At 45.3% G+C, this 288,358-nt stretch overlaps 3 protein-coding genes across 4 annotated transcripts; 2 read left to right on the top strand and 1 right to left on the bottom strand.

The window, feature by feature from the left end:
• Positions 1–50,667: 50,667 nt before the first annotated feature.
• Positions 50,668–94,294, top strand: ZDHHC15 (zinc finger DHHC-type palmitoyltransferase 15). Of its 2 annotated transcripts, XM_069747234.1 has the most exons (12): positions 50,668–50,833; positions 54,443–54,469; positions 56,630–56,724; positions 58,368–58,488; positions 66,911–66,980; positions 73,406–73,438; positions 77,756–77,876; positions 78,940–79,072; positions 88,459–88,585; positions 88,697–88,806; positions 91,134–91,215; positions 94,157–94,294. In XM_069747234.1, exons 1-11 carry the CDS (start codon positions 50,698–50,700, stop codon positions 91,175–91,177), a joined length of 1,017 nt encoding a protein of 338 aa, XP_069603335.1. In that variant the 5' UTR covers positions 50,668–50,697; the 3' UTR covers positions 91,178–91,215; positions 94,157–94,294. The 2 variants fall into 2 exon arrangements, with proteins under 2 accessions (XP_069603335.1, XP_069603337.1); XM_069747236.1 differs by lacking the exons at positions 88,459–88,585; positions 88,697–88,806; positions 91,134–91,215; positions 94,157–94,294 and adding an exon at positions 80,588–80,957.
• Positions 94,295–105,222: 10,928 nt separating this feature from the next.
• On the bottom strand, positions 105,223–135,714 carry UPRT (uracil phosphoribosyltransferase homolog). The gene is made up of 7 exons (XM_069747233.1): positions 135,154–135,714; positions 130,436–130,478; positions 123,975–124,044; positions 123,120–123,182; positions 119,716–119,877; positions 117,332–117,430; positions 105,223–106,207 (listed from the first exon to the last, which is right to left on the bottom strand). Exons 1-7 carry the CDS (start codon positions 135,381–135,383, stop codon positions 106,101–106,103), a joined length of 774 nt encoding a protein of 257 aa, XP_069603334.1. The 5' UTR covers positions 135,384–135,714; the 3' UTR covers positions 105,223–106,100.
• Positions 135,692–232,551, top strand: ABCB7 (ATP binding cassette subfamily B member 7). Its single transcript, XM_069747232.1, has 16 exons — positions 135,692–135,941; positions 151,452–151,532; positions 152,946–153,032; positions 170,061–170,180; positions 195,492–195,624; positions 209,301–209,569; positions 211,989–212,077; positions 213,250–213,337; positions 215,219–215,393; positions 218,443–218,600; positions 219,823–219,986; positions 220,923–221,052; positions 221,288–221,459; positions 223,172–223,275; positions 227,039–227,146; positions 232,089–232,551. Exons 1-16 carry the CDS (start codon positions 135,813–135,815, stop codon positions 232,305–232,307), a joined length of 2,226 nt encoding a protein of 741 aa, XP_069603333.1. The 5' UTR covers positions 135,692–135,812; the 3' UTR covers positions 232,308–232,551.
• Positions 232,552–288,358: the final 55,807 nt, after the last annotated feature.

The raw sequence follows: 288,358 nt of genomic DNA, 5'->3' as shown, positions 1-288,358 counted from the left end.
ATGGGGTTGAGTCGTTAGGTGCTGCTCTATTTAACTCCACCTAGTGCTTTGATCCTGGCCTCCAGTCAATGTTCTAGTGTTGGTCTTGCTTCCTCCTGGATCGTTCCTGTGGCCTGTCTGCTCAGCATAAGCTAAGTTCTGCTTGTGTTACTTTTGTTGCCTTATTTTCTGTCCAGCTTGCTTGCTTGCTTGCTTGCTTGCTGGAAGCTCTGAGACGCAGAGGGAGCACCTCCGTACCGTTAGTCGGTGCGGAGGGTCTTTTTGCCCCTCTGCGTGGTTGTTTGTAGGTTTTTGTGTTGACCGCAAAGCTATCTTTCCTATCCTCGGTCTATTCAGTAGGTCGGGCCTCACTTTGCTAAATCTATTTCATCTCTGTGTTTGTGTTTTCATCTTACTCACAGTCATTATATGTGGGGGGCTGCCTTTTCCTTTGTGGAATTTCTCTGAGGCAAGGTAGGCTTATTTTTCTATCTTCAGGTCTAGCTAGTTTCTCAGGCTGTGCCGAGTTGCATAGGGAGCGTTAGGCGCAATCCACGGCTACCTCTAGTGTGGTTTGATAGGTTTAGGGATTGCGGTCAGCAGAGTTCCCACGTCTCAGAGCTCGTCCTATGTTTTGTGGTTTTTGTCAGGTCACTTGTTGTGCTCTGAACTTCAAGGTCCATTGTGGTTCTGAATTACCTATTCATAACAGTACTGGAGGCCCAAAGTACTATGCTTCTCAATAGAGGGAAAAAAGAAGTTCTGAGACCATTTTTTTTCTTTGCACTGTGTTTTGCCTTTTTTTTCCCCTAGACATTTGGGTGGTTCAGGACACAGGTGTGGTGATGGACATTAAAGGTCTGTCTTCATGTGTGGATCTTCTCACTGCAAGAGTACAAAATATTCAAGACTTTGTGGCTCAGAATTCTATGTTAGAACCAAGAATTCCTATTCCTGATTTGTTTTCTGGAGATAGAGCTAAATTTCTGAGTTTCAAAAATAATTGCAAACTGTTTTTGGCATTGAAACCTCGCTCCTCTGGTGACCCAGTTCAACAAGTTAAGATCATTATTTCTTTATTACGTGGCGACCCTCAAGACTGGGCATTTTCCCTTGCGCCAGGAGATCCTGCATTATGTAATATTGATGCGTTTTTTCTGGCGCTCGGATTACTGTACGATGAACCTAATTCAGTGGATCAGGCAGAGAAAAATTTGCTGGCTCTGTGTCAGGGTCAGGATGAGATAGAGATTTATTGTCAGAAGTTTTGAAAGTGGTCTGTGCTCACTCAATGGAATGAATGTGCTTTGGCAGCAATCTTCAGAAAGGGTCTCTCTGAAGCCCTTAAGGATGTCATGGTGGGATTTCCTATGCCTGCTGGTCTGAATGAGTCTATGTCTTTGGCCATTCAGATCGTTAGCGTAAATCTGTGCACCATTTGGCGGTATTATCTGAGCATAAACCTGAGCCTATGCAGTGCGATAGGACTTTGACCAGAGCTGAAAGGCAAGAACACAGACGTCAGAATGGGCTGTGTTTCTACTGTGGTGATTCCACTCATGCCATCTCCGATTGTCCTAAGCGCACTAAGCGGTTCGCTAAGTCTGCCACCATTGGTACGGTACAGTCGAAAATTCTTTTGTCCGTTACTTTGATCTGCTCTTTGTCTTCCTATTCTGTCATGGCATTTGTGGATTCAGGCGCTGCCCTGAATTTGATGGACTTGGAGTTTGCTAGGCGCTGTGGGTTTGTCTTGGAGCCCTTGCAGTGTCTTATTCCATTGAGAGGAATTGATGCTACGCCTTTGGCCAAGAATAGGCCTCAGTATTGGACCCAGCTGACCATGTGCATGGCTCCTGCGCACCAGGAGGATATTCGCTTTCTGGTGTTGCAAAATCTGCATGATGTGGTCGTGTTGGGGTTGCCATGGCTACAAGTCCATAACCCAGTATTGGATTGGAAATCAATGTCTGTGTCCAGCTGGGGTTGTCAGGGGGTACATGGTGATGTTCCATTTTTGTCTATCTCATCATCCACCCCTTCTGAGGTCCCAGAGTTCTTGTCTGATTACCGGGATGTATTCGATGAGCCCAAGTCCAATGCCCTACCTCCGCATAGGGATTGTGATTGTGCTATCGAGTTGATTCCTGGCAGTAAGATTCCTAAGGGTCGACTGTTTAATTTATCTGTACCTGAGCACGCCGCTATGCGGAGTTACGTAAAGGAATCCTTGGAGAAGGGTCATATTCGCCCGTCGTCATCGCCATTGGGAGCAGGGTTCTTTTTTGTGGCCAAGAAGGATGGTTCGCTGAGACCTTGTATTGATTACCGCCTTCTAAATAAAATCACGGTCAAATTTCAGTACCCCTTGCCGCTGCTATCTGATTTGTTTGCTCGGATTAAGGGGGCTAGTTGGTTCACCAAGATAGATCTTCGTGGTGCATATAATCTTGTGCGTATTAAACGGGGCGATGAATGGAAAACTGCATTTAATACGCCCGAGGGCCATTTTGAGTACCTAGTTATGCCATTTGGACTTGCCAATGCTCCATCAGTATTTCAGTCCTTTATGCATGACATCTTCCGAGAGTACCTGGATAAATTCCTGATTGTATACTTGGATGATATTTTGGTCTTCTTGGATGATTGGGAGTCTCATGTGAAGCAGGTCAGAATGGTGTTCCAGGTCCTGCGTGCTAATTCTTTGTTTGTGAAGGGATCAAAGTGTCTCTTTGGTGTTCAGAAGGTTTCATTTTTGGGGTTAATTTTTTCCCCTTCTACCATCGAGATGGACCCTGTTAAGGTCCAGGCCATTTATGATTGGACTCAGCCGACATCTCTGAAGAGTCTGCAAAAGTTCCTTGGCTTTGCTAATTTTTATCGTCGCTTCATCTGTAATTTTTCTAGTATTGCTAAGCCATTGACCGATTTGACCAAGAAAGGTGCTGATGTGGTCAATTGGTCTTCTGCTGCTGTGGAAGCTTTTCAAGAGTTAAAGCGTCGTTTTTCTTCTGCCCCTGTGTTGTGTCAACCAGATGTTTCGCTTCCGTTCCAGGTTGAGGTTGATGCTTCTGAAATTGGAGTGGGGGCTGTTTTGTCGCAAAGAGGTGCTGATTGCTCGGTGATGAAGCCATGCGCCTTCTTTTCCAGGAAGTTTTCGCCTGCTGAGCGAAATTATGATGTTGGCAATCGAAAGTTGCTGGCCATGAAGTGGGCATTCGAGGAGTGGCGTCATTGGCTTGAAGGAGCTAAGCATCGCGTGGTGGTCTTGACTGATCACAAGAACTTGACTTATCTCAAGTCTGCCAAACGGTTGAATCCTAGACAGGCTCGTTGGTCGCTGTTTTTCTCCCGTTTTGACTTTGTGGTTTCGTACCTTCCGGGCTCTAAAAATGTGAAGCCGGATGCCCTGTCTAGGAGTTTTGTGCCCGACTCTCCGGGTTTGCCTGAGCCGGCGGGTATTCTCAAAGAGGGAGTAATTGTGTCTGCCATCTCCCCTGATTTGCGGCGGGTGCTGCGAAAATTTCAGGCTAATAAACCTGATCGTTGCCCAGCAGAGAAACTGTTTGTCCCTGATAGGTGGACGAATAAAGTTATCTCTGAGGTTCATTGTTCGGTGTTGGCTGGTCATCCTGGAATCTTTGGTACCAGAGATTTGGTGGCTAGATCATTTTGGTGGCCGTCTCTGTCGCGGGATGTGCATTCTTGTGTGCAGTCCTGTGGGATTTGTGCTTGGGCTAAGCCCTGCTGTTCTCGTGCCAGTGGGTTGCTTTTGCCCTTGCCGATCCCGAAGAGGCCTTGGACACATATCTCTATGGATTTTATTTCGGATCTCCCCGTCTCTCAAAAAATGACGGTCATTTGGGTAGTTTGTGATCGCTTCTCTAAGATGATCCATTTGGTACCCTTGTCCAAAGGAAGATGAACAGCGCTCCAGCCGGGTGTCGTGGTATCAAAAAAGGAAACTTTATTGGTCCATGTAAAAGCAACGTTTCGACCAGTATCCTGGTCTTTTTCAAGCATGTAGCACAGTACAAAGTGTCGGCTTAAATGGTGTGGATACCACACAGGGCACCAATCACCAACCAGCCACTAATTACATATACAAATACAAAAAGTAACATCAATCAAACTATATATAATACATTAAAATAGATACATACAATATCTGCAGCGTTAGAAACAAAGAAAATCAAATCTCAAAAGCATATAACATAATATTGCTGCAATGTTTATATTCCGTCCAGCCAATTAGGTTCCGGCATATCCGTAGTCACGGCTACAAATTTCCAATGAAACAGTCTTTGCAGCGATCCTCCTGTCCAATCCGGATCAATTCTGCGGTGGGCGCCAAAATTCAACCAGCCTATCAAACCCCATCATGCTTCCAAGCCAGTCCCAGGTAACCAATCAGGCAAACACTTATATCATATACCATGACTACATCACAACCCTGCGACTCACTACGGCAAGCCACCTGGCCGCAGAGGACTCAGAAGCACCCTGATAGGTGTAGCTGTGCGTCATGACAACAGCCCGCCCACCTCACGTGATCACACAACCGGGTCCGCCCCACAGTGACGCAACCATCCATCCCCCATGTACAGGGGAAGCCGCGGATGCGCGCAGACTCAGTACCGCCGGAAACCGCCGCATCGTAAGCCACGATACAGGCAGATCCAGCGGCACAGTGAGATGCCACGCCCCCCGCCAACCCACATGCAAAGAGGACGCCGGCGCGTCACAAACAGGACGTCCCAGATGCGACGTCACAGAGTCAGCTAGCCAGATGCCAATACACAGGCGCCTATAACCATTGGATCTGTGCAGCCACGGCCACAACGGGTTGCCAAGGGAACCTAAATAAATATAAATAGATATAATTAGCCATCTATAAGGTGTAACTCAAGATAAAACATGGAAAAAGCCATTTTGATCAGATAGATCAATAGAGTGACACTACCTAGGGACGGAAAAGGACATTGTATAATCAATCGCTAAAAACAATAAAAAACGACAAAAACACTATAAAAACAATATACCGATGAATAATGCCATAACCAAGAGGAGAGAGAACAATAAACCAGGGGAGAGAAAATATTACCTAGGAATGCAGACCTGTAAATTAAAGTCTAAATTAAGGCCTCCAGGTTGTAAGGTCCCTAATGAGTAAATCCATCTCATTTCTTTCTTCCTAAGCAACGATAATCTATCCCCACCTCTCCTCAAAACCGGAACACTATCTATTACCCTAAAGCGTAATTGGTTGACAGAATGTTTATTGTCCAGACTGGCTTGGAAGCATGATGGGGTTTGATAGGCTGGTTGAATTTTGGCGCCCACCGCAGAATTGATCCGGATTGGACAGGAGGATCGCTGCAAGGACTGTTTCATTGGAAATTTGTAGCCGTGACTACGGATATGCCGGAACCTAATTGGCTGGAAGGAATATAAACATTGCAGCAATATTATGTTATATGCTTTTGAGATTTGATTTTCTTTGTTTCTAACGCTGCAGATATTGTATGTATCTATTTTAATGTATTATATATAGTTTGATTGATGTTACTTTTTGTATTTGTATATGTAATTAGTGGCTGGTTGGTGATTGGCGTCCTCTTTGCATGTGGGTTGGCGGGGGGCGTGGCATCTCACTGTTCCGCTGGATCTGCCTGTATCGTGGCTTACGATGCGGCGGTTTCCGGCGGTACTGAGTCTGCGCGCATCCGCGGCTTCCCCTGTGCATGGGGGATGGATGGTTGCGTCACTGTGGGGCGGACCCGGTTGTGTGATCACGTGAGGTGGGCGGGCTGTTGTCATGACGCACAGCTACACCTATCAGGGTGCTTCTGAGTCCTCTGCGGCCAGGTGGCTTGCCGTAGTGAGTCGCAGGGTTGTGATGTAGTCATGGTATATGATATAAGTGTTTGCCTGATTGGTTACCTGGGACTGGCTTGGAAGCATGATGGGGTTTGATAGGCTGGTTGAATTTTGGCGCCCACCGCAGAATTGATCCGGATTGGACAGGAGGATCGCTGCAAGGACTGTTTCATTGGAAATTTGTAGCCGTGACTACGGATATGCCGGAACCTAATTGGCTGGACGGAATATAAACATTGCAGCAATATTATGTTATATGCTTTTGAGATTTGATTTTCTTTGTTTCTAACGCTGCAGATATTGTATGTATCTATTTTAATGTATTATATATACCGTATATACTCGAGTATAAGCCGACCCGAGTATAAGCCGACCCCCCTAATTTTGCCACAAAAAACTGGGAAAACTTATTGACTCGAGTATAAGCCTAGGGTGGAAATGCAGCATTTACCGGTGAATTTCAAAAATAAAAATAGATCATTATTTCCCCATAGCTGTGCCATATAGTGCTCTGCACCGTTCATATTTCCCCATAGGTGTGAACCATATAGTGCTCTGCACCGTTCATTGTGCCCCCTAGCTGTGCCATATACGGTGCTCTGCACCGTTCATTGTGCCCCATAGATGTGCCATATACGGTGCTCTGCACCGTTCACTGTGCCCCATAGCTGTGCCATATACGGTGCTCTGCACCGTTCACTGTGCCCCATAGCTGTGCTGTGCCATATACGGTGCTCTGCACCGTTCACTGTGCCCCATAGCTGTGCCATATACGGTGCTCTGCACCGTTCACTGTGCCCCATAGCTGTGCTGTGCCATATACGGTGCTCTGCACCGTTCACTGTGCCCCATAGCTGTGCCATATACGGTGCTCTGCACCGTTCACTGTGCCCCATAGCTGTGCTGTGCCATATACGGTGCTCTGCACCGTTCACTGTGCCCCATACATAGCTGTGCTGTGCCATATACGGTGCTCTGCACCGTTCACTGTGCCCCATAGCTGTGCTGTGCCATATACGGTGCTCTGCACCGTTCACTGTGCCCCATAGCTGTGCTGTGCCATATACGGTGCTCTGCACCGTTCACTGTGCCCCATAGCTGTGCTGTGCCATATACGGTGCTCTGCACCGTTCACTGTGCCCCATAGCTGTGCTGTGCTATATACGGTGCTCTGCACCGTTCACTGTGCCCCATAGCTGTGCTGTGCCATATACGGTGCTCTGCACCGTTCACTGTGCCCCATAGCTGTGCTGTGCCATATACGGTGCTCTGCACCGTTCACTGTGCCCCATAGCTGTGCTGTGCCATATACGGTGCTCTGCACCGTTCACTGTGCCCCATAACTGTGCTGTGCCATATACGGTGCTCTGCACCGTTCACTGTGCCCCATAGCTGTGCTGTGCCATATACGGTGCTCTGCACCGTTCACTGTGCCCCATAGCTGTGCTGTGCCATATACGGTGCTCTGCACCGTTCACTGTGCCCCATAGCTGTGCTGTGCCATATACGGTGCTCTGCACCGTTCACTGTGCCCCATAGATGTTCCACATAAATTTGTGCCGCCGCTGCCGCAATAAAGAAAAAAAAACACATACTCACCTCCCTTGATTGCAGCTCCCGGCGTCTCGTTCCGGCGCCTCCATCTTCCCGGCGTCTCTGCTCTGACTGATCAGGCAGAGGGCGCCGCGCACACTATATGCGTCATCGCGCCCTCTGCCTGAACAGTCAGAGAGCAGAGACGCCGGGAAGATGGAGGCGCCGGCCGGGAAGATGGATCGGCGCCCGGCGGCTGGAACGAGGACAGGTGAATATGCTATACTCACCTAGTCCTGGCGATCCTCGCGCTGTCCCCTCCTGTCTTCGGTGCCGCAGCTTCTTTCTCTATCAGCGGTCACCGGCACCGCTGATTAGAGAAATGAATAAGCGGCTCCGCCCCTATGGGAGGTGGAGCCGCTTATTCATTTCTGTAATGAGCGGTCCCACGTGACCGCTGAAGAGAGGAAGAAACTGCAGCGCCGAAGCCCGTGGGACGGCAGGGACAGCGCGAGGATCGCTGGGACTAGGTAAGTATGCCTCAGCGCCCTCACCCCCTCACCCGCCGACCCCACCGCTACCGTGACTCGAGTATAAGCCGAGGGGGGCACTTTCAGCCCAAAAATTTGGGCTGAAAATCTCGGCTTATACTCGAGTATATACGGTAGTTTGATTGATGTTACTTTTTGTATTTGTATATGTAATTAGTGGCTGGTTGGTGATTGGTGCCCTGTGTGGTATCCACACCATTTAAGCCGACACTTTGTACTGTGCTACATGCTTGAAAAAGACCAGGATACTGGTCGAAACGTTGCTTTTACATGGACCAATAAAGTTTCCTTTTTTGATACCACGACACCCGGCTGGAGCGCTGTTCATCTTCCTTTGGACTATTGTACATATCCAGGTTGGTTCCCTGGACAAGGAACGAGCGCCCGTTTGTGTGAGTGCTGTCAGCCCGATCTTTTTTCTACCATTTGGTACCCTTGTCTAAATTACCTTCCTCCTCTGATTTGGTGCCATTGTTCTTCCAGCATGTGGTTCGTTTACATGGCATTCCAGAGAACATCGTTTCTGACAGAGGTTCCCAGTTTGTTTCAAGGTTTTGGCGAGCCTTTTGTGCTAGGATGGGCATTGATTTGCCTTTTTCCTCGGCTTTCCATCCTCAGACTAATGGCCAGACTGAACGAACCAATCAGACCTTGGAAACATATCTGAGATGTTTTGTTTCTGCTGATCAGGATGATTGGGTGTCCTTTTTGCCGTTGGCTGAGTTCGCTCTTAATAATCGGGCCAGCTCGGCTACCTTGGTTTCACCGTTTTTCTGCAATTCTGGGTTCCATCCTCGTTTCTCTTCAGGGCAGGTTGAGTCTTCGGACTGTCCTGGTGTGGATACTGTGGTGGACAGGTTGCAGCGGATTTGGACTCATGTAGTGGACAATTTGACCTTGTCCCAGGAGAAGGCTCAATGTTTCGCTAATCGCAGACGCTGTGTGGGTCCCCGACTTTGTGTTGGGGATTTGGTTTGGTTGTCATCTCGTTATATTCCTATGAAGGTTTCCTCTCCTAAGTTTAAGCCTCGTTTTATTGGTCCGTATAGGATTTCTGAGGTTCTTAATCCTGTGTCTTTTCGTTTGACCCTTCCAGATTCTTTTTCCATCCATAACGTATTCCATAGGTCATTGTTGCGGAGATACGTGGCGCCTGTGGTTCCATCTGTTGATCCTCCTGCCCCGGTTTTGGTGGAGGGGGAGTTGGAGTATATAGTGGAGAAGATTTTGGATTCTCGTGTTTCGAGACGGAAACTCCAGTATCTGGTTAAGTGGAAGGGTTATGGTCAGGAAGATAATTCCTGGGTCTTTGCCTCTGATGTCCATGCTGCTGATCTTGTTCGTGCCTTTCATATGGCTCATCCTGGTCGGCCTGGGGGCTCTGGTGAGGGTTCGGTGACCCCTCCTCAAGGGGGGGTACTGTTGTGAGTTCTGTGATCAAGCTCCCTCCTGTGGTCACGAGTGGTGCTGCGGCTTCTGAGTTTCCTTCCTCAGGTGATGGGGTTGAGTCGTTAGGTGCTGCTCTATTTAACTCCACCTAGTGCTTTGATCCTGGCCTCCAGTCAATGTTCTAGTGTTGGTCTTGCTTCCTCCTGGATCGTTCCTGTGGCCTGTCTGCTCAGCATAAGCTAAGTTCTGCTTGTGTTACTTTTGTTGCTTTATTTTCTGTCCAGCTTGCGTTTTTGGTTTTGCTTGCTTGCTGGAAGCTCTGAGACGCAGAGGGAGCACCTCCGTACCGTTAGTCGGTGCGGAGGGTCTTTTTGCCCCTCTGCGTGGTTGTTTGTAGGTTTTTGTGTTGACCGCAAAGCTATCTTTCTTATCCTCGGTCTATTCAGTAGGTCGGGCCTCACTTTGCTAAATATATTTCATCTCTGTGTTTGTGTTTTCATCTTACTCACAGTCATTATATGTGGGGGGCTGCCTTTTCCTTTGGGGAATTTCTCTGAGCCATGGTAGGCTTATTTTTCTATCTTCAGGTCTAGCTAGTTTCTCAGGCTGTGCCGAGTTGCATAGGGAGCGTTAGGCGCACTCCACGGCTACCTCTAGTGTGGTTTGATAGGTTTAGGGATTGCGGTCAGCAGAGTTCCCACGTCTCAGAGCTCGTCCTATGTTTTGTGGTTTTTGTCAGGTCACTTGTTGTGCTCTGAATTTCAAGGTCCATTGTGGTTCTGAATTACCTATTCATAACAGTTCCTGGACTCGTGAGTGCCGGAACTGAAGACCAATGTTATGAAGAAAAAACTAGCGGATCAAAGGAGCGCTTCCAAGGATGTGGGAGTTCCGAAAGAGATATTGTAACAAACTTTATTAAATCTATGTGCTTCAGGGTTGGTATAACTCCTTCATCGGGTATGCAGTCTCTCTGTAAGACCTTTTACCATTTTTTACTTTTCAGAGTCATTACTAAAATAATCATCACCTGATCTGCTTCATCCGATGAGCATTCAAAGTTATACAGCTTGGAATTGGAAAATTTGCATAAAAATGTCGATATGGTCAAAATACTCACCTAACGTGATACTCAACAGTAGACCCTACTATTGGTTTAGAAGACGTTATTTGAAAATGGCAACGACAATATCTATCCCATATAGATGAAAAAGGGTTACGGTCCATACAAATTGCGGCAATATTTTCCGCAAAGTCCTTTTTTAGACCCTTAGTTCGTTAATGTATTTCCCACTAGGTGATTTCTTTTCGGTCGAGCAGAAACGTTGATGTAAGCTTTGTTTATTGAGTCTTTGTGCGGCTTCCAACAGTTGCAATGGAACATATTTCTAAATGAATTTGTATTGTTCTCTTGGGTGATGGGATTAGACAAAATGTGTTTTCTCATGTTTCCACCACATCAACACAAACATCTTTCAATGTCCCTCAGGGCTTCTCTGCTGCATACTCTAGGTGGATTCCGTTGGTGTGTAATGGTATAATATATTGCAAAGGATCTGCCGTCCAAATAAGTCATATATGGGAATTTAAGATTCTTGGATTTTGTTTCAACCAAAGGCCAAATGAGCTCGCAATGGAGAATTTCTCTGGAAGAGAATCAGAAAAACGTGGACAGCAAAACCCCCAATAAATGAGTGAGGTTGTTAAGCCGCTTTGACTCACCATAAGTGAGGACAATTAAGGGAGAATCCCATCTGTTCTGCAAAATCTGACATTTTTCCTTTGCAAGTCACGTTGTCCATAAACGAATGTCTTACGGATTATGCCATGTAATAAGTCATGGATGCTTCTGAAAAGCGTAAATCTGCCGTCTCATACTGTTTCCCAGCATGGAAAATGTCCGTGTCATATATCAACGATGCAATAATATGACTTGCAGCTGAATTAGGCAACGTATGATTCATTGAAGGGGAAAAAACACAAGACTCCGGAATAATAAATAACGACAGCAGAAATATGCAGTAAACAGGGATGGGCACAGTTCTATTTAATAGAAACTCGAGCATTAAATCGTAAACCTACCCTTAACCCATTCTTCTAGTTTTCCCGCAAGCAGCCCCCAACCATCCTATGTGTAGACCTCTCTGTAGACTGCAGCTGGGGCACCCCGAGCATCGCAAGGTAACGTGTGCCAAGATCACGTGCTTGCAGTGGTTCCTCGGGTTACAAAATGTTTAACTTACAATGATGTTTCCACATTTTTTCACAATAAGGTTAATTAAATCTATGTCCCAAGACCCCGAATCATATAGACTTTTTGGCATCCCCGTAACTGTAACAACTATACAATTTATTTAACAACCTTTATTGCTGCCAATACGCCTTTTTATGCAGCCCTTCAGGGGCCTTCTTCAGCCCCATTTTTCGATAATTTCTTACAGAATTGTAGAAAAAAAAGCCCTGTCTAATAATAGGCGAGTTCCTGATTTAAGGGTATGTTCACACGGTTTTTAAGAGGATTTTTTGGCTGAAAAATTCATGTAAAATAAAAGAATGAAATAAGTTTTGGAGCGTGTGTATTTGACACTGTTTTGTGTATAAGTTGAATATGGAGACATTTCTTCAAGTAGTAATGGCTGAAGAATTGGTGTGTTACCTCTCTTTGCAGGGGAAAATGTGAATAAATAGCACGCTGTGTTTTAGCAGTGAAATTATAAAGATGCAGTTTTTATGTGGATTTTTTAAAAAGCAGAGTCCCCATGGATATAGGCTAAGAAAAATTGCCAAATACACAAAAATTTGGAACAGATCCCAATTCTTTTGGGCTAAAAATGTTTTTTTGCAACTTGATTTATTTAAAAATGTTGCAACTTTTTGCTTTTATAGGCTGTTTCCCTGAACATTCAAGCTTGATGTGGTCTGAGGTCATAAATCAGATAAAGAATGATCTCACTGATGGATTCTCAGTTAACTCATTCAGCAGCCAGGAATAGGCAGTGCAACACATTTGCTTAGAAGGCAAACAGTGCAACATATATAATACAAACATTTTAGGTAAAAATATATGCATTTAAGTTATAATTAAAAATGCATTCAAAAGGTGGAAAACCAGTTTGCTACGCATGTTCCAGGCGACCAGCATGACAAAAAAATAGAATAAATCCATTAGCTGTCTGCACCCCATTTATAGTTTATAACATCCTTACTGCAAAACATATGGGAGAAAATATGGGTAGTGATAGGCAAACCTGTGGATGTTTGGGTCCTGCGAATACGGCCGAGCATCTAAAAAAAGTTTGGTTCGGGCACCAGAACGGAACCCAAACTCGCACCTCACTCAGATGAATGGGTAGCCAGAACATCCGTTGTTTGCTGCTGTCATCTGACTGTGCGGCAAATACGGGCTCTGATTGGTGGTAAGATCATTACCGCTAGTCAGAGATCTGCGATATCCACGCTATCATAAAACAGCATGAACCAGCAGCTGTGACCAGCAGTAAAAAGGTTACCTCCGGTCACAGGCATTGGCTGATGAGAGTATCACTCTGAAAACAGCGAAAGCAGGCGGCATTGATGAGAGTGTTCATCAGCTGGGGCCTGTGCGCTATAAAGATTTTTTTTTTTTAAATAACACTTGGGTCGCTTCTATTTTTGATAACCAGCGCAGGCAAAACTGACAGCTGTGGGCTGCAACACTCAGCTGTCAGCTTTATCATGGCTGGTTATTAAGGAGAGAGAGGTCCCCATGCCATTTTTTCTATTATTTCAATAATTTTTGACAACCGACCAAGCTAAAGCAGACAGCTGGGGGCTGGTATTCTGAGGCTGGTAAAGGGCCATGGATTTTGTCCCCCCAGCCTAAAAATAGAAGACCGCTACTGTTCTTAGCCTGGGAGGTGGGCCAATTTCCCTGGTTATTAATATCAGCCCACAGCTGTCTGTTTAGCCTTTGCTGGTTTGAAATAACCAGAAAATGCTAACCAAACAGCTGTGAGCTGATATGAATAGCCTGGGAACCTTTAAGGATATTGCCGTCCTTTCCAGAATATTAATATCAGCCCTCAGCCGTCGGCTTTCCCTTTGCTGCTTTTGAAAACTACAGGGGTACCCATGCCATTTTTTCACCTATTTTTTTAATGCAGTAATAAGTACAGTAAAATACACACCCAAGGTAACCTTAGTTCACATCCTTCAGGTGTTCCAGCAGCTGGAAACTCCAATAATCTTTAAATGTTCCTCAAAGTTTACCTGAGATTACCTGAGTTCAAGCCACTGGGTCTTACGATAGCTCCAGTGCCGGACTGTTGACTGCTGGAGTGCCGAGTGCCTGACTCGCGGGCATTACTCAGTCCGGCACTGGCACTTGCAAAGCAAGAGAAACAGTTGCTGATTTGACAATATTGTTCTTGTTCATTAATTTTGAAAAAATTTGAAAAAAATGCATGGAGGTCTCCCATGATTTTCATAAGCAGGAAAAGCCTACGGCTGATGTTAACATTTTGGGAAGGAGAATCTTAAGGTTCCCAAACTATTAATATCAGCTCACAGCTGTTCGGTTAGCCTTTACTAGTTATTTTATGGGGGACACCAGAAAACAATTACGTAGGGTCCCCTCATAATTCCAAACCAGCAAAGGCTAAACAGAGAGCTGTGATCCGATATTAATAGCCAGGGAAGGGGCCATAGAAATGGTCTCTCTTCCCAGGTTAAGAACATTAGCCCTCAGTTGCTCCAGAAATGGCGCATCAATGGTGCCTCACTCTTCCCACTTGTCCTGTGGTGGCGGCAAGTGGAGTATTATTTGTGGGGTTGATGTCACCTTTGCCAGGTGACATCAAGCCCAGGGCTTAGTAATGGAAAGGGTTTCTATAAGACACCTCCATTACTAATCCCATAGTAAGTTTGGAAATAAAAACACACCATGAATAAAATCATTTATTTGAAATAAAAATCAGCACACTGTTTTACACATTTATTTAAAAACTAGATGGTGGCCCGATTCTAACGCATCGGGTATTCTAGAATATGCATGTCCACGTAGTATATTGCCCAGCCACGTAGTATATTGCCCAGCCATGTAGTATATTGCCCAGTCACATAGTATATTGCCCAGTCACGTAGTATATTGCCCAGCCACGTAGTATATTGCCCAGTCACGTAGTATATTGCCCAGCCATGTAGTATATTGCCCAGTCATGTAGTATATTGCCCAGCCACGTAGTATATGGTATATAGTAGTCATGGCAGGTCCTTGTCACATACCATCCTTGCCACCGGAACCTGCCGCTTACATGGAGCGGTCACTGGAGTGTCACGAGGAGCGGGAAAGGCGCCGGAAGGTGAGTATATGATGATTTTTTATTTTTTTTATTATTTTTAACATTAGATCTTTTTACTATTGATGCTGCATAGGCAGCATCAATAGTAAAAAAGTTGGTCACACAGGGTTAATAGCAGCGTTAATGGGAGTGCGTTACACCGTGGTCCATTAGCGCTGCCATTAACCCTGTGTGAGCGCTGACTGGAGGGGAGTACGGAGCGGGCACTGACTGCAGGGAGGAAGGAGCGGCCATGTTGTCGCCGGACTGCGCCTGATGCTGATTGGTCGTGGCAATGGTGATGGGCGTTTTGCCACGACCAATCAGCGACTTGGATTCCATGACAGACAGAGGCCGCGACCAATGAATATCCGTGACAGAAAGACAGAAGGACACACAGAAGGACAGACAGAAAGAGGGAAGTGACCCTTACACAATTGTATAGTAGATAAAAAAACACAGTTTTACTCACCTTACACTTATTCCATTGAAGCCCTTGTCCACTGTAAAAGACAAAAAACAATTATTATACTCACCTTACGCCTAATGCAAGTGGGGTACTATTTGTCGGCAAGTGGAGTAATATTTGTGGGATTGATGTCACCTTTGCCAGGTGACATCAAGCCCAGGGCTTAGTAATGGAAAGGATTTCTATAAGACACCTCCATTACTAATCCCATAGTAAGTTTGGAAATAAAAACACACCATGAATAAAATCATTTATTTGAAATAAAAATCAGCACACTGTTTTACACATTTATTTAAAAACTAGATGGTGGCCCGATTCTAACGCATCGGGTATTCTAGAATATGCATGTCCATGTAGTATATTGCCCAGCCACGTAGTATATTGCCTAGCCACGTAGTATATTGCCCAGCCATGTAGTATATTGCCCAGCCACATAGTATATTGCCCAGTCACGTAGTATATTGCCCAGCCACATAGTATATTGCACTGCCACATAGTATATTGCCCTGCCACGTAGTATATTGCCCAGCCACGTAGTATATTGCCCAGCCACGTAGTATATTGCACAGCGACGGAGTATACAGCACAGAGCCACTTAGTATACAGACTTAAAATAAAAAATAAACATATACTCACCCTCCGTTGAAGTCCTGGCCCTGTGTGCGGTGCGCGCGGCAGCTTCCGGTCCCAGGGTTGGTATGGGCGCAGGACCTGTGATGACATCGAGGTCACATGACCGTGACGTCATGGCAGGTCATTGTCGCATACCATCCTTGCCACCGGAACCTGAGGCTTGCATGGAGCGGTCACCGGAGCGTCGCGAGGAGCGGGAAAGGCGCCGGAATGTGAGTATATGATGATTTTTTATTTTAATTATTTTTAACATTAGATCTTTTTACTATTGATGCTGCATAGGCAGCATCAATAGTAAAAAAAAGTTGGTCACCCAGGGTTAATAGCAGCGTTAATGGAGTGCGTTACACCGCGGTCCATTAGCGCTGCCATTAACCTTGTGTGAGCGCTGACTGGAGGGGAGTACGGAGCGGGCACTGACTGCAGGGAGGAAGGAGCGGCCATGGTCTCACCGGACTGCGCCCGTCGCTGATTGGTCTTGGCAATGGTCATGGGCGTTTTGCCACGACCAATCAGCGACTTGGATTCCATGACAGACAGAGGCCACGACCAATGAATATCTGTGACAGAAAGACAGAAGGACAGACAGAAGGACAGACAGAAAGACGGAAGTGACCCTTACACAATTATATAGTAGATAAAAAAACACAGTTATACTCACCTTACACTTATTCCATTGAAGCCCTTGTCCCTTATAAAAAATAATCATGAACAACCATATCCCTCACCTGTCCGAAGCGAAGACTAGCAACACTGTCCCACACCGTAATCCATCTTTGCGATATGTGGTTTGCGACCTGAACAGTACCATAAGGCTCCTTTCTAGACTTAAAACCAGGACACAATACGGTGCTGCAAGCACAGTTTCAGTGAGCGGTGACATCATAGAGGTTACCGCAGGTCACTTGAAGGTGCATTCCCACTGGCGCTTCACTGAGAAGCAGGACGATGAACTGCAGTGACCTCAACGAGATCACCATGAGCACTGTCAGAAAATTCTCAAGGTGCTCCTGATGAGCTCATTGAGGTCACCGCAGTTCATCGTACCAGTTTACAGTGAACTGCACTCTCAGCAGCTCATTGTGTCACAGCAAGGTTCAGGTAAACCAGTTGTTATTGCAGAGATGGATTACGGCGTGGGACAGTATTGCTACTCTTCACTTCGGACAGGTGAGGGATATACCGGTAGTTATTATTTTTCCTCTGTTCCAGGTGACATGGGCATCGGGAGGTTATCTTCATGTCGGGGATAGGTGAGGGATGTGGTTGTTTATTAGTTTTGGGGGGGGGGTTACAGAGGAAAAGGGATTTAATCGATTAGGCGTATGGTGAGTATAACTTTGCTTTTTTATTTTTATTTCAAATAAAGGAGTCTATGTCTTTCTTCCAATTAAAGGACTTTATTCTTGCTTTGTCTTTTTTTACAATCTAACTGTTGGGTTAGTAATGGGTGTGCCTTATATATGCCTCTCCATTACTAACCTGTGGGCTTGATGTCAACGGCCATAAAACAGCTGATATCAGCCCCACAACCATTACCCCATGTGCCACCGGACCAGGGCAAGTGGGAAGAGTGGGGCAAAGCGCCAGAATTGGCACATCTGATACGTGAGCCTTTTCTGGGGTAGCTGCAAGCTGCTATTTTTAGGCTTGTTGGGCAAATATCCATGGCCCCTTTCCAGCCTGAGAATAAAGGACATTTTCCATCTAAAGTAATGTAAGGATGACCTGAGAGATTTGCTGGATTGCAATCACCCAATGTTACTTTCTTACAGGAGAGTCTCATGTAGTGGTCGGCACGCAGCTAGGGTGTGGGCGTCATGCGGTTGCATCCTGACGGTAGCAGCAGCTTACATAAAGATTCCAAGGAATGTTAATTGCTTATTGTTACTGTCTGCGTGGTTGTGAAAAATGTGCTGCCATTAAAGGGAATCTGTCAGTTGGTTATTGCTTTGTAATCTGACAGTAGCATGAGGTAGGGGCAGAGACCCTTATTCCAGCGATGTGACAATTAGTTTACCGGGGGCAGCAATTAAATAATAGTCACAGTTTTCTCTTCTGCAGATCTAGCAGAGCTCAGTGTTTGAGCCGCGTATAACCCCCAATGCCACAGCTTTCTGTATACATTGTATAGTGACAGAGCTAATCAGAGCTGGGGATGAGGTTGGACTAGAAGGCACCAGGACAGTTGTCAGGTAGTAATAATATCCTGTTGATAAAACACTGATTGCATAGAAGCAGCAAAACACAGGCCAGTAAGTGACACATTGCTGGAATCAGGCTCTCTTCCACTACATCTTGGTGTTCCCCGATTACATATTAAAATCCTAGTGACAGATTTTCTTTATCAACAAGCAATCAATTTACATTTATATATTTACAATCTGTTGCATAGCCTCTGTGACTATTAGGAAGCACCTCGGTCATACACTAACAGTGTGCCAAACACTAAGCGTGAGCCTGACATTAAAGGGTTTTTCCTTTCTAATTATTTTATGCTCACTGATTTGCCATAGTGAAAAATAATAAAATCACAGCTACTACCCTTCTGCAGATCCGGCGCTATCTCTCCACTACTGCCACGATTCTTGGTTAACAGGCTGCAGCGGTCACGTCACGTTAGAGGTCACATGATCGCACCAGCCAACCAGTGAGCTCAGTGACTCAAAACATCTAATCACTACTAGACCCAGAGATTGGATACAGTCAAGGCCAATTTTAGACAAAGCTTGGTCCTGGGCAAAGACAAATGTGGGGCCCCAAAGGTAAACGCAGAAACATATATGATGCATTTACACGAGTTGATTTCAGACCATTAAATGAGCGCGATTGACCCTATTGACGTTGTTTGTTGCTTATTTCCATGATTATTACTACTGTGGCGCACCCTAGTCATAGGTATAACAGATAACGACTTACCGCTGACATTCTTTCTGATGGAGTCGTTCACTATTTCCATCTTTTCCATCTGGCCCAGATCACGATGACGACTTCTTCCAGCCACGATTCGTCTGTAGATTTTATAAGAAATTCACATTTTACTCTATCCCCATCTATTGCCAACATGCATAAAATACTCTTTCATTGAGCGAGGCCATGTCCATCTAGTCGGAATCTGGCCGAAAGTCTGCATATTGCATCCTTATGGTCACAAGGCCACCAGTCCCGGTGCCATTGCCGGTGAATTCTCACAGCTCGCAGTGCATGAGATGTCAGGATTCACAAGCCTGCAGTCACATAGAGGCACCAGGATAGTTGTCAGGTAGTAATAATATCCTGTTGATAAAACACTGATTGCATTGAAGCAGCAAAACACAGGCCAGTAAGTGACACATTGCTGGAATCAGGCTCTCTTCCACTACATCTTGGTGTTCCCACTCACGGTGCCATCACCGGTGAATTCTCACAGCTCGCAGTGCATGAGGTGTCAGGATTCACAAGACTGCAGTCACATAGAGGCACCAGGATAGTTGTCAGGTAGTAATAATATCCTGTTGATAAAACACTGATTGCATTGAAGCAGCAAAACACAGGCCAGTAAGTGACACATTGCTGGAATCAGGCTCTCTTCCACTACATCTTGGTGTTCCCACTCCCGGTGCCATCACCGGTGAATTCTCACAGCTCGCAGTGCATGAGATGTCAGGATTCACAAGCCTGCAGTCACAGAGAGTGACTGCAGACTTGTAGCTTTAGACTGGGCAACCCCTTTAAAGGGGCCTTGGTGGTGTAAGAAAGCAAAAAACCTATACTCATTTCCCAGATTGCTGCAGCGCCTCCTCACTCCATGCTGTGTCCTCCACTAGTCTCCCGGCCTTAACATTCTTTCCAATCCTGTCTGGACTACTTTTGGTATCTTTTTCCAGTCTGGTCCCTCTCTATGGCACTAATTATCTCCTGTTCACATTACTGTGCATCCTAAAGCTACTCTTGGTAAATGACTCTCTTTCACCGACCTGTGCTGCCATCTAGTGGAAGTTTGGTGAAACAGTCCTTTAACTTACAGAAGCGCAGCTGTATCATAAATGGAGATCGCTCATCTATGTGATTACAGCACCAGAACTTTTTCACTTGGTCACATTTGCCCTTTACCAAAAATGCAGCAAAACCTATTCGCTGAGTTTTTAGCAGTGTTTTTCTCATTGCTTCAATGGATGAAATAATGATGCAAAAACGCTAAAAGAAGTGACATGCTGCAAATTTAAAAAAACAACAGTAGTGTGCATGAGAATTCCCAAATCTCACGGCTTTTGTTGGTACTGTAAAATGCAGCTTATTTGCTTAAACATATGTGAATATACTGTAAGATATCTATAGGGATCATACATTTTAGTGCTATTATCAAAGAGCTTCATTAAATTACCATATTCGTGGTCTGTGCGTCAGCAGAAAGACGTAACCCTACCAGCTTATTAAGATAAATGCAAAAAAACTCTATGAATAATAGTCCAGGATAGTTTTGAAGCCCGTAGTGTGAAGTCACCGCTGCAGCCAATCAACAGAAACCATGGGGGCGACTGAGAGGCGATGCTGAACCTGGTGAGGGTAAGATTCTATGTAGATAGATGGGAGGAGCTACACAGAGCTCCTCCCCCTCCTATCTACATAGAATCTGATCAGCACCAGCTGCCATCTCCTATCTCAGTAATGGGAAAGTCTTCACTGACTGCAGATTTAACTGCAAAATTGAGAATTTTGATAATGTCTGACCAATTCCGGTGGAGATGTATCAAAGCAGGGTCCATAAACACCAAGAAAAAGATGTCATGCTATGTAAAGGGGAACACCAAGAGATAACAATAATGTATAAAATGACTTCAAGTACTTTATTATATCGGCCAAAAGAACACAAAACAACACACTACAATTTAAAAACATTTAAAACAGAAATAACATCGTAGATTCCTCTAGGGAACCTCCCCCTGGACACATAGTATATAATACAATAAGAGCACAAAATGACAAGATGATTATTAGATCAAAGGTACTGCTGCTCTAAATACACACTCGGACAAATGGTAAAGCTATACATAGCACATCAATACAGTGTATGGGTAAAACTAAGGATATATACCTGGCCCAGCTCGCAGCACACAATAGTAGATACTAATGCAAAGTCCCAAATACCATATATAGCGAATATGCCCATATAGGCAAATAGTGACTCATATGAAAATGTGCAATTATAGAAAGATGGTGACCAAGGGATAAATATAGTAGATACACAATGTTCAGGACCAATAAGGTATATCACTTCAGAAGTCCCCCCACAGGTAACTTTGACATAGTGGGAATAACCGAGACATGGTTAGATGAAAGCTATGACTGGGCAGTTAACTTACAGGGTTACAGTCTGTTTAGAAAGGATCGTAAAAATCGGAGAGGAGGAGGGGTTTGTCTCTATGTAAAGTCTTGTCTAAAGTCCACTTTAAGGGAGGATATTAGCGAAGGAAATGAGGATGTCGAGTCCATATGGGTCGAAATTCATGGAGGGAAAAATGGTAACAAAATTCTCATTGGGGTCTGTTACAAACCCCCAAATATAACAGAAACCATGGAAAGTCTACTTCTAAAGCAGATAGATGAAGCTGCAACCCATAATGAGGTCCTGGTTATGGGGGACTTTAACTACCCGGATATTAACTGGGAAACAGAAACCTGTGAAACCCATAAAGGCAACAGGTTTCTGCTAATAACCAAGAAAAATTATCTTTCACAATTGGTGCAGAATCCAACCAGAGGAGCAGCACTTTTAGACCTAATACTATCTAATAGACCTGACAGAATAACAAATCTGCAGGTGGTTGGGCATCTAGGAAATAGCGACCACAATATTGTGCAGTTTCACCTGTCTTTCACTAGGGGGACTTGTCAGGGAGTCACAAAAACACTGAACTTTAGGAAGGCAAAGTTTGACCAGCTTAGAGATGCCCTTAATCTGGTAGACTGGGACAATATCCTCAGAAATAAGAATACAGATAATAAATGGAAAATGTTTAAGAACATCCTAAATAGGCAGTGTAAGCGGTTTATACCTTGTGGGAATAAAAGGACTAGAAATAGGAAAAACCCAATGTGGCTAAACAAAGAAGTAAGACAGGCAATTAACAGTAAAAAGAAAGCATTTGCACTACTAAAGCAGGATGGCACCATTGAAGCTCTAAAAAACTATAGGGAGAAAAATACTTTATCTAAAAAACTAATTAAAGCTGCCAAAAAGGAAACAGAGAAGCACATTGCTAAGGAGAGTAAAACTAATCCCAAACTGTTCTTCAACTATATCAATAGAAAAAGAATAAAAACTGAAAATGTAGGCCCCTTAAAAAATAGTGAGGAAAGAATGGTTGTAGATGACGAGGAAAAAGCTAACATATTAAACACCTTCTTCTCCACGGTATCCACGGTGGAAAATGAAATGCTAGGTGAAATCCCAAGAAACAATGAAAACCCTATATTAAGGGTCACCAATCTAACCCAAGAAGAGGTGCGAAACCGGCTAAATAAGATTAAAATAGATAAATCTCCGGGTCCGGATGGCATACACCCACGAGTACTAAGGGAACTAAGTAATGTAATAGATAAACCATTATTTCTTATTTTTAGGGACTCTATAGCGACAGGGTCTGTTCCGCAGGATTGGCGCATAGCAAATGTGGTGCCAATATTCAAAAAGGGCTCTAAAAGTGAACCTGGAAATTATAGGCCAGTAAGTCTAACCTCTATTGTTGGTAAAATATTTGAAGGGTTTCTGAGGGATGTTATTCTGGATTATCTCAATGAGAATAACTGTTTAACTCCATATCAGCATGGGTTTATGAGAAATCGCTCCTGTCAAACCAATCTAATCAGTTTTTATGAAGAGTTAAGCTATAGGCTGGACCACGGTGAGTCATTGGACGTGGTATATCTAGATTTTTCCAAAGCGTTTGATACCATGCCGCACAAGAGGTTGGTACACAAAATGAGAATGCTTGGTCTGGGGGAAATTGTGTGTAAATGGGTTAGTAACTGGCTTAGTGATAGAAAGCAGAGGGTGGTTATAAATGGTATAGTCTCTAACTGGGTCGCTGTGACCAGTGGGGTACCGCAGGGGTCAGTATTGGGACCTGTTCTCTTCAACATATTCATTAATGATCTGGTAGAAGGTTTACACAGTAAAATATCGATATTTGCAGATGATACAAAACTATGTAAAGCAGTTAATACAAGAGAAGATAGTATTCTGCTACAGATGGATCTGGATAAGTTGGAAACTTGGGCTGAAAGGTGGCAGATGAGGTTTAACAATGATAAATGTAAGGTTATACACATGGGAAGAAGGAATCAATATCACCATTACACACTGAACGGGAAACCACTGGGTAAATCTGACAGGGAGAAGGACTTGGGGATCCTAGTTAATGATAAACTTACCTGGAGCAGCCAGTGCCAGGCAGCAGCTGCCAAGGCAAACAGGATCATGGGGTGCATTAAAAGAGGTCTGGATACACATGATGAGAGCATTATACTGCCTCTGTACAAATCCCTAGTTAGACCGCACATGGAGTACTGTGTCCAGTTTTGGGCACCGGTGCTCAGGAAGGATATAATGGAACTAGAGAGAGTACAAAGGAGGGCAACAAAATTAATAAAGGGGATGGGAGAACTACAATACCCAGATAGATTAGCGAAATTAGGATTATTTAGTCTAGAAAAAAGACGACTGAGGGGCGATCTAATAACCATGTATAAGCATATAAGGGGACAATACAAATATCTCGCTGAGGATCTGTTTATACCAAGGAAGGTGACGGGCACAAGGGGGCATTCTTTGCGTCTGGAGGAGAGAAGGTTTTTCCACCAACATAGAAGAGGATTCTTTACTGTTATGGCAGTGAGAATCTGGAATTGCTTGCCTGAGGAGGTGGTGATGGCGAACTCAGTCGAGGGGTTCAAGAGAGGCCTGGATGTCTTCCTGGAGCAGAACAATATTGTATCATACAATTAGGTTCTGTAGAAGGACGTAGATCTGGGGATTTATTATGATGGAATATAGGCTGAACTGGATGGACAAATGTCTTTTTTCGGCCTTACTAACTATGTAACTATGTAACTATGTAACTATGTCAGGTAAATTATCAATCAAGAGGTGATCAGCCTCTAATGCTAGAGTTCATTTACACCAGATTAGCATTTGTCCTGTATAAGGAGCGACCCTATCAAACGTTATACTAATCCTCAGCCTGAGTATGTATGTTTGAATCAAGCAAACTGGTGCTGTTCCTGGGGACTATCTGGACCCGGTAAGAATGTCCAGAACCCCACTATACACAGATATACAGCCCCAATACACAATGTGTGCAGCATATACCAAAATAAGGCCCACTAAATGGGGCAAAATGCTAAAGGTATAGAGCAGCTATACCGATAGAGCATGACCAGAATACCCATCCCTATGGAAGTCCAGGGGGCAAGAGCCCAACGCATGTCGCCACTAGAGTGGCTTCGTCAGGAGCAGGTGCCATACTGTGTGGCCGACCACTATTTATACAAATACACGCTTACCCTAATGAAAACATCCCCGTCAGCTGTGGTTCGGCGGCAGGAGATTACACAGTGTAACAGGGTGCATCAGCGTTCGCAGCGCCGGAAGCAGTGCCGCACATACGCACATCCGGGAGTACCAACATGGCCGCGGAAGCGCTAAGTGCGCATGCCCAGGCCCCATATCTCAGGCTGACCAGAGCAAAGCACTGGAGAGCACCAAAATGGCTGCTCAGGGCGCAGATGCGCACGCGCAAATTGGATACTCCGCCCCCCCACGTACAATAGAGCGGAACATCCAGAAAATGTCCAGATGTTTAATACACAGAAAAAAGTGACGATACCTAGAATCCACACCATAACATTGTGGTAGCACCCCACTAAAAACAAAAGATCAAGGGTACTGCAATATTGGCAATGATTCCCGATACCGGAGGATAAAAGAAATATGGTAATGAGTAACAACATATATACAGTTGTAGAGGTACTACAAGGGTACCGCAATATTGACAATGATTCCCGATACCAAAAACGATAATGGGAAATACAAAGGTAATAGGCAAAAACTTATATATACAGTTATGGAGATACTGCAGGGGTGCTGCCATATTGACAGTAATTCCCAATATCAGAGGCGATCAGGGGTGGATTATCAGAGGGTCAATATGGGCGGTAGCCCAGGGCCCAGTGGTCTGGGGGGGCCCTGGGCTACCGCAGATTAACCCTCTGATAATCCTCTGTGACTGCCCGCCGGGCGGCGTTTATGTGCCCCCCGGACCCGGTGGGCAGAGAGAGGGGGTCCGCATTGGGCCCCTTCTCATCTGCTCACCGGGCCCTTTCCGGTGCTGCGGCGGTTTCCTATTGATGTGCGGGCGCGCGCCCACACATCAATAGTTAACAACAACAGCCGCCAGCCAATTGGAGGCTGGCGGCTGATGTCGGCCGCAGCGCACACGTCGCCGGCGTCTGACGTCATTGTCATTCGCCGGCGAGTGTGCGCTGCTGCAGGGAGCTCGCCGCCTGGAGCGCGGACAGGTGAGGAGACTGCTTGTTTTTTTTTTTTTTTTGGATCAGTTATCGGTGGACACACTGGGGGGCAATGCTGGAGGACACACTGGGGGGCAATGCTGGAGGACACACTGGGGGGCAATGCTGGAGACACTGGGGCAGATTGGAGGACACACTGGGGGCAATGCTGGAGACAGTAGGGCAGATTGGACGACACACTGGGGGGCAATGCTGGAGACACTGGGGCAGATTGGAGGACACACTAAGGGCAATGCCGGAGACACTGGGGCAGATTGGAGGACACACTGGGGGCAATGCTGGAGACAGTGAGGCAGATTGGAGGACACACTGGGGGCAATGCTGGAGACAGTGGGGCAGATTGGAGGACACTGGGGGGGCAATGCTGGAGGACACAGTGGGGCAGATTGCTGGAGACAGTGGGGCAGATTGCTGGAGACAGTGGGGCAGATTGCTGGAGACAGTGGGGCAGATTGCTGGAGACAGTGGGGCAGATTGCTGGAGACAGTGGGGCAGAATGCTGGAGACAGTGAGGCAGATTGGAGGACACACTGGGGGGGCAATGCTGGAGACACTGGGGCAGATTGGAGGACACACTGGGGGCAATGCTGGAGACAGTGGGGCAGACTGGAGGACACACTGGGGGGCAATGCTGGAGACACTGGGGCAGATTGGAGGACACACTGGGGGCAATGCTGGAGACAGTGGGGCAATGCTGGAGACAGTGGGGCAATGCTGGAGACAGTGGGGCAGATTGCTGGAGACAGTGGGGCAGAATGCTGGAGACAGTGAGGCAGATTGGAGGACACACTGGGGGGGGCAATGCTGGAGACACTGGGGCAGATTGGAGGACACACTAAGGGCAATGCTGGAGACACTGGGGCAGATTGGAGGACACACTGGGGGCAATGCTGGAGACAGTGAGGCAGATTGGAGGACACACTGGGGGCAATGCTGGAGACAGTGGGGCAGATTGGAGGACACTGGGGGGACAATGCTGGAGGACACAGTGGGGCAGATTGCTGGAGACAGTGGGGCAGATTGCTGGAGACAGTGGGGCAGATTGCTGGAGACAGTGGGGCAGATTGCTGGAGACAGTGGGGCAGAATGCTGGAGACAGTGAGGCAGATTGGAGGACACACTGGGGGGGCAATGCTGGAGACACTGGGGCAGATTGGAGGACACACTGGGGGCAATGCTGGAGACAGTGGGGCAGACTGGAGGACACACTGGGGGGCAATGCTGGAGACACTGGGGCAGATTGGAGGACACACTGGGGGCAATGCTGGAGACAGTGGGGCAGATTGGAGGACACACTAAGGGCAATGCTGGAGACACTGGGGCAGATTGGAGGACACACTGGGGGCAATGCTGGAGACAGTGAGGCAGATTGGAGGACACACTGGGGGCAATGCTGGAGACAGTGGGGCAGATTGGAGGACACTGGGGGGACAATGCTGGAGGACACAGTGGGGCAGATTGCTGGAGACAGTGGGGCAGATTGCTGGAGACAGTGGGGCAGATTGCTGGAGACAGTGGGGCAGATTGCTGGAGACAGTGGGGCAGAATGCTGGAGACAGTGAGGCAGATTGGAGGACACACTGGGGGGGCAATGCTGGAGACACTGGGGCAGATTGGAGGACACACTGGGGGCAATGCTGGAGACAGTGGGGCAGACTGGAGGACACACTGGGGGGCAATGCTGGAGACACTGGGGCAGATTGGAGGACACACTGGGGGCAATGCTGGAGACACTGGGGCAGATTGCTGGAGACACTGGGGCAGATGATTGCTGGACACACTGGGGCAATGCTGGATACACTGGGGCAGATGATTGCTGGACACACTGGGGCAATGCTGGAGACACTGGGCCAGATTGCTGGACACACTGGTGGTAATATGCTGGACACACTGGGGCAGATTGCTGGACACACTGTCTGGGGGCAATATGCTGGACATACTGGGGCAGATTGCTGGACACACTGGGGGTAATATGCTGGACACACTGGGGGCAGGACTGGAGGCATGGGCAGAATGTAAACACGGGGCATGATTGGAGACATGGGGCAGGATTGGATCATGGGGCAGGATGGATACGATGGAGACAGATGGGGCAGGATGGGGAGATCATATGGTGTAGAATGGATACTCATGAGTGCAGGATGGGAGAACATATGGCTGGAGCCAGGAATGAGATAAACGGGGCCAGGGTGGGGAATATTATTACCATAGGGGCTAATTAAGGGATATTATTACTGCAGTGATGTATTTATTTTATTTTTTGAGTATACTGTTTTAAATGGGGGGGCGGTCCTGTTATTGTGCAGAGTGACACTATATCGCCTTTTTATCTTCATGTGGTGTAATGTAGAAGTTGTGAAAAATTAAGTAATGTGTTCTGCAAGTGGAGCTCGAGATAACTGTGTTATTTCCTGCAGAAACGAGTCCTGGCTGGAAGAAATGATGGCAGTCTGTGCTGGATGAAAGATGAAGGAGTTCACCTAGAGACATCACTGGTGAGTCAGTGTTACCTATACACTGACACTATACACTGTATACTATATACAAAGGTCCTGTGTACAATGTCACCAGTGATCACTGTATTACCTCTACACAGACACTGCATACTAAGTACAGATCTCCTGTGAATACTGGCACTTATGGTGATAGTATTGTGTTTTTTGCTTTTTTTTATTACTGATCAGTATTGTGGTACTCAGTCACTATGTGGTGGTAATATGTGGTCTGGAAATGGTGTTGTGGTATTTGTCCCTTGTATGTGCTATTTGGTCACCAAGTGGTAATATGTGGTCTTGACATGGTGCGGTGGTATTTGTTCCTTGTATGTGATATTATTCGATCACTGTGGTTGTAATTTGTGGTCTGGTCATGGTGCGGTTGTATTTGTTCCTTGTATGTGATATTATTCGATCACTGTGGTTGTAATTTGTAGTCTGGTCACGGTGCGGTTGTATTTGTTCCTTGTATGTGATAATATTGGTCAAGATATACCTAAATTGTATTGCAGATTTTAACAAATATTTAATAGCTTACAGTAGAGTAGGGCCTGGCCATTTTTCTGGAATAATCTGGTTCGGGTATATCATGACCCCCATCTCATGACCCCCGTCTCATGACCCCCGTCACATGACCCCCGTCACATGATCCCCGTCACATGACCCCCGTCACATGACCGGGGGGGCCCACAGTGTGTGAACAGCCCGGGGCCCTGGCTACCCTTAATCCACCCCTGGAGGCGATAGTGAAAAATACATAGTAATGAACAAAAACATATATATATAGTTGTAGAGGCACAAATGAATGTTGTTGTGAATTCTGTGGCTGAATTCACTCCTGTGGTCACAAGTGGTACTGCAGCTTCTGAGCTTCCTCCCTCAGGTGTTCTGGTGAGCTCGTTAACTGCTTCATTACTTAACTCCGCCTGATGCTGCTATCCTTGCTCCTTGTCAATGTTTCAGTGTTGGATCTGAGCTTCTCCTGATTGTTCCTGTGACCTGCTGCTCTGTATAGCTAAGTGCTTTTTGCTTTTTTGTTGCTTTTTTTTCTTTCCAGCTTGTCTTTTGTTTTGCTGGAAGCTCTGAGACGCAAAGGGTGTACCGCCGTGCCGTTAGTTCGGCACGGTGGGTTTTTTTTGCCCCCTTTGCGTGGTTTTGCTTTAGGGTATTTTGTAGACTGCAAAGTTCGCTTTACTGTCCTCGCTCTGTCCTAGAATATCGGGCCCCACTTTGCTGAATCTATTTCATCCCTACGTTTTGTCTTTTCATCTTACTCACAGTCATTATATGTGGGGGGCTGCCTTTTCCCTTGGGGAATTTCTCTGGGGCAAGTCAGGCCTATTTTTCTATCTTCAGGCTAGATAGTTTCTTAGGCTGTGCCGAGTTGCCTAGGTAGTTGTTAGGCGCAATCCACAGCCGCTTTTAGTTGTGTTTAGGATAGGATCAGGTGTGCAGTCTACAGAGTTTCCACGTCTCAGAGCTCGTTCTTGTATTTTTGGGTATTTGTCAGATCACTGTGTGCGCTCTGATCGCTAAGCACACTGTGTTTCTGGATTGCCTTCATAACACCTGTCATTAGCAAACATAACAGTACAAGGAGCCTAACTAATGATTCTCAATAGAGGGAAAGAGAAAGTTCTGACATCATTTTTTTTTTTTTTTCTCTCAGCTCTGTGTTCACTTTTTTTTTTTCCCCTAGACATTTGGGTGATTCTGGACACAGGTGTGGACATGGATATTCAGGGTCTGTGCTCTTCAATGGATAATCTTGTTATAAATGTACAAAAAATTCAAGATACTATTGATCAGAAATCTATGTTAGAACCAAGAATTCCTATTCCTGATTTGTTTTTTGGAGATAGAACTAAGTTTCTAAGTTTCAAAAATAATTGTAAGCTATTTCTGGCCTTGAAACCTCATTCTTCTGGTAATCCTATTCAACAGGTTTTGATTATTATTTCTTTTTTGCGCGGCGACCCTCAAGACTGGGCATTTTCTCTTGCGCCAGGAGACCCTGCATTGAGTAGTGTCGATGCGTTTTTCCTGGCGCTCGGATTGCTGTACGATGAGCCTAATTCAGTGGATCAGGCAGAGAAAAATTTGTTGGCTTTGTGCCAGGGTCAGGATGATATAGAAGTATATTGTCAGAAATGTAGGAAATGGTCAGTACTCACTCAGTGGAATGAATCTGCGCTGGCAGCTTTGTTCAGAAAGGGTCTCTCTGAGGCTCTTAAGGATGTCATGGTGGGATTTCCTATGCCTGCTGGTTTGAATGAGTCTTTGTCTTTGGCCATTCAGATCGGTCGACGCTTGCGCGAGCGTAAATCTGTGCACCATTTGGCGGTACTGCCTGAGGTTAAACCTGAGCCTATGCAGTGCGATAGGACTATGACTAGAGTTGAACGGCAGGAATACAGACGTCTGAATGGTCTGTGTTTCTACTGTGGTGATTCCACTCATGCTATTTCTGATTGTCCTAAGCGCACTAAGCGGTCCGCTAGGTCTGCCGTCATTGGTACTGTACAGTCCAAATTCCTTCTGTCCATTACCTTGATATGCTCTTTGTCGTCGTTTTCTGTCATGGCGTTTGTGGATTCGGGCGCTGCCCTGAATCTGATGGATTTGGATTATGCTAAACGTTGTGGGTTTTTCTTGGAGCCTTTGCGGTGTCCTATTCCATTGAGAGGAATTGATGCTACACCTTTGGCCAAGAATAAACCTCAATACTGGGCCCAGCTGACCATGTGCATGGCTCCTGCACATCAGGAAGTTATTCGCTTTCTGGTGTTGCATAATCTGCATGATGTGGTCGTGTTGGGGTTGCCATGGCTACAAACCCATAATCCAGTATTGGATTGGAATTCCATGTCGGTATCCAGCTGGGGTTGTCAGGGGGTACATGGTGATGTTCCATTTTTGTCGATTTCGTCATCCACCCCTTCTGAGGTCCCAGAGTTCTTGTCTGATTATCAGGATGTATTTGAAGAGCCCAAGTCCGATGCTCTACCTCCGCATAGGGATTGTGATTGTGCTATCAATTTGATTCCTGGTAGTAAATTCCCTAAAGGTCGATTATTTAATTTATCCGTGCCCGAACACGCCGCTATGCGCAGTTATGTGAAGGAATCCCTGGAGAAGGGACATATTCGCCCATCGTCTTCACCACTGGGAGCAGGGTTCTTCTTTGTAGCCAAGAAGGATGGTTCGCTGAGACCGTGTATTGATTACCGCCTTCTTAATAAGATCACTGTTAAATTTCAGTATCCCTTGCCATTGTTATCTGACTTGTTTGCTCGGATTAAGGGGGCTAGTTGGTTCACTAAGATAGATCTTCGTGGTGCGTATAATCTGGTGAGAATCAGGCAAGGAGATGAATGGAAAACTGCATTCAATACGCCCGAGGGTCATTTTGAGTATCTAGTGATGCCGTTCGGACTTGCCAATGCTCCATCTGTGTTTCAGTCTTTTATGCATGACATCTTCCGTGAGTATCTGGATAAATTCCTGATTGTTTACTTGGATGACATTTTGATCTTCTCAGATGATTGGGAGTCTCATGTGAAGCAGGTCAGAATGGTTTTTCAGGTCCTGCGTGCTAACTCTTTGTTTGTGAAGGGATCAAAGTGTCTCTTCGGTGTGCAGAAAGTTTCATTTTTGGGGTTCATCTTTACCCCTTCTACTATCGAGATGGATCCAGTTAAGGTCCAAGCCATCCAGGATTGGATTCAGCCAACATCTCTGAAAAGTCTGCAAAAGTTCCTTGGCTTTGCTAATTTTTATCGTCGCTTCATCTGTAATTTTTCTAGCATTGCCAAACCATTGACCGATTTGACCAAGAAGGGTGCTGATTTGGTTAATTGGTCTTCTGCTGCTGTGGAAGCTTTTCAGGAGTTGAAGCGTCGTTTTTGTTCTGCCCCTGTGTTGTGTCAGCCAGATGTTTCTCTTCCGTTCCAGGTCGAGGTTGATGCTTCTGAGATTGGAGCAGGGGCGGTTTTGTCACAGAGAGGTTCTGATTGCTCAGTGATGAAACCATGTGCTTTCTTTTCCAGGAAGTTTTCGCCCGCTGAGCGTAATTATGATGTGGGCAATCGAGAGTTGCTGGCCATGAAGTGGGCATTCGAGGAGTGGCGTCATTGGCTTGAAGGAGCTAAGCATCGCGTGGTGGTATTGACTGATCATAAGAACTTGACTTATCTCGAGTCTGCCAAGCACTTGAATCCTAGACAGGCCCGTTGGTCGTTATTTTTTGCCCGCTTCGACTTTGTGATTTCGTACCTTCTGGGCTCTAAAAATGTGAAGGCGGATGCTCTGTCTAGGAGTTTTGTGCCCGACTCTCCGGGTTTATCTGAGCCAGCGGGTATCCTCAAGGAAGGAGTCATTGTGTCTGCCATCTCCCCTGATTTGCGGCGGGTGCTGCAAAAATTTCAGGCGAATAAACCTGATCGTTGTCCAGCAGAGAAACTGTTCGTCCCTGATAGGTGGACTAATAAACTTATCTCTGAACTTCATTGTTCGGTGTTGGCTGGTCATCCTGGAATCTTTGGTACCAGAGAGTTAGTGGCTAGATCCTTCTGGTGGCCATCTCTGTCACGGGATGTACGTACTTTTGTGCAGTCCTGTGGGATTTGTGCTAGGGCTAAGCCCTGCTGTTCTCGTGCCAGTGGGTTGCTTTTGCCCTTGCCGGTCCCAAAGAGGCCTTGGACACATATTTCGATGGATTTCATTTCTGACCTTCCCGTTTCTCAAAAGATGTCAGTCATTTGGGTGGTCTGTGATCGCTTTTCTAAAATGGTCCATCTGGTGCCCTTGGCTAAATTGCCTTCCTCCTCTGATTTGGTACCTTTGTTCTTTCAGCATGTGGTTCGGTTGCATGGCATTCCTGAGAATATTGTTTCTGACAGAGGTTCCCAGTTTGTTTCAAGGTTTTGGCGAGCCTTTTGTGGTAGGATGGGCATTGACCTATCCTTTTCCTCGGCTTTCCATCCTCAGACTAATGGCCAGACCGAACGAACCAATCAGACCTTGGAAACATATCTGAGATGTTTTGTTTCTGCAGACCAGGATGATTGGGTGTCCTTTTTGCCGTTGGCTGAGTTCGCCCCTAATAATCGGGCCAGCTCGGCTACCTTGGTTTCTCCATTTTTTTGCAATTCTGGGTTCCATCCTCGTTTCTCTTCAGGACAGGTTGAGTCTTCGGACTGTCCTGGTGTGGATTCTGTGGTGGATAGGTTGCAGCAGATCTGGACTCAGGTAGTGGACAATTTGATCTTGTCCCAGGAGAAAGCTCAACTTTTCGCTAATCGCAGACGCCGTGTGGGTCCCCGACTTCGTGTTGGGGATCTGGTTTGGTTATCTTCTCGTCATATTCCTATGAAGGTTTCCTCTCCTAAATTTAAACCTCGTTTTATTGGTCCGTATAGGATTTCTGAGGTTCTCAATCCTGTGTCTTTTCGTTTGACCCTCCCAGACTCCTTTTCCATACATAATGTATTCCATAGGTCGTTGTTGCGGAGATACGTGGCACCTATGGTTCCATCTGTTGAGCCTCCTGCCCCGGTTTTGGTGGAGGGGGAATTGGAGTATATTGTGGAGAAGATTTTGGATTCTCGTGTTTCTAGACGGAAACTCCAGTATCTGGTTAAATGGAAGGGTTATGCTCAGGAAGATAATTCCTGGGTTTTTGCCTCTGATGTTCATGCTTCCGATCTTGTTCGTGCCTTTCATGCGGCTCATCCTGGTCGGCCTGGGGGCTCTGGTGAGGGTTCGGTGACCCCTCCTCAAGGGGGGGGGTACTGTTGTGAATTCTGTGGCTGAATTCACTCCTGTGGTCACAAGTGGTACTGCAGCTTCTGAGCTTCCTCCCTCAGGTGTTCTGGTGAGCTCGTTAACTGCTTCATTACTTAACTCCGCCTGATGCTGCTATCCTTGCTCCTTGTCAATGTTTCAGTGTTGGATCTGAGCTTCTCCTGATTGTTCCTGTGACCTGCTGCTCTGTATAGCTAAGTGCTTTTTGCTTTTTTGTTGCTTTTTTTTCTGTCCAGCTTGTCTTTTGTTTTGCTGGAAGCTCTGAGACGCAAAGGGTGTACCGCCGTGCCGTTAGTTCGGCACGGTGGGGTTTTTTTGCCCCCTTTGCGTGGTTTTGCTTTAGGGTTTTTTGTAGACTGCAAAGTTCGCTTTACTGTCCTCGCTCTGTCCTAGAATATCGGGCCCCACTTTGCTGAATCTATTTCATCCCTACGTTTTGTCTTTTCATCTTACTCACAGTCATTATATGTGGGGGGCTGCCTTTTCCTTTGGGGAATTTCTCTGGGGCAAGTCAGGCCTATTTTTCTATCTTCAGGCTAGATAGTTTCTTAGGCTGTGCCGAGTTGCCTAGGTAGTTGTTAGGCGCAATCCACAGCCGCTTTTAGTTGTGTTTAGGATAGGATCAGGTGTGCAGTCTACAGAGTTTCCACGTCTCAGAGCTCGTTCTTGTATTTTTGGGTATTTGTCAGATCACTGTGTGCGCTCTGATCGCTAAGCACACTGTGTTTCTGGATTGCCTTCATAACACCTGTCATTAGCAAACATAACAGAATGTACCACAATAGCATATGAAGATACAGGAGCCAAAGTCTCTCGTATCAATCCCCCTTACAGTGTAAACCTGAGTGGGGTACAAAGTACATGCCTGAGAGGCAGAAGGTGAGTAATGTTCACCATCTCATTCCCTTACAACCAGACAAGGATCCTATCCGACGCATTTATCCACCTATAGATCTTACAGCAAATGTTCAATTCCACTCCAAAAGTGCGTCCCATAGGAACACAGTATAACATAAAAGAGAGAACAAAAACAAAAAGCAAACCAACAGGGCAGTTAATAATACAGAAATATGATATTTAATCGCCAGGATAGATACAGAGGGAGGCACTCCAATGATGAACCCATTATTAATATATGCACGAATCATAGAGCCACTCCCAAATGAATAATATTTAAGAGGACCAAGCTCCCCCGGCGGTGGCGACTATATCTCCCACCGATTGTACCTATCCCAGTCAAGGCTGTCATGGTGGGTTGACTGCAGGAATCCCTAGAGAAAAAACTAGAAAGGAACCAGTGGAAATAATTCCCCAGATGTACAAAGTTAGATATAAAGGCATGCGAGCTGGTGCCAGGCCATAATAGAAAGGGATAAGACTATCGATGCCCATAACAAATACACGTTATAAACAATCCTCCCATATAAAAATCAAACCACATACTCAAAAATAGAACATGGCAGATGATCAAATAAGGCAACAACCATCCTGCTCAAAGTTGTTTATAGAAACCAGTAAAGAGAAACTCTTCATTGAGTCCCCTAGGCGTCATGCTCTGTAGATTATAGATCCATTTTGTTTCACAACACAAAAGCCGCTTAACAATGTCTCCACCCCTTATATTTAGATGTACTCCTTCCAGTCCCATAACTTTGAAGTTGGAGGTTTTACATTGGTGGTAGTCCAAAAAATGCGCAGCCACAGAGGAAAGAGTCTTATTTTTCGCCCGGTCCCTTGCTGCCGTAGAAATGCTTGAGAGGTGCTGTTGCATTCTTCTCCTTAACTCCTGCGTGGTCTGCCCCACGTATACCTTTGGACAATCACAGAAGATAGCATACACCAAATTCCTAGATCTGCAGTTGAAAAATTCTTTCGGCTGTATTCGAGAGGGGACTGTGGAAATAGAGAAGCCATCTTGTGAAATCATAAATTGGCAGATATTACATCCCCCACAGGGATAAGAACCAAAGGTTCTGATCCCTCGATTCAGCCTCACGACTGGGCACTGGTAATGACTGTGGCAGAAGTCATCCCTAAGATTTTTTGCCCTTCTTGCCACCATACAGGGTGAGTTGGAGACCACTCGTGGAATTCGCTTATCAGTCGTAAGGATACACCCATTTGCGGTTTAACAGGTTTCGTGTATCTGCCCACTGGTTATTAAAAGTGGTAATGAGGGCTAGGGGGCGTGTAGACCCACGTACCTTTTTTTCAAATAGATGTTTCCGATCCTGTTGGCAGGCATGTTGGAAAGCCCCGGAAATGAGTCTCTGAGGATATCCTCTTTTCTTGAAGCGGGCAGATAAATCCTTTGCTTGATGTCTGAATTCTTCATCCGTGCTACAATTTCTTCTAACACGAAGGAATTGACCCTTTGGGATGCCTTTTCTAAGATGGAATGGGTGGAAACTGGTGAAATGAAGAAGACTATTGGTAGCTGTAGTTTTCCGATACAATCCACTAACTATCCTTGAGTCCATAACCGAGAGTCTCAGATCCAGAAAGTCAATGCTGGTTGCTGAAATCACAGATGTTAGTTTGATATTTAGACTATTTGCATTAAGGTCCCTAATAAATTGGTTACACTCATCAGCAGACCCAATCCATATCATCAGGATGTCGTCGATATACCTTTGCCAGGTATGTACCATGGACTTGAACAGAAGATGTTGATAGACTATTGTCTCCTCCCACCAACCTAAAAATAGGTTGGCGTAGGCGGGGGCACAACGAGCCCCCATGGCAGTGCCTGACACCTGTCTAAAGAATTTCCTATCTAAGACAAAATAATTTTTGTCTAAGATGAAATATAACAGTCTGAGGATGAACCTGTCATGTTTTACGGTTCTCTATGTTGATTTTTCCAGAAAGAAAGAGACCGCCTGCATACCTGATTGGTGTGCGATGCTGGTGTACAGGGATTCCACGTCCATACTGATTAGCAAGGTATTCTCGGGGATTTCACATTCTTCCAGACGTTGCAGCAGGTAGGTAGAGTCTCTGGTGAAGGATTTCAGGGAGGTGACCATATGCTGTAAGAAATGGTCAACATAAATGCATGGACGCTCAAAAATACTGCCTTTTCCTGAGACTATAGGCCTACCTGGAGGTTCTACAAGGGACTTGTGGATCTTCGGCAGGGCATAAAAGGTAGGGATAGTTGGTACCGGTGTTGTGATTTATTTGCCCGCTTCAAGAAAAGAGGATATCCTCATTTCCGGGGCTTTCCAACATGCCTGCCAACAGGATCGGAAACATCTATTTGAAAAAAAGGTACGTGGGTCTACACGCCCCCTAGCCCTCATTACCACTTTTAATAACCAGTGGGCAGATATACGAAACCTGTTAAACCGCAATTGGGGTATCCTTACGACTGATAAGCGAATTCCACCAGTGGTCTCCAACTCACCCTGTATGGTGGCAAGAAGGGCAAAAAATCTTAGGGATGACCTCTGCCACAGTCATTACCAGGGTAATGACAGGGTCATTACCAGTTGGGGACCCTCAACCTAGGGGTATGCCAGTAATCGCTGGCATACCCCTAGGTTGAGGGTCCCCCACGGATGTGGAGGGACTATACATCGGTTTCCCCTGATGAGTTTATAGAAAATGAAATGCGTAGGGAAAAATGTGTTTGGTATTCTGGGGTTAAATTACATTCCTGACAGCGTGGACGGGTACGTGTGTGGTCAGAACTGTGGACCCCCCCCCCTCCCAGATGCTGCAGACGTGAGTGGTCTTACCGTTACAAGATAAGAAGTCCAGAGGTGAGATCGTTCCATTTTTTCACATACTGTGTATGTCTCTGCATGAGTGACAGAGACAGGACATATGCGTCTTTACTGCATTCCCACAATATTGATGGGAACACATAAAATGCGGTGCGAGTAACTACTTATACACGTCACATGCTCCCCTGTGGGAGGTTTTTTTCTTCCTTTTGTAGACTGACACTGAGGCGTCTATGTGGACAGTCTTAGGGATTTGATTACCCGTAGATTCCCCATATATGGGAATTTGTTTTGTGAGTCCTTTTTGTCTATTTTCATGTGGTTTATTATACCAATTTTAGCATTACATATTAAAAGTTAATTTTTAGATATTAGTCACACCCTGCTTTGATACTTATTTTCTTGACTGGTGATATACCGCTGCTTTCTATTTTTCCAATTCTGGTGGAGAAAGCAGATTTATATATTTTTATATTTTTCTCTGATAAGATAAATTACAAAGTTGCTTATTTTCATGTGTACTATTGATTTATGACATAAAAATCAAAAGGACGGTTACACTTTATACTTAGGGCACTATGCTGTGAATGGCGCATACATAGCACTTTAAAAGTAAATGTAGAACAAATACAACACACACCAATGATACAGACAGCACGTGCCGCACATACGACATACATATATACAGTATGAACAGACTATAATACAGACATGCTATTGAAAGGTACAGATCAGAAGGGAGTTATGGAGTGGCCATAGCTAACTAATAGGTAACAAATAATTCCATAGCTGCAGTATGTAGTTAGTGCGGTTCACTGATGATTGACACTGTTCAGCCACATAGTTCCAATACTTTCTTGTACCTACTGCTTTTTATCGATTAATTAAACAGTCATTATTTTCTCTATTTTATTTTACTGTGATTTGTAAATATTAAATTGAAACATGATGATTTTCCTTCTCGTCATGTTTTATATCTTAACAACTACCGGTATATGTTTTGATTTTTTTATACAATATTAGTCGGTTATTGTTTACAATCTGTTCATGCCCAGCAATTTTTGCTGCGCTTTAAAAAGGTATTTAAACCTCCCCTCCCTTTTAGGCCTGTTCCACGCATCCTGATATCCATGTCCGTGTGTGTAATACATGTGCTGCATCAGTACCTCACGCACCGGCACCTGAGAAGCAGGGGTATAGTAAACGCTGATCCCCGGGCCAGGTGCTGAAGACGGCTCTCATCATTCTGCCCTGTTCTGCCAGTGATCAGCGCGAGCAGGGGAGAATGATGAGAGTTATATTCAATTGATAATAGTGAGAGCAAGCAGTGGCTGATGGGACTATTACTCCCATCAGCCTACCCCTGCTGCCGCTAATAGTGAAAGCCGGAGATGGCTGATGGGGGAATTAATCAGCCACCGCCTGCGCTATAAATAAATAAGTACAAAATCTGGCGTGGGTTCCCCTCTATTTCCTATAACCAGCCAGACAAAACTGACAGCTGGAGGGTGCAACCCTCAGCTGTCAGCATCAGTTAGGCTAGTTATCAAGAATAGAGGGGTCCCCACACTGTTTTTTTTTTCAAATTATTTAAATAAATAAATAAGAAATAAGAAAACAGAATGGGGTTCCCCCCCATTTTTGACAACAGCTGCGAGGCTGGTATTCTCAGGCTGGTAAGGGGCCATGGACATTGACCCCCAGAATAAAAATAGCAGCCTGCAGCTGGCCAACAAAAGGCACATCTATCAGATGTGCCAATTCTGGTGCTTTGCCCGACTCTCCCCACTTGCCCTGTAGTGGTGGCAAGTGGGGTTCATATTTGTGGGGTTGATGACACCTTTGTATTGTCAGGTGACATCAAGAATATGGTTTGGTAATGGAGATGTGTCTGTAAGGCACCTATTAATTACTAATCCTATAGTTGTATTGTAACTAAAGACACATCAAGCATAAGGAATTTTATTTGAAATAAATCTAATAGATGTGCCTTTTCTGGTTGGCTGTGGGCTGCTATTTTTAGGCTGGAGGGGGGCTCCAGCTGTCTGCTTTAGCTTGGCTGGTTGTCAAAAATAGGGGGGACCCCACAGCATTTTTATTTATTTATTTAACCCCTTTACCCCCAAGGGTGGTTTGCATGTCAATGACCAGGCCAATTTTTACAATTCTGACCACTGTCCCTTTATGAGGTTATAACTCTGGAACGCTTCAACGGATCCTGGTGATTCTGACAATGTTTTCTTGAGACATATTGTACTTCATGATAGTGGTAAAATTTATTTGATAATACCTGCGTTTATTTGTGAAAAAAATTGAAATTTGGCAAAAATTTTGAAAATTTCGCAATTTTCCAACTTTGAATTTTTATGCAATTAAATCACAGAGATATGTCACACAAAATACTTAATAAGTTACATTTCCCACATGTCTACTTTACATCAGCACAATTTTGGAACCAAAATTTTTTTTTTGTTAGGGAGTTATAAGGGTTAAAAGTTGACCAGCAATTTCTCATTTTTACAACACCATTTTTTTTAGGGACCACATCTCATTTGAAGTCATTTTGAGGGGTCTATATATAGAAAATACCCAAGTGTGACACCATTCTAAAAACTGCACCCCTCAAGGTGCTCAAAACCACATTCAAGAAGTTTATTAACCCTTCAGGTGTTTCACAGGAATTTTTGGAATTTTTAAATAAAAATGAACATTTAACTTTTTTTCACAAAAAATTTACTTCAGCTCCAATTTGTTTTATTTTACCAAGGGTAACAGGAGAAAATGGACCGCAAAAGTTGTTGTACAATTTGTCCTGAGTACGCCGATACCCCATATGTGGGGGTAAACCACTGTATGGGCGCATGACAGAGCTCGGAAGCGAAGGAGGGCAATTTGACTTTTCAATACAAAATTGACAGGAATTGAGATGGGACGCCATGTTGCGTTTGGAGAGCCACTGATGTGCCTAAATATTGAAACCCCCCACAAATGACACCATTTTGGAAAGTAGACCCCCTAAGGAAATTATCTAGATGTGTGGTGAGCACTTTGACCCACCAAGTGCTTCACAAAAGTTTATAATGCAGAACCGTAAAAATAAAAAATCATATTTTTTCACAAAAATTATCTTTTCGCCCCCAATTTTTTATTTTCCCAAGGGTAAGAGAAGAAATTGGACCGCAAAAGTTGTTGTACAATTTGTCCTGAGTACGCTGATACCCCATATGTGGCGGTAAACCACTGTTTGGGCGCATGGGAGAGCTCGGAAGGGAAGGAGTGCCGTTTGACTTTTCAATGCAAAATTGACAGGAATTGAGATGGGACGCCATGTTACATTTGGAGAGCCACTGATGTGCCTAAACATTGAAACTCCCCACAAGTGACACCATTTTGGAAAGTAGACCCCAAAAAGAACTCATCTAGATGTGTTGTGAGAGCTTTGAACCCCCAAGTATTTCACTACAGTTTATAACGCAGAGCCGTGCAAATAAAAAATATATTTTTTTCCACAAAAATTATATTTTAGCCCCCAGTTTTGTATTTTTCCAAGGGTAACAGGAGAAATTGGACCCTAAATGTTGTTGTTCAATTTGTCCTGAGTACGCTGATACCCGATATGTGGGGGGGAACCACTGTTTGGGCGCATGGGAGGGCTCGGAAGGGAAGGAGCATCATTTGGAATGCAGACTTAGATGGATTGGTCTGCAGGCGTCACATTGCGTTTGCAGAGCCCCTAATGTACCTAAACAGTAGAAACCCCCCACAAGTGACCCCATATTGGAAACTAGACCCCCCACGAACTTATCTAGATGTGTTGTGAGAACTTTGAACCCCCAAGTGTTTCACTACAGTTTATAACGCAGAGCCGTGAAAATAAAAAATCCTTTTTTTTCCCACAAAAATTATTTTTTAGCCCCCAGTTTTGTATTTTCCCAAGGGTAACAGGAGAAATTGGACAAAATTTGTTGTCCAATTTGTCCTGAGTACGCTGATACCCCATATGTTGGGGTAAACCTCTGTTTGGGCACACGGGAGAGCTCGGAAGGGAAGGAGCACTGTTTTACTTTTTCAACGCAGAATTGGCTGGAATTGAGATCGGACGCCATGTCACGTTTGGAGAGCCCCTGATGTGCCTAAACAGTGGAAACCCCCTAATTATAACTGAAACCCTAATGCAAACACACCCCTAACCCTAATCCCAATGGTAACCCTAACCACACCTCTAACCCAGACACACCCCTAACCCTAATCCCAACCCTATTCCCAACCATAAATGTAATCCAAACCCTAACCCTAACTTTAGCCCCAACCCTAACCCTAACTTTAGCACCAACCCTAACTGTAGCCTTAACCCTAGCCCTAACCCTAGCCCTAACCCGAGCTCTAACCCTAACCCTAGCTGTTGTGAATTCTGTGGCAGAGTTCACTCCTGTGGTCACAAGTGGTACTTCGGCTGATTCTCTCTGGGATCTTCCGTTTGTGGAGGAAAGTGGTACTGCAGCTTCTGAGTTTCCTCCCTCAGGTGATCTGGTGAGCTCGTTAGCTTCTTCTCTACTTAACTCCACCTGATGCTTTGATCTATGCTTCCTGTCAATGTTTCAGTGTGGGACTTGTTTTTTCCCTGGATCATTCCTGTGGCCTGCTGCTCTGCAAAGCTAAGTTTTGCTTATGTTATTTTGTTGCTATTTTTCTGTCCAGCTTGCTTTATTGGTTTTTCTCGCCTGCTGGAAGCTCTGAGACGCAGAGGGACCACCTCCGTACCGTTAGTTGGTGCGGAGGGTCTTTTTGTCCCCTCTGCGTGGTTTTTTATAGGTTTTTGTGCTGACCGCAAAGTTATCTTCCCTATCCTCGTTCTGTTCAGCTAGTCGGGCCTCACTTTGCTAAATCTGTTTCATCTCTATGTTTGTGTTTTCATCTTACTCACAGTCATTATATGTGGGGGGCTGCCTTTTCCTTTGGGGAATTTCTCTGAGGCAAGGTAGGCTTATTTTTCTATCTTCAGGATTAGCTAGTTTCTCAGGCTGTGACGAGGTGCCTAGGTTCTGGTCAGGAGCGCTCCACGGCTACCTTTAGTGTGGTTTGATAGGCTTAGGGATTGCGGTCTGCAGAGTTCCCACGTCTCAGAGCTCGTTCTATTATTTTGGGTTATTGTCAGTTCACTGTATGTGCTCTGACCTCCATGTCCATTGTGATTCTGAATTGCCTTTCATAACAGTACAGGAAGCCAAAAGTGCTAATGATTCTCAATAGAGGGAAAAAAGAAGTTCTGAGACCATTTTTTTTTCTTTGCACTGTGTTTTGTCTTTTTTTTCCCCTAGACATTTGGGTGGTTCAGGACACAGGTGTAGCAATGGACATTAAAGGTCTGTCTTCATGTGTGGATCAGCTCACGGCAAGAGTTCAAAATATTCAAGATTTTGTGGTCCAGAATTCTTTGCTTGAACCGAGAATTCCTATTCCAGATTTGTTTTTTGGAGATAGAACTAAATTTCTGAGTTTCAAAAATAATTGTAAACTATTTCTGGCTTTGAAACCTCGCTCTTCTGGTGACCCAATTCAACAGGTTAGGATCGTCATTTCTTTTTTGCGCGGCGACCCTCAGGACTGGGCGCTTTCTCTTGCGTCAGGAGATCCTGCATTGAGTAATACCGATGCGTTTTTCCTGGCGCTTGGGTTGCTGTACAATGAGCCTAATTCAGTGGATCAGACAGAAAAAAAATTTGCTGGCTCTTTGTCAGGCTCAGGATGAGATAGAGATATATTGTCAGAAATTTAGAAAGTGGTCAGTGCTCACTCAATGGAATGAATCTGCGCTGGCAGCAATATTCAGAAAGGGTCTCTCTGAAGCCCTTAAGGATGTCATGGTGGGATTTCCTATGCCTGCTGGTTTGAATGAGTCTATGTCTTTGGCCATTCAGATCGGTCGACGCTTGCGTGAGCGTAAACCTGTGCACCATTTGGCGGTATTACCTGAGCTTAAACCTGAGCCCATGCAGTGTGATAGGACCTTGACCAGAGTTGAACGGCAAGAACATAGACGTCTGAATGGTCTGTGTTTCTACTGTGGTGATTCCACTCATGCTATCTCTGATTGTCCTAAGCGCACTAAGCGGTTCGCTAGGTCTGCCACCATTGGTACTGTACAGTCAAAATTTCTTCTGTCCGTTACCTTGATCTGCTCTTTGTCATCATATTCTGTCATGGCATTTGTGGATTCAGGCGCTGCCCTGAATTTGATGGACTTGGAATATGCTAAGCGTTGTGGGTTTTTCTTGGAGCCCTTGCAGTGTCCTATTCCATTGAGAGGAATTGATGCTACGCCTTTGGCCAAGAATAAGCCTCAATACTGGACCCAGCTGACCATGTGCATGGCTCCTGCACATCAGGAGGTTATTCGCTTTCTGGTGTTGCATAATCTGCATGATGTGGTCGTGTTGGGGTTGCCATGGCTACAAGCCCATAATCCAGTATTAGATTGGAAATCCATGTCGGTGTCCAGCTGGGGTTGTCAGGGGGTACATGGTGATGTTCCATTTCTGTCAATTTCGTCATCCACTCCTTCTGAGGTCCCAGAGTTCTTGTCTGATTACCGGGATGTATTTGATGAGCCCAAGTCCAATACCCTACCTCCGCATAGGGATTGTGATTGTGCTATCAATTTGATTCCTGGTAGTAAATTCCCAAAAGGTCGATTGTTTAATTTGTCCGTGCCTGAGCACACCGCTATGCGCAGTTATGTGAAGGAATCCCTGGAGAAGGGGCATATTCGCCCGTCATCGTCGCCATTAGGAGCAGGGTTCTTCTTTGTAGCCAAGAAGGATGGTTCGCTGAGACCTTGTATAGATTACCGCCTTCTTAATAAGATCACGGTTAAATTTCAGTACCCCTTGCCATTGTTATCTGATCTGTTTGTTCGGATTAAGGGGGCTAGTTGGTTCACAAAGATAGATCTTCGTGGTGCGTATAATCTGGTGCGAATTAAGCAAGGTGATGAATGGAAAACTGCATTTAATACGCCCGAGGGTCATTTTGAGTATCTCGTGATGCCGTTCGGACTTGCCAATGCTCCATCAGTGTTTCAGTTATTTATGCATGACATCTTCCGAGAGTACCTGGATAAATTCCTGATTGTGTACTTGGATGACATTTTGATCTTCTCGGATGATTGGGAGTCTCATGTGAAGCAGGTCAGAACGGTTTTTCAGGTCCTGCATGCTAATTCTTTGTTTGTGAAGGGATCAAAGTGTCTCTTTGGTGTGCAGAAGGTTTCATTTTTGGGGTTCATCTTTTCCCCTTCTACTATCGAGATGGGTCCTGTTAAGGTCCAAGCCATCCATGATTGGACTCAGCCGACATCTCTGAAAAGTCTGCAAAAGTTCCTGGGCTTTGCTAATTTTTATCATTGCTTCATCTGCAATTTTTTCTAGTATTGCTAAACCATTGACCGATTTGACCAAGAAGGGTGCTGATGTGGTCAATTGGTCTTCTGCTGCTGTGGAAGCTTTTCAAGAGTTGAAGCGTCGTTTTTCTTCTGCCCCTGTGTTGTGTCAGCCAGATGTTTCTCTTCCGTTCCAGGTCGAGGTTGATGCTTCTGAGATTGGAGCAGGGGCTGTTTTGTCGCAGAGAGGTTCTGGTTGCTCAGTGATGAAACCATGCGCTTTCTTTTCCAGGAAGTTTTCGCCTGCTGAGCGTAATTATGATGTGGGCAACCGAGAGTTGCTGGCCATGAAGTGGGCATTCGAGGAGTGGCGTCATTGGCTTGAAGGAGCTAAGCATCGCGTGGTGGTATTGACTGATCATAAGAACTTGACTTATCTCGAGTCTGCCAAGCGCTTGAATCCTAGACAAGCTCGTTGGTCATTGTTTTTTGCCCGTTTTGACTTTGTGATTTCGTACCTTCCGGGCTCTAAAAATGTGAAGGCGGATGCTCTGTCTAGGAGTTTTGTACCCGACTCTCCGGGTTTATCTGAGCCGGCGGGTATCCTCAAGGAAGGAGTAATTGTGTCTGCCATCTCCCCTGATTTGCGGCGGGTGCTGCAAAAATTTCAGGCTAATAAACCTGATCGTTGCCCAGCGGAGAAACTGTTTGTCCCTGATAGGTGGACGAATAGAGTTATCTCTGAACTTCATTGTTCGGTGTTGGCTGGTCATCCTGGAATCTTTGGTACCAGAGAGTTAGTGGCTAGATCCTTTTGGTGGCCCTCTCTGTCGCGGGATGTGCGTGCTTTTGTGCAGTCCTGTGGGATTTGTGCTCGGGCTAAGCCCTGCTGTTCTCGTGCCAGTGGGTTGCTTTTGCCCTTGCCGGTCCCGAAGAGGCCTTGGACACATATCTCTATGGATTTTATTTCTGACCTTCCCGTTTCTCAAAAGATGTCAGTCATTTGGGTGGTCTGTGATCGCTTTTCTAAGATGGTCCATCTGGTACCCTTGTCTAAATTGCCTTCCTCCTCTGATTTGGTGCCTTTGTTCTTCCAGCATGTGGTTCGTTTGCATGGCATTCCAGAGAATATTGTTTCTGACAGAGGTTCCCAGTTTGTTTCGAGGTTTTGGCGAGCCTTTTGTGGTAGGATGGGCATTGACTTGTCTTTTTCCTCGGCTTTCCATCCTCAGACTAATGGCCAGACCGAGCGAACCAATCAGACCTTGGAAACATATCTGAGGTGCTTTGTTTCTGCTGATCAGGATGACTGGGTGTCCTTTTTGCCTTTGGCTGAGTTCGCCCTTAATAATCGGGCCAGCTCGGCTACCTTGGTTTCACCGTTTTTCTGCAATTCTGGGTTCCATCCTCGTTTCTCTTCTGGACAGGTTGAGTCTTCGGACTGTCCTGGTGTGGATACTGTGGTGGACAGGTTGCAGCAGATTTGGACTCAGGTAGTGGACAATTTGACCTTGTCCCAGGAGAAGGCTCAACTTTTCGCTAATCGCAGACGCCGTGTGGGTCCCCGACTTCGTGTTGGGGATCTGGTTTGGTTATCTTCTCGTCATATTCCTATGAAGGTTTCCTCTCCTAAGTTTAAACCTCGTTTTATTGGTCCATATAGGATTTCTGACGTTCTTAATCCTGTGTCTTTTCGTCTGACCCTTCCAGATTCTTTTTCCATACATAACGTATTCCATAGGTCATTGTTGCGGAGATACGTGGCACCTATGGTTCCATCTGTTGAGCCTCCTTCCCCCGGTTTTGGTGGAGGGGGAATTGGAGTATATTGTGGAGAAGATTTTGGATTCTCGTGTTTCGAGACGGAAACTCCAGTATCTGGTTAAATGGAAGGGTTATGCTCAGGAAGATAATTCCTGGGTTTTTGCCTCTGATGTTCATGCTTCCGATCTTGTTCGTGCCTTTCATGCGGCTCATCCTGGTCGGCCTGGGGGCTCTGGTGAGGGTTCGGTGACCCCTCCTCAAGGGGGGGGGTACTGTTGTGAATTCTGTGGCTGAATTCACTCCTGTGGTCACAAGTGGTACTGCAGCTTCTGAGCTTCCTCCCTCAGGAAGGATATACTCCAATTCCCCCTCCACCAAAACCGGGGGAAGGAGGCTCAACAGATGGAACCATAGGTGCCACGTATCTCCGCAACAATGACCTATGGAATACGTTATGTATGGAAAAAGAATCTGGAAGGGTCAGACGAAAAGACACAGGATTAAGAACGTCAGAAATCCTATATGGACCAATAAAACGAGGTTTAAACTTAGGAGAGGAAACCTTCATAGGAATATGACGAGAAGATAACCAAACCAGATCCCCAACACGAAGTCGGGGACCCACACGGCGTCTGCGATTAGCGAAAAGTTGAGCCTTCTCCTGAGACAACGTCAAATTGTCCACCACATGAGTCCAAATCCGCTGCAGCCTGCCCACCACAGAATTCACACCAGGACAATCAGAAGGCTCAACCTGCCCCGAAGAAAAACGAGGATGAAAACCAAAATTACAAAAGAAAGGTGAAACCAAAGTAGCAGAACTAGCCCGATTATTAAGGGCAAACTCGGCCAACGGCAAGAAAGCCACCCAATCATCCTGATCAGCAGACACAAAGCATCTCAAATAGGTTTCCAAGGACTGATTAGTTCGCTCAGTTTGGCCATTAGTCTGAGGATGAAACGCCGAAGAAAAAGACAAGTCAATGCCCATCCTAGCACAAAAGGCCCGCCAAAACCTAGAGACAAACTGAGAACCTCTGTCAGACACAATATTCTCCGGAATGCCATGCAAACGAACCACATGCTGAAAAAACAATGGAACCAAATCTGAGGAGGAACTTAGGCAAAGGTACCAGATGAACCATTTTAGAGAACCGGTCACAAACAACCCAGATAACAGACATCTTCTGGGAAACAGGAAGATCCGAAATAAAATCCATGGAAATATGCGTCCAGGGCCTCTCAGGGACCGGCAAAGGCAAAAGCAACCCACTAGCGCGGGAACAGCAAGGCTTGGCCCGGGCGCAAGTCCCACAGGACTGCACAAAAGCACGCACATCGCGCGACAAGGAAGGCCACCAAAAGGACCTAGCAACCAAATCTCTGGTACCAAAAATCCCAGTATGACCATCCAACACTGAACAATGAACCTCAGAAATAACCTTACTTGTCCATCTATCAGGAACAAACAGCTTCCCCACTGGACAGCGGTCAGGCTTATCAGCCTGAAATTCCCGAAGCACCTGCCGCAAATCAGGAGAGATGGCAGAAAGAATCACCCCTTCCTTAAGAATGCCAACCGGCTCAAGGACTCCAGGAGAATCAGGCAAAAAACTCCTAGAGAGGGCATCAGCCTTAACATTCTTAGATCCCGGAAGATACGAGACCACAAAATCAAAACGGGAGAAAAACAGGGACCATCGAGCCTGTCTAGGATTCAGCCGCTTGGCCGACTCGAGGTAAATCAGATTCTTATGATCAGTCAAGACCACAACGCGGTGCTTAGCTCCCTCAAGCCAATGTCGCCACTCCTCAAATGCCCACTTCATAGACAACAACTCCCGATTGCCGACATCATAATTGCGTTCCGCAGGCGAAAACTTTCTGGAAAAAAAAGCACACGGTTTCATCAAAGAACCATCAGACTCCCTCTGAGACAAAACGGCCCCTGCCCCAATCTCAGAAGCGTCAACCTCAACCTGAAAAGGAAGAGAAACATCCGGCTGACGCAACACAGAGGCAGAAGTAAATCGGCGTTTAAGCTCCCGAAAGGCCTCAACAGCCGCAGAGGACCAATTCGTCACATCAGCGCCTTTCTTCGTCAAATCAGTAAGGGGCTTAATCACACTGGAAAAGTTGGCAATGAAATGGCGATAGAAATTAGCAAAGCCCAAAAATTTTTGAAGGCTCTTCACAGACGTGGGTTGAATCCAGTCATGAATAGCTTGGACCTTAACAGGATCCATTTCCATAGACGAGGGAGAAAAAATAAAACCCCAAAAAGAGACCTTCTGAACTCCGAATAGGCACTTAGACCCCTTCACAAATAAAGCATTATCACAAAGGATCTGGAATACCATCCTGACCTGCTTCACATGAGACTCCCAATCATCGGAAAAAATCAAAATATCATCCAAATATACAACCATGAATTTATCAACATAATTGCGGAAAATATCATGCATGAAAGATTGGAACACAGATGGAGCATTAGAGAGCCCGAATGGCATCACAAGGTATTCAAAATGGCCTTCGGGCGTATTAAATGCAGTTTTCCATTCGTCACCCTGTTTAATACGAACAAGATTATATGCCCCTCGGAGGTCAATCTTAGTAAACCAACTAGCCCCCTTAATCTGAGCAAACAAATCAGAAAGCAAAGGCAAGGGGTATTGGAATTTGACCGTGATCTTATTAACCCCTTCACCCCAAAGCCTGTTTTCACCTAAGTGACAGGGCCAATTTTTACAATTCTGACCACTGTCACTTTATGAGGTCATAACTCTGAAACGCTTCAACGGATCTTGGTGATTCTGACATTGTTTTCTCGTGACATATTGTACTTCATGAAAGTGGTAAAACTTCTTCGATATGACTTGCATTTATTTGTGAAAAAAACAAAAATTTGTCAGAAATTATGAAATATTAGCAATTTTCAAATTTTAGTTTTTATGCCCTTAAATTAGAGTTATATCACACAATATAGTTAATAAATAACATTTCCCACATGTCTGCTGTACATCAGCACAATTTTGGAAACATAATTTTTTTTTGTTAGGGAGTTATAAGGGTTAAAAGTTGACCAGCGATTTCTCATTTTTGCAACAAAATTTGCAAAACCATTTTTTTACGGACCACCTCACACTTGAAGTGACTTTGAGGGGTCTATATGACAGAAAATGCTCAAAAGTGACACCATTCTAAAAACTGCACCCCTCAAGGTACTCAAAACCACATTCAAAAAGTTTATTAACCCTTCAGGTGCTTCACAGGAATTTTTTGAATATTTAAAAAAAATTTAACATTTAACTTTTTTTTCACAAAATTTTTACTTCAGGTCCAATTTGTTTCATTTTACCAAGGGTAACAGGAGAAATTGGACCACAAAAGTCGTTGTACAATTTGTCCTGAGTACGTCGATACCCCATATGTGGGGGTAAACCACTGTCTGGGCACATGGCAGAGCTCGGAATGGAAGGAGCGCCATTTGACTTTCCAATGCAAGTTTTGCTGGAATTGAGATCGGAGCCCATGTCACGATTGGAGAGCCCCTGACGTGCCTAAACAGTGGAAACCCCCACAAGTGACACCATTTTGGAAAGTAGACCCCCTAAGGAACTAATCTAGATGTGTGGTGAGCACTTTGAACCTCCACGTGCTTCACAGAAGTTTATAATGTAGAGCCGTAAAAAAAAATTCTTATTTTCACAAAAAATGATCTTTTTGCCCCCAATTTTTTTTCCCCAAGGGTAACAGGATAAATTGGACCCCAAAAGTTGTTGTGCAATTTGTCCTGAGTACGCCGATACTTCATATATGGGGATAAACCACTGTTTGAGCGCATGGCAGAGCTCGGAAGGGAAGGAGCGCCATTTGACTTTTCAATGCAAAATTGGCTGGAATTGAGATCGGAACCCATGTCGCATTTGGAGAGCCCCTGACGTGCCTTAACAGTGGAAACCCCCCACTTGCCTTGACACCCCTTAGTGCACAGTATCGCGTACATAGGACACAGAATGAAACGCTTCATAAAACCCGCATCACATTGATAACAATGCGACGAGAGCACGCAGAGTATACAGGCATCCGCCAGGTGGCGCTAAGCTGCAAACTCTAAACCTGACACATGTGCGTCCCCTGGCGTTTAATCGAGTGTCGATGCAGAAGTCTTGCTGTGACGAGCGCCGATCGCATAGAGCAGGATGCAGAGTGGCTGCAGGATGGCCCTGTCCAGAGGGCTGCGGTGCTGTCAGCGGGTGCTGTCGTGGGTGCCGGTTGTCATTATCTCCTCGGTGGTGCTGTGGTCGTATTACGCTTACGTGTGGGAGCTGTGTATCGGTGAGTGGCGGCTCGGAGGGGTCACATATCCCCGGGTGCTTAGGAATATTCACCGTCTCCGTGCAGCCGGAGGAGGAAGTGTCTGTGCCGGCTCCCGGGGTGCAGCTCCCTGCAGCAGCAGCAGCTCCCTGCAGCAGCAGCAGCTCCCTGCAGCAGCAGCAGCTCCCTGCAGCAGCAGCAGCTCCCTGCAGCAGCAGCAGCTCCCTGCAGCAGCTCCCTGCAGCAGCAGCAGCTCCCTGCAGCAGCAGCAGCTCCCTGCAGCAGCAGCAGCTCCCTGCAGCCGGCTGTCACTGTGTGTATCGGCGTGTACACACGGATAGTAGGCGCATGCATGTAATGAGGGGTCTGTAATGTGGACAGAGTGGGGCATCTTTCACCATACAGTGATATGAGGACAGTGACGCTCCTTTGCCGGGGTATAAGTGTATAATGCGGCACTTTCCTGGGGTATTAAGAGTGGGGCGACTTTATCATTACGGCCACCAGTCCATTCTCAGCTTTTTAATGAGCGACATTCAGAGGCGCTGAGGATCGGCAATATAACCAAGAAATGTGGCGCCAACCATGATGTCCTTCTCCAGTGATCGCTGTCTTCATATAATGTGTCCAAAGTAGGCGAGTGGTAGCTTGGTGCTCCGTGCTTCAAGTGAGGGCTCATTCCCACTAACGATCCGTTTGGATGAGTGCAGTCCAATAAAAAAAAATCCTATTGCACCCGCCCCGATGTTTCTCTATGGGGCAGCTCACATCTGCAATTATGTTCTCATCGTGATTTGGCATGGGAAAACAATGGCATCATGCTGTGATTGCACCCGAGAGTTTTCTCTCTCTCTCTATTGAAAAATAAGAACATTGCCAACAAAATTTAGAGAACTACATGGAACTCCAAAACTGATTTAAGTAATTGCTCATGATAGCATTTTTTCATGTGTTTTTTGCTTCCCTTTTATGTGCACCTTTAACATTAGAAGACATGCAATCCAATGATTTATCTTAGAATTACATAATTTGTAATGTCAAGCACTCAACAAACAAGTCACCAAATGTTTAATAGAGAAACAAAACTATGGGAGTTTAAAAAAGACCCCATACTTAGGACATGCTGCAGGATTGAAAAAAGTCACAGACACTAAAGTGCTAGAAAGAGTGTGTGCAGTTCATGTATTATTGGCTGCCAGCAAGCATCACGCCACACCTAAGAGCATCCTCGCCCTCACTAGTGTGTACCAGATGACCACCTCGCCCTCACTAGTGTGTACCAGATGACCACCTCGCCCTCACTAGTGTGTACCAGATGACCACCTCGCCCTCACTAGTGTGTACCAGATGACCACCTCGCCCTCACTAGTGTGTACCAGATGACCACCTCGCCCTCACTAGTGTGTACCAGATGACCACCTCGCCCTCACTAGTGTGTACCAGATGACCACCTCGCCCTCACTAGTGTGTACCAGATGACCACCTCGCCCTCACTAGTGTGTACCAGATGACCACCTCGCCCTCACTAGTGTGTACCAGATGACCACCTCGCCCTCACTAGTGTGTACCTGATGACCACCTTGCCCTCACTAGTGTGTACCAGATGACCACCTCGCCCTCACTATTGTGTACCAGATGACCACCTCGCCCTCACTATTGTGTACCAGATGACCACCTCGCCCTCACTATTGTGTACCAGATGACCACCCCGCCCTCACTATTGTGTACCAGATGACCACCTCGCCCTCACTATTGTGTACCAGATGACCACCTCGCCCTCACTATTGTGTACCAGATGACCACCTCGCCCTCACTAGTGTGTACCAGATGACCACCTCGCCCTCACTATTGTGTACCAGATGACCACCTCGCCCTCACTATTGTGTACCAGATGACCACCTCGCCCTCACTATTGTGTACCAGATGACCACCTCGCCCTCACTAGTGTGTACCAGATGACCACCTCGCCCTCACTAGTGTGTACCAGATGACCACCTCGCCCTCACTAGTGTGTACCAGATGACCACCTCGCCCTCACTAGTGTGTACCAGATGACCACCTCGCCCTCACTAGTGTGTACCAGATGACCACCTCGCCCTCACTATTGTGTACCAGATGACCACCTCGCCCTCACTATTGTGTACCAGATGACCACCTCGCCCTCACTAGTGTGTACCAGATGACCACCTCGCCCTCACTAGTGTGTACCAGATGACCACCTCGCCCTCACTAGTGTGTACCAGATGACCACCTCGCCCTCACTAGTGTGTACCAGATGACCACCTCGCCCTCACTAGTGTGTACCAGATGACCACCTCGCCCTCACTAGTGTGTACCAGATGACCACCTCGCCCTCACTAGTGTGTACCAGATGACCATCTCGCCCTCACTAGTGTGTACCTGATGACCACCTCGCCCTCACTAGTGTGTACCAGATGACCACCGCGCCTGCTCTCATGGAACATTTCTCCATTTTCTGAATGAAAACTGCAATCAAACTCTTGCACTTGGATGACGTTCGATTGTCGTCCTGTTCTTACGGACAGTCAGAAAGGAGGGAAAATAAATGTTCCTGTGCTGAGATAATCTTATAAATGTCCCCTGCTGTGTAATGACTGTGTCTGACCGTACAGGAACATGGTCTGATCATATCACAGCTCCTGGGCAGGGGAGAAAGGAAAATGGGATCACACATTTATAAGATTATCTCAGCACAAAATTTTTTTCTTAACACATCCAATTATGCAACTTATTATTATTCCAAGATCTATTGATTATAATGGACCTTGTGGGGAAACCCTTTAAGGGTAGGTTTACTTGAACGTATCGCGGCCATATTTTCTCCTTTTTGCTATCACAATTCTCACCTCTTCAGAGCATCTTGTGACCTGAACGAACAGTATTATACATACTCATGATGCTGGGTGATGACACTTCCAGCGAGGCCGGAGACAGCAGATGAGAGCATACGCCTCGGTGCAGCCATGTGAGCGGACACTAAGGGCCACAATCAGGATTGTGCAGGAGTTTATCTTGTTGACGTTTGCATTCAGAAAATGGAGAAATGTTCCATGAGCGTTCCAGGTCATGGAGAAGGGCCGTCCCCGCTGTGGTCATCAGACACTCACTTGCGCAGGGTGAAAAATAGAGAATATCTTGTGTTGTGGGAGGCAAAACCTGAACCCACTGAATCCACAAGAGGTTCTTCACTTTTAGTTTTATTGCACTACAGCAATGTGGTTTCTTTTTTTTCTAGAACAGGTTCTTCACAATATTAAAATAAAAAAAAACCATCATAGATGTAGAACGTGGCGTTGCCGTGGTGTTGGGGTACAGCAGTGTCCTTTCTACTAGTGTTCATTGGAAATAATTTCCGACAAAGGGCTTAAACAAACATTGTCCATTTATATATATGGAAGCATCTAGGACATGCTCATTATGCCCCTACACCTTTCACTCATGCTCATACAGGGGTACATGGAGCAGGGTTCTGGTGGTGCAGGAGACCCTCTTTTATCTCCTTTTGGTGGTATGGACAGGGGTTGTCTAGGAGTGTTGGGAAGTAATCTGTTCAGGCTTGGATTTCGTTTTTTGTATTCTCTTTAATGTATATATTCTTTTTTTCTACAGTGACCGTAGAACATGGATTGGAAAAAGGTAAAAGATTCCTTGCTTGTATCATTGCATAATAATTGGCGGCCGTCCTACAGCATTTCCCGGTCCTATTTGTTCTGCAGGGCATTTGTCCAGAGCAGTATTATATCACATATATTACATCTGGATGGGTGGGATGTGACCTGTAACACAATGGCAGATTCCCACCCGAATAATGCCAATTTATGCGTTGGGATTGACGTGCGTTCTTTCATTATTTGTAGCACTTGTCAATCTCTGTGAGCCGTGATACACACGCTACAATTTCACCAAAACTAAGAAAAGTGCACATTTAGGAAAAAGCTCTTAGTGTGTAGAAACCATTCCCATTTTATGCAGGTCTTTGTGTCTCCATACATAGTAACAGACCTGCCTATAATCTCATCCTGCTGTCTTGTAACCATTTCTGTCTCATCTGCCCCCTCAGTGGCTTTTCGAGAAGTTTTATTATTTTTCTGCATTTGTGGACAGTGGGAATCCTCTGTGTGTCAGGAGATACATGTCCGACTTGCTGTAATCACAGTTAGCACGATATTGTAAGATAACGAGTTGGTGTAAACCAGTGTGGCCTGGTCTCATTCAGGAAGCCTCGTTAGTGCCTGGAATGTGACCCTTACTGGTTCCACTGACGTATCCTCCCCGCTCTGCCATAGTGCATGCTGTGATCAGTGCCTTTATTAAAGGATATATTCCTTCACATACACCATTCTAGAGTCAGCACGTGGCTGTACTTATTCTAGATTCCTTAATGTGAAATCCGTGTGATCACTTAGCAAAAATCACCGCATTCGTCCTTAACGGGAACCAGTCAGAAACTTTGAACCCCTCTACAACCATTTACTTGACCCTTTGGAAAGATAAGCCAATAGATCAGAAATAGTTTGGAAGTTGTGTCACAGAGTACATTGGGGTGTGACGGTGCACTTCTAGCTTCTCAGCCTCATGCTATATTCCATGCCTTAAAAGAACAAAACCCAAGGCAGACACAAAATAAACATATACCCTTCACTAAGTAAATAAAAGTAATAGTTTATCCAAATAACATACTGTATTTAATAAACACCGTGTTTGATTTGGGAAAAAAAGCATAAAACCCATCAAACCAGTGTTAAGATATACCGGGATGGTCCTAACCGCTTGTATTAAAACATTACTATGTGGTAAAGTGCCGCCAGTGTGAATAAGGGTCAAGCAGGATCGCGTCCTGAATGAATACCCACCAAATGGGAAAATATATATATATGTGTGTGTGTATATATGCACCAGTAAAACAGAACCTTGCCAGCCCGGTAGGACTACCACCAGTTCCTCATTAGTTATAAACTCGGTCTGTTAACGGGATTATATCAGCCCAACTACCATCCCCGTTAGCATGGAAAGTTAAAACCGAGAACACAGATGTGTAGATTCATGGATCAGAATAAAAGAGCACCGAAGGTTAAATTATATATTTATTCGCACTAGGCACACTAGACAAAACACAATATACATATGCATACCTATACAATGATCAGATATGCTAATACAGGTGGAGTACAAAAGATATAAGCAGATGAATCAAAAGTCAGTTGCTGGCCTAATGTTCGGCCTTTGGACGCTGGCAGCTGCATGGGAGGTGTGGGGGCAAGCTGATTCCGGTTTCTTCCAACACCCTGCATGGCGTGACCTACCTTAGTAAGGAACAAAGGGCCACACCGTTACATGTGCACTTAACCCCTTGGTCAATCACTCCCTTCCCTGCCCTCTGGGTTGGTTGTAGCCTTCCTCCCACTCGCTCAGGCAGCTGACACTTCAAAACCTATGAAGGGTCATAACTTCCCAACTGACGGTCTTAGGGTGGCAGATCTGGCACCATCATATCCGGCCGGGAGCCTGACCAAACACTGCTTTGCTACCTAGCTTCTACGAGCCGTTCTGTGTATCTCCCCACCCTGGGGTGCTAGAACAGATTGAGACCCCAGAAGGCATTGACCCCTTCCAGAGATATCGAAAATGTAATTTCTGAAGTGCCTTGTTTTTGCATGTGATGTGTGCCCTCTCTGTGAGGTTCTGTATGATGCCATAGATCCACATATAATATACGTCTCAACCAGTTCTGAATCATAAGTGATCTTGAAATCTAATGTAATCTGTGTCAATGTTCTCTGTCCTTCTCACTGGCAGCCGTCTACCTGTTCATCTTCCACACGGTTTTCCTGCTTTTTGTTTGGACTTATTGGAAAGCAATTTTTACCCTCCCGAAGCAGCCAACGAAAAAGGTATGTACCCGTTGTGTGAGCTGCCACCACTTGTACGTGCGCCAAAGTAATCTGCCTAACCCACACAATTAGTTAAATCACTGGTTTATTAGCTGGAATAGGTAGGATAATTAGAAAGAACTGGTAAATGAAACAGGTTCCCAGTGATTGCTCCATCTGTGCGGTCAACAGAATACAAGTGGCATTTATACATGCAGAGAGACCCTCCGTGATACTTTACATAAGCCCCTCTTGCCTAGTATGTTACCTTACCCCAATCCTCCATTTTCTATTATTGCCTGCCTGATGAAGACACGGGGAATGTAAAGGAGTTTTCCATTAGTTTGACATTTATAACCTACTAGATTGTGGCCCAATTCTAACGCATCGGGTATTCTAGAATATGCATGTCCCCATAGTATATGGACAATGATGATTCCAGAATTCGCGGCAGACTGTGCCCATCGCTGATTGGTCGAGGCAACCTTTATGACATCATTGTCGCCATGGCAACCATTATGACATCTACGTCAATACTGTGCCCGTCGCTGATTGGTCGAGGCGAATTCGCGGCAGACTGTGCCCGTCGCTGATTGGTCGAGGCAACCTTTATGACATCATCGTCGCCATGCTGTGCCCGTCGCTGATTGGTCGAGGCCGCCAGGCCTGGCGGCCTTGACCAATCAGAGACGCGGGATTTCCAGGACAGACAGATAGACAGACAGACAGATGGAAAAACCCTTAGACAATTATATATATAGATCCTAAGGATAAGGGATCCGGTACCTGTTACCACGACAGATAGGACCTCATTCAATATAAGGGAAAATGGCCAAACTGGTTAACAAGTAGTGGTCCTCGCTCTTCCAGAATCGGGCCACCATGTGTTACATCTACAACCACGGACATCTTATATCTCTACCTCTTGAGAGGCTGAGATGGGGCAATGTGACCTAACAATGTCCATCTGAGTGATCTGCTGACGCCTGCAGAGCTTCTCATAGTAAAACTTTTAAGTTCTTAACTTCTGTGGGATTTTTAGAAATCTCAGCCAGTTTTGCGTGAAATTTACTGCAGTTTCTGTCCATAAAACAGTCTAAAAAAAAAATCCAAGTGTGTCTGCATGTGCAATCCTGCCCTTATGTAATTGCGCAGATGTACTGTATAACATAATTGCTGTAGTAAATACAGCTTAGTTGTTTAACTAGATTGTCTGTATGTAACACTAATCCAGCCATCAAAATCAAATAAAAAGATTAGAAAAAGCCGCTATTATGGTTACTCAGAAAGCTCGGCGTCACCAGCATGTAACACATCCATCCGTGTGTAGCTCAATGCAAAGGAAAAGGGGAAAGATTACGACTGGAACTAAACTGGTCAAAATAAACCAAAAGCAAATGGAACATCAAAGAAGAAAAATAGGCATGAAAACGCTGAGGATGATGGGGGTCAGATGAGGGGAATAAACTGCGGCAAGTCCTAAAATCTGTCCGGTTCTCATTATTATTCAAATACTTCAAATCAAGAAGCCAAAACTGCATGGTGTGAATGGGGGACTATGAGGAACACTATCCTTTTCTCAGCACAAGCTTTTTCTACAATCCATATCTTATGTATATGCCCTCAACACCTCTTGAACCATATATATATGATTGTGTTTTAAGTTTCTGCTGCCCTATGTGGAGAAGGAGCGTTATGACATTGAGGAGCGCCCGGAGGTTCAGCGACAGATCCTATCTGAGTTTGCTAAGAAGTTGCCGGTTTACACCCGCACTGGGAGTGGAGGTCAGTATAAGGCGTTTCCTGCACGGCTCAAACCAGGTGTATGTGTTATTGGCTCATCGTTGCTCTTTGTTCTCTTCCTGCAAATTGAAGGTCCTTTCTTTAAGAACACGCCGGTGTACGATGAGCCTATTGATTCTCAAACCTTTTAGCTCAGACCTGAAAATCATTAAAGTCATTCACTATCCTTGTTCGGAGATGCAATAGCTATGGTGCATCTGATCCATTGACCAGTGCCAGCAAATGGCCCCCATCCTTTCTCTGTAAGCTTTTTATATCCCATATGTGTAACTTTGCTATCGACATTTACCTTTAGCACCACTTTGATTTATTTAAAAACCAAGTGCTGGCATGTCTGTATGAAAGCCCTGAAAGAAATCGTCAAAATGTGAAGCTGTCATATGTCTTCAATTTAGCAATTGATCATACGTGTTGTATGGGCGTCTGATGCAGTTCCTGTAATGACATTCTTACATATTGAATTTAATCTTAGTAAACATTGCAAAGACACTTGACGCTGCAATGAATCATTTTCTTAGGCATAATTGCATTGATGTCATTATATATTACCCAATCAATAATCCTTTGTGATTTTCCAAAATTGTATTTTGCAATGTCTGCTTTTCTTACACACAAGCAAAACTTCCAGTGCACTTATTAAATGTGTTTTTGGTGTCCCATTAACTTCACTGTGGCCAAAAAAGTGTGTTTTCAGCCTCTGTCGGGGCGGTGTATATCCGTGTATCTTTTTCCTGCTGTGTATAATAAGATAGGGTGCAGCACTAACCAGTCAGGGGCAAAGAGACGGGTTCCACCTAAACTGATTGATCTGGGTGCTGCAGATTTAAAAAGCACAATCGTTTCCTAAGACAGAAAACATTAAATACACTGTGTGCAGAATTATTAGGCAAGTTGTATTTTAGAGGATTATTTTCATTATTGATCAACAACTATTTTCTCAATCAACCCAAAAGACTCAGAAATATCAAAGCTTAATATTTTTGGAAGTTGGAGTGGGGTTTATTTTAGATTTGGCTATCTTAGGAGGATATCTGTTTGTGCAGGTAACTATTACTGTGCAGAGTTATTAGGCAACTTAATAAAAAACAAATATAATCCCATCTCACTTGTTTATTTTCACCAGGTAAACCAATATAACAGCATAAAATTTAGAAATAAACATTTATAATGTGCAAAAACAACCCCCCCCAAAAAAATGAGTGACCAATATAGCCACCTTTCTTTATGATGACACTAACAGCCTTCCATCCATAGATTGTCAGTTGCTTGATCTGTTTACGACCAACATTGCGTGCAGCAGCCACCACAGCCTCCCAGACACTGTTCCGAGAGGTGGACTGTTTTCCCTCCCTGTAGATCTCACATTTTATGAGGGACCACAGGTTCTCTATGGGGTACAGATCAGGTGAACAAGGGGCCATGTCATTATTTTTTCTTCTTTGAGACCTTTACTGGCCAGCCACGCTGTGGAGTAGTTGGAGGCATGTGATGGAGCATTGTCCTGCATGAAAATCATGTTTTTCTTGAACGATACCGACTTCTTCCTGTACCACTGCTTGAGGAAGTCTTCCAGAAACTGGCAGTAGGTCTGGGAGTTGAGCTTCACTCCATCCTCAACCCGAAAAGGTCCCACAAGTTCATCTTGGATGATACCAGCCATACCAGTACCCCCTTCCACCTTGCTGGCGTCTGAGGCGGAGTGGAGCTCTCTGCCCTTTACTGATCCAGCCTCTGGCCCATCAAGAGTCACTCTCATTTCATCAGTCCATAAAACCTTTGAAAAGTCAGTATTAAGATATTTCTTGGCCCAGTCTTGATGTTTTATCTTATGTTTCTTGTTCAAAGGTGGTCGTTTTTCAGCCTTCCTTACCTTGGCCATGTCCCTGAGTATCGCACACCTTGTGCTTTTTGTTAGTCCAGTAACGCTGCAGCTCTGAAATATGGCAAAACTGGTGGCAAATGGCATCTTGCCAGCTTCACGCTTGATTTTCCTCAATTCATGGGCAGTTATTTTGCGCCTTTTTTGACCAACACGCTTCTTGCGACCCTGTTGGCTATTTGCCATGAAACGCTTGATTGTTCGGTGATCACTCTTCAAAAGTTTGGCATTTTCAACACTGCTGCATCCCTCTGCAAGACATCTCACAATTTTGGACTTTTCAGAGCCCGTCAAATCTCTCTTCTGAACCATTTAGCCAAAGGAAAGGAAGTTGCCTAATAATTAAGCACACCTTATATAGGGTTTGATGTCATTAGTAGGGTTGAGCGACTTTTACTTTTTTAGGGTCGAGTCGGGTTTCGCGAAACCCGACTATCTCAAAAGTCGAGTGAAATCGGCCAATTATCGCGAAAAGTTAGGGATCGACCGAAACACGAAACCCAATGCAAAGTCAATGGGAAATATCTCTCTCTCTCTCTCGAAAAGCTGGTGTTACACATTGCAAATCGCTACAGCGCACAAGCGAGAAGATGGCGATAGGCGTGCACGCCCCTAAGACCTATGTCATCACTCTGCCCACGCTCCTTCATTGGCTGAAAAAATGGCGCCAAACGCGTTATACGAAACACGACTTCGGCGCGAGGATCGACCGCATGGCCGATCCCACACTAGGACCGGGTTGGGTTTCATGAAACCCGACTTTGCCAAAAGTCGGCGACTTTTGAATTTGTTCGATCCGTTTCGCTCAAGCCTAGTCATTAGACAACACCCCTCCTCATTACAGAGATGCACATCACCTGATTTATTTAATTGGTAGTTGGCTCTCAAGCCTAAACAGCTTGGAGTTGGACAACATGTATAAAAAGTATCGTGATCAAAATACAACTTGCCTAATAATTCTGCACACAGTGTAAATGTTCAGACCAGAAATATACAGATTGAGTATTATCTTTATTAAATACAAAAAAGACAAACCTCCAGGACTACTTCCCAATTAGAATGACCCTACTGCAATGCCCATTGGAAATTAAAGGGTTTGTGCAGCCTTATTCTACAATTCTGTAGCCCCTCCATGTGACTGCAGACTCATGAATCCTCACATTGTGTATAGTGCATACTGTAAAAATTCTCAGATGCCGGGAGTGGCAGGCATGCGACTTGCATATTTACTGCCACATTCCAACTAGACGTGTCCGGTCTCAATCAATACACTTGCATTGAGCTGGGCTGCACACGTCTAGTTGGCACGTGACCATACGTGTACAAATCCCATACTTGTGGTCAAGCACCCGCCGATACCAGAGAATCATCGCAGTGCGTGCTTAGTAAAGAGTCACAAGTCTGTACTCTCATGGAGTGATTGTAGACTTGTAGCCGAAGGGTGGCACAACCCCTGTATGTGCTTTACTACAAATGTGATCAAATTAAGCATGCACCGTATTTTCGGATTTTACACTCTGCAGTGCACGCACACACCTCTGCTATATCAACACACAACTGTGCTGCAGCCTGCATACATAGATCTTTGTTGACACCCTAGTGGTTAAGTTATTATTATTATTATTTATTGTTATAGCGCCATTTATTCCATGGCGCTTCACATGTAAGGAGGGGTATACATAATAAAAACAAGTACAATAATCTTAAACAATACAACCCATAACTGGTACAGGAGGAGAGAGGATCCTGCCTGCGAGGGCTCACAATCTACAAGGGATGGGTGAGAATACAGTAGTCTAGGGTAGAGCTGGTCATGCAGCGGTTTGGTCGATCGGTGGCTACTGCAGGTTATAGGCTTGTCGGAAGAGGTGGGTCTTCAGGCTCTTTTTGAAGGTTTCAATGGTAGGTGAGAGTCTGATGTGTTGTGGTAGAGGGTTCCAGAGTAGGGGTGATACGCGAGAGAAATCTTGTATACGATTGTGGGAAGAGGAGATAAGAGGGGAGTAAAGAAGAAGGTCTTGTGAGGATCGGAGGTTGCGTGTAGGTAAGTACCGGGAGACGAGGTCACAGATGTATGGAGGAGACAGGTTGTGGATGGCTTTGTACGTCATGGTTAGGGTTTTGTACTGGAGTCTCTGAGCAACGGGGAGCCAGTGATGGGATTGACAGAGGGGAGAAGCCGGGGAATAGCGGGGGGACAGGTAGATTGGTCGGGCAGCAGAGTTTAGAATAGATTGGAGGGGTGCGAGAGTGTTCGAGGGGAGGCCACAGAGCAGGAGGTTGCAATAGTCAAGGCGAGAGATGATGAGGGCATGGACTAGGGTTTTTGCAGATTCTTGGTTGAGGAATGAAGGGATTTGTGAAATATTTTTGAGTTGAAGTCGGCAGGAAGTGGAAAGGGCTTGGATATGTGGTTTGAAGGAGAGATTAGTGTCAAGGATTACCCCGAGGCAGCGAGCTTGTGGGACTGGGGAGAGTGGGCAGCAATTTACTGTAATGGAAAGGTTCCTTGGGGGGTCACGTGAGATGGGGGGAAAGATGATGAATTCTGTTTTGTCCATGTTAAGTTTCAGAAATCTAGCGGAGAAGAAGGATGAAATAGTGGACAGACATTGAGGGATTTTGGTTAATAGGGAGGTGATATCTGGTCCAGAGATGTAGATCTGTGTGTCATCAGCATAGAGCTGATACTGAAAGCCATGAGATTCTATGAGCTGTCCCAGGCCAAAGGTGTAAATGGAGAAGAGCAGTGGCCCTAGGACTGAACCTTGTGGGACTCCGACAGATAGGGGGCGAGGTGAGGAGGTGGTGTGTGAGTGGGAGACGCTGAATGTCCGGTCTGTTAGGTATGATGAGATCCAGGATAGGGCCAAGTCTGTGATTCCAAGGGATGAGAGGGTCTGTAATAATAGGGAATGGTCCATTGTGTCAAAGGCAGCCGACAGGTCCAGGAGGAGGAGGATAGAGTAGTGTCGCTTGCTCTTGGCGGTTAAGAGGTCATTGGTGACCTTAGTTAGGGTAGTGTCAGAGGAGTGGTGTGACCGGAAGCCAGATTGTAAGCAGTCGAAGAGGGAGCAAGAAGAGAGATGGGAGGACAGTTCAAGGTAGACGTGTTGTTCCAGTAGCTTGGAGGCATAGGGGAGAAGTGATATAGGGTGATAGCTAGATACAGAGGATGGGTCAAGAGGGCTTTTTGAGGATAGGTGTGATGGAGGCATGTTTAAAGCTTGAGGGGAAAACACCAGTTGTTAGTGATAGGTTGAAGAGATGGGTTAGGGTTGGGATGAAGACTGTGGTAAGGTTTGGGATGAACTGGGATGGGATCGGGTCAAGTGCACAGGTGGTGAGATGTGATCTGGAGAGTAGAGTGGAGAGTCGATCTTCTGTAATGGTGGAGAAGTTGGTTTTGGAGGTGGAGGGCTGGGAAGTCGGGAGGAAGGGCTCTGGGGGTTGTTGACCAAAACTGTCTCTGATGCTATCAATCTTCTGCTTGAAAAATGAGGCAAAGTCTTCAGCTGAGATGAGTGGAGAGGGAAGAGGTGATGGGGGACGGAGGAGAGAATTGAAGGTGTTGAATAACTGTTTAAGGTTGTGAGACAGGGAGGATATGAGAGATGAGAAGTAGGTTTGTTTAGCTGTGGCGAGTGTGGTCTTGAAAGTAGTGAGGGACTGTTTGAATGCGATGAAGTGCTCATTGGAGTGTGTTCTTTTCCATCTGCGCTCAGCAGCCCTGGAAGCTCGCCTCAGTTCTTTGGTCAGGCTGGTGTGCCAGGGCTGTCTGTTGATTTTGCGAGCTTTGGTATGTGTAAGTGGGGCAGCAGATTCCAAAGCTACAGCTATTGTGGTGTTATATAGAGCAACAGCGTCATCGCATTGTGTAAGGAACTTATATCTGTGAGAGGGATGAGGGATTCAGAGAATGAGTGTAGGTCAAGGTGTTTAAGATTTCTGCGAGGGTGTGAAAGTTTGTGGGGTGGGGATTGTAGACATGGAGTGGAGAGGGAAGAGAATGTGAGAAGGTTGTGGTCAGAGAGGAAAAGGTGAGTTAGAGAGGTTAGATAGGGAGCAGAGGCGGGTGAAGATGAGGTCCAGTGTGTGGCCATCTTTGTGGGTGGCTGCAGAAGACCATTGAGTGAGACCGAAGGAGGAAGTGAGAGATAGAAGTTTAGTGGCAGCTGAGAGGGAAGTGTCAATGGGGATGTTGAAGTCGCCCATGATGATAGTAGGGATGTCCGTGGAAAAGAAGTAAAGTAGCCAGGTGGTGAAGTGGTCAAAGAAGGTAGTGGCTGGCCCTGGGGAGGGTGGTAGATGACAGCCAGTTGGAGGGGGAGTAGATGCGCACGGAGTGCACCTCAAAGGAAGGGAGGGTAACAGAGGGTGGCAGTGGGATTGGGGTGAAGGAGCAGGTATCTGACAGGAGAAAACCAACTCCTCCGCCATGTTTGCGCTGCTGGGGTGGGGGGTTTGAGAAAGGTGGAAGCCACCATACGAAAATGCAGCAGGAGAGGCTGTGTCAGAAGGGGTGAGCCAGGTTTCTGTGATGGCGAGGAAGGAAAGTGTGGTAGTAACAAAAAGATCATGGATGTAGGAAAGCTTGTTGCAGACAGAGCGAGCGTTCCACAGAGCTCCTGTTAGTGGGACTGGGGAAGCGGGGGCTGGGTGAATGGGTATAAGGTTAGAGCGGTTACGGAAGGTTGTGATAGAGCATGGATGGGAGGTAGAAATGACTGTGGGAATGTGGTGAGGAGGACCAGGATTTGGAGAGATATCACCAGCAGTGAGAAGGAGCAGAGAAAGTGTTACCAGGTGGGAGCAGGAGAGGGCATGAGGGGGCTGTCTGTGTTTGTAGAGAGAGGATTGTATGTTAAGGAACAGTTTTGAGGAGTAGGTGAGGTGGATGGGGAGGATTGAAGAAGAGATGAACAGTTCCTTACTTGGTGTAGGGATCAGGGGAGTTAGCAGAAAGTGAAGGATTATAGGGGTGAAAAAGAAAATAAACAGAAACATTGTTTACAGTGACTGGCGAGTTACCTTCAGTTCAAGTCTGGTTTTAAAGGCCCCGTCACACATAGCGACGCTGCAGCGATACCGACAACGATCCGGATCGCTGCAGCGTCGCTGTTTGGTCGCTGGAGAGCTGTCACACAGACGGCTCTCCAGCGACCAACGATCCCGAGGTCCCCGGTAACCAGGGTAAACATCGGGTAACTAAGCGCAGGGTCGCGCTTAGTAACCCGATGTTTACCCTGGTTACCATCGTTAAAGTAAAAAAAAAACAACCGCTACATACTTACCTATCGCTGTCTGTCCTCGGCGCTCTGCTTCTCTGGTCTGGCTGTGAGCACAGTGGCCAGAAAGCAGAGCGGTGACGTCACTGCTCTGCTTTCCGGCTGACCGGCGCTCACAGCCAGACCAGAGAAGCCCAGCACCGGGGACAGACAGCGATAGGTAAGTATGTAGTGTTTGTTTTTTTTTTACTTTTAGGATGGTAACCAGGGTAAACATCGGGTTACTAAGCGCGGCCCTGCGCTTAGTTACCCGATGTTTACCCTGGTTACCAGCGAAGACATCGCTGAATCGGCGTCACACACGCCGATTCAGCGATGTCAGCGGGACCTCAACGATCAAAAAATGGCCCAGGCCATTCCGACATGACCAGCGATCTCACAGCAGGGGCCTGATCGCTGGTACGTGTCACACATAGCGAGATCGCTACTGAGATCGCTGTTGCGTCACAAAACTCAGCGATCTCGCTAGCGATCTCGCTGTGTGTGACGGGGGCTTAATTCTATATAATCTTCACACTTCTAGGACACACTTATAGGAATCACACTGCAGACTGAAGTCTATGCAGACTTGAGCTATGCAATATATGTACAACTAAGAGCATTCAGGTGTGAAGCAGAGAGGAGTGGTCTCTGTTCATGCTGGTCAGAGAATTAAGAGTGGACCAGATGCATACAATCAAGCCAGAGTAAACAACGTCATAAATAACACTAGGGTAGAGCAGGGGTTAGTTAAAAGACATATCATGTGAATGCTAGGTGCAGAGGCAAGTCTATGTGCAAAGCTGGGTGATGTACTATGCACTTCATAGACAGACAGCAGGAGAGCTGGGTGGATGAACATACCATGTGAATGCTAGGTGCAGAGGCAAGTCTATGTGCAAAGCTGGGTGATGTACTATGTGCACTTCATAGACAGCAGGAGAGCTGGGTGGATGAACATACCATGTGAATGCTAGGTGCAGAGGAAAGTCTATGTGCAAAGTTACATCTACAATACCTTGCCCTGGTGTCATGTGCATGGACCGTAATAATCTAATTATGCTACATGGAGCCAATATAATATGACACTATATATGAATTCTATATATCATCTTCTCATCATGTGCTACTATTAGTGATGAGATGGGGGTGTCAGGATAGCGCCTGTATTAGGTAGACGTCTCTTTATTAATATTATCTGAGATTATTAGAAAGTAATGATTTGTATTTTAACCTTTCTCTGACCACTCTATTTTAGCAATTCGTTTTTGTGACCGATGCCAGGTGGTAAAGCCTGATCGCTGCCATCATTGCTCTGTCTGTGGGATGTAAGTAAAACCGATAATAATCTACATTTATTTGATTAACTTCCCTTTTAATTTGCTTTCTATAGTCATTGAAAAGAGATTGAAGACTGAGATGAGTTACATACACACACCTGACCACCTGGATAAGTTATTGTACATTTCTGAGTTTCATGTAGTTTCACGGCTTCCGTCCTCATGGCTGCCCTGGTACAGGAAGGGCTCAAAGTAACAATCATTTATTCGGACTCCCATGACAGCACTACGAGAGAGGGGATCCGCCCTTCAGGAACAGGAAACCTACAGATACAAAAGGGCGGCACCTCTCCCCATGCATCAGTTGGTTTCCTGTTCCTGGAGGGACAGGATCCTACAGATTTCTCGTAAGGAGCCCAGGCCGGCCGGTCGAATCTGGTAGCGGGGGGGTCTCCTACCTCGACCGGTGCGGAAAGTCCTGGAGACGCCACGGTGGTCCAGGCTGGACTGCACGTCAGTGGCGTTGGCAGCAGGGAGCAGGGTCCGGAGGATTCCTTGTCTCCGGAAGCCGGCGTTGGTAAGTTTCATTTCCCCCCCCTGAGCAGACGGCGGCAGTGAGGTGCGGTGGTGTGGTTGCGGCGTCGGAAGTGGAGCGCCGTCCGGAGCACTGCTGGGCATTCCCGGCGTCCTGCATCGCTCACTGAGCGTTTCCGGAACGCTGGGGCGCCGGGGGTGGAGCCGGCAGGCGCTTCCGGTTTGCGGGTTGACTGCGCATGCGCGGTCTTTCCAAAATGGCGGCGCCCATGGTCCGGTCGCCGGTTCTTCTGTACTACCACCGCTAACCTCCCAGCTGCAGCCTGATCATCAGGAACCAATGGGGAACACGCCAGGTGGCCTGCTGACCGGAATACAGGGGGATATAAGCAGGTGTTGGCGATAGAACCCTGCTTTTGGCCACAGCTTCATCATGGCAGATGATGGTGAGCAGCAGCCTCAACTTCTGGATAAAGTACGGCAGGAAGCCGTGGGAAAGGAGCATATCAGAAGTGACCAGTCCAGCCGTAAAAGCTCGTCCAGGCAAGGATCTAGAGCTTCGACTGGCAAGGAGCCCCCTCGTGTTCCGGTACCTTTCTCTTTGACGTACACTGGTAAGTGATCTACGTGAATGTTCACTCAGTGACGCGGGCCCCTTATACTTTGTCATTCTAGGGGAAGAGAAGTGCAAAGTCGAAACATAAGGAGTGTGCCCTATGTGAAGTCCCCTTACCAGATTCCTACCCTAAAAAATTGTGTGCCTCCTGTATACAACAGACGGTGAGGTTTACAGGAGTGGAAGGGTTGAGTGACATCAGGCTAGATAGATGGTATCTCCCTTATTGTCCTCCCCTAGGTAGCGGAAGAATCTGCTTCTACGGCTAATCTGCGTGAGATGATCCGTACAGAAGTAAGGGAATCCCTGCGGTCTATGTCCCAGGCGGGAAGTTCAAAACAGAGAGCCTCGGTGATCTCTGATTCGTCAGAGGAAGATAAAGAGGAAGGTTCTTATCGCTCAAATCTCTCTTCCTCGTCATCAGAAGAGGAATCTGGCCGATTCTGTCTGCCTCTGGACCGGGTGGATAAGTTAGTCAAGTCGGTCAGAGGTACGATGGGCCTAGAAGAGCCTAAGACTCAGCTTTCCCGTCAGGAGCTAATGTTCAGCGGCTTGGAACACAAGAAACGCAGATCCTTCCCGGTGATTGATAAGATTCAAGACCTGATTCTCCGGGAATGGAAAAAACCGGAGAAAAAAGGTTCTTTGCCACCGGCTTTAAAGCACAGGTATCCCTTTGAAGATACGGATGTGGATACCTGGGACAAGGCCCCTAAATTAGATGCGGCGGTGGCGAAGGCATCTAAGAAAGCAGCTTTACCTTTTGAGGACATGGGGTCCCTTAAAGACCCTCTTGACAGGAAGGCGGAGATCTTCCTTAAGGGTACGTGGGAGATGGCAGCCGGATCCTTGAGGCCAGCAGTGGCTGCGACTTGTACAGCCAGATCCCTAATGGTCTGGTTGGAACAGTTGGAATCCCAGCTTAAAGAAGGCGCCTCCAGGAATTCTATTCTAGGTGCGCTTCCAGTGATTCAGGATGCTGCGGCTTTCTTGTCGGACGCGTCGGTGGACTCGGTCAGAATGGCGGCCAGAGCAGCAGGACTCTCCAACGCGGCTCGTAGAGCCTTATGGTTGAAGTGTTGGTCGGGGGATATCCAGTCAAGATCCAAATTATGCGCTATCCCATGTAAAGGGGAATATCTCTTTGGGCCAACCTTGGATGAGCTGCTCGAAAAGGCTGGAGATGATAAGAAGAAATTTCCTAATTTGTCATCAGCTTCTTACCGGCGTCCATTTAACAGAAGGAGATTTGGTCGTGGAAGGAAGCGCGCATCCTCACCCTCTAGAGAAAATTTTAGATGGGAGGATAGACGCAGGAGAGGTACGGGTTACATGTTTCGCCGTTCCTCAAAAGAACGTAAGAAACCAGACCAATGACTAGCAATCCCTGTGGGAGGGAGATTGTCAACCTTCTCTTCCGCTTGGACTAACATCACGAATAGTGTCTGGGTCCGAGGTATTGTATCGGAAGGCCTAAAATTGGAATTTGTTCATTGGCCTCGTGATAAGTTTATGCTAACCCCCTTGCGTTCCTCCACTATTGAGCAGACGGCCTTAGAGTCAGAGGTCATGACTTTATGCCGTAAAAATGTACTGATTGAGGTTCCGGAGTCAGAGAGAGGAAGAGGATTCTACTCTCCTCTTTTTTTGATTCAAAAACCAGACAAGTCGTTCAGGACTATTATCAATCTTAAATCCCTTAATGAATACCTGGTTAATAACACGTTTAAAATGGAGTCAATCAGTTCTGCAATAAAGATGTTGTTTAAACACTGCTTCATGGTAGTTGTGGACTTAAAGGATGCATACTATCATGTTCCTATCCACGAAAACTTCCAGAAGTTTCTACGTGTGGCGGTGTCTATGGGAGGTATTGTTCGCCATTTTCAATTTAGAGCCCTTCCCTTCGGCCTCTCAACGTCTCCCCGGGTATTTACTAAAGTAGTTGCGGAGGTTATGGCGCACTTACGTGAATCCGATATTCTCATTGTTCCTTATCTGGATGATTTCCTAATAGTGGGGAACTCAGTAGACCATTGCCTGGCTCAGGTTAAAACAGCTATATTTAAACTGGAAAATCTGGGCTGGATCATAAATTATGATAAATCCCGATTGCAACCCCTAAAGACCCAGAGGTTCCTAGGGCTGCTGTTAAATTCCGAGTCCCAACAATGCTGTCTTCCGCCTGATAAATTGCTTCATATCCAACAACAGGTGTTAAAAGCAATTAATAAACCATCCATGACCCTTAGACAGGCTATGTCTTTGTTAGGTTCCCTAACTTCCTGTATCCCCGCCGTCCGTTGGGCCCAGTTCCACTCCAGGCCTTTACAGTTTGACGTACTACATTATGATAGGGTCTTACAGGGTTCCTTGCAGGGTCAGATGACATTGAGTCCAGGGGTTCTTACATCTCTTAGATGGTGGCTAGAGGAAGACAATCTGTCAGCAGGAGTTCCCTGGGTGACTCAGGTGACTCGGGTAATCACAACAGACGCCAGCCCCACTTGGTGGGGGGCTCACATGGGTGACGTGGTAGTCCAGGGTCTATGGGACCCCCAAACATCAGCCTCTTCCAATCAGAAGGAGTTGATGGCAATTGAATTCTCAATTAAGGAACTCCTCGTGTATCTACAGGGTCACCATGTCAAAATCCTCTCCGACAACCAGGTGGCAGTGGCCTACGTGAATCACCAAGGTGGAACACGCTCCAAGTTCCTGATGGAAATAGCGGACCGCCTGCTCCGGATAGCGGAAAACCATTTTCTATCTTTAACAGCAGTGCATATAAAAGGGAAGGAAAATATAAGGGCGGACTTTCTAAGTCGAAACACCTTAAGACAAGGAGAATGGTCTCTGAACTCAAAAATCTTCAACCAAATTGTCCGCAGGTGGGGTCATCCAGAGGTGGACTTATTTGCCAGCAAGGACAACAGAAAAACGAAAATATTCTGTTCCTTGAATCCCAGGGAATATCCGCTGGCAGTGGATGCCTTCCTGATCAGATGGGATTTCCGGTTGGCTTATGCGTTCCCCCCGCTAAACCTGTTGCCTCTGGTGGTCAGAAAGATAAGGGAGGATCAAGCGAGAATCATACTGATCGCTCCGTTCTGGCCCCGAAGAGCTTGGTTCTCCTGGCTCAGGACCATGTCGGTGGAAGACCCCTGGGTACTGCCGGACATCCCGGACCTACTTCATCAAGGTCCGATCAACCATCCACAAGTGAAGGGTCTCCATTTGACGGCATGGTCTTTGAGAGGTCACTGTTAAAAAACAGAGGATTTTCTCCAAATCTCATTGATACCCTTATGAAGAGTAGAAAACTCATAACAACTAAGATCTACTCTAGAACTTGGAGGAAGTTTCTGGCCTCTTCAAATTTTAATATCGAAGAGGGTTTACCAATTAACCAGATTCTAGAATTCCTGCAGAGAGGGCTAGAGCTAAATCTATCCACGAGTACGCTAAAAGTACAAGTCTCAGCCCTAGGGGCCCTATTTTCTTGTAACATTGCTGGTAATTATTGGGTATCAAGGTTCATCAAAGCAGCTAGTAGGTCCAGACCTATACACAGGAATAGGTCAATGCCTTGGGATCTCAATCTAGTCCTCTCTGCTTTGACTAAAGAACCGTTTGAGCCTTTACATTCAGCCTCACTTAAATTACTATCCCTCAAAACAGCATTTTTGGTGGCAATTACATCTGCTCGTAGGGTAGGAGACATACAGGCTCTTTCTAGGCTCTCCCCCTATACAGAGTTTCTACAGGACAGAGTAGTCCTCAGACCAGATCCAGCTTATTTACCGAAAGTGGCCTCAGATTTTCATAGATCTCAGGAGATAGTTCTACCATCATTTCTCCCTAATCCTTCTAATTCCAAAGAAGAGTTACTCCATACGTTAGATGTTAGGAGATGTCTCTTAGAATATATATCAGTCACTGATGCTTGGAAGAGAGAGGAGGCTTTGTTTCTATCCTTCCAAGGTCCCAGGAAAGGTCTTAGAGTGTCAAAGTGCACGTTAGCGAAGTGGATTAGGGAGGCTATCTCTCTGGCTTATACTGCAGGTGGAAGTCCTGTTCCGCAGAATCTGAGGGCACATTCCACCCGGGCCATGGCTACATCCTGGGCTGAAAGATCTGGAGTTTCCATCGACCAGATATGTAAGGCGGCTACGTGGTCATCCCCTTCCACCTTTTTCAAGCACTATAGGTTGGACTTGGGGTTCTCTTCTGATCTCACCTTCGGGTTAAGGGTGCTACAGGCTATAGTCCCTCCCTAAGGTAGTTTACATCTCTGTAATTCTCTCGTAGTGCTGTCATGGGAGTCCGAATAAAGCATTAAGCTACTTACTGGTAGCAGCATTTTTCGGAGGCCCATGACAGCACCCTTAGTTCCCTCCCTATTCACGTGGGGGTTGCACTTCCTATAGTATATATAATGAGATAGATAGATCTCACGTGTGGTATATAGTTCAATATGATGGATTATTTTTGTACATAAACTGTATATAATGTATGTTTGTGTGCTACTAACCGCGGTAGTCCTCTCAGGCTCTAATATACAACTGATGCATGGGGAGAGGTGCCGCCCTTTTGTATCTGTAGGTTTCCTGTTCCTGAAGGGCGGATCCCCTCTCTCGTAGTGCTGTCATGGGCCTCCGAAAAATGCTGCTACCAGTAAGTAGCTTAATGCTTTTTGCAGAAAGTCTCGAGTGCCAAGAAGCCGATATACTGGCACTACACAATGATAGGTGACCTGCAGCAATGTAATATCTCAAAAATTCAGTAATGCAGTCCCTGCCACAGAAGCAATAATAAGAAAAAAAATTGCCTTGTGGTCTGGTGGATGGCAGCACGATAAGATCAGTCAATGTAGGGCTTTACCAGAGAGGCATCAGGAGACGTACAGTTGTTTCTTCATCCAGACAGGCTTTTGTGGCACTACAACTCCCAATGTTTCTTGCAAATTTCAACTGTTATGTGAGTTATGGCTTGTTGTTTACGATAGGATCCCAGCCACCAAATTATGGCAGGAGCGCCATCATACATGCCTCTTGTGGCACATATGTCCTGGGATAAGCCTTCTATAAGGAGACCCACCTGTGTGTACACTACAGAATATTCAATATACAATGGCCGCTTTTAATGGACACATGTATACACTGTCTTTTGCCTACCCGCATGGTTGTTTTTTATTCTTTGCGGTCTATATTAAGTACGTTTTGCATGTCTTTTGTTCTCCTTTTGTAATGTCATTCATAGTTTACCCACCGTTTTCATTCTCTGCCTGCAAGTTTGACTTTTTATCTTCCATCTTGTACAGGTGTGTCTTGAAAATGGATCATCACTGTCCTTGGTATGTATCATTCCTTTTCTATCATGTATAATATCTTTAATAAATGACAATCCTTTAGCAAAGAAGGTCCATTATAAATAAGGCTTTGATGTACTACGTAATTTTCTTAATTTTTCCAATGAAACCGAAGAATAGAAATAAAAGATTTCTGCCTTTCTCTTTCTTACGTTCCAGCCAGGTTTTATCTAGATATGTGCATTCACAACTGCCCTAGAATGTCACTTTGTGAACAAGGCCTTATTTGTTATGGCTAAACTATGCAGTTTGTCATAGAAATTCTCTCTAAAGTTGTACCCCTTCCCTAAGCCAAATTCAGACGGCGAAACACGGTCCAAGTAGAGACTGTGATGTCTGGGCCGGCAATATACAGGTGTTTCCTGTTGGGGTCAGATCAGGAGATTGTGACCATTCTGGACATCATTGTCCATGCTCGTACTCTATTTCATGGATGTGCGGATGTGACCTTTGTTGATCACTTCTTAGATCGTTTTTGGATCAGTACCACTTTTTTTTCAGATCGATGACAAAAATTACTGATGTAAAAGCAATTCATAGCAGGGTGTTTAAAAAAAACTTAGGTATTTATATGTATAAGTGGAAGAATCGGGATAATTTTTGTTTTAGAATAAAAAAATGCATGATTTTATGCATCAGTTTTTAGACCAAGCACCCCACTGTCTCCCACAATAGAAATTTAATACCCGTCCACAGGATAGCTCATAAATATTCAATCTCTGGGACTCCCATCGATCACTAATACGGGGTCGCAAACCCCTCATTTCTTCTCACTGTATAATCACCATAAGGAAATCTTTAAATGGAGGGGATGCCAGGCGTGTATGGTGCTGAACTAGTGGACAACTAGATAGTACATGACAATCTTCTGTGATTTCGGGTATCCTCTCAAACAAAATCTTGCATATATATAGGTTTATCATAATGTGTTAATCTCTCAGGTTTAACAAGCCTTGGCTTATTTTTATTACTTGCACCCACTTTGTCATTTATCCTGTCACTACCTGGTAACATATAGAGCACTATTAATTCAACTAGTTCTTCCAGTCTGTGCTAATGTTACACATTTAATTCACCAGTAAATCTATTGTTTGCTCTGTGACCTAGATACTTTCTTTATTATAGAGTATGTATGTACTATTGCTGGTGTCAGTAGTCTTTCCCAGAAATATTAGTATGATCAAACGTTAACCTCTGATATGGCACCAAAAACATATATGTACATTAGCCAATATGGCATTCTAGCATTGTACCTAAGGTACCCTTACAGGACTATAATAGGTTCTGTGCCATTAAATCCTGAGAGCAAAAATAGAAGGAAAGAGCAAAGTACAAAGAGCAATCATCTTTATTATACATACAATAACCAGAATATACAGGGGGATACAGTAGGTGGCTGGAGCACAACATACTTGGAGTAGCTTCAACTTCCACTTACTTCCTATTACTTTTTGCGGGGACTGACCATTCTTCAAAATCATTCAATGCTGTATGTAAATCTAGTCTTGTTAGACAAGAGGGTGTGGTCCCCAAGAAGCCCCCCATACTTATCCAAGTGGGTGCTGTCATAAACTCTTCAAAGGCCGGCGTCACACTGGCGCTTTAAACGGCCGAGTGCAATGCGATAAAAAATCGCATTGCACTCGGACCAGTGTTAACATATGGGGCAGCTCCCAGCAGCCGACTTTTTGTCAGCCGTTTTCCTCGGTCCGAGACAATCGCAGCATGCTGCGATTGTCTCGGACCGAGGAAAACTCTCAGCTCACTCGCACCCATATAAGTTTATGGGTGCGAGTGAGACAGCGCACACCACTCTGATATCATCCGAGTGATGTGCGCTATAAGCGGACCCCAGCAATGGAGGAGATGGATAAATTCATTTCTCTGCCTCCTCCGCAGCTGTGCTCCGATCCTCCCTGTGCGAGAGAATCGGAGCACAGACGCATGACACTCGGCTCCTGCTCTGCTGCGAGCAGGAGCCGAGTGTCATTAGCATATCGCATCCGATGATCTCGCATCGGATGCAATATGCCAGTGTGACTCCGGCCTAAGAAGATTAGAAGGAACAAAGGGGGGGGGGGAAATCTCAGGAAGGAAGAGAGTTTTATAATTACCGTATATGCTCTAGTATATAGCATTTTTTAGGCTGAAATTGTCCCTCTCGGCTTATACTCGAGTCATTCCCAGGGGTCAGCAGGGGAGAGGGAGCGGCAGCTGTGTAATAATACTCACCCGCTCCTGGTGCGGTGTCCCTGGTTCTCCGGCAGCTTCTTCCTGTATTGAGCGGTCACATGGTACCACTCATTACAGTAATGAATATGGACCCCACTCCACTCCTATAGGGGTGGAGCCGCATATTCATTATTGTAATGAGCAGTACCATGTGACCGCTCACTACAGGAAGAAGCTGCCGGCACCGGAGAACCAGGGACACCGCGCCAGGAGCAGGTGAGTATAACGCAGTGCGTGATATTCACCTGCTCCTCGTTCCACCGTCAGCACCCTCAGTCTTCCCCGTCCTCTGCAGTGACGCTCAGGTCAGAGTGTGCGATGACGCGATTAGTGTGCGCGCCGCCCTTTACCTGAACAGTCAGCGCAGAGGACGGGGAAGACACAGCGGCGCCCAGCGGTGGAACGCGGAGCAGGTGAATATAGCAAGTGCCGGGGGCCTGAGAGGTGAGTGTCTTCTTTTTTTTTTGTTTTTTAATCACAGCAACAGCATATGGAGCATCTTATGGGGCCATGTGCAGCATTATATGGGGGCAAATATCTGTATGGAGCATCTTATGGGGCCATGTGCCGCATTATATGGGGAAAATATCTGTATGGGGCAAATATCTGTATGGGGCCATGTGCAGCATTATATGGGGCAAATATCTGTATGGAGCATCTTATGGGGCCATAATCAGCATTTGTGGAGCATCATACGGGGCAAATGTGTCTATGGAGCATCTTATGGGGCCATATTCAGCATTTGTGGAGCATTATACGGGGCAAATGTGTCTATGGAGCACCTTATGGGGCCATATTCAGCATTTGTGGAGCATTATATTGGGCAAATGTCTGTATGGAGCATCTTATTGGGCCATAATCCACATTTGTGCAGCATTATATGGAGCATATTTTAATATGGAGCATCTTATGGGGCCCATCATGAACTGTATGGAGCATTATATGGGGCTCCCGATTCAATCTGGATATTCAAAAACACTTAAACTACTGATGTCTCAATTAATTTTACTTTTATTGGTATCTATTTTTATTTTTGACATTTACTGATATCTGCTGCATTTCCCACCCTAGGCTTATACTCGAGTCATTAAGTTTTCCCAGTTTTTTGTGGCAAACTTAGGGGTCTCTGCTTATACTCGGGTCAGCTTATACTCGAGTATATACGGTACATAATCAATAGTAAAACTGGACAAATGTCTCTCAAGTTCAACCGAAGGATGAGAAAGGACACAGGGAAGAGGCAGATGCCCAACCATAATGCATGATCCAGTGTGCCCCAAAGCAGCTAATCTTTCCACCCCCTGATCCCAATAATCAGAAAAGAAAGCAATGTTTAAAATAAAAGCTTGTATTCAAGACCGCTGAAACAAACAAAAAAAAACATTTTATTTGTGCAAGGCCATTTAGACCAAGTAGTAAAAAAATCATATTAATTTCAAATGACCGGTCCTCTTTAAAAGGTCCTTATCATGTACAAATAGAAATGTATGTGTTATGGGGGCTGTGATGTGCTAAAATGCACAGTTGGTCCATGAATGGCGTGCAGAAAGCGGTGCACGGATTCCTAGTGAGCCCATACACTGTTCGCTCTGCTCCAGCAGGAGGTGCGCACGTTACTGTTTTGACCAGTTGGTGGGGTCTCTGTACCAGGACCCTCACTGATTAGTTACCCTTCAAGGCCAGAATTTTCTAGAAGCAGGTGCATTGTACTATTAGACCAAATGTTCTGAAGATGGTAGCAAGTATGAGTCCGCTCTGTTCTGAGATCTTTCACCCTGACAGCACAACATTTAGTGGAGGGGCTAATAATAGTGTGTCTGTTACTGTAATATGTTGGCGGACCCGAAGAAGGATGCTACATCCAATGCCTCCGCAACTTTGGGGTTTACGAGACGGCACCACCTTTGTGCTTGTTCTGGTATGGCTGAGACTGGCCACCTTCCTTCACATGGGGGTCTCCATGCTGCACTTATTACATATAGATAGCCCCAGTGTCTTACCACCAATAAGAGCTTCTTCTTTGATGAAGGTTTATGCATATCTTCTATTATAGATGACTTTGCTTTTCAGGGTGAACAACTGCATTGGCTTCTCAAACTACAAGTTCTTTCTCTTATTCCTGGCATACGCAATGCTGTACTGTTCGTACATTGCCTCTACTGTGTTCAAATACTTCCTGTATTACTGGACCGTGAGTATTGTTTGTTTATTACGTTTTATGTTGGTATAAATGTCCTATTGTCCTGTACAATGTTGGCGTCCTTGGCCTCTGTTCACACTTCACTACATTATTCAGTTCAATCATTTCTACACAAAAACATACTCAAATATTTTCCAATTTCCTTATTGATTTTAATTTAATTTTTTCTGAAGCTAATAGGCATCAGTTAGCCTCTGCTGCGCCAGGTTTCAGGTTTTATAGTAGCACTGTAGTTTTTTTTTCTTAATTCATACTGTTGCTAGTCTCCCACTTGATATTATTCTGTAAACTTATTTAATTGTTCCTTTCTATATGGAGATTCCTTACCTACTTCTCTTCAGTGATCACATAGTGAGCGCCCCACTCCCCTGGGAATTACATAGCTTTATGTTCTTCGTAGGGGGTCACCTTTTGAACCACCAGAATTTCTTGTTTGATGAAATTGCATGGAAACAGGAGCTTATATCAAAGATAATGATGATGACCACACAGCTCCTGTTCCTCATTTATCCTGCAGCAGACCACAGATCAGCCTCCCTTACTACTGTACACTTATCTATTAGTTTAATTAGTAGATTATAAGTGTACAGATGAGCGGATAATCACCGGTTTCCCACAGTACATAAAGATGGTACTGGCTTCAGCTGTACTGTTACTGCAAGAGATTTATGGCAGAGCATAGAGGACTAACATGCAGGAGGACACATGAGGATCAAGATGGAGGCCAGAGAGGATACAGCAGGGGTTAAACTACAGGGAAACTCGGTGTGTCAGACATTAAACATTAAAGTGTTATTCTGGAGCCACTCAATACAGAAGTGAACGGCACCAGAATAACCCTTTTAAAGTCAATAAGATCTGAATCTGTAGTTCTTTTTGTTTCATTGTGAGCCATTGGATTTAATGGAGATGGAAGCCTTGACATTTGTGTGGACCTGAAATTGTAAAATGGTACCATCTACTGGCATGAGCATCATTTTCTGGATAGCTGCAGGTTCCTTTAGTTTGCAGAGGTAAACTACCCCAAATCTCAATGTGTTTTTTTTCTCCGCAGGCAGAGCTAACAAATAATCGTTCAAAATTCCATGTGCTTTTTCTGCTATTCGTCTCATTAATGTTCTTCATCAGCCTGATGTTCCTTTTTGGATATCATTGCTGGCTTGTGGGATTAAACAGGACTACCCTTGGTAAGTTTCGCAGTTTGGGGTAATGGTTTGCTGGGTGTAGAGCACACCAAACCAGGTTGCCTTTTTCATATTCAAATATTTTTTACTAATTTTTCTTGATTCTTGGGGCCTATTTTTTGTATGCAGACTTTTTATTTTTTTTTGCTAAAGTTACTTTTTTTTTTCCCTAACCCCTTCCCGACCTCCGCCGTACTATTACTGCGGAGGTCGGGTCCCCTGCTTTGATGTGGGCTCCGGCGCTGAGCCCACCTCAAAGCCGGAACATGTCAGCTGTTTTGCACAGCTGACATGTGCCCGCAATAGAGGCGGGTGAAATCGCAATTCACCCGCCGCTATTAACCAGTTAAATGCCGCTGTCAAATGCTGACAGCGGCATTTAACCGGCGCTTCCGGCTACGTGGCCGGAAATGATCACATCGCCGACCCCCATCACATGATCGGGGGTCAGCGATGCGTCAGGATGGTAACCATAGAGTTCCTTGAGACCTCTGGTTACTGATACCGGCTAGCTGTGAGCGCCACCCTGTGGACAGCGCTCATTGCAAGCCTGCAATTCAGCTACATAGGAGCGATCTGTTGATCGCTCCTATGTAGCTGAGCCGATCATGCTATGCCAGCTTCTAGCCTCCCATGGAGGCTATTGAAGCATGGCAAAAGTTAAAAAAAAAAAAAAAAAGTTTTCAAAAATATATAAAAGTTTAAATCGCCTCCCCTTTCGCCCCATTCAAAATAAAACAATAAAAAAAAATCAAACCTACACATATTTGGTATCGCCGTGTTCAGAATCGCCCGATCTATCAATAAAAAAAAAGGATTGACCTGATCGCTAAATAGCATAGCGAGAAAAAAAACTTGAAACGCCAGAATTACAGTTTTGGTCGCTGTGCATTAAAATGTAATAACAGGCGATTAAAAGAACGTATCTGCACCAAAATGGTATCATTAAAAACGCCAGCTCGGCACGCAAAAAATAAGCCCTCACCCGACCCCAGATGACAAAAAATGGAGGCGCTACGGGTATTGGAAAATTGCACAACTTTTTTTTTTTTTTTTTAAGCAAAGTTTGGAATATTTTTGTTATCACTTAGATAAAACGTAACCTAGACATGTTTGGTGTCTATGAACTCGTAATGACCTGGAGAATCATAATGATCATAATGGCAGGTCAGTTTTAGCATTTAGTGAATCTAGCAAAAAAGACAAACAAAAAACAAGTGTGGGATTGCACTTTTTTTTGCAATTTCACCGCACTAGGATTTTTTTTTCCGTTTTCTAGATGCTAAAACCAATGATGTCGTTGAAAAGTGCAACTTTACCCGCAAAAAACAAGCCCTCACATGGCCATATTGATGGAAAAATAAAAAAAGTTATGGCTCTGGGAATGAGGGGAGCTAAAAACAGAAAAGGGCAAGGACGTGAAGGGGTTAATAGAGCACTGACTGCCACAAAAATACATTTTAAATTGTTTATTATGCTTGCTTATATAGCGCCAACATATTCCGCATCATTTTACAGACATTTTCACTGACGATATTGTCTCTATTGGCTCCAAAAATCCGAAACTAAATTCCCTATCTGCACGTCTTCGGCGTGTGAGAGGAAATCTGAGAACCCGGAGGAAACACACGCAAACAGGGGGAGAACATACAAACTCCTTACAAATGTTCTCCTCAGTGGAACTGAACCAAGCACCCCAAAGCAACAGTGCTATTGGGTGGAATTGCAGTCTCGTCGAATTTTACAAAAATTAGTAATTTACAGAATACAGATTATTTATGTATTATTCATTTTGTACGCATACAGCAAAATGGGGGGTCATTTGGTCACCATTTTGCTGGACTATAAAGGGCCATTTCCCCATCGTGTGCATCTTCATTGACGTGTTTCACTCCAGGCCACGGCATCCAGCCGACTAGGCCTCTGACGTCCCTGTGCACTGTGCCGTCAACCAAGGTGCTGACTACACCTTGTTGTCATATCGTGCCGTGCAATGGTCCAATGTATAGGAATGTCAGAGGCCTGGTATATTTTTGTCTGAAATCCTCCAGTGCTTGAGAAAATATATTTTGAAGATTCGCCCTGGGACAATAGCTGGAGACGGGACTAGTCCTAATCTGCCCCTGGCGTTTTTTTGTTTTTTTTTCCTGTGCTGCTTTAAGTGATTGACAGGTCTCTTCCATTTATATAGTTAGCGAGACACCTGTCAATCACCTGGAGCGTTTTTGATAGAAGGCCGCTGGGCCAGTGCCAGACTAACCTCATCTGTGAGTGACATGTTCCATTAAAGGGCAAATTCTGCCTCCAGTCTCTACTGCAGTGCTGATCTGGGTCTAAAACTCAGCATCTCCTGCATCCACCCAGCAATTGCATAGTCGCTAGCATGAGAGAAGGAAGAACTAGAGGCAACATGCTCAGAGTTTAATTACTTCCTGACTGCCCATAGTCTTTAAATGTCCAGGCGGTCCGCACTTTACTCTGCACTGACATTCTATAACGTAAGTGCAGAGTTAGTTGCTTGCACGTGATCGTGCATTATTGGAGAGCTGGCTGTTGGACACAGCCTGACCCCTTCTATTGATGGAAAACACGGTTTACTGCCATGTCTGCTTCCTCATAGCTGTATACAAGCACTGTGTACACAGTTTATAGGGAATCCTGGCAGTGCTTTCTCCTCCAGACCATTATATGATCAATGAATGTAGGAAGAGAGCAGGAGCTGCTAGGTCCTATGAGTCCGACTCAGCTCTGCTATGTAGCCAGGATGTTGAAATAACCTTGGAACTGGGGATAATGTTCCAGCCTTTATTGTAGGGGAAATCTGCAATTAAGATAATGTATTAATGTGTTGAAATGCTGCATTCAAAGGCCTTTTAGGACCTTAAGGGTTCCGTCACACAGTGGCATTTTGATCGCTACGACGGCACGATTCGTGACGTTCCAGCGATATAGTTACGATATCGCAGTGTCTGACACGCTCCTGCGATCAGGGACCCCGCTGAGAATCGTACGTCGTAGCAGATCGTTTGAAACTTTCTTTCATCATCAAGTGTCCCGCTGTGGCGGCATGATCGCATGGTGTAACAAAGGTGTGCACGATATTGTATACGATGTGCGCATAGTAACCAACAGCTTCTACATCGCACATACGTCATGAAATTATCGCTCCAGCGTCGTACATTGCAAAGTGTGACCGCAGTCTACGACGCTGGAGCGATAATGGTGCGATGCTGGAGCGTCACGGATCGTGCCGTCGTAGCGACCAAAGTGCCACTGTGAGACGGCTCCCTTACTGTAGGGCACAATATATGTAATAAAAGAGGATGTAAATAAAAAAAAAAGACACTGCAAGTCTGAAGCTTTTTCTTGCCCCCATCCTCTCAAAAAGATATGTTCAATATATAAAAATGTGTATGGAAAGGGGAACACAATTTGAAATGTTCTTTTTAGTGATTCTTTGTGATTTGTAAAAATTAAAAAATGTGAAAAATAGACGTGCTTACTATTTTTTGATGTGTACACATCTTCTCGATATCAGAAAAAGTTGTGCATGTATATATAATGTGTGTGTGTATATTTATATTTACATAAAAATTAAGCCACATGTATCGCGAAAAAAAGAGGCAAAAATGATTTGACTATTTGAACTAGAATATTTTTTGTTGCGAATAACCGCATGTGTATGTTAAGGTGTACCTGGTCAGGAAGGGGGGAAATAGCCCAGTGCAGAACTAGTTAATAAGAACAGTATAGCTAGGCCAAAAGCATTTACTACACTGTCATTCTATTTTTTTTTTTAATCGTCGTCTCTGGCAAAACCTAGGCCGCCGTTGTATAGTCGTACAGTTATGGCTGCCCACACATATGACTGAACATGCTGCTATTTGAAGAAAAAAAAGACACCAAAGGCCCAACAATTTCACCACCACTGTGGGGCTTTATGTCCCGACTGACTGACCGCCAACATCTGGTCACCAAAATGTCAGTTAAGAAAAAAAAAAACGTCCTAAGGCCGGTCCCGCCTAATTATCACTTGTCTTCTTTTTCGTGAAGACGCAGCTAGAGCTCATGTGATTGTCACCTGCCCATGAAGTTGGACGTCATCATTATTCCTATGGAGCCCTGCGTAGAAGAGTCCGCCACCGACATTTGTAAATGCCCCTTATTTGTCCTTGTCATCATGGCTCTGCGGCTCGGTAAAATCTGCTTCACGTCGCAGTCTTTGTGCGGCTGGTATAATACACATCCATTTGTAGAAAACCGCAGCAATAGGACTAATATTATAATGGCATGTTGCTGTGGCAACCACTCAGACTTCTCCGACTCCCCAGTAATTATGAACCTTTATTGCAGGGGATTATTGCTTAATTAGGACCATTCTGCGTGCAAAGTCTGAGGTTACCTTGCACTGTATATTCCAGGGTTGTGCAGACTAGTACACAGCCTCCTAAAAAATAATGAATGAAAGGCTTCCTTGTCCTCCCGCCCCGTGCTGCAGGTTTCCGAACAATGTATTCTGTAATACAATATGTTGCCAGGCCACAAGGCACTGGAAGAGGTTGTGAAGGAAGCGGTAAGAGCTGAAAAATGAGAAGTGGCTCTACCTGGATTCCTCTGGTTGCAAAAGCTTCTTCTTGCACTTTTATTGCACCTTCACCTTTGGTGAACCTCCGCTCTTCTGTTTTATTAAGGCATGTAGATGTAATGAGCGGAGGAGTCCTGGAAAGAGCGCAGTCCGTGTAATGCTAAACATACAGTTAGGTCCATATATATTTGGACAGCGACAACATTATTCTAATTTTGGTTATAGACATTACCACAATGAATTTTAAACAAAACAATTCTGGTGCAGTTGAAGTTCAGACTTTCAGCTTTCATTTGAGGGTATCCACATTAAAATTGGATGAAGGGTTTAGGAGTTTCAGCTCCTTAACATGTGCCACCCTGTTTTAAAAGGGACCAAAAGTAATTGGACAGATTCAATAATTTTAAATAAAATATTCATTTTTAGTACTTGGCTAAAAACCCTTTGTTGGCAATGACTGCCTGAAGTCTTGAACTCATGGACATCACCAGATGCTGTGTTTCCTCCTTTTTGATGCTCTGCCAGGCCTTCACTGCGGTGGTTTTCAGTTGCTGTTTGTTTGTGGGCCTTTCTGTCTGAAGTTTAGTCTTTAACAAGTGAAATGCATGCTCAATTGGGTTGAGATCAGGTGACTGACTTGGCCATTCAAAAATATTCCACTTCTTTGCTTTAATAAACTCCTGGATTGCTTTGGCTTTATGTTTTGGGTCATTGTCCATCTGTAGTATGAAACGACGACCAATCAGTTTGGCTGGATCTGAGCACACAGTATGGCTCTGAATACCTCAGAATTCATTTGGCTGCTTCTGTCCTGTGTCACATCATCAATAAACACTAGTGACCCAGTACCACTGGCAGCCATGCATGCCCAAGCCATCACACTTCCTCCGCCGTCTTTTACAGATGATGTGGTATGCTTTGGATCGTGAACTGTACCACGCCTTAGCCATACTTTTCTCTTTCCATCTTTCTGGTAGAGGTTGATCTTGGTTTCATCTGTCCAAAGAATGTTCTTCCAGAACTGTGCTGGCTTTTTTAGATGCTTTTTAGCAAAGTTCAGTCTAGCCTTTTTATTCTTGATGCTTATGAGTGGCTTGCACCGTGCTGTGAACCCTCTGTATTTACTTTCATGCAGTCTTCTCTTTATGGTAGATTTGGATATTGATACGCCGACCTCCTGGAGAGTGTTGGTCACTTGGTTGGTTGTTGTGAAGGGGTTTCTCTTCACCATGGAGATAATTCTGCGATCATCCACCACTGTTGTCTTCCATGGGCGCCCAGGTCTTTTTGCATTGATGAGTTCACCAGTGCTTTTTTTCTTTCTCAGGATGTACCAAACTGTAGATTTTGCCACTCCTAATATTGTAGCAATTTCTCGGAAGGGTTTTTTCTGTTTTCGCAGCTTAAGGATGGCTTGTTTCACCTGCATGGAGAGCTCCTTTGACCGCATGTTTACTTCACAGCAAAACCTTCCAAATGCAAGCACCACACCTCAAAACAACTCCAGGCCTTTTATCTGCTAAATTGAGAATGACATAACGAAGGGATTGCCCACACCTGTCCATGAAATAGCCTTGGAGTCAATTGTCCAATTACTTTTGGTCCTTTTAAAAACAGGGTGGCACATATTAAGGAGCTGAAACTCCTAAACCCTTCATCCAATTTTAGTGTGGATACCCTCAAATGAAAGCTGAAAGTGTGAACTTCAACTGCATCTGAATTGTTTTGTTTAAAATTCATTGTGGTAATGTCTATAACCAAAATTAGAAAAATGTTGTCTCTGTCCAAATATATATGGACCTAACTGTAGTATAAAGAGGAGATTGTCACAGTCCACAGCTACCTGCAGGGAACAACCCCTTTTAAGGTCTGGGCACCATGGCATTATTGCCAGAATATCACGATTTCACCCGGGGCAGTTTGCAATATCATCCTAATTGCCAACTGTCTGGATTTTGCAAGGGTAGTGCTTGGAAGGAAAAATATACAAAACTGGGCATTTAAGTGAAAATTTTGATTTTGACAGTCTTAACCCCCTTTCATGCTATGGTCAATGGAAACTGCAGCATCTAAGGGGTTTTATAGGCACAACACAATGGTTCATCATGGCTGCAGGTCTGGCATTTGTACAGTAATGCTGCACTATACTGTGCATTATAAAGTATTATACAAGCAATCCAGGAATCGCTACTTCAAGTTCCAGAGTGTCTGGGTGTATAATTTGCTTTCCCTGGAGGGATTTTTAGACCAAAATGAATGGATGGTGCTGCTTCTCTGTAGCGCAAGTGAAGGAAAAAAAGAACTGCACATTTATTACTTTTTTTTTTCTATTACTTCTTCTATTTCACACACATCTAGAAAAAGTTAATAAATTACATGTATCCCATAACCGTATCAGTAAGAGCTATCACTTAGCCCACAAATAAGAAGACAGAAACATACAAATGCTATGGCTCTGGCAATGCAGTGCCACAAAAATGACTTTATTTTTCCATAATAAATTCATCGTATTCTGCAAAATTATTTTTCCTCTACTGTAAAGCGCCAAAAAAAACAATGGCTGAAATGTTTTGTGTTCTTGCTTTTTTTTTTTTTTTTGTTAATAGAAAAAAATTATAAAAAACTAATTATTAAATATTATGTATCCCAAAATTGGTATCATCACAAAAAAAACAATCACTTATACGACTAAATCAATGAAAAAAACAAAAAAAGGGTACTGGTGTTTTATGGTAACCAGCAGGGGACGCTACACACTGACTGGAAGTGCACATTATAGCTCCATTCAGTGGGTTAACATTCGGTCTGTGGAGCTTATAAGTGCTGATCTTGGTGGTCCCAGGACCCCACTGATCTGATATTGATTACCTATTTTAAGGAGCCTGGCCTAATGATAAGACATCAGTATCTTGCGACAGCACAAGCCCTTTAAGCAGGCTCACTTGATGTGATTACTTTAGTAATAATTCAAGAAATAAGTCTGGCGCATCTTTTCTTAAAAATCTCCATTAGTTCCTCTTGGAAATGTATGAGTAAATTGACAATTGGGTGTTACCAATTACCTTATCAAAAGGGATGTATCCTCCATCTGACTGTCATCAGTGACTAGACAATGTTACACTATGTATGGACACAGGCACAACTAGTAACACCCAATTGTTCATGTATTCTTTTATCAGGAGGAACAGCACAAGGCAGACTCTAAAGGTACCGTCACACTAAGCGACGCAGCAGCGATACCGACAACGATGTCGATCGCTGCAGCGTCGCTGTTTGGTCGCTGGAGAGCTGCTCACACAGACAGCTCTCCAGCGACCAACAATGCCGGTAACCATGGTAAACATCGGGTAACTAAGTGCAGGGCCGCGCTTAGTAACCCGATGTTTACCCTGGTTACCATTGTAAAAGTAAAAAAAAACAAACACTACATACTTACCTTCCGCTGTCTGTCCCCGGCGCTGTGCTTTCCTGCACTGACTGTGAGCACAGCGGCCGGAAAGCAGAGCGGTGACGTCAACGCTGTGCTTTCCGGCTGGCCGGCGCTCACAGCCAGTGCACTGGTGCAGAGAAGCACAGCGCCGGGGACAGACAGCAGAAGGCAAGTATGTAGTGTTTTTTTTATTTTTTACTTTTACGATGGTAACCAGGGTAAACATCGGGTTACTAAGCACGGCCCTGCGCTTAGTAACCCAATGTTTACCCTGGTTACCAGTGAAGACATCGCGGAATCGGCGTCACACACGCTGATTCAGCGATGTCTGCAGGGAGTCCAGCGAAATAAAGTTCTGGACTTTCTGCAGCGACCAACGACATCACAGCAGGATCCAGATCGCTGCTGTGTGTCAAACTGAACGATATCGCTAGCCAGGACGCTGCAACGTCACGGATCGCTAGCGATATCGTTCAGTGTGACGGTACCTTTAGAAAGGATGCTCTAGAAGTGTTATTTCATGGAGTGTACAAGCCGTTTTTAAAGCCCCACTCCAGTGTTATTCTTTTGTTTCAGTGCTGGAGTGGTGCTACTAATGTCAGATCTTTGTCCCTAGTATGGTACTTACCAGCTGCCGTCTTCAGCTCTTCCCAGTGACACCCCTGTCCACTATCTTGTGACTTCAGCCCCTGACTGAGCGGAAGTCAGAGGTAATGATCACAAGCTCTCAGTGTAAGTTTATGTCCGCTCTCATAGACTTACATGGAGTTGTAAAAATTAAAAAAAAATGCGTTAAACCGCACCTTACACCCATACGGCCTTAATAGGCTTAGTGGCGCACGTCACTGCCAGGGGGTCAGCCCAGCTACAAAGTCCAATCCATAACAAAGAAGAAGACAGCGCCACACCGGTCAGTGAAAAATGACTTACAGATTTAATCTGCCATCTGCGGCGACGTTTCGGTACAATGACCTTTATCAAGCACATGGAGTTGTGTCTTCCGGATCGTCCAGCAAACACTGGTCACAACCTGCAGAAGACGACCGAAGCAGCGAGAACAGACGGTGATGGGGGCAGGGAACTTGGATTAGTAACATCACTTCAGTAATAAAAAATTTAAAAAAGAAAATGTTGAAGTGGTGCTTTAAGGAATCATACCGTAGAAATTAAATTCTAAAAACAGTGACATTAATATTTAGCCTCACATAATAGCCCTTTATCGATATCTCGTATGTGTAAATGTCTATTACAAGTCCTGCTCCTGACATTCTTGTCCCGCCATCATGTGCAGCACCACAGGGAGTTTCCCCCTGCAGGTAGCTCAGGAAACAATAAGTACATAACATTTCCACGTGTATTTCTGCACTTTTCCAGAGGCCTTTTCAGCCCCCGTTTTTCCCAGTGGCTCTGATAAGAATGGTTTCCACTTGGGCATCCGAAGAAACCTGGAGCAAGTATTTGGGAAGAGGAGAAAGCTCTGGTTAATCCCTGTTTTCACAAGGTAGATCATATAGTTTTGTCACTTTGCATTTACCATGTAATTAACCCTTATGAATCCATACTGTTCACAGTACTGATAACTCATAACCGCATTCCTCTTCTCTGTTCTAAGCGTCGGGGATGGACTTTCCTTTCCAATGAGAATGGTTTCTGAATCCCAAAACCCCCTTCTAAGCAGAGTGAATCAGTGGGATGACGACGGGACAGATGACGAGAATTCAGGTAATTGGTCCCTAGATAAATCGTCATCCTCATGAACCAGTTGCTTGGCTTACTTTGCTACCATGCCTTGTGCATGTTTTCCTTTATAGATCGTGTATAATTCTCTGCTGCAGTACGCATCATTTTATTTGGGTCTGTATCAATCTGTAATACTGGGTTCTTAAAAATTGTGAACCTAAAGAAATGATTGTTTTTAAAGAAAGGAAGAGCTGGATCTGAATTCCTAAAACTCTATGGAGTGGAGCTAGAGGCAGACACAGACCACCTGCTGCAAGCTCTACTGAAATTACTCTTTAAAGGGACTCTGTCACCAGCACAATGGATTTGGCTTCTATAAAAATAACCGCACCGTGCCTCTTATTATTATAGTGCCTGAGAAAATAACTCGAATACAAATAAGGGGGCTTCGCTGCACTGTTACCCCCGTCATTTTGCATTTTGTAGGGTTCCCACACTTCTGATTGACAGCACTCACTAAAGCCAGCGGGAGTGACAGTGCCGTAGTGGCCAAGTGCCTTCTCCTTCCTGGCTCCTGACGCCACTCGCTACACTTGTGGCTGTATCCGTGCACGGAGTGGCGTTAGCAGAGAGGAGCCAGAGAAGAAAAGGCGCCTAGAGTGTGTGTGACTAGGCACGGGCAGCGTCAGTGTGCATGCGCACATATGTCGGCTAACTGTAGAACGCAACTTGCTCAAGGAAGCAAGCGCTGCCATCAGAAGCGGGGGAAGCAAACAGTCAAAATGAGGCTGCAAAAGAGCACGCCAAGCTTTTATGAGCCGCCATATTTGCATATGAATTAAGTTATTTTCTCAGGTACAGTACTAGTAACAGGTACAATTTTTATAGGGGTTAAGTCCCATATACCACAATATAAGTCAATTAAAATGCATTTTGGGGGTGACGAGAACTTCCTTTAAGGGATATTGTGTCCTCTTGATGAGTTCACCGCGCCTCTGCCTCCATGCCTTCTGTTTGCTGGGGGGAGAGGTGCGCCTAGAGATTTGTCAGTTTTGCGTGCTCTCCCATGCTGCACGTAGAGGCAAATGTGCCTCCGCAGCGTTTGAGAAGTACAGGATGACCCTAAAGCGCCACTCCACCTGTTTGTTATTTATTTAGTATTTCAGTGCTGGAGTGGTGCTACTAATGTAAATTCCTTGCCTGTAGTCTTATATTTACCATCTGCCGTCTTCTGCTCTTCCCAGTGCTGCTCTGATCCTGATCTGCCATCTTGTGACCTCAGCCCCTGACTGAGCGGAAGTCAGAGGTGACGGCCACAAGCTCTCAGCGTAAGTCTATGAGGGCTTTGTTCTGGGCATGTTCTCGGTCTTGTAGACTTACACTGGGTGGTGACTTCTGGATTGTTCAGAAAACACTGGAGCGATCTGGCAGAAGACAACCTGCGGAAGACTAGTGGAGCGGCGCTGAGAAAAGAAGACTTCGGCTGGTAAGTATAATATTAGAGGCAAGGAACTTAGATTAGTGACACTGCAGCCGTAAAATGTAAAACCCGCCGGAGAGGTGCTTGAAAGGGGTTGTCCGGTCTAAAATGAAAAGTTTGCAGCCATGCTGTGTGACTGCAGATTTATGAATCCCCCCCAGCGCACACACTGAGCTCTGCGAGGATGCATCGTTCTCTGCCCAGGGAGCGGCGGTCAGGTATGAGTTATACATACTCCTGGGCAGGAGCCACCTAGTATTGTATTGAGCGAGGCCATGCCCACTAAACAGTCTGTGGCTTCTATCCATATACTTCTATTGATCAAGGCCGCGCTCACTAGAAGGGTTCTGCACAGTCCGTGTACTGGGGGGCTTCAAAAGTTTGCAGTCTCAGAGAGTGACTGCAGGTTTTTCATTTTAGACTGGACAACCCTTTTAAGATGGCCAGATCCTGCCAGCTTCAAAGCAGTGCTTGCAGGCTTTAAAGCAAGGAGATTGTAAGCGCGCACTCCTTGCCTAGGAAACCAGCCACCTCCGGTAGCCTGCTGAGGTGGCCAGTAACATAGGTAATGAGCAAGTAAACCATTCAATTAAAAATCCCTCTGTTCTTGAGAACGGGGAGGATTTTTAATAACTGTTAATTTGTGAAGTTGCTTGTTTTTACAAGCACTTTGCAATTTTACCCATTAGGATGAGATAACCCTAAGAAAGGTTAGCGCCTTTATTGTCTATTGCGGGTGGAGAATTACACAATACCTTCAGGGGCATCCGGTATAGCACCCACCCTTACAGAGCAATTACAAAGGCCTTTCAATCAGTAGCATTAATGTTTCACCCATGGACTATAAGTAATGGTGTGTTAGACTAATTGGCTAATGGTTACTTTTTAGCTTCTCATGAATCATCACACATAATCCTGGAAATGGACACATAGTCATCAGGAGATCATCAGCTGGGAGTTCTCAAGACGTGGTAAGTGTGACCTCAAGTGTTCTGTTTCTGTTAGGGCTCATTCACACATCCCTTCTTGTTGTGTGCGTTCTGTCCAGTTTTTTTTTTCTGATTTGCTGATGAGTCACCCATTCGAATGAGTCCACCCAGATACCTTCCATCTGTCTACTTTACAATCAGAAGGTTTCAAGTTTTTGCTTTTGCACATGAGAAAATGAAATGGTAAAAACTGACAATTGGACCAGTAATGGAGCCAGAGCACTGACAAATATTGTCCAATTTTCATGTACAAGACAAAAACTGACTTGTAAATTAGACGCAATTTTTGGATGAAGCTGCACATTTTTTCTTTTCTTTACAGATGAATAACATTTAATTTACATGTTTCACCCACAGCAAATACCAGAGTAAGATCCCATTGTGTTTTTAATGTGTTTTTAATCGCACCTTAACCGAATTTTTCCAATTCTGGCGCCCCATCACTCACAACTTGGATGTGAATGGTCTCTTGTGATGATTGCCAGTGTAAGGTCTCCTGTGTAGTGGTGCTTGAAAGTTTGTGAACCCTTCAGAGTTTTCCATAGGTTTAGTGTAAAACGACATCTTTTAATATAAGTCCTAAAAATAGATGAATAGAAATAAACGAGTCAAAAATTTTAGACTTTGTAATTTTTTTTTTTTAAATAAGGAAAATGATCCAATATCACACGTCTGTGAATTGCAAATATATATGAACCCTTGCTTTAGTGTCTGGTGTAACGTCCTAGTGCAATAATAACCGTAACTTAATGTTTCTGGTAGTTATTGATTGGAGGAATTTTAGCCTGTTACTCCCTAAAACAGTGTTTCTCAACTCCAATCCTCAAGAGCCACCAACAGGTCATGTTTTCAGGATTTCCTTAGTATTGCCCAGGTGATGGAATTATTGCCTGTGCAGGTAATGAAATTATCACCTGTGCAATACTAAGGAAATCCTGAAAACATGACCTGTTGGTGGCTCTTGAGGACCGGAGTTGAGAAACACTGCCCTAAAAACAGCGTCACCTCTGTTATGTTGGTGGTTTTCTCCCATGAACTGCTCACTTCAGGTCCTTGCGCAACATTTCCATAGGATTAAGGTCAGGACTAGTGATGAGCGAACCTGCTCGGATTAGGAGACACTCTGTTGATGCACGAGCATGCTCAGATAAGGACCATGCTCGGGTGATATCAGAGTGACTTCGGCGTGCTCGAAAAATATGTTCGAGTCTTCACGGCTGCATGTCTCGCTGCTGTTTGACAGCCGCAACACATACAGAGGTTGACTGTTAGACAGCTGCAACACATGCAGGGATTACCTAATGGTGGCAGGGAGTCGAACATATTATTTGAGCTCTCCGAAGACACTCTGTTAGGGTACGTTCACACTAGCGTTGCGCCGCCCTGCGTCGGCGACGCAACGCGCGACGCATCGAAAAACGCGCGCAAACGCGCGCAAAAACGCGCGCGTTTTGCGACGCGTGCGTCGTTTTTGACCAAAATCGGACGCACAGAAAATGCAACTTGTAGCGTTTTCGTGCGTCCGACGCCAGCGTCGGAAACGACGCACGTGGCGAAAAACGCAACCAAAAAGACGCACGCGTCCCCTATGTTAAACATAGGGGCGCGTCGCCGCTGCGTCGCCGCTGCGTCGCCGACGCAACAGCGGCGCAACGCTAATGTGAACTTAGACATAGTACATGAGCATGCTCAGATAACACCTTATCCCAGCACGTTCGCTCACTAGTCAGGACATGACTTGGACATTCCAAACTGTTACCCCTTTAAAGAAGAATAAGGCTGTGTGCACAGGTTTCAAGATTTTTCATGTTTTTTTCCGCGGTTTTCAGCTATAAGAACACGATAAAACTGCAAAAAAACCACAAACATTAAGCATCCTATTATTAGAATGCAATCTGCACTTTCTGTGCACATGTTGCGTTTTTTTCCGCGGCAGAATCGCATTCCAGAAAAAACGCAGCATGTTCATTCTTTGTGCAGAATCGCAGGGATTCCGCACACATAGGAATGCATTGGTCCACTTACTGCCCGCATGTGGCTATGCCCACCATGTGGGACGTAAGCGGATCATGTGCAGTGGGAACCCAGGGTGGAGGAGAGGAGACTCTCCTCCAGGCCCTGGGAACCATATCTAATGTAAAAAAAAAAAAATCATGATATTCTCACCTTCCGGTGGCCCCCGCAGCCTTCCCACTCCTCGCGATGCTCCCGTTCCCAGTGATGCCTCGCGGCAATGACCTGTGATGATGTAATGGTCTCGCGTGATGCTACGTCATTTAGGGTCATTGCCGCGAGGCATTACTGGGACTGGAGCATCGCGAGGAGCGGGAAGCCTGTCGGGGACGCCGGAAGGTGAGAATATCAAGATTTTTTTTTAATTATTTTTTACATTAGATCTTTTACTATTGATGCTGAATAGGCTGCATCAATAGTAAAAAGTTGGTCACACTTGTCAAACACTATGTTTGATAAGTGTGACCAACCTGTCAATCAGTTTTCCAAGCGATGCTACAGATCGCTTGTAAAATGCTAGCATTCTGCAAGCTAATTACGCTTGTAAAACGCTACTGTTTAGCGGGAAAACGCATGCTAATTCCGCATATGTTTTACCCGTGCACAGTTGCGAAATTTCCGCGGCAATTCTGGACATGTGCACAAAGCCTTAAGATTCCCATCTCCAAGCTCCTACCCCAATGTATAATAGGTGTAGTAATAATATTAGCAGATACCTCCAATTAGAAATGTAGTATAGTTCTTCTGATAAGCTATGTCTCTTACTTCATGTGCAGGGCATTACAGTAGCTTAGATGCGACAGCCATCTGACACGTATGGGCGCCTCTAGTCCTTTCCCACCCTATGTAAATATACTATGTAATTAGGGTTTTGTATCTGGGGAATGATGTGACCATTTCTGTATTCCAGGGGCCACAACACTGGGAATATTGCACACCACATGCCCAGCAGGACAATTAGCCCACTTGGCGGCCCATCTGGACATGGCTCTTTAGGAATGGTTCAGACTGTGCTCTGCTCCTCGTATCTATTTAGCAGGTGGGGAAGGTGAACAGGACCATATTTATTACAACTCTGCGCATTCTTCCTATGCAAGAGGATTTTTTTAAGTTCTGGACGTGATGATGTGCTTTAATTTTTTTTTTTTTTTTTTCTAATTTATTGATTGTCTCGCTTCATGTGTGTACCTAATGCTGGAGGGGCACTTCTGTGTACAATCTCTGGGTAATGAAGGGATCTTATTCTGTATAAATAGACTGGAGGCTGTCGGCGTCCGCAGTGATTCCAGTATGGACGGAGGAATATTTCATGTGTTTGCACTGTAGAACAAATCTGGGCAGATCCAAGGCTGATTCAGCCCAAATCTACTGTCATTCCTGTACCAAAGCATTACCTTGATATATCGGGGGCCTGAGTACCTGTTGTGAAAAAGTGTATCCAGGAGTCCACTTGTTCCCAGTGCGAAACGGCTCGATAGTCCAGAAATGATCTACAAGTAAACTTTATACTTTTTCTACGATTGTCCTATACTCCAGAATACTTGATACTGTGCCGTATGCCAGGTCACATTAATGCCTGATTACTAGTGATGAGCGAACGTGCTGGGATAAGGTGTTATCTGAGCATGCTCGAAAAATATGTTCCAGTCCCCGCGGCTGTTAGACAGCTGCAACATGAATGGAGTTCCTGTTAGACAGCTGCAACATGAATGGATTGTCTAACAGCCACGGGGACTGGAACATTCTTCGAGCACGCCTTATCCAAGAACGTCCGATCCTCACTAGTGATTACTAAATGTTACTGTATGGCAAGGTCCTTGCGTATCCTGAATGCACCACAGTTGCCTGGAAATAAAGGGGGTGATTTGCGTATAATCCCGTATGGAACGACATGCATTAGAATGTAGTGTCTGCGCCGCGTGGCAGTAGTAGTCAATCATTGTGCGTGTATGATGGGTATAACAGATGCCTTCATGTTATGTATATTACTGGTGATAGGTGCCATTATTTGTATCCGATTCTGAATTAAAGGGGATGTCCATTTATTTCCATAAATTCACCTGTAAATTTCACAGCAAATCTGTGCTGATTCTGCAGCAGATTCGCCATGTGAAACATGCAAGATGTGCGGCAGATTTTTCCACTCTGCTTTGTGTTGAAATCGTATGTGACCCGGGACAATGGCGCTCGTTTACGTGCTGTATGCATACCTATTGGGCCGCATCCAATCTCTTCAGTGCTCTGCTTATACCAAACATACGGCCCTAATGTATGCCGCTATATGGAATGTAAATGCTCATAATGGCGGATACCTGCATACATCAGACCCAAAGGACAATCCCTGCTCCTTAGAAAGCTGTAATCTGTGGGAAAACCTGGCTGTGATGTCTCTACAGCGCCCCTGCAGGGGAAATGAAGTATTACATAATACCCATTCAAATCATTGTGACGTCTGTGTATTAAAGGGACCCTGTCATTGGATTCATGCTTCCCGGATCACAGGCAGCATGAATCACACTGGATGCGAGATTGCAGCCACATATATTTTACACTAAAACGCTGCGGCCTTACACACTGATCATCGAAACGCCCAGCCAAAGACTACAGGCCAGATTTATTGCATTTAGGCATCCTGTGGTCTAGTTTTGGTGCTTTTCGCTTTTTTTTTCTCCCTTAATCTTGTAATTAGCGCCTTTTTTAAAAAAAATTTCCATTATAGACATGATGTTGGAGTTCTCCAGATATTTTTGGCTGATTTATTAGAGGTATTTTGGATCATGACACTTTTCACTTAAAGGGAATCAGTGACCAGGTTTTTGATATGTCATCTGCATGAGGTAGGGACAGAGACCCTGATTCCAGCAATGTGTTACTTACTAGGCTGCTTACTGCAGCTCTCTCAATGCTGGGCTCTGTATAATCCTACCCACACCACTGATTGTTTTTTTTTTCTGCTTGTACACAGTGTACTCAGCGGCCAATCAGTAGTAGAGGCAGGGTTATACAGAGCTTATGAATATGGAGGACCGCATACAGGATTATAACAGGATTATTAGTCCTCTAGTGATAAAAATCATTAGTCCTCTAGTGATAAAAATCACTGTTTCAGCATGAGATTATCAAAACTACAGCAAGCAGCACAGTAAGTGATACATTGCTGGAATCGGGGTCTCTGTCCCCATGTCATGCTTCTCTCAGGTTAAATAGCAAAAACCTGTTGCCAGATTCATGCCTTAAGACTAAAATAAAGAGTATTTTTGTTGTGTGCAAAATTCATGAATTACGTGCACCATTTTGAAGAATTTAGTGCAAAGAAGAAAAAAAAAAAAAAAAAACTATCAAAGGCCCAAAAAAAAAAAAAAAAAAAAAGGCTTGACAAATGATGAATCGGGCCCTGTAAGTCTGGAAAGATTAGACTGATGCTGTCCCCGGCCGGCTTCTTCCCTCCCCAGCCTGACTGACAGGTCTATGCACATAGGGAGTGAACTGTCAGTCTTGGCGATTGGGGCGAGGAGCACCCGGATTTTCAACATGTTTGCTCGCAAAGTAAAACCTACATGGTTGGAATGCCGGAGCCAGTGTCTGATGCATGCTGCCCGGGGATCAGGCAGTGTGACGCTAGGTACAGGTTCTCTTTAACTCCTAATTGGATGTATGACAAGGAGTTCCCTCTCCATTACCAAACTGCGATGATCCACAGTATCTCTGCGGGTCTTACATTGTAATGCATTGCACTTTTATGAAGGCAGCAACACGGGAACAATTCCCCGGCCGTTCTCAGAACATTCCTGACTCATGTCATTTATATAAGGAGCCGCTGTTATACGCAGGTTACAGCTGCACCGTATACCTAGAACAGGCTGTTTGACAGTCATTTTTCTTATTTCGCACTTTGTTCCTAAGCAGGACTGGAACGACACAAATCCTTTTTACGTTTTATACAATGATTATTTTTATGCTTGTTGCAGGGATTTTTTTTTTAATCGACAATGTTCATTTTCACAATGTATTTTTTTTTTCTGGATTTGTTGCCTGTCGTAAATAAATCTGTGTAATTTATAATTATTGTGTGCAGTGTTTTTTTTGTTTGGCTCTGCGATGGTTTATTATTAGTGATGAGCGAGCGTGGATAAGGTGTTATCTGAGCATGCTTGGGTGCTGTGTCTTCAGTGTGCCTGAATAATATGTTCAAGTCCCCGCTACTGCATGTCTTGCGGCTGTTCGATAGTGCAACACATTAAAAATTGGATTGCAGTTGGACCAATGTTATTCTAGGATTGTGTGTTAAGGTACGATTTTTTTTTTTTCTCAGATCAGATAACAATTTTACTGGTAAAAAAAAATATAAAAAAAAAAAATCGCAGCATGATTGTATGCGAAAAACAGATCGCATTCGGCAATAGAAGTCAGAGTGCGAGGGGAAAAAGAAAAAAAAATTGCGAGTGCCGTTCGATTTTTACACACCCATGTCCTTTGAAAGCCTGACATCTCAGCTGCCCCATACAGTAAAATCACAGCACGGCCTGACAATAGTATAGCAATAAAGATCAGTCATATATAAAATTAGTACTATGCAGGTGTAGCTTACTGTACATGGATTATATTACTGAATATCAGAAGAAAAAAAATAGCGTGGGGTATCCCTAAATTTTCATAACCAGCAGAGGGAAAGCTGACGGCTGGGGCTGATGTTTACAGCCTGGAAAGGGAGTAATACACATAGAGCTTCCCAGGCTATTAATATCAGCTCACACCTGTATACGTAGCCTTTACTGATTAAAATGTAGGACCCCCTCAAAAAAGACAGTCCCCCTATAATTAACCAGCAAAGGCTAGGCATACAGCTCTGGGCTGATATTAATAGCCTGGGAAGGGGCCCCGTTCCAGACTAAAAACATCAGCTCTCAGCCTCCCCAAAAATGGCGCATCCATAGGAGTTTTGTATGGGATTTAAGGTTTTCACAAAAAAGTGCATACCTATCCAGCATTTATGGCATATACTGCCAGATGTTACTGCTGATGTTGAGAAACCAGTATAAGGGTATGTGAACACGCTGCGAATCCGCAGCGGTTTCCCATGCGTTTACAGTATAATGTAAACCTATGGAAAACGAAATCCACAGTGCACATGCTGCGGAAAACAACGCGCAGAAACACAGCGGTTTACATTCCACAGCATGTCAATTCTTTGTGCGGATTCCGCTGCGGTTTTACACCTGCTCCAATAGAAAACTGCAGGTGTAAACCCGAAGCAGAATCCGCAATAGAAACCGCGATAAATCCGCAGAAAAACCGCAGCAGTTTTGCACTGCGGATTTATGAAATCCGCTGCGGAAAAATCCGCAGCCCTCACAGATACAGGTCCTTCTCAAAAAATTAGCATATAGTGTTAAATTTCATTATTTACCATAATGTAATGATTACAATTAAACTTTCATATATTATAGATTCATTATCCACCAACTTAAATTTGTCAGGTCTTTTATTGTTTTAATACTGATGATTTTGGCATACAACTCCTGATAACCCAAAAAACCTGTCTCAATAAATTAGCATATCAAGAAAAGGTTCTCTAAACGACCTATTACCCTAATCTTCTGAATCAACTAATTAACTCTAAACACATGCAAAAGATACCTGAGGCTTTTATAAACTCCCTGCCTGGTTCATTACTCAAAACCCCCATCATGGGTAAGACTAGCGACCTGACAGATGTCAAGAAGGCCATCATTGACACCCTCAAGCAGGAGGGTAAGACCCAGAAAGAAATTTCTCAACAAATAGGCTGTTCCCAGAGTGCTGTATCAAGGCACCTCAATGGTAAGTCTGTTGGAAGGAAACAATGTGGCAGAAAACGCTGTACAACGAGAAGAGGAGACCGGACCCTGAGGAAGATTGTGGAGAAGGACCGATTCCAGACCTTGGGGAACCTGAGGAAGCAGTGGACTGAGTCTGGTGTGGAAACATCCAGAGCCACCATGCACAGGCGTGTGCAGGAAATGGGCTACAGGTGCCGCATTCCCCAGGTAAAGCCACTTTTGAACCATAAACAGCGGCAGAGGCGCCTGACCTGGGCTACAGAGAAGCAGCACTGGACTGTTGCTAAGTGGTCCCAAGTACTTTTTTCTGATGAAAGCAAATTTTGCATGTCATTCGGAAATCAAGGTGCCAGAGTCTGGAGGAAGACTGGGGAGAAGGAAATGCCAAAATGCCTGAAGTCCAGTGTCAAGTACCCACAGTCAGTGATGGTGTGGGGTGCCATGTCAGCTGCTGGTGTTGGTCCACTGTGTTTCATCAAGGGCAGGGTCAATGCAGCTAGCTATCAGGAGATTTTGGAGCACTTCATGCTTCCATCGGCTGAAATGCTTTATGGAGATGAAGATTTCATTTTTCAGCACGACCTGGCACCTGCTCACAGTGCCAAAACCACTGGTAAATGGTTTACTGACCATGGTATTACTGTGCTCAATTGGCCTGCCAACTCTCCTGACCTGAACCCCATAGAGAATCTGTGGGATATTGTGAAGAGAAAGTTGAGAGACGCAAGACCCAACACTCTGGATGAGCTTAAGGCCGCTATTGAAGCATCCTGGGCCTCCATAACATCTCAGCAGTGTCACAGGCTGATTGCCTCCATGCCACGCCGCATTGAAGCAGTCATTTCTGCCAAAGGATTCCCGACCAAGTATTGAGGGCATAACTGAACATTATTATTTGTTGTTTTTTTTGTTTGTTATTAAAAAACACTTTTATTTGATTGGATGGGTGAAATATGCTAATTTATTGAGACAGGTTTTTTGGGTTATCAGGAGTTGTATGCCAAAATCATCAGTATTAAAACAATAAAAGACCTGACAAATTTCAGTTGGTGGATAATGAATCTATAATATATGAAAGTTTAATTGTAATCATTACATTATGGTAAATAATGAAATTTAACACTATATGCTAATTTTTTGAGAAGGACCTGTACGTGTGCACATACCCTAAGGGTATGTTCACACGTTCAGGATTTCCATCCTTTTTTTTTCCTGACTGTTTTTTAAAAAACTGCAGCTCTTGGCAGAAAACGCAGGTCCTTTTTTTGGTCCTTTTTTGGTCCGTTTTTGATGCGTTTTTTTGATGCAGTTTTCTAGCCAGAGTCTGTGTGTTTTCTAGGAATTTTTTTAGGGTTAAAATGGCTGAAAATACCCTAACCCTACCCCTAACCCTACCCCTAACCCTACCCCTACCCCTACCCCTACCCCTACCCCTAACCCTACCCCTATTCTAACCTTAGTGAAAAAAAAAAAAAAAAAAATTCTTTATTTTTTTTTATTGTCCCTACCTATGGGGGTGACAAAGTGAGGGGGGTGTCATTTACTATTTTTTTATTTTGATCACTGAGATAGGTTATATCTCAGTGATCAAAATGCACTTTGGAACGAATCTGCCGGCCGGCAGATTCGGCGGGCGCACTGCGCATGCGCCCGCCATTTTGCAAGATGGCGGCGCCCAGGGAGAAGACGGCCGGACGGACACCGGGACGCCGGGTGAGTATAAGGGGGGGAGATTAGGGCACGGGGGGGCATCGGAGCACTGGGGGGGGGCATCGGAGCACGGGGGGGCGGGATCGGAACACGGGGGGGGCAGCCACACTCCGCCCACGCACTTCCGCCCGCTCCCCGCACTTCCTGCTGCAGCGGTTCTGCACATCAAACCGCAGTAAAACCCGCAGATATATTTTTGATCTGCGGGTTTTACTGCGGTTTGGACCTCACAATGGAGGTCTATGGGTGCAGAACCGCTGCGGCTCCGGAAAAAGAATTGACATGCTCCTTCTTTTTTCCGGGAGCTATTCAGCGCGTCTTTTTTTTTACAATTTCCGGACCATGTGCACAGTGTGTCCTGTTTTCCATAGGGTACAGTGTACTGTACCCTGCATGGAAAACAGCTGCGGAACCGCAGCGGCAAAACCGCCGCGGTTCCGCGGTAAAAAACGCACTGTGTGAACATGGCCTAAGGGCTCATGCAGACACCGGTGCGAGCACGGACTGCACTGCATGGATTGGCCTCAGCTCTCCGGACCTAAGCGTGACAGTCTCATGGAATTATATGAAGCCGTCACGCACAAGTCGCGGCCAGTCCGTGCTCACATCGCGTTGCTCAGACATCTGCATGATCTCTAAAACACATGACGTGCAGTGGCCCAGGTTCATCAATGTGTTTTTGCCAGAAACCAGGTGGTGTAAAACACTTTGAAAATTTGCAACATGTTTGTATAATGCAAGACTGCGCAAAAACTGTGACTTCTGGCATTTCCAAAATGGGTGGGGTTGGCGATGCTGGCTTATCTAATTTATGACTAGTTGTGGCGTATGTTCATTCACAAATCTTAAAAGGAAAGGTGCCGCATTTTATTTTTTGTATTAAAAATTATTGTTTATATAAACAATTATTTTTAATACAAATTTACATTTTTTAACTAACTTTTATTTATTTTTTTTAGCCACTGGGTGCCGCCATTTTGCTTTGCAGGAGTGTAAGTGGAGCTGCACGACACTTAGGCTATGTGCACACGTAGAATGGTCCACTACAGATTTTTCCGCAGCGTATTTGATAAGGCTATGTGCACATGTTGCGGATTAGCATTAGGAATTTCTGGTGCGGATTCTGCCTCTCCTGGCAAAAAACGCAGCTGCGGATTTTGTGCAGATCCGAAGCTGTTTTTTTGTGTGGATTTGCTGTGTTTTTTACCCCTGCGGTTTTCTATAATGGAATGGGTACACAAACACAGCAGATTCGCAAAAAAAGTGACATGCTACTTCTTTTAACCCTGCTGTTCTGTTCGGTCTGGGGAGACCTATTTTGAACTTTGGTATTTTTTGGGGTGTTCAAGATGCGGTTCTGAAACTTGTGGTTGATTGACTTAAATGAGGATGGGTCGGTCGGCCACGGGTTTCAGAGCCGCATCTTGAATATTTTAAAGAATATTGAAGTTCAAAGTCGGTCATTTTTGACCAACAGAACAGCAGGGTTAAACTGCAGCGGATTTTCTGCAACGTGTGCACAGCTTTTTTTTTCTCATTGATTTACATTGTACTGTAAATCAATTGCGGATCTGCAGTGTTTCTGCACCGCAAAAAACACTGCGGATCCACACAGAATGTGCAACGTGTGCACATAGCCTAAATCTGCAGGGCTAAAACGCTGCGTTTTTACTGCGGTTTTACAACTGCGGTTTTCTATAGGAGCAGCTGTAAAACCGCTGCAGAATGTAAACCGCTGTGTTTCCGCGCATTTTTTTCCGCAGCATGTGCACAGCGTTTTGTTTCCCATAGGTTTACATTGTACTGTAAACTCATGGGAAACGCTGCAGAGCCGCAGCAAAATCCACAGCGTGTGCACATAGCCTTAGGCACCTGCGGATTTGTCGCGTTTTCGCAGCGTTTTTTGGGCATTTTTGCGGCGGTTTTCTTTGGGGATTTGCTGCGTTTTTTTTACCCCTGCTGTTTTCTATAATTGAATTGGTACAAAAACGCTGCAGATTCACAAAAAAGTATTGACATGCTACTTCATTTAAACCGCAGTGTTTCCGCAGCAGATTTTCTGCAACGTGTGCACAGCATTTTTTTTTTCTCATTGATTTACATTGTACTGTAAATCAATTGCGGATCTGCAGCGTTTCTGCACCTCAAAAAACACTGCGGATCCCCAGAGAATCCGCAACGTGTGCACATACCCTTACACTCTGCAAATACGGCAGCCCTGGGCATAGACATCTGCGGTCGGCATCCGACCCTATACTTTACATTGAGCTGCTCCCTGCTGTGATCTGGCCACGCCCCCTGAGCCGTCCACACCATAATAGAGGCAGGAAATCCGTGCCATCTTTCTGGAGCTCACAGTGCATCTGTGAGCTCCAGTTTCCCAGTATAATCGCAGGAGCCCTGCATTATAGGAGGAGGAGACGACCAAGGACGGGAGGGAGAAAGGACTCGGCAGCGGAGTAAGTATCAGTGGGGGAGAGGCAATCTAATCCTATCCTTTGTGATGCTGACTCTGAGCAGTGTATCTCCACCCATGTGTATCTAATCCTCTCTTGTCTGATACTGTCTGCTGAGCCATGCATCTAATCCTATCCTGTGTGATAGTGACTGAGCTGTGTATCTAATCCTCTCTTGCCTGATACTGTCTGCTGAGACGTGTATCTAATCCTCCCCTGTGTGATACTGACTGCTGAGCAGTGCATCTAATCCTATCCTGTATGATACTGACTGAGCTGTGTATCTAATCCTCTCCCCCCGTTATGTGTGATCTACATGGCGTTGTTATGTGAGAACACTATGGCGTCGTTATTTGCGGTCTATATGATGGTAATAATCATTCTTTTTATATAGCGCTAACATATTCCGCAGCGCTTTACAGTTTGCACACATTATCATCACTGTCCCCATTGGGGCTCACAATCTAAATTCCCTATCAGTATGTCTTTGGAATGTGGGAGGAAACTGGAGAACCCGGAGGAAAGAACATACAAACTCTTTGCAGATGTTGTCCTGGGAGGGGTTTGAACCCAGGACCCCAGTGCTGCAAGGCTGCTGTGCTAACTACTATGCCACATGGTATCATTTGTGAACACTATGGCAGTATTATCTTCAGAAAGCGGACCCATTCTAGGGTGGTTCTGGCTGAGCAGCTGCACACGGGTCTGGGGTAATAGAGGGGGCAGCATGACCTCCAGTTAGGTGCCATCAGGGGAGGGCTGGTGAGGCAGCTGAAGAGAGGGGTCTCATTTTTATCGTTACTATATGGCTACATTTCCCCCCAGCGTCACCCCGGGCCGCACCGGTCGCCTCGCTTTCACACATCGCCAGGACAGGATCTGAGGAGGGGAATGGGGTCTGCATGCAATGTGTGGATCAGAACAGGCCATCAATCCGCAGAAATGTTTCCTGGATTTTTGTGGAGCAGACGGTCCATCCATGTGTATAAAAGACAGCGCCCTATGTACAGTCCCTGGCTGCTCTGCGCACCGAACATGGTGCCCCCCCCCCCCCCATAGACCAGCACACTGCTCTCCTGAAATACTCTGTGCTGCTGTTACCCTGCTCCCTCCACCACATATCTCCCAGGATCCTTGCTGCCTGCCATCCTCTGTGACTGTCTACTTGTCAGTATAACTCTGCAGTCACAAACAAAATGGCTGCTCACTGGGTTCCTGATTATTATTTATTTATATAGCACCATTAATTCCATGGTGCTGTACATGAGAAGGGGTTACATAGTTATAGATATCGTTTACAGTAAACAGGATTACAATGACAGATTGGTACAGAGGGGAGAGACATCCTCTCTTATCCCTTAGCAAACACCCAGAAGGGGAGGAGACATCACACACATCAGCAGACTCCGCCCATAATTACTGCAGTGCAGTAATGTGAGCTAGTTGTACACTAGGTTTTTGTCAAATTTCATTAGCTGCTCCCACTAGTGTTTAAAAGTGGAAATGCCAAATCTTTTAAAATTGTCATTTTGCTAAATTATAAACATGATAATTTAAGAAAATTGAAACATTAATTCTTTACATTTTTTCAATCGCTGGCAAAAAAAAAATTTTGACGGCACCTTCCCTTTAATCCAGTCTCTGACTGGCGTAAAATTTTTGGCGAGGTGAATGGAGGGCATTCGCCACTTTTCAGATGTTCCTGATGCCACCTCATCAAGACTGCCATGAACAACACCGGTCTCCACGAATTGGGGCCAATGTGTGGTTTTTCTTCAAAATGCAGTATGCGCGTTATACTATTTTTTTTATTTTTATAGAACCATGAACTGACGCTATATAAAAAGGACAGGAAAAAAAATTACATTTTAATATGTGTGTACTGCTAATTTATGCAAAACAAGTAACAAAAACTTATGAAAGTCGTAATTTTTTTTATTTTAAATCACTGCCCAAATTGGAAAAAAAAACACAAAACAGTGGAGACCAAATGAGTATTTTATATATATATTTTTTTATTTTACAGCAGATGGCAAGTTTATAAGAATAAAAAAAAAAATAAAAATGATGGGTGGACATCTCCTTTAAAAAGGGGTGATCAACTACCGTTAAATAATTTATAAAATTAAAACCACAATCCTTGCCTACTGGATGGAAGTTGCTCCTGCCACCCGCTGGATTGCCCCTTCGGTGGGGAGGTGACCGGTGTCTGCTGCAGCCGCCGCTGAACTACTGCGGCCTTCACAATCCATCTGAGCTGGGGGACACGACACGGCAGGTGAGGGAGGATCTTTTTTCTTTTTTCCACAACCCAGGACATATTAAGTTTTAAAAAGTAGTGGACAACCCCTTTAATGCTGCAGGAAATGTTGCCCTCCTTATTAGTATATCTTCTGGGCATCTTGTTCTTCATCAGCAGTACATTCATTGCTTTTCCTGATTTTCCAAGACTCTAGTTACATTTGTACTTTTACAGTTAACGAGACAATCTCACACCCACCAATCAGATCACCAGATGTATTGTCTGTTTTTCCATTATTTTAATACAAAGAAATAAATAGGATTTGATGCCCTGGAACTCCTCCACGCGCGCTACAAGCTGCTTTTGAATGGAATGTGCACTGAACACTCGAGGTGGTGTGTAGGCAACGAACACCAAGGAAAAACACCGGTCAGGTTCTGTGATTGATGGCCAAGCGTTCAGGCTGAATAAAAAGCTTGAAAAATCATGGTACAGTAAAAAGGATTGCATAATTGAGTGCCCCATCCAAGCAGTAGGTGGCAAGGCACTGAAGATTAGCCAGGACGCTGCCAGACTTTAAGGAAATTGTCAATCTGATACCTCCATAGCACCGGAGCATCCATACGGTCAGTCTGTGCCGAAATACTTCTGGCCAAAGTGTGTGGGAGCAACCGGGTGGACCTCAGTGGTTAAAATGGTTATGTCTGGAAACTCCTGGATGATGGAGATGGCACCTGGAAATAAGATGACACATGGAATAGTATCATTACATCTGTGTGTTACAGGGGGTGCCCCTCGTCTGAAAATCTTGGTCCCCTCCTGCAGGTGGTTGTAAAAGACAATCCACAATTAGTGATGAGAGAGCGTGCTGGGATTATTATTATTGCGCCATTTATTCCATGGCGCTTTACATGTGAGGAGGGGTATACATAATAAAAACAAGTACAATAATCTTGAACAATACAGGTCACGACTGGTACTGGAGGAGTGAGGACCCTGCCCGCGAGGGCTCACAATCTACAAGGGATGGGTGAGGATACAGTAGGTGAGGGTAGAGCTGGCCGTGCAGCGGTTTGGTCAATCGGTGGTTATCAGCACACTTGTGTGCAAACAGTGTCTTTGGCATGCTCAAATACTATATTCGAGTCCCCGCCGGCTGTTCGACAGCCAAAACACATGTAGGGGTAGCCTAACAGGCAATCCTTTGCATCTGTTGAAAAGCTACAAGATGCTGCTGCGTGGACTCGAACATAGTATTCACGCACGACGAAGACTAACACCTTATCCAAGCACGTTCGCTCATCACTATCCGCAATCAGTGCTTTATTCTCCAGTCCTGGGTCCTGAACTGAGTGGTTGGCGGTCACTGCAGCCAATCAAGGAGCTCAGCAGCTCTGCTCATGTAGACAGAACGCCCCCTAAGAGCCGCTGAGTTGACTGATACGATGCTGACGTGACATCAATGCCACAGCCAATACAGGACACACTGGCAGCAGAGACTCAGAGCTGGACCCGAGGGAAAGTGAGGAAAGCCAAGTGTGTATTTTTTTTTTTTTATAAAATGCAAATGGAGACAAAGATTGTCTGAAAGGGAATGACCCCCCCATAATATTCACCGACATTTCACTACAGTCCTGCCTCTAAAAGCTTTCCATGTGGATTTCTATTAATAAGATGATCAAGTAGGTTATTGAAAGGGTAGTTACTTCATAGACAAACTTTAAAGGTAATACTGTCAGCAGGTTTTTGCTATGTAATTTGAGAGGAGCGTGATTCCAGTGATGGCGCTTACTAGGCTGTGTTTTTTTTTGCAATACAGTCAGTGTTTTACCCTGGACCCCCACAGCTCATTCCTCCCATTACTACCCCTTCCTACCACTCCCTATCTAATATGAACTACCACAATCTTTCCAACGTAAAACCTGTGACATCGCCCCCCCGCGCTCTCTAGAGCACTCTGGAATGTCCGCTCAATCTGCAATAAGCTTCATGTGATTCATGAACCTTTTCTCTCTCACAAGCTTGCCTTCCTCGGCCTCACAGAAACATGGCTAACACCCTCTGACACCGCCTCCCCTGCTGCGCTGTTTTACCGCGGCCTCGGCAACAGACATGGTGGAGGAGTGGGTCTTCTTTCTTCTAACTGCACCTTTAACCCAATCCCACCTCTACCCTCCCTTATCCTCCCCTCTTTTGAAGTCCACTCTGTCGGCATCTACTCCCCCTACAACCTCCAAGTGGCCGTTGTATACCAACCTCCGGGCCCGACCACTGCCTTTATTGACCAATTCTCCACCTGGCTTCTTCACTTTCTCTCTGCTGACATTTCCACCATCATCATAGGTGACTTCAACATCCCCACTGATACCCTTCAGTCAACAGCCTCCAAACTTCTGTCCCTTACCTCATCCTTTGGACTTACTCAGTGGTCCTCCACAGCCACCCACACAGACGGACATACACTAGACCTGGTCTTCACTCATCTCTGCTCTCTATCTAACTTCACACCTCCCCCTCCCTCTATCCGCCCACCATCTGCTCACTTTCTCATCCCTGTCCTCCTCACCAGTCACCCATGTCCAGCAACATGCGCACCCCCTCTGAAACCTCGCACACCTAGACACCCACATACTCTCTGACTATCCTACCACTGGCATCCACATCCTCACTCCACCACATAGACACTGCTTTCTACAATGCCACTCTCGCATCAGCTATTGACACAGTTGCCCCTCTCGTTCATGGCAGAGTGCGACGTATCAATAGACAACCCTGGCACAACAACATCACTAAAAAGCTCCGGCAAATGTCCAGGGTTGCAGAGCGGCGTTGGAAGAAAACACATTCGCAAGAAGACTTCACTGTATTCCAACAGGCAACACTCGCTTTTAAATCTTCTCTCGCCTCTACTAAACAGGCCTACTTCACAACACTTGTATCTTCCCTATCCTCCAAACCCAAACAGTTATTCAAAACCTTAACTCCAACCTCCCTCATCTCTGTTGAGGACTTTGCAACACACTTTAAAAATAAGATCGATCAAACAAGGCAAGTCTACATTGTTCAACCACAACCCCTTTGTATACCATACCAATGCCCAAACCCCATAACCTCCCTACCCAACATCACTGACCAAAATTACTAATGACCTATTTACAGCCAAGCTAACAGACAATACTGTATACTCCTCCTTCTAGACCTGTCCTCTTCTTTCGATACAGTTGACCACTGCCTCCTACTACAGATCCTCTCCTTCTTTGGCATCAAAGACCTCACCCTATCCTGGATCTCCTCGTACCTTTCCAACCGCACAGTCAGTGTCTCCCACACTACCTCCTCATCTCACCCTCTCTCTGTTGGAGTCCCCCAAGGCTCTGTTCTAGGACACCTACTCTTCACTATATATACACTTGTGGAAACAGGAACACATGGGCTACTTGCACAGTGAACAAGTCTGTAAGAACATGTTCACACACCACCAAGAAACCTGAAGACACAAAAGAGAATGGTAAAACCAAAAACACTGGGGGCGTGGCCTGAGAGTCCATGTGAGCGGACGTGCGGCTGTGAGCTCCCGCCGCTGTATATTGTAAAATCCTGCAGAGCCGCTGCTGTTTGGTCCCTGCGGGGGCTTACTGGCTGCGGGGAGACTTGGAGAGGCCGGCGGTGCTGTTCGGTAGCGCTGGAACCGACGAACATGACCAGGAGACGGCAGAAGGACGCGGGAGCCGGGGATGCAGGCGCAATCCAAGATGGCGCCGACTTGAGGGAAAAGGCAGACAAGGAGAACGCCGCATGCAGAAAGCGCATGGAGGTAGCGGCAAAGCTCCAGCAGTTTGCGAGAGCGGAGGCCGCAGAGGAGGGAGCCGGAGCTGATACCGAAGAGGAGGAGGAGGAGGAGAGCCCAGCAGGAGAACATGAGGTACAACAGGGGAGAAAGGAGAGTAAAATGGCGGTGGCAGAAGGGGGACCCGAGGAAATGGCGCCAGAAGCTGAGCCTACCCTAAGAGACGTTTTTGCGCTAGTCTCTTCATGTAAACAATCTCTGACCATACAGATACAGGAGGTTAAGGGGGACACAGCCCAGATAAACGCAGCCATGCAGAAGATTGACAAACGTGTGGGGGAGGTAGAGGAGAGAGTGAGCACTGCAGAAGACCATATAGTGCAGCTGCAAAAAGCAGAGAAAAAGTTCACTCAAGCAATAGCTGAATTGGCTGCGAAAAATGAGGACCTTGAGAACAGGTCCAGAAGAAATAATATTCGCATAGTGGGCATCCCTGAAAAAGCTGAAGGGAGGAATCCAACGGAATATATTGAAAAATGGCTGTTAGAGACATTTGGAGATATGGCGCTAACAAAAGTGTTCGCGGTAGAAAGAGCGCATAGGGTCCCGCCGAAACCACCTGTCCCTGGAGCGAATCCCCGTACCATGCTCGCCAAAATTCTAAACTATAGAGACAGAGACATTATCCTGAGGAAGGCCAGAGACATGACGGATCTGACAGTTGAAGGTCAAAAGATTGCTATATACCCAGACTATTCTACTCTGGTGCAGAAACAACGGATGATGTTCACGGGTATAAAGAGACGGCTGAGGGAATTGGGTGTGCAGTATTCCATGATGTTCCCAGCAAGACTGAGGGTGGTGGCGTTTGATAAAATTCATTTTTTCCAGAAGCCGGAGGACGCTACCCAGTGGATCGATATTAATGCTAAAAAGCTTAAAGGAAAAGGAGACTGAAACTGTGGGAAGAGTCTGAAGTTGTTTACTTATCTGTCAGTTGGAAAAGAGTCATGTGATTGACAAGCCAAGGGGTATGGGGGGGGAAGAAGGGAGCTGGATTATATCCAGTTAAAGTTAAAGGGATGGTGTAATGGCTGCTGGGAAAGGGGGAGGAAGGGTTTGCGACATATTTTAAGTTTATGCAGACTTCTTGTGTGTGCAAATAATTCTAAGTTAAAATGTTTTGAGAACGTTATTTTTCAAAATGTCTGAAATCCTGTTATGTACAGTGGTGGGAGGAGGGTTGGGAAGGTAATGCCAAACGGAGTGTTCGCTATGGGCGATGATGCCCCACTCTTGGAAAGAGGTGGAATGGTTAGATGTGAGGGGGGAAGGGTGGGAGGGGGAGTTGGGAGGGTAGTTAGACAGCCTGAGCTCAAAATTGATGATACTTATAGTGAAGATGAGCCAAGTGATGGGGACCCGTTTTAAGATTTTGTGCTGGAATGTGAGAGGCCTAGGGGAGAAATCTAGACGTGCTGCGTGTTTGCAATATGCAAGAGACCAAAGGGCCTCAATGATATGCTTGCTGGAGACGCATTTGGTAAGGGAAAAAGTGGATGTTTTGAATAGACGATGGATCCAGAGGGGATATCATTCTACCTTCTCCACGTATGCAAGAGGAGTCTCAATCTTGGTTCCAGCGGGAGTTCAGTATGAGGAGGTGAAGGTATATGTGGACGTGGAGGGACAGTATGTACTATTACGGTGTATACTGTATGGAGTGATGCTGTGTGTTGCCGCGATGTATATTCCGCCTCCCTACTCTAGCAGGAAGATTAGAGAAGTAATGGAGCGAGTGGAAAAATGGGGACCGACACCGTTAATAATTATCGGAGATCTAAATAACATCTGTGATGAATATTGGGATAAAAATAAAAATACTCAGAATAGGTCGGAGGGACACATAACAACATTTGGCACCTATATACAGGAGATAGGTTTGATTGATCTGTGGAGGGTTAGACATGTGGGGGAGAGAGGGTACTCATGTTATTCACCGGCACATACCACACTCTCTAGGATTGATATGGCTCTGGGTAACAGGATTTTGGACACATTGGTTGGGGAGGTGAGATATCTGCCAAGGGCCTTGTCGGACCATAGTCCAATTGAAGTAGAGGTTAGATTGGAGGGGGCTCGCTCGCTAAGTGGGAGAGAATGGAAGATTCATCCTAATTGGTTACAGAGTATTGAGTTGGAAAGTATAGGACGGGAGGTGGCGGAATTCTTTCTCTTAAATGATGGAAGCGCCGACGCTCTTACAATTTGGGATGCAATGAAGGCGTACCTGAGGGGACTACTGTTTAGGGACATTAGTAGGTGTAAGCGGAGGACGAGAGAGGTAGAAAAAGCGGCAGTTGAGGAGTTGAAGGAAGCAGAGGATGGGATGGCCACACTGGGAACCCCTGAGGCAGAGAGAAGAATGAAAAACGCACAAAATCATTTGGAAAAAATTCTGCTAGGCAAAGCTGAGAGGAAACGAGATTTCCAAAGGGTATTGTTCTATCAGGAGGGAGAAACAGTGGGACATATGCTGTCGGTAGTGGCTGCTGCTCAGAGAGGTTCTTCATATATACACTCTTTGGATTCTGCTAGTGGAGGTAAAATAACGGAAACACCTGAAATTTTGAGAGCCTTTGCGGACTTCTATGCAGATTTGTATTCCTCTCGGGTTGGTGAATCGGTCGAGGATGCACTGACTTTCTTGGAAGGTCTGGATTTGCCGAGACTGAGTGAGGCAGATAGGGAGAGCCTTGAGGCCCCTATCACTGAGGAGGAATTGAGTCGGGCATTGATGTCTATGGCCAATGGGAAGGCGCCTGGGGTCGATGGGTTACCCGCTGAGATCTATAAAGGGTTGGCAGAAGTGTTGATTCCTAGATTAAAAATGGTATTGGAGGAAGCTAGGTCTTGTGGGCGCTTGCCAGCCTCTATGAGAGAGGCCATAATAGTGGTCATTCCAAAGGAGGATAAGGACTTGGGGAAACCGGAGTCGTACCGCCCAATTTCTTTACTAACAATTGATGTCAAGCTTCTGGCCAAGGTGTTGGCTCTCCGCCTCTCTAGTGTTATTGCGAGTCTGGTGCATTCGGACCAATCTGGCTTTATGCCGGATAGATCAACGGCGATCAATTTGCGGAGGTTATATGTAAATTTGCAGGTAGAGTCTGATAACTGTGGTCGAAGAGTGATTGTATCGCTAGATGCACATAAGGCGTTTGACAGCGTCGAATGGGGGTACCTCTGGCAGGTGCTGGAATGTATGGGGTTTGGCCCGCAGTTTGTGGCCTGGATACAGCTGTTGTACTCATTACCATCCGCCAGAATTAGAGTAAATGGGGAGCTATCTCATCCTATAGGGCTGGCTAGGGGTACTAGGCAGGGATGCCCGCTTTCACCCCTCCTGTTCGCGTTGGCTGTAGAACCTCTTGCTGCTAAGATTCGGCAGTCGGATGGGGTCCCTGGGTTTAGGTATGGCAAAGTAGAGGAAAAAATAGCGTTATATGCGGATGATGTTTTGCTGTTCCTGGAGGATCCAGACAATTCACTAAGAGGGGCCGTTGAAATTGTTGAGAGATTTGGTACTGTGTCGGGACTAACAATTAATTGGGATAAGACGGTTCTTTTTAGAGTGGATGACGTAGGAGAGAATGTGAGTGAGGATGTTGGGGATGAGAGGCTGAAGGTGGTTTCCCAATTTAAATATCTTGGAATATGGATTTCGGTGCCGGTGGCGGAGTTTCTGCAAAGAAATTTGACTCCTGTTATGGGGGTACTCAAGGCAAAGGTAGACGCCTGGAATAAGCTACATCTATCGGTCGTCGGTAGGGTAAACCTTATTAAAATGGTCCTTATGCCCAAAATTCTTTATGTTCTGCATAACGCACCAATTTGGATCCCTCGGGGGAAGTTCAGGCAGATTAATGCCCTCTTTAGAAGTTTGATATGGGGTAGACAATATCCACGTATTAGCTTGGAGACGCTTCAACGACCCAAGGAAGATGGTGGTTTGGCTTTGCCCAACCCGGAAATATACTTCCTTGCGGCCCAGAGCCAGCATTTGAAGGGCTGGGCGCGAGGGGCGTCATCCAGTGCAGTACAACAGCTATTGGAAGAGGTGACGGACCGACGACCGATGGCCAGGTGTTTGGAGGATGGCTCATTGGGCGCGCTGGGGAAAATATACCCAACCCTGTTCCTGATTCGTAAATTATGGAATAGATTAAGGCAGATTCGTGGGGTTACAGGGTTGACTAAATTCACACCGATATGGTCTAACCACAACTTAAAGGATTTTGAGGCCCTGGGAGGATTGATGGAATGGCAGAATAAGGGAATTTGCTTTGTTCACCAGATAATCCAGCAGCAGGAGCTGAAGTCCTTTTCCCAATTGCAGGAAGAATTTGGTTTGCGATCCACAGGGGAATATCAGTATGCGCAGATGAGACATGCCTTTAGAGCTCAGAATAAGAAGGCTGATATCAGGGTTCAAGATGATATAGTGTTGGAGTATGTGTGTGGTGAGGGTACTACAAGGGGAGTTATTTCCACTCTGTATAAGGACCTTATGCACACATTTCTGCTAGATTTCCCTATAAAGGCGAGAGCTAAGTGGGAGAGAGAAGTGGGGCCGATGGAAAATGAAACCTGGGAATCGGTGATGGAGTGGGTTCCGCGACTATCCTTGAGTGAACCATATAGGCTCTCGCAGCTATACATTTTGCATAGGGTATATAAATCTCCGGAAGTGTTATACAAAGCGGGATTGCGTGCCAATTCTGGGTGTCCGAGGTGTGCGAGTGAGAAGGCAGGAATATATCACATGATGTGGACGTGTCCGAGACTGGCTGCCTTTTGGGTGGTGGTTTTGAGCCGAGTTGAAGCAGCGTATAAGTGCAGAGTTGTTAGAGACCCGATAGTATGTGTGCTGGGATATGTGGAAGAAATTGGAGTTGACAATACTTGGAAGATTGCAATTGCTAGGCTACTCTACATGGCCAGGAAAGTAATAGCACGAAACTGGATAAACGCGGAACCACCTGTGAGAAGGGAATTTCTCCAATATGTTCAACATGGTCTAAAATTGGAAAAGGGGGTGTACAGTAAAAGGGGGAAAATAGAACTCTTTAATAAAATATGGTCTCCTTGGCTTGATTTGGATTGAGGAGTATAGGCGTCGTGTTTCCTAAGACCTGGAAGAGGATAAATTACAAGAGGCAGATAATGCCTCGGTGGGGTGGAGATTGAGACTGAGCTGTCTTATGGGGGAGGGGGGTAGTTGGGGTAATGTTGGGGTTTATTAAAGTAAGAAAATGTGTATCTGATATAATGCAATGTAAATGGCATTCTGTTGTTCTCCTTTTTTTTATATTGTTAATAAAAATCTATTTAAATTAAAAAAAAAAACCAAAAACACTCAGTTTGAAAAAATGTTTGCAGTAATCCGCAAGTGCTAGTAAAAGATGTAAATAACAGGGTATTTGGTTGATACGTTTTTTGCAAAAAATGTATACTAAGCTGCTCTACCAATCTTCACGGTATACCCATATCAGAGCAGTCCTAACTAATGTATGCAATCCCTATCTGATGTATTTAAAAACCTGATCATCTGTACATTACCTGTGTGAACAGGGTTCAGAGAGGAAAAATCCATGTGTGCATACAGGGTAGAACAGCTTTTGTGCAGCTAGCCCAAGAGGAGTGGTGGAACTCCCCAGTCTTGTAGACACAAGAGAACAATTATGGAAACAGGAACACATGGGCTACTTGCACAGTGAACAAGTCTGTAAGAACATGTTCACACACCACCAAGAAACCTGAAGAGACAAAAGAGAATAGTAAAACCAAAAACACTCAGTTTGAAAAAATGTTTGCAGTAATCCGCACACATGGATTTTTCCTCTCTGAACCCTGTTCACACAGGTAATATACAGATGATCAGGTTTTTAAATACATCAGATAGGGATTGCATACATTAGTTAGGGACTGCTCTGATATGGGTATACCGTGAAGATTGGTAGAGCAGCTTAGTATACATTTTTTGCAAAAAACGTATCAACCAAATACCCTGTTATTTACATCTTTTACTAGCACTTGCGGATTACTGCAAACATTTTTTCAAACTGAGTGTTTTTGGTTTCACTATTCTCTTTTGTGTCTTCAGGTTTCTTGGTGGTGTGTGAACATGTTCTTACAGACTTGTTCACTGTGCAAGTAGCCCATGTGTTCCTGTTTCCATAATTGTTCTCTTGTGTCTACAAGACTGGGGAGTTCCACCACTCCTCTTGGGCTAGCTGCACAAAAGCTGTTCTACCCTGTATGCACACATGGATTTTTCCTCTCTGAATCCTGTTCACACAGGTAATATACAGATGATCAGGTTTTTAAATACATCAGATAGGGATTGCATACATTAGTTAGGACTGCTCTGATATGGGTATACCGTGAAGATTGGTAGAGCAGCTTAGTATACATTTTTTGCAAAAAACGTATCAACCAAATACCCTGTTATTTACATCTTTTACTAGCACTTGCGGATTACTGCAAACATTTTTTCAAACTGAGTGTTTTTGGTTTTACCATTCTCTTTTGTGTCTTCTATATATACACTTGGCCTGGGACAACTCAAAAGTCCCATGGATTCCAGTACCACCTTTATGCTGTCCAGAGTGTATCAGTCATATCCTCCTTCTTCTCCTCTCGCTTCCTCAAACTCAAGGTGGACAAATCTGAACTCATCTTTCCTCCATCTCATAGATCTTCCTTACCTGACCTATCTATCGCAATGAACGACATCATGCTTTCCCCCCGTACCGGAAGTCCGCTGCCTCGTAACCCTTGACTCTGCCTTGTCCTTCAAACAGCACATCCAAGCTCTTTCCACCTCCTGTTGACTCCAGCTCAAAAATATCTCTAGAATCCGTCCTTTCCTCAACCGTCAATCTACTAAAATGCTTGTGCATGCCCTCATCATCTCCCGCCTTGACTACTGCAACATCCTTCTCTGTGGCCTCCCTGCTAACACCTTTGCACCTCTCCAGTCCATCCTTAACTCTGCTGCCCGACTAATTCATCTCTCTCCTCGCTACTCCTCCGCTTCCCCCCTCTGCAAATCTCTTCACTGGCTCCCATTCCCTCAGCGTATCCAGTTCAAATTACTAATACTGACCTACAAAGCCATCCATAACCTGTGTCCTCCATATATCTCTGAACTAATCTCCCGATATCTTCCCTCACGTAATCTCCGGTCCTCCCAAGACCTCCTTCTCTCCTCCACATTTATTCGCTCCTTACCCAACCGCCTCCAAGACTTCTTCCGAATATCCCCCATCCTCTGGAATTCTCTGCCCCAACACATCCGACTATCAACCACATTTGGATCCTTCAGACGGAACCTGAAATCCCATCTCTTCAGAAAAGCCTACAGCCTGCACTGACCCTGCTGCCTCCTCATCACTACCGAAGCTACCGCCTCACCAACACCGGAGCTCCTGCAACCCTCGACCTACTGTCTCCTTCCCCATAATCCTGTAGAATGTAGAATGTAAGCCCGCAAGAGCAGGGTCCTCGCCCCTCTCTATCAGTCTGTCATTGTTAGTTTGTTTACTGTAAGTGATATCTGTAACTTGTATGTAACCCCTTCTCATGTAAAGCACTATGGAATCAATGGTGCTATATAAATAATAATAATAACAACCACTGGAGGACTAGTTGTCTTTTGTCATGTAGTCTTCCTGCTCTGTATAACCCCACCCCCAGCACAGATTTGCAGCTTTCCGCCTATGCAGAGTTTACACAAAAAGCAGCCAATCAGTGATGCGATTGGGGTTAAAGAGCTTAGTCTTTAGAGAACTGGTAGATCTGCAGAGAAAATTGTGATTTTATAAAAACTGAGGCAAGCAGACCAGTAAGTGACAATGTTGGAATCAGGGTCTCTGCCTCTACATCATGCTGCTCTCAGATTACATAGCAAGAACCTGATAAAAGATTCCCTTTAACAAAAGAAAAGCTGGCTCGTGAAAACACGAACACTCAGCTATCCAGCCTGGTGGTGGCTGAAGAGACTCACCATGTGGGGTAGAGAAGAGACTGAGCAGTATAATACAAGCCGGTTGGACGCCATGTTCAATCAGAACTTTTACAGCTTCGATAACGGTATTTCCAGTGCCTGCAATGAATTAAATGGTTAGAACGGGTAAGTAACAGTATGTACATTAATGCAATGAGCAGTCAGCAGAATAACATGGTTAGTAGGGGAAAGACACAAGTCACTGCGATGCTCATCCTTAAAATCATGGAAGTCACAAATAGTCTCTAGAAAAGACTAGTCATCTAGCACATAAAACTTGTAAGGCTATGCGCACACGTCCGGGATTGCCGAGGAAATTTCCGCGGCAATTCCGCCACTGTGCCGCAGGTAAAAAGCGTTTTACAAGCGTAATTAGCTTGCAGAGTGCTAACGTTTTCCAAGCGATCTGTAGCATCGCTTGGAAAACTGTTGACATATTGTTTGACAAGTGTGACCAACTTTTTACTATTGATGCTGCCTATGCAGCATCAATAGTAAAAAGATATAATGTTAAAAATAGTAAAAAAATCGTGATATTATTTAATAATAAATAGTGATATTCTCACCTTCCGGCGTCTCCAGCAGTCTTCCCGCTCCCAATAATGCCTAGTGGCAATGACCCCTGATGACGTAGCATCTCACGAGACCGCTACGTCATCACAGGTCATTGCCGCAAAGCATCCCAGGGAACGGAAGCATCGCGAGGAGCGGGAAGGCTGCCGGGGATGCTGGAAAGTAAGAATATCACGATTATTTTAATTCATTTTTTTTTTTTTAACAATTATATGGTTCCCAGGGCCTGGAGGAGAGTCTCCCCTCCTCTACCCTGGGTACCAACCGCACATGATCCGCTTACATCCCGCATGGTGAGCACAGCCACATGCGGAAAGTAAGCGGATCAACGCATTCCTATGTGTGCGGAATCCCCGCGATTCCGCACAAAGAATGAACATGCTGCGTTTTTTTCCAGAATGCGATTCTGCCGCGGGGAAAAAAAACGCAGCTTGTGCGCAAAAATTGCGGATTGCATTCTAATAGGATGCTTAAGGTATGCATTTTTTTCGCGGTTTTATTGCGTTTTTAATAGCGGAAAAAATGCGAAAAATCCTGAACGTGTGCACATAGCCTAATAGCTATATTGAAGTAAGGCCTCCAGGCGTTCTCACCTCCATGGTGTCACTGCTCTTACAGTAAAGAACCCTGACAGATGTAGAGGAGATGCCCCTATTATAGTCCTGGGTAAGATCTAAATATTTACTTGACATTTTGAACTACGGTAGTTTTTTTTTTCCAAAATGAAAACAAATGAATATTTAATAAATATTATTAATAAATTAACGGAGGTAGAGCCAAGTTGCCTCACTGCATGAACTTTTTAGCCTTGGCAGCAGCCTGGCACTGGTTGCTACCGTTTAGCTAACTGTCCAAGAATATCCTCTAGTAGTTTCCCCCCCCCCCCCCTCTTTTTAACAGATTAAAAAATATATATTTAATATACAAAATAAACAAATCAAGATACATATCTGAGCAGACAATTTGGGCTAAATCTGAAATCCATCCGGACAGAGGGAAAGAATCCAAAAGCCATGGGCGAAATGGAGAACAGTCACTTAAAGCACATGGTATCAAGCAGCACAGGAAATCAGGGGAAAAATGCAGTGGTACAGAGTGATATGTTGTGTTTGGGTATTACTTCAATGTTAAGAGTGAAGAAGGTCTCCATCCATGGACCCCAGACCTTAAAGGGGTTGTCCAGTATTGTGGTGAAAGTCTACAAGAACTGTCTGCAGTCACAGAGTGCACACATTGCACGTTGTCAGGTCTCCAGCATTACTAGAAAGAGGGCAGTCAAAGTGACTGCAAGTAGACAACCTGCACAAGTAGGTTTACACCCCAAGAACAGAAAATAGACTTGTGAGAACACCCCTTGTGAAAGTAGTCAATAAAAATTCCATCACGCTACCGATCCGGGAAAATAATGATATTTCAGTCTAGACCTTCATCAGAGAATGGATTATGGTGAAAAAGGGAAGGCATCGAGTAGACAGCGCAGGACGCCCTACCATAATCTATAGAGCTTGAGGTTGGGGCTTGCCTCTGTGGGATCCCCTAGTATAGGCCCATGTCTGCTTAGCCCAGAGTGTCCTCATGTGTAATGGTGACATTTGTTTCCCCTGCCATACCCCCTCGTTTATACATGGTCTTACAACAATGGAATGTGCGGCATTACAAGAGCTGAATGGATCCCAAAAACGGCCACGTAGGGGGTGAGGGGTCGAGAGCATCATCCAAAGTAATGAAAAGAATATAAATGTATGGGATAACATTTGTGATTTATGGTGAAACATAAAACTAGACAGGCTATATGCCATAGTATCGCTCACTTAGTATTGGGTACATCAACAACACCTTCCTCCTGTAAATGTCCGGTGGGAATTTAGCATAGTAAACTTTGGCACGTTGCGTTTCTTCGTCACTTTGGATCAAGATCTTTCCAATACGGATAGAGCGGCAGCAATCACGTAGACCTTGTTCCATGGCCTCGCCTGAAAAAGAGAAGGATTAGCAGAGAGCAGGTGGCTTCTCGATAAGACCACATTGGTCACACATAGACATGGGCTGCCCAACACCTCCCATGTTATCGACATGATGTGTCTGACACGTAAACACGAGACAGGCACCCTACAGACTGCGCACTTAGAATACTGAGCATCTACCTCTTACGGATGCTCAGAAGCGTGCTGCACCTGTGCTACCTCCATCCCCCCCCGTGCTACCTCCATCCCCCCCGTGCTACCTCCATCCCCCCCAGTGCTACCTCCATCCCCCCCAGTGCTACCTCCATCCCCCCCAGTGCTACCTCCATCCCCCTCCCCCGTGCTACCTCCACTCCCCCCCGTGCTACCTCCACTCCCCCCCGTGCTACCTCCATCCCCCCCCGTGCTACCTCCATCCCCCCCGTGCTACCTCCATCCCCCCCCGTGCTACCTCCATCCCCCCCCGTGCTACCTCCATCCCCCCCCCGTGCTACCTCCATCATCCCCCCCGTGCTACCTCCATCATCCCCCCCCCCGTGCTACCTCCATCCCCCCCCCCAACCCCGTGCTACCTCCATCCCGACCACCAGGTCAGTCCTCATCCTGTGGAAAACCGATAAATTAATCTTTTATCAATTAGCATGGCTCGTCAGCGTTATCCTGCAGTGAAAATTAGCATTCAATTTGCTTCCTCCAGCTGCAGCTCACCAGACAAGTTGCAAAAAGTTTTTTTTCTGTGGTTTTAGACTGCATTAACCCCTTAAACACCATCCGTGTTTTTTACGGTTCACAGTGCAGCTTACAATTCTGTAGACTTTTTTTTTTTACATTGCTGCATTACTTCACATTATGTTCCATTCTCATCTACTTGTAAAGATTCCGGTATTTATTAAAAGACAAAAAAAACTTGATCCTTTACAAAACTGAGCAAATACGGATACAATTCTAGGTTTCCATTTTTGTTCTGTTTGTAACGGATCCATTTTTAATACAGGGGCATCTTAACACCTCTACTGTTTCTGGGTGGCATGTAAAGGACTTAGACAGATTTTTTTTTTTGTTAATGGATGACAATTGATGACCATTTGTTAACACCTTATCCCATTACGTTCACTCATCACTAATAACCAACAAATAAAGCCTTCACTCTGTAATGCTATAGCATGAAAATATTAAATATCTGAAATATTACATCACTGCTCTAGAAAATAGGGGAAGGAAAAAAAAAAAAAAAAAATCGAGAATACTTAGCGCCTAAATTGGCCAATTCCTGTACTCGGCAGCAAAGATAGGGCGGTTCTCTTTGCTGGGAATCAAAAATGAGAATAACTACTGTACATGTGAACAGAGCCTTAGAGACTCCCATGATAGAAAGCAGGGATAATCCTCATCAGTCTTGTCTCTTCTTTTCTAGGCTACATGGTATATAATGAAGGCTATGTAGTAATTGGAGGCATGGGCTCGCCAGCATGGTGCCCGGCAGTCTTACGCCCAGGTCCGCTCTGCTAATGACTTATTACAGCAGTATAGTATTTCAATAAGAAATGTAGCGAGAGAACTGTTATGACCTCTTAAGGACAAAGTAAGAAATATATACACACATACATAAGTAAAGGTTAAGAAAAAAAAAAAAAGGTTATAAACCGGCCCAGAAAGAAAAAAAAACCTCAAGCAATTTACTGTATGAAAGACAGATCGGGTGATGGGCATTTGTGAAATGAGGAAGACGAGGCCTAAAGATACAACACCCTGTATTAAGAAGTGCAGCATTATTAGACAGCTTGTTTTTCCTGAACCAAAATGTGCCTCATACTGGATCAGTGATGGGCACAGACCTCCACACTGACTCAGGAGCCAGCACGGTGGGGGTGGGCACTGTTCTGGGCTGGTATTATTGAAGATGAGCTAGTTGGACCCTTTTGGGTTGAAGATTGACTCAAATCAACTCCCAAACCTACTGACAGTTTTCAGAAAGACACTTTCTTGAAGCAGTGATACAGAAAAAAAAAAGTCTACGTCTTCTAGAAAGCCATGATTTCTATGCAGGACAGTGCTCCATCACAGCATGGAAGTCTCCAGTGCTCGGCTGCCAGTAATGGCCTTAAACCCCTTTCACACTATGTTCTTGCCCAGGGTCAGTGGTCTCGTCACAGCTTGCATTCAAACACCAGCAAAACGAGATTTGGGCATATGTGCCGACAGGGCCATTGACTAGAATGGTGCTGACAGAGTCAATGTGCGCGGTGTTGTGCATCGTTTTTGGGCGTATACTACTACTGGAGGTGGTCACCGAGACATAGTAACTGGGCAAGAAGGCAGTGTGTAAGGGGCCTTAAAGATAAAAGAATAATGACCTGGCACCGTCCTCACCTGACCTAAACCTCATTGAGAGCTTGGAGTCCCTTCTTAAATGGGAGATTTATGGTGAAGGAAAACAATCACCTCTCAGTACAGTGTCTGGAGGCGGAGGTTGGTGCTGCCCAAACAGACAGACCCCATGGATGGAGCCTATGACTGTTAGGGTATGTGCACACGTCAGGATTTCTTGCAGAAATTTTCCTGACAAAAAAACGGACATTTCTGCCAGAAATCCGCATGGGTTTTTTACCGCGTTTTTGATGCGTTTTTTGTGCATTTTTTCCAAAATGCATAGAATTGCGGGAAAAACGCAGAAAATCTGCTCTTCTATTCACTAAGGCTATGTGCACACGTTCAGGTTTTCGCGTTTTTTTCGCGCTAAAAACGCTATAAAAACTCATTAAAAACGCATACATTATGCATTCTATCATTTAGAATGCATTCTGCATGTTTTGTGCACATGGATGCGTTTTTTTCCGCGAAAAAAACGAGCATGTTTTTAATTGTCAAATGTGGTTTCGTACATTTTGAACAGTTTGGTTATTCTCACATTAACAGATGAAAATAAATAATTGAGATGGGAAAATTTATGTTTTTTTCCAATTAGTTGCACAGTGATCCTGCAGACAGGTATTCTCCGCAGAAAGACAAAACCTCACTTTTACTTTCTAAAATATTCAGGATCCGAGTTTATTAACATTTTGGATTGACAGATGGCTCTGGAGTTGTTCAATAAAAATAATCAAAATTACAAATTGCCTAATCATTGTGCACAGTGTAAACGAAAAAAAAAAAAAAAAAAATCCAAAATCAGTGTTTTCCTCTAGGACCAGTTCTCAGAGCAGATTCTCGTTCTGCCCCCACATTTCAGCAGCCCGTGTACAAGTACTTACCGCTTCTCATAATGCTCACGCCACAGTTCCCTTTCTCGAACTTCACCCCCTCATACTTGTAGCCTAAAAGCAAAAACAATGTTTTAGTGTTTGCTGAGGAACATAATGTAGCGGAAGCGAACTTTAGATTTTATCTGCGCTATTATCCATAAGCAATTGGTGTGGAGAAGTCTCAAATAATAAGAATGTCCGCAAAGGGATTTAGAATCCTACATGCAGTTTAATCGCTATGCGTTTCAAAGTCCAACTGACTTCATCAGGAGAACCATCAGGGGGACCGTCAGAAGAACAGGGGGGGACCGTCAGAAGAACAGGGGGGGACCGTCAGAAGAACAGGGGGGGACCGTCAGAAGAACAGGGGGGGACCGTCAGAAGAACAGGGGGGGACCGTCAGAAGAACAGGGGGGGACCGTCAGAAGAATGTCCATCACATGGTTCTCCTGATGAAGTCAGTTGGACTTCGAAACGTGTATAGATTAAACTGCACATCTGATTCTAAATCCCTTTCTGGACCTTCTCATTGTTTGAGACCCCAGCAGTGCAGCATACCGGATTCTCCACACCAATTGACGTCAGCATTGGATCTGAGTACCAGCGGAGCAGCAGCAGCTGTACCCCGGTTTCTGAGTTATTCCAAGAATCGTGCTCTCACGCGACTTTACCAAGTGAGCAGGTACCAGAGGACAAGACCCTGTTGTCTGGTTAATGCCCTATCTGCTCTCTTTTGTCCTTCCGGCCTATAATCAGCATTTCTGGATGAGACTTTGTTTTTCTACCCAATTACTAAGAATGATACAACTGTAATAAGTGGCAGTACATCCTTGCGTTCACCGATATTAACCGTGATGGTCGTACCTGTAGGTGTAGTAACCGTGCATTCTGTATATGGCAGCTGGTTCAGACCTTCCTCAACCACCAACCTTATCTGCAGGGATAAAGAGATAAAAAATTAAACATCAAAATAAATCAGGCAAAGCTTTTCTACTGATTTGAGACACTGGGCTGTAAAGACGATGTATCATAGCACATAGACAGCACACAGCTCCATATACGAGCCTTCTGCACTGTACACATAAAGGGAAGGTGCCTTAAAAAAACAAAAATTCCACAATTGAAAAAAGTAAAGCATTACGGTTTTAGTTTTTTAAAATGTTATCATTTGTTTTAATGAAATAAAATATGAACAATTAAAAAAAAAGGTTTGGTACTTTTAAACACTAGGGGAGCAGCTGCTGAAATTTGCCATGAAAACCTAGTGCACAACTAGCTCACATTACAACTGCAGTAAATGTGGGCGGGGTCTGATCACGTGTGTGACATCACATCACTTATCTCCTCCCCTTCTGGGTGAATGAAGTTTAGGATCACAGAGTGGCGCCATTTTGCTGGTAACTGCCAGTGATAGTGACTAGTAGACTGTCCACAAGGACAGACGGCCGGCAGCGCCGATTCTGTAAGTCTAACAAGAGAAAATGGACCATACAATTTGTCAGGCAATTTCTTCTCAGTATGACGATACCCCATGTGTGGTGGAAAACTACTGCTTGGGCACATGGCAAGGCTCGGAAGCGAAAAAGCGCCAAGTGAATTCTGGAGCTCAATTTTGACTTTAATAGATTGCAAACGCCATGTCTCATTTGAAGAGTCCCTGACATGCTAACACAACAGAAACCACCCAAAGTGACCCCATTTAGGAAACTACACCTCTTGATGGATTAAGCTAGGGGTGTAGTGAAAAATTTTAACCTTCAGAAGACTCACAGGATTGTGTAACACTAGGCTGAGTAAAAGGAAAATTACAATTTTTTCCCAATAAAACATTGCTTTGGCCTAAAGTTTTACATTTTCATAAACTATAATAGGAAAAATGGACCTTAAAGTACCGTATATACTCGAGCATAAGCCGACCCGAGTATAAGCCGAGACCCCTAATTTTGACACAACTGGGAAAACTTAAAGGGAACCTGTCACCCCGTTTTTTCAGATTGAGATATAAATACTGTTAAATAGGGCCTGCGCTGTGCGTTACTATAGTGTATGTAGTGTACCCTGATTCCCCACCTATGCTGAGAAATACATTACCAAAGTCGCCGTTTTCGCCTGTCAATCAGGCTGGTCAGGTCAGGTGGGCGTGGTGACATCGCTCTTTTCTTCCCCAGCTTTCCGTTGGTGGCGTAGTGGTGTGCGCATGTCCAAGTTCCGAATTCCCTGCGCGCACGTGAAGAAACAGAGCGCGATCTGCGCTATTATCCCTTTCATCGGTGGGGGCGGCCATCTTCCTGGGGCCACGCGTGTGCAGATGGAGTGCTCTGCTGCACGGGGCTTCAGGAAAATGGCCGCGGGATGCCGCGCGTGCGCAGAAGAGATCGCGGCGGCCATTTTCCCAAAGCCGAGATGCAAACTCGCACGCGCGGCCCCAGGAAGATGGCCGCCCCCACCGATGAAAGGGATAATAGCGCAGATCGCGCGCTGGTTCTTCACGTGCGCGCAGGGAATTCGGAACTTGGACATGCGCACACCACTACGCCACCAACGGAAAGCTGGGGAAGAAAAGAGCGATGTCACCACGCCCACCTGACCTGACCAGCCTGATTGACAGGCGAAAACGGCGACTTTGGTAATGTATTTCTCAGCATAGGTGGGGAATCGGGGTACACTACATACACTATAGTAACGCACAGCGCAGGCCCTATTTAACAGTATTTATATCTCAATCTGAAAAAACGGGGTGACAGGTTCCCTTTAACCCCTTCACCCCCGGAGCTTTTTCCGCTTTTTCATTTTCGTTTTTTGCTCCCCTCCTTCCCAGAGCCATAACTTTTTTGTTTTTCCGTCAATATGGCCATGTGAGGGCTTATTTTTTGCGGGACGAGATGTACTTTTGAACGATACCATTGATTTTACCATGCCATGTAACAGAAAAAAAGTTCCAAGTGTGATGAAATTGCAAAAAAAGTGCAATCTCACACTTGTTTTTTGTTTGGCTTTTTTGCTAGGTTCACTAAATGCTAAAACTAACCTGCCATTATGATTCTCCAGGTCATTACGAGTTCATAGACACCAAACATGTCTAGGTTATTTTTTTATCTAAGTGGTGAAAAAAAAATTCCAAATTTTGCTAAAAAAAAAAAGAAAAAAAAAATGCGCAATTTTCCGATACCCGTAGCGTCTCCAATTTTCGTGATCTGGGGTCAGGAGAGGGCTTATTTTTTGCGTGCCGAGCTGGCGTTTTTAATGATACCATTTTGGTGTAGATACGTTCTTTTGATCGCCCGTTATTGCATTTTAATGCAATGTCGCGGCGACCAAAAAAACGTAATTTTGGCGTTTTGATTTTTTTCTCGCTACGTCATTTAGCGGTCAGGTTAATCCTTTGTTTTTATTGATAGATCGGGCGATTCTGAACGCGGCGATACCAAATATGTGTATGTTTGATTTTTTTTTTAATTGTTTTATTTTGATTGGGGCGAAAGGGGGGTGATTTGAACTTTTATATATTTTTTATTTTTTTTATATTTTAATCACTTTTTTTTTTAATTTTGGCATGCTTCAATAGCCTCCGTGGGAGGCTAGAAGCATGCATAACTCGATCGGCTCTGCTACATAGAGGTGAAGTACAGATCACCTCTATGTAGCAGAAATGCAGGGTTGCTTTGAACGCCGACCACAGGGTGGCGCTCAAAGCAATCGGCCATCAACAACCATAGAGGTCTCAAGGAGACCTCTGGTTGTTATGGCGATGCACTGCTGACCCCCGATCATGTGACGGGGGTCCGCAGTGCGAGCAGTTCCGGCCGCGCGGCCGGGAGCGCTAGTTAAATGCCGCTGTCAGCGCTTGACGGCGGCATTTAACTAGTTAATGGGCGCGGGCGGATCGCGATTCCGCTCGCGCTCATTGCGCGCACATGTCAGCTGTACAAAACAGCTGACATGTCGCGGCTTTGAGGTGGGCTCACCGCCGGAGCCCACCTCAAAGCAGGGGATCTGCCAGCTGACGTACTATTCCGTCAGCTGGCAGAAAGGGGTTAATGACTCGAGTACAAGCCTAGGGTGGGAAATGCAGCAGCTACCGGTAAATGCAAAAATAAAAATAGATACCAATAAAAGTAAAATTAATTGAGACATCAGTAGTTTAAGTGTTTTTGAATATCCATATTGAATCAGGAGCCCCATAAAGTTTATGATGGCCCCATAAGATGCTCCATAATAATAATAATCTTTATTTTATATAGCGCTAACATATTCCGCAGCGCTTTACAGTTTTGCACACATTATCATCACTGTCCCCGATGGGGCTCACAATCTAGATTCCCTATCAGTATGTCTTTGGAATGTGGGAGGAAACCCACGCAAACACGGAGAGAACATACAAACTCTTTGCAGATGTTGTCCTGGGTGGGATTCGAACCCAGGACCCCAGCGCTGCAAGGCTGCTGTGCTATCCACTGAGCCACCGTGCTGCCCCATATAAATATTAAAATATGCCCCATATAATGCTGCACAAAGGTTAATAATGGCCCCATAAGATGCTCCATAGAGACATTTAGCCCATATATTGCTACACAAATATTGATTATGGCCCCTTGAGATGCTCCATAAAGATATTTGCCCCACATAATGCTACATAAAAGTTGATTATTGCCCCATAAGATGCTCTATGGAAACATTTGCCCCATATAATGCTGCATAAGAGTAGATTATGGCCCCATAAAATGCATGTTATGCTACAGTATATCTACTGCAATAAAAAAAAAAAAATTACATACTCCCTCTCTCGTCGCTGCCCCTCAGCGTCCTCCGCAGTGACTATTGAGGCAGAGGGCGGCACGCACACTAACACGTCATCGCGCCCTCTGACCTGAACATCACAGACAGAGGACGCTGAAGACGGAGCCCGGCAGTGGAACGGGTGACAGGTGACTATCGCGCAATGCCCCCGTTAGGGTATGTGTCCACGTTCAGGATTGCATCAGGATTTGGTCAGGATTTTTCATCAGTATTTGTAAGCCAAAACCAGGAGTGGAACAATTAGCGGAAAAGTATAATAGAAACATATGCACCACTTCTGCATTTATCACCCACTCCTGGTTTTGGCTTACAAAAACGGATGGAAAATCCTGACCAAATCCTGATGCAATCCTGAACGTGGACACATACCCTTATACTCACCTGCTCCTGGCACGGTCCCTACAGGTCCCTGGTTCTCCGGCAGCTTCTTCCGGTGTTGAGCAGTCACATGGTACCGCTCATTACAGTAATGAATATGTGGCTCCACCCCTATGGGAGTGGAGTCGGGCCCATATTCATTACTGTAATGAGCGGTACCATGTGACCGCTCAATACAGGAAGAAGCTGCCGGCGCCCGGAGAACCAGGGACCTGCAGGGACCGCGCCAGGAGCAGGTGAGTATGATTAGACAGCTGCCGCTCCCCCTCCCCTGCCGACCCCTGGGAATGACTCGAATATAAGCCAAGAGGGTCAATTTCAGCCTAAAAAAAAAAAAAAAATGGGCTGAAATTCTCAGCTTATACTTGAGTATATACGGTATGTTCACAATTTCTGCTAAGTACGCCACTACTTTTGAGGCACAGTGCAAAGCTCAGATAGAAATAAGCGCCGTAATGGAGTTCAGATTTTGCTGGACTGGTTTGAGGGTGCCATGTCACATTGGCAGAGCCCCTGAGGTGCCAGAACAGCAGAACCCCTCTATATACAGTACTACTTTACAATATGGCTAGACTCGGGAGGAAAGAAGCGCCATTTGTCTCTTGAAGAACAAATTAAGCCGAGCTCCCGGTGGTGATAGTGTGGGAACAGCTCCTGTGCCCGCATAATAGCCATGACGTAAATTTTGCGGGAACCCCTTCCCGACCATGATAAACTTACGACAAATTTTGTGAAGGGGTTAAGAGGCTGCTCACACTGGTGTCCACCCTATCTGATCTAACACTACAGATACCAGGGCTGCTGAGGTAAGGAGAGGCTGCTCACACTCCTGTCCACCCACGTCTATCTGATCTATTACTGGAGATACCAGGAGTGCTGAGGTAAGAGGAGGCTGCTCACACTGCTGTCCACCCACGTCTATCTGATCTATTACTGGAGATACCAGGAGTGCTGAGGTAAGAGGAGGCTGCTCACACTGCTGTCCACCATGTCTATCTGATCTATTACTGGAGATACCAGGAGTGCTGAGGTAAGAGGAGGCTGCTCACACTGCTGTCCACCATGTCTATCTGATGAAATACTGGAGATACCAGGAGTGCTGAGGTAAGGAGAGGCTGCTCACTCTACTGTCCACCCTGTCTATCTGAGCTATTACTGGAGATACCAGGAGTGCTGAGGTAAGAGGAGGCTGCTCACACTCCTGTCCACCCACGTCTATCTGATCTATTACTGGAGATACCAGGAGTGCTGAGGTAAGAGGAGGCTGCTCACACTGCTGTCCACCATGTCTATCTGATCTATTACTGGAGATACCAGGAGTGCTGAGGTAAGAGGAGGCTGCTCACACTGCTGTCCACCATGTCTATCTGATGAAATACTGGAGATACCAGGAGTGCTGAGGTAAGGAGAGGCTGCTCACTCTACTGTCCACCCTGTCTATCTGAGCTATTACTGGAGATACCAGGAGTGCTGAGGTAAGAGGAGGCTGCTCACACTGCTGTCCACCATTTCTATCTGCACGACAACAACACATAATATAAGTATCTCCAAGTCTCAACAGCAGAGCTTCCTTTTGCACATGCTCACAAGCTCTTCTTCCAACATGCCGACAGACTGTTGTGTCAGTATATCAGAAAGGCATCAATTTTATTTTTAACGTGATTACGTCTGTAGAATGTAAGTCTGCAAGGACAGAGTCCTCTCCCCTCTGCACCAGTCTGTCATTGTAAATTTGTTTACTGTAAATGTTATCTGTAACCCCTTTTCTCATGTACAGCACCATGGAATTCATGGTGCTATATAAATAAATAATAATAAACAAAAGGACTGATTTCCTAATTCAAAGTATTCAGGAATTTATGACATTTTCTTTATTTTTTTTTCCTATTCCTGAACAATCCCTTTAACATCAAAGGTGACCGGATTGGTTTCCATAAGAGCATGGAGATCTAGTGCAGTCACCCCACCACAAGTCGGCTACATGAACAACTGTGCCACCTACCACATCCTGAATATGGGGGCAACTAAAGGATTCACCAATTATAATGCAGGTTTGGTGTAGATGTGAAGCTTCTTGAGAAGTCCTAGAAAGTCCTGTAAGAAGTCATCACTTACGTTAATGAAGTCCGTGAAGGAACATGACTACATACCAGGCGATCAGCAGAAAACACAAAATCTCCTCGACTTGTGGTCCTGCAAAAGAGCAGTAAGAACCTGTTACAGACAGTCCCCACAATGGAGAATCACCGTGTAAGCATCATCTTCATCGTGAGGGATGGAAATGGTCATACTGGGCACAAACACAAGATGTCCTCCACACTACCCGCCACGGACAGTGTCTGCTTCCTGCTGGCACGTTATAGTGTCGTTTATATGTAGCATTCACCTTTTCATGGAGGGGTGCACATATTTTCATGTGCATCAGTATTCTCTGACCAAGAACGGCTGTTCATTCCCTGACAGCCACAAGACGTGGGACGCAACAACGTGTCAGGACGTTCCGGGAAATTAAGCCTCTGAAATCGGAGCTAATTTAAGCCTCAGTTACAAGAGATGGACAAATTCCTATCCGTAAAGAGGCGGTTCAGAATTTAAGAAATGCATAGCAGGGAAGTTGACAAAATAGCCATAAATCAGGGAGTAAACAATAAGCAAGGAATATCACCAAAGCTGGAGCAGCGAATGGAACACATTTCATCTTACACGCCAGGCGCCATCATCCACTACAATGTCGGACTGCATGTTACTTGGTGCAGCTTCAACTAGGAGAACTTATTCATCCACACAAAGCGCCACACACATGAGGACGACGTCCAAGCAGCCCCCCATACATAAGGTCAATGGACACATCACCCCCGTACATAAGGACGATGTACAAGCGCCCCCCATACATAAGGACGATGTATAAGCCCCTATACATAAGGACGATGTATAAGCGCCCCCATACATAAGGACGATGTCCAAGCATCCCCCCGTACATAAGGTCAATGGACACATCACCCCCGTACATAAGGACGATGTACAAGCGCCCCCCGTACATAAGGACGATGTACAAGCGCCCCCCATACATAAGGACGATGTATAAGCCCCTATACATAAGGACGATGTACAAGCGCCCCCCATACATAAGGACGATGTATAAGCCCCTATACATAAGGACGATGTATAAGCGCCCCCATACATAAGGACGATGTCCAAGCATCCCCCCGTACATAAGATCAATGGACACATCACCCCCGTACATAAGGACGATGTACAAGCGCCCCCCATACATAAGGACGATGTATAAGCCCCCATACATAAGGACGATGTATAAGCCCCCATACATAAGGACGATGTATAAGCGCCCCCATACATAAGGACGATGTATAAGCCCCCCATACATAAGGACGATGTCCAAGCATCCCCCCGTACATAAGGTCAATGGACACATCACATAAGGACGATGTAGAAGCCCCCGCACATAAGGACGATGTAGAAGCCCCCGCCCATAAGGGCGATGTATAAGACCCCGCACATAAGGACGATGTAGAAGCCCCCGTCCATAAGGACGATGTAGAAGCACCGGGCAGATGTGGGGGCTCCTCGGGCAGACGTGGGGGCTCCTCGGGCAGACGTGGGGGCTCCTCGGGCAGACGTGGGGGCTCCTCGGGCAGACGTGGGGGCTCCTCGGGCAGACGTGGGGGCTCCTCGGGCAGACGTGGGGGCTCCTCGGGCAGACGTGGGGGCTCCTCGGGCAGACGTGGGGGCTCCTCGGGCAGACGTGGGGGCTCCTCGGGCAGACGTGGGGGCTCCTCGGGCAGACGTGGGGGCTCCCCGGGCAGACGTGGGGGCTCCCCGGGCAGACGTGGGGGCTCCCCGGGCAGACGTGGGGGCTCCCCGGGCAGACGTGGGGGCTCCCCGGGCAGACGTGGGGGCTCCCCGGGCAGACGTGGGGGCTCCCCGGGCAGACGTGGGGGCTCCCCGGGCAGACGTGGGGGCTCCCCGGGCAGACGTGGGGGCTCCCCGGGCAGACGTGGGGGCTCCCCGGGCAGACGTGGGGGCTCCCCGGGCAGACGTGGGGGCTCCCCGGGCAGACGTGGGGGCTCCCCGGGCAGACGTGGGGGCTCCCCGGGCAGACGTGGGGGCTCCCCGGGCAGACGTGGGGGCTCCCCGGGCAGACGTGGGGGCTCCCCGGGCAGACGTGGGGGCTCCCCGGGCAGACGTGGGGGCTCCCCGGGCAGACGTGGGGGCTCCCCGGGCAGACGTGGGGGCTCCCCGGGCAGACGTGGGGGCTCCCCGGGCAGACGTGGGGGCTCCCCGGGCAGACGTGGGGGCTCCCCGGGCAGACGTGGGGGCTCCCCGGGCAGACGTGGGGGCTCCCCGGGCAGACGTGGGGGCTCCCCGGGCAGACGTGGGGGCTCCCCGGGCAGACGTGGGGGCTCCCCGGGCAGACGTGGGGGCTCCCCGGGCAGACGTGGGGGCTCCCCGGGCAGACGTGGGGGCTCCCCGGGCAGACGTGGGGGCTCCCCGGGCAGACGTGGGGGCTCCCCGGGCAGACGTGGGGGCTCCCCGGGCAGACGTGGGGGCTCCCCGGGCAGACGTGGGGGCTCCCCGGGCAGACGTGGGGGCTCCCCGGGCAGACGTGGGGGCTCCCCGGGCAGACGTGGGGGCTCCCCGGGCAGACGTGGGGGCTCCCCGGGCAGACGTGGGGGCTCCCCGGGCAGACGTGGGGGCTCCCCGGGCAGACGTGGGGGCTCCCCGGGCAGACGTGGGGGCTCCCCGGGCAGACGTGGGGGCTCCCCGGGCAGACGTGGGGGCTCCCCGGGCAGACGTGGGGGCTCCCCGGGCAGACGTGGGGGCTCCCCGGGCAGACGTGGGGGCTCCCCGGGCAGACGTGGGGGCTCCCCGGGCAGACGTGGGGGCTCCCCGGGCAGACGTGGGGGCTCCCCGGGCAGACGTGGGGGCTCCCCGGGCAGACGTGGGGGCTCCCCGGGCAGACGTGGGGGCTCCCCGGGCAGACGTGGGGGCTCCCCGGGCAGACGTGGGGGCTCCCCGGGCAGACGTGGGGGCTCCCCGGGCAGACGTGGGGGCTCCCCGGGCAGACGTGGGGGCTCCCCGGGCAGACGTGGGGGCTCCCCGGGCAGACGTGGGGGCTCCCCGGGCAGACGTGGGGGCTCCCCGGGCAGACGTGGGGGCTCCCCGGGCAGACGTGGGGGCTCCCCGGGCAGACGTGGGGGCTCCCCGGGCAGACGTGGGGGCTCCCCGGGCAGACGTGGGGGCTCCCCGGGCAGACGTGGGGGCTCCCCGGGCAGACGTGGGGGCTCCCCGGGCAGACGTGGGGGCTCCCCGGGCAGACGTGGGGGCTCCCCGGGCAGACGTGGGGGCTCCCCGGGCAGACGTGGGGGCTCCCCGGGCAGACGTGGGGGCTCCCCGGGCAGACGTGGGGGCTCCCCGGGCAGACGTGGGGGCTCCCCGGGCAGACGTGGGGGCTCCCCGGGCAGACGTGGGGGCTCCCCGGGCAGACGTGGGGGCTCCCCGGGCAGACGTGGGGGCTCCCCGGGCAGACGTGGGGGCTCCCCGGGCAGACGTGGGGGCTCCCCGGGCAGACGTGGGGGCTCCCCGGGCAGACGTGGGGGCTCCCCGGGCAGACGTGGGGGCTCCCCGGGCAGACGTGGGGGCTCCCCGGGCAGACGTGGGGGCTCCCCGGGCAGACGTGGGGGCTCCCCGGGCAGACGTGGGGGCTCCCCGGGCAGACGTGGGGGCTCCCCGGGCAGACGTGGGGGCTCCCCGGGCAGACGTGGGGGCTCCCCGGGCAGACGTGGGGGCTCCCCGGGCAGACGTGGGGGCTCCCCGGGCAGACGTGGGGGCTCCCCGGGCAGACGTGGGGGCTCCCCGGGCAGACGTGGGGGCTCCCCGGGCAGACGTGGGGGCTCCCCGGGCAGACGTGGGGGCTCCCCGGGCAGACGTGGGGGCTCCCCGGGCAGACGTGGGGGCTCCCCGGGCAGACGTGGGGGCTCCCCGGGCAGACGTGGGGGCTCCCCGGGCAGACGTGGGGGCTCCCCGGGCAGACGTGGGGGCTCCCCGGGCAGACGTGGGGGCTCCCCGGGCAGACGTGGGGGCTCCCCGGGCAGACGTGGGGGCTCCCCGGGCAGACGTGGGGGCTCCCCGGGCAGACGTGGGGGCTCCCCGGGCAGACGTGGGGGCTCCCCGGGCAGACGTGGGGGCTCCCCGGGCAGACGTGGGGGCTCCCCGGGCAGACGTGGGGGCTCCCCGGGCAGACGTGGGGGCTCCCCGGGCAGACGTGGGGGCTCCCCGGGCAGACGTGGGGGCTCCCCGGGCAGACGTGGGGGCTCCCCGGGCAGACGTGGGGGCTCCCCGGGCAGACGTGGGGGCTCCCCGGGCAGACGTGGGGGCTCCCCGGGCAGACGTGGGGGCTCCCCGGGCAGACGTGGGGGCTCCCCGGGCAGACGTGGGGGCTCCCCGGGCAGACGTGGGGGCTCCCCGGGCAGACGTGGGGGCTCCCCGGGCAGACGTGGGGGCTCCCCGGGCAGACGTGGGGGCTCCTCGGGCAGACGTGGGGGCTCCTCGGGCAGACGTGGGGGCTCCCCGGGCAGACGTGGGGGCTCCCCGGGCAGACGTGGGGGCTCCCCGGGCAGACGTGGGGGCTCCTCGGGCAGACGTGGGGGCTCCTCGGGCAGACGTGGGGGCTCCTCGGGCAGACGTGGGGGCTCCTCGGGCAGACGTGGGGGCTCCTCGGGCAGACGTGGGGGCTCCTCGGGCAGACGTGGGGGCTCCTCGGGCAGACGTGGGGGCTCCTCGGGCAGATGTGGGGGCTCCTCGGGCAGACCCGGAGGCTCCTCGGACCCCACTGCGCCCAGGCTCTCACCTGTCCCGGATGATGGTCTGCAGCTCCCGGATCTGGTCATTCATGGGCAGCAGCTTGAGCTGAGGTCCCACCAGCTGCTGCTGATCTTCGGGCACATCCACGTCCGGGCTCCCGCTGTCTTCGCTTTCTTTATCCGCCTCATTACTGCTCCCGCTGCCGTCCACGAACCGTATGTGTCTGTGTGAGAGCTCCGGCTGCGGTGGCTGCTGCTCGCCCGGCATGTCACCCATGCACCCCCGGCCTCACACCACACCAGGCAGCGTGCTCTGCGAACACAAGGCAGCTCTCGCGAGGCTTCTCTTCCTCCATGCTGATTGGCTGCCTCCAATGCCAATCATACACGTAGCCCGCCCCCACTGGTCATTATCAGGCGCTTGGATAAACCATTGGGAGAAAGTGATCCGGGCGGTAATATTAGAATTAGAAATTCTGAACCGAATCTCTTGCTGGAACGTTCCATTATAATGTGGGCGGCCGGCTACGTACACTACGTAATGCACGAGGAGCACGGCTGCCAAACCGGCAGCTCCTACCGTCTGTGACAGGGGGCGGGGCTCTGCCGGCTTCCTGTCTGATGGGGACACTCTGGTGACTCCTGAGCTCTACTCTATGGTCCTGGAGGACTGCACTGGCTCACTACAAACCCCGTGACCCAGGACATGGCGCTGCTCATGGTGCTCAGTGTGTCACGGAGGAGAACGGTGTCACCATGGCAGCTCAGGAGGGCGCTGGGCTCCTGGTGTCCGGGGGAGCGGAGGCAGAAGGCGAGCAGGGCCCAGCAGAGCCAGGTGAGGGGGCATGTGTGCCAGGAGCATGGAGGGTGTGGGGTCTGCACCCACCTGTATTATGTGTGGGCCCACCCCCTGCAGAAAACTGTGGTCACCTCAGTGGCTGATAACAGAGAACAGTAGACTGCACTCAAAGGATTAAACAAGTGTGAAACTGAAACAGAAGTGCGGGAGGCTCAGAGAGCACATGATCTTAGGGGGCGTCCTCCCTGCCGGAGGCTGAGATGATCTGAGAGGGCGTCCTCCCTGCCGGGGGCTGAGAGGATGATCTTAGGGGGCGCCCTCCCTGCCGGGGGCTGAGATGATGATCTGAGGGGGCGTCCTCCCTGCCGGGGGCTGAGATGATGATCTTAGGGGGCGTCCTCCCTGCCGGGGGCTGAGATGATGATCTGAGAGGGCGTCCTCCCTGCCGGGGGCTGAGAGGATGATCTTAGGGGGCGTCCTCCCTGCCGGGGGCTGAGATGATGATCTTAGGGGGCGTCCTCCCTGCCGGAGGCTGAGATGATGATCTGAGAGGGCGTCCTCCCTGCCGGGGGCTGAGATGATGATCTTAGGGGGCGTCCTCCCTGCCGGGGGCTGAGATGATGATCTGAGGGGGCGTCCTCCCTGCCGGGGGCTGAGATGATGATCTGAGGGGGCGTCCTCCCTGCCGGGGGCTGAGATGATGATCTTAGGGGGCGTCCTCCCTGCCGGGGGCTGAGATGATGATCTGAGAAGGCGTCCTCCCTGCCGGGGGCTGAGAGGATGATCTTAGGGGGCGTCCTCCCTGCCGGGGGCTGAGATGATGATCTTAGGGGGCGTCCTCCCTGCCGGGGGCTGAGATGATGATCTTAGGGGGCGTCCTCCCTGCCGGGGGCTGAGATGATGATCTTAGGGGGCGTCCTCCCTGCCGGGGGCTGAGATGATGATCTGAGGGGGCGTCCTCCCTGCTGGGGGCTGAGATGATGATCTGAGGGGGCGTCCTCCCTGCCGGGGGCTGAGATGATGATCTGAGGGGGCGTCCTCCCTGCCAGGGGCTGAGAGGATGATCTTAGGGGTCGTCCTCCCTGCCGGGGGCTGAGATGATGATCTTAGGGGTCGTCCTCCCTGCCGGGGGCTGAGATGATGATCTTAGGGGGCGTCCTCCCTGCCGGGGGCTAAGATGATGATGATCTTAGGGGGCGTCCTCCCTGCCGGAGGCTGAGATGATGATCTGAGGGGGCGTCCTCCCTGCCGGGGGCTAAGATGATGATGATCTTAGGGGGCGTCCTCCCTGCCGGGGGCTGAGATGATGATCTGAGGGGGCGTCCTCCCTGCCGGGGGCTGAGATGATGATGATCTTAGGTGGCGTCCTCCCTGCCGGGGGCTGAGATGATGATCTTAGGGGGCGTCCTCCCTGCCGGGGGCTGAGATGATGATCTTAGGGGGCGTGCTCCCTGCCGGGGGCTGAGATGATGATCTTAGGGGGCGTGCTCCCTGCCTGGGGCTGAGATGATGATCTTAGGGGGCGTCCTCCCTGCCGGGGCTGAGATGATGATCTGAGGGGGCGTCCTCCCTGCCGGGGCTGAGATGATGATCTGAGGGGGCGTCCTCCCTGCCGGGGGCTAAGATGATGATGATCTTAGGGGGCGTCCTCCCTGCCGGGGGCTGAGATGATGATCTGAGGGGGCGTCCTCCCTGCCGGGGGCTGAGATGATGATCTGAGGGGGCGTCCTCCCTGCCGGGGGCTGAGATGATGATGATCTTAAGGGGCGTCCTCCCTGCCGGGGGCTGAGATGATGATCTTAGGGGGCGTCCTCCCTGCCGGGGGCTGAGATGATGATCTTAGGGGGCGTCCTCCCTGCCGGGGGCTGACATGATCTGAGGGGACGTCCTCCCTGCCGGGGGCTGAGATGATGATCTTAGGGGGCGTCCTCCCTGCCAGGGGCTGAGATGATGATCTTAGGGGGCGTCCTCCCTGCCTGGGGCTGACATGATCTGAGGGGACGTCCTCCCTGCCGGGGGCTGACATAATCTGAGGGGACATCCTCCCTGCCGGGGGCTGAGATGATGATCTGAGGGGGCGTCCTCCCTGTCGGGGGCTGACATGATCTGAGGGGGCGTCTTCCCTGCCGGGGGCTGAGATGATGATCTGAGTGGGCGTCCTCCCTGCCGGGGGCTGACATGATGATCTGAGGGGGTGTCCTCCCTGCCTGGGGCTGAGATGATGATCTTAGGGGGCGTCCTCCCTGCCGGGGGCTGAGATGATGATCTGAGGGGGCGTCCTCCCTGCCTGGGGCTGAGATGATGATCTTAGGGGGCGTCCTCCCTGCTGGGGGCTGAGATGATGATCTTAGGGGGCGTCCTCCCTGCCGGGGGCTGACATGATCTGAGGGGACGTCCTCCCTGCCGGGGGCTGAGATGATGATCTTAGGGGACGTCCTCCTGCCAGGGGCTGAGATGATGATCTTAGGGGGCGTCTTCCCTGCCGGGGGCTGAGATGATGATCTGAGTGGGCGTCCTCCCTGCCGGGGACTGAGATGATGATCTTAGGGGGCGCCCTCCCTGCCGGAGGCTGAGAGGATGATCTGAGGGGGCGTCCTCCCTGCCGGGGGCTGAGATGATGATCTGAGGGGGCGTCCTCCCTGCCGGGGGCTGAGATGATGATCTTAGGGGGCGCCCTCCCTGCCGGGGGCTGAGAGGATGATCTTAGGGGCGTCCTCCCTGCCGGGGGCTGAGATGATGATCTGAGGGGGCGTCCTCCCTGCCGGGGGCTGAGATGATGATCTGAGGGGGCGTCCTCCCTGCCGGGGGCTGAGAGGATGATCTTAGGGGGCGTCCTCCCTGCTGGGGGCTGAGATGATGATCTGAGGGGGCGTCCTCCCTGCCGGGGGCTGAGATGATCTGAGGGGGCGTCCTCCCTGCCGGGGGCTGAGATGATGATCTTAGGGGGCGCCCTCCCTGCCGGGGGCTGAGATGATGATCTGAGGGGGCGTCCTCCCTGCCGGGGGCTGAGATGATGATCTGAGGGGGCGTCCTCCCTGCCGGGGGCTGAGATGATGATCTTAGGGGGCGCCCTCCCTGCCGGGGGCTGAGAGGATGATCTTAGGGGGCGTCCTCCCTGCTGGGGGCTGAGATGATGATCTGAGGGGGCGTCCTCCCTGCCGGGGGCTGAGATGATGATCTGAGGGGGCGTCCTCCCTGCCGGGGGGCTGAGATGATGATCTTAGGGGGCGCCCTCCCTGCCGGGGGCTGAGAGGATGATCTTAGGGGGCGTCCTCCCTGCTGGGTGCTGAGATGATGATCTGAGGGGGCGTCCTCCCTGCCGGGGGCTGAGATGATGATCTGAGGGGGCGTCCTCCCTGCCGGGGGCTGAGATGATGATCTGAGGGGGCGTCCTCCCTGCCGGGGGCTGAGATGATGATCTTAGGGGGCGTCCTCCCTGCCGGGGGCTGAGATGATGATCTGAGGGGGCGTCCTCCCTGCTGGGGGCTGAGATGATGATCTGAGGGGGCGTCCTCCCTGCCGGGGGCTGAGATGATGATCTGAGGGGGCGTCCTCCCTGCCGGGGGCTGAGAGGATGATCTTAGGGGTCGTCCTCCCTGCCGGGGGCTGAGATGATGATCTTAGGGGTCGTCCTCCCTGCCGGGGGCTGAGATGATGATCTTAGGGGGCGTCCTCCCTGCCGGGAGCTAAGATGATGATGATCTTAGGGGGCGTCCTCCCTGCCGGAGGCTGAGATGATGATCTGAGGGGGCGTCCTCCCTGCCGGGGGCTAAGATGATGATGATGATCTTAGGGGGCGTCCTCCCTGCCGGGGGCTGAGATGATGATCTGAGGGGGCGTCCTCCCTGCCGGGGGCTGAGATGATGATGATCTTAGGTGGCGTCCTCCCTGCCGGGGGCTGAGATGATGATCTTAGGGGGCGTCCTCCCTGCCGGGGGCTGAGATGATGATCTTAGGGGGCGTGCTCCCTGCCGGGGGCTGAGATGATGATCTTAGGGGGCGTGCTCCCTGCCTGGGGCTGAGATGATGATGTTAGGGGGCGTCCTCCCTGCCGGGGCTGAGATGATGATCTGAGGGGGCGTCCTCCCTGCCGGGGCTGAGATGATGATCTGAGGGGGCGTCCTCCCTGCCGGGGGTCAAGATGATGATGATCTTAGGGGGCGTCCTCCCTGCCGGAGGCTGAGATGATGATCTGAGGGGGCGTCCTCCCTGCCGGGGGCTGAGATGATGATCTGAGGGGGCGTCCTCCCTGCCGGGGGCTGAGATGATGATGATGATCTTAAGGGGCGTCCTCCCTGCCGGGGGCTGAGATGATGATCTTAGGGGGCGTCCTCCATGCCGGGGGCTGAGATGATGATCTTAGGGGGCGTCCTCCCTGCCGGGGGCTGACATGATCTGAGGGGACGTCCTCCCTGCCGGGGGCTGAGATGATGATCTTAGGGGGCGTCCTCCCTGCCAGGGGCTGAGATGATGATCTTAGGGGGCGTCCTCCCTGCCTGGGGCTGACATGATCTGAGGGGACGTCCTCCCTGCCGGGGGCTGACATAATCTGAGGGGACATCCTCCCTGCCGGGGGCTGAGATGATGATCTGAGGGGGCGTCCTCCCTGTCGGGGGCTGACATGATCTGAGGGGGCGTCTTCCCTGCCGGGGGCTGAGATGATGATCTGAGTGGGCGTCCTCCCTGCCGGGGGCTGACATGATGATCTGAGGGGGCGTCCTCCCTGCCGGGGGCTGACATGATGATCTGAGGGGGTGTCCTCCCTGCCTGGGGCTGAGATGATGATCTTAGGGTGCGTCCTCCCTGCCGGGGGCTGAGATGATGATCTGAGGGGGCGTCCTCCCTGCCTGGGGCTGAGATGATGATCTTAGGGGGCGTCCTCCCTGCTGGGGGCTGAGATGATGATCTTAGGGGGCGTCCTCCCTGCCGGGGGCTGACATGATCTGAGGGGACGTCCTCCCTGCCGGGGGCTGAGATGATGATCTTAGGGGACGTCCTCCTGCCAGGGGCTGAGATGATGATCTTAGGGGGCGTCTTCCCTGCCGGGGGCTGAGATGATGATCTGAGGGGACGTCCTCCCTGCCAGGGGCTGAGATGATGATCTTAGGGGGCGGCCTCCCTGCCTGGGGCTGACATGATCTGAGGGGACGTCCTCCCTGCCGGGGGCTGACATAATCTGAGGGGACGTCCTCCCTGCCGGAGGCTGAGATGATGATCTGAGGGGGCGTTTTCCCTGCCGGGGGCTGAGATGATGATCTGAGTGGGCATCCTCCCTGCCGGGGGCTGACCTGATGATCTGAGTGGGCGTCCTCCCTGCCGGGGGCTGACACGATGATCTGAGGGGGCGTCCTCCCTGCCTGGGGCTGAGATGATGATCTGAGGGGGCGTCCTCCCTGCCGGGGGCTGAGATACTAGGTGTTGTCCATAAGCCCCTCTCCAGTACCCGGTAGAGAATGGCACACCTGTTCCTGGATTGGTTTCTTATTGGAATGTTCACATTGTCCATGGTGGCTGAAAGCAGCAAAACCATGAAGGAGCCCATGGAAAGGAGGAGGAAAGAAGTCCTGAGGGAGTAGACCCCCCACTGTACAGTGTTCTCCGCAGCGGCCGGTGCACATTTCATAGATCTGTGCTGATCATTCGGGGGTTTACGTCCGTCAGCTGATCACCGATCAGTGGGTGGCAGTGTCAGAAGACGCCCATATTGCATCATACACATGAGCAAGGCTCAATATTTGACACAGACATATGCTCCTGGCAGGGTCAACCAGGTACTCTGCCCATCCGAGGTCTAGAGCTCTGGCTCATACCGGCAGTTGCATCTTATAAGAGCCCAGGGGCTGCATTCATCGCACCACAGGGACTAGAGACGAGCCAGCTCCCTGCTGTTACCGATGACCACTAACTTCTCTGGATGGCTGTCACTGGGTGAAAAATTCCGGTGTTTGGCAGATGTAACTCCGCCTATCTGTACCAAACTCTGCCCACTCATCAATTTAATTGGCTAACTGCAAGTAGGCGGGGTTTCCGCAGCATATACGTCATCTTAAATATTTGTTCACCCAACTGTGATCTCATATTTAATAGGGATCCATCTAGGTTCAAAAAGAGCTGGCTGGTTTTTGTGAGCGGAGCCAGATCACCAAATAGCCGGACCGCCCATCACTAGCCGGGACAATCCCTCCTCCCAGCCTAGGGCCCACAGCATCGCCCCACTCCTACCACCGCCAGCTTCCTGCAGCAGTGACCCAGCCTCATGTTACACCACACCGTAAAATAGAAGTGTTAATAGCTTAGTTTTTGTAAATTTAACAAAGTGAATGAACAAAAGTGATATCTAAACCACATGAATAATTGGTGTGATCAGCATTTGTCTTAAAGGGAACCTGTCACCTGAATTTGTCGGGACCGGTTTTCGGTCATATGGGCAGAGTTTTCGGGTGTTTGATTCACCCTTTCCTTACCCGCTGGCTGCATGCTGGCCGCAATATTGGATTGAAGTTCATTCTCTGTCCTCCTTAGTACACGCCTGGGCAAGGCAATCTTGCTTTGTGCAGGCATGTACTACGGAGGACAGAGAATGAAATTCAATCCAATATTGCAGCCAGCGGATAAGGAAATGGTGAATCAAACACCCGAAAACTCCGTCCATATGACCGAAAAGCGGTCCCGCCAAATTCAGGTAACAGGTTCCCTTTAAAAACATCAATTCCTCTAGATACACTTGTACAAAGTTTTTGAAGGAAGGGAGGTTGTTCCAAACATCTTGGAGGACTAACCACAGATCTGTGGATGTCGCTTGTGCAAATCCTCCTGTCTCCATGTAATTCCAGATGATGCTGAGATCTGGGTTCTGTGGGGCCATGTCATCACTTCCAGGACAATTTATCCTTCTTTAGATTGAAGACGGATCTAATGACATTGGTTGTATGTCTGACTGCTGTCAGATGAAATCTGGAAGTGTTTGTAATGACACATAACCCAGCTCTGCTGTATCTCTATAGTGGCTGCAGGGATTGAGGAGAGGAGGGTGTGCTTTTTTTTTTTCTTCCCTTCATGATCTTGTCAGCTTATGATTGGTCAGCTTCATGCATGGGAAGAAGAACACCCCCAGGGGCAAATCTCTGGTAACAACACCCTGGTTTTCTGAGCTCCTCCGCTCATGTATGATCACAGACCACATCAAAGCTGAATGTGTAGGGAAACCAAGAACCTGTAACAGTGAAATGGCGCAAAATTTGTAATGAACCCGAATTGCAAAACCGTTTTTAGCAGAAAATACATGCATTTAAGTAAAAGGAAAAATATACCCAAAAATGGCCAACCATTAAAAGTGAGCCACCAGTGCTCGCCTCTGCATTGGCGACTGTTGCAAATTCCATCAAACCGGATAGAAATCCAGTGAACGTTGCTATGGGCCAGCGCTATCCTACATACAGCGCATCGGGTGGAAACAATCCGCAATGTAAATGTGCATGGAGCCATAAGAAATTAATGTGAAATGCAGATTTAAGGCCAGGGTTCCTTGTAAGCAAGGTTATTCCAGAGGATGGCATTTGTGGCAATAATGCACATCCGTCATGTAGAGTGCAGGTTCGGTATCGTGGCCCGGGGTCAGCAGCACATGATTTATAAGCCTGATCACATGCAGTAGCACAGCAGCCTTGCAGCGCTGGAGTCCTGGGTTCAAACCCCACCAAGGACAACATCTGCAAAGAGTTTGTATGTTCTCTCCGTGTTTGTGTGGGTTTCCTCCGGCTACTCCGGTTTCCTCCCACATTCCAAAGACACTGATAGGGAATTTAGATTGTGAGCCCCAACGGGGACAGCGATGATAATGTGTGCAAACTGTAAAGCGCTGTGGAATATGTTAGCGCTATATAAAAATAAAGATTATTTATTATTATTTATTGTACTGTACCGTGGATGTTCATGGTTTCAGATGTCCAGTTATTATACCGCATGTAGCCTGAAGTGATTGTGGTTGTGTAATTGTGCAGGACTTCTTCTTATACTCCAGAAATGTCGGTGGTCCTGGTTTCTGCATAGCTTTGCACAGCTACTAGGGTCCCACGTAAAGCTCAGCATCTATCCAGGGTGTGGCTGCTAGGAAGCCCCTTCCGAAAAGTCTCGGCTGCTTTCTGCTGCATCAGTAGAAGTGAATATACAGGGCTTCCTTATTGCTAATGGCGGGTGTTTTCTGCAGATCCATGCGGCCTTTGTAGTGCTGTGACTCTTAGGACGTTGCAATAAAGGCACAGATGATTGGCCTCGGGGAGACCAAAACATCCAACACCGCGGAGACACCATCACGTGTTTCTCAACGCAGTGATTCCAGAACACTGCCCCCATCCCTTATGGGAAATATGCAGATGCATGTAAAGAAGCTGCGGAGACACCATCACGTGTTTCTCGACGCAAGCAGTGAATAGCCAGGCCTTTCCCCGGGAAGGAACAACCACGGGAAGGGCAGCATCCTATGAAGGAAAGCCACCTATGCCAAGCATGGTATCCATCCACAGACAGCTGCGTTGAGAAACATGTGATGGTGTCTCCGCGGTGTTGGATGTTTTGGTCTCCCCGAGGCCAATCATCTGTGCCTTTATAGCCTTTTTACTAGGCACTGCTCCTAATAGCCAGATTCCTACTCCACACTGATGAGGGGCAAAACCCCGAAACAGCTGTCTGTGGATGGATACCATGCTTGGCATAGGTGGCTTTCCTTCATAGGATGCTGCCCTTCCCGGGGAAAGGCCTGGCTATTCACTGCTTGCGTCGAGAAACACGTGATGGTGTCTCCGCAGCTTCTTTACATGCATCTTAGGACGTTGCGTCTTAGCCACTGCACCCTGGAGGTGCGATATCTGGGTGCTGAACGTTATTGGACACCAATCTCCGGAGATCGGCTCAGTGATGACAAGCCCGGCTTTAGCTGTAAGGAAGGAATACATTGTAAATAAGTGCAGAAATGGCCTTATTAGACAAAGCCACAATATGGCACAGAAATACCATTTAGTAAATTAAGTGGCACAGCCTGACGTTCTTCTTCTCAGTGCTCCCTCCACTTTATTACAACAGGAAGCAATAATAACTCCCATGGACACATTAAAGGGGCCTTGGCTGACCATGTGTTGGGAGGATAATTGAGGAATAACACAGTCTGTGATCCCGCTTTCACATCTCAATTTCCTTCGTAATGGTAAGCAGCAGGGGATCCGAGGCCAGGGCTTCTCAGATGCGTTGCTTGCTACAATAAAACAAATTTGATGCTTCCTGGAGGATGGCGGCCACTACTGTGAGCATGATACTCCATTGCATTGTTCATGGAGAAGAAGGACGCTGGGGAAGAAAGCAGCGGGGACTGAGGATTAACCGAAGAAGCCATTCTCATCAGGCACCTTCTGTACGCAGCGGTTTACACAAGGTTGCATTCGCCGTCCATGTTCCCTCCGTAGAGGAATACGTCTTTTTGTCTCCATTTTGGCACAGAAATCTCTGCAGGGAATATGACCTCCACAAAAATGGCCATGTCCTAAACTTTGTAGACTTGTCTTTCAGAACAACAAGAGAATTTGATCTCGTCCTGATGTCCTTTAAATCCTTAACGATTGCGGAGGTGCGATAGGCTGTGTTCCCTCCTGTTATTATAGGAGCCAGGAGTTTTATTGGGGAGTCGGTCAGAATAGAGTATAGCCGCCTTCTATCCGGGAGACTGGCACCAGCCAAAACATGAAGCGGACCCATCCTTGCCCCTGTGGTGTCTGCTTCAGTGAACATTTTCTCATGCAGCTGTGAGTTGTTCCATTCCTCTGTTATTCATCCTTGAATTTTATGAACAAGCTGACCGCTAGGTGTTTTTTTTTTTTTTCCTTGTCAATGGGGTGTGTCCCTGCAGTCTGATATTGGCAGCCGCAATGAATGCCTCCTCTGTCTTCATTAACGTCCTCGGCGCCTGCGCTGTAAGTTCCCATCATGTAATGGGAGTCAAAGGGCAGCGCAAACTGCGCATGCCCGAAAAAAAACAGGGCAGGCGCCGGGGACGTTAATGACTGCAGAGGAGGCGGCACACTGAGGCCCTGAGTGACGGCTGGGAGGCGTTTGTGTCCGGGGGGAAAAGACATGCCCCCCAAGACAGACTACAGGTATGGCGGGCAAATTATAAAAACAAATATTTCAGCGTTGGAAGGGACCCCAAATATAAGAGCCAGCTGGACAGAATGCAGCATTAGTGCTGCACAAGGTGGCTCTTTTAGTTAAAAACGCCTGGGGGTTGGGGGGGGGTGACAGGTTCCCTTTAATAATCCCATTGTGACCGCAACTGTGACAAGCGAGTCACAAAAGAACCAACAGATTCTGATTTTTGCAACGTGCTTTATCGTTGTCACTACTTGGCCAGTGCTGGAAATGGCGCTTATAAAGCAGATTCCTCTGAAATGTGACTCCTATACTGAAACAGCATTTTTACCAGGGTCGGACAGGATCTGAGATTGTCACGCCTGCGGCACACCCACGGTTATAGACCGGACTGGAGACAGGCATGGGGCCTGGTTACCCCTGCGCTGCAGATTCGGTTTTTATAGCAGCCATGACAAATCTCGTATGATACATTTTCCAGTAAATCACCCTGACTTCTGTAATGTGGATCTGTCAGGTTTGGTTTTACTTGATAAGTCCTCTATACTGCACTAACCTGGGGAGTGGTGAGCAGGGGTTGTCTTCAGGAGTGCGCCTCTCTACGGGCCTCCTGCCTTTTTGGGGGGTGATACACTGCTGAAGATTGATATCTCAGCTCACCGGTGTGGCTGAGCCCCTGGCCCCCATTGTGCGCTGTCTTATGCTGCAATGTAGGGGCACGGAGACTCCTCTTCGCATCCAGCGAGTCGGCCATCTTCAGAGTAGTGCTTGTAAGCCATATACTGAACAGCTCGCAAGGAATAGCTTGTTCCTTGACTAAAAAATTAGCCACTTCTGAGGTGGTCTGTAACTTTGGTAATGAGAAGTATACCACATAAATAAAGATCCCTCCATTCTGGAGAACAAACAGGACTTTTAATATGGCTTTGTTCCCATGACCACTAGTTATTCTTGGATCCATAAAGTTGTCATGCATTTGCCTCATTTTTAGCTGCTATCTTTTTTTGTGTGTTTGTTTGTTTTTTAAGCTGGAACAAAAATATGTGCGCACAACACTTTTTTTTTTTTTTTTGTCCAACCAATAAAACAGCAAACAGATCCACCTTATTTAAAGGGAACCTGTCACCCCGAAAATCCGGGGTGAGGAAAGCCCACCGGCATCAGGGGCTTATCTACAGCATTCTGTAATGCTGTAGATAAGCCCCCGATGTAACCTGAAAAGGGAGAAAAAGACGTTATATTATACTCACCCAGGGGCGGTCCCGCTGCTGGTCAGGTCGGATGGGCGTCTCTGGTCCGCTCCGGCGCCTCCTATCTTCATTACAAGACGTCCTCTTCTGATCTTCAGCCACGGCTCCGGCGCAGGCGTACTTTGCTCTGCCCTGTTGAGGGCAGACAAAGTACTGCAGTGCGCAGGCGCCGGGCCTCTGACCTTTCCGGCGCCTGCGCACTGCAGTACTATCCTCTGCCCTCAACAGGGCAGAGCAAAGTACGCCTGCGCCAGAGCCGTGGCTGAAGATCAGAAGAGGACGTCATGGAAAGAAGATAGGAGGCGCCGCAGCGGACCAGAGACGCCCATCCGACCAGACCAGCAGCGGGACTGCCCCTGGGTGAGTATAATCTAACGTCTTTTTCTCCTTTTTCAGGTTACAATGGGGGCTTATCTACAGCATTACAGAATGCTGCAGATAAGCCCCTGATGCCGGTGGGCTTACTTCACCCCGGATTTTCGGGGTGACAGGTTCCCTTTAAAGGAGTTTTCCTGTCCAAACGATAAGTCTGCAGTCACTCTCTATGGCTGCAGACTTGGGCTATGTGCACACGTTGTGGATTGGTGTGTGGATTTTTCTGCACCGTTTTTGCAAAATCCACAGATAAACCGCGGATTTACCGCTGTTTTTGTGCGGATTCCACCTGCGGTTTTACACCTGCAACATCCTATTGAGGAGCAGGTGTAAACCGCTGCGGAATCTGCACAAAGAATCGACATGCTGCGGAATATACATACGTTTACATGGTACTATACAATGCATGGAAAACAGCTGCAGATCTGCAGCGTCAGATCCGCACCAAAATCTGCAACGTGTGTACATAGCCTTAGGAATCCTCCCAGCGCACACTCTGTGCTGTGGGGATTCGCCGTTTTTTGAGCCGAGACCGGAGGGTATGTTTCCGGTATATATGCCCTCGTCCAGTGGGCATGGCCTCGCTTCCATACACTTGTAGTGTTGAGTTGCGGCCCACCCTCTAGTTGGCCACGCCCACTTGATGGCGGTATCATTAGTCGGGGCGCAGCCTCGTTCTATACAAGTGTATGGAGAGCGAGGCTGGAGGTATGTACAGTGTAACGCATACATACCCTCTGGTCTCTGCTCAAAAACCAGTGGAGGTGTTCAGAGACCCCTCTAGTAACAACGGATCTGTTAGAAATGGAACAAAAGTGGGTGCAAAACAGAAACCATAGCGTGGCTACAGTTTTCTCTTTGTATTGTATCCAGTGTTGTTAATACTGGATCCATGTGAACAGTGCCTAAGAGGTACATTTAAAAGTTGCTTGTTTTTACTCATTTAATAAGATGAGACTGTCCCTTTAAAGTTTGAGCCACTGTAAAACCTTCTAGTTAACCCCACGTATTAGGGCAGTAGCACCGTAGGGTATAAAGACAGAATGCCACCGAGACGGAAGCCACACAGTGGAGAATAAAACACGGCACACACTTACGGGGCCTTCTTGTTTGTACCTACAATGTTATCATGTTACCAACCATGTGTGCAGTAAGCTGGGGAGGAAACTGCAGAGCGGAGCGTTATCAGGGCGTACACCCGCTGCGGCATCCTCGGATGAGCCCCCTGTCTCACACTGATACTGTAGCTGGGACTCGAGAGGAGGTTGGTTTCATACAAATATAACACCGCTCCTATTCTTTCAGTACTGGTTGCCTATAGAGAGGAGTCATTTAAAGCTTGTGGGCCCCAATGCAAAATTTTCAACAAGGCACCGAACTATCACAGGTCTTAACCGTAAACTTTCGTGACAAAGCCAATATCCGTTTTTGCGTTTTAATCTCCCCCTTGTAACAAGAGCTTCTCTTTTTTTTTTTTTTTTTCTTTTTTTTTTTTGTTCCGTCCACTTAGACGTTTGAGGGCTTGTTTTTGATGGGAAGAGTTGTACTTTTGAATTACACAGTTCATGTTACCACATAGCGAACTGGAAGATGGGGTGAATATTCCACGAGCATTAAAATTACAGGGGAAAAATGCAATTGTTTTGGGAAATTTAGGCATATAAGTCTGTTTTCTCTTCTCTGGGGCTGGATAAAGGCCGCTTTTGGCCAAAATATGCTTTTACGTTGTGTATTATGTAACCAATAAAGAGCTTATTGAGGAAGTCCCTGATGCCTTGGATAACTTTGTTAGGAGAAACCTTACTCCAGGCAGCTATTGGAGTGAGAGGTGAACTTTAAAAATGCGATGGTGGTTAAAAATCACATTTTAATAAATTTCATTAAAAGCTCAGGATAAGCAAAATTATCGAGGAAAAATATGGAAAGCAGTATTCTTATAGTCTAAAATTGCTTTAACTAGGCAGCCTGAAAGTAAGAAAGTTTACGATTGACTTGCTGTTTGTATATGCCGTTGTTCTCCCACTGTGAGAGCTTTTATCTTACATAATGTACAGCATGTTTCTAAAGGCCCCGTCACACTTAGCGACGCTACAGCGATCCCGACAACGATACGACCTGTCAGGGATCGTTGCTGCGTCGCTATGTGGTCGCTGGTGAGATGTCAAACTGTGAGATCTCCCCAACGACGCAGCGGCGACCTGTACAACGATGTCACATGGCAGTTATTTCATGACGATTAACAGACCTCAATGAGGGACGTCCTGTCAACGAGGTCGTTGGTAAGGTGTCAAACACAGCGATGTGTGCTACCCAGCGGGACCTCAACGATCAAAAAAAGGTCCAGGCCATTCCGACACGACCAGCGATCTCGCAGCAGGGGCCTGGTCGCTGCTACGTGTCACACATAGCGAGATCGCTACTGAGGTCGCTGTTGCGTCACAAAACTTGTGACTCAACAGCGATCTTGCTAGCGATCTCGCTATGTGTGACGGGGGCTTTAGGAGCTTGGACAGCAGACCCTGGCCCAGTGTGCTCAGTACTTATGTTTCTGGAGAGGAGTTGACACTGGACCCAAAATCCTATCAGCGACTGACGGCTATCGCTATGTGCACACTTATACAGACGTAGCTGTCAGTCACTGATAGGGCCGCCCAGGTATAAGTGAATAAAACACAAGTTATCCTGACTCTTTTCCAGAAAACTATATATCAATCTCCATGGTTCCCCCTGCTTTATAACATGGTGCCTGCAGATTGGACGGCATTTTCATGGCAATAGGTTCCCTTTAAAGAGCAAGTGGCGCTTGAAGGATTGATACATAGGCTTGTGGTAAAAGATTCTGTATAAGGGGACACTCGCACCCACCATTGTACATGTCTGTGTGCTATTTTTTTGTTTTGCTTTTTTAAATGGACACCACACAGACCCATACAATTTCATTGATCCATGTACACATTGTACCTTTTAAAAACGGTTCTGTGAGACTCTGAGTCCAATTCTCATCTTTTTGGCGGCTCAAACTACCGAATTAAAGGGAACCTGTCACGAGAAAAAAAAGACACAATTAACCTGCCCAGCGCCTGCACTTAGTTGAATGCTCCATCCATCTTTCACTGATCCATGATTAAGAGTCAAGGAATAAGGAAAAGATCAGATCGTCTTTGGATGTCGCATGGATACAAACAGTTGGTTTCTCCGGTGTAAAAATTCCCATTTCTGTGTGACTGTAGCCTAATGTGCGTTGCAGGCATTGAATTCCCTGCTCTACGCCCCGGCACAGAAGTCCATGGGTGGTCCTAACCAGGGACAGACAGTCATCCCTGTGCAGCTGTCAATCACTAGGAGCGGCTGCAAGTTCTCCGATCGGCCAATATCCGCTTCTCCTGCTCTATCACACACTACCCGCAGGTTGGGCAGAATCTCCGAGCTGGCAGGATCCCTTTAAATGTTTTGGCCAGAAGTGTATTATCTGTTGCCCACAATCTTTTGTCTGGTAACATAAGGGAGAGAGACTCTGAGAAATGGAGTGGGATTTGGAGAAACAAAGAAGCAAAGGCTGCCGCTGTCTAGGGACGCAGTCGCTGCAGCGCTAGAAAGGTCCCTTTGTCATTCTGCATTTTTAATGTTTGTTTTTCATTTGCTTTACACCTGCTGCCTATGTTCTCCTGGCGCAGTTTCAGCTTCCTAGGTTGTGTTTTCCTCCTGGGCATCAGAAAACATAAAAGCCCTATTCTTTGAAGAGTCCTTATTGTCTTTTGCCTTAACCTGCCCTTCCTTCTTTCCACAGGTCCTACACCCGATCCCAAGACGGACCTCGTGGTGTATATGGGGGAAAGACCATTCATGCCACTTGTTAGATCCAGCAAAGGTATTAATAGTTTCTTTCTGTGTTGGCAGCGGGGAGATGAGATGGGTAGCACCCTGAGAGCTTTCTCTCATTATCCTGCATCATTTTGCATAATGAATAATTTTTCAGTCACTAGGAAAAAGCAAAAAAATAAAGTATGATAATTACTTGATGTTATGATCTGATTGATACAGACCTAAAATAAAGTATAAATCTAGATACATTGCGTGTCCATGTATAGAGGATGCAGGCAGATCACACTGCTCCCATTCAGAAAGGGTATGATAACTATTGATGATGGTGACATTCCCTTTTAGGAACTACATTAAGTTTTTGCTTCTCAATTTAAGAGCAGCATAAAATAGAGACAGAGACCCTGATTCCAGCACTGGGTCAATTAATGGGTTCCTTGCTGTGGCTTTATTTCACTATTTTATCTGCTAGTCTTCTCATTGATGAGATCAGTCTAGTCATATCCGCACTATCAATTGACCGCTTTCTGTGTACACTGTGCATAGGCAGAAAGCTGCCAGTCAGTGGTGGTGGTGGGTCTAGCCAGAGCTCATGGATATGGAGGACTACATGGCAGGAGCTCCTCACTGAGGGCTCTAGCAGAGTAGCAGATAAATAAGTGTTTTATCAAAACTACAGCAGGAAACCCAGTAAGTGACACACCTCTGGAACCAGGGTCTCTGCCCCTACTTTATGCTGCTCTCAGATGGGACAACAAAAATCTGGTGACAGATTCCCTTTAGAGGGAACATGTCATGTCCCCAAATGCTATTAGCCTGCACATATGGTGTTAATCTGCAGGTAAAAAGCCTTCTAAAGCGGTGTGGCCGCCGCACTGAAAGTTACCAGGAGGAAATTGATTGTATTTCTCCGGCTTTCAGTCCTAGAGGCGTGGCTCAGTGTATAGGGAGTGGCGGCTGTAAACGCCCCCCGCGCTACGACTGACAGCCGGCTCTGCAGCGTATCCGCACAGAGCCAACTGGCTGCAGGTTGGTGACGTCTGGAGACATGACTGGTTCTCTTTAAGGTTTCAATCGTGTCATGGTTCCATCATTGGTTAGAAACCTTTTTGGTATTAGGAAATGTAATGTTATATCATGCATTTATTGTGACGACTCATTTACAAGTAAGTGATATTCCCGGCGGCTGATCTGTAGTTTTTTTGCAGCCAATGGTGGCTTAATAGAAGCTCTGGTGTCACTGATATACACTGGAAATAATACATAATAACTGTGACAGCTCTGCGAACAGCACAAGATGGAGTCCTAATCTAGATGTTATATCTCCTGGTGGCCTACATCGCTCTGTACATACAGTCCATCAGCCATAAAGCTGTTGGAGGCCGATCTTTCTATGCACTGAAATGATATTGAGCCTTTAATATGTAGTGACGTGTTCGGCATTCTTATGTCTATGATACAGGTGCTCTCCGGTTTACCTTCCACTCACGTAAGAACGTGCTGGCATGGACACGCGGGTGGGAGTCTTCATACAGACCCAAAGCAAGGGGTAAGAAATTGTTAATATTCCAAATAGCGTTAAAGCGGACCTACACTTTCACACGAAAATGATTAGAGCGCATGACAGTGCGGTATAATAATCATTTATACAAATCACTCTATTGGCGTTTTTTTCTGATAACCCGGAATACAAACCGCTCGAAGTCTGTGCTGCCGACTACACCCAACAAGGCAGCGTTCTTGCCGCTCTTAGCATATGGAACTCGCACCCACCCTGAATATGGTAGCCTAGTGGCAGAAGTTTGTTGCCACATTTAGTGTAGCTAGTAGCATAGACTTCAGGCTCCATACTGCGTGTTCTCGGCTAAAGTCACTAATAGAGTGTGTTAGAAAATGATTGTACTGCAGAGTGCTTCACTATAATCATTTTCATGTGAAAGTGTAAGTTTTTGTTACATAATCAGAGAGCAGTATAATGTAGAGACAGAGACCCTGACTCCAGTGATGTATCACTTACTTTGCTGCTTAGTGCAGTTTTGATAAAATCACTGTTTTTTCAGCCAGGAGAGGAGCACTAGAGGACTAGCAAACCTTCTACCATATAGTCCTCATATTTATGAGCAGTGTATAACCCTGCCCATACCATTGATAGACAGCTTTCTGCCCATGCACAGTGTACACAGAAGGCTGCCAATCAGTGGTGTGGGCGGGGTTATACAGAGCTCCGCATTCAGAGAACTGCTAGATAAAACAGCAGATTGTATCAAATGAACAGCAAGCAGACTAGTAAGTGGCGCATCACTGGAATCGTGGTCTCTTTTCCTACATTATGCTGCTCTCAGATTGGGTAGCAAAATTCTGGTGACAGATTCCCTTTAAGAAACAGGTCGCTACTGTATACCGTCCTGGGATTTTATTATGTCTGCGTTGTAAGAATTAAAGAAAAAAAGGAGTTATCTATCATGTATACATTAAACATACTTTTCCTGAGGAGGGCAAAATAATTGAAACATGGAGTTCAAAAGACCTCTCCAACTAAAGAGTGAGTCACCGAAGTACACAGTGTTGAAACAAGTCTTTATTAGTAGGTGTGTGGCTGATGTAGCCTTAGCAATGTAGACAAATCTAAAAAAAAGAACTAATAAACCTTTCAGCTGTGCATAGTGAGTCTCGTTCACACTTGGGTGTCTATAGGGGTCTTAAGTGCTCCAACTTTGTCCAAAATAGTACAATGTATACACTACCGTTCAACAGTTTAGGGTCACTTAGAAATGTCCTTATTTTGAAAGAAAAGCACAGTTTTTTGCTATGAAGCTAACATTAAATGAATTCAGAAATACACTCTATACATTGTTAATGTGGTAAATGACTATTCTAGCTGCAAACGTCTGGTTTGTAATGCAATATCTTCATAGGTGTATAGAGGCCCATTTCCAACAACCATCACTCCAGTGTTCTTATGGTACTTTGTGTTTGCTAACTGTGTAAGAAGGCTAATGGATGGTTAGAATACCCTTCAAAACCCTTCTGCAAGTATGTTAGCACAGCTGAAAACAGTTTGGCTGATTAGAGAACCTATAAATCTGACCTTCCTTTGAGCTAGTTGAGAATCTGGAGCATTACATTTGTTGGTTCCATTAAACTCTCAAAATGGCCAGAAAAAAAAGCATTTTCATGTGAAACTCGACAGTCTATTCTTGTTCTTAGAAATTAAGGCTATTCCATGCGAGAAATTGCCAAGAAACTGAAGATTTCCTACGACGGTGTGTACTACTCCCTTCAGAGGAGAGCGCAAACAGGCTCTAACCAGAGTAGAAAGAGAAGTGTGAGGCCCCGCTGCACAATTGAGCAACAAGACAAGTACATTAGAGTCTGTAGTTTGAGAAATCGACGCCTCATGTCCTCAACTGGCGGCTTCATTAAATAGTACACGCAAAACGCCAGTGTCAACGTCTATAGTGAAGAGGTGACTCCGGGATGCTGGCCTTCAGGGCAGAATGGCAAAGAAAAAACAAATGTGAGACTGGCTAATAAAAGGAAAAGATTAATATGGGCAAAAGAACACAGACATTGGACAGAGGAAAATTGGAAAAAAGTGTTATGGACAGACCCAAGTTTGAGGTGTTTGGATCACACAGAAGAACATTTGTGGGACGCAGAACTGAAAAGATGCTGGAAGAGTGCCTGACGCCATCTGTCAAGCATGGTGGAGGTAATGTGATGGTCTGAGGTTGCTTTGGTGCTGGTAAAGTGGGAGATTTGTACAAGGTAACAGGGATATTGAATAAGGAAGGCTATCACTCCATTTTGCAACGCCATGCCATACCATGTGGGCAACACTTGATTGGAGCCAATTTCATCCTACAACAGGACAATGACCCAAAGCACACCTCCAAATTATGCAAGAACTATTTAGGGAAGAAGCAGGCAGCTGGTATTCTGTAATGGAGTGGCCAGCGCAGTCACCAGATCTCAACCCCACTGAGCTGTTGTTGGAGCAGCTTGACCGTATGGTGCCAAAAAGTGCCCATCAAGCCACACCAACTTGTGGGAGAGGCTTCTGGAAGCATGGGGTGAAATTTCTCCAGATTACCTCAGCAAATTAACTGCTAGAATGCCAAAGGTCTGCAATGCTGTAATTGCTGCAAAGGGAGCATTCTTTGACGAAAGCAAAATTTGAAGGAGAAAAGAAAATTATTTCAAATAAAAATCTTTTTGTCGAACCTTGTCAGTCTGGACTAGATTTTCAATTCATTTGGCAACTCATTTGATTAATAAAAGTATGAGCGTGCATGGAAAACACAAAATTGTCTGGGTGACCCTAAACTTTTGAACGGTAGCGTATATTTAAAGGAAAAAATGTGAAATAGATGGTATATTTGAGTCCGGCCAGTATTCCAGGCAGTAATAATCAGCGCCCGGAGTATTGGTCCGCCTATGACATATCTTATCAAACTTGTCAAGGAAATCTCTGAGTACAGATAATTTTTTTTTTTTTTTTTTTTTTAAAGCAAGTGACAGATTTATTGCTGATTTACAGTCAAGAACATTAGGAATTCTTTGGGACTTCAAATATCTGGACTCTCATTTCCTAGCAATGGACAGAACACTTTTGACCAAGAAACTATCTGTTGTGACCAGACAGAGTTCTGTGACTATACACAGAAGACAAGACTTTGGGTCATCTGTGATGGGCACTCCCATCTTGTCATGCAGAAGTGTCAATACTTTGGCCCAATAGCCCCTGATCTCTGGGCAGTCCCATAAAAGATAGAAAAAGGTTCCTGGAGTCCTGTGGCATTTAGGGTACAAATCTGAGGTTTCAGTCCAAACTTGTGAAGCCTAGCAGTGGTAGAAGATCGGTGGAGGATATAGAATTATGTGGCCCTTTCGTAGTAACTGGGAAGGAATAATTTGGGTTGTATCCAGAAAGAAATACCACTGCTCATCCAATATGGCTCCAACATCTTCCACACACCTGCTCTTTTTCTGAGCATGTGCTGGTTTAGAAATCCTGTCTAGTAAGACATCATGAAAAATGGAAATATTCAGTGTGTCTTCATGTCATCTTATCTATGGAGAAGTCTTCTAAAGTACCTTACATGTGGCATTGTGGACCTGGGTCAGAAGGGCATGTTTGAGCGGTGGAAAACAAAATAGATTATTAGGGAGATTAAATTCCTTTTTTAGGGCTTGAAATGTTATAACACCCTCAGCTATAAGCACCAATCGCACTCTCTTGACGGATCTGATTATCTGTTCACCATATAGGAAACACCTAATCAGTATCTGATCTCGGGGCAGTAGGGAATAGGTCTGAGTGGCAGATCTAGCTTCCGCTGAAGGATTTTGGAAATACTGGAGCCTTCATGCCACTGTGGCTGTGCGCGCCTCCTCCTTGGGTGCATGTAGTCGTCTTAGGTGCTCTACAGCCACTGCAAGAATTCCCAAAGCAAAAGCCTTGAAGGCATGCCATACCTGGAAAATTGGGGCTTCCTTAGTGTTTTTGTGAAAAAAGGAGTTCCAGTTACCCCAGAAGTTTGGGAAAGTGGAAGAGGTTCATGGACCAGAGAGGGTTGTGCACCTTTTTCTCCATTTTTTTTTTTTTTGGTCTGTTGGACAGCTTGAGAAAGCTGCATTCAGCTACAACCCCTGGCAAAAATTATGGAATCATCGGCCTTGGAGGATGTTCATTCAGTTGTTTAATTTTGTAGAAATTAAAGCAGATCACAGACATGGCACAAAACTAAAGTAATTTCAAATGGCAACTTTCTGGCTTTAAGAAACACTAAAAGAAATCAAGAACAAAAAATGTGGTAGTCAGTAATGGTTACTTTTTTTAACTTAGGATAGGGGAAAAATTATGGAATCACCCTGTAAATTTTCATACCCCCAAAATAACACCTGTATTAAATTAGATCTGCTCGTTAGTCTGCATCGAAAAGGGAGTGATCACACCTTGGAGAGCTGTTGCACCAAGTGGACTGACCTGAATCATGGCTCCAATGCGAGAGATGTCAATTGAAACAAAAGAGAGGATTATCAAACACCTTAAAAGAGTGCAAATCATCATGTAATGTTGCACAAAATGTTGGTTGTTCACAGTCATCTGTATCTAAAATCTGGACCAAATACAAACAACTTGGGAAGGTTGTTAACCCCTTTACCCCCAAGGGTGGTTTGCACGTTAATGACCAGGCCAATTTTTACAATTCTGACCACTGTCCCTTTATGAGGTTATAACTCCGAAACGCTTCAACGGATCCTGGTGATTCTGACATTGTTTTCTCGTGACATATTGTACTTCATGATAGTGGTAAAATTTCTTTGATAGTACCTGCGTTTATTTGTGAAAAAAACGGAAATTTGGCGAAAATTTTGAAAATTTCGCAATTTTCAAACTTTGAATTTTTATGCAATTAAATCACAGAGATATGTCACACAAAATACTTAATGAGTAACATTTCCCACATGTCTCCTTTACATCAGCATAATTTTGGAACCAATTTTTTTTTTTGTTAGGGAGTTATAAGGGTTAAAAGTTGACCAGCAATTTCTCATTTTTACAACACCATTTTTTTTTAGGGACCACGTCTCATTTGAAGTCATTTTGAGGGGTCTATATGATAGAAAATGCCCAAGTGTGACACCATTCTAAAAACTGCACCCCTCAAGGTGCTCAAAACCACATTCAAGAAGTTTATTAACCCTTCAGGTGTTTAATAGGAATTTTTGGAATGTTTAAATAAAAATGAACATTTAACTTTTTTACACAAAAAATTTACTTCAGCTCCAATTTGTTTTATTTTACCAAGGGTAACAGGAGAAATTGGACCCAAAAAGTTGTTGTCCAATTTGTCCTGAGTACGCTGATACCCCATATGTGGCAGTAAACCACTGTTTGGGCGCATGGGAGAGCTCGGAAGGGAAGGAGCGCAGTTTGACTTTTCAATGCAAAATTGACAGAAATTGAGATGGGACGCCATGTTGCGTTTGGAGAGCCACTGATGTGCCTAAACATTGAAACCCCCCACAAGTGACACCATTTTGGAAAGTAGACCCCCTAAGGAACTTATCTAGAGGTGTGGTGAGCACTTTGACCCACCAAGTGCTCACAGAAGTTTATAATGCAGAACCGTAAAAATAAAAAATCATATTTTTTCACAAAAATTATATTTTTGCCCCCAATTTTTTATTTTTCCAAGGGTAAGAGAAGAAATTGGACCTCAAAAGTTGTTGTCCAATTTGTCCTGAGTACGCTGATACCCCATATGTGGCAGTAAACCACTGTTTGGGCGCATGGGAGAGCTCGGAAGGGAAGGAGCGCCGTTTGACTTTTCAATGCAAAATTGACAGGAATTGAGATGGGACGCCATGTTGCGTTTGGAGAGCCACTGATGTGCCTAAACAGTAGAAACCCCCCACAAGTGACACCATTTTGGAAAGTAGACCCCCTAAGGAACTTATCTGGATGTGTGGTGAGCACTTTGACCCACCAAGGGCTTCACAGAAGTTTATAATGCAGAGCCATAAAAATAAAACAAAATTTTTTTCCCACAAAAATTATTTTTTAGCCCCCAGTTTTGTATTTTCCCTAGGGTAACAGGAGAAATTGGACCCCAAAAGTTGTTGTCCAATTTGTCCTGAGTACGCTGATACCCCATATGTGTGGGGGGAACCACCGTTTGGGCGCATGGGAGGGTTCGGAAGGGAAGGAGCGCCATTTGGAATGCAGACTTAGATGGAATGGTCTGCAGGCGTCACATTGCGTTTGCAGAGCCCCTAATGTACCTAAACAGTAGAAACCCCCCACAAGTGACACCATTTTGGAAAGTAGACCCCCTAAGGAACTCATCTTGATGTGTTGTGAGAGCTTTGAACCCCCAAGTATTTCACTACAGTTTATAACGCAGAGCCATGCAAATAAAAAATCTTTTTGTTTTCCCACAAAAATTAATTTTTAGCCCCCAGTTTTGTATTTTCCCAAGGGTAACAGGAGAAATTGGTCCACAAAAGTTGTTGTCCAATTTGTCCTGAGTACGCTGATACCCCATATGTTGGGGTAAACCCCTGTTTGGGCACACAGGAGAGCTCGGAAGGGAAGGAGCACTGTTTTACTTTTTCAACGCAGAATTGGCTGGAATTGAGATCGGACGCCATGTCATGTTTGGAGAGCCCCTGATGTGCTGAAACAGTGGAAACCCCCCAATTATAACTGAAACCCTAATCTAAACACACCCCTAACCCTAATTCCAACGGTAACCCTAACCACACCTCTAACCCTGACACACCCCTAACCCTAATCCCAACCCTATTCCCAACTGTAAATGTAATCTTAACCCTAACTTTAGCCCCAACCCTAACTGTAGCCCCAACCCTAACCCTAGCCCTAACCCTAACCCTAGCCCTAACCCTAGCCCTAACCCTAGCCCTAATGGGAAAATGGAAATAAATACATTTTTTTTTATTTTTCCCTAACTAAGGGGGTGATGAAGGGGGGTTTGATTTACTTTTATAGCGAGTTTTTTAGCGGATTTTTATGATTGGCAGCCGTCACACACTGAAATACCCTTTTTATTGCAAAAAATATTTTTTGCAATACCACATTTTGAGAGCTATAATTTTTCCATATTTTGGTCCACAGAGTCATGTGAGGTCTTGTTTTTTGCGGGACGAGTTGACGTTTTTATTGAAAACATTTTTGGGCACGTGACATTTTTTTATCGCTTTTTATTCCGATTTTTGTGAGGAAGAATGACCAAAAGCCAGCTATTCATGAATTTCTATTGGGGGAGGCGTTTATACCGTTCCGCGTTTGGTAAAATTGATAAATCAGTTTTATTCTTCGGGTCAGTACGATTACAGCGATACCTCATTTATATCATTTTTTTATGGTTTGGTGCTTTTATACGATAAAAACTATTTTACAGAAAAAATAATTATTTTTGCATCGCTTTATTCTCAGGACTATAACTTTTTTATTTTTTTGCTGATGATGCTGTATGGCGGCTCTTTTTTTGCGGGACAATATGACGCTTTCAGCGGTACCATGGTTATTTATATCTGTCCTTTTGATCGCGTGTTATTCCACTTTTTGTTCGGCGGTATGATAATAAAGCGTTGTTTTTTTGCCTCGTTTTTTTTTTTTTTTTTTTTTCTTACGGTGTTTACTGAAGGGGTTAACTAGTGGGACAGTTTTATAGGTCGGGTCGTTACGGACGCGGCGATACTAAATATGTGTACTTTTATTGTTTTTTTTTTTTTTTATTTAGATGAAGAAATGTATTTATGGGAATAATATTTTTTTTTTTTTTTTCATTATTTTGGAATATTTTTTTTTATTTTTTTTACACATTTGGAAAATTTTTTTTTTACTTTTTTACTTTGTCCCAGGGGGGGACATCACAGATCAGTGATCTGACAGTTTGCACAGCACTCTGTCAGATCACTGATCTGACATGCAGCGCTGCAGCCTTTACAGTGCCTGCTCTAAGCAGGCTCTGTGAAGCCACCTCCCTCCCTGCAGGACCCGGATCCGCGGCCATCTTGGATCCGGGGCTCGAGCAGGGAGGGAGGTGAGGAGACCCTCGCAGCAACGCGATCACATCGCGTTGCTGCGGGGGGCTCAGGGAAGCCCGCAGGGAGCCCCCTCCCTGCGCGGTGCTTCCCTGCACCGCCGGCACATCGCGATCATCTTTGATCGCGGTGTGCCAGGGGTTAATGTGCCGGGGGCGGTCCGTGACCGCTCCTGGCACATAGTGCCGGATGTCAGCTGCGATAAGCAGCTGACACCCGGCCGCGATCGGCCGCGCTCCCCCCGTGAGCGCGGCCGATCGGCTATGACGTACTATCCCGTCCAGGGTCAGATAAGCCCAGGGCACCTCGACGGGATAGTACGTCTAAGGTCACAGAGGGGTTAAAGGCAAACATACTGGTAGACCAAGGAAGACATCAAAGCGTCAAGACTGGAAACTTAAAGCAATATGTCTCCAAAAGAGGAAATGCACAAAACAAATGAGGAACGGATGGGTGGAAACTGGAGTCAACGTCTGTGACCGAACTGTAAGAAGCTGCCTAAAGCAAATGGGATTTACATACAGAAAAGCTAAACGAAAGCCATCATTAACACCTAAACAGAACAAAAAAACAAGATTACAATGGGCTAAGGAAAAGCAATTATGGATGACAAAATGAAAGTCATATTCAGTGATGAATCATGAATCTGCATTGGGCAAGGTGATGAAGCTGGAACTTCTGTTTGGTGCTGTTCCAATGAGATTTATATAGATGACTGCCTGAAGAGAACATGCAAATTTCCCCAGTCATTGATGATATAGGGCTGCATGTCAGGTAAAGGCACTGGGGAGATGGCTGTCATTACATCTTCAATAGATGCACAAGTTTATGTTGTTATTTTGGACACTTTTCTTATCCCATCAATTGAAAGGATGTTTGGGGATGATGAAATCATTTTTCAAGATGATAATGCATCCTGCCATAGAGCAAAAACTGTGCAAACATTCCTTGAAAAAAGACACATGAGGTCAATGTCATGGCCTGCAAATAGTCCGGATCTCAATTCAATTGAAAATCTTTGGTGGAAGTTGAAGAAAATGGTCCATGACAAGAATCCAACCTGCAAAGCTGATCTGGCAACAGCAATCAGAGAAAGTTGGAGCCAGATTGATGAAGAGACTGTGTGACCCTCATTAAGTCCATGCCTCAGGGACTGCAAGCTGTTATAAAAGCCAGAGGTGGTACAACAAAATACTAGTGATGTTTTGGAGTGTTGAGTTGTTTGTTTTTCATGATTCCATAATTTTTTCTTCAGAATTGAGTGATTCCATAATTTTTCCCCTATTCTAGGTTAAAAAATGTAACCATTACTGACTACCACATTTTTTGTTCTTGATTTCTTTTAGTGTTTCTTAAAGCCAGAAAGTTGCCATTTGAAATGACTTTAGTTTTGTGCCATGTCTGTGATCTGCTATTTTTTCTACAAAATTAAACAACTGAATGAACATCCTCCAAGGCCGGTGATTCCATAATTTTTGCCAGGAGTTGTATATCTGGCAGCCCCATACATGATAAAGTGGAGGTTGAGGATGCACTCATGTTCCATACAAGAATGGGTTCTGCAGTGCCCCATTCTTAGTTTCTTTGGGGGTCCCAACAGCCAGGTAGGCTATAGCTTACCATTTGGGGAATTGGCCACTAATAGCTGTTCCATCAATCCCATAGAAGTGTATGGAGCTGTGCTCTCCCTTCAGACAGAGGACTTTGTGACCCCCAGCAATTATACATGTATCACCTACCCAGTGCATGGGTGATATAAATGGAACAACTCTTTGAGATGGATATCTCGTACATGTCAGTCGAATTCTGAGTCATTTGCTCATCTGTCTGCACAGGGAGAAATGCGCGTCGAACCTGTCTCTTCCCAAGGTTCGTATGTACTGTGTTACCTGGTGGGAAAGTGCGTTGGTCACAGTTGAGTCTAATCTTCCTCCTCACACTCTGTAGTAGGTACTGATACAAAATGCTCAGACTGAGGGAGGCCCAAGCGGCGGGCCGGCACAGCCCAGGCGGCGGGCCGGCACAGCCCAGGCGGCGGGCCGGCACAGCCCAGGCGGCGGGCCGGCACAGCCCAGGCGGCGGGCCGGCACAGCCCAGGCGGCGGGCCGGCACAGCCCAGGCGGCGGGCCGACACAGCCCAGGCGGCGGGCCGACACAGCCCAAGCAGTGGGCCGGCACCGCCCAGACTACCGCATCTATTGCACAATATTGTGTGCGCTTTCTCTTCCTTCTCCTAATCACAGTCCTGACTTAGCCTGACTGGCCCGTAGCAACATATAATTACACACATTCTCTCCGCGTAGGGCTCTTTTTTATACCGGCTCAGCATCCCTTCCACTTCTCGCTCCTCATGTTTCTCATAAACCTGGCACCGACTGTGCAGTGATACAATAAAACTATTTCTGCATATCTTCGCGCGCTATCCTTCCCTGAGAAGATGGATTTGTAGCAGGAGAGCTGTCGCTATGCTCTTCTGCTTTTTCTTTCTCACACCAGGTACAGATGAGCATAAATACCTTATTTTTCTGCTTTCACTTTTTTTTTTTTTTTTCAGCTGGTGTTTTCTTTCTACAAAGTGTATGTATATCTGTCTTTTATGTCTTCCAGGACAGCAGCTTTTATATATTGTGCAAAACACCAAATCTGCTGCCCAACCTAAGGAAATTGTTGGCATCGTAGTATCGCATATGAGTGCTACAACTGTACAAATGCATTACTGCCAAAATAACGTTTATGCTTTTTTTTTTTTTGTTAATTCTTTTTATGCTTCATACATGTTCCCCACTAATATGGCCCATCAATGGAATTAAAGAGTTGCTAATGGCTTTTTTCTTTTCAATAGAATCTAGCCATAGGTGTGCAGTCTACTGCCGGCACTGGCAAATGGACCAGCGCTAAACTTTTTCACTTGCCTATTTGGCAATCCCTTAGTAGTGCTGGCTCTAGGCTGCACACCTATGGCTAGATCCTATTGATTACTGACCTCCAGCCTGGATGGCTTCGGACCCCAGAGAAATGCATCCAATGCCTGCACAACTTTACATGGTTAGTGCCTGACTGCGCATTTTTTCAGTTGGGATGTGAAGTTATTTCACCACTGGGCCCCATTCCTATCTTTTTGGGTTTTTTTTTTTATTTCTTTTACATTTTTTTTTTATATCCTGGAAATGTCATTTGCAGAAATATTGTCGGAACTGCGTTTTGTTTTGTTTTTTTGTCTTGATTTTATTTACCCGACTTTTAATTTTTTTTTTTTTTTTTCTTCCATTTTTCCCATTAGCTGGTTCTAACAGTTTATTACTCTTACCTTTCTTCTTCTAAGCTGCTCTGCTGATTTATGACAATGTGGCAGTTTAGCTGAAATGTATGGTTATTAATCAGCTGAGAAGAGCTCAGAAGAACAAAGGTAAGAGCCCGAAACGCTCCTGTCAGAACAAATCACCGATGGATTCTCATATGCCCCATTCTGCTGCCAACAGTGCGACACAGAGGCCAACGGTGCAAAATTTGTAATGAAAACCACTTGCAAAAAAATTTTTTTTTTTTTAGCCAAAAATACAAGTTTAAAAAAAATCTGATAGGTGTCCATATCTTTTAAAGCCACGTGACAGCTGACAAGTTGATGACCATAAAATCTATCCATTTGTTTCAAACCTGAGCAAAAAGCTTGAAAAATCATGGATTTGTTTTAATTTTTTTTCTTATTTGAATCATGAAGTTATATAGAATCTATCTCCTTTTTATTAAACGTGATATTTTACATCATGATATCAAGAATCTTGAATGTTTTTTTGGGAAGGTAAACCTAAACGTCTGCAGTGCCTCTATCTGACGACAGATTACAATCTGCATACTGGCGGACACAGGCCAAATAGCAATTTTTCCTTTGTTTCTCAATATTTTTGAAAGAAGCAGATTAGAAATTATCCAGCACGTGACCGCAAACGTGCAAATCACATGTGTCAACCACTTAAGCTGATCGCAAGGCGAAATCCTGATAGTGTGTATGTCACTCACAGTGAGGGTTTGGCAATCTGCAGTCAGGGACTGCAGAAATGTACATTTAGCACAGTAAACCCCCTATAAAGCATAGCAGTAGATCTATCCTCAGTGCACAATCGATATATGTTGGAGTGTTGATACAGTTTTTTTGTATTTTTTTTTCCCTCTAGAAAACAGAAGCTGTCACCTCCTGACTTCTTAGTCAGGGTTTCTCCTTTAAATTGGTGGTAGGTTCTGAAGATCCCTTCTGGGAACCTCCACGTGTAGCCTTTAAATATAATCTTGTGCTCTATAGCTTAATGGACTCATAATGCCTGATTACACAACTTCAGAAGTAGCCCTGTTAAATGAAGTGGTGACATTTTACGCGCAATTAAGCAAGCTAGAGCAATTCTCCTGCTCGTAGCTGCGAGTTCACTGCAGCCTGCGCTGAAAGTATTCCAGTATACATTGCCGATTTATTTATGAAGATATGAGCGCCTTTAGATCACCAATCATCAGTCCTGGAATCTAAGACAAGGATACACAGCCGGCATTACTGGATTGATAGTATTGCTCGGTCACCATCACGTTGGCAGTGTCGACAATGGGGAAATATCCATAATTTAGGAACCATTGCTTGTGATACGGTTGGTAGTGTAGGCTAGGTTCTAAAATATCTGCAGGGCATTGTATTGCTTGTACATAGTCATCTGAGAGTCTGCCATGGAGCATAGTTGTGACCAAACAAAACCAATGCAAATCCGCTCTCCTCGAGAAGGGAGAACGCTGGCTTTACTGGCTCCTATTAGTAGCTACACTGGAAGTCCATGTCCAATGAGCCTTGTTATATTACTAGCCAGACTTGGGTCATAAAACAAAAGATGAAGCTAAAGATTCCAAATAAATCTATGACTGCACATCTGAACTATCATGAGAAATAATCTGTTTTACTATAAAAATTCCAAGAAGTAACAAAAACTAATTAAAAATCAATTAAAAGTGTCTTGGAAACCTGTGCCCTGGACCACTGTGATGGCCAACAAAGCAATCCAAAGAGAAATGGAAAGATGGTCGAGATAATAAAGTTATGCCATGCAACCCAAGCATAAAAGTAGGAGCACTGATGATTTATTAAATCATTGGCTCCAAAAATACTACAGCACCCTGACCTGGAAAAGTAAAAATATGTGGGTAAGGAAAGTTACCTTCCTGCCCAGATGATGGTAGAAGTAGACCTCCCCACCATTTTGGCGTTAGCATGGTGGTGTTCTCCAAATTCATAGACCCCAATCTGCAGACAGCTGTGTAGGATAACTTCTTCAGCAATTCTGAAAAGCCATCGAAGAAGCCAAATATAGGTCAAGGAGGAGTTAAATAAAGGATGAGATTGGAAGGATGTAAGTAGAACACCTCTGAGACAAGGGGTGACATGGAGGCACAACTAATCGGAGTGCCTGCACATGCAAACAATGGAATACAGCACACCATGAGGAATACATGTACAATATAAAAGTAAGAATATTTCAAAGTAAGATAATACACCAAGAGACGCAATGATACATATATAATGTTTCTCACTAAATTAGAATATTAACAAAAAGTTAATTTACGGTATTTCAGTTCTTCAATATAAAAAGTGAAACTCATTATAAATAGTCATTACAAACAGAGGGATCTATTTCAAGTGTTTATTTCTGTTAATGTTGATGATTATGGCTTACAGTCAATGAAAACCCAAAAGTCATCTCAGTATGTTAGAATATTTAACACAAAACACCTGCAAAAGATTCCTAAGCGTTTAAAATGATCACTTAGTCGGTTTCAGTAAGCTCCACAATCATGGGGAAGACTGCTGATTTCACAGATGTACAGAAGGCAAACCTTGACACACTCCACAAGGAGGGTAAGCCACAAAAGGTCACTGCTAAAGAAGCTGACTGCTCAGAGTTCTGTATCCAAGCATATTAATGGAAAGTTGAGTGGAAGGAAAAAGTTGGTAGAAAATGACCGCTCATGTGACCGCGACGTCATCGAAGGTCCTTCACTCACCGCATTCTAAGGAACGGAGGGAGACGCTAGCTACAAAAACACCTAGTTCAGTGGGCACCATCCAGAATAACACATATGAATCAAGTGGGTTCACTACCGGGCATGTAAAATGTACCTCAAAGTTTACAAGAAAGAAAAAAGCACATGCCCACTATGGTTGGAACTCCACAAAAGACTTTTTGTTTGTAATAAAGTATCAAATTTTATTTTTACAAGGAAATGCTACACACAATTTAAAAACAGTTAAAATTACTCCAACGAGTAAAAAAACTCCATGGTTACAAAAACCACCATTACATGTGTAATACATTTATGTAAACATATATTCTGGCATTACAAAATATTTTTGCACCGATCTATGCCTACTAATAGTGCTGCATTGAGATAACATATACCAGTATTGTCTATATAAACTGGGGCCTCTAGACTGATGATTCCAGATGTAACAAGAGGAGCTAGGTCCAGTATACTGCAGTGTATATTCACTTATACCCACTAGTGTTTGAACAAGGCAAATGTGCATACAAAAATAATATAATCTCTAGCTATACCTAGGATTAGATCTCCAGAGATGTTCATACAGGCACAGCCCCAATTTTGAATCAATAGTATCTATATAAAGTGCACAATTGGTTGGCCCAGAGCCACTTAGTGGGAGAAAAAAGCATATACTTATCCCCAGACAGTCCTCTACAGTCACTTAGCGGTCGCCCCCTGGTCCCTTAGAGCAGCGGTGCAGCCAGTATATGAAGGAGTATGGAAGCCCACGCGTTCCGACACACAGAGGTGTCTTTCTCAAGGTGAGTATATTCCTTGTATGATATCCGGGCTATTTAAGCCATTTCTATTATGTTTACCTGGGTCTCAGGTGTGAGAAGCCGGAAACAGGAGCAGCTTCGGCGTGTGATGTCACACACCGGAAGCATTGGTGCGGGGTTGAATATGCCTGTGCGATAGATCAATGCGCCTCATTGCTGCTTGTGCGCAGACGCGGACAAAGTCTGGCAGAAAAATTGGATCATTGCGCCTCGTTGCTGCATGTGCGCAAGCGCGAACAAATCCGGCGGCGAGAATGTATCTTGCCACCTGGTGACACATAGGGAGAGCCCGCGCCTGCGTACCAGATACTTTCCAAGGTGCAGAAACGGAACCTGCCCCATGATTATGCTTTTACACAGGCAGAGCATTCCGCTTAGTCTCTACGTATGCGCAGGCGCAAACGGGCTCAACGGCCAACCTGTGGCCTTTCCCCTTTTCAGTGTATAAGAGGGAGACGCTAGCAGCGCTGTGAGCCAGGACCCGTCCGAGGGTGAGTATTTCCATGGTTTTTATTTTTATTCTTTATTTTTTACATGAATATGGATCCCAGTGCCTGAAGGAGAGCCTCCTCTCCTCCAGACCCTGGAACCCACACGCCATATAAGATGACTGGGCGGATAAGATGACCCTCGTCTTATATGGCGGGCATATCCCAAATTCCATATTTTATATGGAAAAGTTGGGGGTCGTCTTATACGCCAGAAAATACGGTACCAATACCTGGTTTACAAACCACAGTATCACTGTGCTTGATTGGCCAGCAAACTCGCCTGACCTTAACCCCATAGAGAATCTATGGGGTATTATCAAGAGGGAGATGAGACACCAGACCCAACAATGCAGATGAGCTGAAGGCTGCTATCAAAGCAACCTGGGCTTCCATAACACCTCAGCAGTGCGTGCCACAGGCTGATCACCTCCATGCCACACCACATTGATGCAGTAATTGATGCAAAGGGAGCCAAGACCAAGTATTGAGTGCATTTACTGAACATACATTTCAGTAGGCCAACATTTTGGATGTTAAAATCATTTTTCAAGCTGCTGTCATAAAGTATTCTAATTTACGGAGATAATGACTTTTGGGTTTTCATTGGCTGTAAGCCATAATCATCAACATTAACAGAAATAAACACGTGAAATAGATCACTCTGTTTGACTCTATTTAATATGTGAGTTTCACTTTTTGTATTAAAGAACTGAAATAAATTTAACTTTTTGATGATCTAATTTTGTGAGAAGCAGCTCTGTATAGTGCACCTGTCCAGCTCAAAGAAAGGAGTCCACACCCCTGTATGCGCAAAACTAAGTTTCCAAGTACACCAGCTAATATCAGTAGGTTTGGCCTAGGTTAATCCATTGTTTACGGAAGCCTTTAGTCATGTGGCCATGCTGATTACACGTTTGGACATTGACTTGTATAGGATCTCCTCCCTATAGAGAGCATGATAGTGAGCTTTCTCCTGGAAAATAACTAGTTTACATACTCGTATACAATGAATGGTGCTTTTGGGCAAAGAAGTCCAGCAGCTGCATACCTAGTATAGCATACATATGAGATTTACATGGGGGATTTCCGAAAATAAAGTGCATAAAGTTTTATATTGTGCTTATAGAGATTGTTACGGTACATGTTTATTAAACGTATATAAATATATTGGCCAGAATCACTATGACTGGCATTTGTTACACCGGTCCTAATGAGGGGCGTGCCTGAATAAGAAGCGCGCACCACTTGATGAAATGGCGCATATTATCGGTGGCGTGTGCCTTGCCTGACTGCAGTAACGTTTCTAACACCGCCACTTTTGATGATTTTGACGCCTCGATCCTCCCCAGTTTTGCACATTTTGCCAAAGCTGCTTTAAATCTGTTGTGAAGATGCCAAAAGTCGCAGGTTATCCAGGCCAGAAATAGTTTTCTTCCACTAATTGTCGCTAGCTGAGAGTCAGGAGATGAGTGCTGATGACCGGTCAGTTGGCCAATGCTCTCCTGGATTATGTTCTGTCCATGGGTAGACTGGTTTCTCTACCTAATAAACAGTGTGAGAGCCATGATTGTTTTTTTACCTTGTAGAGAAACCTAATGGATTATCTTTTCTGTCCTGCATCACATCTTTATATGCTTTTTTTCTTTATTTCCCCATTAGCTGAAGGAAGTGAATTCCAAGAAAATCTTGAAAGCTATGTTTTCCTATGTGTGGCCCAAAGACCGGCCTGATTTACGAGCAAGAGTTGCCATTTCCCTTGGGCTTTTAGCAGGTGCAAAGGTAAGAAAGCTTGTGGCCTTTATCCCGAAAACCATTAATTATGTCCTCTGAGAGGCTGGAATAAGTGCAGGATTGTGGGAGGAGGTGACCCTGGTGGGTCATATTCACTTATTTTTAACTATTTCCAGGGCACATTATTTTTTCAGTATTGGATATTTTGTTTTAAGGTCCTAATCTTCCTCCTATAATGCTCATGATCTAAAGGTGACAGCAGATACCTCTGCAGCTTATTTTTTGTGTTTAGCTCTCTCGTTACATAGCTTGGGAGCAGAATGGAAGCTGTAGTTTAATGCATGCTGTACCTAGCAGACACACTACCACTACACATGGATTTTCTTCTAATGTTCAATTGCTCAGTAATAAAGACCTACTGGAAAACTATGTCCTGCTAATATGTTTTATAAGGCATACCATCAAGTGTTAAATATGAGTTTGGTTATTTCTTATAGAATTGAATAACAAATTTCAGGTCGATTGACTTCTGCCGCTCCTACTTGTGCCTCTGAGCTTCTCTAATTGCTCGGGTCTACAGCCCTTCTCTCCGAAACCCTGATCAATTTTTTGTATGTCAATGAAAATTTGTTGCTCAGTGTACGAGTTTTCATAGGGATCTAATGGGTAACGTTTCTCTTTGTGGAGAGTGACATGCCTGGCATGCCAGTGTAAGGAGGCTTATAAGGCATGCAATGCTCATATAACCTAATCAGATCTTATACTTTGCAAAAAAAGCTATAGATTTGGAGGAGGGAGGAGGGGGGGGGGGGAGGAAGCAAAAATTAAAATTGCCCACAATCGGAAGGGATTAAGCGAGCACCGATCAACGTTTAGGTAGAAGACTGACACTGTTATACGGCCAGAAATCTGCTCGTATGAATGCACCTTAAGAGAAGTCTTTACGTTTGACACTGATTTGCTGATAAATCAGCTCAGAAGATCATTGAGGAGAGAAGGACTTATCACACAAGGTCTCTGGTGTCACTGTGAACTACAACCAAAAGACATACATGTATGTTTGGCAAGGGATAAACAAGATCCCGAACACCTAAACGTGGGTAAGAATAATCCCATTAGGCCCGATTGATCAAGACCAGCGTTGTTCACTGCGGTATTGATCAGGAAATGTGGTGGCGTCTGACGCTCCGGATTCATGAAGAGTCGTTTGCCGCTTCATGAAATGGGAGTCTTGGATGAGTAGCGTGCGCCTCAGGCTTTGCCACACCACAAATCCTACTACTGTCCCGACTGGAGTAAGATTTCTGGTGTAGCAAACGCCGACACTCTTAGGGTATGTTTCCACGTTCAGGAAAAGCTGTGTGTTTGACGCTGCATAGAGACGCAGCGTCAAACATGCAGCGTCCAGATGTTACAGCATAGTGGAGGGGATTTCATGAAATCCCGTCTCCTCTATGTGTGGTAACACACATCCGGCTGCCCTGCGATTCCGGACATGCGGCGCGTCTTTTTAGATCGCAGCATGTCCGATTTACCTTGCGGCGACGCTGCGCCGCCACAAGATATAACACAGGGCCCTATGTGTGGGGTGCAATGATTCTGGATGTGCGCAATGAGCACATCCAGCATCATCGCGTCTCCAGAAGGGAGCGGAGCGAGTTTTCCGCTCCGTCCAAAGTGCCGGCCATCCTGATCATGGACACGTACCCATAGTGACTTTGACGAGCGACATACCTGCACAAAAACAACTCCGAGTTGCGCCTAAATGTTACAACTTTTCAAAACTTTTGCAACAGGATTCTGGCTTGAAAGCTGAGTTGGGCCCATTGTATGACTATCTGTGGGAAGTCACGGAGTCGAATTGGCCCATGATAATGGGGAAGGTTTGTGAGGATTGATGGGTGTTCCAATACAACCAGGGGGTGTTATAGTTGTGGATTTTCTTAGTGGATTGTGCAATCAGTTCCCCATTCACTGCATTTAGGTAATTTCACTATACCACTCTTCCAGGATTGGTAGGACTATGGACAGAATTTCCTCGAATGACCGTTTTGGTGTCCTGAAGTTGATGACTTGCTAAAGATTTGTTTTATATCTGGATTGGGTCATAGGAAACATGAAAAAGAGGACAACATGAGGATCTTTAGAATTGTTACTTTGAGGATAACCTAAAGCTCCACATCCCCAAAATTTCATATTTCAAATCAACTCAACCAGATTTGCGTCATTCTCCCTCCATCCCTTCCACCATGCCAACATTTATCTGGATCTAAGAGATACAATCTGTTGAGAGCAGCAGGAACTCTTTAGCACCTTGGAAAGAATAGTGGGTTGTAAAGGTTCCGTCACACATAACGATATCGTTAACGAAATCGTTATGTGTGACAGCGACCAACGATCAGGCCCCTGCTGGGAGATCGTTGGTCGCTGGGGAAAGTCCAGGACTTTATTTCGTCGCTGGATCTCCCGCTGACATCGCTGAATCGGCGTGTGTGACGCCGATTCAGCGATGTCTTCACTGGTAACCAGGGTAAACATCGGGTTACTAAGCGCGGCCCTGGTTACCCGGGGACTTTGGCATCGTTGGTCGCTGGAGAGCTGTCTGTGTGACAGCCAAACAGCGACGCTTCAGTGATCGGCATCGTTGTCTAGATCGCTGCAGCGTCGCTTAATGTGACGGTACCTTAAGTGATGTGGGTCAATGGGGCCTTGGGAAACGGAACAAAAACAATATTTTAATAAAACACAGTATAAAATGCATACATATGTCTAAGGGAAGAAACGTTCCCCCAACAATTCCATAACATTTACTAATGCACGGTATGGAAGCTGGGCGTTCCTATCTGATAATCCGCAGTCTGAGACACTAGTCAGAAGGGTTTAGGAGCTGTAATGGTGGTCTCCAAGCTTTCCAAGGAGCATATATAAGAAATGTCAGGTGAGGGGGACAATATTTTAGAGGGTGTTTAGCGTTGTCCCTCCTGTTGATGAGTCCATGTTACAATTGACCTAGGATCTGCTAGGATGATGATGATGATGGATGCTCCTATAAAATGCCTCCTCTTTTCTGTGGGCACATAGAGATGAAGGTTAGGCTTTGCATGGATGTTTTTGGCACTCAATGCTTTGTCAGGCATCATTGCTTCAGACATAACAGCAGACGGTGGGAAATTGCAGGTCCCGCAGGTTTGCACTAAACCGCGACGTGATAGGTTACTATTTCCTTTGAGACTTCCATTTAAAGGTCCTCAGGATAATGTCAGATTATTTCAGAATACGCCGGTCCTGTGACTGGGAACGAAGTGTCTGGAGAGTCCCCGCGTCTTGTCACGGTTTCATCATCTCATGGCTTCTTTTTATTGTGTTTCACCATTAAGATCTACTTTACATAATTTTCTGGACTGTACCCTTTTCCCTCTGCCTGATTGTTCTCATAAGGCCCATTTGATTGATTCTGTGCTGTTTTCCGTAGTCGTACATCACAAACTAAAGGGGGCTGGATGATGCCTTCTCCAGTATCACTAGTTGCCTGGATTACATGGCTGTGATATGGGAAATTGATTAGGGGATTTGCTTCATTGCCATGATTTATATTTTCTTACATAAGGATAAATTGGGTGTTGCTTGTGTTCCTCTAAATCAATACAGCAAGGAAATAATACATGGTCTTCTCACCCTATATAACCATCCTAAATTCAGCAGCTGTTATCACTTCTTGTAATGGTGCCGCAGTGTCTCACTCTAACAAGGACTCGATCAGTCCAAGGCATTATTCACACTTTGTTTTGTTTTTTTTCCCTCAAAATATTGACCAATTTTCACCCTTGTAGGCAGTGTGCTGGATCAGGTTGTCATCAGTGTGTGGTGTGCCTGTTTTTTGCCATCGCTGATTTTCTCAGAGGGTAGAACATGTACCCATTATATTCCATTAAATTATTCACATGTCAGATTTTTTATTTTTTGTCTCTTGTAAATAGTCTGTTGCATTTTTTTTTTTTTTTTTTTTTTTTTTAAGTTTTTGACTTGATTTATAAATCTAAATACTGCGGTTAATTCAAGTCAATGGGTCCGTGAAACAATCAAACAGCAAACGGGTGTCATGTATGTCTTGTCAGAGTACCGTCTGATTTTTAACCCCTTACCAACATGCAGTGTATTAGTATGTCAAGTGTTAACTTCATAACATCATCATCCTCCGATAGCCGTGCATCGAGAGGTGCGGAGCTGTTGAGTGCCGCTATCAGTCTGTGACACTACAGGCATTTGCCCAGTATCAAGCGGGATCAGCTCCTGAGCGTGCTCCATACATGAGCACCCTGACTGTCACGTACAGGTGGTGAAATGGGAAGGAAGATCTCCTATCAAAAGGCTGGAAAAATCGGGTCAGTTTGTATTGACCTCACATGTATTTATACAAAGAACTGGTACAGTGTTTAAATACAAAAGACTTTACCCCCAAGGGTGGTTTGCTCGTTAATGACCGGGCCAATTTTTACAATTCTGACCACTGTCCGTTTATGAGGTAACTAGATGGTGGCCCGATTCTAACGCATCGGGTATTCTAGAATATGCATGTCCACGTGGTATATTGCCCAGTCCACGTAGTATATTGCCCAGTCCACGTAGTATATTGCCCAGTCCACGTAGTATATTGCCCAGTCCACGTAGTATATTGACCAGTCCACGTAGTATATTGACCAGTCCACGTAGTATATTGCCCTGTCCACGTAGTATATTGCCCTGTCCACGTAGTATATTGCCCTGTCCACGTAGTATATTGCCCAGTCCACGTAGTATATTGCCCAGTCCAAGTAGTATATTGCCCAGTGACGTAGTATATTGCCCAGCCATTGCCTAGTGACGTACTATATTGCCCAGCCACGTAGTATATTGCCCAGCCACGTAGTATATTGCCCAGCCACGTAGTATATTGCCCAGCCACGTAGTATATTGCCCAGCCACGTAGTATATTGCCCAGCCACGTAGTATATTGCCCAGCCACGTAGTATACAGCACAGAGCCACGTAGTATACAGCACAGAGCCACGTAGTATATTGCCCAGCCACATATGTAACAGGTTAAAAAAGACTTAAAATAAAAAATAAACATATACTCACCATCCGAGGGCCCCTGGCGTTTGTGTGCGGTGCACGCAGCAGCTTCCGGTCCCAGGGTTGGTATGAGGGCAGGACCTGTGATGACGTTGTGGTCACATGACCATGACGTCATGGCAGGTCCTTCTCGCATAGCATCTTTGGCACCGGAACCTGCCGCTTGCATTGCCGAGGAGCAGGCACGACGGCAGAGGGTGAGAATAAGGTTTTTTATTATTATTATTATTTGTAACATTAGATATTTTTACTATTTACGCAGCATCAATAGTAAAAACTTGCTCACACAGGGTTAATAGCGGCGGTAACTGAGTGAGTTACCCGCGGCATAACGCGGTCAGTTACCGCTGACATTAACCCTGTGTGAGCGGTGACTGGAGGGGAGTATGGAGCGGGCGCCGGGCACAGACTGCAGGGGAGTAGGGAGGGACTAATCGGACTGTGGCCGTCGCTGATTGGTCGCAGCAGCCATGACAGGCAGCTGGCGAGACCAATCAGCGACTTGCATTTCCATGACAGACAGAGGCCGCGAACAATGAATATCCGAGCCAGACAGAAGGACAGACGGAAGTGACCCTTAGACACTTAGTGCCGAGTGTCCGCTATCAGAATCAGCTGACACCCGGTGGCGATCATCCGCACACCACCCGTGTGCGCGGGAAATCGCACAGACGTAATAATCCGTCCCTGGTCAGATAGACCCAGGTCACATGGATGGATTATTGCGTCTGATGTCAGGAAGGGGTTAGGAACTAACAGGGCATTTATTACAAAGCAAATCTACACGTCAGTATAGAAAAGGGTTCTTTACTGTAAGAGCAGTTGGACTATGAAATGTCCAAGTACAAAAGATAGTAATGGCAGAGATATCAGCATTTACCTAGGGGCTAGATGCTTGGGTAAATCAAATGGGACTGAGAGTTACAAGTAATCGAGCAATGAGTTTTGTTTTCTATCCCAGGACACTTTTAGGCAGTGATAGATAGGTAGCCAGAAACCGCATGGGACTCACAGCGCGTAAATGGCACAGGAAACTTTATTGACCATTATGTTCACCACTGGAGGTATGTATAAACTCCAGTCAGTAGCTTAACACTGGTTTGATTTGAACCAAGTACTGACAGTCTTGCATTAGTGCCGTCCCCTGAGTAATTATGGTATCCACCTTCTTATGAGGAGACCTAGATCTGAGTAACGTCTTGATGAGTGCGGGCATGTTGGAGTCGATCCTGATTCATTACGAAGCGCACACCTCTAAATGATTTGGGCACATCTGAAAACTGCTGCGTGCCTTGGTGCACCTTTCTATAAATCCTATTGCAGTCAGCTGTGGCGTCGCATCCCTGTCCATTTTGGTGGGGCTGGGTTCCCTTGAATTGCGCAAATGTTTACCGACTATCTAAAGTGTTTTACGGCAGAATTCTGGTGAAAACACTTTGATGAATCGGAGCTTTAGTGTATTTTATTTTATTCTTACTACTTCCCCGCATCCACGTCTGTAGAGCTTCCTCATTGTTTTTCTCCCTGCCATCTTCCCCTACTGATATAACATTGGTTCCTTATCCGTTACCTTTCTCCGGATAACCTTCCACCCAATAATTACTTGGTTTGAGGAATAGTCCCCAGGGGTAAGAGTGGTTTTAACGTCATTCCGATGCGACTCGTGCTGAAAATGATATTGATTTGCCCTTTGTCATTGTGCAGAGCTAAAACACGTTTCCGATTGTGCTGTGTGAGGAGTGAGATTATGCAGCCGCCTCGGGCAGCCCAGCGTTGGCCGCTTCATCCCAGACACACATGAAATATTAATCTGTTGTTTCTACACCCATTGTAAATGATATCACCTTGTTTGACCACTGTAGTACAAAAGATGTGCGCAGCCTCCGAGAGGCTAGAGAAATGCAAGGGGAGCCAATTAGATGCCGCTCCCTCGCCTGCCGGAGAGACGTCCGCCATGAAAAATTAAAACCGTGCAGGCAGAGGAATAGGCAAGAGGGAGAGACCAAGCACATCTACCCGCCATTCATTTCTATCACAACTACCGTTTGCAATGGTGGCTTTTTGGACTTTCTAAATTTGCCATTTTTTTACCACTGGGCGACTAAAATTTGCAAAAGTTTTATCTGCCCCCCCCCCCCCCCCCCCCCCAGCTTTATTTTTGGAGTGATGCCAGATACTTTATAGGCTGGTGCTATATTTTTATCATTTTCTGTGGCTTCCTGGTATGATTTTCATTTTTTAGGGTATGTGCATGCAATGTAGTTCTCCTCTGTTGTGAAAAAGACAAGGTTATCAAGCCAAAACCTTTTCAGGAGAAATGCTTTTTTTTTTTTTTCCCCTAAATGTCTTTTTAGCATATTTTGATCTTTTTGACGGCTGGCGATTTTTAGCCTTTTTTTTTTTTTTTTCTTTTTTTTACTGTGTTTTGTGGTGTCTTTTGTAATGCTACTTTTTGGATGTTTTTTTTTTTTTATTATTTTTAACTACATTTAACAATGAGGAAACCACTAACAGGCTTTCAAAAAAGAAAAAAAAAACGCTGACAAAACACTTAAAAAGATAACCGGTCATAAACTCTTCCAAGCAGAAAACGCGTGAACAATGGTCAGGTAACTTCTTTTAAGCACTTGGCATCTTTAGAAAAAGATGCTCAAAGGCCTGAACATATGAACAGCAGGACGTTTTTACTTAGAAATTAATCAGTTCATTCCTTTTTGAGCGTTTTCAGGTGGTTTTCTGAGCGGACGCTCTTAAATCTGGATTGCTGGATTCTTCAGTTCTACCCAGACATCCCTTGCTGTTGTGCAATGTGATCAGTGTCGTCCTCTCCCTCTCACACCATACAATTTCACAAAAATACAGCGACTGAAGCTGCAGACCCTTGTTCCCCCCCACACGTTTTCTACAGGATTTTTCACAAATGCAATGTATTACAACTATTCAAAAAAAGTAGCAATTTTAATGTGAAAAAATAGAGAAGCTACGCTTATGGATTACAAACCACTAATTAGGTAGATGCCCTAATTAAAGTTGGCGCCTTATAGCATCCATTGAATGATCCAAAAAAAATGACTGCATGGCTAACACATATCACATTTTCACTCTTTGTAAGAGAGTGAATGTAGTTGAGAACACAAATCATCAAAATCCACTGCTGGCAGCTCCCTTTTGCAATTGACAATCATTGATGCCCCAGATGTGCTTGATGGGTGACAAGTCTGGAGACGCTGCTGCAGGCCAGGGTAGCACGTTTATGCCACGTAGGGTGCTCATAGTAGCACAAGCAACATGTGGCCTGGTGTTGATTATGGTATTTCTATGCCCAACTGCAGTCAGCGTGGCAGATCATTCCTCAGACAACCATTAATAACCTTGATAGCAGCCAAGGTGTGTTGGTGCAGAGATGTCTGTGCGTGGCACTCATGCATGATGCTGGATATATGGAGAGGTCTTCAAAACTTTGTTTCAATTTTTTTATCATTTGCAGATCATTAACATGTCTATCCATCCAGTGATTTCCATAATTCCACAATGTTTCCTTCTTGGTGCTGCAGCTTCAATGCAACTATAGACATATGTGTAACTCTATATTTATAGTGAATGTGGACTCCTGCTTCTGAGAACCTACAGAGAGTACTGTCAGACAAGTCCATTAGATAAAAAGCACATTTGACCACTTCCTAGTCGGCTTTCCAGCCCCGTATGATTCACATGAATTGTGCATGATTATCATTACTTTGCATGAATCCTAATCCTCCGAACATCACACATTTCCCCGATTTTCAGCATAGCATAATTATGTTTTGCTACATTAAATCCTGCAATGATTAGATGCTACCGATCTGCACTTCTTGACAGTCGGAGCTCGTATTTGCTGGCTTTCCCAGATATTGGTGTACGTTGCGTGTATGAGGAACAGCATAGATCTGCCATAGTACTGCTCCATTTTATCAGGGCTATCTGTCAATAGCCAAGTTGCTGAGCCCAGTGATTAGCGGCAGCAGTCACTTGCTCTGTAGTCATGGACTAACCACTGCAGCCTGTAGACATCGGAGAAGGGACAGGGATCCTGATGAAGAGGCCACATTGGTAGTCAATAGACTCCTGATAGGAGTCCTGTGAAAGCCTCCTAGCTGCTGAAAACCCGGCACTTTTTTTTAGTTTTTGGCTAGGTCTTCTAAGATACGTCGGGGCTGCCAAGGTTGGAGACAGTTCATAGCGCTCCTGTCCACAGGCTAGAGTCCTATGAATAGATGTGCTCATTTCGATTATTTATAATACTTGGAAGCCTATGGGCAAAATTAAATTATTCACCAAAAAAAACCTTCACTCCCCAGGCAATCTTTCCGTTTTTCATCTTCGTTTTTTGCTACCCTTGTTATCTTTTTTTTTGTTTTTTTGTTTTCTGCCAGTGTGACTGTATGAGGGCTTGTTTTTGGGTGGGATGAGATGTACTTTTAGATGACACCATTGATTTTACCATGTCGTGTACTAAAGAATTCCAAGTTCTGTGAAACTGCAAAAAAGTGCAATTAAACAATTATTTTTTTTCTGTTTTTTTTATTTACAATGTTCAAAAAATGGTAAAACTGACAGACAATTATGATTCTCCAGTTCATTATGAGTTCGGAGATGCCAAGCCTGTATAGGTTCATTCTTATTTAAGTGGTGAAAAAAAAATCCAAGGTTTGTAAGGGGGGGGGGGGAAATCCGCCATTTTCCGAGACCTGTAGAGTCTTCATTTTTTGGAATCTGGAGCTGGGAGTGGATGTTTTTATTGATACCTTTTTGGAGTAGATATGATGTTTTGATCGCCCATTAATGCATTCATTTGCAATGTTGTGGCTGCCAATACAATCATTTTGGCTTTTTTTATTTTTTTATTTTTTTTTATGTTACTCTGTCTACAGATCGGATTAGTTTACTATATATTTTTGATAGATCTGACATTTCTGAACACAGTGATAACAAATTAACAAATGTGTTTTCTGTTGTGTGGTTCTTTTTTTTTCTGTTACCTTGAATAGGGCCAAGGGGGTGATTTGAACTTTTTTGTAAAAAAAAAAATATATATATATATTACCCTAGATGGTGGCCAGATTCTAACGTATTGGGTATTCTAGAATATGTAGGTAGTATATATCACAGCCTACGTACTATATTGCACAGTGACGTAGTCTATAACACAACCGACGTAGTATATAACACAGCGTACGTAGTATATAGCCGAGCTACGTAGTATATAACACAGCCACGTAGTATATAACATAGCCACATAGTGTATTGCACAGCTACGTAGTGTATTGCACAGGTATGTAGTATATTGGTCAGCCACGTAGTATATAGCAGAGCCACATTGTATATTGCCCAGCTACATAGTCTATAGCACAGAGATGTAGTATGTAACAGAGCCCACGTAGTATATAGCAATGTGGGCACTATATGCGTGGTTAAAAAAGACAAAATAAAAAATAAACATATACTCGCCTTCCGAAGGCCCCTTGAAGTCCTGGCGCCTGTGTGCGGTGCACGCGGCAGCTTCCGGTCCCAGGGTTGGTATGACTCAGGACCTGTGATGACGTCGCGGTCACATGACCGTGACGTCATGGCAGGTCCTTCTCTCATAGCATCCTTGGCACCGGAACCTGCCGCTTGCACTGCCGAGGACCGCGCGCGACCTCGGAGGGTGAGAATAACCTTTTTTTTTTATTATTATTATTTGTAACATTAGATCTTTTTACTATTGATGCTGCATACGCAGCATCAATAGTAATAAGTTGGTCACGCAGGGTTAATAGCTGCGTTAATGGAGTGCGTTACACCGCGGCATAACGCGGTCCGTTAACGCTGCCATTAACCCTGTGTGAGGGCTGACTGGAGGGGAGTATGGAGCGGGCACTGACTGCGGGAAGGAAGGAGCGGCCATTTTGCCGCCAGACTGTGCCCATCGCTGATTGGTCATGGCAAAATCAGCGACTTGGATTTCCATGACAAACAGAGGCCGCGACCAGTGAATATCCGTGACAGATGGAAGTGACCCTTAGACAATTATATATATACTAGATGGTGGCCCGATTCTAACGCATCGGGTATTCTAGAATATGCATGTCTACGTAGTGTATTGGCCAGCCACGTAGTGTATTGGCCAGCCACGTAGTGTATTGGCCAGTCACGTATATTGGCCAGTCATATAGTATATTGCCCAGCCACGTAGTATATTGCACAGCCACGTAGTATATTGCACAGCGACTGAGTATACAGCACAGCCACGTAGTATAGAGACTTAAAAAAAAAAATAAACATATACTCACCTTCCGAAGGCCCGTTGAAGTCCTGCTATACTCACCATCCGCCGCCTTTCCCGCTCCTCGGGACGCTCCCGGGACCGCTCCATTGCAAGCGGCAGCTTCCGGTCCCAGGGCTGGTATGAGCAGGACCTGTGATGACGTCGCGGTCACATGACCGTGACGTCACGGTAGGTCCTTGTCGCACACCAGCCCTGGAACCGGAAGCTGCCGCTTGCAATGGAGCGGTCCCGGGAGCGTCCCGAGGAGCGGGAAAGGCGGCGGATGGTGAGTATAGCAGTTTTTTTTTTATTATTATTTTTAACATGACATATTTTTACTATTGATGCTGCATAGGCAGCATCAATAGTAAATAGCTGGGGACACACAGGGTTAATAGCAGCGGTAACGGAGTGCGTTACACCGCGGCCCGTTACCGCTGCCATTAACCCTGTGTGAGCGGTGAGTGGAGGGGATTACGGAGCGGGCGCCGGGCAGTGAGTGCAGGGGAGTAGGGGAGGGACTAATCGGACTGTGCCCGTCGCTGATTGGTCGCGGCAGCCATGACAGGCAGCTGCCGAGACCAATCAGCGAATGAATAACTGTGACAGAAGGACAGACAGACGGAAGTGACCCTTAGACAATTATATAGTAGATATATTCATATGTGTGTGTGTGTGTGTGTGTGTGTGTGTGTGTGTGTGTGTGTATATATGTATATGTATATATATGTATATGTGTGTATATATATATATATATATATATATATAATATACACGCACGCGCACATATATATATATACACACACACACACACACACATCTACAATATAATTGTCTACGGGTCACTTCCGTCTTTCTGTCTGTCCTTCTGTCTGTCATGGATATTTATTGGTCGCGGCCTCTGTATATCATGGAAATCCAAATCGCTGATTGGTTGCGACAAAACAGCCACAACCAATCAGCAACGGGCACAGTCCGGAAGAAAATGGCCGCTCCTTACTCCCCGCAGTCAGTGGCCGGCGCCCACATACTCCCCTCCACTCACCGCTCAGACAGGGTTAATGCCGGCGGTAACGGACCGCGTTATGCCGAGGGTAACGCACTCCGTAACTGCTGCTATTAACCCTGTGTGTCCCCAACTTTTTACTATTGATGCTGCCTATGTGGCCTCAATAGTAACAAAATGTAATGTTAAAAATAATAAAAAAACAAAAAACCTGCTATACTCACCCTCCGTAGTCCGCCGAGCCACTCGCGCCTGCCGCCATCTTCCGTTCCCAGCGATGCATTGTGAAATTACCCAGAAGACTTAGCGGTCTCGCGAGACCGCTAAGTTATCTGGGTAATTTCGCAATGCATCCTGGGAACGGAAGATGGCGGCAGCCGCGCGCGCATCAACAGAGGTTCGCTGGATCCCATGGGGTGAGTATATAACTATTTTTTATTTTAATTATTTTTTTTTTAACAGGGATATGGTGCCCACACTGCTGTATACTACGTGGGCTGTGTTAGATACCGCGTGGCTGCTATATACTACATAGGCAGTGTTATATACTATGTGGGCTGTGTTATGTGCTGCGTGGGCTGTGCTATATATTACGTGGCCAGTGTTATATACTGCGTGGCTGTGTTATATACTGCGTGGGCTGTGCTATATATTACGTGGCCACTGTTATATACTGCGTGGGCAGTGTTATATACTACGTGGCTGCTATATACTGCGTGGGCAGTGTTATATACTACGTGGCTTTTATATACTGTGTGGGCTGTGCTATATATTACGTGGCCAGTGTTATATACTGTGTGGCCTGTGTTATATACTACGTCGCCTGTGTTATATATTTCGTGGCTGCTATTTACTGCATGGGCTGTGCTATATAGTACGTGGCTGTGTTATATACTGCGTGGCCACTGTTATATATTGCGTGGCCTGTATTAACGCATCGGGTATTCTACAATATGTATGTATATAGCAGCCACATAGTATGTAGCACAGGCCACGTAGTATTTGTCTGCTATATACTACATGGCCCCTATATACTACGTGGCCTGTGCTATATACTACGTGGCCTGTGCTATATACTATGTGGCTGCTATATACATACATGAATACATATTCTAGAATATCCGATGCGTTAGAATCGGGCCACCATCTAGTGTGTATGTATATATATATGTATATATATGTATATATATATATATATATATATATATATATATATATATATATATATATATATATATATATATATATATATATATATATATATATATATATATATATATATATATATATATATATATATATATATATATTATTACACACACTTCAAATCATCCCTGAAAGAAGTAAATAAAGTCTGACAGAAGTAGTGAAGCTTTGGCACTAAACTTGGGGAGGGAGTCCATTTATTTGTTTGGTTTTTTTTTTTTTTTAATTAAACAAAAATGCTACAATACCCCACAGTTTTACATTGGATAATAATGTTGCAGTTCTGCAAAATTGTTCTTAATTTTCTATCCAGAATATCAGATGGTTCTGTCGCTGCTGCAGAACTATTGTCCATCTACTAGTTGTAGTATTAGTAGAGCGTATGGGAGATGACTTGTGTTCGTTGCCGCACATACCTTATATATAATGCAGGTATCCGAGGTGTTTGCTGTTGGATTGCATGTTACATTTAGTGCAGTCCCTGGCTTGCAGGCAGTTAAATCCCGCTGTCACTTTAGTAAAGAGTATGTCACTTTTAAAAAGCAAGAGCGGCTCTAATGATTATCTCCTGTTGTCTGTGCGGCTGGCGGTGTCACAGAATCTATAGGCGATGCTCTTCACCTGCAGTAATAATAGTACAGACAGCGTTTGCCGGTGGAGGGTCAGCACCTGCTTACATTGCCACGCTTCAGTGCCATAAACGCTAGGGGCACGTGATCAGTGCCAGTCCTGTACATGTGCAGCTAACCACGTGCCATAAACACACCTTATGCAGTACAACAGCACCGATGTGCACGAGGGCGCCCGCTAGGGCCTATATTCAACATATAGAATCATCTTGTGTGTATATATATATATATATATATATATATATATATATATATATATATATATATATATATATATATATATATATATATATATATATATATATATATATATATATATATATATATATATATATTATTTACTTATTTTTACATTTATTTAAAGAAGAAAAAAAAGCATCTTACTACAATTATAATTTCTTAACTTGCATTTAAAGGGATTGTCCATGATTAGTAACACTTAGCTGCGATCTCTAAGAAGTAAGCAGACAAGTCCCATTCATTCCCATTAAAGGGTTTCTCCGGGAATAGAAATAACTAACTAATAGAAGTGTCATTATAAGTAAATTCCTAAATACATTCAAATAGAATTGGTTAAGACGTCCGTATTTCACAGTCCGGCTGGCTGTAGGTTTCGTGACCTGAAAACCATTGCAAAATCATGGAGACATGTCCGATATTGATTTGGGTATCAGATCAAGATTGGCATTGCGAGTCCACGGGTTTGGGAAAACATCTGGCAGCGCTCTGGATGCCATCCGTGTGCTGACAGTTTTTCATAGACTGATAGGAGAAGTTTGAGAAACTTTTTTTTTTTTATTTTTTGTTAGCCAATCAGAGCAAAAACGAATTTCTGACCAAAATCAAATTAAACTCTGATAACACGAGAACCTCATGGCCATAAATGAGGCTGTTGAGTTACGAGTCAGGAGACCTACAGTCTGTCTGTGCACCATGAGTGAAGGCCAAACTTATGTGAAACAGCCTAAAAGTTCACATTATTTGAAGAATTGCTGTAATATGGTGGGCAGCACAGTGGCTCAGTGGTTAATAATGCTATTACTTTGCAGCGCTGGGGTCCTGGGTTCCAATCCCACCAAAGACCACATCTGCAAGGAGTTTGTATGTTCTCTCTGTGTTTGTGTGTGTTTCCTCCAGGTTCCTCCCACGCTCCAAAGACCTAATGATAGGGAATCTAGATTGTGATTCCAATGGGGACAGTGATGATTTCACCAGAGGGCACCATGCACTAATGCCAGCAATGGTGGTGCCTGCATGTCTCTGGGGGCGAAGGCTGCTTTCGCACGTCCAATTGTCATCACTTTGTGAAAGAAAACAAAAACCTAGATCCAATACAAATTGGGCAAGAACTGATGCAAGATGGAAAACTAAAGTATCCGTTTTTGAATGGACCCATCTTTAAAAATAAAAACGGTGCTTAATAACTGATCTGATAACTGATGATGTAACTGATGACCATCTGTTATTATTCATATAGTCAGAACTAAAAACTGATTCAGTGGCTCAGATTTTTTTGGTTGGACAAAAAAAAAGTTGTGCAGACTGAGCCGAGGGCGCGCCGTCACCAGTGACACTGACGGTTCATGGGCGTGTCCGACTAGAGGGTGTGGCCTCACTCCATACAAGTGTATGGAGAGTGAGACCACGCCCACTGGCCGCGAGTATGTATAACTCAGACATACTCTCCGGTCACCGGTCTGAACCCAGCAAATCCCGGCAGTGCACAGTGTCTGCATGGGGAGGATTTTTGGTGTTTTTATGCTAGGTCCCACAACTAATGGGGGTATTGGGATAGGCAAAGCTTAGCTAAAGGGGGTGTAGCCAACAGAAATGTAGATTATAGCCGAAATGCATTGTGCTCTAAGACTGGAATACGTTTCTGGCAGGCACGCAACAGCAGAAAGATTCACCAAAATCATTAACGGTGCTTTCTCATTGCATTTCGGGACCTGTTTAGTGGCCCTGTCAGGGCTTGCGTCCGGGCACATGCACCGATGGGGGCATAGACTATAATGGTGCCGACAGCGCACATGCTCTCTGATGTTCATCATTTTCCGGCATGTTTGCATGTGGTGTTTGGACATAAGGCCAGGTTCACATTGCGTCAATGGCAATGCGCTGACGGCATCCGTTACACAGCGGCACTAACTCTATGCAACGGATGTGTTAGCGCACCCATTGACTGCCACTATGTAGCGCATCGCTAATACATGACATAATCGGCATGCGTTAGCGATGTGCCGTCATTCAGTGACGGACCCTCGGACGCGTTTTGCAGCGTTTCCGGCTCCGTCACCGATGGCGTAGGTGGAGCATCTGCTCTAGCGCAATCGCATAACGCAATCTCTAAAAGGCACTTGCGTTGGTGCAGTCCGTTTAACGCATGTGTTGAACGGACTGCACCAACGCAATGTGAACCTGGCCTAAGCCCCGACAGGACCACTGAACAGGTGCCTAAACACCGTGTGAAAGCACCCTAAGGCATGTGCTGCTTTGGTATATTAAAGGGAATCTGTCACCCCCTTTTTTTTTCAATTTGAGATAAAAATATGGTTTAATTGTGCATGAGCTCTGCATTACAGCAGTACCTTTCATATCCCCCGATTCCCCACCCTTACTGAGAAAATACCTTTTGTAATCTCTCCTTTTTCCTATGTAAATTACCCCGGTCCAGTCCGATGGGCGGGCCTATTCACCATTTCTCCCCACCTCCTCCTTTGCTCTACGCATTCATTTTTCTTCTTTCCTGCGCTGGCGTTGTTTGCCTGCGCATTGAAGTGGCCTCTCGCGCGTGCGCAGTATATTTCGCCCAACAGTGGGCAAAGCATAAAAATCATTATTGCGCATGCGCAGGCATTTTACATTACGTTCTGTGCCCCGGAAGTCTTGCCATGCAAGGGGGCATAGAATGTAATGAAAAATGCGGGCGCATAGTGATTTTATGCTTTGCCCACTGTTGGGCAAAACATACTGTGCAAGCGCTAGAGGCCAATTCAATGTGCACACGCAGAAACTGTACGGGATCGGTGCTATTCACAGATCTCGTTATGTCGAGAATGCCGAGGAGCCGGGGGAGAGACTGCGAATAGGCCCAGCCCACCGGATCGGGGTAATTTACATAGGATAACGGAGAGATTACAAAAGTATTTTCTCAGCAAAGGTGGGGAATCGGGGGATATGAAAGGTACTGCTGTAAAGCAGAGCTCATGCACAATGGATCCATATTTTTATCTCAAATCGAAAAAAGGGGTGACAGATTCCCTTTAATGTAGCTTTTTTATGCATTTTTTTGTTTTTGGCTGTAAAACAGCAGCAGCAATGATATGCATTTTTGGTGCTGAACCAATTCGATCTCAATGGGCAAAAACTGCAGTAAAACACTACTAATTGACATGCTGCATGGTTTTAAAAATGCACCATAAGTCAAAACAGCAAGAATAAAAAATTATTTAGAAATTTATTTTGCAGTTACAGTAAAATGCTGTTTTTTGTTTTTTTTTTATCTGACGGAAAAAGTACAGAGAAAATGCTGCACGTGAGCAAACCCTTACAATTCACCATCTTTGAACTCCCATGAGGCCTCTAGTATTGCAGTACGAGTGATCAATTGATCGCCGCCGGTTCAAGTCTGTAAAAAGATAAAAATGTAATGTATATGTCTATTTGGAATGACTGTCTCCGCGAAAGTCCGTTTTATGTTATATAAAAAAAATGTAAATGCGGTTTTTCAGTCACCGCTACCCCCACCCCAAAATGCAAAAACTTATAAAATCTTATCTTATAAAATAGTATCACTAAAAGCATAATCTCGCCATGTAAAAAAGCAAGCCTCACATAGCTCCATTCTTGTAAAAATATATTTATATTTAATTTCCGAAAATGGAGCTATGTTAGGGCTCGCTATTTTATATATAAATTATCGGGCTTGCTTTTTTTATATTATAATATAATTTTTATTTAAAAGCACCAAACAAGTTTGATATCACCGAAATTGTACTGACCGGGAGAATTATGTTGCCATGTTTACCTCGCAATGAAGCCCAAACAACAATGGAGGAATTTCAGGTTTTTTTAACCATTTCACGCTACCATGAGTTTTTTGTTTTTTTTCCTTATTTTCAGTACATTGTATGGGAAAAGGAATGGTGTCATTCAGAAGTACAACTTACCCAGCAAAAAAAAAAAAACCTGTATGTAGTTATGTTGAAGGAAAAAAAAAAAAAAAAGATTATGGCACTTCAAAAAAGGGGAGAGGGGAAAAAAAACCAAAGATCGTAAGTTGAAAAAATGGCTAATCGTGAACTAACAGGATCGTAAGATGAAAAAAAAATGGCTGATCATGAACAAACAGGATTGTAAGATGAAAAAAAAAAAAATGGCTGGTCGTGAACAAACAGGATCGCAAGATAAAAAAAAAATGGCTGGTCGTGAACAAACAAAGGATCGCAAGATAAAAAAAAAATGGCTGGTCGTGAACAGACAGGATCGTAAGATGAAAAAAAAATGGCTGATCATGAACAAACAGGATCGTAAGATTAAAAAAAATGGCTGGTCGTGAACAAACAAGATCGTAAGATAAAATAAAAATGGCTAGTTGTGAACAAACCGGATCGTACAATGAAAAAAAAATGGCTGGTCGTGAACAAACAGGATCGCAAGATGAAAAAAAAATGGCTGGTCGTGAACAAACAAAGGATCACAAGATGAAAAAAAAATGGCTGGTCGTGAACAAGTTAATATTACATTTCTTTACATTGGTTATGATTTAAAGGGCCCAGGGTGAAGCCTTGATTTTGGGCAGGAACCTGCAAGCACTTTGGGATGATTGTCATGACTTGCATTTTAAGCAATTACGGTAATTACGTGAAGCCTAATTACCGTAAATCGGCACCATCCATGTAGACCACCCTCCGTCTGCTTTTCTACACCATGGCATGTCCGTTCCGCATGTGTAAAGCGCCCTCAGAACTGAGCGCATCTTCCTGCACTTGAGTATGGGCCGCTAATCTAGCATTATCTGGATAGCGCTGCCGTTCCTCACACTTCCCCCATTATCTATCTACATAAATCCCATATCAGCATCAATTGGCATGCATGTGAGCGTTTCTTATTGTTTTGCCTTGAGCGTGACTCGGTATGGCATTACTCCTGCGTCCACAAACCATTTAATTTAAACGGTAAAGCGCACAGTTTTGCTCACACGTATCTGCCTCTTTCAGCCTAATCCGCTGCTCGCGATATTAATGAATTTCAAATCAAGGCAAATTTTGCTGATGAGAATAAATCCTCACTTGATTATGAATGAAATGGAATAGTACTTGGCCTTATATATATTCATGTTTTACCCTCAGGGAATCCACAGCGTTGAAATCCTGGATGTCGGCTTTAGATCTTATTAAAATGTGTGCAGGATACTTAGGAATATTCCTGTTGAAAGACTGTTATCTACAGAATATGTGCTGGGGCACAATTGATATCACTTGCTGCAGGAGGAAAGACGCCTTTAGACCTATATGATGCATTATATACATAGGTGACCTGCATGGAGCTGGGAGATTTATGCCTGCATGAAAGATTTTCAGATAAACCATGTCTTCATCCTGCGGTTTCCTTTACTTGCACAATAGGTGTTTTATCCTTTCGCATTTTAATATCTGTGGGGAGACACCAATTTTTGATAATTTAGGAAAAGAGCCAAAATCCATGTTCTACCTGTGTCTGCTAAAGAGTGAAGATTTCAGAGTAAATGATTGATTGAATTCAAAAGCCTAACATGCCTTAAAGGGAACCTGTCAGCAGGATTGGGCACAGTAACCTACACATAGTGTCAGGTCGGCGCCGTTATACTGATTACAGTGATACCTTGGGTGATGAAATCCGTCTTGTGGTTGTTGTTTAATCTGTATTTGTAGTTTTCAGTTAATGATATGCCCGTGCTCAGGGCGGCCTGTGGTGGGGCTTTATGTGGTGCTCTGCTTAGGTATTCATCTGTACAGCTTATGACAGGTCACTGATATATCACTGACTTTCCCCCTATTTTACACAATGCATATAATTTTGTTGGCTTAGAAAAAGAAAATTTACATCCAGCAAAATGGCGACAGCGCATGCGTATAGATGCTACTGTGCATATGCCACCACCATTTTGCTGAAGGAAATAAATTTTGCTGCAGCAAAATGGTGCCGGCGGGGGCGCATGTGCAGTAGCATCTCACGTTCTGATAGATGCTGCTGTGCAAGCACCGCCATTTTGCACTACTATAAATTTTTCTAAACACACTACAGTATAGGCAGTATGTAAAATAGGGGGCAGGTCACTGAGGGATCAGTGAACTGTTGTAAGCCCATACAAATGTATATGTAAGCAGAGCACTACATAAAGCCCTGCCCACAGGCCACCCCAGAGAACAAGAATATCGTTAATTGAAAACTACAAATACAAATTAAACAAGAACCACAAGACAGATTTCATCTCCAAGGTATCATGTTAATCAGTATAATGGCGCCGACCTGACACTGTCTGCAGTTTACTGAGCAAAATCCTGCTGACAGGTTCACGTTAATACCCCTCCAAAAAAAGTGACTGCAATTTAGCCCAAATTCCTGCTTCCTCAATGTGACATGTCCTCTTTGGGGTACCAGAAGATAAGAAGCTGTACATGATATTGAGTTTCTATTTTGTCCTTCTCCTTATCAAGGGTTTTTAGGATTCTTCAAAGAGACTGTTATACAGGTCCTTCTCAAAAAATTAGCATATAGTGTTAAATTTCATTATTTACCATAATGTAATGATTACAATTAAACTTTCATATATTATAGATTCATTATCCACCAACTGAAATTTGTCAGGTCTTTTATTGTTTTAATACTGATGATTTTGGCATACAACTCCTGATAACCCAAAAAACCTGTCTCAATAAATTAGCATATTTCACCCATCCAATCAAATAAAAGTGTTTTTTAATAACAAACAAAAAAACCAACAAATAATAATGTTCAGTTATGCACTCAATACTTGGTCGGGAATCCTTTGGCAGAAATGACTGCTTCAATGCGGCGTGGCATGGAGGCAATCAGCCTGTGACACTGCTGAGATGTTATGGAGGCCCAGGATGCTTCAATAGCGGCCTTAAGCTCATCCAGAGTGTTGGGTCTTGCGTCTCTCAACTTTCTCTTCACAATATCCCACAGATTCTCTATGGGGTTCAGGTCAGGAGAGTTGGCAGGCCAATTGAGCACAGTAATACCATGGTCAGTAAACCATTTACCAGTGGTTTTGGCACTGTGAGCAGGTGCCAGGTCGTGCTGAAAAATGAAATCTTCATCTCCATAAAGCATTTCAGCCGATGGAAGCATGAAGTGCTCCAAAATCTCCTGATAGCTAGCTGCATTGACCCTGCCCTTGATGAAACACAGTGGACCAACACCAGCAGCTGACAAGGCACCCCACACCATCACTGACTGTGGGTACTTGACACTGGACTTCAGGCATTTTGGCATTTCCTTCTCCCCAGTCTTCCTCCAGACTCTGGCACCTTGATTTCCGAATGACATGCAAAATTTGCTTTCATCAGAAAAAAGTACTTGGGACCACTTAGCAACAGTCCAGTGCTGCTTCTCTGTAGCTCAAAAGTGGCTTTACCTGGGGAATGCGGCACCTGTAGCCCATTTCCTGCACACGCCTGTGCACGGTGGCTCTGGATGTTTCCACACCAGACTCAGTCCACTGCTTCCTCAGGTTCCCCAAGGTCTGGAATCGGTCCTTCTCCACAATCTTCCTCAGGGTCCGGTCTCCTCTTCTCGTTGTACAGCGTTTTCTGCCACATTGTTTCCTTCCAACAGACTTACCATTGAGGTGCCTTGATACAGCACTCTGGGAACAGCCTATTTGTTGAGAAATTTCTTTCTGGGTCTTACCCTCTTGCTTGAGGGTGTCAATGATGGCCTTCTTGACATCTGTCAGGTCGCTAGTCTTACCCATGATGGGGGTTTTGAGTAATGAACCAGGCAGGGAGTTTATAAAAGCCTCAGGTATCTTTTGCATGTGTTTAGAGTTAATTAGTTGATTCAGAAGATTAGGGTAATAGGTCATTTAGAGAACCTTTTCTTGATATGCTAATTTATTGAGACAGGTTTTTTGGGTTATCAGGAGTTGTATGCCAAAATCATCAGTATTAAAACAATAAAAGACCTGACAAATTTCAGTTGGTGGATAATGAATCTATAATATATGAAAGTTTAATTGTAATCATTACATTATGGTAAATAATGAAATTTAACACTATATGCTAATTTTTTGAGAAGGACCTGTATAATTTAGGGAAGGAAACTACAGCCTGGCCTCAATCATCCCTAACATGACTTTTTTTGTCAGCATTAGGGTTCATTCTCACTTTATTGTTTCAAACATGTTGTGTTTAGGGGGTTATGGAGTTCCCTTTTAGCAATCATTTCAGAATGTGATGAACAACAGTATTGTTATTTTGTTGTAAACACACACCGTGAGGCCATGTTCACACAGTGCGTTTTTTACCGCGGAACCGCGGCGGTTTTGCCGCTGCGGTTCCGCAGCTGTTTTCCATGCAGGGTACAGTACACTGTACCCTATGGAAAACAGGACACACTGTGCACATGGTCCGGAAATTGTTAAAAAAAAGACGCGCTGAATAGCTCCCGGAAAAAAGAAGGAGCATGTCAATTCTTTTTCCGGAGCCGCAGCGGTTCTGCACCCATAGACCTCCATTGTGAGGTCCAAACCGCAGTAAAACCCGCAGATCAAAAATATATCTGCGGGTTTTACTGCGGTTTGATGTGCAGAACCGCTGCAGCAGGAAGTGCGGGGAGCGGGCGGAAGTGCGTGGGCGGAGTGTGGCTGCCCCCCCCGTGTTCCGATCCCGCCCCCCCGTGCTCCGATGCCCCCCCCAGTGCTCCGATGCCCCCCCCCCAGTGCTCCGATGCCCCCCCCGTGCCCTAATCTCCCCCCCTTATACTCACCCGGCGTCCCGGTGTCCGTCCGGCCGTCTTCTCCCTGGGCGCCGCCATCTTGCAAAATGGCGGGCGCATGCGCAGTGCGCCCGCCGAATCTGCCGGCCGGCAGATTCGTTCCAAAGTGCATTTTGATCACTGAGATATAACCTATCTCAGTGATCAAAATAAAAAAATAGTAAATGACACCCCCCCCCCCTTTGTCACCCCCATAGGTAGGGACAATAAAAAAAATAAAGAATTTTTTTTTTTTTTTTTTCACTAAGGTTAGAATAGGGGTAGGGTTAGGGTTAGGGTTAGGGGTAGGGTTAGGGGTAGGGTTAGGGGTAGGGTTAGGGTTAGGGGTAGGGTTAGGGGTAGGGTTAGGGGTAGGGTTAGGGTTAGGGTTAGGGGTAGGGTTAGGGGTAGGGTTAGGGTTAGGGGTAGGGTTAGGGGTAGGGTTAGGGTTAGGGGTAGGGTTAGGGTTAGGGGTAGGGTTAGGGGTAGGGTTAGGGGTAGGGGTAGGGTTAGGGTATTTTCAGCCATTTTAACCCTAAAAAAATTCCTAGAAAACACACAGACTCTGGCTAGAAAACTGCATCAAAAAAACGCATCAAAAAACGCATCAAAAAACGCATCAAAAACGGACCAAAAAAGGACCAAAAAAAGGACCTGCGTTTTCTGCCAAGAGCTGCAGTTTTTTAAAAAACAGTCAGGAAAAAAAAAGGATGGAAATCCTGAACGTGTGAACATACCCTGACATTGTAAGCTTGATGTTTGTAAACACAGTGACACTGTAAGCTTGATGGTTGTAAATACACAGGCTGACTCTGTAAGCTTGATGGTTGTAAACGCACACAGTGACACTGTAATCTTGATGGTTGTAAATACACAGGCTGACTCTATAAGATTGATGGTTGTAAACGCACACAGTGCCATTGTACGCTTGATGGTTGTAAATGCACACAGTGACACTGTAATCTTGATGGTTGTAAATGCACAGGGTTACACTGTAAGTTTGGTGGTTGTAAACGCACAGTGACACTGTAAGCTTGGTGGTTGTAAACGCACAGGCTGACTCTGCAAGCTTGATGGTTGTAAATGCACACAGTGACACTGTACGCTTGATGTTTGTAAACGCACACAGTGACATTGTACACTTGATGGTTGTAAATGCACACAGTGACTTTGTAAGCTTGATGGTTATAAACACAAAGGCTGACTCTGTAAGCTTGATGGTTGTAAATGCACACAGTTACATTGTAAGCTTGATGTTTGTAAATGCACACAGTGACATTGTATGCTTGATGGTTGTAATTTGTAAATGCACACAGTGACTCTGTAAGCTTGATGGTTGTAAACACACAGGCTGACTCTGCAAGCTTGATGGTTGTAAATGCACACAGTGACACTGTACGCTTGATGTTTGTAAACGCACACAGTGACATTGTACACTTGATGGTTGTAAATGCACACAGTGACTTTGTAAGCTTGATGGTTGTAAACACACAGGCTGACTCTGTAAGCTTGATGGTTATAAATGCACACAGTGACATTGTAAGCTTGATGGTTGTAAACGCACACAGTGACACTGTAATCTTGATGGTTGCAAATGCACAGGGTTACACTGTAAGCTTGGTGGTTGTAAACACACAGTGACACTGTAAGCTTGGTGGTTGTAAACACACAGTGACACTGTAAGCTTGGTGGTTGTAAACGCACAGTGACACTGTAAGCTTGGTGGTTGTAAACGTACAGTGACACTGTAAGCTTGGTGGTTGTAAACGCACAGTGACACTGTAAGATTGGTGGTTGTAAACGCACAGGCTGACTCTGCAAGCTTGATGGTTGCAAATGCACACGCTGACTCTGCAAGCTTGATGGTTGTAAATGCACACAGTGACACTGTACGCTTGGTGGTTGTAAACATATAACTCCCAAGCCCTCTGGGATGGGAGCATGCAGACATGCATTTGGGGAAATGTCTGAGGACCCTCAAGTCACATATGCCCCTTTCAACATGCAAAATAGTTTATTTTAGAAACCCATTGGAATGTTTGACGTTGATTGTCTTGTGTTTTGTACGGAGTCCGTGTGTTTTGTGACTCCTTGTGTATAACTCTTTTTATATCCATAAATGCTTTTGTCTCTCTGCAGGGGATGAACATTGTGGTGCCCTTCATGTTTAAATATGCAGTGGACAACCTGAATGAAGTATCTGGGAATGTGCTGAACCTGGCAGATGCCTCCAGCACTGTGGCTACAATGGCGACCGCCGTACTGATTGGCTGTAAGTACAACTTTGATGAAGATGTAGATTTCAATCTGTGCTTGTCAGCGAATTGAACAACAAAGTATGTGTTATTAGTGTTATTCAGGTACATATATAAAACTTGGTTAAATAGAAAATAAAGGGATTATTTAAACAATGGATTGTAAGCTCCTGGGTGCAAAGTACTCACTTTTGCTTCAATTGTTGCATAGTTTGTTACCTTAAAGTCTTATATTGCTTGTATTTCTATCCTTTGAATTGTAAAGTGCTGCTGAATATGTTCCCTCTGTGTACATTAAAATGAACCCCTTATCAACATCCCCCATTCCCCATTCATGTACAGTGGATAAGCACAGAAGGTTAAACTGCTGCGATGGGAACCTACTCTGAAGCAGCAGTTACAGGCGGTTAGCTGAGAGGCTCCATACATTGTGGAAACCTTCTGAGCTATGCTGCTGAGACTTGTCTGACGCTGCTGTAATCAGAGTAGGCTCCCATCACAGCAGTTTAGCTGGTTAATAGCGGCTGCCGCATTTAAGTGGTTAGACAGGGGGCACCAGGGGTTGGACCAAATAATGGAAACACCTGGAAACCTCAACAAAAGTTAGTTTAATATGATGTAGATCCACCTTTTGCGGCGATTGCAGCCTCAATTCTCCGAGGAATGGATTCATACAAGGTGTGAATTGTTTCCAAAGGAATTTTAGCCCATTCTGCGGTTAAAACACCCTCCAGTTCTTTGAGCGACGATGGCGGCGGAAATCGACGTCTAACTTGAATCTCTAAAATCGACTATAAATGCTCAATAATGTTGAGGTCTGGGGATTGTGGGGGCCAGATCAGATGCTCAACTTCATTAGAATGTTCCTCGTGCCATGCTTTAACGATTCTAGCTGTATGAATTGGTGCATTATCATCCTGAAAGATGGCGTTCCCCTCCGGGAACAGTGCTTAAACCATTGGATGCACTTGGTCGCCCAAAATGCCTAAATAATCTCGGCTGTTAATTCTTCCATGAAGGGATATCATTGACCCAGCGGATCTCCATGAAATAGCACCCCAGATCATCACAGAACCTCCGCCATGTTTTACAGTTGGGAGAAGGCAGTCTGGATGGAATGCTTCTTTCAGCTGTCTCCAAACGTACACTCGGCCCGGAGGTCGGAAATAGGGTAAACGATTTGTCTGAGAATATCACGTTTCCACTGCTCGAGGGACCAATTCTGGAGGTTTCTACACCACTCTAAAAGCTTGGAAACATTTGTCATTGAGAACAGCGGTTTTCTAATTGCAGCTCTTCCGTGGAATCCAGATTTGTGCAGCTCCCGACGAACAGTTTTCGTGGAAACTGGGTTCTGTAGGTGTTCATTGAGGTCAGCAGTGATTTTCGGAGCCGTGGTCTTGCAATCCTGTCTCACCATTCGCTTTAGAGTCCAACGGTCTCTCTCAGTCAACTTTGACTTTCGGCCGGATCTGTGCTTTAATGCGGACATTTTTCCTCTTTCAAACGCAGTCATTACTTTGGAGACAGTACCTCTTGACACGCCAAGCATTCGGGCACTTTCTGTTACACTAGTGCCTGCCATACCAGCACCAACAATTTGGCCTCTTTGAAAATCCAAGAGGTCTGCCATTAGTATCAGGTTCTCATCAATGTTCTTACAATTATGCAAAACAAACAGTTAATTTACATACACATAACATAACACAAATAATCAACTGCAAAATATTACCATATGTCACGGTTTGCATGTTTATCACATGTTCGAAGATTATGATGCCAAAACATTAGGTGTTTCCATTATTTGGTCCAACCCGTGTATATCCCCCAATTGGCCTCGCCATCATAGAAAAACTGGATGCTGATGGGTTCTCATGGCAATGGATGGCATACTGAAGGCACTCTGCTCTACCATGTTACTATTTCTCTTCAACCCTTTCAAGGGGTATTCTTATGTTGTTAAATTGCAATTGATGTGCTTCTTCTTTCTGCTTTCATTCTCCTGTAATGAGTGCTTTTATATTACATAGTGTACATAGGAGGTTGAACACCAGACCATGTACAGTATGCTCAGAAGCTCCATTGCACGGTGAGGAGTTAACTCTTAAGATGCCTGCCCATTGGTTTCTATAAAGCAGTTAGCTGCTTACCTACCTCTTCCTCTTTCCTTCACTCTAAGCTCCTGACTTATCAGGCTTGTAAACTCACCATTCATCCCCACCCCTACCACCACCCTGGCCCCTACCACCACCCTGGCCCCTACCATTGCAGCTTCCAGAGCAAAGCGCTCTCAATTTCCCAGACGCTGTTATCAAATTCAAAGAAGCTTTATTGGCAGGACCAAATATTATTAAATATGTAAATATAGTCATGACAGTGTACACTTGGAGCAAACATTAACAGACTGTTAATGTGTCACGGTAGTAGTGCGAAGCTCCTTGATTAGAATTCTCACTCAAGGAGGTGTGCTCTCTCCATGCCCTCAGCTCACCCTCACGTTCCACCCCCAGCATCTAGTAAGCTGATTTCTGAGCCACTCGGGAGACAACTGGAGAATACCCCTTTACTCCAATGTTACAAGTAATGTAAATGCTTCACTTTCCATTACTGTTAGATCACGGCATGAGCTGGAAAATTGCAGCATAGCGTCCACCACTGAGTGCAGGAGAAGGTAGACCAACAATTCATCCACAGGAGAAGCAGAGGGTGCTGTACCATGTCTAAATGAAGCCACACTCTATTTGTACTACATGTATTTTCTAAATCCTAGATTGGCCATTCCCTACTTTTCATGGGACACCCTTTTTTAATTGTACAAAAGTTGACATTGCAGCTTGTTGCTTCCCATGGAAGTCATCTCATCCTCTCTCGTTTTAGAAGAGCCTGAATTTATGTAATGTGCATATGGCCTTCCATCCTCACCATTAATAGACAAAAGCAATTAACGTGACAAAAAATAGATATTAGTTGTGATTGCAGCATTATGATGAGGTAGATTCTGCGTAACCGTTGTGTCAAGCCTTAATTTCTTCTGTCAAATGCTATCTTGTCTGCAATTACCTCTTTAATTACAGGCGACCTTTATGATTTGACCCACAAGCTAATGACTTTTAGGATTTGAAAATATTATTTTTTTTCCATTTCTTTTGTTCTCATTTTATTTAACCATTCACCACTCATTCCCGACCATCTGACTATCCGACGACATTCAGGGATGTGTAATGTGTTCCCACAGAATGACATTATGAGTGTCCTTTAACAATATGCGTAAGAAAGTCTCTTATTTGCACTTGGTATTTTAATTGTTGTGGTGCAACTATGTTAAGGTGATCTTCATTTGCCTCCTCTCCTCTTCCTCCCTAACCCCTTTCCTGTTTTCCTTTGTTTGGTTGCCTTCCTTTCGCTTCATCGCTTTCCTGACCCATTATCCCCTATACTGTAAAAATCCCCTAATAAAAAGAATTTTAAGAGAAAGTCTCCTATATGACTTTACCATGTCTATATTTTCATACATGTTTTTTGCATATCCGTGGGCGTCTCTCCTGTTGTGGACTTACATCTTGCTGACATTTTTTTGAGGATTTGCGGAAAACTGCACATCCTAGTAGTCTCATTGAAAAGTTGCTTCTTTATTATCCATAAGATAATCAATACAGAAGTAATGTTTTATTAATGAGATTTCTGACAAAATAATATAGAAATGTCTGAATATGGGCTTTTAAAGTACTGAAAGCGAAGGCGAGCATGCGGTTTAGAACAGCATACCCCAAAATTGGATGCAGTTGCTCTGCATTCCGAGGAGGCATTTCAGAGCCCTGCTTTTCAAGACTGGTGGGCACCTACAACGGGGACTTCCTATGATCCCGAAAAAGTGACTCAAATCCACCAGTTTTGAGTGGAGCGCCACCGTTCTATTAGTTGTGTATGTGGTTTCTGGAGATAGCGGAGTACAGCGCTCAACCACATGAGATCAGCCATTGTCTTCCAGTGTTCTTTGCAGGGCTGTGGAGTCGGTAAGCCAAACCTCCGACTCCTTAATTTCCATACCACCAACTCCACCAAAATGGGCTTAGACTCCAGAGCCCTGCCAGGGCTGTGGAGTCTGAAAGCCAACCCTCCGACTCCGATTCCTCAATTTCCATGACTCCGACTCCACCAAAATGGGCTCAGACTCCAGAGCCCTGCCAGGGCTGTGGAATCTGAAAGCCAAACCTCCGATTCCTCAATATCCATATCACCGACTCCACCAAAATGGGCTCAGACTCCAGAGCCCTGCCAGGGTTGTGGACTCTGAAAGCCAAACCTCTGACTCCGATTCCTCAATTTCCATGACTCCGACTCCACCAAAATGGGCTCAGACTCCAGAGCCCTGCCAGGGCTGTGGAATCTGAAAGCCAAACCTCCGATTCCTCAATTTCCATATCACCGACTCCACCAAAATGGGCTCAGACTCCAGAGCCCTGCCAGGGTTGTGGACTCTGAAAGCCAAACCTCTGACTCCGATTCCTCAATTTCCATGACTCCGACTCCACCAAAATGGGCTCCAAATCCGACTCCTCAGCCCTGGTTCTTTGGTACATCTACTTTATCTCTGAATAATATTGATTACGTCGCGAGCGAAGCGTTGTAACTCTCGTACAGACGGTAATTGTTTTCTTGAGGCAGGCTCTGCCACTATTTGGGTAGGAATATGGGTGTCCTTACATGTTACACTGTGCTAGAACTAGATGAATAAATCTAGAATCGAGCAGGTTTCTAATCTATATTAATCTGCTGTTCACGTATGGCTCTTCCAGTTTAGTAATTTATCCTATTTCTTTGTTCAACTTTTTTTTTTGTTTTGTTTTCTTGGCTGCGTACTGAGAGTTTAGAAAATGTATTTCTACGCGGACAATGTAAGACTATGGAGAGGGAGAAAGCCTGCTGTTTCTTCTGCGTATTAGCCTCAACAAGCTGCTTTCTCCCCTACTTTAAAAGCACTTGGCTAACAAACACAAAATAGAAGTGCAAAATCAACAAATTGTTAATCCTTTGCTGCTTAATGTGTTCTCCTCTGTTCCGGCACTTTCTTTCATGACTATAATTATTAGATTGGCAGGGTTGTCACCGCCATGCTCTTTATTTTACATTAAGAAGCCTTTTTTTTAATACTTTAATTTTGTTTTTGTTATATATATATATTTTTTTAGAATATATTTAAACATATGACAATGTTATTCATTTTTCTGGTTCCTTGTCCTCTAAAATCCCTTCTGCTTCTGTTCTATCTGAAGTGACCACATCTGTTGGACCCTGGCAGGAGGGATCGATTCTGCTAGTTCTGTGCACCCGCTCCTCCATTCTGAACTTTATCTTTTTTTTTTTTCTTTATGGTAAATGGATGTTTTTGTCCGGCAATCTTTTTCGGGAGCTCACACTGGTTTTATAATCTAGGTAAATGTGTTGAATATTGGGGGTTTATGTTTTATTTTTTTTCTGCATATATTAAAGCTGACCTGACCTCTTATTGCTTGCTGTGGGTAAGAACAACACTTTCCCTTGATAGACTTTTGGATTACGAGGGATAATGTATGCATCATCGGGCATGCACAGAAAAACATACGGGTGGCACTACCACACAGTTTCATCAGCCACAATTCTTATTACGGGACTTTGCGGGTTATTAGTAACCATTGTTTAAATAAAAATTAAATAAATTCCAGAAATCAATAGCAGGTGTGAAAATAAGAAACTTTGTGATATATCTTATTACAAAAGTCCGCTTCTTTCTCCATATCCAGATGGTCAGGAGACCATACAGTGGCTGGGGTCAGCAGTTTGCCTATGTGTTTCGTGCACATAGCACTTTCTCATGGCCTTGACAAAGCGCAGTGAGTGCGAAACGGCTATAGGCAACCAAATGGTGACCGACCGTTATATCGTTTGCACATTCGTTGAATTAATATTTTCGTGGATTTTAATGCAACTTGGTGAGTGCCACATATTTACCTTTTCTGTCACTAAAAAAGACAAAACCACAATACCCCTACAACAAATCGTTGCATTTGACTTGTGCAAGGCAAGCTGAGTGTCAGATAAGCAATTCTTAAGTTCCCCAAGGTCTAGGGTCCACAGCTCTTAAACAGATCTGGTCTGTTATATGACACCCGTAGACATCTATGTACCCATATTTCATCCCATTATTACTCGTGATTTCTTAGAGGTTTGGGGGGGGCGGGGGAGTTAGTACCACTGCTTCAAAGGAAAAAAAATGTTGGATTTTTTTCCATCAACATGCGCGTTATCTGAGTATTAACAACATGACCCAAAGTTACACTTTCAATACAAAATAGAATGCACTACAAAGAAACCATGTGGCAGCTCCCAGAATACCTACAACTTGGTAGGACACGGGGAGGATTAGGCTGTTTCAGTCATTCTCGGAGCTGGAAATCCATGCCCATCCGCTAACGACTGAGGACCGTTCTGGCTCTAAGGAAACTGCAACTTTCTGTTAATGAACTGCTGAGTTTGCTTTGACTTTAAAATAGTATTCCATTCCCATCTCCAAGATCCTATCCCAATATGTAATAGGTATAATAATATTAGCTAATACTTCCAATTAGAAATGTTGTATAGTTCTTCTGATTCGCTATGTCACTTACCCCATGTGCAGGGCATTGCAGTAGCTTGGGTATCCATGGTTACGACCACTGTCCCTATATTGTGGTGGTAACCATGGATACCTAAGCTATTGCAATGCCCTGCTCATGGGATAAGCAACACAGCAAATCAGAAGAACTATACTACATTTTGAATTGGAGGTATTCGCTAATATTATTATTACATATTGAGAGAAGAACTTAATGGAAATACTCCTTTAAAATAAAGCTCAGAATCGAATTCAAGGAGTACTCCAGCTCAAATGATTATTTCTACTATATAATTGTCTAAGGGTCACTTCCGTCTTTCTGTCCTTCTGTCTGTCACGGATATTCATTGGTCGCGGCCTCTGTCTGTCATGGAAATCCAAGTCGCTGATTGGTCGCGGCAAAACATCCACGACCAATCAGCGACGGGCACAGTCCGGAAGAAAATGGCCGCTCCTTCCTCCCCCGCAGTCAGTGTCCGGCGCCCGCATACTCCCCTCCACTCACCGCTCACACAGGGTTAATGCCGGCGGTAACGCACTCCGTAACCGCTGATATTAACCCTGTGTGACCAACTTTTTACTATTGATGCTGCGTATGCGGCATCAATAGTAAAAAGATCTAATGTTAAAAATAATTTAAAAAAATAAAAATCGTTATATACTCACCGTCCGCCGGCCCCTCCTCGCGACGCTCCGGTGACCATGCCATGCATTGCGATCTCGCGAGATGATGACGTAGCAGTCTCATGAGACCGCTACGTCATCATCTCGCGAGACCGCAATGCACTCTTGAGACCGAAGCGCATGAGGTGCGTCGGTAACCGCTTCCTGTATCCAGGGGCCAACGGAAAGTGAGTATATAACTATTTTTTATTTTAATTCTTTTTTTTTTAACAGGGATATGATGCCCACATTGCTACATACTATGTGGGCTGTGCAATGTACTGCTTGGGTTGCGCAATGTACTGCGTGGGCTGTGCAATGTACTGCGTGGGCTGTGCAATGTACTGCGTGGGCTGTGCAATGTACTGCGTGGGCTGTGCAATGTACTGCGTGGGCTGTGCAATGTAGTGCGTGGGCTGTGCAATGTAGTGCGTGGGCTGTGCAATGTAGTGCGTGGGCTGTGCAATGTAGTGCGTGGGCTGTGCAATGTAGTGCGTGGGCTGTGCAATGTACTGCGTGGACTGTGCAATGTACTGCGTGGGCTGCGCAATGTACTGCGTGGGCTGTGCAATGTACTGCGTGGGCTGGGCAATGTACTGCGTGGGCTGCGCTATACACTACGTAGGCTGTTACACCACACTACGCATACATATTCTAGAATACCCGATTCGTTAGCATTGGGCTACCATCTAGTTTTTTAAATAGAATGGCAAGAAATAGAACTTAAGGTTCATTTGCACTTCGATTATAGTTCATGAGTATTCCGAGGAAAGCTGATTTCATGATAATCGTGTAGTCTGAATAGGCTGCCGATCACCCAAGGAACAAGCAAGACATCACATCAGGTAAAATGATCTTTTGGTTTGCACAAAAGATTATCCTTCTCTGTGTAAACCAGCTCTGTGCTGCTGAGAACAATGGCAGCCTATGCTTTCTAAAATGATCTATTAGTTTGTTTTGTGCACATCCATAGTCTTTGTAAACAGACTAGTAAATGATTGCTGACATGTTGGTGGATGTCTAAAGTGCCGATCAGCCGGCATAAGTGCACCCTACTCCATGTCCGACTTGTGTTCCACAAAGGAGAGTTAATGTGTTCAGACTACCGCTGCCTTCTCCAGGATCCAGCGCCGTTCTGCAACGCTTCTCAATAAAGTCACCGCACATCTCCAGCTCATTCTATGTGTGAGCCGGAAGACTCCATTACAACGCTGGTCTATGGGCCTCTGGGGCCTCGCACTGATGCTCCATAGATTTACGTTGTAAAAATCACTTCTGGGTCACGCAGAGCGCAGTGTGATCCGGAGAGTCTGCTGAGCGGTGATGTCGCTGAGAAGAACAGTGGTGGATCTCGGAGAGATTGGCAGTAGGTCAGAATATTAAATGCTTACACTATATACGATATACACACATTTAATGAAATATATATTCATGGGAGTGCTTATTAAAGGGGGAAAAAAAGCCTACAGTTAGGTCCATATATATTTGGACAGAGACAACATTTTTCTAATTTTGGTTATAGACATTACCACAATGAATTGTAAACAAAATAATTCAGATGCAGTTGAAGTTCAGACTTTCAGCTTTCATTTGAGGGTATTCACATTAAAATTGGATGAAGGGTTTAGGAGTTTCAGCTCCTGAACATGTGCCACCCTGTTTTTAAAGGGACCAAAAGTAATTGGACAATTGACTTCAAGGCTATTTCATGGACAGATATGGGCAATCCCTTCGTTATGTCATTCTCAATTAAGCAGATAAAAGGCCTGGAGTTGATTTGAGAAGTGGTGCTTGCATTTGGAAGGTTTTGCTGTGAAGTAAACATGCAGTCAAAGGAGCTCTCAATGCAGGTGAAACAAACCATCCTTAAGCTACGAAAACAGAAAAAACACATCCAAGAAAATGCTACAATATTAGGAGTGGCAAAATCTACAGTTTGGTACATCCTGAGAAAGAAAGAAAGCACTGCTGAACTCATCAATGCAAAAAGACCTGGGTGCCCACGGAAGACAACAGTGGTGGATGATCGCAGAATAATCTCCATGGTGAAGAGAAACCCCTTCACAACAGCTAACCAAGTGACCAACATTCTCCAGGAGGTCGGCGTATCAATATCCAAATCAACCTTAAAGAGAAGACTGCATGAAAGTAAATAAAGAGGTTTTACTGCACGGTGCAAGCCACTCATAAGCATCAAGAATAAAAAGGCTAGGCTGCATTTTGCGAAAAAACATCTAAAAAAGCCAACACAGTTCTGGAAGAACATTCTTTGGAGAGATGAAACCAAGATCAACCTCTACCAGAATGATGGAAAGAGAAAAGTATGGTGAAGGCGTGGTGCAGCTCATGATCCAAAGCATACCACATCATCTGTAAAACACGGTGGAGGCAGTGTGATGGCTTGGGCATGCATGGCTGCCAGTGGCACTGGGTCACTAGTGTTTATTGATGATGTGACACAGGACAGAAGCAGCCGAATGAATTCTGAGGTATTCAGAGCCATACTGTATGCTCAGATCCAGCCAAATGCAGTAAAACTGATTGGTCGTCGTTTCATACTACAGATGGACAATGAGCCAAAACATAAAATTAAAGCAACCCAGGAGTTTATTAAAGCAAAGAAGTGGAAAATTCTTGAATGGCCAAGTCAGTCACCTGATCTCAACCCAATTGAGCATGCATTTCACTTGTTAAAGACTAAGCTTCAGACAGAAAGGCCCACAAACAAACCAGCTGAAAACCATTGCAGTGAAGGCCTGGCAGAGCATCAAAGAGGAGGAAACACAGCGTCTGGTGATGTCCATGAGTTCAAGACTTCAGGCAGTCATTGCCAACAAAGGGTTTTCAACCAAGTACTAAAAATGAACATTTTATTTAAAATTATTGAATCTGTCCAATTACTTTTGGTCCCTTTAAAAACAGGGTGACACATGTTAAGGAGCTACAACTCCTAAACCCTTCATCCAATTTTAATGTGGATACCCTCAAATGAAAGATGAAAGTTTGAACTTCAACTGCATCTGAATTGTTTTGTTTAAAATTTATTGTGGCAATGTCTATAACCAAAATTAGAAAAATGTTGTCTCTGTCCAAATATATATGGACCTAACTGTAAATGCTGGGTAAAACCACAGTGTTATATAGTGTGGGGGGAGTTGAGAAGACCCTTTTCGGTGCAGAGAGTCAAAAAGATCCCTTTTGGCGCAGAGGAGCGAAAGAGCTAATTTCAAACACACAGAAGTGAGTTCACCCTTTTGGGTTAGAGGAAGTATTCATCTGCAGACGACTCTAGTGAAAACTTCTATGGCTAGGACACCATCTTTATAATCTGTGTGGTCCTAACTTCCAAACATCCAGCAATAGGACATACAGTGGGGAAAAGTATTGTCAGCCACCAATTGTGTAAGTTCTCCCACTTAAAAAGATGAGAGAGGCCTGTAATTGACATCATAGGTAGACCACAACTATGAGCGTCAAAATGAGAAAAATAATCCAGAAAATCACCTTGCCTGATTTAGTAAGATTTATTTTGCAAATTATGGTGGAAAATAAGTATTTGGTCACCTAAAAACATGCTAGATTTCTGGCTCTCACAGACCTGTAACTTCTTCAAGAGGCTCCTCTGTCCTCCACTCATTACCTATAGTAATGACACCTGTTTGAACTTATCAGTATAAAAGACACCTGTCCACAACCTCAAGCAGTCACACTTCAAACTCCACTATGGTGAAGACCACAGAGCTGTCGAAGGACACCAGAAACAAAATTATAGTCCTGCACCAGGCTGGGAAGACTGAATCTGGAATAGGCAAGCAGCTTGTGTGATGAAATGAACTGTGGGAGCAATAATAAGAAAATGGAAGACATACAAGACCACTGATAGTCTCCCTCGAAAAGGGGCTCCACGCAAGATCTCACCCCTTGGGGTCAAAGTGATCACAAGAGCGGTGAGCAAATATCCCAGAACCACACGGGGGGACCTAGTGAATGACCTGCATAGAGCTGGGACCACCGTAACAAAGGCTACCATCAGTAACACACTATGCCGCCAGGGACTCAGATCCTGCAGTGCCAGACGTGTCCCCCTGCTTAAGCCAGTACATGTCCAGGCCCATCTGAAGTTTGCTAGAGAGCATTTAGATTATCCAGAATAGTATTAGGAGAATGCCATTTAGTGTGATGAAACCAAAGTAGAACTGTTTGGTAGAAACAAAACTCGTTGTGTGTGGAGGAGACAGAATGCTGAGTTGCTTCCAAGGAACACCATACCTGCTGTGAAGCATGGGGGTGGCAACATCATGCTTTGGGGCTGTTTCTCTGCAAAGGGACCAGGACGACTGATCCGTGTGTACATGAAAGAATGAAGGGGCCATGTGTCGTGAGATTTTGAGTGCAAACCTCAGCAAGGGTATTAAAGATAAAAGGTGGATGGTTTTTTCAGCATGATAATGATCCCAAGCACACTGCAAGGGCAACAAAGGAGTGGCTTCATAAGAAGCATATGAAGGTCCTGAAGTGGCCTAGACAGTCTCCAGATCTCAACCCCATAGAATACCTTTGGAGGAAGTTGGAAGTCCGTGTTGCCAAGCGACATGCCCAAAATATCACTGTTTTAGAGGAGATCTGCATGGAGGAATGGGCCAACATACCACCAACAGTGTGTGCCAACCTTGTGAAGACTTACAGAAAACGTTTGACCGCTGTCATTGCCAAAAGAAGGATATATAACAAAATATTGAGATGAACTTTTGTTAATGACCAAATACTTATTTGCCACCATAATTTGCAAAATAAATCTTGCCAAATCAGACAAGGTGATTTTCTGGATTTGTTTTCTCATTTTGACGCTCATAGTTGTGGTCTACCTATGATGTCAATTACAGGCCTCTCTCATCTTTTTAAGTGGGAGAACTTACACAATTGGTGGCTGACAATACTTTTCCCCACTGTATGTCCTATTGCTGGATGTTTGGAAGTTAGGACCACACAGATTATAAAGATGGTGTCGAAAGGGGTCATTTCAACATTGTGTGCCAAAAGGGGTAGTTTCGACCCTCTGCGCCGAAAGGGGTTGTCATTTAAGATTAAAGCTAGCCCGGTTGATCTTTTAGTCGCTGTGGTTTAGCTTCTGACACTCATAGTGGTCAGATGATCATGGTGGCCATACATTTGTGCACAGGAAGAAAAGGCTGTCTGTGTAATGCACAGGTTGAATCCACCAAAGAAAGACACTGTTCATCAGAAAGCTTGCACCATAATAGAGGGGTCTAGAGCACTGGGTCCCTCTTTTACCATATCTGTATACATTAATATTCCATCTGAGAAGGTTATTTTTTATTGGTAAGATTCAATATCGCTGGACATTGCAGAGAGCTCCATGTGATCTTTACTTTACAGACTGACGCAATGTGACGATTACCAGCACTAGACTCGTTGAATCCCACCGCCATCTATTTTTATCTGCCCCCAAACTTGCTGATCTATGGCAGCAGCAGAACACAAATGTTTTGTTTCCTGTGACATTCTCCTTCCAGATATATTCCTAACTTGTATACTCACCCTGTATACACACACCAAGGTATTTTGGTCTTTGATCAGAAGGGGTTTGATGTGTGACCCCTTCACCCTTCCCTCTTCTCTACTCTGTATCTTCTTTCTTTTCATGTTTTCTTTTCTGGACAACATGGAGGGTAGTAATGAGCATTTTTCCTTTCTCTTTCCTAAACAAGCAGTCGGGTTTTGTCCAAGTTCATTAATGCAGTTTGGATTTTGAGTCCTTTCAAATAAGAGTAAAATAATTGAATGTATTGCCCTGCCAGGAAATTACAATTTCTTATCTACATCAACGTTTTTTTGTTTTTTTTTTTTTTAATTTTTAAAGAAAAGGTTCTTTCAGAGCAAACTATTAAATATTCCAGTTTACATTAAATTGAAAGGCTAAAGCTCCATGCACACATCGGCGCTGTGAGTGCGGAGCCTGTGTGCTAGCGTACAGAGAGTGCAGAGCCGGAGGCAGTCCTTGTGCCTCTGAAAGACACCATATTATGGGAATATTCTTTGCTAGAAGAAACGAGACCTCTGTGGTTTAGGATCTGCCAGAGTGTGCCACAAATGGAACCTGAGGCATAGTAGGACCCTAAAGACTTCTACGGCTGCTGTATTAGAACTCAACCAAGTAGACTTACTCTACGCAAAAGAATCCAAGTAAAACTATAGCCGCTGATCTAATAATATTTTATTATTTAAAAGCAGTTTTACATTTTGGGTGGAATTCTCTATCAAGGATGGTTTGCCTCTTTTAATTCTAATCCTCTCTGTACCTTTATCTTTTTTCCCTATATGTGGGATAACCTGGTAGGAAAGCTGTCCACTGACCCGGATCTCTGTTTCGGTTTCTAGATGGTGCATCCAGAGCTGGGGCTGCCCTCTTCAATGAATTAAGGAACGCAGTATTTGGGAAAGTGGCCCAAAGCTCCATCAGGAGAATAGCAAAGAATGTTTTCTTACATCTACACAACCTGGACCTGGGCTTCCACTTGAGCCGACAAACCGGAGCATTGTCAAAAGCCATTGATCGCGGTACAAGAGGGATCAGCTTTGTGCTCAGTGCTCTGGTGTTTAATCTGGGACCCACAATGTTCGAAGTTCTCCTTGTTAGCAGTATCTTGGTAAGTGCTGGACTCAAAAAGGCTTTTCTTTCTGATACGTTTACGTATTCTGATATACAGAGCCAAAATTTGATCGCTGGGACCCCCACTATTTCCAAAAATGAGGCTTGGATTCTGCATAAGAGTATAGTGTTCCGCTATCTCCGGCAGGCAATCTGTGGAGCAGGAACATCGCTGCTTTCAAACATGATACGTCAGACCCCCAGTGTTGAGAATGGTGAGGGCCTTAGTAGTGGAACCACCAGCAATCCCATGGCTGGGTGATCATTTTCATTTATTGTACAACCTGTTTAAAAACCTTGGTGCCTGGCAGCATAGCCTTTTCCCCATGAAAGGGCATTGTTCCTTGCATTGAAGGTCGATGGGAGTGCTGTTGTGCCGTAAAGTTCCTTTGTTGTCAGGATTAGCAAGGAGAATTAAAGAAGCAAAATGTTCTTTACCTGTACGGCTGGGAAGGAAAGCAGGGGACGTGGAACTCTATAATAAAGAAACTGAATATTTTAGGTAGTGGAGACTCCCTAATATTGTGGGGTTTGCCCCTTAAAATGTTTGCTTTTCCAATTATTGGGGGTTTGATGCTTTGTGAGAGAATGTTTTGCTGCAGCTTTTTGATGGGAGTAATTATTTCAATATTCAATAAAACTTTTAGTTGTACACATTAAAGGGAAACCTGCCCAAGCTACAGGCAGCATGCACTGGAGCCCAGCTGCACTGTTGTAGCCCCGGTATGTTTTTTTTCTGAAATGCTATGGGAAAGTCCCTGTCAATCACTTAAAGTGGGGGAGCCTGCTGGGGGCAACACCGGACTCGTCTCAACCCCAAAGTCCCCGGACAGCTCTTCAAATTGTTTTCTCTGAAACGCCAGAATATTTCAGAGGAAACATACCTGGCTGCATTTGTGCACCCGAGATTTGATTCTTTTTGTGACTTTGGCAGCATGGATCAGGTAACAGGCTCTCCTTAATGAACACTTTGTACAGAAAGCTATGGATTGTTTTTCATTTTCTTTTTGCTATCTGGATAACTAATCCAGAATGGAGTCAGTTTGTGATATCTCTTGTAATAGTGGCTAATATCTGTCTAGAAAAGTTATTACAGGGGAGTCGGTCAGCACAAAATGACTGTTCAAACCAAGGACTCTGTACCTTTAGTTCAGCCAAGCAGGTAAGTACACTTTCCCACCCACTTGTTTCCCATGTATCTCCACCCTCCTCTAGCTCTTGTACAGCCAGAGCTGTTAATCAAAACTGCTAGCTTAGTACGTGCACTGACCTGCCCGGCCATGCCAGGGGCGCACCCAGCTGCTTGGCCACGCCAGGGGCGCACCAACCTGCTAGGCCACGCCAGGGGCGCACCGACCTGCTCGGCCACGCCAGGGGCGCACCGACCTGCTAGGCCACGCCAGGTGCGCACCGACCTGCTTGGCCACGCCAGGGGCGCACCAACCTGCTTGGCCACGCCAGGGGCGCACCGACCTGCTAGGCCACGCCAGGTGCGCACTGACCTGCTCGGCCACGCCAGGTGTGCACCGAGCTGCTCGGCCACGCCAGGGGGCACCGAGCTGCTCGGCCACGCTAGGTGAGCACCGACCTTGGCCACGCTAGGTGCGCACCGACCTGCTGGGCCACGCCAGGGGCGCACCGAGCTGCTCGGCCACGCCAGGGGCGCACCGACCTGCTCGGCCACGCCAGGGGGCACCGAGCTGCTCGGCCACGCTAGGTGAGCACCGACCTTGGCCACGCTAGGTGCGCACCGACCTGCTGGGCCACGCCAGGTGCGCACCGACCTGCTCGGCCACGCCAGGTGCGCACCGAGCTGCTCGGCCACGCCAGGGGGCACCGAGCTGCTCGGCCACGCTAGGTGAGCACCGACCTCGGCCACGCTAGGTGCGCACCGACCTGCTGGGCCACGCCAGGGGCGCACCGAGCTGCTCGGCCACGCCAGGGGCGCACCGACCTGCTCGGCGACGCCAGGGGCGCACCGACCTGCTCGGCCACGCCAGGGGTGCACAGAGCTGCTCGGCCACGCCAGGGGCACACCAAGCTGCTCGGCCACGCCAGGGGCGCACCGACCTGTTTGACCACGCCAGGAGGTGTACCAACCTGCTCGGCCACGCCAGGGACGCACCAACCTGCTTGGCCACGCCAGGGGGCGCACCGACCTGTTCGACCACGCCAGGGGGCGCACCGACCTGCTCGGCCACACCAGGGGTGCACCGACCTGCTCGGCCACGCCAGGGGTGCACGGAGCACCTATACTTGGGTGAGCAGTCGTTATGTGCTGATAAACTCCCCTTTAATCTCTTTATATGTGAGTTATAAAAAGTAGCCAATTAAAAGTTGTTGTTTTTTTTTCTCACATTATCATGATGCCAGCTTTAAACAACTTGATCACATGAATGACTTTTTTTTCTTTATAGTATTACAAATGTGGAGCTCAGTTTGCATTTGTTACACTGGGGACCCTGGGAGCCTATACAGCGTTTACCATTGGAATCACACAGTGGAGGTAATAACTATAGCCACTTCCATGTCCACAGAGTCAGTGCTTGCAGTATGATGTATCTAGTCTCACACCTCATGCCTTATCGGAGTGACACAAAGGCCATACTAACTAGTCCTTCACTGTTTTTGTGGTCCCGCAGTTTTTAGGAACTGTCCAGCAGCGTTGTTGTCCCAACCTTGTACGTGTCCGCTGCACTGGCCTCAGCGGCTACATGCCGGCCGTGCAGACGTGACCGCTTAGTTCAGTGATCGTGGAGTGCGAAGTAAAATAAAGTTGTTTTTGTTTGTTTGGTTTTAAGATGTAATAATTACTATGGACACTTTATATCATTACATATACACAGTATTTTCATACACTGGAGGCTTGGGCAGGGCAATGGCAAATTGGCTTTGGAAAAATGGAAATGGACTTAGAGATCGAAGTTGACAGATTTTTTTTTTGATATTTTTTTTTTTTTTTTTTTTTATATGTTGAGGGTAGTACCTAATAATTATATACACATATCAAAAGTCAGTTCAGAGCAACAAATTTTATACTCCATTATTCTAGAACTACTCTGAAAATGAAAACTGCCCTCTCTGATATATTGGGATTTGGGTGGGTTCGGGGATTGAAGTTCTGACACTTTGACATATTTTATACTATGGAATTATGTCATTCATGTTATTTGAAAGATGGAAAATCTGTATTGGGAGTGTTTCAATAAAAGATGATTTGATAAGAAATGAAAGCTGTGACTTTCTCATGATCTATGTATACCCAGGACACTATCTTTAATGTATATGTTTAATCTATACATATAGAGGAAAGAAGGTGTATTTGGGGATTCTTTACTGTAAGAGCAGTGACGCTATGAATGTCTTTGTGAAAGTAATACATTATTATGGACTAAATTACTGGAGATGGGGCGTTGCTCCAAGAATTTAGAATGTGACGTCAGAGAGGATTTATGTCTTGTGTCCTGGGTTTTTATTTTCTTCCTATAGTTTCACAATGGGGAAAATGGGTTGAACTAGATAACTTCTGACTAAGTTATATTAATGGGTAAACATCGGAGTGGGCATCTAGTGGATGGAATCTTCTGTCTCCTGGTGCAGTTTGAGGGTTTATAATTACCCCTGTCCTATCTTCCATGTGAATATTGTGCTATTGTATTTTTTTCTCACCTATCATAGGACAAAATTTAGAATAGAAATGAACAAAGCTGACAATGATGCCGGGAATGCTGCCATAGACTCATTGCTTAATTACGAAACTGTCAAGGTAAGATAGTGTCACTTAGGGCTGTGCTGCAAATTTATAGCATCAGACAAGGAGCTTTCACCTTGGTGGCACGTTCTTTGTTGGAGTGGGCTTGTCTTATAAGTATTTATCACTTATTCATAGGATATCCACATCGTGTGGATTTTGACAATAAAACAATCCCTTAAATGACTTTCCATATAACTGGGAACCGCCCGAGAGTTATGGTTTTAATTATATGACTATAGTTTATAGAAGCACCAACCTTTCCTTCACGAAGGTTTATTCACCGGCTTTAAAGTATACGGTCACCTTCCGGAGCACTTTTAGTTTTGTTTTGTTTTTTAATTCAGTGCATGTATTTTGGATTAAAAATAATTAAAACAATTTTTGTAATTAGGTTTCATTGAAAATTTTGCCCCCTTTGGCTTATGAGGGTATGTGCACACGATGCGGATTTTGCCGCGGATTTTTCCGCCGCGGATTTGGAAAATCCGCAGTGCAAAACCGCTGCGGTTTTCACTGCGGATTCCTCTGCGGGTTTTCAACTGCACTTTCCTATTGGTGCAAGTTGAAATCCGCTGCGGAATCCGCAGAAAGAAGTGACATGCTCCTTCTTTTTTTCCGCAGAGAATCCGCGCGGATTTTTCTGCATCGTGTGCACTGCGGATTTTGTTTTCCATAGGGTTACATTGTACTGTACACCGCATGGAAAACTGCTGCGGATCCGCAGCGGTCAAATCCGCTGCGGATCCGCGGCAAAATCCGCATCGTGTGCACAAAGCCTAAGTCTGTTTTTATTTCCCTTCTCGTTGCTGGCTGCAGATTGAGTCATTAAAAAGCAGTCTCCTTACATTGGCATGCCAGAACCGGTATGTCTCTCCAAAAGGAGAAGCGTTACTCCTTAGACCCCAGGCCAGAGCCTCTCAACTGCCCAAACCAGATCTCATACTTTGCACTGATGAGGGGCAATACCCCGAAACACTGTGTCTGCAAATTGAGATTCTGATTTGGCTTTTATCCTTAGTCCTATTTAAAGACTCGCTAAAGGGTCGATAGTGACTTGTAGGATCGCTGCTTCCAACAGGTGGCGCTATAGAGTTCAAGTCCTCTTCCTCTCCGAAAAGGCAATTAAGAATCAGTCACTAATCTGTTTGTAACAGTTTTTCCTGCCCTGTTTCTGAGCTCTTCTATGCTGACTTATGACCACTGACCACTTTGAGGTTGGGCTGAATTTTGCGGTGGGCATAAATAAATTTAGAGCATCTTAGAAAAAGATAGATAAGACTTGCATATTCTCCATGAGAATGAATTGACTGACTAATTCTCCGTTATTCTGCAATCGGCAAGGTGCAGAGGAGAAAAAAAAAGACAAGTCAAAACCGTGCAAAATATTAATAAAACTCGATTGCAACAATTTTTTTTTTTTTAGCTCAAAATACATGCATGTTAGAAAACAGCTAATTCCCTCCAGCCTCTTAAGGGACGGTTCGTTGTCGCTTTGCGTTTTGTATTCGTAGTGCTTGTTGGTCATTAACGCTACCTTAACTGTGATAGACAAAGGTAGATAAAATATTATGGATGAGGGAAAACAGGAGCCGAGCTGTAGGTAACCATAGCCTAGTAATGACATATTTTGAGGCTGAATGTTTATTGGTATCCTTTATTTTGGCACAAGGCTTTTAGGTCTTCCCGTTTTGTGGCTGTGTCCTCCCTCTGGCCATCATCCATTTGTTGGGGCAGCCATGGTCCCATGATGGGCTTGCAGATGATCGGAGTGTGCCATCATGTGTGATAAGCCTCATTTGTATCAGCCCCCTGCTCTCCCACACCCTAAACTTGCCAACTCTGCTCCCCCTTCTGTTATAACCAACTCGTTACCCTTTCTGCTCTTACCTGCAGTACTTCAACAATGAGAAATATGAAGCCGAAAGGTACGATGGATTTCTAAAGACTTATGAAAACTCTTCCCTTAAAACTACCTCAACGCTGGCATTGCTCAACTTCGGGCAGAGTGTAATATTTAGTGTGGGCCTGACGTCCATCATGGTGCTCGCAAGTAAAGGCATAATATCAGGTTAGAGGATGATGTATCCTGTTATTGTTGTAGCATATCATGAATAAACATGAAAATGATAAATTAGGACCTGACCATTAATGGTTCCGTATTACAATAACTGCTACTAATATGCAGACATTGTTTTAGGGTGCCATGGATGTTTAGAGACTGGTCAGAAATGAAAGGGGTCGTCTACTACTTGGACAACTCCTTCTCAATCCGTATGTTTGCCCCCAGTAAAATAATAACACACAGGCTATGTTCACACGTTGCGTTTTGCGAAGTTTTTTTTTTCTGCAGGCAAAATCTGCGATGTTGGCGGTAAAGAAGTTGCTTACAGAAAGCAGGTTTTGCTGCGTTTTTCAGGATGCCAAAGTTCAGCTTTGCTTCCAGCATCGAAGCATGAACACAAGTCACCAATGCAAGACATATGTGAAACCCAAACCAGTTTTGGAAAAAATGGCAATGAGATCAAACTATGTAGTGGAAAAAGATTTTTGTATCTGAAAGAGTGACTATTCTGAACAAAAAAAGTTCATGAAAAAATTCACACTTACAAATTTAACAGTGGGGGAGGTGAATTGGTCAGGAATAGTTTACTTAAGACATTGGCAGTACATTGAGTTTGTAGGACACTGTTTACTTTCACACTTTTCTCAGACTTGAGTTGGTCAGATATTGTTCAGTGTCGCACCTTGGTCAGCCAATGTTTACTTTACACATATCACTAGTGAAACTGTACTGATTCTGACTGCCATTCTCAGGGGAGGAGACCAAGACGTTAAGGTTTAAAATTGGGAAAATCAAAAAACAAATGGGTTTCACATACTGCTGTACCTTGCTTATTTTCACTAAAAACACAGCAAAACCTGATACCTGCATTCTTTACTGCGTTTTTGCACTTACTCCTTGCTTTCTGTGGGGGAAAAAACACTGAAAGAAGTGTCATGCTGCAGTTTTCAAAAATGCAACAGTTTTCCAATTCAGTCAGGGAAAAAAACAATGTGTGTGCAGATTTTTGAAATTTCATAGCTGTTGCTGGTACTGTAAAATGCAGGTTAATTTTGCAGGAAAAAAAGCAACGTGTGAATATAGCCTTCTACTCCCCTCCGACGCTATTTAGCGGTGTCTGCTTTCCCGGTGAACGCATGATGTAACAATGTCATGCTATCCTCAGGAGAGCCGACACCGCTGGAATGGAGCCGGCACCAGAGGTGACTATAAATGTTATTATTGTACTGGGGACAAACGTGCATATTGAGATGGGGTTGTCTTGAGTAGTGGACCGAACCGTCATTCAGCCAACAGCTATCTGAAGTGTATGGGTGGGCTTTAGTAATTGGCAGATCTCCAACCAAAAAAAGGGGTATATATCCAAAAGTATAACTGAAGCTTCTGCATTCTAACTTGTATGGTTTGTCCACCACAAGAACAACCCATTCTCAATCCCTAGGTTTCCCCTCAAAATAAAAACTTACCTCCGGTTCCTTTTCAGCAGTTTTGGCACTGCCTCTCCCCGTGCTCTTGTGACATAATTACGGATGTCATTGACTTCTAGAGGAAGTGAGAGCTGTGACTGCCCTCACTTGCTTCAGATGTCTTGATTTGCCAAAGGTGGGGAGAGTGAAGCCAACGCTAATTGACCCACAGTGATGGCATGACATAATGTCACGGGAGCCCCGGGTGAGCATAAGTAGTTTTTTTGTAGGAGGAAAACTTCGGTTTTGACAAGGTGGTTGTCCAAGTAGTGAGAATCCACCAATGTATGTTTCATGAAAGGTTAACATTATCTCAATAAGGTGCAATTGTAAACGTTATTCTGAAATAACGGCACATAGGCATGTACGACCTAGAAGGGGCTGCGTGAATAATGTTGGGTTTTAGCCGCCTAATCCAGAGTTTGACCAGGGAGAGTTGGATGACACATCTAATGTGTTTGAGAATAATTACACTGTGTCATTTAAGGCAAAAGCAAACATCCACTACACTCCGAAACTTTCCAAGATCTGCAAGAATGCCTGCAGATGTCTGAGACATTAAAAAAATAATAATAATTTGTTGAGTGCTTCACTACCCAATAAGAATTGATTTAGGTAATTTTTGCATTTCTGATATTTTGTCCTTCGAGTCGTTCCTTTTTGCCTGTGACTTGATATGAGCAATTTTACGGATTTTACAGGAATCCCCCGTTTCTGCTACATTAAAAATAATTTGGACAAATGCATTTTTCTTGTACATTTTTGTTTTTAATTTTCCAGTTCACTATCGTTCAGGTCACTTGTACTCGGGACTGGACTCCGCTTCTAACAGCAGCGGCTGAAGCCCGCTGAGAGTGATGGTCTTTGATGGTCTTTAACCCCTTAAATGCTGTGGTCAACCTCGGCTTTTTTTTTTTTTTTTTTTTTTTTTACTTTGCATTGCACAATAATGTTGAAACTTTTCGAAGTGTTTTGCATCACAAAAATCTGTCAAAAACACTTTAACCAATTGGGGTGTAAACATTTTTTAAAATGTAGTACAAGTTAGAAAAATATTAATAATCTGAACGAAAATGGCTTTTTTTTTTTTTAATTCCCATTTTTTCAGAAATTTACATATAATATAACTGTTGCATGTTTATTAGGCTACTTTCACACTAGCGTCGTTTGGCCTCCGTCGCCATGCGCCTTTTTGCAGAAAAAACGCATCCTGCAAAGTTGTCTGCAGGATGCGTTTTTCCTCCATAGGCTTGTATTAGCGACGCGTTGCCACACGTCGCAACCGTCGTGCGACTGTTCCGTCGGACCGTCTGCACCAAAGAACGTTGCTTGTAACGGATTTTTGTGCGTCGTGTCCGCCATTTCTGACCGCGCATGCGCGGCCGGAACTCCGCCCCCCTCCCCGCAACTCACAATGGGGCAGCGGATGCGTTGTAAAAATGCATCCGCTGCCACCGTTGTGCAGCGTTGAGACAGGATGCGTCGGCCCGACGCACTGCGACGGGCCGACGCTAGTGTGAAAGTAGCCTAGCACCTTAGTTCCCAGTATTATTCGGTATTTCAACTTTTGTCTAACTTTCTGTTTTCAGGAAATCTAACTATCGGAGACTTGGTGATGGTGAATGGGCTTCTGTTCCAGCTCTCCCTGCCGCTGAACTTCCTAGGGACGGTGTACAGAGAGACCAGACAGGCCCTCATTGATATGAACGCCCTCTTTACCCTCCTAAGTGTAGACACGAAGATTAAGGTGACTGCTCGGCGTTAATACATTTTGTTCTTTCTGCTCTGGATACTGCTGTCATTACTCGCTGCTTACAGGACGGACATGTAGATATACAATCTATAGACATTAATGTCGCCAGTCGTTTTTCGGTTTTGGTGTCACTTGCGTTACGAGGTTCTTTTACAATAACACGGACCCCTTTTTTTAAATGCAGAGCTAGTTTGGGAGCTTTAATGCAGCCAATTAAATTGGCAATCACTGACCATGTATGAAATGATTCAGTCTGTCCATGACATATATTGGGAGTTGAGCCCAGCTTTACATTTTGGCTTAGACTTGTCTTTAAAGGGGGATTAGCATAGCCCTTAAGTCATTGGTGCAAATCCCTTTTTGATTTGTTGGCGGTGGAGTAGATGACCTTTCTTCCAGCGCTCCCCCACAATGTGTCCTCTCTCCCGCCAGTGCTGTCAGCCTTTTCAGAAGCTATCTTTGGTTAAACATTCACTTTCTAGAACATTAGTTTGGACCTAAATCATATTCCTTGATGGTATTTCCAATTAGACATGACAAGTTGGCTTCATGGTCAAGAATTAATAAATAGAAAAAATAAATTAATTTTTTTCTAATTTTTTTTTTTTTACAATTTTGAGATGGCCTTCTCGTACTCTCTATCTGACCAGTATCACCTTGGCTTCATCCTTTTTTTTTCTACCAAGGTTAAGAAGAACATTTCATTGGATTTTTCAATTTACCTCCTCCAATTGGTGCTGCTCCACTGATTCTAGAACAAAAAAGGTTTTTTGTTTTTTTTTTGTTTTTTTTTTTTCAGTGCCCATTTGTTCCAAAGTTATACCCCCGGAAATAAAGGTGCAAATTTTCTCATCACTGAACTGGTCCTATAACAGAGAACGTCTGTGGGGGACATTTTTTATTTTTATTTTTTCCTTCTGATTTAATCAAAACACATTCATACCGACATTGAAATTCTGTGGTACACGCCCAGTTGGCTGAAGAGAAAATTAGCTTTTTTTTCCCAGGTGACATAACTTTGGAACGTAGGGGCACAGAAGAAAAAGAAAAACCTCGTGATTAACATTGCTGTGACTAGCTGGCCACGTTCTTCCAAGTTTGACTCTGCCCTTGACAGAGCGTGCCAAATAGCCACACTGTCTATTCTCCACCCTTTGATCGATTGACACTGATTTTCTGCAGTTGTAATCAGTTCTGTTTTTCTTATTCCTTTAAGAATAAAGAACTTGCCCCTCCATTGATGATCACCCCCCAGACGGCCACCATTACATTTGAAGACGTATATTTTGAATATATGGAGGGACAGAAGGTCTTGGATGGTATTTCTTTTGAAGTACCTGCAGGAAAAAAGATAGCCATTGTCGGTGGTAGTGGTTCCGGGTAAGCATATTTTGATATATTTTTTTTGGTTTGCGGTTTTCTGCTTATTTAACAAGTATTTCAATATTGAATAACTTTACTTTTTATTTACATTTATGTATAACCTATATCTACATTGAGATTATTCTTCTTTTTTTTTTAAAGGGAATCTGTCAGCAGTTTTTGCCATGTAATCTGACAGCAACATGACGAAGAGAGCCTGATTCCAGTGATGTTATTTAATAGACTGTGGTGTTGTTGTTTCAATAAAATCCAGCATTTTATCAGCAGGAGATTATCACTACAGGACGAGGTGTCTCATGCTTCCTAGTCAGCTGCTGTGTGTAACCCCGCCCACACCACTGATTGGCAGCTGATGACCAGTGATGTGGGTGGGGTTATAAAGAGCTCCACATTCTGAGCACTGCTAGAACTGCAGCCGAGAAAACAGGGATGGTTTCAAAATGATATCAAGCAGACCAGTAAGTGACACATCTCTGGAATCAGGGTCTTAACCCCTTACGTCGCGCTGCTCTCGGATTACATTGCAAATGCCTGCTGGCCTATTCCCGTTAAAGTGATAATACCTGAAAAGAAAACCTATGCCTCTCTGGCAGTCATGTGTTGAGGCTAACTGGTGTCTTTATAAAGGTCTGAAAAAGAAAAAGGGCTGCTCATCTGTCCATTTTTTTGGCTGAATCATATGGGATGGATGGAATTGAACTGATAAAAAACAAATCTGTTCTATGGTCTCTATAGACAGTGATGAGTAACCAAGTACAAAGTAGCCTTCACACAGGGTTAGGGAGAAAAGGTGCAAACATATAGAAATCGTTTTTATTTTTTCCCAAGAGGACTATATGTGGGGGGGGTTTATAGATTTAAAGATTATTATTCTCCAATGTAGCGTTCTTTTACAATGTCTCCTTACTGATGATTAATTCCGTCTTTCTTTAGTAAAAGCACCCTGGTTCGACTTCTCTTCCGCTTTTATGAGCCTCAGAAAGGAAACATTTATGTCGCTGGCCAGAATATCCAAAATGTCGGTCTGGAGAGCTTGAGGAAAGCCATTGGTGTAGTTCCCCAGGTATTACTATCATTTGGAGCATACTAAAGTCACCATTTTATTAGTGTGTTAGACCATATCTGACATAATGAAAGAATACTATGTACCCATGTTAGTAGGTTGTTGGGTTCTTTGCTTCTGTTCTGTTCCCCAAAAATGCTAAGCCTTAACTATCCGCCATCTTGTAACTGCGCATACTATATGCAGCCCAGATGTATGTTCTGCTGTATAATATTCAATGTGGTTTTGCCTGTAGGATGCTGTACTTTTTCATAACACATTGTATTACAATTTGCTATATGGAAACATGAATGCTTCGCCAGAAGAAGTCTACCAAGTGGCTAAATTGGCTGGACTCCATGACGCCATCCTCCGTATGCCTAATGGATACAACACCCAAGTTGGGGAAAGAGGACTGAAACTGTCAGGTATGGCCACAAGTAGCCATCTGCCCCCTCGTAGGGCTGAAACTCTGCAGTTAAGAGATTTTGCCCTTCGGGAGCAGGTTGTCACTGGGCATGGTGCCTACTTCATAGGGTGATATTCTCATAGAAACTATCAGTTCCTCCTTATCACAAGCCTTTATGTTCTACCTGTGACTCCGAGTCCTTTATGCGGGATTAGTGATGCGTTTGCAGCTCTGGAAAGAGACTTTATTTGATCTTGTTTTACTAAAAAGTTGCTATTCCTTAGGAGGAGATGTTTAAAGGGAATCTGTCAGCAGGTTTTTGGTATGTAATCTGAAGACAGCATGAGATAGAGGCTAAGGCACAGAGTTCAGCAATGCCTCTCTTCTCAAGCTCTGAGGTTCGGTTTGCTTACAATGATTATTTTAGCACAAGGAGCTTAGCATTGCTGCGACTAGCTGGTGGTATGAACACGCCCCCTCCTGTGATTGGCAGCGCACTGTCTATGGACATTGTACACTGAGAGCCTGGTGTGGGCGGGGTTAGCTTCCTCAGCTGTGCTTCATGCTAAAACTAACAGCTCTGATTGTGTGAGAACGGCTGCACCCAGTAATCTAAGGCTAACATCACACATCAGGTTTTTGCCGTCAGGCTTAATCCGGCACATTTTGAAAAAGACGGATCCGGCAAAACTTGCCGCCGGATCCGTTTTTTCTCATAGACTTGTATTAGTGCCAGATGGCCTCACGTTTCATCAGTTTTTTGCCCAATCCGTCGAAAATCCGTTTTCCGGCGGCCGAAGAAAACGGACATAGGAACTTTTTTTTTTCTGTCCGTCGAAAAACTGGATACTTCAAATGGATGCATAAGTCGTCCTGTAACCAAATGGGTTAAGACGAGGGCGATATTTCACTTTTAATTTTTTTAAGCCACATTTTGTTAAAACGATAAACCGTGACTCTATAGAAACTTCCATGAAATCATTGACCGTAGCCTATGAAAAATGTCCCATAACGCGGCAATAAAAGTGAAATTATTAATGGCAGCTTATTGTACAGCAGTGCGTTGTTCATTAGATTTATAGACGCTGTCATTGTGGATATGGATGGCTGAGTGTCTCACAGATCAATAAGCCCATGCACACCGCGTATTCTCCGCTGCTCAACAGTCGTTTAATCTTTATTCTTTCGCCGATTGGCGACATCTTTTTTTTTTTTTTTTTTTGCACACTAAGTGTGCCCCAATGCCTCATTGTCTTATAATAACACAGGGTATTTAATACATTCTAGTTCAAGGGTTGTAGATGGGCTCACATATTACTTACTCCTAATTTGGGACTGGGAAAGGTTCATTTTATTTTCTATCCCTGCTTTCCATATAATCATTTCATAGGAAGATTGATCATAAACAGGTCCGCGAGCCCCGTGTAGCCTCAGGACACCACGTTATTATTATTATTATTATTCATTTTTATAGCGCCATTTATTCCATGGCGCTTTACATGTGAATGGGGCAAATATAGACAAGTACAATAAACATGAGTAAAACAAGGCACACACAAGTACAGGAGGAGAGAGGACCCTGCCCGCGAGGGCTCACAGTCTACGTTGAGCTTCTTTCGTCTTCCCTTTCTTTACATGGGTGCACATGCACTCCATAAGAATCAGCGCTCTGTATGTCAGGTGTGAAATATGCCACGGTATGGTATATGATGGTACATGTCTTTTCTGCAGGTGGGGAGAAGCAGCGGGTAGCCATTGCCAGAGCAATGTTGAAGAACCCACCAATTATTCTTTATGATGAAGCCACTTCGTCCTTGGATTCCATTACTGAGGAGGTACAGATCACTTTATTTTATTATTAATTATGACATTTGATAGTTTCACTTACAGTTAATGTGTCATATATTACCATCTAAGAGAAGTTAGATTTGGCCTTAAAGGTATGTTCCCTTAAAGGTAAGTGATGGCATATTGCTAGGATATGGAATCACTAAATGATGACTTACTGTGTGAATTCTAGAAGCATTCCCGAATGAAGGTCCACTCCACTGCATCTCCTTCATAGGCTTTCCCAGCCACTCACTTTAGTGCCTCTCTGTTTTAAAGAGAATCAGTCAGCAGGTTTTTGCTCTGTATTCTGAGGGCAGTATCATGGTAAGGCCTGAGACCCTGATTTTAGCGATGTGTCATTTATTTGGCTGTCTGCTGTGGTTTCAGTACAATGACTTGTTTTGTCACCAAGAGATTATCACTGCCTGGACTACACATCTCCTGAGCCCTGGTCTGACCACACCCCTCCTATGATAAGTAGCTTACTGCCAATAGACCATGTCCATATTGGGGGATGCCACTCACCGCTCCGGCAGGGGCTTGCCACTCACCGCTCCGGCAGGGGCTTGCCACTCACCGCTTCGGCAGGGGCTTGCCACTCACCGCTCCGGCAGGGGCTTGCCACTCACCGCTCCGGCAGGGGCTTGCCACTCACCGCTCCGGCAGGGGCTTGCCACTCACCGCTCCGGCAGGGGCTTGCCACTCACCGCTCCGGCAGGGGCTTGCCACTCACCGTTCCGGCAGGGGCTTGCCACTCACCGCTCCGGCAGGGGCTTGCCACTCACCGCTCCGGCAGGGGCTTGCCACTCACCGCTCCGGCAGGGGCTTGCCACTCACCGCTCCGGCAGGGGCTTGCCACTCACCGCTCCGGCAGGGGCTTGCCATTCACCGCTCCGGCAGGGGCCGCCACTCACCGCTCCGGCAGGGGCCGCCACTCACCGCTCCGGCAGGGGCCGCCACTCACCGCTCCGGCAGGGGCCGCCACTCACCGCTCCGGCAGGGGCCGCCACTCACCGCTCCGGCAGGGGCCGCCACTCACCGCTCCGGCAGGGGCCGCCGTACTGCGTTCTGACAATTCGATATGACATATCTGTCTAGGTATGTAGCGATACAGACATAACTGGCTGTATCGCTGAACGATATGAGTTTCTTTCAGTAATCTGGGCATATGAGCCATTGGTCAGCCATATTGGTGGCTGCCCGGCTGAATATAGAACTATTTTACCCAAACCCAGTGTTCTGGGAAGTGATGATATGGTCAGGTGCTACATGTTATTACCGCCTGCAATCTCCACATTGTATAGCATTAGAGAGGATATTGCTTCTATATCTAAATACCCCAAACATATGTTTCCTCACCAGATATTCGTGTCTCTATGAGGAGAAATAAATTTGATTTAAAACCCTGTAAAACATCTGGTTACTGTAGTGACATCAAAGGGTTTAGGATAATGAAGCACGTGATATATACTTTTCACTGTGTTTTTCCTTACAGCTGTCAGTCATCGCCCGCTAATCTGATAAGTGTGACAGCGCCGCTGCTTGATTTGATTTCTCTAAGGAATGTTAAGAGAAAATTTCACTCTTGTGAAATTAACTCTTCCATGTCTGGACTATGGCTCCTCTTTATTAATTGCCGTTCACTTCTCCCAAAAACTGATTTGACTATAGGTAACTCGCGTGGTCATGCTCACATTGGTCCAAGAAGCCGGCGTGGCATAACGTCTTCAGGATCCATGCACAGAAGGACTCGTGTTTGTGTTCATATGACGAGAATATTAAAAATAAAAAGTCAATGCTGAATTTTTAAGACTAGGATCTGATTCAGATGATCGTGAAGCGAATCCAGAGTCAAACTAACCACATCATGGATCCCTGTGATACTGTTAGTTCTGGTCATGTGGTGCGGGCCCGGACTTCGGGACAACATACAGGGGTTAACATGCGGCCATATTGCAGTTATCTGAATGAGGCCAAACAAAATAAGGGAAAAAGCCAGCCCACCAATGCAGCAAGACGTCCTCCAGAGCCCGGAACATGGCCACTGCCACGGACCTCAAATTAAGCATGTAGAGGTGGTCCAGCTCAAGATGGAGTAAAAAAAAATCCAGATTTTATTAAAGTGCTTTCAAATTTTGATAACTTCAGAAGAAACGCATCGGTCAGCATGTAGTACCTATGCGGTTTATGGTAAACGCGTTTTGGCACCAGACATGCGTAGGTTCTTCATGCTGGTCGGTGCATTTTTTTCCTGATGTTATCAATATTTTAAAACATTTCAATAAAGTCTGGAATCTTTTACTCCTCCTTGAGCTGGATAAAATAAAAAATGGAGCCAGCAGAGCACATTTTCGGGAGCCTAGAAAATAAGATTCTGCAGCAAAGCAGGTCTGTGGTGTGCAGAGACGTGTGCAGTGTAAGTGCTCTCGATCTTCAGTGTCACTTACCGTAATGAGGCAGAAGTTTGCTGCACACGCACACCTTTGATCATTGTTATAGACATGTCCATTTTTTTTGTCTTGCTAAATAAGGAGCACAGCAAACTTTGAGCACAGAAAACTTGCCTAAAGTAAGCCAACCAAGAGATGGGATAATGGTCATTAAAAATTAGAAATTTATTGTCCAGCCTGAGCCCCTGTGATAGGTTTGGTGCATTTAATCTAGCTTTGAGCTGTTTGACACAGTCCATTGCATCTAAAGAGGCCGGGGAATATGACATGTAAATATAAGCAGTGGAAGACCACCTCCATAACATCCAAAAAAAAAAAAAAAAAACCTCTTTGAGAAGACCACCCAAAATGTGTTAATGTGTTGGTCCTCTCTCAAAGATGGCCAATATGTATAGTAAATGAGGGAAGTGGAAATTTGTCATAGGAAATATGGTCTAGATAAACAGGTGGTCTTCTCAATTTCCTACAGCCCCCAGGGAGGCAAACAATGTAACTGCCGGCATCAGCCAATACGGCACTGACGGGCACTCAATGCTTGATAGTAGAAGGGGCAATCTGTGGTGTCGACCTTTCATTAACCTCATACAGGCTGCCATAGACTGCATCAGCTCGTTAAAAGGGTACTCCCAATATCACAATGGTGGCTCACACATGTCTACAACCCAAATCGCTCATTATGGCCAATACAATCAATTTTTGAAATGGACCTTTCTTGAGTTCTGTCCCTGCCAAAATGTCAGTCTCATTCCCTGCATACATGTCTTCCAGTAATTCTTATCTAGGAGGTCGATCCTCCCCACAATACTGTTGCTCCTCTGTAAGAGATACCGTCATACAGAAAACCCATTCAATATTACCTCACCAGCAGCTCTGCCCAAGCCTCGGTCACTCCAGCTCTACTCCCTGCCCAGCGCTGCTTTCCCCTGCCAGACTCCTGGCTCCTGCACTGTGTGGCTTCAAGCAAACAAGCTGTCGGTCAGACAGGAGGAGGCAGTGGTTTGGGAAGTGCTTTGTAACGCCCAAAGCACTTCAGCCTCATTTGATTCAAGTGGTGATTTCTCGATAAGGGAGGAATGGACTGGCTAGCTGAAGGCATCAAGAGCTTGTTCACATACATACTTTTTTGGAGGGGTGGGAGGTTGAAATCGGGCTAACAGATTCCCTTTAATGCACAGTGTTGTGTTAACTATGAAGTGCCGTCAAGAGCAACATACTCTTAAAGGGGGTTTCCATCACATTAAATATTTCATTAAAATAAGTCACCCCAGCATGGTCTAAAAATTAAAATACTATGTACTCTCCTATGACTTACCCGCAGAATATCCTGGGCTCCATGCGTGATATGATCAAGCACAGGACGTCCGTGTTCATCGCTCACAGGCTTTCCACAATAGTGGACGCAGATGAAATTATTGTGCTGGACAAGGTAAGTTTCCTATAGATCTGAATGTGTCATGCACGTGTGTAATCATTAGCTGAGCGCCACGTACAGGTGATTTCTGTGGCTGTTGCCTCCATCTTCCTGTCCTGGTTCTTGGAAATGGCCATTTGGCTTTGTTCAGCTGTGTAGTAGTCTGGGAAATATACAATAAAGGCAAATTACAGTTTTGCTTCTACATTTTTAGCCATATGTACCCCTCCAGCAACAATGGGTTAATTTGTGTACAGCTGCCTCTTCCCACTTCCAATCTGTTTAGTGGCCATTTTTGCTCTCTGGTAGCCAAATCTTGCATGAAGCAGATGCACTGGCTCAGTTCTACTTGCGATCCTATGAGCAAAGCTGTGGCTCTCCGGATAGACAAACGGCTCTCTATGCTTTTTTTTTTTTTTTTTTTTTTTAACCCTGATGTAGTTTGGTTCTACACTGTAAGTCACTATCTGTAGTATCGGGGTTAATAGCGCTACGTCCTAGAGCAGCATGCAGGCCAAATCCTGGCGATTGTCTGCTTCACTGCAGAAATCAACTTTTGTTTTTATTTACGAATAGAATAATAAATGTGATCCCTTTAAATAAAAAAGCCAATTTGCAGCAGATTGTATTTTGCCGGACATCCAAGCCTCCGCGGGAGCGGCTGTTCTAGATCGCAGGTCATGACGGTGATCCATCAAGTCCATTAAACTACTCTGATGATGTATATAATGATTCTTCTGAATTAGTAGGATGTGTGCGTTATTATAGGCCACATGTCAGCACTATTGTGATTTATGTGTGATGATGGGAGCAGAGATCCCAGTTACTGCGGAGCACTGCGCTATCCCCCTACAAGCCGCCGCCGCCTAGCTATGGTGTCTACACCCCGTAGTTACTCTACGGTAAAGGCTGGCCAGGATTCATTGCAGAGACTGGTGATCCATGCTAATGGTGATGAGATTAGCCGGTGTGTAATGCAGATGCAATATGACATCTCCTCCAGCGCTGCGAGATGTGTGCATCGCCTGCGCCGCTTGTTTTAGATTCACATCCTGCTGCTCTACATCGTTCCCCGCTGGCATGGCATTCACATTTGCCCTATAGGAAGACAGCATGATCGGGCACAACAGCACCGAGCTGAGCAAATGCCGGAATTTCACTCCACAGTCCCCGTTTGTTGCTCCCAACATGCCTATTGTAGAAATGTCACATGTCTGCTATGTATCGGAGTCACACACTGCACACATTTCATCATCATTAGTGATCTTAATGAATATTCGCAATCTGACCGCTAAATAAATGACTTGACCTACACATTAGATGAGAAGGCAGATATTAATATGGGACGTATAGGTTAGTTGATTACAAGCTGTTGTTCTCTGGGAGCAGCAGTGATTGTGTTCAATTAGAGGACTTTCCCATGATCATAGTGTGTGTGTGTATACGGTTCTATGTCCCCTTCCTGATTTCATATTCATTTGCATGTTTGTCACACTTTAAAACTTCAGATCACCAAACAAATGTAAATACAGTTTTTAAATTAAATGATGGTCTTTATTATTCAGAGAAAAAGAAATCCAAACGGGGCCCTATGTGAAAAAGTACCCCATTTAAACATAAATAAACTGTGGGTTATCAAATTTTTGGGAAGCAGCGTTCAAATTCCCTAGCCACACCCAGGCCTGATTACTGCCATATCTGTTCTCAATCAAGAAATAACTTTAATAAGACCTGCCTGACAAAGCAAAGTAGACCAAAAGATCCTCAAAATCTAGACATCTTGCTGCGATTGTTGGGACCCATAGGTTTGGATTTCTTTGTCCCTTAATGATAAAGACCTACATTTTAAAACTGTATTTTGTGATGACTTGTGTTAACTTTGTCTAACATTTTAAATTAGTTTGATGATCTGAAACATTTAAGTGCGACAAACATGCAAAATATATACGTATTCTAATATAATTCCATTCTCCTCAAAATAGAAATTTCAACACCAAGGGGGAAACATGGACATATGGAAATTACAGGATCAATAGACATGTTACTGATAAAATGCTGAAAAAATGGAAGATACATTTTCAAAACATGTTGGATTTCTTCAGTATCAAGTATGAGCAACACATGCAGAAATCCCCACACCAACATGCCTTTGCTGCGATTGATGAATGTTATTAATGGCTGTCTGAGGAATGCTCCACCATACACTTAAGCATAATAAATCATCAAGATCCGCTGCTGGCAGCCCCCTTTTGTAATTGCCAACCAATGACGTTCTGTTTTTCAACACAAAAATACCAGGCCTCATGTTGCTGGCTCTACTGTGAGTAGTCTGCATGGCCTAAATGTGCTACTGTGGCCTGTAGCATCTCTGGATGTATTTTCCATCGGCGACATCTGAGACATCATTGATCAGCAATTACAAAGGGGCTTGCCAGAAGCGGATTTTGATGATTTAACCAAGTGAATTCTGCGTGGCAGAACATTCCTCAGACAAACATTAATAACCTCACTGATCGCAGCCAAGGCTGTAAGTACTCATACTTGATACTAAATAAATCGAGATGTTTTGTGAATTTTGTTTCCATTTCTCCATCATATGCAGATCAGTATCATGTCTATCTATCCTGTGATTTCCATAGTTCCACGACTTTTTTTTCTTTGTGCTCCAGTTTAAATGTTAAGTGGCGTTATAGTGTGTGTGTGTGTGTGTGTGTGTGTGTGTGTGTGTGTGTGTATATATGTATATATATATATATATATATATATATATATATATATATATATATTTATTTATTTATTTTGTCTTGGCGAAAGTGTTGACACCCTTGGAGAGTGGGCGGAAACCCACGCAAACACACAAAGAACATACAAACTCCTTGCAGATATCGCCCTTGGTTAGATTTGAACCCAAGGCCACAACACTGCAAAGCAATATTGCTAACCACTGAGCCACCGATGAAGTTTTTCTCCCAGAAAATGATTGCAATTACACACGTTGTGTTGTAATCATGTCTATTTCCTTTGAGTGAATTGGAACACAAAAAAAGATTTAAAAAAAAAAGGCAAATTGGACATAATTTCACAAACAAATAGGCCAGACAAAATTGTAGGTAAACAATTTTGTTTCAAGCTTGTGATGCTTGAAACTCACCTGGTGAAAGTAACAGGTGTGGGCAATATGAAAATCACAGCTGAAACCAGATAAAAAAGTGTAGAAGATGACTCGGTCTTTGCACTGTGTGTGCCACACTAAGCATGGAGAACAGAAAGAGGAGAAGAGAACTGTCTGAGAATGTGAGGACCAGAATTGTTGAAAAAGATCAACAATCTCAAGGTTTCAAGTCCATTTCCAGAGATCTTATTGTTCCTTTGTCCATGGTACGCAAGACGTTTACAACCCATAGCACTGTAGATAGTATCCCTCGATGTGGACGCCAGAGAAAAATTTATGAAAGCTTGCACCGCAGGATAGTCCAGATGGTAGCTAATCAAATTCCAAAGAAATTCAAGCTGTCCTGCAGGCTCGGGGTGCATCAGTGTCAGCGCAAACTATCTGCCGACATGTGAATGAACTGAAATACTGAGGCAGGAGACCCAGGAGGACCCTACTGGTTTCACATAGACATAAGACAGCTGGACTGCAGCTTGCCAAAATCTTTCTGGGAAAGAGTCTTGTGAACTGATGAGACCAAGATAGAGCTTTTTGGTAACGCACATCATTCTACTGTTTACCGAAAACAGAATGAGGCTTACAAAAGAACACAGTACCTACAGTCCAATATGGTGGACGTTCAAATATGTTTTGGGGTTGTTTTCCTGCCTCTGCCATTGGGTGCCTCAACGCTGTGCAAGGCATCATGAAATCTGAAGATTACCAAATGATTTTGGGTTGCAATGTAGTGCCCAGTGTCAGAAAGCTGGGTTTGCATCTTTGTCATGGGTCTTCCAGCAGGAGAACAACCCCAAAAATACTTCAGAATTCTCCAGTGCTTTGTTTCCATCCATTTCTGGGTGATTCTTGAAGTGGCCAGCAATGAGTCCAGATCTAAATCCCATTGAACATCAGTGGAGAGATCTTAAAATAAATTACTTTTGGGAGACGGCGCCTTAAAATATGAGAGACCTGGAGCAGTCTGCAAAAGAAGAGTGGTCCAAAATTCCAGTTGCGAGGTGTAAAAAGCTCGTTGATGGTTGTAGGAATCGATTGATTGCAGTTATTTGTTCCAAAGAGCGTGCAACCAAACATTAAGTTGAGGGTGCCAATAATTTTGTCCCGCCCAATTTTGGGATTTTGTGAGAAATGATGTCCAATTTGCCTTTTTTTCTGTGTTTTTTGTTCCAATACACACAAAGGAAATAAATGCGTATAACAAAACATGCTTAATTGCAATAATTTTCTGGGAGAAATACTTTATTTTCTGGAACAATTTCAACAGTGCCAACACTTTCAGCCATGACTGTATTTCTATATATATTTATTAATATAGTGAGTCATCTTGAATTGTCTTTTTCTCAATTTTATGAACCTTTTTATGAAACCTTGACCACCTCCTGCTAAAGTACTGTACCTGTGAGGTGATGTAATCCAGGTGGGCCGCTCTTGTAGAGATGACATGTAATGCTGCAGCACAGAGGGTAGAGTCCCACCAACAAGAGGTTGCCAAATAAGTCCAAGTCTGAAATGTGATTGTTTGGCTCAAGACTGTTCCGAGAATTGTGGTGTCACCCCTTCCTACTGATGGTCTGCTCCTGTCCCTGTACATGGCTCACGTATGTGGGACGTGATCCTGTCCGTGACGTGATCCTGTCCTTGACGTGATCCTGTCCTTGACGTGATCATGTCCTTGACGTGATCCTGTCCGTGACGTGATCCTGTCCTTGACGTGATCCTGTCCTTGACGTGATCCTGTCCTTGACGTGCCTCCTCATCAGTCTCTTCCTGTTCTCTTTTTGGCAGGGTAAAGTAGCAGAACGAGGTACACATTTTGGACTCTTGGACAATCCTGGAAGCCTTTATTCAGAACTTTGGCACACGCAAAGTAGCAGGGTCCTAAATAGTAACAGCAGCCAGAAGCCTGAGAAAAACAGCCAGCAATCATCCAAAGAAGAGGAAAGGAGGAAGCTCCAAGAAGAGATCATCAATAGCGTTAAAGGATGCGGCAACTGCTCCTGCTGATCCCGTGTCACCAGAAGAAGTGGAGACTGAGGATGGCACCAGGACAACTCCGCTCTCGAAACGCCTACTTGATCAGTGACCTCTAGACTCTGCTCCATATCATGACTGTGCACCTTTCTAATTTAGTTTTGTCCACGGATCCTCTGGATATTTTCTTTTTCTCATTCATATCTTTTTCTATTGTGGCTAAGTTAAAGTGGTTGTCCGGGCAAATTAAATCTTTGCCCAACATACTTCGATTTATAAAAAAAAAATAACAAAACTCAGTCATTCTTCTCTACCAGCACCCACCTGGATCCAGCATACTCCACTCCATGGTCCGCTTAGAGACTGGAAGTCAGATGACACGAATCTCAACTTGACTGCTGCAGTCAGTCACATGTTGCAGCGGTCTGGCCGCTGGTGGAATAGTGATGTCACCACTTACCGTTTCTTGGCAGACAACAGAGTAGCCTCAGCTTGATCCAGGTTAGTGCTGGAAGGTGACTATGGCCGAGTTTATTTGTTACATATTCTGTCCCCTGGGCAAAGTTTTTGGGTTATTTTGACTGGACATCTCCTTTAAGTAATTTTAGCATGTCTTCCAGTTTACATACAGAGTACAGCTCATCTCATGATTCTGTAAAAATTACAAGTAGTCCATTAGACGTTGGACAGCTAACATGCTACTCTATCTGCGGGCAACATGCTATGGAGAAGGAGACTTATACCTCACTCATTTTATGTTTCTCTTATGAAATGCTGCCTGCAGATAAGTAAGCATGTTACCATTACAAGTATTCTATAAGGTAATGTCTCCACTTGAACACATTTTCCTTTTAATCTTTGTACGTGCAAATATGCTGAAATGATTTTCTGCCTTCAGCCACCACTAGAGGGAGCACACTGTCTACTTTGTACATTGATACCATTGGTAAAACCATGTCATTCCAAAGCTCCCTCTAGTGGTGGCTGCAGGCAGATTAGTTTTAGACAAGTGCGATTTTCTAAGAAAAACTGATAGATTATAATTGATGTGACCCATCCCCATTAATATATATATATATATTGGGATTGAATGAAGCAATATGACCAGTGACTGTCTACTCTTATCTGTGCTGCTGACATTGATAGTTCAGCTCTGTTTTTTGCTGTCTTGGACATTGAATGGAATGGCAGAGGTTATGTGCGACCATGCCACGCCATTCTGACCCATCCGAAGTGATGACAAACGGGAGATCATGGCCCCGTTTTCTCTATAGCTGATGTTGTACAGGATATCCTCTGTAATGTTCATGCAGCGGGTTTGCAGTGCAGGATCAGATGAACATTGCTGCACGTTCTGCAAAGATAGAGTAAGAAATCGACCAGCCAGGATTTTTTTTTTATCTACATGGTGTTTAAATGTTGGCATTCACATAAGGGGATTTGGTCCAGTATGTTCACACTTGACAGATGTCCAGCAATAATCGCTGCTGTTTTCTATGCAGGTTCCCTTTGAACACACACAGTCAGTATTTTTCATTGACAATGGAGAGGCTTTAGGACTTTCCTTTCCCAATGAGCCGGCCAATTCTCCTGGATTATCCTCGCTCTCATGTTTCTGAGTACATGCATCTCTTTAGTCCAGACGGAACATTGGGTTATAATTGTAATATCTTCTTATTGTTCTTGAAGGTGCCTGAGGGCACGTAGATGTCCATAACTGGTAGCCAACATTAACAGGAGGCCAGCGCGCTGGAAAGTGGCCAGGTCAAGAAGGAATACTATTATATGAAAGTATGGATACAGTGTTGCAGGAAGAGATTCAATGGCACAGATCAGCCAGCATATAAATGTGACCAACTTTGCATCACACTGCATTATTGATCCATTATTATTGCTTGATTTGTATTATGGAATGGGTGCCAAAACGCAGCAGAAAAGAATGGACTTGGTCCTTTTTTGAATCCGCTGCGTTTTCCGTGCTGATTTTTCCGCACCATGTGCACAGCATTTTTTTTTTTGCCATTGATTTACATTGTACTGTAAATCACTTGCGGATCTGCAGCGTTTCTGCGCGGAAAAAAAACGTTGCGGATCTGCAGAAAATCTGCAACGTGTGCACGTACCCCTACCGAAACACCAGAGGGAGACTTGTGCCGAAATTGATCCCAAAAGATTACTCTGGGATCACTGTCATTCATCTGACACATCTAGGGCCGGATTAGACAACTTAAATGCAGTTTTCTGATCCGGCAAAGGACATGCGCACAAAATGTGCATCAGTTGTGTATAAGTGAGGATTAAAGGGATCCTGTCACCTGATTAAGGCTGACCATTTTGTAGGCAGCATGAATCGGAGCCTGTCGTCCAGAGTGTTTAAGAGAAAGTATATGTTAAAGGTCCGTCTGGGACAATAGGAAGAGACGAAAGTGGTCCGGCCTCCGTTTTCCAAGGCCACTGCAGATGATTGACGGGTCTCTCCCATTTTGAGAGACCTGTGAATCCCCTCTAGCAATGCTGGGAATAGTCAGCCAAAGCCGCCGCCATACAAGTCTAGTCTCCTCCTGTAGACCCTAGTCAGATCTTCTAACTATATTTTCTCTGAAATGCTGGAGCACTTTAACAAAAGATATACCTGGCTGAGCTTACGGGACCAGGCTTTGATTTCTGCTGCCTGCATTTTTGGTTCCTTTTTATAATAAAAAGTGACCGGACACAACTGACATATGGAAATGAAGTTTTCCTGTGGCACGAGGCCTTCCCGTAATGTACAACAGCATGAGAACACTTTATACAGGTTTCCCAAAACTTCTCATCAAGGACCACCATGATCGCTCTCTGTCGTCAGACCTCAGGTCAGTAAAGTTTTTGGACCTGTCCTAACGAGCAAAAAACTTGGATCTACAGAGTGGTAACTTTAATGAGTGTACTTAAAGAAAGCAACGGGCCGGAAATAAGAAAAGTGACTGTGTACAGTATTTGGGGTCGAGCGTGTTCCCCAGCAGCACAATACTAGATCTTTGTCCTTGCGTTTAAGCACAACTTTTCCACTGCTTTTCCCGTTCTCCAGAAATGGCGGGTTAATAAAGGCCGTAGCAGAGCCCTGTAGACGGGGGTAGCAGTGTCCATTACTTGTCGGAGTCCCCAGCACTCGGGAGTCGTTCATATTCGATGTGCTCCTCGGGTAGACAGAGAATGACCTTAATCATCTTAAGTCCCGTAACATACGTCAGTGGACTTATAATGTGATCTCCATCTAAATCCCGGCCCTGAATCTTTATTTCCCCGGTGACCTGCTGACATCGCTCCTGTCTTCATTCATTCTTCATTTTGTTGATTTGCTGCTCTCCTAACACACAGGCCCTGTACCTCCCATGCTTGCCTGCCGTGCATTGTAAATCGCCCCCGGAAGGGACAGATGAGACCGCTCTGTGTGACATGCTGCCGTCTCTTACCTCGGACTATCAGATGCCCTCTATTATTATTTTGGGGTTTGCATTATGTAGAAATAACGATGCAGAGGTTCCAGTGCATTTGTAGCACATTGGTTCCAATAATTAGGACGCCCGCCCCTCTGCTGGGGGGTTATTGCTGCCGGCGCGCGTCTGGGAGCCTATCTACTAGACATGTAGTGTCCAGTCAATGGGCTACTAGATGGTCTCTCGCCCACATTTTGCCTTCTCCTTATGCCTAACAATTGCTGTGCAAACACTAGAGCAGCTCCCATAGTGGATGGAGGCTTGTCAGGCATTCTCTTATATGACTGACTTCACAGCAAGTTTATCCAGAACTCTGTGTATCCAGTTACAACTTACAAAAGACTTTATGTATTCAGAGTAAAACTGGGGAAGTGATTCCGCCCGGCCAGCCTCTAGACCACTAAACCATATGCCAAGCAAATGGCATCATCACATAGACGATGATATATTGTTCGGCATGCGTCATGCGCCCCTATATTTAACATGGGGGCACATGGACATGCGTTGTCTTGCGTTTTGTGACGCATGCGTCATTTTTGGCGCAAGCGTCAGGGCGCAGAGGACGCAGCAAGTTGCTTTTTTTTTTTGCGCCCAAAATCATGCCAAAAAATGACGCATGCGTCACAAAACATTGCGTTTTGCATGCGTTCTTGTTTGTGTTGTGGGTTGCGTCGCCAACGCAGCACCGAACAACGCAAATGTGAACGTAGCCTAAGTTGCATGTTCGATTATGCTTTGGTGTTTCATAGTGGATTTCACCCAATGCATGCAGGCAAAATCCACAGCAGATATTTTCCATCCTGTGAGGACGTACCCCTTCCACTATAAGCAACAGTCAGGGCCTGGAACCAGTCTCCCCAGCTCATCATAGGGATACATAAAGTCTTATGGATTGAAGAATTCGGCACTGGATGTTTCATGCGTTACCCGTTCTGCAATCTGTGATCCATCATAAGAAATGCGGAGCCGCCGCTGTTCATGTGATGTCTGCTAATCAGGAGCCCTGGACTGAACTGTGCTTTAGTGCAGATTTCCGATAGATCTGAAAGGATCTCTGATGTACCGAGGGCTGGAACGCTCTGCTTATATACTGGACTCTTGGATTTTAGAGGTGTTTTAAAAGTTTTCAGGGCCAACGTTCCTAAAATCTGCCTTTTCGCAAGTATATTGGTATAGAGCAAAAAATAAATCCGCTCCACCCCACAAGTTCTTATATGAAGCGTTCTAGTCTGGGATTACTTTTTAAGAATACCCAGAGATATGTAATGACAATCCCCTGTGACATAACGTGGAATCATTCTATCAGATATTTATATATTAATCCGTGCAGGGAAACAAAATTATGTTTTCTCCAGAAACAGCGCCTCTCTTGTGCATAGGATGCACTTGGTATTGCACCTTCATTTAAAAGCCGGGCAGAACCTATTGACAAGTTGCGCAGTTTCCAGCAAAATCTAGATCCTTTTTTTTTTTCCTAATACATGAGGACCCTTGGAATTTTTTTTATCCCCATTAAAACATATGTGGCTCTTTTTGACAGACACCATTAGTCACAGTTGACCTTCTTGTCTCCTTGAGCTGCTATCACCATGATTACATATGTTCTCTTCTGCACAGTCCTCGTCTTTCCGATACCATTGACTATATAATGTCAGAGTGCGGAATATCTAACATTTAAGTAAAATGTGATTTATCCAAGATAAAGCCAATTACTAAATAACCATGAACGGCAGTCCTAGATTAGGGACCATTGACCTGTCATAAGACAGTATTGACCATCGTGGCCTGAAGGTACTACTGCCAGGAGACCAGAGTATGTCCAATGCTAAAATGGGAGAAATCCGGTGGCATTCTTCTTCCAGAACATAGAGGAACATCACCGGCTTGTTCGTGGAGGCTCTCGCACATCACTCTGCACAGATTTAGGACATTTGTGAATTGGACTCTTGATGTTCTCAGTGTATGAACCACCTTTAGATGAAAGATTAAGAACTTTTAAAGGGAACCTGTCACCTGAATTTGGCGGGACCAGTTTTCGGTCATATGGGTGGAGTTTTTGGGTGTTTGATTCACCCTTTCCTTACCCGCTGGCTGCATGCTGGCCGCAATATTGGATTGAAGTTCATTCTCTGTCCTCCGTAGTACACGCCTGCGCAAGGCAATCTTGCCTTGCGCACGGGCAGTATGCTTTGCCCAACTGCGGGCAAAGCCGAAAAGCATTAGTACGCATGCGCCGGCGTGTCCCGGAACACAGCGAAATAGTTCCGGGACATAGTGCGCCGGCACATGCGCAGTAATGCTTTTCGGCTTTACCCGCAGTTGGGCAAGATTGCCTTGCGCAGGCGTGTACTACGGAGGACAGAGAATGAACTTCAATATTGCGGCCAGCATGCAGCCAGCGGGTAAGGAAAGGGTGAATCAAACACCCGAAAACTTCACCCATATGACCGAAAACCGGTCCCGCCAAATTCAGGTGACAGGTTCCCTTTAAGGAATTACAGAAACTAATAGTGGTCGAGTTGTGAATGCAAGAAAGGAACCTTTATCGGGCTGTGATGGTTCTTGCTCCCGGGATCATTTGGGAATGACGCAACCTCACTTCTAGTATCTTCCTCATCTTCCTCTATTGTGAGGTTTCTTTTTGTTGTAATTTATTTGCAATCAACACTTTATGTATTTAATTGAATATAAGGTGTACAGATACATGGTGGCAGTTCATTGGCGGCTGCTGGTTTAGATACAATTGAAGGCTTTTTTTTAAAACTAAACATGTATGTATGTATTAACATATTGTACATATTCTTCTGGAATAAATGCCTTTTAATTATTATTTGACTTTCGCAATTTAATGTTCCATATAATTCTGTTATAAGCCACGAAGATACGTAAGTGAATTTGCGCCCCATGGCACGGACATGTTGACTATATATTTAACCATTGAAAGTGCAGCTGGTACCAGGCAGGTATGTATGGATCCATTTCTGTCCCTCACGAACTTCTATCTATGCTCATCCTAATAGAAGCCACAATTTCTCTAGCTGAATATTACTCATTACAAGAGTCTGGAATAAATGAATATGGGAGGTAAGACTGCATCATTATTTTCCATGAAAAAGCAGTCTGTGCTGGTTTGTGAAATATTCCAGTATATTATTCTCATAGGGACTGTGCCATCAGAAAATAACTTGCTGCTGTAATCAAATTTTATTGTAAATGTAAATTTAAGGGTTTTGGGTTTTTTTTGCAATATTCCCACTGGCCACTAGGCCTTATTCTAGACTCCAACATACCTGTTCCTTATAGGAAACTTTGCAGCAGTCTAATTATCACAGACATATAGTACCTGTATATACAGTAGATAACGCAAGAGTCACCATTAACAAAAGGTGGTGTTACAGCTCACCTCCTCCCCCTCCCTTCACAATAACATTTCCCTAGATTATAGCAAACCTAGAAAATAGCATACGAGTCAGTCTATATCTACGTGCCTGCCGAAAGGAACATTAAGTATACGTCTAATAATAGGCCTAGTGGTGAGTGTGAAAATGGCAAGATTTCAGATTATTTTTTATTTTTTCATAAAGAAAATTACATTTTCAACAAAATGTAAATACATTTAGCATAAAATCCTAATGAAAACAATAGGTCCTTTTCTGGTGACACATTCTCTTTAAGGGATACATTTATGCTGTATGTGCCTTGGGGGGCTTTTATGATAAGATACATGAAATCATTGCTTTGGGGAAAGCATATATACGAGTATAAATGTACTTCTTTTCTGACAGTACAGGTGTTTTTCCCCTTCTCCAACATACATTTGTTTGCTTGACTCCGCCAATCAAGTGTCTGGAATGGGGGTGAGCGTATCTGTTGCAGAAACCATGATCGGCATGTTGAAGTCATGCCTTTTGGGGTGGAGAAAGTTGCTCTACTCCAAACAATATTTTTAAAAAAAAGGACAGTCATTGCCAATAACAACAAAGTTCTATAGTTTAATTACATGAAGGGATTTACCAAAAAAACGCAAGGCTCTGATTGGTTGCTGTAGGCCTTTTTGCAATGTCAGGTTTTGCAAAACCCCATTCACACATGGTGTGGATTTCATATTAATTGTTCTTACAGACATGTTCTGTGAATCTACATTATGATACAGATATATCCATATAATAATAATCTTTATATAGCGCCAACATATTCCGCAGCGCTTTACAGTTTAACAGTTTCAAACACAACAGTCATAGGTAACAATGTTAACAATACAGTAATAAAGCAAAATAAGACGACCCTGCTCATGAGAGCTTACAATCTACAATGAGGTGAGGGAGATACAAAGTACAGGTGTGTATTTACAATTATGTATTTACAATGATGGTCCAGCCATCTTCAGGGGGTGGGGGGTAGATGGAGATAGTGAATGGGCTACACACAAACATAAAATGACTGATTAGGGAACGTGATAAGCCGCTCTGAACAAATGAGTTTTGAGCGAGCGCCTAAAACTATGCAAGTTGTGGATGGTCCTAATATCTTGGGGTAGAGCATTCCAGAGGATTGGCGCAGCATGGGAGAAGTCTTGGAGTCGGGAGTGGGAGATACGGATTAGTGCAGAGGTTAGTCGAAAGTCGTTTGCAGAGCGCAGCGGTCGGCTAGGCCGATAGACAGAAATGAGGGAGGAGATATAAGGGGGTGCCGCACTGTGGAGAGCTTTGTGGGTGAGAACAAATACTTTGAATTGTATCCTGTAATGAATGGGCAGCCAGTGTAACGACTGGCGAAGAGCGAACACGTCCGAGTAACGATTAGCCAGATGGACAACCCTGGCTGCTGCATTAAGGATAGACTGGAGAGGGGAAAGTCGCGTGAGGCGGAGGCCAATTAATAGAGAGTTGCATTAGTCCAGGTTGGAGTGGATTAGGGCGACAGTGAGAGTTTTTGTTGTCTCCATGGTGAGAAAAGGGCGGATTCTAGAGATGTTCTTTAGGTGTAAGCGGCACGAGCGGGCAAGAGATTGTATGTGGGAGGTGAAGGAGAGATCGGAGTCAAACATAACACCTAGACGGCGTACCTGCTGCCGGGGTGTTATTATGGTGCCACCCACGGAGAGGGAAACGTCAGGTTTAGGGAGGTTAGTAGAAGGCGGGAGCAGAAGAAGTTCAGTTTTGGAGAGGTTGAGTTTCAGATAGAGAGCGGACATGATGTTAGAGACTGCAGACAGACAGTCAGTGGCGTTCTGTAGTACAGCGGGGGTAAGGTCAGGGGCTGACGTGTATAGTTGTGTGTCAGCATAAAGATGGTACTGAAAGCCAAATCTGCTGATGGTCTGTCCAATTGGGGCTGTGTAGAGGGAGAAGAGGAGGGGGCCAAGGACTGAGCCCTGAGGTACCCCGACAGTGAGAGGAAGAGGAGATGAAGTGGAGCCGGAGAACAGAACACTGAAGGAGCGTTCAGAAAGATAGGAAGAGAACCAGGAGAGAGCAGTGTCCTTAATGCCTAGTGACTGGAGCCTAGAGAGTAGGAGAGGGTGGTCAACAGTGTCGAAAGCTGCAGAAAGATCGAGGAGAATGAGCAGAGAGTGGTTACCGTTACATTTTGCTGTCAGAAGGTCATTGGTCACCTTGATGAGTGCAGTTTCTGCTGAATGTAGGGGGCGGAACCCGGACTGTGAAGGGTCTAGGAGGGAATGAGTGGAGAGGTAACGGGTAAAGCGGGAGTAGACTAGACGCTCCAGGAGTTTTGAGATGAAGGGGAGATTGGAGACCGGTCTGTAGTTGTTTGCGCATGATGGGTCAAGGGTGGTTTTTTTTAGTAATGGTGTAATGACAGAGTGTTTGAAGGAGGAGGAGAAAATGCCAGAGGAGAGGGAGAGATTAAAAATTGTAGTTAGGTGAGATGTGACGACTGGAGAGAGAGACTGGAGGTGTGAGGGAATGGGGTCGGTGGTGCATGTAGTCGGACGAGAAGAGGAGAGGAGCTTGGAGACTTCTTCTTCTGTGATGGGATCAAATGCGGAGAGTGAGCCAGGGGAGATGCAGGGAAGAATGGGAGTCATTGCACTTGGTGTCTGGGAGCGGATTTCCTGATGGATATTGTCTATTTTCTCTATAAAGTGGGAGGCCAGGTCATCAGCACAAATGTCTGTGATAGGGTCTTGTGCTTTTGGCCTGAGGAGGGAGTGAAAGGTGTTAAAAAGTTTCTTGGGGTTTTTGGATAGTGAGGAGATCAGAGTGGTGAAGTAGGTCTGTTTGGCAAGGTGAAGGGCAGAGTTATAGGTCCTTAACATAAATTTGAAGTGTATGAAGTCTTCTGGGGTGCGAGTTTTCCTCCATAAGTGTTCAGCACACCTGGAGCATCGCTGGAGAAATCGGGTTTGCGATGTGAGCCAGGGCTGTTTCACTCTTTGTTTGGAGGTTCTGAGGGTGAGGGGAGCTACTTGGTCTAGGGTGCTTCTAAGAGTGTCATTGTAGTGATGTACAGCCAGATCAGGACAGGAAAAAGAAGAGATTGGGGACAATGATGAGTGTAAGGAGTCTGAAAGTGTATGAGGGTTAATGGCATATAGATCTCTGAATGTGTGGTAGGTAGGAGGGTGCATTGTACCAAGCAGCACCTTGCTTCTCCTCGATGCTGCAGACCCCTCCTCACTCTCTTGTGTGCTTCTGATTAGCCCCACCACTCCGAGTCATCATCAAGGTAATCTAAGTGTACAATTCACTTTATTCCCCTGTACACAGTGTTCCTGCACAATCCCCTGTCTGACATCTACATCAGGTATAGCAGCCTGTGTGTTTTTATATTATTGTTAGCTGGTTTCTAGCAGAGCTCAACTCTCCTGCACTCCTCCACAATGGAGCTTGTAATAACTAGATAGAACAGAGCTGAGCTGTGTTTGTTCCCTTCTGACAAATCAGTCATGTGACACTATAAATGCTGCTTCGTTGATGCATATGGCAGAAGATTATCTTCTTTCCTTATTTTTTTCTACATGGTTGGGATTTTAATTCCATACCAAAACAAGCAGTAAAACGACAAGTATTTTTCCCCTTTTATAATTACTTTAACAAGTATAAACCTCTCATTCAAATGTGTATAGCGATCCTACATATGTGTACTTTACCTGAAATACATGGTTGAGAATTCTTCTTCCAGGTTTTATCAAAAATCTTTTGGCATAAGATGAACCAAAATCGTCACAAGGCCTAAATTCTGGTGAATCTGTCGTGCTTTGGTAAGCCAGGCCCCTTCTCTGAACTCCACCCTTTTAAGAGCGCTAGAACTGTCCTAAAAACTCCTAAAGTGGTAAACGTTTTGCACAACTACGTGTTGCATAAGAATTTTCAACTTTTATAGAACAAACAAATATCCCAGCATTGTCCAATTGAGTTCACTAGGACAATAGTGCCCAACAGTGGAGAGCTGCTGCTGGTGGCGTAGTGTGAAGCTCATAGGCCCCAATACAAAGTCTCTACCATGGTCTCCAGCTGTCTTCACGGATGGGCCAGAGGGAATACTTGGGCCCCCATTATGCTCCTGGGCCAGGATGCGACAGCAGACCCTGCACATATTGAAGTTATGCCCCTGGTGGCTATGAAGAAGACAACGTTCCGGAACACAAAGCAATGTAAAGATTACTGAAGCTGCCGCACTCCTCACATGGCTCCTTCAAGCAACTGGTCAGTGACACTTGTTGATTGTCCTGATGAAGAAGCGTTCCACTTCAAACCGCGTTGACAAACCACATTTCTACACGTCTTTTACTTGGCTCATCAATGCAGCGCAGATTTAACCCACTCTTCTCCAGCTCTACTTGGCCCTTATTCCATGGATCTGCAGCAGCCTTCTCATGTCTATAAAGGGGCTGTGACTTCACCACCTCACCAGGTGAACATTTCTTCTCTTTGTTCCCCTCATTCTGCTCAGATAAGACCCTATCGCATGCTTTGTTTTCCAGTTTTTGTTTGCTCATCGATCTTTTCACTGATGCAGAAGTCACTGGGAGCACTGGATGTTCCGAAGTTGTATTGATTGTTTTTCTTCTTTGTTTTTGTTTTTTTAGTTCCCATTCTTTTAGGAAATAATCCTCTTTGTGGGATAGAGGTTGTGTTCTTCTTAATATGAACCTTAATGATCTTAACCGTCTGACTTCCCTCCATGTTATGCTATGCCCTCTTTGCCCACCATTACCACACATTGTCAGATGCACCATCCTAACACATCCCTGAATCATCTCCCCCGGGTATCTTGCTGCTCTACATACCAGGACTGATTTTAGCCCCTCTACTGCCTGATGCAAAAAATTAAAATTACTTCTCCCTTGGAAGAGCAATGACAGATACATTACAATTGATTTTAGGTGCCAGCCTTACTATTGGGCCTATAAGAAGTTTTGTTTTCCTCCCACAGCAAAGAATATTTTCTTTCAGTTCTGGCACGATTATCTTATCTGCTTATTGTTGCCCCCTACACCATCCAGCACCCGGAGTAAATGCTGTGCACGCTCCCCTTCATGTACAGTCCTAACCTAATATAGACGTTATGCCCCTGGCGGCTATGAAGAAGACATGGATACCTGTAAAAGCTGCTGTTTTTACATGTCGCTTCCTGTAGCTTGTCCGCTATTGTGCAGTACTAGTGCTGTGTAAGGGTAAATTCACTCCCTGACAAAGCCTTTGGCGAAACGCATTGAGCGTTTTTGTTGGTTGAACATATACCTGATTTGATACATTTATATGTTCTCTCTTGCTTTCAAAATTGTATTTTTTTTCCATCTAAAGGACTTCATATTTATTTTTTTTCCATCAAGTCTCTTCTTTCTTTTGTGCATTTGCCCCTTATATATGATGCCACTGTTTGCCTTTATTACTGTGTATGCTTGGTATATGATTTGATCATAGACCTTTGCATTTGATTGTATCATAGTTAACTTGGCATATGTATCCTCCATTATTAATAGTTGCCCTATACTGCTCACCAATTTTATTGAAGCCTTTTGATTTTTTTTTAATATCTAATTAATAAAGAAAATATTTATTTTTGATTTATATTAGGTGTTATTATTTTGCAAAGTGAATTGGGCCATTACGTTTGACCAATTACTTCTCTAATAGAAGGTTTGTTAATTGCAGATTTACAGCAATGTGCAGTGCAACACATGAGTATAGGATTTATGAAACCTCTACAAAACTTATAGGGGAGATGAAAGAAGACCCTCATATTAGGCCTGTGGGGAGGATACAAAAAAAAGTACTTCCTTAAGTATTAAGTTGGAAAATGTACTGTACATCTAAGACAAAAATATTGAAATTGTATAACTGGAGAAAATGTAAAAACTGCATTTGAAGAGTGGTGGGTATTGTTTGTATTGGACCTGGGGGGAGTAAAGCAACATTTCTCAATGCTATAAGTAAGGCCGGTTTCACACGTCAGTGGCTCCGGTACATGAGGTGACAGTTTCCTCACGTACCGGAGACACTGACTCACGTAGACACATTTAAATCAATGTGTCTCTGCACATGTCAGCATGTTTTCACAGACCGTGTGTCCGTGTGCAAAACACGGAGACATGTCAGTTTTCGTGGGAGCGCACGGATTACACGGACCCATTAAAGTCAATGGGTCCGTGTAAAACACGTACCGCACACGGACACTGTCCGTGTGCAGTCCGTGTGCCGTGCAGGAGACAGCGCTACAGTAAGCGCTGTCCCCCCCCCACCCCCCCCCCTCGTGGTGCCGAAGCCCCATTCATTTCTTCTCTCCAGCAGCGTTCGCTGGATAGAAGATATGAAAAATCCTTTTTTTTTTTTTTCGTGTTTAATATAAAGATCCCAGTCCCCACCCCCCTCCCACCCCCTGTGCCCCCCCCCCCGCCCGCTGTTAATAAAATACTCACCCGGCTCCCTTGCAGCGTCCTCTACGCGCCGCAGCGTCCTCTACGCGCCGCACCTTCTCCTGTATGAGCGGTCACGTGGGGCCGCCGATTACAGTCATGAATATGTGGCTCCACCTCCCATAGGGGTGGAGCAGCATATTCATGACTGTAATGGGCGGCACCACGTGACCGCACATACAGGAGAAGCTGCGGTGAGGACAGGAAGCAGCACCAGCGAGGGAGCCGGGTGAGTATTTTATAAACAGCGGGGGGGGCGCACAGGGTGTGGGAGGGGGGTGGGGACAGGAATCTTTATTTTAAACACGAAAAAAAAAAGGGATTTTTCATATCTTCTATCCAGCGAACGCTACTGGAGAGAAGATATGAATGGCGGCTTCAGCACCAGATGCAGGGGACAGCGCTTATCTATAGCGCTGTCTCCTGCACGCTCCGTGTAGTACCCAGTCGGCACACGTGTGCCGCACGGATGGCCTACGTGAGCTCACAGACACGGATAATTCCGGTACCGATTTTTCCGGTACCGGAATTATCTGGACGTGTGAGACTGGCCTTACAGAGTGCCAGATCAATTACATGTTAGGGGCCAACAGGCCTTACTATCTGGTGTCAGTGATTGTAGCGAAAGAAAATTACTTCTAAAATGCTGATCATAGTCAGGCTGAGAATTACTAAACTCAAAATAAGTAAGACCCCTTGTCCCCGTGATCATTGGCCATAGAACCCCCTAAAATGCTACGTATTTGCTACAAATGTGATGCGATGTTGCACTTTATAGCCAGTACTGATTCCCGTTCACACTGTGTCCTTTTCACAAACAAAACCCAAGGAAAAAAAGAAAAACCTGTTCTGCCCTTATCTATATTGAAGTCGTCTGACACAAGGCGATCTTTTAATACTAGAGATAGGACCATCGTGATTGGGTCGCCTTGACGCGGTGGGATAGCTTTACACTTTTTTGATTAATTAAAAAAAAAAAAAAAAAAAGTGTTAACTAAGTACCCTATGTTATTTACATGTAGTATTACTATTTATTTGGTATAGGGTATGTGCTCATTTAGTATTTTTCTTGGGTTTGGTCAGTATTGATTCACTCAGGGTTGCATAAGATTGAAATCTTACTGCTTTTTTTTTTCTACATCTTTTTGCAAATTGGATGACATGACCACAAAATAATTCCCCTCGTTAACTATTATGTACAGTAGTGGCATGTTGTGATTAAGGAAGTCACTGTGGTCTGTCTTTTATTATTATTTTGTATGATTTTATCCTACCGCTCCAGAGCTGCACTCCTTAAGGCTGCACACAACTCGGTGTCTCCGTTTACTGCAGGTGTGGCTCGATAGTTTAAAAATCAATCAGTAATTTCTACAAAAAGCGGTGGTATAGCCGTGGCCTATAGGGTAACTAATTAGTAGAATGTTAGCGATATAAATGCTTCCTTCTGTTCTGCTTTTCCCTAAGTAATAAAGGGATTTCTTTCTTTTTTTTTCACCCTCCTCTTTCTTCCTTTCCTTTTACTTTGCAAAAATCTGTTTAGTAACAACTCCCCTGGTATATGATATCCATAGAAACGGAGGAATATAGTGAATTTCTGATAAGTACATATGGCTGGTAAATAGCTGGAGGAATGCTCTCCCTAAAGACTCATTACTGTATCCAATGCTGGTGACCCTTTGACCGTTTTATAACAGATCTCATTAAGGCTTTTCTGTATCCAAACGGTCTGGTTTATTTTTACCTTTCACATGTTCCGTACAAGTAAGACGCAGCGGTACACAGAAGTACCAGCACTCTGAAGTTCTCAGCCTGGCTGGCGGAGACAGGTGACTGATATCTACCGTCCACCATCTGCTCCCAATAATCATCAGTCTGAAGGCCTGTTGGGCCGGAGCGCCCGGAGACGTAAGCCCTGGCCTGCGTGGGCAGCGCTATCTGACTACATTGTGACACTCTTCTGTTGCTCTGTCTACTACATAAATGTTAATTTTGTCACATCTCCGCTGTGAAATGCTTATGCCGTTACCGCTTAGACAAAAAAAAATAATAATAATATCATACAGGCGCTGATAATGAAAGGACAAGAGAGATGTTCTGCCGAGATTCTGTCCTGCCATTTCGGCAAGACTTTAACCCCTTGTATGCTGCCAGGATGAGGTGCGCGTTTCTTACCCGGACTTAGAAGACCAATGTCGGCTGTGATAGGGTTACAGAATCTAATTATTGAGACGTTCACAGGTCACATTATAATGTAGTTTGTGATTTGACACGTAATGATGGTGAATAAATTAGTGCATCGGGAGGCGGCTACAAGCCCGAACTGCTCTCGGAGAAATGTCTTGCCGCGAATCCAGCAGCCTGCAGAAGATCAGTTCGTCTTCTTTATTGAACCCGTATGAGTTTTAAGTTTGAGGATGTCAATTACATGGTGTCGGTTTCATCGTGCAAATCACGTACGGAGAAGTTCTAGTAGGTGCGCAGATTATTCTTCATTCGTTAAACTGGTGACATGAACAACATTGATCTTATTATTTTTTTTGTTTGTTTGTTTTTTAAACTCCGGCCCATTTGTGTGTATGATGTAGCTTTTTTTTTATTTTTTTTTTTTTTTGGAGTGGCAGGTTTTAATGATATGGCTGATCAGTGTATAAACCAATACGTGTTCTACAGATCATAAGATAAAAACAAAATGAGCAAACACCCCGCAATAAGTAAATAAATAATAATATAGAGAACTTAGTTAACATTGTTTTGATTTAAAAAAAAAAAATGCAAAAGCCATCCTGCCGCAAGGCAAGGGTGCACTATCTTTTTTCGTCCAAGGACCACATTGTCATACTGTTACATTGGTGGCATATCAATAGTATACGCCATAAATGTATGATGAGTACAAATTCTACTTATAGGACTCTTAGGCTAGGATATTCTGAAAAAAATCCATCTGGTTATGCTTATCGCACTCTGATAACATTGTGATCTGATTTTCTTTGTCCGAGGGAATAAATCGGACATGTGCACAGCCCCATAGAATAACGTTGGTGGGAGCGCGATCCGGTGTTTTGTCGCAACACACTCAGACCGAAAATACAGTCATTGGCACAAGTCCTCACCTCCACCAATCTGCGCTCAAATGATACGCTCACAGGTTTCTGATGAGGATTTAGAAATCATTTGTGCTCCTAAATCCACATATAAAATGCGCCATATCCTCTTTGAATACATTTTCGACTGATGGTAATGGGAAAGCTCCTTTAGTGCACATTTTGGACATTTTTCAGTAAAACCAGCAGGAAGCTTGTTCAAAGAGTATTTGAAGCATTTTTATGTAGATTCGCAGTTAAATACGTTTCTAAATCTTCATAAAAAAACTGTGAACAGGTCCTAAAGATGAAGAGGTCATACATGCACATGGCTCGACAATAGATCACAAGTTAGTGCTTACTGCCTAATGTTACACAATTCCCATAAACTAGAGTAGTCACAGGTATGGAAGGCCACCTGTATAATTCATATACTGCTTTCTGCAGTGCCCGTCTGCTGACAAGACCCCATTCTCCTGATGTATGAGGCATCCAAAGATGTTTACACATGGCACCATTAGTAGTTGCCAGTCTCTGCTCCTCAGTTGCTGCCATTACTCACCTGCGTGGGTGCCCATGTATAGTTAAACTGTCAGACATGCATTTTTCTGTCTATATGGTTGCGGGCTGCACAGAACAACATCGCAGGAGGCATGGGCTAAGGTACATGTAATATAAGATGGCATAACAGAGGTCAATGCAGAAGCACATGCTGCAGCAAATATTCCAGATGTGTGCTGCTGCATAACCTCACCCCTATTACCCAGCACTAGGGATGAACGGACACGTGGAAATTCTGGTTCTGCTACACAACCCAAAGTTTGGTTCGTGTACCAGAACTGTAACCGAACTTGAACATGATCCTCATTGAAAACAATGTGGACCCAAACTTTGGACCTGGAAAATTCCCCCTTGTCCTCGCCGAGTTTAGCACCAGACAGTGACCGGTACAAACTCTGAACTTTTAAGTTAGGATTCACTCATCTCTACCCAGGACACATCCCTAAAATCTATCCCAGTTGCAATTTCAATACTGAATTGTTCAAAATTTTTTGGAGAAGATGCCATTCGGAGGTACTACCTTGCAAATATTTCACAATGCCATGCCCAAATGGGCAGCACGGTGGCTCAATGGTTATCACTTACTTTGCAGTGCTGGGGTCTTGGGTTCAAATCCCACCAAGGCAGGAGTTGGTATGATCTCCCCGTGTTTGCGTGGGTTTCCTCCAGGTTCTCTGGTTTCACCTAAGGGAATCTAGATTATGATTGTAAGCCCCAATAAGGACAGTGATGATGATGTCTGTTTAGTAGTGATGAGCGAATATACTCGTTACTCGAGATTTCTCGAGCACGCTTGGGTGTCCTCTGAGTATTTTTTAGTGCTCGGAGATTTAGTTTTTCTTGCCACAGCTGAATGATTTACATCTGTTAGCCAGCATAAGTACATGTGGGGGTTTGCCTGGTGGCTAGGGAATCCCCACATGTACTTATGCTGGCTAACAAATGTAAATGTGGGGATTCCCTAGCCACCAGGCAAACCCCCACATGTACTTATGCTGGCTAACAGATGTAAATCATTCAGCTGCAGCAAGAAAAACTAAATCTCCGAGCACTAAAAAATACTCAGAGGACACTCGAGCGTGCTCGAGAAATCTCGAGTAATGAGTATATTCGCTCATCACTACTGTTTAGTGCTGGGGAATTAATGGCGCTATATAAAAGTGAGGAAGCTAAATAAATAAAACAATCCCAATAAAAATATCCACAAAACGTTTTTAATAAATCAAGTTGCATATCATTTGAGTGCCAGATCTTTCTATATTTACACTATATTCTAAGGGACTGTGCTATACATAATAAGTGAGTACACTATACTTAGGGACTGTGCTATACATAATAAATGAGCAGGCTATATACTAAGAGACTGCTCCTCACAAAAAGTTAGAACACTATATACTAAGGGACTGCTATACATAATAAGTGAGTACACTATATACTAAGGGACTGTGCTACACAAAATGTTAGTGCACTATATACTAAGAAACTGCTATACATAAGTGAGTATACTATATACTAAGAGACTGTTATACATAATAAGTGAGTACACTATATGCTAAGGGACTGCTACACTGAATAAGTTAGTACACTATACACTAAGGGACTGTGCTATACATAATAAGTGAGTACACTATAAACTACGGGACTGGTACACACAAAAAGTTAGTACACTATATACTAAGGGACTGTACTACTCACAATAAGTTAATACACTATGTACTAAGGGACTGCTGTACACAATAAGTTAATACACTAAGGGACTGTGCTATACATAATGTGAGTACACTATAATCTAAGGGACTGTGCAATACATAAGTGAGTACACCATATGCTAAGGGATTGTGCTATACATAATTAGTACACTATCCTAAAGGACTGTGCTACACACAATATGTTAGTGCACTATATACTAAGAGACTGTGCTATACATAATAAGTGAGTATACTATATACTAAGAAACGTGCTATGCATAATAAGTGAGTACTCTATATACCAAGGGACAGTACTACACACAATAAGTTAATGCACTATGTACTACGGGACTGCTATACATAATAAGTGTTACGAATCTGCAAAACAGGACTAAGGTAAAAGGGGGAAAACTGACCCTGCACTATGACTAGGCTGAAGCCCTACCATGGAGTGGGCGACCCATTCCTTATGAATAGACCCACCAACAATCCTAGGTTAATCTCAAGCGAAGACCTATAGATAAGGGGAAGGGGTTCCCTAAAAGAACTAAGGACTGGGTACAAAAACTGGTCACCTCCTAGTAGAAAACAGAGAAGGCTGCAGAAACCAATAGAAAACAGAAACTAAGGCTAGCTAAACCAGAGGTACCAGCACTGCACAAATAACAGACACAGAACACAAAGCAAAGCACCAAGCTAGAGCTCAAGCAGATTAACACTGTTGTCCAGCAAGGACTGGGAGGCAGGTGCTGGTTAATAAAGAGTGAAACAAACACCTGACCCAAAACAAACCCAGCACCAGAGGAAAAAGACCAGCAGCCAGAACTCCACAAGAAAATGGTGGATAGTAACAAACTAAACAGATTTTAACAGTACTATAAACAAAGGGACTCTGCTATACATAATAAGTGAGTACACTATAAACTGAAAGATAGTGCTATACATAAGTGAGTACGATATATACTAAGGCACTCTGCTCTACATAATACGTGAGTACACAACATATTAAGAGTCTGTGCTACACACAATAAGTACACTATATACTAAGGGACTGTGCTTATACATATTAAGTGAGTACACTATATACTAAAATACAACAAGAGCCGGAGAAACAACACGCCGAGCGGCACTATCCTCGATGGCTTAAAACATCTGACAGGCTGTGTCAACAGATCCGACAAATAGAAGCACAACTCCAACGAATCCTGACTTCGGGTGCTCCTCAGAAAAAACAGTGTTCAATACGATCCAATACAAGAAATGAGGGCACTCACCAGTCTTCACCGTGATTCGTACTTTATTAATAGATACAACTTGTTAAAAATCCATGGCCGGAGTTGAATGAGCCGTAGCTCGTGTGAGCAGGGGGGGTCAGGACGACGATCGTTTCGCGCTGTGAAGCGCAAGCACAGCGCGAAACGATCGTCATCCTGACCCCCCCTGCTCACACGAGCTACGGCTCATTCAACTCCGGCCATGGATTTTTAACAAGTTGTATCTATTAATAAAGTACGAATCACGGTGAAGACTGGTGAGTGCCCTCATTTCTTGTATTGGACACTATATACTAAGACTGTGCTACACACAATATGTTAGTACACTATATATTAAGAGACTGTGCTATACATAATAAGGCTACATTCCTGTATCTGTGTGCAGTGTCAGTGTGCAGCCCGTTTTTACAGACCCATGGAGCTGGTCCTATTCTGATCCTCAAAATCTAATCAGAACCAAACATTTTCTGACCCTCCATGATCTCATTCTCCCAGCACTGATTTTCACGGATGTGTGAATGGATCTATAAAACACTATGAGTCTGTGTGATGTCCAATAAATAAAACTTGGATAATATTATCATTCAACATCACACAGTGCAGATACAGAATATCTACTGGCACTTACCGCTGACATCTCATCTGATTGGAGCAGTTTTCTGCTGTATCTTCTCCATCTGGTCAGACCTTCATGTCGACATCTCTCAGCCACGACTCGTCTTGTCACGAAGATTGTTGCAGGCATGAAAATAAGCAGGTTACATTCATTGTATACATACTGTACATGTCTCCCCCCGAATACAGATATGTATCCCACCGTTAATGTACTATTAGCCACAACCAATCAAAATATAAAAGTGATAAGTAGCAGTGTGCCCCCTCATTACCTATATTCTATGCCTCCCAATAATATAAATTATTCAGTCTCTGACTCTGCCCAATTAACTGTAAGGCTATGTGCACACAGAATATATGCAAGGTTTTAGAGTACAAGCAAAATTAATGATATCCCTGAAGCCTCATGCACACGTTGCTTATTTTTTCCTTGCAGATTTGCAGCAAATTAAAATCTGCATAATATAATTTCTTGCAGCATATTTTGCCCATACTAATGAGACGCAACAAAAGAATGTAAAAAACATGGCAAAAAATTTATTTTACGCTGCATTCTTCCTGCCAACACACTAGGATATGCAGCAGAATTTTCTCCTGCAAATCCTGAATGTGTGCACATAGCCTTAGTCCCTGTCCTGTGTCCTCCCCTCCCCCCCCCCCCCCCCATTCATTATAACTTCTTGATAGCATTATAATGAATTTGGGGGTAGGAGAAGACGCTATCAGGTGCTGAACATCCTCCACCACCAATTCATTGCAAGTCCCTTATAGCACCTCCTCTCACCTTTTAATTCATTGTAAAGAGTCCTATGAACCTTACCATCTCTTCTTCCACTCACTAATAAATTTTAAATCCCTGATAGCATCATATTGAATTGTGAGATGGGGAAGGACGCTACGAAGGACTTAGCACCCTCTCCATCACCCAATTCATTTTACATCCATATCTAACGTCCTCTCACAGCACCCCTCCTCTCCCCATCTAAATCATTGTCCTCTCCATCGCTCCAGTCATTGTTCCCCCACCTTCATCATTGCCCTCTCCCCACCTCCATTATTGCTCTCTCCCCCACCTCCATCATTGCTGTTATGATCTGGTGGCCTTGGAGCAGCATGAGACGTACGCTGGAGAAGGTGGTCCCTGTACTGACCGCAAACCCTGAACCTAGCAGTGCAACTAGAAGTAGCCGTGGGGGGGTACCTAACACTCCCTAGACCCCTCGGCACAGCCTAAGATCTAACTACCCCTAAAGACAGAAACAGGAAACCTATCTTGCCTCAGAGAAAATCCCCAAAGGATAGATAGCCCCCCACAAATATTGACTGTGAGAGGAGAGGGAAATAACATACGCAGATATGAAATCAGATTTTAGCATAGGAGGCCATACTAGCTAAAAAGAAAGAATAGAACAGAGTACTATGCGGTCAGTATAAAAACACTAGAAAATATCCACCGCAGAAAATACGGATCACCACATCTGACTAAAGACATGGGGGGTATATCTGCATCTCCAGAGAAATAGCTAGGCTGCAAAAAATCCTTCATAGACCAAGCTGGACAAGACAAAAACATGAAAATGCACAGAACTATAAGGTCCACTGCAGGTGGACAGCAAAAACAAAGCCAGGACTTATCTTTGTAGAAAAACACAGCAAACTGGAGAGACCAGCAGGGAAGTGAATCCTTCAAGAACAATGGACAACTGGCTCTGACTAAAAGATCCAGCAAAACTATATACCCCAGTCAGTTTTGCAATTAGTAGATACACCTGTCCACTCCTGCAGTCCAGGCACAACTGCATTACCCTCTACAACCACCGGAGGGAGCCCAAAAGCTGAATTGAATTCACAACACATTGCCCTCTCCCCCACCTCCATCATTGCCCTCTCCCCCACCTCCATCATTGCCCTCTCCCCCACCTCCATCATTGCCCTCTCCCCCACCTCCATCATTGTCCTCTCTCACACCTCCATCATTGTCCACTGCCATCACCTTCATTTTCCTCTCCAAAATTCACATTATTGTTCTATTCTCCCCCACCACTCCTGACTGTCCTGGGCCTCTCCCCAGTGCATTGTTTAAAAAAAAAAAACCTCACCCCACCACTCACCTCTGTCCGTTCCTCGTCATCACCGACAACTTTCTCTCTGACACAGGTGTGAGCTGCTGCTTGCTGACATCGTCCAGCCACGTGCGCCTATGTCAGACAGAAAGCACGGGGCAAGAAGCAGAGGACGGATCCCTGCAGCTCCGGTCCACTGCCATTTTCTCCTGTAGGCAGCGGAGCTGCAATGATCGCTCTTGCCCGCCGCACATAAGGGCAATTTGGCCATCAGCCCAACAGAGCCTCGGGCTCCGACAAAAACAGGCCAGATTTCCCTCACTATTAGCCGCCTTGCAAAGGCCCCCTGTACCTCCGGGCCCCGATGCAGCTGCGGCAGTATGTCCGCCCCTGAGGTGAGCAACCCCTCCATAAATTGGTAGGTGTGAGTGATTGTTTCAGCAGTATTTTGTGTTGCCTCTGCCTTTATCATGAGGTCTGCTGCATCCTGTAGTGCATTCGTTTTGTGACCAGTGTTGGTAAATACGGCTGCCTTTTTTCTGCTATGTGTTTTTTAAGAAAATCACGGAAATATTTTATCAATCTTATGGGTAAAGGGTAAAGAAGTGTTGAAAGCAAAGGTACCATAGTCACGTCAATGCTCATTGACTAGTGATGAGCGAACGTGCTGGGATACGGTGTTATCTGAGCATGCACGGGTAGTAACCAAGTGACTTTGGCGTGCTTGAATAATATGTTTGAGTCCCCATGGCAGCATGTCTCGGGGCTCTTCGACAGCCGCAACACATGCAGTGATTGCCTATTAGGCAATTGCCTGTTTGGCAATTCTATTTTCTATAGTGGTGATGTCGCCGCTTAATCTATTGGAATTCCTTCTTTTCCTTTTATGCAGCTCTGAAAATGTGTGTGTTTTGGGCTGATCCCTGTGCAATACACGAAGAGAGACATATGTGTCTGTATGAGTCAGTCTGATCTGTGTATCATGTATATATTTGGAAATATATGGGGGAGAATCTGAAGCTCAAGAAGGTAAATTGCACATCTGCTTGTCAGCGTCTCATAAATACAAAAGATATTAAGCTTAACTGAAAAGATCATCAACAATTGCGCAGTGCATTCCCATACAAACTGGTAATGGGGAAGATGTACATGGAATTAAGGGGATTCTGCCACTTGATTTTCACCCCTAGACCAACACCATAGTGATGTACTGACTAGCGTATAACAACTTTCTGAATGGTAATTTTCTATGAAATCCTACTTTCAAGATGTCAGATATAATTTGTCCGTACCCCTTTCTGTTGTTTTGTTTCGCTCTGTATCCTGAATCTCCTGATGTTTAGTTTTGACCTTGGATTATTTTTCGGACTACCCAACTGTTTCACGATACTGTCCCTGACTTTGACCTCCTGATAATGACCCAACATCACAACATTAGTGTGCCAAACTACCCCACCAGCCACTTTGTGACCATCATCCAGGTCATCCGATTCCTACATAAATGCAGTACCCTGTGTACAAATTAAAGGGTGAAGGTCCTCTTGGATCTCAGTGACCGCAGCCTCTGCCCTCTGATGACGCTTCGTTTGAAGTATGAACTTGGCTTCTCAAATGAAGCGTCATCAAAAAGGAAGTCGTAAAAACAAAATAAAGCAGTTAGTGTAGTGAGGGAAGGATAGAGAATGTTTAGTTAAAGAATATTATAAAGTAGACTAGATGGTGGCCCGATTCTAACACATCGGGTATACTAGAATATGCATGTCCACGTAGTATATTGCCCAGCCACGTAGTATATTGCCCAGCCACATAGTATATTGCCCAGCGACGTAGTATATTGCCCAGTGACGTAGTATATTGCCCAGTCACATAGTATAATGCCCAGCCACGTAGTATATTGCCCAGTCACGTAGTATATTGCCCAGTGACGTAGTATATTGCACAGCGATGTAGTATATTGCCCAGCTACGTAGAATATTGCCCAGTCACGTAGTATGTTGCCCAGCCACGTTGTATATTGCCCAGCCACGTAGTATATTGCCCAGTCACGTAGTATATTGCCCAGCTACGTAGTATATTGCCCAGTCACGTAGTATATTGCCCAGCCACGTAGTATATTGCCCAGCCACGTAGTATATTGCCCATTCACGTAGTATATTGCCCATTCACGTAGTATATTGCCCAGCGACGTAGTATATTGCCCAGTCACGTAGTATATTGCCCAGTCACATAATATATTGCCCAGCCACGTAGTATATTGCCCAGTCACGTAGTATATTGCCCAGCCACGGAGAATATTGCCCAGCCACGGAGTATATTGCCCAGTCACGTAGTATATTGCCCAGTGACGTAGTATATTGCACAGCCACGTAGTATATTGCCCAGTGATGTAGTATATTGCCCAGTCACGTAGTATATTGCCCAGCCACGTTGTATATTGCCCAGCCACATAGTATATTACCCAGTCATAGTATATTGCCCAGCAGTATAGTAGGGTTAATAGCGGCGGTAACGGAGTGAGTTACCCGCGGCATAACGCGGTCCGTTACCGCTGGCATTAACCCTGTGTGAGCGGTGACTGCGGGGAGTATGGAGCGGGCACCAGGCACTGACTGCAGGGGAGTAGGGAGAGACTAATCGGACTGTGGCCGTCGCTGATTGGTCGCGGCAGCCATGACGGGTAGCTGGCGAGACCAATCAGCGACTTGGATTCCATGAAAGACAGAGGCCGAGACCAATGAATATCTGTGACAGAAGGACAGACAGACAAAAAGACGGAAGTGACCCTTAGACCATTATATAGTAGATTAGATTATCACATTAAATACATAGGCATTTAGGATGAAAAAGGTAAGTTAATTTACATAACAGGGGCAGAAATGCTGCAGAAAATCTGCAACATCAAAAATTTACCAGATACTCATCATGGGTACACAGACCAAAAGTGAGATTCTGTGTGCATAATTTAAACCTTGTTTAATGAAACATTTTATTATCGGGCCTATGCGTGCTTAAAAACATTCCTACTAGACCCGCACTGGTCCTTTGTACTGCTGCCAGTGTCTTCTGCAGCTTCCTTGGTTTCCTTTTCTAGGCGGATGTATCCGCATATAAATACGTATTGGGCGACTGCTGTAGATGATGATGGCCACAGACAGACATGTGTCCATCATGACTCAGAAATCAAGCTTGCTATCAGATAACTCACCGACCAGCATCTCATTACTCAAGGTTTGTCATTTTTGTTTTAATCAATGCGAGTTGTACAACATTAATTGATGTCCTACATGATTTAGTAAGAGCTAATCAAAGCACAAGAACATATGATAGCAGTCTGTGAACCTCTGGTATATGTTTGAAGCCGACACCCATGGATATTTAATTAATTAATTTCATCCGACTCCTATATTTAATGAGGTGTCCTGTTCTTTAAGGACACGCGCACCTTGATTAGTACATAACTCATTACTGACAGTACGTTTAAAAGTACAAGGAATACACAGAAAGGGCAAATGCCGAAAAAAAAAAAAAAATGGCTCAAAATTCTTTGTACTCAACTTCCTGTATATCCACATAATTAAAATCTGATTTCTATATGAAAACCATTAAATATGTACCAACTACTTGCATATGGTGGTCATCTGCTCAACAGCGTTTATTTCTGAAGACCGCCAAGGCTGATCACTATGGGTCAGTTCTTGAAATTGGGTCTTGGTGGAACATCCAGCAATCTGTTATTTATGGACAGACCAGGTCTACTAAAGTGGAAGCTACTTTGACACATGTTGGGTGTTTCGGAACAGAGTCCAATGAAAGCATTCCAGGTATATAAAGACCACAAGAGGAAATGTGAAAATGAACTGAAGCAAGCAATGTTAGCCACAGAGAAACAAATCACTAACAACGGGCGATGAAAACATTGTACCTATACCAAAAATGCATCAATAAAAATGTCAGCTCAGCACGCAAAAACTAAGCCCTCACCCAGTCCCAGATCACGAAAAATGAAGACGCTACAGTCTCGGAAAATAACGCCATTTTTATAATCTTTTTGTAACAAAATTTGGAATTTTTTCTCACCATGTAAATAAAAAAGAACCTAGACATGTTTGGTCTCTGTGAACTCGTAATGATCGGGAGAATCATAATGGCAGTTCAGTTTTAGCATTTGGTGAACATGGTAAAAAAAGATAAAGAAGAAATAAACAACTGTGGAATTGCACTCTTTTTGCAATTTCTTCGAACTTGGAATTTATTTCCCATATTCCAGTACACGATATGTTAAAACCAATGGTGTCGTTCAAAAGTACAACTTGTCCCGCAAAAGACAAGCACTCATATGGCCATATTGACCAAAAAATAAAAAAAGTTATAGCTCTGGGAAGAAGGAGAGCAAAAACGAAAATGCAAAAACGCCATATGGTGGGTTAAGGCATTAAACATGTAATTTTCATCTACTTCACCAACAAACTGCCTGTGCCAGGTATCATTCAGCAAAGAAAAAGCTAAATGCACCACCTAATATACCGTATATACTCGAGTATAAGCCGACCCGAGTATAAGCCGACCCCCCTAATTTTGCCACAAAAAACTGGGAAAACTTATTGACTCGAGTATAAGCCTAGGGTGGAAATGCAGCATTTACCAGTGAATTTCAAAAATAAAAATAGATCATTCTTGCCCCATAGCTGTGCCATATAGTGCTCTGCACCCTTCCTTATTGTCCCATAGCTGTGCCATATAGTGCTCTGCACCGTTCATTATTGCCCCATAGCTGTGCCATATAGTGCTCTGCACCGTTCATATTTCCCCATAGATGCTCCACATATATCTGTGCCATTGCTGCTGCTGCTGCAATAAAAAAAAAATGCCATACTCACCTCTCTTGCTTGCAGCTCCCAGCGTCCGGTCCCGGCGTCTCTCCGCTCTGACTGATCAGGCAGAGGGCGCCGCGCACACTATATGCGTCATCGCGCCCTCTGACCTGCACAGTCAGTGCAGATAGACGCCGGGAAGATGGAGCGACGCCGGGAAGATGGAGCGACGCCCGGCGGCTGGAACGGGGACAGGTAAATATGCGATACTTACCTGGTCCCGGCGTCTGGCTCCTTCCCCCGTCCAGCTGTCTTCGGTGCCGCAGCTTCTTCCTCTATCAGCGGTCACCGGCACCGCTGATTAGAGAAATGAATAGGCAGCTCCACCCCTATGGGAGGTGGAGCCGCTTATTCATTTCTCTAATGAGCGGTCCCACGTGACCACTGAACAGTGGAAGAACTGCAGCACCGAAGACCGTGGGACGGCAGGGGGAGCGTCAGGATCACTGGAAGCAGGTAAGTATACCTCAGCGCCCTCTCCCCCTCACCCGCAGACCCTGCCACCCACCTTGACTCGAGTGTAAGCAGAGAGGGGCACTTTCAGCCCAAAAATTTGGGCTGAAAATCTCGGCTTATACTCAAGTATATACGGTAACTAAATTAACATTAGATGAAGTATGGCTGCATCTGAGCAAATGTAATATTGATTAATCCCCTTGGTCCAGATGGCATTCATCCAAATGTATTGGGGGAGTTTAACATGGTAATTGATTGTGTCCAGATCCCAGAATTCCAAGCGGCGGAAGTTCACCAACCCAAGTGATGGGTGTCTCAATATGAAAACTGCTGGTGGTACCAGCCTCTTGCGTGGCACCACTAGCGGAACACCGTCGCAACACACTCTATATGCCGTACGCACCACACACACACACTGTACACGCCGTATGCACCACACACACACAAGCACACACTGTATACGCCGTACGCACCACATACACACAAACACACACTGTATATACCGTACGCACCACACATACACACTGTATACACCGTACGCACCACACACACACACTGTATACGCCGTATGCACCACACACACGCAAACACACACTATATGCCGTACGCACCATACACACACAAACACACAATGTATATGCCGTACGCACCACACATACACACACTGTATACACCGTACGCACCACACACACACACACTGTATACACCGTACGCACCACACACACACACACTGTATACGCCGTACGCACCACACACAAACACACAATGTACATGCCTTACGCACCACACACACACACTGCATACGCCGTACGCACCACACACACACACACTCTGTATATGCCGTACGCATCACACACACACTGTATACGCCGTATGCACCACACACACACACTCTGTATCTGCCATACGCACCACACACACACTGTATACGCCGTATGAACCACACACACACAAACTGTATACGCCGTATGCACAACACACACACACTCTGTATATGCCGTACGCACCACACACACACACTGTATACGCTGTATGCAACCTCTTGGGCAGTACAAGCAGCGGAACATCGTCGCGAACACACAGCCGCCGGGATCAGTCAAATGATTCACTGACCACCACCATCTTTGTACAGGAGGAGCGCATGCACAGTTTTTATGTGACCGCCACTATCTGTCTTCACAAAGATGGCAGTGGTCTTATTCACTGCGCCTACGCGAATTCCGCTCAAGTGCAGTGAATTATTTGGCTGATTCTGGCGGCAGATGCGCGACGTGTCTACAGGCAGAGGAAGCCAGTCACAATAAGGGTAAGTTCACACAGGGCCTTTTTTGCTGCTTTTTTATGCTAATTTTCAGCAGTTTTTTACAGTACCAGCAAAGCCTATGAGATTTCAGAAATCTCATGCACACACATTGGTTTTTTGTGTCATCAGTATTTTGTGCTTTGCAGCGTTTTCTTGACATAGGGCATGTCTTTCAGTGTCTTTCCAGCATTTTTTCAGCGTTTTCCACCCATTGACTTGAATGGATGGTGAAAAAACGCTGCAAATACACAGGCTGACTTTTCTTGCAGCGTATTTGCTGCAGAAAAGTCAAGGACAGCCGGATGTAACGTCACACACGGCTCTGCTACATCTAGATGGCAGGCTGCATGATGTGTCCATGCAGCCTATCATCCAACAGAGCAGACTCGAACCCCATTCACTGACATTACAGTGTTTGACACTCTGTCAGGCCGGTTTCACACGTCAGTGGCTCCGGTATGTGAGGTGACAGTTTCCTCATGTACCGGAGACACTGACTCACGTAGACACATTAAAATCAATGTGTCTCTGCACATGTCAGCGTGTTTTCACAGACCATGTGTCCGTTTGTAAAACACGGAGACATGTCAGTGTTTGTGGGAACGCACGGATCACACGGACCCATTAAAGTCAATGGGGTCCTCACGCTTTTTTTAATTATTTCAATAATTAATAAAACGGCTTGGGGTCCCCCCCATTTTTGACAACAAGCTTTGCTAAAGCTCACAGCTGTGGCTGGTACTCTCAGGCTGGTAAGGTGCCATGGATATAGCCCCCTCAGCCTAAAAATAGCAGCCCGCAGCTGCCCAGAAAAGGCCAATTCTGGCGCTCTGCCCGGATCTTCCCACTTGCCTTGTAGCTGTGGCAAGCAGGGTAATGAGGGGTTACTGTCACCTTCTTATTGTAAGGTGACATTAAGCTGGCTTAGTAATGGAGAGGTGTCAATAAGACACCTATCCATTACTCATCCTATAGTAGTTAAAAGGAATAAATAAACACACACAGTACGAAAAAAAGTTTTTTAATGAAATAAAACACCACATAGTTTTGCCATCTTTATTAGTCTGCCATTCCAAGCGAAGTCCTCGATCTCCTGAAATAAAAATAATAAACCAACACAAATACTCGCTGTTCCGATGCAGCCCAATATAACGAGTGTCCCACGCAGTAATCCATATCTTGGGGAGATAAAGTGTACAACCAGGGGCTAATGTGACTCCTCCCGGCTGTAAACTACTGGGGAATGAAAGATACACTGCGGGCACAGGCTCAGTAACTAGCGGTGATCTCACTGAGCCTGCGCTCCCTCACAGCCTGACCTGAGGTAACCTCTGGATGTGGGAAAATGTCAGTGAAGTGATTACTGCAGGTAATCTATATATTCTATCAATCTATCTATTCATTCTATCTATCTATCTATCCATTCTATCCAGGGGCGGATTATCAGAGGGTCAATATGGGCGGTAGCCCAGAGCCCAGTGGTCTGGGGGGACCCTGGGCTACTGCACAGATTGACCCTCCGCTAATCGTCTGAATGCCCGCCGGCATTTGTGTGCCCCCCGGACCCGGTGGGCAGAGAGAGGGGGCCCGGATCGGGCCCCTTCTCATCTGCTCACCGGGCCCTTTCCGGCGCTGCGGCGGTTTCCTATTGACGTGTGGGCACGCGCCCGCACGTCAATAGTTAACAACAACAGCCGCCAGCCAATTGGAGGCTGGCAGCTGAAGTCGGCCGCAGCGCACACGTCGCCGGCGTCTGACGTCATTGTCAGTCGCCGGCGAGTAAAAACGCGCTGCTGCAGGGAGCTCGCCGCCTGGAGCTCGGACAGGTGAGGAGACTGCTTGTTTTTTTTTTTTTGATTGTTTTTTTTTTGGATCAGTTATCGGTGGACACACTGGGGGGCAATGCTGGAGGACACACTGGGGGGCAATGTTGGAGACACTGGGGCAGATTGGAGGACACACTGGGGGGCAATGCTGGAGACAGTGGGGCAGATTGGAGGACACACTGGGGGGCAATGCTGGAGACACTGGGGCAGATTGCTGGAGGACACACTGGGGGGCAATGCTGGAGACAGTGGGGCAGATTGGAGGACACACTTGGGGGCAATGCTGGAGACACTGGGGCAGATTGGAGGACACACTGGGGGCAATGCTGGAGACAGTGGGGCAGATTGGAGGACACACTGGGGGGCAATGCTGGTGACACTGGGGCAGATTGGAGGACACACTGGGGGGGAATGCTGGAGGACACACTGGCGGGCAATGCTGGAGGACACACTGGAGGGCAATGCTGGAGGACACACTGGGGGGCAATGCTGGAGGACACACTGGGGGGCAATGCTGGAGGACACACTGGGGGCAATGCTGGAGACACTGGGGCAGATTGGAGGATACACTGGGGGCAATGCTGGAGACAGTGGGGCAATGCTGGAGACACTGGGGCAGATTGGAGGACACACTGGGGGGCAATGCTGGAGCGCACACTGGGGGCCGATTGCTGGAGACAGTGGGGCCGATTGCTGGAGACAGTGGGGCCGATTGCTGGAGACAGTGGGGCCGATTGCTGGAGACAGTGAGGCAGATTGCTGGAGACAGTGGGGCAGATTGCTGGAGGACACACTGGGGGCAATGCTGGAGACACTGGAGGCAGATTGCTGGAGACACTGGGGCAGATTGCTGGAGACACTGGGGCAGATTGCTGGAGACACTGGGGGTAATATGCTGGACACACTGGGGCAGATGATTGCTGGACACACTGGGGCAATGCTGGAGACACTGGGCCAGATTGCTGGACACACTGGTGGCAATATGCTGGACACACTGGGGCAGATTGCTGGACACACTGTCTGGGGGCAATATGCTGGACATACTGGGGCAGATTGCTGGAGACACTGGGGGTAATATGCTGGACACACTGGGGGTAATATGCTGGACACACTGGGGCAGATTGCTGGACACACTGGGGGCAGGACTGGAGGCATGGGCAGAATGTAGACACGGGGCATGATTGGAGACATGGGGCAGGATTGGATCATGGGGCAGGATGGATACGATGGAGACAGATGGGGCAGGATAGGGAGATCATATGGTGTAGAATGGATACTCATGAGTGCAGGATGGGAGAACATATGGCTGGAGCCAGGAATGAGACACACGGGGCCAGGATGGGGAATATTATTACCATAGGGGCTAATTAAGGGATATTATTACTGCAGTAATGTATTTATTTTATTTTTTGAGTATACTGTTTTAAATGGGGGGGCGGTCCTGTTACTGTGCAGAGTGACACTATATTGCCTTTTTTTTGTTCATGTGTTGTAATGTAGAAGTTGTGAAAAATTAAGTAATGTGTTCTGCAAGCGGAGCTCGAGATAACTGTGTTATTTCCTGCAGAAACGAGTCCTGGCTGGAAGAAATGATGGCGGTCTGTGCTGGATGAAAGATGAAGGACTTCACCTAGAGACGTCACTGGTGAGTCAGTGCTACCTATACACTGACACTATATACTATATACAGCGGTCCTGTGTACAATGTCACTGTATTACCTATACATTATATACAGAGCTCCTGTGTATAATACCACCAATGATCTCTGTATTACCTCTACACAGACACTGCATACTAAGTACAGATCTCCTGTGAATACTGGCACTTATGGTGATAGTATTGTGTTTTGGTTTTTTTTATTACTGAACAGTATTGTAGTATTCAGTCACTATGTGGTGGTAATATGTGGTCTGGAAATGGTGTTGTGGTATTTGTCCCTTGTATGTGCTATTTGGTCACCAAGTGGTAATATGTGGTCTTGACATGGTGCGGTGGTATTTGTTCCTTGTATGTGATATTATTCGATCACTGTGGTTGTAATTTGTAGTCTGGTCATGGTGCGGTGGTATTTGTTCCTTGTATGTGATATTATTGGTCAAGATATACCTAAATTGTATTGCAGATTTTAACAAATATTTAACAGGTTACAGTAGAGTAGGGCCCAGCCATTTTTCTGGAACAATCTGGTTCGGGTATATCATGACCCCCGTCTCATGACCCCCGTCACATGACCGGGGGGCCCACAGTGTGTGAACAGCCCGGGGCCCTGGCTACCCTTAATCCACCCCTGATTGTATCTATGTACAGGAAGTTTTTTTTCTCTGTGTACACTCAACTTTATTGGTATGCACAAAGAGAAAAAAAAACGCATGAAAAAACGCACCAAAAAAGTAATGTAATAACTGACAACCTGCATGGATTAATGAAAGAGCTTCAATGAGGAGTCAAATATAAATCTGGATGTTGATCATGCGGCTGATGTGATTGATGCGATTTATTTGGACTTTGCGAAGGCATTTGATACTGTACCACAACAGTGGGGAAAAACGTATTTAGTCAGCCACCAATTGTGCAAGTTCTCCCACTTAAAAAGATGAGAGAGGCCTGTAATTGACATCATAGGTAGACCACAACTATGAGAGTCAAGATGAGAAAACAAATCCAGAAAATCACCTTGTCTCATTTGGCAAGATTTATTTTGCAAATTATGGTGGAAAATAAGCATTTGGTCATTAACAAAAGTTCATCTCAATATTTTGTTATATATCACTTTTTGGCAATGACAGCGGTCAACCATTTTCATCAAGTCTTCACAAGGTTGGCACACACTGTTGGCATTATGTTGGCCCATTCCTCCATGCAGATCTCGTCTAGAGCAGTGATGTTTTTGGCCTGTCGCTGGGCAACAGGATTTTGAACTCCCTCCAAAGGTTTTCTATGGGGTGGAGAGCCGGAGACTGGCTAGGCCACTCCATGACCTTCAAATGCTTCTTAGGAAGCCACTCCTTTGTTGCCCAGGTAGTGTGCTTGGGATCATTATTATGCTGAAAGACACATCCACGTTTCATCTTCAATGCCCTTGCTGATGGAAGGAGGTTTGCACTCAAAATTTCAGGTTACATGGCCCCATTCATTCTTTCATGTACACAAATCAGTCATCCTGGTCCCTTTTCAGAGAAACAGCCCCAAAGCATGATGTTGCCACCACCATGCTTCACAGTAGGTATGGTGTTCTTTGGATGCAGCTCAACATTCTGCCTCCTCCAAACACGACGAGTTGTGTTTCTACCAAATAGTTCTACTTTGGTTTCATCAAACCATATGACATTCTCCCAATACTCTTCTGGATAATCCAAATGCTCTCTAGCAAACTTCAGAAGGGCCCGGACATGTACTGGCTTATTAAAGGGGACACGTCTGGCACTGCAGGATCTGAGTCCCTGGCGGTGTAGTGTGTTACTGATGGTAGCCTTTATTACAGTGGTCCCAGCTCTATGCAGGACATTCACTACGTCCTCCTGTGTGGTTCTTGGATTTTTGCTCACTATTCTTGTGATCATTTTGACCCCAAGGGTTGAGATCTTGCCTGGAGCCCCAGATCGAGGAAAATTATCAGTGGTCTTGTATGTCTTCCATTTTCTTATTATTGCTCCCACAGTTCATTTCATCAAACCAAGCTGCTTGCCTATTGTAGATTCAGTCTTGCCAGCCTGGTGCAGGGCTTCAATTTTATTTCTGGTGTCTTTTACACTGCTAACGAGTGCAGGTGCCACTACTACAGGTAATGAGTGAGTGGAGGACAGGGGAGCCTCTTATAGAAGAAGTTACAGGTCTGTGAGAGACAGAAATCTTGCATGTTTTTAGTGACCAAATACTTATTTTCCACCGTAATTTTAAAAATAAATCTTGCCAAATCAGACAAGGTGATTTTCTGGATTTGTTTTCTCATTTTGACTCTCATAGTTGTGGTCTACCTATGATGTCATTTACAGGCCTCTCTCATATTTTTAAGTGGGAGAACTTGTACAACTGGTGTCTGACTAAAATCTCTTTTCCCCACTGTAAGGCCGGCGTCACACACCACTTATAAAAAAAATCGGTCCGTTTTCCACGGACGAGAATCCACAAATGTATCATGAGCAGTGATCCGTGTGCAATGCGAGGATGAGATTTTTTTCTCAAAAAACTATCCGTATGACATCCATGTGTCATCCGTATGGCATAATTTTCTCGGCAGCTTGCTAAATGGACATATAATGGTTTTAAGGCCTGAAAGTAATTTAAATAATCATCACGAACCCTATTTATTGGCCCTAAAACAGGTGGCAGCCACCAATCTATGCAGTAGAGTCCGTGCTTGTGTTGGGGTATTTCTTCTATCTGAGCAACATGTCAGAACCACTTACTTTTAACACAACAGAGCGGGGGCTTTACAACTGGGTTTTGTCCCAACGTTTTTGGGGAGCCATACCCAGCGATTGTGGATCCGAGGAGGCGGAGACTAATGTGGGTCCATCCGCTTTTGAAGCAACGAATCAATAAAGGCCATTTCCACCGTCTCTATACAGCTCTGAGGACACATCAGGACAAGTTCTTCTAATATTGTCGTATGAGGATTGAAACATTTGCCATTTTGTTGGAGATTGTGCGCCCTGGGATCACCTTGAAGGACACCAGGATGCGCAAGTGTATTTCTCCAGAGGAGTGCCTTATCCTTACGTTACGGTATGTATTCATACTCTATGTTTAATACAGCCTTGTTTCTTTCATGGCCTTATCGCTTTTTGTTGAATATCCTTATTTTGTATGTTGCTTAAATAACATTTGTGCTTTCATAATATATGCTTGTCTAAAAAACATCAAAGCCATTGTATGTACTTACATTTTTTTTAAGGCATGGCTTATTAGTTATATCATCTAACTTTTGACCAAGATTAAACTGTTATGTGGTGTAATTTAAAAAATAAATTTTTCCCATTATGTTTAATTTAGATTCCTTTCCACTGGCCTTTCATATGCGGCACTGTATTTAGAATTTTTACTTGGCAAATCAACCATCTCAGGCATTCTGCGGTCTAAAAGCTCTGAAATATGGTCCAGACTACATCAAGAGGTCATGCCTGAGCCTAAAATGGCAGACTGGCTGCAAATAGCCCAAGGATTTCAGGACACGTGCCAGTTTCCCCCACTGTATTGGAGCTCTGGATGGGAAGCACATCCGTGTGCGTAAGCTGCCGAACTCCGGGTCCTAATATTATAATTATAAACAGTATTTTTCTGTAGTGCTGTTGGCCCTGGTCAACAGTACCTACAGGTTTATAATTGTAGATATTGGGGCCTATGGGAGAACTGGAGACTCTAGAGTCTTCAATTCTTCCATTATGGGTCTGCGGCAGCGCAATAATGAGTTGGATCTCCCACCCCCAAGTCACCTACCAGGGGCTAATATGGAAGCGGTGCCTTACGTGATGTAGCAGATGAGGCCTTTCAATTAACACGCAACCTCATTAGGCCCTATCTACGGAGAGGCCTGGACCACTGGCGCAGAATTTTTAATTTCCGACTTTCCAGCACCCGATGTCTGGTGGAGTGTTCCTTCGGCATTCTCTGTGCCAAATGGCGGGTACTGCTGTTCGCTATTCAACTGACTGAAGCCAATGTGAATGGGGTAATAAAAGCATGTATTGTTCTTCACAACTTCACCAGATACCATGATTGTCCATCTTCTGCTGCTGATGAAGTTCAGTATGCAAATACTGTCTTGTCTACTACACATGTCCTTCATCCACGTCGTCAGCCCTCTGGCCTTAAAGTGCGTGATGTGTTAACCAATTATTTTGTTTCTCCAGAGAGATCTACTCCCTGGCAAGACATTGCTGTTTCTATATAGTGTTTTTTGCTTTTCTAAGTTAATATTGTAATGTTCCTGTTTGAAGTGTGTAGTTTGTTTTGCAAAACAAATGTGTTGACTTGGTAAATATGCACATCTAGTGCTAACAACACATGGCACTCATTGTTGTTAACATGTTTTTACTCATCAAAACCTTTTTTAAGTAGAAAAAAACATATTCCCAGCATATGGCATTTTAGGCCTATTAACCTGGGCCAACAATAAAATTTAACATGCGAAGGCAAAGAATAAAATAAACCTTATATGCCAGCCAAAAAAAATAAAAATAATAAATTACAGGTTCTGGTAGGTTGGGGGTGGTGAGGGCGGGAGGCCAGCATGTGCAGAACTTGGCCTAGGTGGTTGCCCAACCTGACTGTCAACCTGTGGGATGGCAGATGGGTATGAAGGATTCTGGGGCAAGGCTCGATCCTGTGGCTGAGTATAATAGTGTTGAGGAGGGTACAACTGCATTAACTCCTGGGTAGTTGAGTGACCCATTTGGTCATACCCCCCAATATGGCCATGTCGAGCAGACACATGTTGAGACCAGCCTCCAACAGTCTTTTAAAATTCAAAATATGCCCGTTCGAGTATGTGTAAAAGATGTAGGGACATGCATGCACTTATGGTCTGAGGTCTATCTCCGGTGCAAGAAAATTCAGGTGGTCAAAATAAACATATTTGCGTTTTTTGGGGGCTTCGTCGCCCCAAAAGTTGTCGTTTCCGCAGGTACTGGTCACGGTAACTCCGTCAGCGTCTAGTGACATCAGTCACTGCAAAGAAACACAACAAATGTTTTAACTATCAATCATATTGTGTGGCTTCAAACATGTATGCTTCAGTGTATTTTGATATTATACTTTTATCATGTGGATAGTCTGAAATATGACACATATTACTAAACACCAGGGGCATAGCTACAACAGGTGCAGGGGTTGCAATCGCACCCGGGCCCTGGAGCCTAGGGGGCCATAAAAGTCCCTTTGGCCTACAGAAAAGGACTATTGCTATTAAAGTTTAAAAATATATTTGTGTCACGTTTGTGCTTTCGCATCGGGGCACATGAGTTTAAAGTTACGCCTCTGCTAACCACATCACATATGATGCTTTTTGGTAATTTTTTTCATCATGGTAAAGTTTAATTATTTTGTAAAAGGATGGTACTTATGAATTTCTTGCGGCACCTCATGAGGTTGCTTATCAAAATCGTTGAACATGTGGCGACAGATTGACCTCCATGATGCGTCTTTACGTTCGAGGTCCACATAACATGCATCACGTTGGTCCCAAAGTTCTGGCCTCTCGTGGACCAGAACTATCAGCAGCTCGACATTGAAGTGTCTAGCCATGCTGCTACACTCCGTGGAGGCGTGCTTCCTGCTTTTCTCTACAGTGTACCACGGAAATTTGCATGCCAAATCTTCCTGATAATGGATAAGTCAATTTCCTGTCACCTGGAGAAGTCTTCCGTATTCCTCACAATTCACACTCACAGTCCGTGTGTAATCCTTTTTTTCTCACACCCATAGACTTGCATTGGCGATTCTCAGCCGAGATACGCTGACAATCGCAGCATGCTGCCATTTCACTGGCACACTGAATACGGCTGAGAAAATATCGGATGATGGGAGCTGCCCCATAGATTAACATTGGTCCAAGTACTATGCGATTTTTTTATCCCATAGCATCGGTCCGTATTACGGTCTAGTGTGACCCCGGCCTAACAGCTTTATACTGAAGCTACAGAAACAGGGACTGGGTGAAACTATATGCAGATAGGTAAAAAATAGTTAAAGGGCAGGAAACAAAGAGTTGTCATAAATGGTTCATTCTCCAAATGGGATATAGTCAGCAGTGGGGACCGCAGAGATCTGTGCTAGAACCATTTCATTTTAATCTCTTTATTAATGACCTTGTGGATTGGATTGAGAGTAAAGTGTCAGTTTCTGCTGATGACACCAAACTATGTAGGATATTAAAAACTGAGCATGGTAGTATAATATTATAGAACAATCTGGATAAGATGTTTGACTGGGCAAACACTTTGTCAAATGAGGTTTAAGGTTGATAAATGTAGAGTAATGCACCTAGGATGGAGTAATCCTATTGCTGCAGTGGAGGAAATAATTATGTGATCCCTTGCTGATTTTGTAAGTTTTCCCACTGACAAAGACATGAACAGTCTATAATTGTAAGAGTAGGTTAATTTTAACATTGAGAGATAGAATATCAAAAATAAAATCCAGAAAATCACATTGTATAAATTATATAATTTTATTTGCATTTTGCAGTGAGAAATAAGTATTTGATCCCCTACCAACCATTAAGAGTTCTGGCTCCTACAGACCAGTTAGACGCTCCTAATCCACTCATTACCTGCTTTAAAGACAGCTGTCTTACATAGTCACCTTTATAAGACTCCTGTCCACATACTCAATTCATCAGTCAGACGCTAACATCTACAACATGGGCAAGACCAAAGAGCTTTATAATGAGGTCAGGGAAACACGTGATGGTGTCTCCGCGGTGTTGGATGTTTTGATCTCCCCGAGATCATGCTTATGTTTATAGTCCTTTTACTAGGCGCTGCTCCTAATAGCCAGTTTCCTACTCCACACTGATGAGGGGCAAATACCCCAAAACAGCTGTCTGTGGATGGATACCATGTTTTGGCATAGGTGGTTTTCCTTTTGGATGCTGCCCTTCCCGTGGTTGTTCCTTCCTGGTGAAAGACCTGGCTATTTATTGCTGGCATTGAGAAACACGTGATGGTGTCTCCACGGCTTTTCTACATGCATTTGCATATTTCCCATAAGGGATGGGAGCAGTGTTCTGGATCACTGCGTTGAGAAACACGTGATGGTGTCTCCGCGGTGTTGGATGTTTTGATCTCCCCGAGGTCATTCATCCTTATGTTTATAGGGACAAAATCATAGACCTGCATAAAACTGGAATGGGCTACAAAACCATAAGTAAGGCACTGGGTGAAAAGGAAATAACTGTTGGTGCAATAGTAAGAAAATGGAAGAAATACAAAATGACTGTCAATCGACATCAATCTAGGGCATCATGCAAAATCTCTCCTCGTGGGAAATTCTTGATCTTGAGGAAGGTGAGAGATCAGCCTAAAACTACATGGGGGGAACTTGATCTCAAGGCAGCTGGGACTACAGTCACCAAGAAAACCATTGGTAACACATTACGCCGTAAAGGTTTAAAATCCTGCAGTGCCCGCAAGGTCCCCCTGCTCAAGAAGGCCCATGTGCAGGCCCGTCTGAAATTTGCAAATGAACACCTGGATGATTCTGTGAGTGATTGGGAGAAGGTGCTGTGGTCAGAGGAGACAAAAATTGAGCTCTTTGGCATTAACTCAACTCGTCATGTTTGGAGGAAGAGAAATGCTGCCTATGACCCAAAAGAACACAGTCCCCACTGTCAAGCATCGAGTGCAAACATTTTGTTTTGGGGGTATTTCTCTGCTAAGGGCACAGGACTACTTCACCGCTTCAATGGGAGAATGGATGGAGCCATGTACCATAAAATCCTGAGTGACAACCTCCTTCCATCCGCCAGGACATTAAAAATGGGTCATGGCTGTTTCTTCCAGCAAGATAATGACCCAAAACATACCGCCAAGGCAACAAAGGAGTGGCTCAAAAGAAGCACATTAAGGTCATGGAGTGGTCTAGCCAATCTCTAGATCTTAATCCCGTAGAAAACTTATGGAAGGAGTTGAAGCTCCGAGTTGCCAAGCGACAGCCTCAAAATCTTAATGATATAGAGATGATCTGCAAAGAGGAGTGGACCAAAATTCCTCCTGACATGTGCGCAAACCTCATCATCAACTACAAAAAATGTCTGACTACTGTGCTTGCCAACAAGGGTTTTGCCACCAAGTATTAAGTCTTGTTTGCCAGAGGGATCAGATACTTATTTCTGACTGCAAAATGCAAATAAATTTATATAATTTATACAATTTGATTTTCTGGACTTTATTTTTGATATTCTCTCAGTGTTAAAATTAACCTACCCTTAAAATTATAGATTCAGTGGGCAAACTTACAAAATCAGCAAGGGATCAAATAATTATTTACTTCACTGTATATAGTATATAGAAATAAACTAGTTAATACAAAACAGGAGATGGATTTGGGTATTTTAGTTACAAGTAAGCTAAGCAGCAGTACTCAATGTAAGGCAGCAGCCGCAAAAGCAAACAATATTTTAGTGTGTATAAAAAGAGAGCTAAAATCCCGCGATCCCAACATATTATTACCCCTCCATAAATCACATGTAAGGCCACATCTAGAATATGGGATCTGGTTTGGGGCTCCGCATTTAAAAATAATATTGGAAAACCATAGTCAGTTCAAAGGTGGGCAACTAGATTATTATATGGGATGGAAGGCTTCTTTTTAATGAGAGGTTAGAAAAGATAGGCTCGTTAAGCTTAGAGAAAAAAAGCCTCAAAAGCAATCTCATTTATATGCATAAATACATTAGATATAAAAAGTATATGCACCCCTGATAAAATGACAGGTTTCAAATAAAAAAAATCATACCACTAGGATCATTTCAGAACTTTTTCCACCTTTAATGTCATCACTAACCTTTACAATTCAAAAATTTTAATTTAAATAAATTTCAAATTTAAAAACAAGCTGAAATCTTTTACCACAGAACTAAAATAATATGATTGCATAAGTATACAGAATAACACATATAAAACTGGCAATCTTTACCCACTCTTCCTTGCAGTTGTGCTCCAAATCTGTCAGATTGAGAGGGCAGCGTCCTTTTCAGGTCAACCTACAGATTTTTCAATTGGATTTAGGTCTGGGCTGTGTTTGGCCCATTACAAAACTTTGATCATCATCTGGAGAAGCCATTCCTCTGTTGATTTGGAGCTTTGTGTGGAGACACGGGGAACAGCGGCCGCCCAGGTCCGCTAGTTGCAAACGCATGGACCAGGGATCATCCTGCCGAACACCCACTCTCCCCTTAACGTGTGCATAACTTAGACAGCACAGGGTGAGGGTAAAGCAGTGTGACAGTGCTTTATTGAATCACAAAACAGGCGGATAGCATGTAGAACATTCCCAGCAAAATGCCCAAGATGGTGCACATTACACAGTCTCAACCTTCCGCTGACTCCCCATGATAATGGCAGTTGTTGCTTCAGAGCTTCCAGGTTCGTCTACCTCACCTGTGGCACACACAGAGAGAGGGTAACGAAAAGCTTAGGAAGATAGCAGTCTATTCAGATACAAAAGACAGTTGACCGGAGGGTCACAACCTGGCTTCATCTTCCTGGGTCGATAACCCCACCTGTGGCACGCACACAGAGAGGAGATAACGACAAGCATAGAAAAATGACAGTTCATTGAGGCACAAGGCCAGTTGACCCTAGGGTGACAACCTGGCTTCTCCGAACATCTCCATGAAGCTACGCGATTGGTGGGTCCCAATCCTGGCTTTCTCTGGCCTGGAGGCGGGGTTAGAGGAGTCAGAGTCAGTGTGAGTCTGGGGAGCAGACAGTGAAGGAAGAAGAGGCAAGTTAGGAGAATCTGGGGCAATTGGAGCTGCAACTGAGCTCTCCCCAGGACTGAGCGCCAAAGATGGGACACCTGTTTTGAATTCTGTGGCCAGGCTCCCTCCTGTGGTCGTGAGTGGTACTTCGGCTGGTTCTGTCTATGAGCTTCCTTTGGTGGATGAGAGTGGTACTGCGGCTTCTGAGTTTCCTTCCTCAGGTGATGAGGTTAAGTCGTTAGGTGCTGCTCTATTTAACTCCACCTGGTGCTTTGATCCTGGCCTCCAGTCAATGTTCTAGTATTGGTCTTGCTTCTTCCTGGATCGTTCCTGTGGCCTGTCTATCCTGCATAAGCTAAGTTTTGCTTGTGTTATTTTTGTTTGCTATTTTTTCTGTCCAGCTTGCTATATTGGTTTTTATTGCTTGCTGGAAGCTCTGGGACGCAGAGGGAGCACCTCCGTACCGTTAGTCGGTGCGGAGGGTCTTTTTGCCCCTTCTGCGTGGTTGTTTGTAGGGTTTTGTGTTGACCGCAAAGCAATCTTTCCTATCTTCGGTCTGTTCAGTAAGTTGGGCCTCACTTTGCTAAACTATTTCATCTCTGCGTTTGTATTTTCATCTCAACTCACAGTCATTATATGTGGGGGGCTGCCTTTTCCTTTGGGGTATTTCTTTGAGGCAAGGTAGGCTTATTTTTCTTTCTTAGGGCTAGCTAGTTTCTCAGGCTGTGCTCGAGGCGCATAGGACTGGTCAGGAGCGCTCCACGGCTACCTTTAGTGTGGTTGGATAGGATTAGGGATTGCGGTCAGCAGAGTTCCCACGTCTCAGAGCTCGTCCTATGTTTTTGGTAATTGTCAGGTCACTTTGTGTGCTCTGAACTTCAAGGTCCATTGTGGTTCTGAATCACCTGTTCATAACAGACACCGCAGTCCGTGGTTTTGTGGGAACTGCAGGCTCAGCAACTAAAACCAGAGGGCAGGAGATTACAGGTCTCCTGGCCCCAGCTGACACCCTGAGGCACAGCAGCATACGAGAGCCCAGAGTCACCACAAGGAGCTGCATGCCATGCGGGGAAATGTTCCATTTCATGGACAGACTGTAACAGGGACTTGTGGGAAGCTTAAGGCACCAAGGACCTAGGGAGCAGCGCAGAGGGAAGGCCTCAAAATCCACCTGGCTAGGTGGACTCTGAAATGCTTCCAAGCTGCGCAGATCTCCATGACCACCTGTCACTACTGCCCCAGACTGCATCTGCCATTAAAGGTAAAAGAAACTACACACTTTGTGTCCTCAAGTCCTTTTCCCACACCCTCAGTTCTGCACCCCAATGTCCATGATCCCTGATAGACTGTACTCATAGCCCTGGGTCCTTGCTCCACCTGTGGGGAGCAGAACATCTCAGCTGCGACACCATCAGCCCCAGCAGTCCCCTTAAGCAGCGTTGGCTACCTACTGCCAAACACCACAGGTGGCATCGCGTAAAATCCCCTACAAACATCCCCTCATCACTTTTATTGCACACCTAGGGCCACGGACTGGGTCACTGCTGCCGTGACCACTCCTTTAAGGCTATGTGCACACGTTCAGGATTTCTTGCAGAAATTTCCTGAGCAAAACAGGACATTTTCTGCAAGAAATATGCATGCGTTTTTCTCGCGTTTTTTACTGCGTTTTTACCGCGTTTTTGGTGTGTTTTTTTGCAGATTTTTCCGGAGGTTCCCAATGCAATAATATAGTGGGAAATCCGCAAAAAATCCGCAAAATTAATAAACATGCTGCGTTTTTTACCGCAATGCGTTTTTTCATGGAAAAAGATGCATCATGTGCACAAAAATTGCGGAATGCCTTCTAAATGATTTGATGCACAATGTATGTGTTTTTTTGCATTTTTATAGTGAAAAAACGCGAAAAAAATGCGAAAAATCTGCAACGTGTGCATACAGCCTTAGAATCGTTCAACCCAGTTCCGAGTACCCCACGGCCCTAGCGGGCGTTGCAAATCTCTCTCTGTCTCATAGAGGCATATCATCTCTTTTTAAGTTTAACAAGTGTCCTTCAATCCAGAATCACAGATAAGGGGAAGGAATGCTGACAGCCAAGTCGCATGGTTTGTGTCATGGTTTGTCTTGGTCAGTTCTTCTAGGGTTAATTCCTGTAGCCTCACATTGATCCTGGGTGGACTTTTTATAGGATCCATCTGGGCGTTTCCTTTGTCAGTGATACTTCCTCCCTTGGCTAAGTGTATTGACCTCTGAGTGTGTTTTGTGCTGTGTGGTGGTTTGCTTGTTCCCTTGGCTTTTTGACTCCGTCTGTTCTCTGGATACTGTTTGTTGGATTCCGTCTCTGTTTTTTCTCTGTCCGTTTGGTATTGACCTCTGCTTGGCCCCTACTATTCTTTCTGTCTAGTCCCTTGGTACCGTTACGCTATCCCGTGCTCTGACCCCAGCCTGATCTGTTTATGCCTCTGTCTGTGCCCCTTGGTATCTCTGTTCTTTAGTTACCTTTCTAGGAGTTTTCCTTTAGCTCCTGGAGCTTAGGCCACGACCTTCAGCAGTCAGGTGATTCAGGTCCTGTCAGGCCTGAAGCAATCTCTCTCCAGTCTCGCTTGCCCCGCATTCCTGGGAGTCTGTGGCTCTCTCCGGGTCCTGTCTTCCCAGGAGATAGCATCGGTGAGTGTCACTTATAACTCCCTTCATGATAGTTTGATTATGTAATCTATGTGCATACATTTCCCTCCTCTGTTTTAAAAATCAACACACTATCTGGTCTAGACAATGCATAATTAGTATATCAGTAAACATCACTAGTCATCAAGGATAAGAGCACAATATGTTACATCAGATGCCAACTTACAAGTCAATATTACAGGCTTACATAAGCAACAGTCTGTTTTCTTGACCAATCAGAAAGAAACACTTAAATTCACAAGTCAATATTATAGATAACAGTCTATTTTTTTTCTGGCTTGCTAAAAATAGTAGTCTAGTTAATTAAGATACAATGCTGTGTCTCCATAGCATTCTTAAGGTAATATTCTTGCTGAAAGGTTAAATTCCTCATCTTCAGCTTTCAGCAGTGACATGAAGGTCTTGATGCAAAATTGTCTATGCGAAGAAACCAGATTGTATCTTAATTTCCCAGACAACCATGTTTTTGCAAACCAAAAGAACTGGCTTTTTATATTGGCTTGTGAATTTAAGTGTTTATGTCTGGTGGGTCAAGAAGACAGACTTGCCAACTGATATACTATCTAACATACTGGGTAAGTCTGTAATGGTGACTGTACATAGGGTGTGTTAAGCTTTGTCTATTGATGTGTGCTTATATGCTAATAGTGCTACTTAATCCCATCACCATTGTTTACCTTATATTGATGTTGGACTGAAGGACCCTGGGTAATTCTAAAAATAGCTTACATGCCTTGGGTATAAAAAGACTCAGAGATCACATCCTGGGAGACTGAAGTAACACAGAACTACCAGCCAGACATTCTGCAAACCACCCCAAAAGACAAGAGAACGAACTGCAGCCAATTCATCATGGCACCATCACGAGGGACACTGATCTATGATTCTATAGGAAACAACCTAGGGGTTTTCTGCTCCGGTTGGAAGAACACAGATCTGATCCAGTGACCATCTCTGAACCATGGATATGTTTGGAAAAAGCCAGGTTTGGGACCCGCTGGTCGCCTTGTTTCATGGAGATGGTCAGATAAGCCAGGTGGTGACTCTCGTGTCAACTGGCTTTGGACCTTGTATGGACTCTATGGACAGTTCTTGGTCATCTCCCTATGCTTGTCATTACCCCTTCTCTGTGCGTGCATCCACAGATGGAGTAGCGACCCTGGGAGCTCTGACATCATGTCAACTGGCTTTGGACCTTGTATGGCCTCTATGGACAGTTCTTGGTCATCTCCCTATGCTTGTTGTTACCCCTTCTCTGTGTGTGCATCCACATATGAAGTAGGGACCCTGGGAGCTCTGACATCATGTCATACTGGAAATACGTGGAGACGCGGTGATCTTTTATATGTGCCCATGTAATCAAGCAATTCCAGCTATGTTGGTATTGTTCTGTTTGCTATTGTGTGCTGTGGTTCAATAAAGTATTGTCACACTGTTTTACCTTAACCCTGTGTTGTATGTGTAGTGTATTGCCCACTGGGAGATAGAGCGGGCGTTCAGTGGTATGAGCCATGGTCCATGCAGTCTTGCTAAAGACAGCTGGGCCAGCAGACGAGAGCACTCACTGACCCCGTTTCGCCACAATTGGTGGCAGCAGTGGGACACTACTCAGCCTGGCGGAATTGGGGAGCTGCAGGGGACTGGTGTTCATAGACACCGTCCAGGGCTTCACAACCAGGGAGGTATACAGACAGACCCAGCAGACCATTGATGAGGCATGCACAGCAGGTTTCGGATGCCACTATATCCAATCCCACCAAATCGGCCTTGGGAAGAGGACCAGAGTAGTTATATGACCTCAACAAGAAACAGAAACTGCAGGAGATGTTCCAGCTTCAACGGATTGAATAGAATTTAAAGGGACACTGTCACCTGAATTTGGAGGGAACAATCTTCAGCCATGGAGGCGGGGTTTTTGGGTTTTTGATTCACCCTTTCCTTACCCGCTGGCTGCATGCTGGCTGCAATATTGGATTGAAGTTCATTCTCTGTCCTCCGTAGTACATGCCTGCACAAGGCTAGTGCAGGCATGTACTACGGAGGACAGAGAATGAACTTCAATCCAATATTGCAGCCAGCATGCAGCCAGCGGGTAAGGAAAGTGTGAATCAAAAACTCAAAAACCCCGCCTCCATGGCTGAAGATTGTTCCCTCCAAATTCAGGTGACAGTGTCCCTTTAATGCAGGAGCTACGGAATGTGGAGGAAGCCATGTGCTGTGGTTCAATAAAGTATTGCCACACTGTTTTACCTTAACCCTGTGTTGTTTGTGTAGTGTATTGCCCACTGGGAGATAGAGCGGGCGTTCAGTGGTATGAGCCATGGTCCATGCAGTCTTGCTAAAGACAGCTGGGCCAGCAGACAAGAGCTGTTGTGAATTCTGTGGCAGAGCTCCCTCCTGTGGTCACAAGTGGTACTTCGGCTGGTTCTCTCTGTGAGCTTCCGTTGGTGGAGGAAAGTGGTACTGCGGCTTCTGAGTTTCCTTCCTCAGGTGATGTGGTGAAGTCGTTAGGTGCTTCTCTATTTAACTCCACCTAGTGCTTTGATCCTGGCTTCCAGTCAATGTTCTAGTATTGGACCTGTTTCCTCCTGGATCGTTCCTGTGGCCTGCTGCTCTGCATAGCTAAGTTCCTCTTTGCTATTTGTTTGCTGTTTTTTTCTGTCCAGCTTGTCAATTTGTTTTTTTTCTGCTTGCTGGAAGCTCTGGGACGCAGAGGGTGTACCTCCGTGCCGTTAGTTCGGTACGGAGGGTCTTTTTGCCCCCTTTGCGTGGTTTTTGTAGTGTTTTGTGTTGACCGCAAAGTTACCTTTCCTATCCTCGCTCTGTTCAGAAAGTCGGGCCTCACTTTGCTAAATCTATTTCATCTCTACGTTTGTCTTTTCATCTTAACTCACAGTCATTATATGTGGGGGCTGCCTTTTCCTTTGGGGTATTTCTCTGAGGCAAGGTAGGCTTATTTTCTATCTTCAGGCTAGCTAGTTTCTCAGGCCGTGCCGAGTTGCATAGGCAGCGTTAGGCGCAATCCACAGCTGCCTTTAGTGTGGTTGGAGAGGATTAGGGATTGCGGTCAACAGAGTTCCCACATCTCAGAGCTCGTTCTTGTTTTTTGGGTTATTGCCAGGTCACTGTATGTGCGCTGACCTCTATGTCCATTGTGGTACTGAATTACCTTTCATAACAGTACTGGAAGCCAAAGTACTAATGATTCTCAATAGAGGGAAAAAAGAAGTTCTGAGACCATTTTTTTTTCTTTGCACTGTGTTTAGCCTTTTTTTTCCCCTAGACATTTGGGTGGTTCAGGACACAGGTGTAGCAATGGACATTAAAGGTCTGTCTTCATGTGTGGATCAGCTCACGGCAAGAGTGCAAAGTATTCAAGACTTTGTGGTTCAGAATTCTATGTTAGAACCGAGAATCCCTATTCCTGATTTGTTTTTTGGAGATAGAACTAAATTTCTGAGTTTCAAAAATAATTGTAAACTATTTCTGGCTTTGAAACCTCGCTCCTCTGGTGACCCAGTTCAACAAGTTAGGATCGTTATTTCTTTTTTGCGTGGCGATCCTCAGGACTGGGCATTTTCCCTTGCGCCAGGGGATCCTGCATTAAGTAATATCGATGCATTTTTCCTGGCGCTCGGATTGCTGTACGATGAGCCTAATTCTGTGGATCAGGCAGAGAAGAATTTGCTGGCTCTGTGTCAGGGTCAGGATGAAATAGAGGTATATTGTCAGAAATTTAGAAAGTGGTCCGTACTCACTCAGTGGAATGAAGGTGCGCTCGCAGCTATTTTCAGAAAAGGTCTCTCTGAAGCCCTTAAAGATGTCATGGTGGGATTTCCTATGCCTGCTGGTCTGAATGAGTCTATGTCTTTGGCCATTCAGATCGGTCGACGCTTGCGCGAGCGTAAATCTGTGCACCATTTGGCGGTATTACCTGAGCTTAAACCTGAGCCTATGCAGTGCGAAAGGACTTTGACCAGAGTTGAACGGCAAGAACACAGACGTCTGAATGGGCTGTGTTTCTACTGTGGTGATTCCACTCATGCTATCTCTGATTGTCCTAAGCGCACTAAGCGGTTCGCTAGGTCTGCCACCATTGGTACAGTACAGTCAAAATTTCTTCTGTCCGTTACCTTGATCTGCTCTTTGTCATCGTATTCTGTCATGGCATTTGTGGACTCAGGCGCTGCTCTGAATTTGATGGACTTGGAGTATGCTAGGCGTTGTGGGTTTTTCTTGGAGTCCTTGCAGTGTCCTATTCCATTGAGAGGAATTAATGCTACGCCTTTGGCCAAGAATAAGCCTCAGTACTGGACCCAGCTGACCATGTGCATGGCTCCTGCACATCAGGAGGTTATTCGCTTTCTGGTGTTGCATAGTCTGCATGATGTGGTCGTGTTGAGGTTGCCATGGCTACAAGTCCATAATCCAGTTTTAGATTGGAAATCCATGTCTGTGTCCAGCTGGGGTTGTCAGGGGGTACATGGTGATGTCCCATTTCTGTCTATTTCGTCATCCACCCCTTCTGAGGTTCCAGAGTTCTTGTCTGATTATCAGGATGTATTTGATGAGCCCAAGTCCGATGCCCTACCTCCGCATAGGGATTGTGATTGTGCTATCGATTTGATTCCTGGTAGTAAATTCCCAAAAGGTCGACTGTTTAATTTATCTGTGCCTGAGCACGCCGCTATGCGGAGTTATGTGAAGGAGTCTTTGGAGAAGGGGCATATTCGCCCGTCATCGTCGCCATTGGGAGCAGGGTTCTTTTTTGTAGCCAAGAAGGATGGTTCACTGAGACCTTGTATAGATTACCGCCTTCTAAATAAGATCACGGTTAAATTTCAGTACCCCTTGCCATTGTTATCTGATTTGTTTGCTCGGATTAAGGGGGCTAGTTGGTTCACCAAGATAGATCTTCGTGGTGCGTATAATCTTGTGCGTATTAAGCGAGGCGATGAGTGGAAAACTGCATTTAATATGACCGAGGGCCATTTTGAGTATCTTGTAATGCCATTCGGACTTGCCAATGCTCCATCAGTGTTTCAGTCCTTTATGCATGACATCTTCCGAGAGTACCTGGATAAATTCCTGATTGTGTACTTAGATGACATTTTGATCTTCTCGGATGATTGGGAGTCTCATGTGAAGCAGGTCAGAACGGTGTTTCAGGTCCTGCGTGCTAATTCTTTGTTTGTGAAGGGATCAAAGTGTCTCTTTGGTGTTCAGAAGGTTTCATTTTTGGGGTTCATCTTTTCCCCTTCTAATATCGAGATGGATCTTGTTAAGGTCCAAGCCATCCATAATTGGACTCAGCCGACATCTCTGAAAAGTCTGCAAAAGTTCCTGGGCTTTGCTAATTTTTATCGTCGCTTCATCTGCAATTTTTCTAGTATTGCTAAACCATTGACCGATTTGACCAAGAAAGGTGCTGATTTGGTCAATTGGTCTTCTGCTGCGGTGGAAGCTTTTCAAGAGTTGAAGCGTCGTTTTTCTTCTGCCCCTGTGTTGTGTCAACCAGATGTTTCGCTTCCGTTCCAGGTCGAGGTTGATGCTTCTGAGATTGGAGCAGGGGCTGTTTTGTCGCAGAGAAGTTCTGATTGCTCGGTGATGAAACCATGCGCCTTCATTTCCAGGAAGTTTTCGCCTGCTGAGCGAAATTATGATGTTGGCAATCGAGAGTTGCTGGCCATGAAGTGGGCATTCGAGGAGTGGCGTCATTGGCTTGAAGGAGCTAAGCATCGCGTGGTGGTCTTGACTGATCATAAGAACTTGACTTATCTCGAGTCCGCCAAGCGGTTGAATCCTAGACAAGCTCATTGGTCGTTGTTTTTTGCCCGTTTTGACTTTGTGATTTCATACCTTCCGGGCTCTAAAAATGTGAAGGCGGATGCTCTGTCTAGGAGTTTTGTGCCCGACTCTCCGGGTGTATCTGAGCCGGCGGGTATCCTCAAAGAGGGAGTAATTGTGTCTGCCATCTCCCCTGATTTGCGGCGGGTGCTGCAAAAATTTCAGGCTAATAAACCTGATCGTTGCCCAGCGGAGAAACTGTTTGTCCCTGATAGGTGGACGAATAAAGTTATCTCTGAGGTTCATTGTTCGGTGTTGGCTGGTCATCCTGGAATCTTTGGTACCAGAGAGTTGGTGGCTAGATCCTTTTGGTGGCCATCTCTGTCGCGGGATGTGCGTACTTTTGTGCAGTCCTGTGGGATTTGTGCTCGGGCTAAGCCCTGCTGTTCTCGTGCCAGTGGGTTGCTTTTGCCCTTGCCGGTCCCGAAGAGGCCTTGGACACATATCTCTATGGATTTTATTTCAGATCTTCCCGTCTCTCAAAAGATGTCAGTCATTTGGGTGGTCTGTGATCGCTTCTTTAAGATGGTCCATTTGGTACCCTTGTCTAAATTGCCTTCCTCCTCTGATTTGGTGCCATTGTTTTTCCAGCATGTGGTTCGTTTGCATGGCATTCCGGAGAATATCGTTTCTGACAGAGGTTCCCAGTTTGTTTCGAGGTTTTGGCGAGCCTTTTGTGGTAGGATGGGCATTGACTTGTCTTTTTCCTCGGCTTTCCATCCTCAGACTAATGGCCAGACCGAACCAACCAATCAGACCTTGGAAACATATCTGAGATGCTTTGTTTCTGCTGATCAGGATGACTGGGTGTCCTTTTTGCCTTTGGCTGAGTTCGTCCTTAATAATCGGGCCAGCTCGGCTACCTTGGTTTCACCGTTTTTCTGCAACTCTGGGTTCCATCCTCGTTTCTCTTCAGGGCAGGTTGAGTCTTCAGACTGTCCTGGTGTGGATACTGTGGTGGACAGGTTGCAGCAGATTTGGACTCATGTGGTGGACAATTTGACTTTGTCCCAGGAGAAGGCTCAACGTTTCGCTAATCGCAGACGCTGTGTGGGTCCCCGACTTCGGGTTGGGGACTTGGTTTGGTTATCTTCTCGTCATATTCCTATGAAGGTTTCCTTTCCTAAGTTTAAACCTCGTTTTATTGGTCCGTATAGGATTTCTGAGGTTCTTAATCCTGTGTCTTTTCGTCTGACCCTTCCAGATTCATTTTCCATACATAACGTATTCCATAGGTCATTGTTGCGGAGATACGTGGCACCTATGGTTCCATCTGTTGATCCTCCTGCCCCGGTTTTGGTGGAGGGGGAGTTGGAGTATATTGTGGAGAAGATTTTGGATTCTCGTGTTTCAAGGCGGAAACTCCAGTATCTGGTTAAGTGGAAGGGTTATGCTCAGGAAGATAATTCCTGGGTCTTTGCCTCTGATGTTCATGCTCCCGATCTTGTTCGTGCCTTTCATATGGCTCATCCTGGTCGTCCTGGGAGCTCTGGTGAGGGTTCGGTGACCCCTCCTCAAGGGGGGGGTACTGTTGTGAATTCTGTGGCAGAGCTCCCTCCTGTGGTCACAAGTGGTACTTCGGCTGGTTCTCTCTGTGAGCTTCCGTTGGTGGAGGAAAGTGGTACTGCGGCTTCTGAGTTTCCTTCCTCAGGTGATGTGGTGAAGTCGTTAGGTGCTTCTCTATTTAACTCCACCTAGTGCTTTGATCCTGGCTTCCAGTCAATGTTCTAGTATTGGACCTGTTTCCTCCTGGATCGTTCCTGTGGCCTGCTGCTCTGCATAGCTAAGTTCCTCTTTGCTATTTGTTTGCTGTTTTTTTCTGTCCAGCTTGTCAATTTGTTTTTTTTTCTGCTTGCTGGAAGCTCTGGGACGCAGAGGGTGTACCTCCATGCCGTTAGTTCGGTACAGAGGGTCTTTTTGCCCCCTTTGCGTGGTTTTTGTAGGGTTTTGTGTTGACCACAAAGTTACCTTTCCTATCCTCGCTCTGTTCAGAAAGTTGGGCCTCACTTTGCTAAATCTATTTCATCTCTACGTTTGTCTTTTCATCTTAACTCACAGTCATTATATGTGGGGGCTGCCTTTTCCTTTGGGGTATTTCTCTGAGGCAAGGTAGGCTTATTTTCTATCTTCAGGCTAGCTAGTTTCTCAGGCCGTGCCGAGTTGCATAGGCAGCGTTAGGCGCAATCCACGGCTGCCTTTAGTGTGGTTGGAGAGGATTAGGGATTGCGGTCAACAGAGTTCCCACGTCTCAGAGCTCGTTCTTGTTTTTTGGGTTATTGCCAGGTCACTGTATGTGCGCTGACCTCTATGTCCATTGTGGTACTGAATTACCTTTCATAACAAAGAGCACTCACTGACCCCATTTCTCCACAGTCTAATATTTTAAACTATTCAAAATTCCCTCCATGTTGATTAAAGCCTTAGTTCAAAATGGTGAAATAGCCCCAAAACAGTGATGCCTCCACCATGCTTTACTGTTGGTATGGTGTTCTTTTAGTCATGCACAGTGTTGACTTTAAACCAAACATAACTTTTGGAATTATGGCCAAAACATTCAACCTTAGTCTCATCAGACCATAAAATGTTCCTCAGGGGGTGCCCCCTGAGAAAGCGACATTGAAACGTGTGTTGGGGAACGCGGCCATGGAGCAGACAGGACTACTTGATACAATGGGTGAATACTCTTTCTAATCATTACCTTATCAATCCATAATACATCCAGCATGTTGTTACTTTATAACAGACATTGAGTTACTGTCCTACTATCTAGACCCTTTTCTTTATCTTCGGATTACATCGATTATTGATATCAGATTACTCAGATGTCTCTTTTTGAAACCATATGACTCCTTGTTGCATGTATCTTACTTATGTTCTGATGTATTCCCTTGCCAAAACTTTTTACCTTTGGATTACATCACAACTGTACACTTATAATTATGAATTAATATATATTTTGTGATTATTTTCTTTTGTAATTTATAAACTTTGATATTCTTTTAGCCTATTCTGACTCTAGTCCTCCTTATAATATACGTTAATATGAGTCGCTGCAATATATAGGTGCACTAACAATGTTGTACTGATAGCCATATAGAATTATTTTAGTTTTGCTATTTTTATTTCACCCCTTAAAATGATTTCAATTTGTCAATTGAACTCTACAGATTAATGGTGGAAAAAAATCTGAAATTCTTCTTGGGATGATTTTTTTTGCATGATAAAAAACTGGCAGACTTTTTATGACTATTGCACACATGTTCACAATTCAAAGGACTTGACTTATTTATTTTTAGAAAACTACAAAGCACCAAGAGGGCTTTCATTACGTGTAGAGGAAATGCAGTTTCGGCAGCTAAATACGAAAGGGTTCTTTACAGTTAGAGAAGTCATACTGTGGAATGCCCGACCACAAGACATAGTAATGGGAGACACTAGATCCTCATTTAAAAAGAGCTGGATGACTGTTTTCACAATAAATGACATTGTGGGTTATAGATAGTCTCATAGTTGATCAAGAAAGTTTGAACTTGCTGCACCTGTGTTTTTTCCTCACCTGTCATGATGCATCTGTGACCTCATTATTTGATGCGCTTTGCTTAGACTGATAAAACCTACTAATGATTATACCGAAAAATTGTAGAATTTTGTGTTTTAGTTAGATCACATATTAACCAGGGATTCAAGCTTCAGGAGGCTAATTTGCATATTCCAGGTGCCTTCTGGGAGAAGCGAAGTCTCCCTAAGCTAGAAGATCGTTGGGTACAGCCGGGACCAGCTGCTTCGAAAGCATCACCAAACCAGGGATTCAAGCTTCAGGAGGCTAATTTGCATATTCCAGGTGCCTTCTGGGAGAAGCGAAGTCTCCCTAAGCTAGAAGATCGTTGGGTACAGCCGGGACCAGCTGCTTCGAAAGCATCACCAAACCAGGGATTCAAGCTTCAGGAGGCTAATTTGCATATTCCAGGTGCCTTCTGGGAGAAGCGAAGTCTCCCTAAGCTAGAAGATCGTTGGGTACAGCCGGGACCAGCTGCTTCGAAAGCATCACCAAACCAGGGATTCAAGCTTCAGGAGGCTAATTTGCATATTCCTGGTGCCTTCTGGGAGAAGCGAAGTCTCCCTAAGCTAGAAGATCGTTGGGTACAGCCGGGACCAGCTGCTTCGAAAGCATCACCAAACCAGGGATTCAAGCTTCAGGAGGCTAATTTGCATATTCCAGGTGCCTTCTGGGAGAAGCGAAGTCTCCCTAAGCTAGAAGATCGTTGGGTACAGCCGGGACCAGCTGCTTCGAAAGCATCACCAAACCAGGGATTCAAGCTTCAGGAGGCTAATTTGCATATTCCAGGTGCCTTCTGGGAGAAGCGAAGTCTCCCTAAGCTAGAAGATCGTTGGGTACAGCCGGGACCAGCTGCTTCGAAAGCATCACCAAACCGAATTTTTGCCTGTAGGACATTATTGCAAGAGAGCTTGGCTGAGTAGATTACACAAGAAGGAAAACACACAGCAAGTCAGCAGGATCTAGGAGCAACATGGCAGATGTGACAACCTACATGGTGAGCTGCAGCATGTGCTACATGTTCACAGATCGACCAGAAGAAGAATCCAATTTCACCTGTCAGAAGTGTAGACTAGTGGCCCTTTTAGAAGAAAAGGTGCGGGGTCTGGAAGAAAGAATAGCAACTTTGAAACTCATCAAAGAGAATGAAGACTTTCTAGACAGAACAGAAGCATCTCTACTGGTCACAGAAGGTGCAAAAAGTGTCAGAGAACCTCCAAAAGCAGATGAGTGGAAGCATGTGACCAAAAGAAGCAAGAAGACCATGGAGAAATCACCAACCACACAACTGAAGAACCGATATCAAATCTTTGTAGAGGATGAAGATGGCACACCTAAGAATGAAGCAATACCAGCAAGCAAAAAAGAAAAGGGCACACAGCAACAAGTGACAGCAAAAAGTACAGCCAAGAAGCAACGAAGAGTGGTGGTGGTGGGAGACTCACTACTGAGAGGCACAGAAGCAGCCATCTGCAGA

This window comes from Ranitomeya imitator, chromosome 2 (assembly GCF_032444005.1).
Source record: "Ranitomeya imitator isolate aRanImi1 chromosome 2, aRanImi1.pri, whole genome shotgun sequence".
Classification (NCBI taxonomy): Eukaryota; Metazoa; Chordata; class Amphibia; order Anura; family Dendrobatidae; genus Ranitomeya; species Ranitomeya imitator.
This window is presented reverse-complemented; position numbering and strand designations above follow the sequence as displayed.

Excerpts from the sequence above, each read along its gene's own strand:
- ABCB7 (XM_069747232.1), top strand. The coding sequence starts at position 135,813 with ATGGCGCTGCTCATGGTGCTCAGTGTGTCACGGAGGAGAACGGTGTCA. Across the intron at positions 135,942-151,451 it reads GCAGGGCCCAGCAGAGCCAG|GTCCTACACCCGATCCCAAG; the intron begins GTGAGGGGGCAT and ends TTCTTTCCACAG. Across the intron at positions 153,033-170,060 it reads ATACAGACCCAAAGCAAGGG|CTGAAGGAAGTGAATTCCAA; the intron begins GTAAGAAATTGT and ends TTTCCCCATTAG.
- UPRT (XM_069747233.1), bottom strand. The coding sequence starts at position 135,383 with ATGGGTGACATGCCGGGCGAGCAGCAGCCACCGCAGCCGGAGCTCTCA. Across the intron at positions 119,878-123,119 it reads CGTGAGCATTATGAGAAGCG|GCGAGGCCATGGAACAAGGT; the intron begins GTAAGTACTTGT and ends TCTCTTTTTCAG. Across the intron at positions 117,431-119,715 it reads GTTGATGTACCCAATACTAA|GCACTGGAAATACCGTTATC; the intron begins GTGAGCGATACT and ends AATTCATTGCAG.
- ZDHHC15 (XM_069747234.1), top strand. The coding sequence starts at position 50,698 with ATGCAGAGTGGCTGCAGGATGGCCCTGTCCAGAGGGCTGCGGTGCTGT. Across the intron at positions 50,834-54,442 it reads CGTGTGGGAGCTGTGTATCG|TGACCGTAGAACATGGATTG; the intron begins GTGAGTGGCGGC and ends TTTTTTCTACAG. Across the intron at positions 88,586-88,696 it reads TTAATCCCTGTTTTCACAAG|CGTCGGGGATGGACTTTCCT; the intron begins GTAGATCATATA and ends CTCTGTTCTAAG.